Raw genomic sequence first — 288358 nt, 5'->3', positions numbered from 1 at the left:
AACACTGAATACAGTATTCCAGGTAGGATCTCATAACTATCCTAGCTTCAGTTGAAACAGTATTAATAGCAAATTGGCTGCTATCATGTGATAGAAATACCAAGAACCAAACCACTCAACAATCAGAAGTCATTGCCTTTATGGCCTGGCAACAGGGTGTAGAGTAGAGCCAGGACAGGTGGCCTGAATTAGACCAAAGGTTATTCCATATGGTGTGACACTACGCTGAAGGTCATAATGCTGTGGATGCTGCTGCTTTGTCTACCAGTTCATAGACAATTGTATTGTTAGTTGGGCATCAGCAGGTGGTAAGTAAATACATTATAGATAAGTATGGATGTATATTGTTTTCATTAAACTTTTCTGTTTTAGTAAATAGCTTTTATCTCATTCCTAAAGTTCTACTTTTTTTTTTTCCATTCTGTCCCTAATGACGGACACAGCCATTTGCTCACTGAGGAGGTAGTGAGTAAATGGCTGTGTGATGCTGAGCTACTGATTAAACTCCAACAAGAGTGGAGGGGGGAGAATCTCGTCTATGTCCAGCTCATTGTGTTAGATTTACTTTTTTTCTGTATTTCTAGCTGATACAGGTTTGAAAGTAGTATATTATTATTCAGCTATTTTGGGTGATGTAGCTATGCCAGAAGATGTACATATAAGAGGAAGGATAAATTACTGTGGTGTTGTTCTGCAATATTTTTTACAATATCTTGCAAATCTTATAAGCACAGACTAGGAAAACAAATAAACAAACAAACAAATGTTGTAGAGAACAATGGAGAAAGTTTGTTTTGTTTTGTTGGGGTTTTTTTAGCAATCATTTCCCTAACCACTCTTTCTCATCTCAATTATTCTCTTTCAAACAGCCAGTTCCAAGCAGTACTATATAAAGGAAAGATGGAGAACTCTGTCTTGTTCCCATAGCCTTTTATTGAATTTGAATATATTACATGATGAAACAAATCATTTCACCTCTGACAAACATTTGCAGTATCTAAGTGTTCTGCCAGATTTCTACTATGTATGTTCATGATAACTATTTTATTGTAGCCCTTTTATCCTTTTAAGATCTGATTCATGAGATTTGGTATAGAGTTGCTCAGTAGAACTGAATTAATGAGCTAACTTCAGTTAATGCATTTTAAGTATACATAATTAAAGCAGAAACATTAGTTTATTGCCGCTTCATTTCTACACCTTACGCTGATGTTTCCATAAAAGCAGTACACATTTATTATTCAAGTTGATTCAAATTGAAGCTATGCTTATAGTGTTTTTTATAATTATAATGAAAATCAAGATTGAATAGATGGATATTGGCCAGATAAAATAAGATACTCCATTCAGAAATGTATTTTCACTTCCCTCTTTAGATCCTTATCTTTAAAGACAGTAAAATATGTCACTGCCAAGAAAGATTATCACTTAGGTTAAATGAAAATTCTCCTCTTATAAAACTGCTGCAGATATTTTTGGTAGAAATGATACCTTTTAATTTGAAAGATCCTTGTTTTTCCCCCCACCCCCTAATCCCCTCAATCAAAAAAAAAAAAAAAATCGCTTTGAAAAAGAATGTAGCAGAAATGCAGAAATATTTCTAGTACATGTTAAAATATGAATATTGTCACTTCAATGTAAAGAAAATATTAGCCTTTTAAAGGAGTCATATTTCAAGGATCAGGTGGAAAGCACAGAAGTGTTGGATGCACCTCACTGCACTGCTGTTCATCTTCAACACTTTGCACGATGTGAGAATGTTTAATAATTCCAACCCAGCCTACAGATAAGAATCTCTGGTGTCACATCACAACTGACAGTGCTGGTGTGAGATTTGTAGTAAAACAATATTCCAGCTGTAGCTTTCACTTACAGAAATAAAAACATCACAATAGAAAGGAGGTGTGGTGAGGAGAAGATAAACATTGTAGTCTTTTAGCACTATTTATATGAATTACACTGAAGTTACTAAAAAGTGAATATTGAACAAGGAAAAACTGAGCATTAGACTTCATAGCTTGTTTTTTATTTTGCTGCCTCTTTTTAAAAAATCATCCAGTTAATATTTAACTTTGAAACCTCTAGAAACAGATAGAAACAGATCACCAAATATAAATAATGTTTCCTAAATTAAGCATGCAGCAAATATGGGAGATCCTGTTCTCTTCCCATTAATCATTAGGAATTTCACATGGAGGAGAAGTCTCAGGGGAAATTTCTGGCTGGGAAAAAGATCCTCTCAGTTCTAATCAGTCCATCCCATTCTGTAATAGTTTTAGAAATTGTTAGTGACATGAAGTGATGGTAAAAGGGATTTTGTTTGTTGGCATAGAGTTTTCTGTGAGCTCTGAAACAAAATACTTCATAAAGTTCTCAATGCTTCTAGAAAATGATCTGGATTACTGTGAAGACTTTCCTTAAACTTGTGGTTTGCCGAGTAGCAGTGCATAATTTGACTTCAGTGTCATACAGTAATGTTCCTGTAATGTTCCTTATTCTGTTTCATTCTAAAATTGGAAAATTAAGCTTCCCAAGTCTTACAATATTAAATATTTCATGTACTATGTTGTGTATGTCATATATATGATAAAGGATAATAGCTAGCAAAATTTTAAACAATTTAAATTTAATATCTAATTCAAAATTTCTCTAGAAAATTAAAATAGTTAATATGATTTCAAGTAATATATAAACCCAATTGATCAGATTGTGATTTCTCTCACAGGTTAAAAAAAAAAAATCCTTCCCTATTAGCTAATTAAAAGCAAGGAAATATTTAAATAAAGGATCTGGCAACCTGTGTATGTCTTGTAATGTATACATATAGGTGAAACTGAATCACGCTAAAGTAGACTAATATCAGATAGGAAAAACCCTTGCAAATTTCCATTTCCTATGGTTGATTACATTCATCTGCAAGTAACCATTCTCCCTAATTTCTTCCTGTTTTTAGAAAATTCGTTACATCTGTGTGTCAGAGAAAGTAACGTTATAAAGTGTGGTAAATTTTCAAAGTTGTATAAGACAATGGAGAAATATTCCATGCTTCCCATTTGTTGAGATCTAAATAATTTTAGAACTACTTGTTTCTAAAAGACTATCTATGACAGTCTGTGTGCTTCTGTTTCCTTCCCATATTCTCTTTGAAATATTTATTATATAATGCAAATTAGGGAATATTAAAATAGCTAAAAAAAAATCAGATGTGGCATGAGTGTGCCCTTGGATGAGCTCACAATCTGTATTGTTTCTGCATGGCTCTTGGTGATATGACACTGACAAAATTAAAACAGGGAACTTTTGGAGGGCATGGTATATTCCTTACCTATCTTCAGGCATTGATATCACTAGAGTTTTAATTTTACTATTCAAATAATGACTTCAGTACTAACAATATTTTAAGTATTCAATAGAGGCCAAATGTCATAATTAGTATCCTGGAAGATGTTGCTATATTACTTTCAAACTGTACATTCCATCACAAAAGGTAAACCTGATGTAGAGTGTTGCCATAGTCACCAAGAAATATAGGATTGGCATCACACCTCTGTTTACTCCCTAGCTATTGTAACCTAGACTTATGATCTCCAGGCTCAGGATGTGTTAAAACTTGTTCAACCCATCCTCAATATCCTGAGTTTGAATAGATTTTTTAATTATTGCTATAAATCTAGAGTTAGGAAAGACTCTTTTTTTTCTTCTCATGTGAAATCACATGACACATACCATTTATTTTACAAATGAATATCCAGTAGGATGACGATTATTATTATTTTTTGTAAGCATTGCAAGCAACCATAGAATCATAGAATGGTTTGGGTTGGAAGGGACCTTTAATATCATGTAGTTCCAAACGCTCCTCCCCCTCCCCCCCGCTATAGGTGGGGACACCTCACATTAGACCAAGTTGCTCAAAGCCCCAGCCAGCCTTGCCTTGAATGTTTCCAGGGAGGGAGCATCCACAACCTCACTGGGCAACCTGTTCCAGTGCCTCACCACCACCACCCTGATTTCTCCCTGATATCTAGTCTAAATCTACCCTCTTCCATGTAGTGGCATTTGTTCTGTCGCTACATGCCCTTCTAAAAAGTCCATCCCCACCTTTCCTGTAGGCCCTCTTCAGGTACTGGAAGGCCACTTTAAGGTCTCCCTGGAGCATTCTCTCCTTTAGGTTGAGGAGCCCCAGCTCTCTCAGCCTGTCCTTGCAGTGGAGATACTCCTGCCCTTTGGTCATCTTCATAGCACATTTCTGGACCCATTCCAACAGCTTGATGTCCTTTTTGTGTTGGGAGTCCCAGAAGTAGTACTCTAGGTGGGGACTCAAGAGAGCAGAGTACCTCAAGAGAGCAGGTCACCTCCCTTGACCTGCTGGTTACACCTCTCTTGATGCAACCCAGGGATACAGTTGACCTTCTGGGCTGCAGGTGTGCATCACTGACTCATATCGAATCTTTCATCAGGAAACACTCATGACAGTTTTAGGAATCAGTTAAGTTCCTGGTCAACTTCATTTTCCAAAGACCAGTTTCTCTCTACCTTCACTTCTCTTTACTGGCTTCATCTTATAGTTTCTCAGCATAACTGTGATTTCCATCAAATTCTTGAGGCTCAATCCTTGTCTTCCATTCTCATGTTCTTTCAACATTTCAGCTTTCTTACCGTGTACATAACCCTCAGCAAGTATATGAAACTCCCTCTACATTGTTGATACCTGAACAAATCGTGCTGTTCTTCTGTGAAATGTTATATCTAACTTTTATTTATTCCCTCCTATTAGGCATAATTTATCTGCTGAGCAAGCATATTGGAAGATCAAAAAACTGCATATATGCCACTGAGTTTGCTTACTTGGGTGACCTTCCTGACCAATCCCTTGAAATTTGATTTGTAATTCTATTCTTTATAAATATTTTCTGCCTCTGTCGAGGAAGAACTTATGCATTTGAAGAGAAGTTTTGTTGTTTATTTGGCATATGTGGTCAAGCTAGTGTATATTTTTTGAATTTGGTTGCCCCAGTTTCAGTAACTTAGTTCCCTAAACATAGTTATCCATTAGAGAGGATATAGGTAGACTAGAAAGGAGAAAAAAGAAGGAAAAAAAGAAAAAATAGAAGCTACATTGGAAATAGTTGTCTTTATCACTAATTAATAAAATCAATTAGGGAGGAAGTTTGTACCAAGGAAATAAAATATGACATTTTCTAATAATTTTGACTTTTAGGTTAAAAGCTAATTATTGAAGAAGCATTTTATTTGCATTACATTTTCTGTAACTGCAGTCATCCTACAATAATTATCAAAATTATCAGTAAAGGAAATTATAAAAAACAAGTCTTATTTTATTTCCCTGTCTTAGTAGTGACTATTTTTCCATAAAACAGATGCAAAACATCTGTAAAAACCCAATCAAGTCAACACTATTTTGGACTTGGTGGCTAATATTGTTTCCTCAGTCCTATCTAGACCAGTAAAATATAATGAGAAACATACTGTCAAGTCCCTGGTTGATGCCATCTGCACTGTTCAGTTTTTTTTCTGGGTATAACTCTGCTTCATTTTACCATGATGTGGTTATTTTAAAATGCATCAAAAATCTTACCATCTTTTTCCTTCACTAGTGATTCTCTCCTAATTTTTCATATTTCCTTCAATAACTTTGATGGCCCCTCCTATTCTAGTCTTGCTCTTTCAGTATATTTCCCCTATTACTCTGCCCTTGATCAGTAATTTTTCACTCTCTGCACCTCATTCTTTATGTCAGGATCTCACAATCTTAGCTGTTGACTGAACACCTGCCCACATCCAAGACTGTGACCTACCTTCTTGCTCTTTCTCAAATGTGTAGCTTGCACTTTAGATTAGCATGATTAGAACAGATTTTCTGATTTCCATTTTATATATATTCCTGCTTACTCAGTTCTCTATTCACATCCAGGCCACCTCTTGATAAGGGGTTAAGCAGCATCAAGATTTGAATACATTGACTTTATTCATGGCAAATTCTGTTAAAATTAAAAAGAAAAGGAATATTGACTCTCAAATCACAAGTCTTTTGTGATAGCCACAGAAAAATTTCCATTTCACACTGGTTAATTATTGCAAGCTGAGGCTTTAGTCTTTGTAAGCTTAGTTTCCTACTTTGCCCTCCCACCCTCCTGTCTATTTTTCTTTCTAGTGTACCATGTCCTTTTTGATATCTAGGATTTAAACTCCTTAGGTCAGAGATAACTTACTGCTTGGCCATAGAATAACTTACTACAATAGGCACTTAATTTTTGTAAGCAATTCTGAGATGCAACAGAACAAACAATTAAAAAAAATCAAACACTGAAATATGTGATGTAGGTGAACTAAATAGTTTTAGAATGATAGTGACTGTTCTGTGCTGAACTTCAAACCGTTTAAAATTGGCTAAAAAGACAAGTGAAAAATTTCTGTGCAGCAAATCTGAGAGAAAAGGAGAAATACAAATCCTACAGGTATCTTGATTAAGAGTAAACACTATTTTGAAAACATCAACTATGTCCATTGTACTGACCCTCAGCAAAAGGCTACATTCATCTTTCAAGCTCTTGTGACATGCTTTATGCTGACCTCCTACTCAAACCTTTGAAAGATACGTACAAGATGGTAATATATTTTTCTTCTTTTCTTTATGAGAGTGACATTTTATGTTAATTTCATCTGCTCCTTGAGCTTTCAGAGCCAAAACATTCTGTGGGAGGCAGAATGATGTCATTTTAGTCATAGCATAATTTTTCAGCTGCTAGAACAAGACATATTGTGGCATATTCTTTGGTACTTTTTAAAAGTAGTGAAATATAAACTTAAGGTGATATATTTATGCATGAGGGGGTTACACTGCCTTTTCCAGCTCTTAGATCTAAATAGTAGGTTTAAGTGACATCATTCCTCCTCCACCAAGTATTTTTGCTCTGTTACCTAAGGACACAACATAATCTTGACCGAGTGATACTATTTACATTTATTGTAACTACAAGAATGTAAGCTGAAATATGAATTTTGACTCGCATTTGTGTCAGATATTAAATTTAAACATTAATCAGAGGAGATGTTCCATAGGACAAATAGTATGTTTTAAGTGCATAATTTCTTTTTGTTAGCAACTTGAAAATAAAATGTAAGTAGGATGACTAATATCACCTCCACAGCTCCTCCCCACCCCCCCAAGACTAAACAGATTTGAAGTAGTAATCATCACAATGGATAAAATAAACAGAACTACTGCATTGTTATCTCTGTATTGGTGCTAGGATAAGAATAAAACCTGTGTTTCTTTCTAGTCAAGTTTTTGAAGAAAACACAGCTGTTAGACAATAGAGAACATCAATGACACTGTCTCAGTTTCTTCTGTTCCATTTAGTTCAATGTCAGATCTATGTTCCTTGTAATATAGATTGATTTTATAAGCAGTTCCTAGGAAGTAATACTTGAAAATGTTCATACAAAGACATAGTGTGCATTACTGATTTATCCTATTAAACAAAACATTTTTCCAGGTCATTAACAATGATGCATATATTTACAACATGTTTTCCCCCCTCAAAATGTAGCTTCCTTGGGTTAATCCCGAAAATATTCTAAGCTTCAGTAGTGGTAATACAGTAATAAGTCATGATTAAGAAATGCTTTGAAAACTTAATTGTTCTTCCTAACTTACCTAGCTCTACCAATTCTGCTCAGAGTGTTAAGCACTGCTTGCTGCAGGTAAGCCGAGTCATTACATTCACTGAACATCTGAAAACAGACAATTGTACACTAGTGTCACCTAGACAGTAAGATAGGTATGATCATACTAACTGATACAAATGACCATGCTGGTCATTTATCTCTCTCTTCTGTTATTCTTAGACTCCTGCAGTACCAAAGGGAAGGTAGGAATAAGGAGGAAATAAAGAAGAAGAAAAAAATAAAAACTCTTCACAAAGCATATCTCCTTTTCTCACTCAATTCAGTTATTGTTTTTTCTGCTTCAGCTGTAGAGAGCAAGCTTCCATATGGAACTCAATGTTTGTTTCCTAATGCCAAAAGATTCAGTATTGATGGGACAGAGGAATATTTGCTGTGATTTTATTTATGTGGGGAAAAAAAAAAAAAAAAAAAAAAACGCTACCTTCAAATTTAGAGAATACACTCTGAAATCCTGGGAGCATCAGGAGCTTTTGGCAGCATTGGTGTTTCTTCATGCTCAGGGAGTGATAACAGTTGTCTGTTTTTTGATTACTATCAGAAAGCTACTGAGTCAGAAGTTTTTCCCAATAATTTTTTTTTCCTATTCAGTATATCTGCACTACAATTCCTAAATGTGGAAAACAAAAACAAACAAAAATACAACTGAACTATCACCAGAAAAACTAACCCATAAAGATTAGTGAACTTTATGACTGTGAGAGCACAGAATTTCAAGTTGCAGGCAGAGGTAATGCTTTCACAGTTGAGATAACCACCAGAGTTTGACTGAGGCTGAGAAAACCAACAAAGTAATTTGACATGAAAGACATGACAGTAAGTTATGTCAAACAGGTATTCCCTTTATTACAGTGCTGGGTGCATAGGGGATTGCTCCCACCAAACATGCATGCTGAGAGAAGCAGTAACCACATATTCATTACATTCCAAGGACATGGGCGGAAATTCCAAGAAAGAAATAATTAAGATCTCTGGTGATCGTGGAATGCATTCTCGCTGTAAGTTTCCAACCTTTTAAGGGGGGGTAGCCCAAACCAGTTCCCACACATGTTATGTTGAGCTGAGGCATCTGTTTTGCCATCTTGTCTTCAACAACAGGACACTGATTCTACTTTCCCGTCTTCACTTGACAACCATCTCTGTGGCCACCTCTGCATTCTGTTCTTGAGCTTACATTCACACAAGCCTCAGCCCTTCAGTTAATATCTGCTCAAGTTATGCAAAAGGCTGTTTTCACAATATGGAAAAGCTGTTCTCATGATTCAGATTGTATACACTTTTTACTAGTAATACAATTCTAATGCTATACATCTTCTATTTAATGTTTGGATTATTTTAGTCAGTAACAGATTTAAGAAGTGATGACACATGATGCTCCCCTTCTATCTCTTGAGTATAGTCAAGGAGAAAAAATTCATGGGCATCTTTTTCACATGAGTACTTACTACACTTCAGTGAATTTTTTTGAATTGCATTGTTATGCTTTTTCATCTATTTGAACTAATAATAATTCTGAACCAAAATCTTGATTTTTTTTTTTTATTATTTTTTTTTTCAAGTTTGGGTCATTAAAAATGTAAACTGGATCCAAATTGCACTTAATTGTGATTTTGTAAATCCTTCTTAATTGCACATCTTTCAAAAACATGTCGAATGGACAGATACAAAAAATAGCTAATTCCAGTTATCTTACTGTAGCTAGGTAAAATTTCCTGACATCAAATTCTAGATAGTAACATGTTTAAAATTGAAGGGTCACTCAAGCTGAAAAAAAATATACCTAGTTATTGAAAGAGTAGATATTTCATAGCATTCATAATTATTACCTGTGGTTTACATTTTTTCTCTTTAATAAAGTGTCACACAAAGTATATACTAATGGGCAAACTGTACTCACTAACCTTTTAATGCTTTATCCTTTCGTACAAAGACTGAACATTATTAGGTAATGAAAGAGTGTATGAGAAAGTGGTAGATTATTTATGATAGAAACAAAATGAAACTAATGGGATGAGATTTGAAAGCTGTGATGCATGAAAGGTGCTATAGAGGCAGCTTTGGCACCATGACAAATAAAGATAAAGACTCAGTGGGAAGCAACAGTGTGAACATGACTATGAGGAAGAAAGAATAGATTTACTGAATGAATCCTTACCATCTGGTGTTTATTTAATACACAATGAAGGTCAAATGGCTAGTGATCCCTTTTTCTATAGTCCAGTGACCAAAAGATTAGGAAGAATCAATGAATTTATCAATATGTCTGGAAATGTTTCACCATATGATCTGATTGAGTCAATATTATAGGAGAAACGTGTTCATTACTATTTCAGATATGGTTTGGAAGAGGCTCTATGAGTAAAAGTAATTCATTTTTTCACCTCTGTTTCCACAATATTTGCCCATACTGTAGTATAACTGTCATTGTTGACTGTAGTTCTCTTAGCTATGAGATTGAAACAGAATTAGTAAAGCTGGTGAGAAACTTTATTTTAGGTTTCCAAACAAGGAAGATTACAAGAAACTACCAAAAAAACCAGCTGTCAAACCATCAATCCTTACATTAACCTTTAAACAGACAAGATTACAAGCTGTTATTTAAGAATGTGTATGTTATATCCTTCATATATTTTCACCTTGAAAATTTGGAAAGACAACTAAGTAGGTTTTAGCTTGAAAGACTAATTGCTGAAACTCCCAGCTCCTGTTTGTATCTTTGCCATCTATTTATTGAATGACCTTGATTGAAATATGTATTCGTTTTACTTAACTACGTTCAATGTGAGTATAACTCTGTTATGTGATATGGGGAGTCCTCAATTTTTATTATATACTTTGAAGTCCATTAAAACAGACAAAAAAGCCCATATAAATGCTACTTCAGAAGTGGTTCAATTCATTTTTACTCATAATTAAAAAAAAAGAAAGGCTCAAAGAATCTTAGTTTAAATCAGAATATGAATCAAAATTAAAATTAGAAAATACATTTTATTCTGACTTTTCTTCAGTGTGGATTTATTATGTCCAATAACTCAGAGTTACCTGTATACGCAGCCTATTTGCTATTTTACCCTTTGTGTTTCAGAAATGGAATTCACCTCTCATTTGAACCATTGAGTGATAGTAATTTAACTTGAGATATACAGGTAAATTAGAAATAGTAAATGGGTCCTGCGTTTTACCGGTGAAATTCCCACTGATACCAGGTTGCTCTAATTAGATTTCTGTAAATGTCAGAATTAGATTTCTGATGGGCAGCTAGCATGGTAACCTATGAAGTTTTAAGGTAATTACAAGGTTCTTAAGGCATTTCAAAATTCTTAGAATTAAAAATTCAGATTTGAATATGAGTCATTTTCCTGTGAATTTATGAAAAGTTAAATAGAACAAGCCTTAAAGAGCTTAGAAAGGAATTTGGAAAGCAAGCAGAAAAGTCAAATGCCAATGACTATTTATCAAATTCTTTCCTTTCACTCATCTCAGTTATGGCCTAGCCACTCTCAGTGATATCTGAAAAGTTATGGCAATCAGGTGAAGTCCCTGGTGACTGAGAAAAAGTCTATGCTGCACTTTTAAGAATGGAGAAAGTATGACCCAGGAAACTACTGACCTGTCGGTCTCACCTCTGTGCTGAAGATGATATTGGAACAGATCCCTCTAGAATCTATGCTAAAGCACGTGGAAGAGAGAGAGGTGATACAGGAAAACCAACATGACTTCAACAAGGGCAAGTGCTTCCTGACCAACTTAGTGGTGTGTAGTGGTGTTTCTGCATCCATGGACAAGGGAAGGGCCACTGATTTCATTTATCTGGACTTCAGTAAGGCCTTTTATGTAGTCCCCCAAAACATTCTTCTCTCCAAATTGGAAGATATGAATTGGATTAGTGGTCTAATGTTTGGTGGATGAGGAACTGGTTGTGAAATTCTGTGCAGATCACTGTCTCAGTGTCCAAATGGAAATTAGTGATGAGTGGTATCCCTCAGGGGTCAGTACTAGAACCAGTGTTCTTTAACACCTTAATTAACACCATCAAAAGTGGGATTCAGTCCGCATGTTTGTGAATGACACCCAGCTGTGTGGTACAGTTGACATACATAGTTGACATAAAAAATGATCCAAGGAATGGAATGCTTCATATGTGAAGATAGGTAGAGAGAACTGGGGCTGTTCAACATGGAGACCTGAAGGTTCTGAGGAGACCTGATAGCAGCCTTTCTGTATCTAAAGGAAGGCTACAAGAAGGAAGGGGACAAGACTCCTTCACAGGGACTGTTGTGATATGACAAAGGGAAATTGTTTGAAACTAAGAAAAGGGGAGAATTAGATTGGATATTAGAAAAAGGTTTTTTACAATTAGGGCAGCACTGAAACAGGTTGTCCCCATCCTTGTGGACATTCAGGTTCAGATTGGATAGGGGTTTTAAGCAACCTGATCAAGATGTAGATGTCCCTGTTCATTGCAAGGGGATTGGAGTAGATGATCTTTAACTTCCCTTCCAACTCAAATGATTCTATGATTCTGAATGTTCTCTTCCTCCCTACTTGCATTAAATTGAGTTATTTACCCTGACGTGTTTTTGATTATATTGGAAAACCACTGCTATCATTATAGAACAACCTTACAGTCTGGTGTGGACTATTCTGGGATGAGTTTCAGTGATTTAAGCTGTGTGCTCTTCTAGTTTCTGATCTTCAGATGTACTTATTTTTTCTTACCTGAAGCTTTTATTCATTTTGTAGAAAACATTCTCAGTTTGAGTATAATGAGAATGCATCTTGCCTTGAATATTTGAGAGACGGGGCATCCACAAACTCTCTGGGCAGCCTGTTCCAGCACCTCACCACTCTCATAGTAAAGAACTTCCCCCTGATATGCAACCTAAATCTTCCCTCCCTCAACTTAAAACCGTTTTCCCTTGTCCTGCTATTATCTACGCTTTCAAATAATTGCCTCCCCTCCTGTTTATAGGCTCCCTTCAGGTACCGAAAGGATGCAATTAGGTTACCAGAAGCCCAAACAAATTTAATAAATTGTGTTTTGCATATCCTCCATCTATGTTGTAGTTTTGGACATTCAATGACACGCATTGCTATCTCTTCTTTGTTAGTGTGTTGAGGAGGACACAGATAAGGACCTGATTTCACAACGCTCCCACTTCAACTAGCAAAAGAGATCATATTATGAGAAAAGTCTATTAGACATAAGAAAGGATGTATCAGTTTCTGTCTTTTTTCCAAGGGAAAGCTTTCAGAAGTAATGGCAAAAGGCAGATCTCAAAATGTCATATATTCTCAATTATTTTTCAAAGTAAAGATAGGCAAGGATAGTGAATATGTAGGGCAAAATCAGCTCTAAATTCAGAATTTCTTTTACTGTTCATCCGTAGTCCCTCAGTGACTTACAATTTCACATCTGCAGCAGACCTTTGCAGTATTGTACACTAGAAACATATTTTAGCTCAATCAACAAACTCCAGTGTCAGCAGCAGGTGACAGGTTTCTTGTTCTTAAGATTGTCCTAATGACACTTTCTGTTGTTGCTCAGGTTTATGTTTATGCAAGTGCTGTGAACGTGAGGTGTTAATCAGCAACTCTAATTACTAGGGTGGAATGAGCATTCTGGGATTGAGTTCATTTGGTTTTTATAAACAAGATTTACCTAAGGCTTTATTCACACAGAAATGAATTGAAAATGATAGGAAGCTATCCTATTCTCCTTTGAAATCAGCTTTTTATCTATGTGGTCCTTTGCTGACCATTTTAGATTATGAGACTGAACACTGTCCATCAGAAGAAAAAGGGCAAATTGGTAGTCACTGAGCCAGCTTCTTGAAAGGAGTTAACTTCTTATTTTATTTGACTAACATCTCTTATGCCAATACTTCAAGAGCCAAGAAAGATGTGGAATATCTGGCTAGCTAATGATCTAATAGATGTAGCTACTCTTCAATGATGAATAAAGAAAATTGATCATGTAAATCAGTGAACTGATCTTGAGAGACTCCTGTGGATCTGGAGAGTGAATAGGTATGCAGTTTTACAGAAAAAAAAAAAAAAACTCTTTTAGTCTGTGATAGGAAAATTTTATTCTTGTGGTGTGAACCACAGGAAGACAGAACTCAGAAAAGAGCTCAAGTCTCTAGATTACCATTTTGATCATTCCATAGGATATAGAACATGCTATGTTACACTGCTATAATACAACATCACTGGCATGCATTCTTTGAACACTGTCTTCAGACATATGCTATACTTCAGGATATAGCACAAAGAATATTTGGAAATAATCCTTTCCCTTAATGATCTCTTGATCTCATGATCTCTTTCCAAAATTTCACAAAACAGGAATTATGTATTTTTCTAACAAACTAGTGTTGGAAAGAAAGATGATGATCAGGTTAGTTCTTTTCTTTAACTTTATTTGAAGTTATCATAATATATCATTGCTTCCAATATGTAAAATGTTTTTATTACTCAGAGTGAAATGACAGATTATAGAGGTTGAAAGATGGGAAATGAACTTCACATCTGCTTCTCCCCTCTGCTGAATCCTGAGTTTTTCATGCTCCGGTTTGGGCTTATTCAATTCACCAGCCTAGCTGAAAACCAACCCAACAAAGTAAATATAAAATTTTCTGCCAGACTAAGTAAACAATTTTTTCAGTGCAAAATTTTTAAGTGTCACAGTTGATTGGAAAAGCTTATGGGATATTACCAGTGGGCAGCTGAGGGACTTCATCTTTTTGCATCTGGTCATCATCATAGTTTTCATGTTCAAATTTTTGGTAACCATGTCTGTTACCTTAAATCGAGGTAATGACAAGTATTTTTCAGCAGAAAGACTAGCTTCAATGTTTGCTTTTATGTAGATTAAGTAAAATATATTGCAATTGGTAAGAGAGTAGGCCATTCGCTTTTATTTAGGCAACTATCTTTTTTTTTAGGAAAAAGGTGAAATTATTGTAATATTTATTTTATGTTTTAGAGTAAAGCCTTAGAAGAGCTGTTATAGTAAGCAGTTTCATTAAGAGCATATGCTGCAAGTGAGATTGTATATTTGAAAAAGTAAATTTGAAAAAGAAGATACTTAGAACAGAAATTACACTGACAATAAAATGTTATACCTCTGTTCAATAAAATAACCACTGTTAAGATCAGTTTTCTAAGTGTCTAACTGTGTAGCTAGATGACTAGTCAGATGTTGTAAAGTGCAGGGTAGAGGTTATTCTTTTACTAAATTAAATAGCAAGCAGGCAAAGATAATGCATAATTTAAAAATCCTACTAAGCCTAGATTAGTCGAGGATTTTTGAAGTCTGAGTACTCAGCATTTACATAACCATTACAAAACTATTCGCTAACATTTCCCTTTTCCAGAGTCTTGGGTCTCAGTCTGTATGTTAATAAGTTAATGCACATCAGTTGGCATAAGCAAGAATCTGTGCAATCTTAATTCATTACTTTTATTAAAACTAAGGTTCTGGACTGTGATATAAATATTTAGTTCTTAATACACAAGAACATGTGTAGATAAATTCCAGGTTAAATGCTCAACTAGCCTAGGAACTGCGATTCCCAAAACAATTGGACTAATTGTCATTAATCTATTTCTTAAATCTGATACAGTTTCATTCACTTTTTTTCCCCTCTAAATTGAGTATAGGTACTACTGAATACAGCTAACAAAACATCAGTAAAACAATATAAGGAGGACAGTGTATGTATTTTCTGCTTGTAAGAGATCTTCTAGATACCCTAGCAGCTCAAGGAGGGTAAGATATGATAATTGAAAAACAAGGTACTGGGGGAGATGTCTAATTTACTTAAATAATGAAGGCATCTTAATGTTGTTTTTTTAAAAAAAAAAATCAGATATTCCTACTTGTAACTGAGTTGTATGGAAGGGGAAGAAGTATAGGGAAGGGGAAGAAGAGGCGGAGATCAAGAATAAGAGAAAACATTTTTCCATCAGAGGTAATGCTGCTACAGTTACAGGGAAATCTGTATTTTGTCTTGCAAAACTCAAAGAGGATTCAACACAAATTTTCTGGTCAGACAGAGCACACAAGAAAGTTTAAAGTCTACTTTAGGCTAGAGCTCATTGTTCAAAATACATGGAACAGAGGATCATGACCTTTCCTCAGAAAATACAGCATTAAGATTTGCCTAGTGAGAATAATCACCTTCACTTTTACTGCAGGAGTTATACCCTGCAGCTCTTGTCCCTGTGAAAACAACAGCTGTGACGTTTTTTCCTTAATTTAAATGACTGGTTAGCTTTTTCTTCTCAATCTGCAAGACCATATCAAGGAAACTGGTTTCTCTACATGGACTGTCCAGTTTTTCTGGACAATGGAGGAAGCATTGTTAAGCTTGTGCTACTAAAGAAGAATTCTTTTTAAATACAATTCATATTAAGATTTGAATCTCTGAGCTTACTGATACAATATATTAAGCACCACTAAAGAAATGCAAAAGAATTAGTCCCTAAGCTGCAATGGCTGTTTCCCCTTTACCTCTTTGAAAATAGAGTTAAGGAAAGCTACCTTCAGAGCTGTTAGAACAGCTTGGTCCTCAGGACTGTTCCTCAAAAATCTCTTCCTGCAACTCACTGAAAGTTAATAATAATTTTATGGAATATAGTGTCTATATTTTTTCATTCATTTTATTCTATGTTTATACTTATATATAATTTGCTTTCTGTGCAGGATGTTAATGATTTGCTAGAGATGCTCACATGTATCTAAAGGAACATTGCCACATCAAAAATGTTCATCACATAGAGTTAATAGGTCGAACAAATATTTTTGTTGATCTAAGCAGGGCTTGGTTTTCTGTACAGGACTTTTGATGAACTCACTGCATTCTTCTGTGAAAGCATAACATGTAATGTCCCCATGTGATTTAATTTTCATTCATGAAATATTGTTAAATGAAACTTGCAAAATATGCTGGCCTCCATTTCTCCACATATGAAAATGGCATGAAATGAGAAACTTCCTGGGACTCAAGTTCCCCCTTTAACATTGTACTCTTCATTGCAGACAAAACTATGTATATTAATTTTTTGTAGGGTATGCTAAACTTTTTTTCTCTACCTAATAAAAAAAATATTGGCTAAAGACTCCTGCTTTGCTTAATTTCTTTAAAAGCAGAAAATAGGATTGCTAGAAGAAAGAGAAGCTCCTTACTTTGTGAATGGTTTAGTGTCTACAGCATCCTGCACCATAAGTACCAATAGCAGTTGCAGAAGAAATTCTTATAAAGTTGCATTTGCAACTGATGACTGATCCTTGGCTCTGATGTTCTGAATTGGTACAGCAAAGCCCCTAGTGACATTAGTCAACTTTCCTGTTTCTGAATTTATTCTTATATCTGAATATTAATATACTGTATCTTGTTCCAAGGTAATTGAGCTTGGTGATGGAGAGAATATGTCTTCAAAAGAGGAAAGAAAGGACCTTTAGAGAACTAAAAGCAATTGGCAATTTTTTTCAGAATTCTTAGCAAAAACTGTCTAAGCCGAAGCTAAAGCAAAATCCAGACCTTGGACCCTAAGTCTGAGAGGTAAGCAAAATAGCGTAAATTAAATTTGTGCTTCTGAAAATAAAGTCCTTTTGTGTAAAAAAAATTAAATCAAAAAATATATTTTCCCATTAATACTTAGAATGAAAATGAACTACCCTGAAGGATCTCTTCAAGACCTCTATTTACATAAAATATTTGAGCTGTCACTGAAATGTTGTACAGTAGATTTGAAAGTTATCAACAAATTATATAATTAAGTAATGAATTTGTACATTTGCAAACAATGAAATTAATGTGCACCTGATAAAAAATATCAGCATTTTTCATTAACACTCTCAGAACAAAATGTGCTTTTTTTTTAAATTTCTGAGCTGACACAAATGTCTTTAAACAGGGCAATTAGTGGCAAGTGACTACAAGAACCCTGTGTTGAGAAGCTGAGCTTAAGCCTCTTGAAGATTCTCCATGTAAACAAGTCAGACCACATCACTCATTATCCCTCTTTTGTTTACTGGGAGAAAAGTTCAACCTATTTAATGAGAGGATTACCCATACTTCAACTCCATTGAAAAAGATTAATTGATATTTTCCTGTTAGGGGTTTAACCACTTGGTTGTGGCCTCATATCCCCTATTGTTACTGATGCTGTGATCAGCAGAGCAAAGTTGTTTAAAGGTTAGACAAACTTTGCAGCATAAATTACACAAACTAATTTATGTTAAAGTTTGGTGAGCATTTAAGCCTGGAGAGATTCTATTAGTTCCTCAGATGTTTATAAACATAGGTGTTAGAAAATAAAAATGCTTTCCGTAGAAGTATCTGATCTTTATATAGAATTTTATAGCATAATATAGCAGTCGGTTTCAGTGCTACTATATGAAAAAATGCATAACATTCAATGAAGTCAGCACTACTAGTACTATTGACATTTCATTTTAACATGGTTGTTTTCTAATTACATTTGGGGAAGGGAGAGCAGGGCCATGAATCTCTAAATATATTTTTTTCTTCAAAGCTTTACAAATTTTCCAAAAAGTGAGTGTCTTGTGGACATATGGCTGTGTATTTGGATAACACAATTTGCATTTTCAAACTTGCAGTATTTTTAACCACTCATTTGGCTTTTACTTTCAGAAAAGCAGACAGTGCATTCATTTGAAAAGATTTAGTCTCCTGTACTGTTTAAAAAAGACACGACAAGACGGTAAAGTATTTGTATTCATGAATCATTTAACATATATGTTTGTGTTTATGTTTGAAAGTGTAAACTGATAATATGATATAGATTTATTGAGTAAAAAAGGAAGGTTCCTGTAAATATTAGCTAAATTGGTAGATATTAAGAGGAAAGTAACACCATAATACACAGAAGACTTACTTTAACTGTTAGTATTAGAAAAAATAATAATAACTGTAAGCCTAAGTAGAAGTAGCTAGAATGTGACTATGTAGGTTCTGATTCTGCAGTGATTGCTTGCTTGAAATAATACTGTCAGGGATATTATTCTTCAAGAATTTACGTTTCCCATTCTTCTAGTGCATAATAAGTATACAATATTTATTTTATATTCTAAAAAAGATTTTCACTCCTATTCAGAAGTAGAAAAAGTATGATGTCTCCAAAAAAACAGAAGAAAAATATTATCAAAAGCAACACATAAAGGAAAAAATAAAATATTCACGATTCCTAAAATTAAGATAACAGAGTATATTTTAAAACATGTTGAAAGCGAAATGATAATAGAATACTATTAATTTTAGAAATGACTGTAAATTATCTAAAAACAGCAGAGGAACAACAATTTTTTTTTATAATTTTCGTTCCTCTAGACTGTTGACAGTGTTATTATAAACTACAGTTTCAGATCTCACGCTATAGTGTCCAGATGTTTAATGCATAAAATTTAAAAAAAATCAACTAATTATATTTTCAGAAATTGATGTAGACAATTTCAACAACTTCAGAATAATCATCTTTAATGTACAGATTTTAAACACTATATATGCTAAAATATGCAATAGTCTGAAGTTTGTAATATTGTGCATACATTTGGACATATTGCAGACATATTTGGACATATTGTGGACATATTTGGAATATTTCAGTTTTTCTCTTAATTGACATACTATATGGATCTTATATTTTCAAGAAACAGCAATCTGCTTCATTTTGAATTATGTTTTTTAATGTGTGTATCTAATTATTACTTATTTATTAATTTCAGCAGAAGATTAATTAATTAACAGCTGATGCAAAGTATGACAAAAGTAAATACAAGCACTTACATTACTTCTGATATTGAACAAGTACAAATTTTACTGACCCTAATCCTAACAAATGTAGTTAACCTTATTGATTAACTCACGCACACTGAAATAGAGTGAAAAATGTTTTACCACAAGACACTATGGTATGACCACTATGTCAGCTATTTCAGCCTTCAAGACTTAAATGCACAGCCTACATTGAACATATTGATTTTCCTAAACAGTCTTCCTAATAATAAATACTACATTATCATTGCAAGTCTCTGCAGACATGTTAGGTGATCAGAGAATGGAGCTGTAATCAGAGGAAGTTCTGTGAAAGATAATCTTTCTTTATTCTCCTTCTCCGAGACAGAAGGTGGAGAGGAAGCTAGGGATTGCTGTAATTGTTGTACTTGTTCCTATAAAATCTGCTCTTAAATTATGAAATATCTTAAGTCTTTAGATTTTATGCATCCAAAGGCAAAAGTTTTCAGAAATGTATAAATGCAATTAAAATCATTGTTATGCTTATAAAACTACTCTAAGTAGTTACTGTTAAGTTATTGTTAAGACTGTCTAAAGTAAAGCAGAAAAACATTTAGAAAGAGAAAACAGCTTGTATGAACTGGCAGTAGAAGGATTTTCTTTTCAGAATAAATAGAATCAATAAACAGAATTTGGAAAAAAAATCTTGTTTGTTGGAGATCATATTAGAGCTAATATTTTTGTTATCTTGTAACATGATTATTTCAGGTTATACTTATTTATAATAATTGGTAACATTTATATGTGCTATAAAAGAAGATGAAGGCTTGTAGATCGTCACATTTTCAAGACTTAATAATATACTCTTTTCAACTTTTTGAAAATTCCAAAGTATATAATTTTGGTATGAAAAACCAAGACAAAAACAGAAGGATTACAAGACTTTAACAAAACAGAAGACAGATGTCCAGAAATTATCAATTGCTAAAGCACACAGATTGTAATTAAATTTTAATGTGGCTTTTAACTTAAGTAAAGATTTTGCTTATCGAAGGAAAAGAATCCCAGAGAAAATATTGTTATTGATTTCATCATTTTAGATGTAACTGATCCTTTAAGTAATTTTTCTTGGTTTCAGTGTCACTTCTTAAGTGTCTGCATAGACTGAGGAAATCATTAGAGGGCACGTTCATTTAAAATTCTGAGTCTAATGCATAAATTGTTCTCCAGTGCACTCAAAGTCACATCTGTTGAAAACAAAACACAGCATTCAATGTACTAAGTAAAATCAAAACATAACAGTGGAATGCTTCGTGGGATTAAATTAAGCAAATTAAATGGCATGAAAAAGTTTTCAATTGATTTAAAGAACAGTTGTGTGCTTTAAAAAATATATTGATTATCTTTAATGTGTTGAGAAGGAAAGCATAACGTGTATTACAACAACATGGCAGTCTCACATACGGTCAAATGCAGACTTGGCCTCACGCAGCTTTTTAATAGAACTATATCAGGACTGAGATTGCCCATTTCACACAAACAAGATGCAGTGGCTTGTTAGCTTTTTAAACAAATAGAAAGTGAAGTATGATGTTCCTACACTGATAAAAAAGCAGTCCTTATTGTTCTGTCAATAAAATTAATTGCTAAAATTGAGGCGCTATAATAGCTGCTATCATGTTCTGATGTTTCATAAATATTTAACTGTGTAAGACTCTGAGGTCAAAAGGACTAATTTGGTTTAGTTTCCTGAATAGTCATGCAAAATTGACTATTTAGAAAGTGAAGTGAATAATAATGACAGATTTTCATATATACAGTGTTTTTTGATGCATACTCATCATTTCTTATTTACTTAATAGATTTAATTTAGCACTAGATTTTTAGTAAAGAAACATGAACAGTCATATTTGCTGCCTTCAAACTTAACTTCATGCCACATAATACGGAAAGCAGTAGGAAGATAATATTGTCTGTAACATCACATCTAAACATATTCTCCCGTTACTCAGTAAGTTTTATACATAAAGCCAATATGGAGAGATAGGATTAATTCAATCCTTTTCTCAAAAGAATGAATTCATCCATACTGCATAAGAAGTCCTAGACATTAGGGGTGGAGAAGTAAATATTGGTCCAATTATAACCCTATTCCAAAAAACTACTTAATACAAGCCTTTTCTGAGCCTTTCTCCTGGATTCCTCCCATTCATATTTTTTTATTCTAGAATTTTTCCTCTACCTTTGATATAGATCTGTGAAGCTAGAATTGTACAAAAAAATTGTGACCGTGGTGACAATTTTACTGAAAAATCAAATATACTAAGTATACATTGATAAAAGGCACTGAAATTATACTCCCCCTGCCCTCCCCCCAGATACTCCTTTGTTATCATTTTTTGCATTATGTAGTAGATCTCTATCTCTGAAGGCAACTTGTTCCTGCTTATTCCTGCAAAACTGATAACTAATCACAACTATGATTTATAAAATGCACTATGCCCAAAGGCTAAAATAAAAATCAAACAAAAAAAGGAAAAAAAAGTAGTACAAACTAGCTTAGAACAAGAACTTTCCCAATCCAAAGGAAGGACACGTCTCAAAGGGTCAAATCAGAGAATGAGGAAAGTTCAACATTCTTCATTATACAACTCCTCTATGATCCACCATTGTGGCAAACAACCAGTAGCTCTAGATCTCCTTCTTGTGCTATATTTCAGCTTCATGATCTAACAAATACACTTTAATTCTGTGTATGAAAAGAATAACAGAGAAGAGCAATTATTATAGCTATAAAATCCATTTAGATTTTAGGATCTGCAAACCACTGCTTGGCCGGAAAAGTAAATATCAAACAATTTATGGTATTTGGAATAGTGTAATTTATTTTTCCATTACAGAAAAGCATTACAAACTTCAGTTTGTTACACATCTCAATTAATATTATGATTCTAATGATAACCACAGTTATCCAATATCAGCAGCAACTACGCAGCAGTGCATAGTTTTCAGATTCTGTTAATAGTCAAGCTTTGAATTGTAAGAATGGTGAAGCACATGAAAACAAAACAAAATCAACTGACCCTTCAAGATGAGACTTCTGTGATATGTATGATATTTAACCCAAAGCCTCTAGCAGCATTTTCTTTATGTAAATTAAACATCTCTGGATTGACTATAAAACATCATAAACAACTCTTGCATCTCTAGAGCTCCCTCTCCTGTTTATGGTCAGTAGAAAACCTTTGGAATCTGTTAAAGCAACCCAGACACTGGCCTGAAACAGGAGGTCAAGGTGATATAATTTTCATAGATTAATCTTCCAGTAGTGGTTCTACTGCTATTTAATGGCAAAAGGTTCTGTGCTAATATCTACTGTGTAGGAAATCATGAATAGCAAACATTTCATGATGAAACTTCCTTCAGAAATAACTGAGAACGATTCAATTAAACTAGATACATGCAAATGGCCATACTAGAATTGATAGAATGATCTCAGGCAGATACAGCAGCAATTTTCCTCAGTTTTAATTCTTTCTTCAGAATCTGTATCTAGAAATTTTTTACTACTAAACAACTGGTCTAACCTTTGGCATTCTTATTATTGATTAGGCTTTTTAGACCTATTTTCAGTTACTTGACATTTTTCCTTATGTGGCTGCTTTGAATTAAATGTAAGTTTGCCAAACTATTTTAGTATGCATTTTTCATGGTGAATAGCTGTTTCAAACTGAAACATTTCATCTAAAGTAGTTTTAGACATTTCCAAAACCAAGGAGATAAACAGACATCAATTTCTGGCAATTTTAGTTCCTTTACTGAATGCTGTACTAAATGTCATGCCCTGGAATCACATTATATTTACTCCTTCACAAACAGAAAACCCAAGCCACCCCAAGAGGTTTATATTCTAACAATTAAGTCAGTAAGCACAGATAAAGAAACCAATGAAGAAATACCTTTCAACAATGAGACATGACTGTTGTACATCATTATAGGCAGAGGTAACAGAATGCTAGAAGGTAAATTAAATCTAAATTTGCTTCATTTTAATCTGGAAAAAAAATAGTATTACCATTATGTCTTCTATAATAAATAAATAAATAGAAATGTTACTAGAAGACCTTTGAGAAAGGATTTTTTTTCTTTGAAACAGAGATTGAATAGTATGCTCTGAATGGAAAACAGAATACCAGTTAGCACTCCCCTTTGTATACACACAATTTCATCATTCAAAGGACAAGAGAAAGTCTCCATATACTCACCTGCAACGTAGAAATCTAAGGAAATTGACCTGTCCATAGGCTTTTCATTGCCGTGGATGCTGTGTTAGTTTCTCGTTTGAGATTATTTAAGTGAATCTTCTTGCTTTTTATGGACAAATACTTTGTAAAATCTTCAAAATTTGCAGGTCCATCATATACCTTTCTAATATGTATATATTTATTTCCAAAACAACCAACTATCCAGTGTAGGTTCAGCACTATGCATTTCAGTTTTCTGTGGAAATGTGTTTTGCAGTATTTGTGCTCAATTTTGTTCATTGAAGCTGATGTAACTGTGCTTCACACGTAACTGAATTTAATCTCTAAATTGAGACATTTTGGGTTGCATCAGACAAAGCTGTGAAATATCTTGATGCAATATCTATTTTATTTACATTGATGAGAATTTTATTTGTTTTGCAAAGATATATTTAAGAAAGAAAATTATTTTGTCATCTACTCTGTTTATTTCTCTGATAATCCCTCCATTGGGATTGGATCCCATTAGGTTGAGCACATACAAATAAAAGATGCCTTTGAGTCAAAGCACTGATAAAAGTTTGTGTGAACATCAAAACAATGGAAAAAGAAAGGAGAAAAAAAAACCTTTTAACAAATATATAGCTAAGACAAGTGTTCTGAATTCCTCTGTCTACTGCTTTCGATTATGTTAGTCTTGGGTATCCTTTATTTCTTCTGCTGTGGACACATAATATCCTTTCAAAAAATATAAAGTCATATTCAAAAATGTTATTTGCATAAACAGAAATGAAACAATTCACAATCCCACCATTATTCTTGGAGTGTGACCTTTAGAAATTAAGAATTTCTCCCAATTCAAAGTTTTCTATGAATAATCCTGGGAAATATTTTCAAAGTTAATGCTTCAGTTCAGTGACTAACGTACCCTAAATCAACTTAAAATTTGTAAGTTTGTGAAACTATTTACATAAGTAAGAAAAGCATTCCTGCCCAAGAAGAAGATATTTTGCTTCATAGCAGAACTTCCAGTTAAGTCTTATCAGGTTTGTACAAATGATTATAGGAATCTGTAAGTACCTTTAATATTCTTTTTCTTGTTGTCAGTGTAACACAATCCGTGTTCTTTAGAAAGCCCATTAAAATGTGTTGGTATTCACTTCACCTGCTATACTCATTGTAACATGTATTCATATATTTCAAGGGCATAGGCTGCCTCTCATACAACATTGTGAAGAACAGATGTACAAAAGGGGTTGTGATGGATCATCTTAGGCATCATAAAAATAGAAATAGAAGAGTATCTTGGTTTTCAGAACAGCTTGTCTGTAATATTCTATCGGTAATATTTTAGTAGGGCAATAGATGAACATATCAGTTTAGATTAATTTGTATAGTGGCACATTTAAGAGACTGACTTTTTGAAGTTTGTTCCATCTCCACGTGTAATTTTTGGCTCCAGCATAATCTCTGCCGTACTGTCTTCTTGCACATGGTAAACTAGCCATCTGGATAGTGTGTCAGCATTAATGTTTTCACACCCTCAGCTTCCTGTGCTAAATGAAGTCAAATTCTTGAATTATGGCAGCCCACCTGCATATAATTTTTCCATAATCTGTGACTGTAACTTTTCTTCTCAGAAGAGTACAAAAAACATTATTATTTTGAAATCCATGATGTTTCCAAGGTCTAGGAATTAAAGCACTTGATTTTGTTTTGATGGGTTTTTTTGGGGTGGAAGGAGGGGTTGTTTGTTTCTTCTGTCCTCTCTAGAGAGTGGACTGATAAGACTTTGTAGCATAAGGTCAAGAGGAGTCAACATCTCTTGTCAGTCCTTTCAGATCCACTGTTCCCAGTAAAATTTTTAAGTATTCATAAGGCTATTTCAAAAGATCACTTTCACATCTTTGAGACCATGAGTAGTAGTGCAGAATGCTGTCTTGGCTTCTAATTATTTGTAGACATCAGGATGGATTTAGACCTATTTCTGCTTACATTATTTTAAGATGCATATTGCTAGAGAGGAAAGTACATATCACAATGAGATATTTTTCATTTTATAAGTTCAAGAATTTTTCTGTGATCAGTACGTACAGAATAGAATGGAAGCTATTAAGAAAGATAACTCAGCAGAAGACAAACTTTTGATTCTAAACAAATATCCTTGAACCAGGATGTAAATTTAAAAGCTTTTCATGACATAGCAGTGTATCCATAGAAAACTGATGCTTTGGAAAGCTGGCAATAGTGATTCAATTAGCACTGTTATTCAGATTCTCATTTATAAGTTCAATACTTTTTTTTTTAACCCACTAAAGAAGAGAACTCCAAATGCTAATATATAAAGAAATTATAAGAGTATTTACAAAAGTTAACACTCTCTGTAGGCCTGTTTCTTTAGAATCGTCAGGAGGTGACTCACACAAAAGGTAGTTTAGATATCCAACTGTCCCTTTTTTCTGTTAACTATAAAAGAGCTTGGAAGATTCAGCTTTGTGAATATTCTTCCTAATTGTCATCTAAATCATAACCTACTGGAATGTTATATAATAATAATATAATAAGGAAGATGACATCCCAAAAAAGGACATTTTAGTGATTCCATAGTATCTTCCTTCACCAGTGAAAATGATTCCACACTTACTGTTTTCTTCCTATTCACACCTAGAATTAAATGTCTGAAACAAGAAAACAAGCAGCAGGTCGGCAGGGATATGATACTTCCCTCCCTATAAAATTTTGACTTAACCTTAGTATTTGGAACAAGGAACTCCAAAAAGGAAGATTTCAAGCAGAAAGGGGAAAATAATGTGCAGTTTTCCTACATACTAGATCCAAAACAATTAAGGCCGAACTTCACAGATCAAAGCCCTACCACCACAGATCAAGCTTCAGCAAAACAGTCATGTACAAAGTTTAAATTGAGTTTGACTGATGTGCATGTTTCAAAAAAGTAGTAGCAAATACAACCATAATTTGCAGTGTACAAGAATTCTTGTTCTCCATTGCTTAAAATCTTAGCGCTAACACATTTGCTTAAATATGGTTTACCTGCGTGATTTCCTTATATTTTTCACAAGTTAACAGTTAGCCTTAAAAAAATAATGCTGATAGTAGTTATTCAGTTCTAACATACAGTGTTTTCTTTTATTGCTCTCAACTCGCTCTGTTTTTCTTTGACTGTTACTGGTTACCAGTAGTAATAAAAAGAAGAGAACTAGTCTTAGGAAAGGAGTGAAAACAAAGCACAAAGCTGAACCAATATTCATTGGAATCAGTGAATCTTTCCATTGATTCAGATGAGTATGGAATCTGCCCCTTTCCAATTACATCTCAGTGTCAATGCCTTTTATTAGAGACACATGAGGATATTTTATTTCTCAGTTTAATCTGTGGATGAAGGGTAGGTAATATAAATTTGGGGTATTCAGAAATGAAAAAAACATTCTCTTAAATAAGAAAAGCAAGAACATTGTTTTGGTGTGGTGGTTTTTTAGTTGTTTGTCTTGTTGTTTGGTTTTTGTTTTGTTTTTGTGCTTTCATTTTATTTAATTTCAAAAAAAGTAAAATTTTAAAATGTTGCAACAGTTTCCTTAAAGTCCTAAATTCAAGTTTTTTGATTCTTTGCCTCTACCTGAACCAAGCATAAAAAAGTGTATTTTCTGAAATAGTGTAAAAACTCAATTTCATTTTAGTTGGAGGGGTCACATTAAGCTGTCTTCATCAAAGATCTCCTGCAGAGCTAAAAGACAGAGGTTGCTTAGATACTTTAAACTGCCTTCTGAGACTGTTAACTGTATGGGGAGGTAGGATCCTAAATCAGCCACTAAATATAAATGAACTAAACATATATAGGTGGGTGTCACTATTCAGATTCCCTTGCTACAATACAGTGAATTACTCATTCCTGCGACTGGCATCTTTGAACAATGTTTTGAATGTTATTACAAGTGAAAGTCACACCTATAGTGGGATTTACACTGGGATTTAACAGCATGGAAATCACAAGTTATGCATATTCACCAGGAATATGAAAAAAGTCTCATAATCTCATTACCAAAAGTGAACACTGATACAGAAATTGAGTAAATACTAGAAAGAAATCCCTATAAATCTATGTAAAAGATTTGCAGACTTTTTTCACCTTTAGCTTTATCTTAAATTATTTTGTATATGATGCCATAAATTGTTTGATATTAACATATTAAAACTCACAATAGTCAATTTCTATGAACATTTAGAATAACTCCAAAAGCATTTGGACACTAAATTATACATACCCTTATATAAAACTAATAACATGCAATAATAATATATATGTAATTATGAATTTGTTATCTTTTTTCATTAATAGATTAACTTCTCAATAATAGAAAACTAACTGTGGGAAAAGATCGTTAATATGTGATACTGCCGAAGACAAAATTGGAATATAATTAGTGCTATATTTTTCTTTGTTTCAACAGTTTCTTCATCCTTTAGGATTCTTATTCCAATAGCTCTTCAAACTCCTGCCAAATTGTATGATGAAATTAGACCACAAACACATTGTTTGTAAAAACAAGCTCCTGTTAATCCCATGAGAAATAGTACTTTCTTTCTTACAATGTACTGACATTCAAAGAAGAAAATCTTTCCTATACAAGGTAGGCTTTTGTAAAAGCCTATATTCCTCTCTAGCACCCAGAAATTGGTGGCACCTTTCCCCTAAAGCCTAATTAGTGTATTTATCATCAATATGGATATTGATGAAAAGCAGTGAAAAATAGAACATTGTTGCATAAATAAGATAATAGGTTACTTTCCACGGGAATTCACTAACATACCAGAGGAGGAAGACTGAGATTAAATCATTTTTGCCTGTTCTATTGGAACTGGCAAAAACATCTTTTCAGAAAAATACATTATGGAGACTTCCAAGCTACAGGAAGGTAGAACCACAGAGATGATAAACAATCCAGCACCCATAGGAAACAATTTTTTAAATATTTTCCATGTGGGACTAGCAGCAGTGACATCTATAGATAGTCTACCAGATTCAGTATGAGTTTTGAATTAATTTTACATTACAGAATGTCTACCAGTCATGGAGAGGTTGGTCTTGAGACTGACAAAGCAGCCTATGAGTCTTTGAATATTCAAGTGTCTTGGTTTTATGATTTTTGTTTATTTACTTGATTTACTGATTTATTAGCTTCAGTTGCATTTATATTGTAGTATATTTGTGTTATTTTGCATTCTGCTATCATATTCAGTGAATCAGTTTTCCTGCTCATATCATTGCCACTGTTTTATTTTTAGGCCCATCTCCCTGCCTGTTCCCCTTTTTCACTTTTCCCCTTTCCCCAGGGCTTGGTTCCGTGGGTCCCCCAGCCCATTAGTGTTGAAAGCTGGCTGAACCAGCCCATAAACCACTGACATCAGGAAAATGCAAAGGCCACACCTCTTTCATTTCCTTTGATTAATCAAATCTTTAGTCTTGTAGAAATTATGTTTCACAATTTGCATAGTACACTGTGTGTAATTTTTAAAGTAATTTTCCCTGCCACAGTTTATCTTGTCTGGCACTGATCAGTTTCTCTATTCTCCTGTGTAAACAGATAACATTTAAGATACTCTTTTGAAAAGGACTCCTTTGGAGTATGTATAAATTCATTCTTTGTACATAAGTGGGATTCTCAATCTTTTTTTTTTTTTTTTTTTTTTTTTTTTTTTTTTTTTTGATTATTGGAAAAAGCAGCAGAGTTAGAATGCAAATATGATTTAAATCTTTTTAAAAGCTAATGTTTTATATACTGCCAACTGGTAGCACTTCTCAAAATTAGATGCTTGCTGTCGCAAACAAGGTTAAACTGGCAATGAAGTAGGATTTTTTTAGATTCTTAGGGTCTTGTTACATGCGTTTTAGGTCAGATACTGTTTGCTGTGAGAGAACAAGTGGTTTATTGTAGAGTTGTCAATTTAAATTAAATTACAACTTTTGAGAAACTAACTTGCAAACTTAAAGCAGTCATATGATATTATGCATTACATCTTCGGCCCATTAAGGAATACTAAAGTAAGGAAACCAAAGACAGAAAATACTGGTTCAAATTTCAAGCCACAGTAAGTGTGAATATACCCTCAATTTAATAAAATGTATAATGCAACTTCCTGAGGCTTAAGTTTCTTACAATTGCTCTTGGAATGGGCACTTGTTTTCCCATTATTGGCCACTTTAATCTACTTATGCCTTAGTTGTCTCATTTAAGGACCACTTTATAGTATTGAGTGATCAACATTCGAGGTCTATATTCCACTATTGCCTGATGCAAAAACACAACAGTTTACAAATTTCTGAATTTGATCTGAAAGCTGATTTAAAAATCTATGCAGACAATTAAATTTCCTTGAAAATATATACACACAAGTCTTTTATGTGGCTAAAATGAAGTAAATTTAGTTTCAGGAGACAGGAAGAAAGCCAAGACTGAAAAGTAAAGATCCAGAAGCAAATGGTTACTACCAGTGACCAAGTTTGAAACCCATCCCTCCCAAGAGAATATTAGAAGAGGGCAAGGAAGACAGGCTTTGGAAAACTAGAATGTATGTGCTTTTCTTTCCAGCAGACTGCATTAAATATTCAGCAAAAGGCGGGGATCAGTTTACATTACTCTTCTTGTTTCTCCTGTATCGGCTGACAGGTGCTGTAAACATACATAGACAAACATGGGTTCTATTCTTGCACTGCTCCAATAATTGAGGGCAGAAATACCCAAAGCCTCCTGAAGCAACAATATTTTGATGTTTTCAAGCATAATACTTTAAGATCAAGTTTGCATTCACTGATCGAAAAAAAAAAAACTTTTTTTCCTTACTGAATCATACAATATTTAATTCTTAAGGACATAAAGTAGGAGGGTGTTCTGTTGTTAATTTGAAAGCACATTTGTGTAGTTTTATGAAGAACTCCGCATATATACAATTCAGTGACACCCCTTCCCAATATTTAATAACAATTTTTAAAAATATATGAGAATCTTAGATCATCTTCTAGATTTTACAGCTTGAGGAAAAGCACAGACCAGTGTGAAACAGTTGACCTTGGCTAAAAGATGGGAACTAGTATTTAAAACATTCACTCATTCATGTTTAAGAGATGTCATGGTAAATAAATAATGACTGTTTACACTTAGTCCTAAGTGTCTTCTTTTTTCCACACTATAGGCAGCTATTTGGCTGAGATGGTATCATTCACTGACCTAATCACACTGTACCTTTTTTCTCACTGGAATTGCACTTTTGGCTGTCACTTGCTCTTTTGAACAAAAGTTTATGCTATTAAAATATAGTATAATGACATATCTTTAATATTGCTTTTGTTTTAGGTTTTTTTTTGTTTCGTTCTGTTTTTTGTCTTTTGGTTTTTTTTAATAAGATGATATTTAAATCACTAATGATAAGGGCAATCTTCTCTTTGTATCTAGAAAAACATACCATCTGCATTTGGCATCTATTCTGATGTGAACAAAATTTAAGCATAAGGAAGTGCTTAATACTCTCCTTAAGTTAAACTGCAATTCTAAGTATTTTATAATCTTCATAACAGTCAGAGCCAGTAAAATCGACCCTGTATATTTTTATTTCATCTCTGTTGGATCATATGATATTTAATAATTGGTTCTGGCACCTTGTTGAAAATTATTATAACTTTGAGATTCAACAGTTTTATTGAACATATGGGCAGTACAGTCTCAGAATGTATATACGATACAGACTATCAAGAGGACCTTCTGTCATGTTTTGGTGAGCTTTAAAGGGTCAGGTAAATTTTGTTGGGTAGATTTGTGCTGTGTTTCTTCATTCTTTTTTGTTTTGTTTTTGTTTTTGTCTATTTGTTTCCAGTTTATTTTAGTGAGCTACATTTTTTCCTCTGTTAAAAATCTTTCCTATCACTATGTCCACAACTGTATTGACACGTACTATTGTGCTTCTGAACACTACTAAAAAGCAGTAGCTGGAATGGGCAAGAGAGACAATCTTTAGTCCTTGGTGAATCACTTTCCTGTCACATGGCACCATATTGTATCAGTTTTTGTTTCAGTTAACACCATATGAAATTGCTGAAAGTAGAAGACGTCATATCTGTGATAATGAACACACTTAAGATATATTGTTATTGATAGTGTACTTGATGGAATTTTGATAATAACATTTAAATGACCATTTAAGAGACACATATGTTCTGCTACATGTTTATACCTGAAATAACATACCTTTTTGCATCACAGTTTCTTAAAGTAATGCTATTTTAGTGGTGCTCCTACTTCTGCATTCATGTGTAGTCTGTTTTTCATCTATAAAGTCCTTATCATTTGCTGTTTTAAACTATACATGAATAGAAGCAATTGTACCTCCCTTGAATACACAAATGTCCTATAGGTTTCAGTGGGAAATCTGTATATGAAAGAAACAAGATCAAGCCATTATGTAGACTATATGCAAATAGCAGCATAACAAGTTATACTGAAAAATAAATAGAGACGGCTTGCTGCTTTGCGTGCACATGTGCACCTTCAAACAAGAAGCCCACTTTAATAAATCATCAGCTAAAACTGGTTTGTTTCATCCTAATTCTGTTAGAAAGCTCACCACTGCATCACAATGTTTTCTTCTTTATTGCCTTTATTAAGTTATGAAGATTAAGTATTGGGAGCTTAATCAGCTCTTACATATCTTTTTGTGCTTACTTTTACTATGCCAGGTTGTATTTTTATTCATATATTTTTAAAAAATCATTCTCTAAATTAGTTGTTTGAAGATATCGTATACATAGGAAAAGTTAAAAGCATATCATTTTGTTTTTCATAACTTTTCCTTTTTATTGACACATCTTCATTTGACATTCACAGTTAAGGTTGGGAAATATTAGTAAGGACAGACATCTGTGAAAATAAATTAGGTGTATTCTGTCAATGAATTTCAATAGCAGCTTAAAGGCACACATATTTTTGATTTATTGTGCAGGAGTTGTGTAAATACTTAATGTACTGGTGCCCAGAATGTAGCCTCAAACAGTAAAGCTTATTAGAACATGATTTATTTTTTTGATTACATGCTTGGCATAATTTAAACCAGTAGGTGGAGTGCTTGCTAATAATAATTGTATGTGCAGATCTTGTTAGTGTACACTAAGGGCAAGATAGATACTTTTCATATTGCAAACCACTAAAATCATATTTACATTAGGCTTCTTGTATTGGAATAATGAGCTGTGAATAGCATTAAAAACGGTTTAAAGAGTTAAAATATGCATAGACCTGCAGAAATCTTTCAGAAAACAGAAGTAAATAAAAATTGGAAAAGCCAGACATCATTCAGAAGAGGTCCTTTGGAAAAATATTAAGTTGGTAACTAGAAAACTGGCTTTTGTTATTGTTTTAGCTTGTTTTACTTGCTGTTGTCTTATGAAGATACCTTTTCTGGCACATCTAAAATTCCGAAGATAAAATACTTTCTTTTCAATAGTTTCACTACAGTCCAACTATTTACTCACCAAAAGACACAGGACTACTCTTATGAACTAGAAGTAAATTCTATAATGCATGGAAATGAAGATAAGAGGTGTCTAAATACGATGTTATGAACTTAGTTTTGAACATAGTTATGAACATAGTTTTATAAAAGTTCTCATTTTGGATAAACTTCTGGGCACCAGGAATGATTGCCAAGCTCCCCAGAAGCCTGTAATTTGGAGCACTTGTTGAAAATGCCAAATGGCAAACACAACTGAAGTTTCTTTTCTCATAGATGAGTTGCCTAGCCTGCAGGTAAAAGACAGATACATGTTTATTCAGATTTTCTTTTTCCTTTTCAGTTCAACAACTATTATATCTTAATAGAAAAGTTCTAAACAAAATGAAAAGGTACTCCAAAAAACACATATGTAAAGGTACAACATGCCCAAAACATCCCCCCAAAAAGCATTCTATATAATCTGTCAAGTTATTTTAGTCAAACACAGAATTGAACTTGTGTACAACATGAGCAAGTGTTCTAACTAGTTAGACTACACAAATGGAAGTCACCTTGATTTAAAACTTCCAACCATCTTTTAAAGAATACTCTACCCCCCTTTCCTCATTTTCTTGCTAAATGAGAGACTTCTGTATCTAACCAGGAACTTGGGGGGAGGAAGTTACCTGAACGGTAGACCAGTCTAATATTTGTAGTGCCAGAGAAAGGTAGTATTTAAAGTGCACTTCACCTTGTCAGTTGTCCAGTGACTACTTAAGTCATTTTTCTTCTAATCTCCAGAGATACTATGCATCCTATTATTAGATACAGAAATCTAGTAATGTGAAGAATGTAATACTCTTTTGTGAATCTAGGGCCAGATCCAAAATAAGCAAGTTCTTATGTGAAGTTCTTCTCTGTGGAGAATGCCTCATGTTTTTGCCTTCAGAGTTCTTGAGGTGCTTAATCATATCACGCCCAGAGCTCCTTCATATTTTGGTGAATATGGTGTGAGCTTCTGCCAAAATCAAGGGCAGTGCCACAAATCAGATATTTCTTTCCCAGGATTCCTGAAAGTTACACAAGAGCTAATCCACAAATTCTTGCAATATAACCCATCAGTGCAGCTGTTAGTTCCTCTAAAAGACAATTTTAAATGGTCTCATTTTCATATAATTGCCTTTCATATAAAATGCAAGCAATTTATTCCTTCTCTTCCATTACTTGTATTGACTAATCCTGCATTTTCTTATTTCAAGGAGATGACCTGCATGATAACTTGAGTGTAGGAGAGTCACTTCCTGTGCTTTTCACTGAAGTTCTGAGAGGAGAAAACCATAAGAAAACAAGACATCCAGGCAAGCTGTTAGTGTTGACCTAGGAGAAGTAGCTACTCCCTTAATTCACATCCTGTTTATGTATTTCATGTTAAAACTTAACAACTGTAGAAACAGCTTCAGCTTATGTGTGTTCGGATTAATTCTGTGGATTGTTAAATTCTCAGAGGAAAAACATCAACAGAAAATACATTTTTAAAAATAAATAAATATTGTTCAGGTAATTGCAATGTGGTAAAATATCTAAATGCCTTCATGGTTTGCATAGATTATGAGTATTGTTGTGTGTGCAAAAAGAGAACAAAGAAAACATTTCAGTTATTCAGCAAATGTTATGTTACGAGTGAAGAAACTGACTGAGGCTTTCAATATGCCTAGGCAACTTTATTTCAGTTTATATCTGAGAGCTCTGTAATAACAAAACCTGTTAGTCCAAAACTCATTGTTAGTTTTGTGTAGTCAACTTTCCCATAACTTTCAGATATCTTTTGGTGTCTTCATTAAAATAATATAGAGTGAATGTTATTGAATGTTCTAGAGTAAGAAATAAGACTGCGAAGTAGTTTGAAATAATGTTTTCTCCATTGTACCAGATATGCAAAAGGGCTGAGTGTGGAAATTTGTATACCACAAACATACTCTGAGTCCTGCTATTTGCATGAATGTATTTCCACTCCTGTTCCAGTTGAGCCTGTGCTGCTGGTTTTATGGTGCTATTACTTATGTTTTATCATATGCAGAACACAACATTTCCAGTATTTCTTGCTCTTTCTGTCTTAATCTTGGAGAGTAGCTATTTGCTCAAATTATTTACTTTGCAAGACTGCTATCTACCTATGAAAGACACATTAAGACAGTCATTTTCCACAACAATGTGAAGTACAATTACATTATTGAACTTACAGTTCATTATTATTTGATTATATTTTTTCATAATCAAACTTCACATTTTTATATCTATAATTGTCTTTAAACTGTCATATTCTGATTACTATTATATGTAATTTTACTTCTATGCATATACCATTATTTTCTAAGCACGGTACAAATCTATATAGCATTTTATATTTTCCATACTATACATACTTATTTTAACACATTAGCTGTTAAGTTAGGTGAGCAAATAGACTCATATCAAGCTGTAAGCTTTCTAAGGCAATATCTGGTTATAAATCTATTTCTCTTGGATATGACTTCTAATATAAAATTTCAAGAGAGCTTCTTGAAATTTCTACCATGTCCCAATGTTTAGTTTTTAGGTAACTTGCTTTTTAGTTGAGAAAAAAAAATTCTTTCACATTTCCCCTTACATAAGTAATTCAGCTAGGGTCCATTTACTTTTTAAAATTTTCTTAGCTGCTATTTAAGCATTGTGGCATAAGGAACCCATTTGTTAATTTATCTGAAATCTACAGAAAGTGTTATGCAACTCTGAAATAGAACATGGCTGTACCAGATCAATGCAGTTTTGGTATTACTTACCCAGATGTTTCTAAGATGCATTAAATGAAGCAGTATCTTTCTTGGAAGAAGTCTATCTTGCCTTACAGTAATACCCAGACACTGTCATGCAGCTCTGTTACAAAGTGTCCGTAGCAAGTTCATTTAGGCAAGACACATTACTGCAACTCTTCATCCTATCTCCAGCCTGAGAATACCAAGTAGTCACAAAAACTGGGGGCCTACTTACCTACACAACAGTAATTATTACATTTCAGAGGAGATTGTGTCCATCTTTCACGGATGCACATTTGAAAATAAGGCTGGTTCATCTGCAGTCATCACTTATGACTCCCTTACACCTCCCCTCGACTGCATTCAGCTGCATGTTAGATTCCTCCAATGAGTAATGACAATGCGATGATTGTCATAGCACCTGGTTTTCTGGCTTTGGCACAAAGGACTGTGCACTGTAAATAATCTATAAATACTATGTAACATAATAAAATTGAATAAAATTCTGGTTTTTTCCCCATTCTCAAAGTCAAAGTAATAGAGTCATAATTACAGATTCCTCCATGAAAACTTACTGATCTCAAAACTTACCAATGTCATTTTCTAATGAAATGGTAGGCACAGCTTGAGCGATTTAAATCTCACTGAAGCTTTAAACCTAGGATGCTAAATATAATTTTCAGGAAGGCATAAAACTTTTCTTTTTCTGTAGTTTCCAAATCATGACAGTTTCTGGTTTTAGCATGATCCCTTAAAGCCTTACAGATGCGCACCTGAGGAGTCTTTTCTGTTTTTACATGCTCTTCAGTCCTCTACCCATCCCCCCGGTATTTGTCTCTCTTTATTCTGCATGTGTTATTGCTTATGTACACACTTAACATATTTTTATTCCTCTCATTTGAAAAAAAATATTCTGAGTTCACTTGCTTTTTTGTCAGTTGTCATTCATTTTACCTTGTTTTGCTTGCTTCAGTATGTTACTTCCCCTTATATTGTGAACTATGTCATCTGTGCCAATGTACATCCCTTGATAGTGAGTATGCAGTAGACTTTACTGAGAAATAGAAAAGAGAAGTGTTAGCCACTGCTCTCACCAAGATTATATTCTGTCTTAATAGAAGCTGTTGATAGATCCTGCGAGGCTACAACACTTAGGGTGTTGACTTGTAGAATGAAATCCTCTACACACAAGCACAGCAAAATATTTTGGTGAAAAGTAATTATCAGAAATAGTGACACGAGTAAATTAGTTAACTACATTTCAGCAGGAAGCTTGAGTTACCCCTGCCCATTCTTGTTCCAGACCCATCTAAAATCAGCAGTTCAGCTTAATGATGTCACAACATTTGCCAGGCTGTGGGCACTGAAGAGAAGACGTGAAAATACTCCCACTGAATCAGATCCCCTCCTCTCACTGAGCACAGTTAAACAGCCCATCTGTCTCACATTGGAACTGTTATCTTTGAAACATCATTCTATTATTACCACAGTGGTTTTAAAAAAATGTCCTTAATTTTAGACATCTTACAAACAAGTTTTTAAATTCTCTGGATATTGTTAACCCAGATCTCAAACACTGACACCGAACAATGCTAGGAAGATTCTCTCAGTAGGATATGGTTCAAGTACTACATCATCATTCATTTAGCAAAGATAACCTTTTGTGAAATAAAGATATCCTACATTAAAAACATTCACAACAAAGAGTCCAACCCCTCCCTAATCTCTAATATTTTTGAAAGTGTGAATTGAAGAGGACTGAGAGACAGATGGGTCTGGATGATCAAGTTACCTGTTATAGCGGCACATCTGTCAGGGCAGTCAATCACTGTGATGTCTGTGACAGGTCGATGGAGGCTGCGTGTGAAAGGCTAATGCAGAGAGAAGCTGAGGAAGGGCTGCCCTCCTGCTTCTCTCTTGGGTTTGTCTGGTCTGAAAGCTACACTTGAATTTGCTCTGGTTAAAAAATCTGTCTGTAGCACACTGATTCTAGGAAAAAGGCTTCAGTCACAATAAAAATATGCTAGTGCATCAAGCAAGTATTATTGTGATATAGATCCATTCTTGATTTTGTCTGGAGCTTCTTTGTTTCAGAAATCAATCCAAAATGGAAAAAGGATGGATAAATATAAATATATTTTGGCAAAATAATTGCACAACAAAGAAGATGAAATATGAATCACAGGAAAAGAAAGAAAGGTTAAGACCATCACGTAACAAAGCTAAATAAACTGTGGCACTAGAGAAGTTTATTTTTTCTGAATCTATGATTACATTAATTTGCATTAACCATGATGTCTTTCTTCTGTGTTTTCCAGTGTATTTATTTTCAGAACTGCTGCTCTATATGCTAAGGTTAATTGTCCTGCAAAAAGCTTACACTAGGAAATACTGAGTACCAGGAAGGTTTTTCACAGTTTCAAACAACTTCTAGATTTTTGTTACATGTTGCATATGTGTTAAAATGAATATAGCGCTAATTGGATTGCTATTTTACAACACTTGCACCAAAATAAATTTATACTTCTTGAACAACAGAGCTCAGAGTAGTCTGACACTTGATACAAAAACTGTGTAAATATAAGACCACAGAAGGTGATCCAGGATACAGTGAAAAGCCTTACAGGCTCCAAAGGTTTCAACTATTGAAGATAGATTATTTTATCTCATTCAGTGAAGGTCACACAAACTTTTACAGCAAGAAGAAAATGCCAAAAGTTATAATCCAAGGGCACTTTAATAAACATCATATTCATTTTATTTTCAAATATTTTTAAGCTCATCAACCAACAACTTGCTACTTGGAAGGAAAACGTGAATGTCAAAAGTAGCCTCTAGTATTTCCAAGCTACAAATTGATAAGTACCTATGGAATACTAATTAAATATGCTTTTACTTATTATTAGTCTGGCACCTATTTTTTACTAATCTACATCAGACTATTACTATGATAACTATTTTCTCTGGAAATGTAGTTTCTTGGCACAAACACAATTCTATTTTAGAATGTTTAGCTCGAGATCTCTGAAAATAAAATATTATTTTTGAACTCCTGATACTTTCAGCAAATATATTTGGCATTCATTGACATAAAATAGGCAGATCAAACACCATGTTTCACAAAGCACTGGACTTGGTAATTGAAAAAACTGTTTCAATGTCAATCTTATATATTTACATATATAAGGTAAAAGCTTAAGAGGCTCACATAGAATAAAGATATTAAGACTGGGTTTAGGTTTTTGAACTTGGGCAAGGTCAAAGAGAAACTCTTCTGAAGAAAACAGTACTCATGTTTGAGTTCTGTTGGTTTTAAATAATACCAACACTGTATTTTTGCTTATATTTTCTCAACGAGGACATTCCCAATGAATTAAATAGATTCAGAACTACTGCTGTCTGTGAAGATATCCACAAATCTTCTCTTAGGTCTCGGCCTGTGGTTTTATCTCTTTCTAAAAAGGTCATAATATTTCAAGAAAACCATTAGAACAGTAGTTTCAGCTCATTGGAATAAAGATGGATTGGTAAGATGTATCAGAATGGCTTTTATTTTTAAATGGATGTGCTGTCACTGTGATGGCAAGAAAAATGCTTTGTCTCATATAATTTTTTTAATAATAAGGAAAACCATATTTTTTTTATAATGCCTTAAGTAAATGCTAGATTTACTTTTACTGATGGTGACTTTTAAGAATGACTATCATTGGTGGGCTACATTCCTCAATTGCAAGTTAATTGGTAAAATAGTAAAAATAAATATTTATATGCATGCATATGTGCACACAGTTTAGTCATTGTGAAGCCACATAGAAAACCTGATACAGAAATAGCCATCCTGAACAAATTTCTATGGAGAAGAAATTCATCTTTATGTTTCACAATATTTACCAGTAGAATAAATTCCATCAAAGCATGTTCCATTGTCATGTATGCTAGAAGACTCCATCCGTTGTCAGCAGTCATAAAGTTTATATTAAAATTAGATCTTGTCTTTTTCAGTGGGGCATATTTCTGGAACATGATTGCAACAAAAAGTAAAAATTGCCCAATAATAAGAAAATTCATATCCTTTTAGAGATCTAGGCAAAGTCCTAATATAATTCCATTTGTGTTCTAAACCTTCAGAATTAAAACACAGATTAACCTTCGTGAAGTTTCTCAAATGTTGTTTTCCAGCAAGCAACATTAGAGAAAAGAAAAAATTAAGTCTAGATATGCCTAGCAACCTGTTTCTTCCATTACTCATGGCTTTTCACACTATACTGCAAAAATTCTAAACAAATAATAATTACTTATTTAAATTAATAGGAAAATGATTAAATATTTCTGCATGCCTGATTTACTGTCTGCCTTAAATTTAGTGGTTTGTCTCACCAAACACAATGCATTGTTTCAGAGCCAATACAAACGGCATTGCTTTCAATTTAATCACTGTCTTTTTTCCATTAGTACAATAGTTATATGGGAAGAAGTGATCATATTCACTCTGATGTTAAATGTAGACAGCAAAAAGCCCCCACTTGATACTGTGCTGGTATGCTGTAACTGAGCTATTTTTAATATTTCCTTGTAACTGATTTGTAAGTGAATTGTGCTTAGGCAGTGTCAGAACTTTCCTGTCAGCTACTTTAACAGCAAAGAGATAGCTCGATGAATAATTCATTGAAGGCAATTTTCTCCTAGTCACTGAGTCATCAATCATAGTTGCCTAAAGAGCCTTGAATTGGCCAGCAGAGCGCTATTCACAGGTAGTGTGATTTAGGGAATAGGAGCCACATTCATACTGACAGGTCAGGTAGCAATAAGTAAGGAAGGTGCCTCCTTTACAGACTGCTAATGAGTCACCAAACCTGTATACCATTTCCAATTCTCCCCTTTTTGTTTTTTTTTTCCCCCTTTCTTTTTCAAAATATCACTCAGAATTGTAGCCATAGGGTGGTTTTGCCAAACAAAGGTGCAGTTGGATGAAAAACCAGTGTAAATATTTGCACATTTTTTCTGGCAGAAATCCTACTCTGAAAAGAAGCTCTTCAAAAGGGAAAAGTGATTTGATACATGATTGCATGCATTTACCCATGTAATTGAAATAATGAGAGATGATTGCTTTGAGCTAATAGTCATAAGTTACTGGTCTTTTTGTTTAATCCAACCATCAGCTGTCAAGAGCCTCACAGGAGCATGGGGAAGATGCACCAAGGATATCATTTGCATCACCTCAGACTGTAATTTTGTTGTTTTTTTCAGAGCTGATACAAGCGTCAGATTCTATACAAATCTCCCCAGAGCATAAGCGTTCTAGTGTTGTTTTGATAGGAGCAAAGAGAAAAGGAGCACGTATATGCTGCTTCTAGTAGCTTAAATGCTTTCAGGATCACAAATAAAATAAAAGCAGTTTTTGGCAGACTTCTTGCAATTGTTAAAAACTAATTTTGCATCACAGTCAAGGTATGTCTTTGTGCTTGAGAAAATCTCATTTAAGCACAATTTTCAAATATGTATCTTACATCATTGTGCTTATTGTTCCAAATGACAGATACCTTTGTGGTGTATTATACATCACCCATTAATTCCCTAAGCACTACCTATTGTATTAATACCAGCTGTCTATGACTATTCAACCAGCACAAGAAAACAGGCAAAAACAATGGTGCAGTGATGAGTCATAATTTTCATAGTCTTGCTTAATAAGGAGGTGTGAAAAATGTTTTCTAAATATTGTAGCTCTGCTGTTGTCTATATGTGATTATAATGTTTATGCAAGCTACACAAAACAATGTGTACACAATCAACATCTGGATACTGAGATGGCTGTATAGAAAGATTTGAAGATTTATCAAACATTAATTATTATGGATCAGATGCAGATACTCTCGATCAGGTTACACTATTGCCCTATTTCATGATACTGTTTTGCACAACTCACAGTACAACAATCTGATTTCAAAAGTGAACTTTGGAGTATATTTAGCATATTCAAAGAAAATAAATAAGGACTTATATATTTGAATGTTAATACTGTATTACTCATCTTTTTCTGTCCTTTTCATTTGTTACCTGCTACCTATACATTGCTGAAATATTTGGAGGACAGAATGATACCAACAACAGCATCTAGGCTTGATCAAAGCTCAGGCTTAGTGATGATTACTCAATTTCTTCCTCTTCCCATCTGCACCAATGCTGAAGTAGCTAATTTTAATCCCAAAAGGTGTCGATTTGTCATAAATGTTCTGTGCAAACAATTCAATTCTTCATACTGAAAATAATACATTAGCAATTGAAGAAATGCTTAAGAACCAATACTGGAAAAAACCATTCATTGGCACTGTAAATAAGGCATTAAGGAGTTTGCCGTGCTTCAATCTGAGGTCAATGAGTTACTTAACTATAATGCATATTTATGTTTTTGGAACAGACATCTTACTTTAATGTTTTGTTATTTTAAGAGGCTTACATAGCTTCATATATTTGTTGGGTTATTTCTGACACATGGTGCAAAACTTTGGTTTTCTGAGGAGAACAAACTTTCCCTTGATTTCTCTAAAGCTACCATTTTGTCCCTCATCTCTAAAATAGTTTGTTTAAGAAGAAAACATAGGGAAAGAAAACAACAACCTAAACAGCTTTAACTGCATCTTTGAGTTAGTTATTTCTTAAAAAGTAGTTGAAATTGAATGGTCTTTCCTTTTTCTCTAAATATGAATATTTGAGATAGTTTTTGTTCAAGAAAATTACAGAAATAAATAGAAAATTACAAACATAAATTTTATGGATTACTTAGTGCTGGCCGTACTTTCCTCCTCCTGAAAATGATAAGAGATGAAGATCATTAAAGGGATCACTTCTGCTTATAATCACTGAAAGGAACAAAGGGAGAAGCATGAGGAAATAAAATCCAGTTTTGTGTTTCTTTTCCTGTTCTAGAGCTGGTAGTTTTTGTTCTAATTACTGTTAACACTGTAAGACATTCATGAGAACTTAGTTTTCAGCCTAAAAATTCTTGATTTATCTTTTGTATATATAAAAATTCTGCTTTCAGTTATTATCTGTCTTGGTGCAAGAAATGGGAGCCGCATTTTTATCTATTAACTGTTGAAGTGATAAATGTCAATCCTTAGCAGTATCTCCACATTTTGTAATATTCCTCTGAGGGTAACAAGTTGAAAGTCAGTGCTAATATGTTACAGACATTTTTTTGCTGAAAGATGGGATTAGAAAGCAATGTTGAAACTGTCAGTAAGTAAAGCCATAGGACTTATGTTATCTGAAAATATCTTACTGAAATTGAAGGATCCTATTTTTGTGCTAAAGTCTCAGAATGTACTGTAAAAACAGAAGTACAGTCATAACCACAAAAAATCAGGAATAGGCAGTGTAAATGTCTCCTGAACCCAAAGTAAAAATGACAAACATTCACCTAAAGAATTCTAGACTTATCAATTGCACTGTAATTTTCTGCTGTAATAGCTACAGTCAGGTGCATCACATGATAACAGAAGCTTTTTTAATTACATGATTAAGACCATCTGGTAAATAGTGAAACACTGCTTTTGACCAACGAAGAGCAGAAAACTGCTTTCTTGCATCTAACCTTACCTATGCCTCACTATGAAAAAAAATCTTTTGAAAATTAGGGCAAAATTATTTTGCTAAATCCAGGAGGCTGTTGACTTGTTTGATACTCCAGTGTTTTTGCACATAAATATTTCCCAATATCTGATGTACAGCTACAGCATGACACAGTACGCTTCTATGAAGAATCATCTTTCTTTTCAGAAGCACTGAATTTCAGACACTGAATGTGTATGAATCACAATAAATGATGAACTTAGTATAAGCTTCCTCTCTATTGTAGTGAAATGACGAGGTTAAACCTACAGTTCACTATTAATTCAGATATGTGCAAAAATGGGAAAGCATACCCTATCTTGCCATTTTGCCATCCTCCTTCCTCTTACATCATTGTTTTGAGGCTGTTTTTGTTTTTGTGCTTTTTTTTTTCACATTGTATAGTTTTCTGGCAGATCATCTCCCAGTCCAGATTACTATAAATCTTCATAAACAGTTTTCCTGGCACGACAGAAAGAGTGCTATGAGAATAGGTAAATACAATGCGAACAGTAACACTGCCAAAAACCTAAGAGGAATCTGAAGTGGCTAAAAAATACATGGGTGTATGCAGAAAACAATATACAAGGTCATGTTAGCTCTATATTTAAAACAGCTGCAACTGGAAGAGTAATAGTGAAGATAATCTTTAGAGAAGCTAATTTGAATGCACAGAACCTTTTAAGATAAGGAGAAAACTGATTTCTGAAAGTCACAAGTCTAACCACATTCATTACACTTACAGCTTGAATTCACTCAAGAAAATACTGTGATTATTCTGTGAAGCCAAATTCATGTAGATGAGCAAACCTGACTACAACATAAAAATACTGATACTTCAACTTAAGGAACAAGAACATTAATTTGGCTGACTATAATGTCTCAAATTTACTAGAAAATTTTTGTAAACTTGGAGACATCTTTCATATTTTAGTCCTCAGGAAAATAATCTATTTAAACTGGTAACTAGCTGTAACACACACACAAAACAAACAAACAAACAAACAAAAAAAACAAACAGGCTTTTAACATTAAAATATTCCTCGGGATTCCTTAGAAACAATTCACGCTTTCTATATTATACTTGAATCAGTCTTGAGTTGAAGAACAGGTTGTTCTGTTACTGAAATTCAGATTACCTTTTCTTCCATATTTTTACAATATCTGTTATGATATTAAGTGTATCTAAAATTTCAGGCAAGCAGATAAATGTTTCAACATACTGAAATGTATTGTTAATGGAATTTAGTAAGTAGCTATAAATTGTAGAATTCATCAGTAACACCAAAACTATTTGGAAAAATTCTCTTGGAATCTTAGAAGAACTAAGATTTCTATGATAGTCTAACTTGCTGGAGTTACTCACCCCTATTCAAATCAATATTTACTTTAAAGTGTTTTCCTACCATAGAAGGTGGGTTGATAACAAGAATGAAATAAATGCAGATTCACTGCACAACTATCAAGAATGCAGCCTTGCATCACCACCATCTTACTTTTTGAAATATCTGAAATATCTTCACTTGAACTGCTAATGAATAGACAGCATGATGTTGTTGGACAGAATCAACCTCAGAAGAGCAAACAGGTTGAGAGGGAAAATGAGTAGCTTGGAATCAGAACACTGTAACACTGAGTATCACCAGTGATGTAGATGATACCTACTTCTTTCCAAACTTTCTTTTCCAAAATGTTCAATCATTATAAATGGAATCAACTGCACTTGATTTCACGTTACCTCTATGGCAAGCTGAAAAAGTAACAGTAATTTGATAAGTGTAACATATTTATGAGTTCTAGGAATTAAATTCACGTTTTGAGAACTCTCAGATAATGTGTTCTGCAGACATTTACATGATTATGTCAATAAGTAATGATATCACAAGGATTCAAAAACATAATAAGCTAACCTTTGAAACCTAAAGGAGTATTTTCATTAAAAACATGTGATACTGATAGAGATAAATAATAACAAGTAGTTGAAGAAACAGCTATTAAAACAAGCAAAGTGAGCTGTAAATGGTACCTGCAAGGTATCTGAACTCTTTAAAAGTCCTTCAAATCAAGATTAGATCATGACTGTTGTATCAATAAGATAAACAACAATACAGATACAACAGACATCATCCTACCATTTGCAATTTTAAATTTTGATAGCTCTTCCAATACATCTGATTATATTAACAAAGAATCTGATCTATAATTCTCTGTAACTAGACTAGAGAATATTTGTTTTTAAATCATTATGACACTACTCAAACGTATTAACTTAGATGTATAATTTTAAATCTTTTAGTCCATGGGTGCTAATGTATCCCAAGAAACAACCTGAGCATACAGAAATTATTTTGAATTTGATTATGCTGATCATTTTTACTGAAGTTGACTTGAACCACTGCACAAAAACTTAAACCATATATTAAATTCTCACCTTAAATTACTCTTGACTGAAACTAATGAGCTTAAGCTCCTCTGCTTGGACCAATGTCTCTATAGACTTAAAGTAGCCATTGCATAAAATTACTGTGTACAGTATGAAATCATGTGGATATAAAAATCCATAAAAATAACACAATTTTTGACAAACAAACAAAAAGTCTTTGTACGTAGTTACAACCATTTGAAAATACAGTATTGCATTGCTCATCTAACTAGCAAATGCAAACTGCAAGTCTTACTATCTTACTAAAAGTTTGTTTTCTTTCAGGCTAATTCTTTTAGAAGAGTACAAAAGACAATATCCCCAAAAAGTGCAATGATTGCTTTCATGGTGATTGTTTGGTTTAAAGAACAGATGTTTTAAAAGAGAAAAACAATTGTTGTATGAGTCTTCTGCATTGCTTTAGGTTTTAGTGTCTCAATGGATATTCTTATCTCGTTAATAATTGCTGTCTCTCACTTTAAATTTAAAAGCCACAAGTGATAAAATGAATCTTTCAGAGATTGGGTACAATCATAATTTCATCCCCCTCATCTTTCTTTTTTATTATGAGTCATTATTTTTAGTAAAGTACACTGTAAATAAAGAAAATGTGATTTTTTTTTTGTTCTCAGAGGAAGAAGGTTTGTTATTTTTAAATTACAGCAGTGAAGATCAAAATAAAGTGACTGTTCATTGTACTATCCAAATAGCCTATCTTTGTACAAAAAAACCTTTCATTTTCACAACTAAATTGACTAAAAGGCACTGTTACCTAGCAACATTCATTGTGTTTATGACCTTTCATCCAATCTGAGCTCACAGATGTGCTTCTCAAGCTAATAAACATACATCATACTGTCCCCGCCTGCTTTGATGAAATAGGTAAGTTCTTAGAGCAGACTGTGAAATGTTCTTTAAAATAATAATAATAATAATAATAATATAAAACCTATGAAAATGAAGGTACATTTGGAAATTGTCTAAAAGGTCTGAATTATGAACTTGAAATCTCTCTGCAATCATTCTGGTGTCCCTGCTAGTAAACTGAAAATTTGCTCAGCAAGTTGTGGTCTTTCACTCAAATTAGGTGTATGATTGATAAATTTTTTGCTATTGTTACATTAATGGACAATGGACTTATTGATTCTGACTCTTCTAAAACCAAGGTATCTTAGAAAAATTTTCAAGAGAGAGGAGCTGGATTGAAAGCCACTAAGCTAAACTTACTGATAAAACATTGTAATCTTTGTGTTTATAGCGCAATTGCAGAAGTACTATATAAATACTGTTGCCTTCATCTTTTTCAGTTTTAGATACCTTGCACAAATGCTTGTACTAAACTTTAATTATAGTGCAGAAATAACGGTAACGTGATATTTGTTGAACTCCATCTTTATTTTCTTTTCAATTTCATTCACACTTTATCTGTAATTAAATTGAATGCACTTTCTAACATTTTATACTTCATCTGGAAGCTGAAGATAAAATTCAATTTTTCACCTTTTTCACCATTTCTAAGGACTTTGTAGTGATAACTTTTTTTTTTTTTTTTTTTTTTTTTTTAATAAAAATCTTTTACAGAAGCAACTGAACCAGAATATAAAATCTGGCTTGTTCTACTGTAAACAACAGCTGGAGTAAAAGTCTTTCTGTTGCCAAGAAATGATGAACCAGAAATTCATTGATCAGAGGTGATCAGTAAATACAATTTTTGCATGACTTTTTCTGTATAGAGCACTTTAAGAATTCTGTAAGCCAAATTCTGTTTGCAGAGTATATGAAGTCTGTGCAGCTATCTCACATTTCTATAGCTGTATAAAAGCAGAATTTTTGTATTCATCATTAAATCAGCCAAAGTCCAAGCACAGGATGCAGCATATAACAAAGTCCTAACACAACACATATGAGAAAAAAAAATCATTTAGATATTGTTGGTTTTTTTTTTTCCATTAGCATAAACAACTGTTTTTACTAAATTCAGTTCCACAATGATGATACCACTATAGTCAATTTTCATTAAAGAAAATTGTAGATGTAAATCTTCCAGACAACAGCAACAGAAATTTATCGCATTTATCACGTGGAAGAGCTTGCGTCTACCTGTACATTTTTGTAAAACCTAGTTACAGAAATTCAGTTATCAGAAAAATGAGCATTTTGCAAATTATTAATTTCATGTAATTTTGATAATTAAACAATTGTACTTAGCATTACTGTAAATCTGCTATGTTATATACTGAATACAAATTTCAGTGCAAGTTAGTGATTCCCATTTGTAATAAAACGTTAAATGTCCAGGGATCAGTTCCAGGTCTTCTGACCAGTTTAGTACATGCAATTCTAGCAATCTTTTTCCACCATATAGTACTGTCTAGTCATTTTGGATTCCTTGATATTTTGGAAGGTTGTTGATGTGATGTTGAGGTGATATATGATTCTCAACACTGAGTTAAAATCAAATAAATATATATAACAGATATCAGATATTTGTATCTGACATATAATCTTCATTCTATAAAACTTCAATGCAATTTCAGTCACAACCAAGTCAACTCGTTTTCCACTTAGTATCTCTACAGCCTCAAAAGGTGGCTGTAGACTACATTCTTGCACAGATATGTACCCATATTTTTATATTTATACAAATCTTGATATTTATTTTTCTCTTTATTTGTACACTGGGGGTATACACTTGGTCATAGTTGAAACAGTAGAGATCATATTATCTCCATACAATTGACACCCCAAGAATATTTTCATCAAAGCTGCAGATGATGTGTTCCATCATGTTTTCTTCTGTTGCAACCAACAGTCTAAAGCAACCATTGTAATACAGTGATGAAGATGGGAAAAAAAATACTTCCTCACTATATATATTACACTGAGATAATAAATTAAAAATATATATTTGAAGCAACAAAGAAACTGAAAACAAAAACAGAGGTGCTGAATATTGCTGTCATATTCCATAATCTCTTTTGTCCCCTTCATCATATCTAACAAATAAAATTGCCATAAGAAAAATACTTCACTGATAGTTTTCTTCTGTGCCAGAAGTCCATTAAAATAAAAAAGAAACCATAGTAGGAAATATAACATGAATTGTTACCATTACTCATAAGATATCCAATGAAAATGAGAAGTTACCTAATTATGACCTGTGTATTTGTGTAGCCATTACAGAGTTGTTTTTTTTCCATCACAGCAAAGTGTTGTTTTGAACAATTCTAGATCTTCCTCCACAAACTTATCGGTTCACCAGTAATATTTATTTTGCACTTACGTATGTTTTCTAAATAAAATATTTGCACTTGTCCTAAACTAATTACAATTATTTAGTTTAAATTGTTATGTTGATGTTCATTTCAAATTTGTATCTTGACTTCTGACAGGCTTACAGTCTCTTCAATATAATGTTACTTGAGAATTTTCATCCTCTGCATCCCATCATTCAAATCATCCATGAAAATATCACATTGGACTGGACTTTGTATCTATCTATGAGGAAAGCCATCTGATGTGTCTCTTTAGTTTGGAATACAAGATAACACAATATATACAATTTAATTGAAATTGAGATTAATAAATCAGAAAAGATAAGAGAGAGAGTTCCCGGGACCGAGTCAAACCTGAAAAGGTTGGAACAGCTAGGAAAGCACCTCCAGCACCCACTGCCAGACAGCAAGAGAGCGCACCCCCCCCCCCACCCAGAAGGGCCAGATCCCGTGACTTCTGTAATGTACAGGGATAGGTACTTGGAATTGGGGCAGTGACACTTTAATGCCCCGTACACTACATAATGTTTTGATGTGGAATACTGAAACCCAAAAACAAAAAACAAAACAAACAAACAAAAAAAGATAGAACCATGACAAACTACTTGTTTAATCACCTTTTCAAGGTTTCTGTCAAGCCATGATACATTAGCCTCTTAATGGTTGTCATTAGCACATACACAAAACTTCACTTTGTTAAGATTCATCATATATATCCTTATATTCCCTGTTTCAATAAAAGAAATTCCACATGGTTTTGAAAATAGAGGTTCAATAACAAATGAAACTAAGAGTAATATTCTTTTCCTACATAAAAGCTATGTTGAGTTTGCAATTGCTTTTGTGTATGATCACATTTTCAATTAAACTTAATTAAAAAAAATTAAGAAGAAAACTTTTAGGATAAGACTAGTAAGTTTTATCCTTTATTCATAATAGCAAATATTCCATTAGCTTGAGATTGACTCCAGCCATACAAGACTGCTCACTTTCAGAGAAAAATTAACTCGTATTGAAACTATTTAAAATCTTAAATACATCTTTTATTAATGATAATAATATTTTGCATAATATGTCTTGCTATGATGTTAAATTATGTAGCTTTTTATTAACAAATTATCATATCTGAAATGTACAAAACACCACCTACAGTAGGAGTGCAGGAAACACTATATTCAAATATTTTCTTTCTATCTTAATAATACAGCAATAGAGAACAGTAAAAAATTCATGAGAGATGGGGCAAGTTGCACAGCAGTTTCATTCTTTAGCAGTTAAGTACTACTATTTTTGGAAAGACAGAAGGGCAAAATTGTTTGAAAGAAGAAAGCGAATAGATAAGAACAGATGGAAAAGATTTTTTTCTGTTTTTATTAAAAGAAATGAAATCATTAAGAAGTACTTTTAATGAAAGCTGAGTTAAACGTCATCCTAAAAAAATATTATTGATGAATATATAGTGATTTTGTGCCTTTATGTTAAAAATTTAGTTATTGCAAAAGACTAATATGAGATAGTATGAAATAAAAATACTGTCTATTCAATCAATTTCTTTCAGAAGATGGCTTAATCAAGAGATTTATTTAAAAAAAAAAAAGCAACTTACTACGATCTTCAAGTTCAATACCCCTAGAAAATTATTTAAGAACTGATAGTCCATGAATAAGTGAAGAATATTACTGAACAAACATATCAATAGATATATTAATCAATATCAGTAGAGACCCAATTTCAAAGATTTTTCAAGGCTGTAATTCCCTTGCACAGAGAAAGGCAAAATGAATGTTGGAATTTTTTCCTTAGTAAGTAAAAAGTTTGGGTCACATTGAGCCCACTGCTCTGATCACAAACCTCATTTATTCCAGGCAAAGATTACCTCTCCACTAGCAACAGCACAGCCATTCCACAGAATTTCAGAGGTGAACACACAAGCAAGAAAATGAACAAGTTGTTGCAGTTCTAGAATGTGACCAATCCAGTATTTTCACATGATCATAGTGTATTGACTCCTGATGATAAACCACACCTAAGCATCTTGTTGCTGAGCAATCCAAAACAGCTTTCCCAGTCTTCTCTTAGACTTATGGCTTGAAACCACACCTTCTTATGCAAGAGACAGTTCCTCAGTTCTCTTGTCTGTATAGTAAATATTTACTGTAAGATTTACTATAAGATTTACTATAATATAAAAAATTTACTATAAGAGTTCACTTTGGCTACACTTAAATTTTTGGAATGAGACATCATGTCACTCTCCATTCATCTGGAACTTGAATTCACATGAAAAATAAAAAAGAAAGAAAGAAGATACAACCACCCAAAGCTGAGTTAAGATTCATACCCAGACTAAGACATATTTAGCTTTTGAATACTGTAACTATGGTTCACACTTCTGCAGAGGGTGTCAGTAATACATAGCATCAGCAATACATAGAAATTGGGACCATCTACATGACTTGAGCTGATAAAGTGTTGAACATGAAAGGCACTTTTAAAAAACTGCATGTTTTATAACAACACCTAATGCTGATGTATACAAACCTATAGATTTTTAGACAAAAAAAGCATATGTATATTTAGAGACCTACTAAACTTCCCTGGATTTCAAGGAAAAAACATATTTTGCTGTAATAGGATAAGAAATACTTAAAACATTCTAGAACGTAATAGTAACAAAGATTTTTTAACTTGCATAATACCAGCAGATTTTTAAAAATATTTCCATAAACATCAGCATCAGAAGGAGAGATTACACAGAAGAAGAATTGAAATCTGTGTGTATATTTTTTGCCCTAATTTATAGTATTATAATAATCCCAAATAATAGTTAGTCCACTTTTTTTTTGTTTGTTTATTTGTTTTAGGCACTGTAATGTAGCAGAAATGGCAGCTGTTAGTTATGAATCTTCTCAAACACCTGATCCAAAACTAAATTAGTAGAATACTAACCACAGAATCACAGAATCGTAGGGGTTGGAAGGGACCTCCAGAGATCATCGAGTCCAACCCCGCTGCCAAAGCAGGTTCCCTACACCAGGTCGCACAGGTCGGCATCCAGGCAGGTCTTGAACATCTCCAGAGAAGGAGACTCCACCACCTCCCTGGGCAGCCTGTTCCAGTGCTCCGTCACCTCACTGTAAAGAAGCTCTTGCGCACATTTGTGCAGAACTTCCTATGCTGCAGTTTCCGGCCGTTTCCCCTTGTCCTGTCTCCACTCACCACTGAAAAGAGTCCAGCCTCGCCATTCTGCCCCCCACACCTTAGATATTTATAGACCTGGATCAGGTCCCCTCTCAGTCTTCTTTTCTCAAGGCTGAACAGACCCAGATCACTCAGCCTTTCCTCATAGGAGAGATGCTCCAGGCCCTTTACCATCTTCGTGGCCCTCCACTGGACTCTTTCCAAGAGATCCCTGTCATTTTTGTACTGGGGAGCCCAGAACTGGACGCAGTTCTCCAGATGAGGCCTTACCACGGCAGAGTAGAGGGGGAGGATCACCTCCCTCGACCTGCTGGCCATGCTCTTTTTAATGCATCCCAGGATGCTATTGGCCTTTTTGGCCACAAGGGCACACTGCTTGCTCATGGCCAACCTGTCGTCCACCAGGACACCGAGGTCCCTCTCTGCAGAGCTCCTCTCCAGCAAGTCATCCCCCAGCCTGTACCAGTGCATGCAATTATTCCTTCCCAGATGCAAGACTCTATACTTGCTTAAACCTCATCTGGCGTTTTACTGCCCAGCTCTCCAGCCTGTCCAGGTCTCGCTGAATGGCAACACAGCCTTCAGGCGTGTCAGCCAATCCTCCCAACTTCATATCATCAGCAAACTTGCTGAGGGTGGCCACTATCCCCTCATCAAGGTGATGAAGATGTTGAACAAGACCAGACCCAGCACCGACCCCTGAGGAACACCGCTGCTTACAGGTCTCCAATTGGACTCTGCACCGCCAACAATGACCCTCTGCGCTCTGCCAGTCAGCCAGTTTTCAACTCACCTCACTGTCTACTCATCTATCCCACACTTGCTCAGCTTTGTTATAAGGATGTCACGAGGGACAGTATCAAAAGCCTTGCTGAAATCAAGGTAGACTACATCCACTGCTCTCCCCCCATCCACCCAGCCAGAGACAACATCATAGAAGGCTACCAGATTGGTCAAACACGACCTCCACCTGGTGAACCCATGCTGACTACTCCTGATAACCTCCTTTTCTTCCAGTTGTCTGGAGATGACATCCAGCACAAGCTGTTCCATCAATCAAAGTGCAATAACTGCAAATCCACTAGAATTTACATACCTGGAATTAGCTTTTCTTGGATGGAATTCCCAATTTGAGAAATTTTATTTTATCTTCAATAAGCTTTTGAACTTTTCTACAAACTGTTAATCTTATTAAACATCTCTCCTTAATCTTTGATATTTACTTTTTGACAATTCAATTCTTTCAGAAGTTTTTTGCATTATTTTTATTTCATTACTTTTGTCTTCTAGCTTCCTTTTTTTCAGTCATCATACAGCTATAAAGAACTCATTAGAAACAAAAAAGTAACTATTTATCTTTATTTCCATTTTTTTAAAAAGCTTAAGAACTAACATACAGTATGTTAGAACATGAAGTTTTATCTATGAATGTAAACGGTCTAAGAGGTTTAAAGAAAAACAAGACAGCCCATGTTGAAAAATTGCTTGCCATTATAATCTTCACATGAACAATGTCCATTTCTTATAATTCATGGTAATTTGTTGTTAGTATTCTGGATTTAGTTATTTAAATACATAAAATCTACAGCTTAAGTGACACATCAGTAAATGTCTCTCTAAAAAAAAGTCTATGTCTTCCAAGTAGCACATAAATCATGTGATATTGTAGTTTCTATAGTAACAAGTCCTTTTTTTTCTTACTGAACAGCAGAGTAAATTACTGTACAATATATTCAAAACTTATTAGCTGCACTAACATTCTGGTATCTTCCATACAGATCTCCTTTTCAACAGAAAGAGAGAAGACTGCATCAACCAACGTCCAATTTTTGGAATAATCAAGCATTTGAGTCTGCAGTGATAGAAGCTATGACAAATTATGAAGCCCCTCAACTTTCAATTGTAAAGAAGTGCATGTTGCTATCATTAGCCTGTGGCAGGAAGGTTGGAACTTGGTGATCCTTTGGGTTCCTTCCAACCCAAGTGCTTCTATGATTCTATGATAGCAGTACACAGTAATCTGTACCACCACTTACTTAAAGTTTGATGAATAGTTCTAATAACTGTCATAACAGTGCACCGTCCAGTATGTCATGCTGTAGACATGCTCTAAAATGCTGCAGCATCAGGACTTCATTTATAAATATGCAGGAAATGTAAGCTTTAACTTTGAGCACCCTTTTTTTTGTATTCATTTTTCAGGGCCTAAAAATGTACAAATGTCCTCTTGAAAACTTAGTCCTTCACTTTCAAAAACTACAGGACTGCAAATAGCAGCTGTACTTGCTAATTTTGTCTTCTGAAAATAAAGCTGACTAAATACCTCCAAAGTATTATTGAGATTTAGTGATCTTCAAAAGCTTTCTCCTTATATCTTTAATTCAGACACACACATTAATGTAAATGTGTGGTTTAATTCCATGGTGAATTCGGCCTGAAATATAGATTAACAAAATTGGAAACAGCTGTGCAAGAAACTACTTTCCTCTTCCATTTATAGTATTCTATCCCAATATAAACTCCACCATTTTAGTATAAAGTGACAACCCCCCCATCCACTCTCTCTTCTCATCCAGATGTTTATGGATTTTTCAGATAATCTCCAGTAAAATTACCAAAACCAACAAAAAGTCTTAACATGTAAATTCAACATATTGTTTCATGCTCATCATGGCCTTTTCTGCATCAGTGCCAATCCTCATTAGATTTCAGATGTACTTTGGTCGATACTGCTACAGAAAAGAACTCTGACTCATCATCTCATTGTGGGCTGGGTTCTTATTTAATTTTTTTGTCTGATTCATGAGCTGTTTTTTTGAAATTCTAAAAACAGTACATGAATTGCTTGAAAGATGAGAAAATTAATAACAATGATCCAATTTACAGTACACTGAATTGAACTGATTATCATGCAACATACCGATAGGCTTTTTCATAGCAAATAAGTTCTATAGACAGAGGTTTTGTTTCCCTTCATACTGGACATGTCATTATACTGTAAAATAATCATTAAGCTCTTAGGCCAAGATCCAGCAAAGTGCTTAAGCGCTTGATAATTATAAGTTTATGCAAACTGTGCAGGGAAACTACAGAGGAGTCAAGTTATATTCTTTATTATAGCTATAACTTAAACTTTTGAGATACGCATATACTTAAATGCTATAATTTATTTTCTGTACATTTTAAGAGTACTACTTACGTAAATTCATTATGCCTTGGTTTTTAGTAGTCTATTTGCATGTTTATTTTTATGGAAACATTTGTCTATTTTTGGATTGTCTAAAACATCAGTGTTTTCTCCTGACAGGTCAACAGGTATATTCACCTCCAGTTACTCATAACTTTTTCATATGCTTGGTTTATCAGACTTTTGAATTAAATGAAATACTGCATTTCTTTTTCCAATAAACAGGTTACATGAGTCTTTAGTATAAGCTGATCAATCCATTTGCCTACAAAAAAAATAAATAACTGAAGAAAAAAGAAATCTAGTTTGTGAATTTTCATTTTCAGCATAGCCAATGGTAAACATATATATTATTTTTATTCTAATGATTTCTATAAACTAGGATCTTCCCTGAGACATAACCTCTCAGTGCAGTAACTCTGTTTTAGATTATTTAAATGTGTTAATTAAGTGGAATAATTTATTGTAAGCAAAAGGAAGTATTCACTGTAGATAGACAGGCTCTGCAGCACAGTATATTACCATGGCTAGCACAGGCTGTAGGGGAAACGCAAAGTAACTGCTTGAAACAGTGATTGAGCATCTGGTGGAAAGTCAGGGCCCTCCCAAGGGAGCTCAGGTGCATACAATGCATTCAAGTGACTGGAAGGAGTGGAGCCAGGATCCACCCCTTCCCAGACCTCATTTAAGGGTTGACAGGGTTGGTAGTAGAGGTGAGGCTATTTTGTTGGAGTTCTCTGCCTGTGGGAGGTTTTCTAAAGGTAATTAGCTTTTTTTCCTTTGCTTCTGTATTTGAGCTTGTTATCATTTGCTGTAGTCAAAGACTTTGCTACCCTGCTTTTATTGCTGTGCTTTCTGTCGTGTTATAGTTTTACACTGGCTAGGACTTGTAGAGGACCACAGAATCTAGAACTGAAGGTAACTGAAGGGTTTATGACACTAGATTGAAGTTCAAACTGAAAAGCTGGTTAACCATGCTGATAAAGGAGTTTTGTGCAGCAAGTTACTGTTGAATTTCTGAGAACAGAGAGTCCTGAATTGTGGACACTGCTCTCTATCACTTGATCTTATCATATTAATCAGTTATCTCAGCAAAATATTCAGAAAGATGTAATTATACAAAAACTTGATAAATATTATCAATAATAAAAATACTGTTTTAAAAGAGAGCCACCAGGAAAGATCACCAATCTTTTTTCTTTAACCCTTAGGATTTCTTTTAAAGAACGTGATCTTCCTGTTACAGTATCTACTTTTGTACTAGCTAGTGCATTTGATATAGAGCCTGTTCCTGAAGGAGTAAGTTGAGCATTATTGAGGTGCACTTACTAATCAGACTCTCAAGGGAAGATAACAGGGTCACTGAGATATGACACAGGGATGATAGCTTCTGAAGTGTTTATAAGCTCAGGACAGTTATTTCCTTTATTTCCCAGGTATAAATATTTGTGCTTTCTCACCCAGGATACTGAGGTATTTAAACATATGTGCTTAATGAGTTTTCTTCAATGGACTAATTTATCTAATAAACTTGAATGGAGTCTGTCTCTGTTTCCTGACACAGGCTCACAGATAGCAAGTTGAGTTTATTCTGCAGCAGCAGTACATACATTATGATATTCTTATGTGTTATTTAGCTGATGACATGATTCAGAATTTTACTGTATTTCATGTTCATAGGAACTGAACAGCTAAGAAAAAATACCTAACTTGAAAACATGGATTTCACTTATAATTTGAGAAGTGAGATAAAAGATATTAGAGGCTAGCATAAAAACTTAGGAATTTTTGGTTTCAATTATTGCTTTCTACATTGCTTCTGAAGGCTGATATCCTATGACAATGAGTTTTGATAAGTTAGTCTAACTGAGCGTCTATTCTTATGCATTTAACAGAGTGTGTATAACACATACACTGTGTCACAAGGGTGGGTAGTGATAGGACAAGGGGGAGTAGTTTTAAACTGAGACAGGAGGTTTAAGTTAGATATTAGTAGCAATTTTTTTACTCAGAGGATAATGACAGTGGAACAGGTTGCCCAAGGAGGTTATCGATGCCCCATCCCTGTAGGCATTCAAGGCCAGGGTGGATGTGGCTCTGGGCGGCCTGGTCTAGTGTTTGGTTACTCTGTATATAGCAGGAGGGTTGAAACTAGATGATCACTGTGGCCCTTTTCAACCCAGGCCATTCTATGAGTCTATGATATGGTTCCATAAATACTCAGAGATTTAAGAAAGCTCTCATTCCATCTTCACATTATGGGATATCTGTTCTCTACAAGTAAAATCTTTGTTCAATACTGCCAGTCTACTGCTAAGTAATGTGTACAGAAAATCTTTTTCCTTTCTTCCTTAATAACACAAATATTCAGGAAAAAGTATTACTCTCTATTCAGTTCTGTTTAACGGATTTCCTCCCATGGAGCCTAAGCAAATTACTCCAACAGCTTCCGAATTTGTAAATTAATACCTGATCCAATATTTGACAATATCTAATTAGATAAAATCATTAATCACTGCTTAGATATAAATGTATAGTAAGTAGATGTAGATATATATGTAGGCAAGTAAGATGTAACATGTAAAACCTTTACAAGAGCAATAGATATGATAAAGATGAGGTGTGCAATTACACAGTGTTAGAAGACATGAAAAATAAATTTGAAAAGGCCCTTCAGAATTACTTAACACGGAACTTAAAAAAAAAAAAATACTGCACATCATGTGGAATGAAGGCATGCTGAACATGTAATCTCTATTCTCAATGCTGATTCTAAATTTATTACTTCACATTTGTTTCATTACATTTCACAAAGGTAAAGCCAATTGCCTTTTTTTCTACTTGCAATCCCTCCATAAACATGAAATTTTGAGTGTGAATAAGAGGGTGAGAGGATGTTTTTCTTAAATACACTATGAATAAGATTTCTGCTTAACAATTATTCGGTACAGAATTTTATTGCTATTAAATAGTTCATATGGCAAGATCACCTAGAAGACATCAACATAAATAAGGATCCTTTTTCATCATGCACTGTGCAAACTGCAGAAAATGCATGGTCTCATGCACCAAAAAATTAACAATAATTATTCTTGCTATTATCTTGAGCTATCTTGCTCAATTCTGGGGGCTTAATTTGCCTTAGTAAACTTTCTTGCTTTTGTTTGAACAGTGCCATTTCTACAGTCTGCACAGGCTAAGCGCCATAAGGGCTTCTTTTGTGCTCTTTTGTACATGTATTAGTGAATTTGTATTGTATCCCTTCAGCATTCATCGCACTGATGCTATTTGAAAAATGAAACTAAGCATAGAAACAAGCAGTGCTATACTTTATTCAAACTCTTAGAATAATATTAAGTCTGGAAAAACAAATTCATGTCTCTTTCAGGATTCAGAAGTTAGTGCATTCTATTTTTTCCATCATTAAGGTATTTTGAAAGTAGCACAAAAATGCTCCTGGGTTGTGTATAATTCTCAGTACAAATCAACTGTTTTCTGGAAGTGCAGGGGGAAAAAAAAATGAAGTAAGTTTAATTTTATTTTTGTTTGAATGCTCAATTAATTTCATTGAAAGATAAATACACCTAAAACCAAGAAGCAGTAATGTCAACAAAAGAAAAGGCAGACAAAACTGAAGGAATTCAAAAAGACAGAATGTATGCAAATAGTAAAAAGCTTGCAATCTGCTGAAAAAATTCTTAAATTTACCTGTTCCTACCTGTTCCTTTGTAAATACAGTCACCATTATAAACTTAGTTACACCAATTCACTAAATTTAATCCAAAATCTGCAAGTACTTGAGGAGTACTTAGGCATTCACGTAGATTATCCTCAATGTCTCAGTGCATATCAGTCTATTTAGTATACATGATACATGTATACCTTTTCCTTTATATCGCGTATTTTCACACACTTGAAGCACATATGCTTCACAGTGAATGTTCTTCTGCAAGAAGAACAATTTTACTTAAGAACTAAAGCCAACGCAAATAATTTTAGGTAAGATTTTAAAGGCAATTGAGAGAGACTATGTAGGAAAGACTTTTTTCAAAAATACAGATCTATCTTAAAAAATAACACATAATTTAGAGTCTCAGAAATATTTTTCTATTAAGAATTCTTCCATAGCCACACAATTTCTCAATTTTTTTCTTTAATAAAAACTTAAATGATGTCATCAGAATCTGCCATTTTTCAGGACAGAAATTCATTGTTACATACTTTAATTTTCAATATGTGAAAAACTGCATTGTGTAAAGGCAAAGATTAGCAATTTTTGTAGTTCCATCTGATCTTGTATCTGTCAAAATCTAAGTAGGGTTAGGCTGGCTCATAGAATCAGAGAATTACAGAATTGTTTGATTTGGAAGGGACTTTCAAAGGTCGTCTTTAAGGTCCATTCTTCTGCAATGAACAGGGGCACCCATAGCTAAATCAGTTTGCTCAGAGTCTAGCCTGACTTTGAATGTCTTCAGGATGAGGCATCTACCACTTTTATCAGCAATGTGTTTGAGTGTTTACTGCCCTTATCATAAAAACTTTTTCCTTATATTCAATCTAAATCTCCCCTCTCTTATTTTGAACCATTTTCCCTTGTGCTATTACAACAGATCCTGATTGTCTGATCATGTTTTTTTCTAATGGCCATTCAGTGCATAAAGAGGGGGCTATTATCAGGCCACTCTTCTTTTTGATGCAGACTAGGATGTACTCAAATTTTTGGGCAACAGAGGCACATTGCTGGCTCATGTCAATTTTGACATCCACCAATGCTCTCGAGTCTTCTCTAGCAAGGCTGTGCTCAATCCTTTTGTCTTCCAGCTTGTACTGATAGTGGACCTTGCACTTGCATTTGTTGAACCTCATGAAGTTCTCCTCTACCCACTGCTCTATCCTATGTAGGTCTCTCTTGGTGGCATCTGGATTTTCATCCAGACGCTGAGATGTAGATTATTACTCTTTTCAGTATCATCTTGCAACCAGTTTTTCATTCTGTCAAATCTACACCTTTTAAATTTGGAGAGGATATTGTGGGGGACTGTGCCAAAGCCATCTTGAAGTCCAGACAGATGACACCAGTGGCTCTTTCCTGTTCCACAGATGCAGTTGTGCTCTCATAGAAGGCCAGTAAGTTGGTCAGGCAGGACTTGCCTTTGCTGAAGCCTTGTTGGTCATCTTGTATCACATCCCTCACTTCATATGCCTTAGCATAACTTCCAGGCGAATTTGTTCCACGATTTACTCCAGCACAGAGGTGAGTCTTAGGATCGTCGTATGCTTACTGACAAGATAGCTATAGTTGTCCAAAAAGAGGAGTCAGTTTTTCCAGTTGACATTCTATCTTTCACGTTTAATGCCACATGCTATGTTAAATTATTCAGAACAACATAAAAACTGTAGAACATGAAACCGAGTGACACTCGTTGCTTAATTTTATTTACTATTTGTTGATCACAAGAGTGGTTGAGTGGAGTTACTTGTCATCAACAAAGATATCATGATTTGCTGATTGCTTTACAATGAGATATAAAGAAAGTGTAAAAGAAAGAAGTATATGTAACGCTCTAATATGTTGTTTTAATTTAAATTATTTTATTCAAATACAAGAGAAAGTATTTTCCCATCAGTATTTATGTAAGAATCGAGGGGGAAAAAAAGTTACACAAGACCTTCAGAGAAGCATTTATAAGTAGGTGGAGAGCAAACAAATTACTACCTAAGTTAGGTAACATTGAGAAGGTCGTCTCAGAATCATAGTTTGTTACATAGGTACTTATGTTTTATCTTTTTTTTTTCTTTGACCTTTTCTACAGTTTTTATAATTGAAGAAGCATTTTTCATATGGCAAGCATGGTACTTAATAGTACCAATGGGGGTATTTTACATATACTGGGAAAAATAATGATTAGGTTTTTTAATTTTTAGGAAATGCTATATTTAAAGCAAGTGAAAATAATGGATTTGTTAGATTAATTTTCTAGAATACATGCATGAGGATACTGCCTGCTGTATATCTGAACAATAATAGCTGCTATTTGGTGAAATAAAACAATTGCACATAATGATTGTTCCAAAGGTTAAATCATGCTGAAGAGACCAAGAACTTTAAACACTTATAAAATTGCAGATACGCTAGTCTATCAGATCTTCACATTGATAGCTAACAATAGCAAAGCAACTGAATAATCATATTTGTATATGTTTCAACGCTCTTCAGTGTAATGTGCTGGTAAAACATAAAAACTATTTGAATAATTCAGTGCAAGTTTATATATATTGCATTGAATGTGCCTTCTATGACAGTCTGAAGTACTGTTTTCATTAGGTGCAATGCATTTCATTCACATTGTAGGATTTTCTTTGCTTGAAAACTGCAAGGAAAAGATGAAAATTTGTAATGGCAGAAATAATGAGCATTTACTTATGCCACAGGTAAATGACTTATTTTCACTATTTAGAGGTACAGAAAAATTCACAGAACTTTTTAAGTCTTTGAATATAGAAAGAAGAATGAAGTGCTTACTGACTAGAAAGATTAGTCTAGCATGTGATGCCAAATTTATGACAGCAAAGTAGAGGTCTATATTTTAAACTTTCATGCCCATATTCTGTATGGAATGTTTAAAACATATCACTTACCTCAAGTTCTCATAGGCTTTCTCTAGCCAAATAATTTTTTATTTCTGCTAAAATTTCTGAGGCCTTAGCAATGCAAGCATTTACAACTGTTGGATTAAACTGCTTTGAAGTAACAGAAAAAATAATGGAGCAATTTCTTTATTGATTCTGACCATATTCCAGTAACGTAGAAGTTTGGTTTTTGTAAACTTTCAGTCATGTTATGCCTTTACGTTCTGTTTGGTTCTTACTTCAACATGGATTCATGCAGGATTTACTGAACAATTAGGAGGGCATCTCCTTTTATCTCCTTGTCAGTTATCTACTCTTTTCTGACATAAAAATATAGTTTATCTAAGAAAAAACAAGTTTCAAGTAGTTGAATTGTATTCACAGGTTGAATTGTATTATATGTAAGGTAAAAGCTACTTTTTACTGAAACTTTCACATGTATCTTGATTAAAAATAGGTAAAATGTCTTTTTTTACTTATTTTAATCCTGAAAAGGTCTATTTTCATGCAAAAGATGACCTTTTAAAAATACTTGTTTTTTGATAATTCCTTATGATGTTGGGGAATTATGATGGCCCTTACAAAATTCTCTTATTTTCCAGATGGAGTTGTTATTTTAAAATTCTACTTTGTAATAGCTTTGCTTGGAAAAGCACAGACCTCAACAATGGCACTTCATACTCTGAGTATACTCTAGGAGAATTATTTTAGGTCTTTCTTTATATGCTTCTGATGCTAATTACTACTGAACACGAATATCCTCTATATGACAAGAAAATTGTGTACAAAAATTCCCTAAGCTACACTGTCAATTTCATAAAAATATTTTAAATCCAAGTCTGAAGTACTAGAGAAATTTTCTGGAAACACAGAATAAAAGCATTCTTAATTTTTAAAATGACAATTTTTACCTAAACCATGTCACATTTGTGACAAGACACTGAGTGCTCTTCTCATTTTGGCAGCTTGCTACTTAATGAAGCATATAAATATCAATAAAAGGCATATTAAATGAATTTTAGGCAAACTATATCATTATTTTGTTATTTGAACTTTAAAAGAAACAGCATAAATCAAAGATGAAAATGATAGCTAGTTAATTTATGACTTCCCCACTGTACTTCTGAAAATATTTTGTATTGCTTCTCTGCCACAGTATTTACAGTCAAACACATATTAATTTCTCTGCACTGGAAAAAAATATATATTTCCATTTTGACAGTGAATAAACACACAAAGTTTTACAATTTTCCTATTTGTTAAACTATCCTTTTACCTATTTTCAACTGCATGTGTCTAGGGCATCTTCTATAGGTGGGTGCAGAAGCACAGGCAAGAGAATACGTGAGTGATACTTATATCCTTTCACATGAGTTTGCTAGACTAGATGATTGTATCTGTCATTCAAGAACTTCCATCTAGAAGAGGAACAGATTGAATAGTTTGCTTCAGATGTGCTAAAGAACAAAATTACTAGTTACTGTGCTCTGAGATAGGTGGGATGTTATGTCATCTCATTGCTATAATATTTGGAAAATGTGGGTTTTTTTTTTAGACTTTCATGAACAATCCTCAGCACTAGTATTTTGGTGTTTTGTTCTCCCTCAGTGCAATTTAATGCATGCAGGGCTCTTCAGTAAAATAATTTGTAGGTTTTTCAGAACAATAATTAACTGCTTTTAGTAATTCAGGAATGTAAATATCGATGTTACAAATATTCTAAAACTCCCGCTCTAGAACAATCCTTGTAGTTATATCCAAATGGACTAAAAAAAATGTTATGAATACCTTAACTGGAGATGAAGTATAATAAGTAAAACCAGAGTTACTGAAATGTAGCACTTCCAAGACATTTTTACCTTGTTACAAAAAGTCTGGTAGTCAAGCTAGGGAACAGCTATATAAGACACTGAATAATCTAAATAAAGGCATGTAATTCCATTACAGATCAAGTGTTGCAGTAAGAATTTTATGAAAGCTGGATTCAGCAAAACATTATTTGATTCTCTACCTGTGGATCTAATGTTTTATTCTGCTTAGAATATTTATGTATACTATCTAACTCATGGTGTACAGTAAAGGATCAGTTTTAATTTGGCTTGGTGTTACTACAACAGTGGCATGAGAAAGTTATCATTGACTCAGACAGCTGTACGTAGCACCTTGAAGTGGCTTTTTTTACCATTACTGGCATGAATATCATAGCTTAGATACATACATATAAAGCAGTGGGAAATCAGAAATATCCTTTATACATAATACTAGATATTATCATGATATACTCTATACTTAATACACATACCCATATTTCTAAGCAAACTGCTCACTTGAATTTCTCAGTTATTCGAAATGTACATATGTACACTTGTTTTGTTCTAGCACGAAACAGTAAATACACTAATATCCTTGGTGCTCACAACATTTTCCTGAGTAGAAAGTCTTTTTGGGTAGGAAACTCAAGTCTAAAATAATGAGTATGAAGAACACAGTCCTCTGATATTACCCTGCGTTCTCATAAGTTTTGTGTGCATCTGATAGAAATAGTTCTCCAGGAGCAGTTTACTGTCAAGCACACATGGCTGACGCACTGAAAGGAAGTGATGCCTTGGGACCTTGAGAGGCTTGAGAGGTGAGCCAATGAAAGCCTTGTGAAGTTCCACAAGGCCAAGTGCAAGGCGCTGCACTGGGGTTGTGATGAACCCAAACATAGACATAGGCTGGGAAGAGAATGAATTGAGTACAGCCTTGAAGAGAAGGCTTGGAAAAATTCCCTGAAAACAGAAATCTGGATTTCCTTAACATTTAGGTTATGAATTCAGCCTATTTTAAGAAAAAGTATTAACAAACACAGAGCCTAGATTGTGCAAGAAGCAGAAAAAGACTCAATAGCATTGACTGTCAAACCTTCTCTCAAAATCTCATTTTGAGAGGCAGGGGAGATCATAATGCTCTAAAATCTGCTGTTATAAAATGTCAAGAATCTGGAAACTAGCTGGAGCATGTATCTCAAAGTGGGTGGAAAAGATGCCCTGATGCAAGATGAGCAACTGTTACTGCTAGAGCTGTTGTTCTTCGTTAGAGTAAACCAAGTCTTCCTGAGTGGCATGAACTTTTACTGATTCTATACATTTGGAAAATAATGCTCCTGTGCATAAGAAAAAGTATGTTACACTTGACAAAGAGTGTGTGGAGCTGATTTGAACAGAAATTGTATAGAAGTGTAAGCAGTGATAATCTAGATTGATTAGATGGACATGATTTGCATCCACTTACTGGTAAGATAAATAATTTAGCTAAATTAAGATTCTACATGATTTTACTTTAAAAACTAAGCGTTTGGATTGCTATCTCATTAGATAAATTTTCATGTCATGTACAATTCAACAGTAAGATTGGAAGCAGCAATAAGAAGAAAACATTCTAAGGCTCAAATTATCATTGCCTAATATAAAACTTAAGAACACAGACTCACTCTTCCTGCTTGTTAAATGTTCTAATTGTTGTTTACTCATATTACTGCGAAGCTTGCTTGTTTTTATTGATTTTTTTTTGAGAATTGCTTTGCATTTTGTGCCTATTGTGTTTTTTTTTTTGTTGTTGTTGTGCATTTTAATGCAAATGTGTTTCTAAGAAATGATTCTGTATTACCATGGGATTTTATTTAATTACATATTTTTCTTAACAACTTTGCATCTCAAATTTATTCTGCGACCAAACAGACCTCTGTATCGCACTTGGCTAAGTAACAAGATTGTAATTGATGAATGCACTTGAGTGCATCTAAAATAATGTACCAATACAGGTAAGACCTGTTCTGATTTTAGATCGTATAAATTTAAAACATTCACATTAATGTATATAGATACTAAGCATAGCCCATAAATTCAGGAAAGTACCAACAAGTGAGAGAGTAGTATATGGAATCTAACCTTCTGCACAATCTTAAATCCTGCTTCTGGAAGCTACGCAGTGATGACAGAATTTTGCATTCATGCAGAATCCTGTAGATTTTTTTTGTGTTTGGGAAGACCAAAAACTTAGCCTAAACTTCTTTTCACTGCTTAAAATGATACTCAACTCTTCGCTTGTTTTCATCAAGCATCCACTTGGCTTTTAGTAGCAATCTTTATAACATGGATTATTAAAGGTAGAAAAAAAAGAATATTTCTTCACAGAAAAGCAACAAATGATTGCACAAACATTGCTGAATGTATGTGAAGATGCTACACTGAAGATATATGATACATTTCCTAGACCTGTGGAAATAACTCATAGAGGACATACTTAAAGTAATTAGAAATCATTGCTAAATGATAAAAACAGACAAGTGCACATCCATGGCAGACTTCATAAACATATCTACTGAGGTCTTTTTGAAAACAGAAAACATTCTCCTAAATCCACAATCTACTAATCCACAAATAGCCAAAACAATACCTACAGACATCTAAGGATATCTGGACTATTAGCTGTGAGCTTTTTTCCCCAGAAGTAATAGTATTTACCTTGCCATCTCAAGACCTTATGGCAAGAATATTAATGAAGCTGGGGCAATAGTGAATTCTGTCTTGGATAGAGGAAAATGGAACAACAGAATTAGCTCTCAAAAACTTATTATTGCTTGCTTCCTAAATCACAAAGATCTACTTTTTTCTGGTTTTTGCATAGGAAATGTAAATTGCTTTTGACTCTTACTATCTCAGCATATCCCTTGATGTTAAAAGTTACAGAGAAGTTGATAAATGGCTGTAAAGGATGTAATGTACTGTTCCTGCACTTCAAAAAATATTCTGAATTGAGAAACAATTTACTTTATATACTCTATATACTTTATATACACTAAGCAGTATCCTTTCCCAAGTATAATTACGAGAGAGAATTATATTAACAGTTTTGAGGCTCTCTTTCACATTTCCTTAGTTTTTAGAACTTAAATTGATTTTTGAGTTGCTTTCAGAAAAAGTATGTCCTAATGATCAGTTAAGGGAAGCTATTTAAAGAGCAGAACATAATGCTGCTAGAGGTGAAACGGGAACAACTGGATATTTGAACCAAACCAACCATGGGGATGCTGTATCAACCATTTTCAATTTGCTCTGGAAAAACTGAACCAAAAGTTCAGTTAAAATAAAAGAACTATAGTAGTTAATCATTAAGAATTTTAAGTATTCATCATCCTATTTTGTCTCTTACTTTCTTGAAGTTAGTTACTAACTATAAACTTACCTATTGATGAAATGGTTCCTTTAGAATGAGAAAGATGTTCTAGCATAGGCACTAGCTTAATGTTTGTGTACTGTTGTAATAAGTATTTCAAAAAAACAGGCTTCTGTTAGAATCTAAATGGAGTTCATTAACACATTTATTAAAAGCCAATACTGGTTACTTGAATCATCATTAGTAGTAATAAATAAATAAAAGTATTGTGCACAATATCAACTGTGAGTATACTTAGTTAAAATATATCTCACTTTTATCTGCACTTTTAAATATAATAACTCTAGCTCCTATAATCCAATGTTTTGTATTTTTACATTGATATCTTTCTTAAGTTGTGTTCTACAATACTGCATTTTTTGCATTGAATATCCATTATCAACAATTTAAATTATTTCTTTTTATATCATTTCTAGCAGATCTTAGTATTGAATAATTCTGGTTCCAAATTACTTTCGCTTGATTAAATTTTCTCCTGCAGTCTGGCTGTCTCTACCTGATGTGTCTGACTCAGTAGTTGGGAAAGAAGTGTCTTCTATCAATCAATGACGGAAAGTGCTGAATCTGAAGATGCTGACTGAGTGCCATGTAGGGCAGGCAGACTGCGGATAGCAGTCAAGCGAAGTTTTAAAAATAAAAAAATTCTATATGAGTGTTAAATGCCTTTCTAAAAGTTTTTGAAAGATTAACCAGGAAGTAGAGTATATGCTCCTCAAAAGAGCAATAGTATGATTAACTAGAAAATAGAACTTACAAAACAAAATTAAAAATTTCATTACCACTTACTAGGAGCTGAACATTCAATTAAAAAAAAAAAAAAAAAAAAAGAAAAGTTTTGTGCCTTCTCAATATTGTATGACAAATAACATTTGAAGTATTCCACAGTGAACTGAACAGATATTAAGTAAACTATTACAACTATTGTAGTGCTTTTAAAAAGAGATGAGTGTTTATAGAGATGTGCAACTTCAGTAACAATTTTAGAGGTTACAGCCAATTTCCATGGATAAATAGTGCTGTCCAGTGTGATGAGACAGTGCATAGTATCCAACTTCCTTGTCTAGTAATTAGTTTACATGTAGGATATGTGCAGAATGTCCTTTATAGTAAAGCTATTACATGCCTTTACTAGCAGTTTAATTAAATATGTTAAATGCATCCCGTCACAAAATATGAAGCTTTCATTCCATTGAAATCCTGTAATTGTTCTGGATAGGACAGGGAATTTGTATCAGTTCAGTCTCCTTACTTTCCTGGTAAGGAATGAAGTTTTCTCTTAATATGAAAAAGTTATCTATACAAAATAACTGATACTAGGAGTTGCCATTCAGAATATTGATCTTAGTTCTATTTTGTTGTAATATTTCCTTTGAGATCCTTCTTTTCAAGCCATATTTCTACAAATATTAGCTTCTTAATAAAATCTAGGGAGCTCCCTCAGCAGAGAAGGGTTTGGCAAGGCCAAAACTGCACAGGTAGTGCCAACAGAAAAAAAAGCCATGTAGAAGAATAGGAACTGATTTTCTGCAAAGCCAATTGATTTGATAATTGTAGTTCATATTGGCAGACAAATTCAAGATGTCATTTAGCATTGCTTTGTCAAGGTTAATGAATCTGCTTGTCTTTGACTAGTATGAACCTCACTATGGATCACAATTAGCTTCTCACAATGCTCTGTTGTTTGCACTGCACAGAACAATGTACCATTTCATAGATACAAAATCACCTATTTTATGTTTTGCCCTATACAATGGAACTTTCATGTACTCATGACAAATGGGCTGCACTGAGTTTCTAACATGCAAATTCGAAGTTTCTAAACAAAAAATTTATTTAGGCAGTGGAAGGCCCACAGGTCAAAAGTTGATAAAGAGTTGTGATGCAGAGATTTCAGCCAAGGCATTATTTTCCTTGTGTTATTTGTGTTCTGTTTAGGATCGTTGTAGATTTTCATAATGGGACTGTGGAGTTCCAAAGGAATCATTTTGCTCTGCTCATAATCTAATTCCATGATTTTTAATTCTATACTTAAAATCACAATCCATGCTTTCATTTAATTATGTTCCTTCTACAAAGTTTTCTGATGGAGTAATTGCTGTTGAGTAGAAGAATCTGACATTTTCACTTTCTGGGTAATATTCTTTAAAAATATGCACAAAACCAGCTATTTATCTTCCCCATTTTAAAATTAAGAAAATAATAATAAATCTTAAAACCTCAGAATTTTTGCTTGTTTCTAGAAACGATAAATTTTAATATAAAAATCAATATTATGTTCTCATATTAAAAAAATTACTGGAGTATTTTGTTAATAGGCTTACATTTTTGAACAAATACTTAGATGTTCATTAGATTTTTCCTTGTATATTTTATTCCAGTTCTCTACAAAATATATTTCATTCTCACATGTTCACAGGAACCATACATAAAATAATCTCAAGTTGACTGAGGGAATCAAAGAGGTCTTGACCTGGCCTTTGTATTGAAATGTTTCTAGCTTTTATTTTATAATCACAAGAGTCAATGATGATAAAATTAAGATCATGAAGGAACAATTTTGCAAATCAGCTGATTACTTCTAGGTAATACTACTAGTATTCTAAAATCTTCCTCTGTTATGTAAATTCATTATTGCACTCTCTGAAAGATGTTACAGATCTGTAGTACAGATTGCTCAAGAAGGATTATCAGATATGATGAAACCCGGAACCTTATAGTTCACAATTAGAAATATCTTTAATTGTAGTCTTTGTCAAACTTCAGTGTTGATGTATTTCTCCTGATATTAGCTTAGCCACTGAAGGCTTTGGTAATATGTTTCAAACAAAACAAAAATAATTATCCTAAAACACATGCCATAACAAAATGTAGCAATTCATGCTGGCTGCAACTTCTGTCACAAATTACTGTGTTTTACAATTTGATGTAGCAAGTGAACAAATACAATTAAAAATAGAGTAACATGCTTTAAAATGCATTTTATTCATTTGTTTGACAAGTATAATTTTGCTATGATAGTGCTTCATAGCATACATATAAATGTTTAACAGTGCATTCGACAAAAGTAATGTATATTAAGTAATGCAAAATTTCATTAAAATACAATTACAGCATCTTCATCTGAAATTTAGAAATATTTCTGAAGTATAAAAGTATATAGATGAGTAAGCAATGAATTAAGAATTTACCAAAATAATAAGAAATACATATTGCACGTAAAAAAAAAAAAAAAAAAATATATATATATATATATATCAAAACTCGCTTATTTTTCCACCAACCAGTGGGGTAACTTGTTCATTCAATCTTAAGATTAGAATTTGTTCCATATGTTCCCTACATTATTTATAATCTTCTGAACTGAAATGCTGCTAGTAGTTCCTCTCTCCCAGTGTGAAATCATTGCTAAAATGAACACGTTAAGCACAGAAGACAGGCTGAAAAATACCAGTAAATCCTTTGTGGACAGTGAGAGTTTTTTGGGTTTTGGTTTTTTTCTTATCAAACTTTTCGTAATAGTAGAAAGAGAATGGGACTCTGTTAAAGTTTTCTGACTTTTAGCCTTCTCTGAAAATTCATCACTTTCAGTTGGAAAAGGGTGTAAAATAAAGTGGCGGAAAGTAGGCACATATATTGGAGAAAATATTTTCTGTGTTCAAATAGAAATGTTTGGTAGAAAAAATTTTGAAACAGTCTTTAAAAAAATGTCTGCAGTGTATTGTCATTGTTACTCAAACTACAGAACATGGGAGGAACATGCCTAGAATAGAGATAGGGGATTTTAAGATGAGAGGGTAAATGAACGTTTCAAAATGTTAAAGATTAAAACATGAAAAAAAGATAAGCTGTGTCAGTTAATTAAAAAAAAAAAAAAAAAATGTGTTTTGTTTTTAACTCCACTTCCCCAGTAAGCACCAAACTATGGTTTCACATCCCTGAAAAACTCCAAATATAGAAATGTCTGCTGGAGCAATTCAAATGTGTCCAATTAGCATGAGCAGTTTAACTACTTATTGAATTAGACATACCAATTTAAATGCAACAAGGATAAATATAGGACAGAAAATAATTTTCATTTAGACAGTTGTATTAACTGGTAACACAGGTTAGCTTGCATTTATCTTCCAGTATGTTCTTACGGAAAAGTGAGAATTGCAATATACAGATACACAGGCAAGAGTGTGTATTGGTACTCAGAAATAAAAGAAAAGTACAAATTCTGCAGTAAATGTTAAATAATTAATTAACACAATTACCTCTGACTCGAGTATTTTTCAAATTTAAGTAAGAGCTCTTGGGCTCCGGTGCTAAAAGAATGGCCTAGGATTTGCTCAATGCCTACAAACACTGGGCAGTTTATGTTGAACTATAATTTTTTTTGTAATCCAGACCTGAAATTCAGTACAGGTGTTGGTTTAATTCAGAAATTCCTACTTTAATTAAAGCTCTAATATTCCCCCAGAAGGCATTTCTTAGCATGTTGCTTGGATTCATTCATGGAAACACTTAACTATTCTCTTAAGTCCAACTTCATGCCGTCTGAAGATAGCTACTGGGGAAAAAAAAACAGTTATTTACATAAATTTGTTTGGTCACTTTTACGCACAGTTCCATTTTAAACTGTATTGATTTCTACCACCTCTGCTAGGTTTCCTTCTACTAATTCAATTAAGTAAAAGAACAAACAAACAAAAAAAATACACTGACTAGGCTTTCACAAAGGAACAAAATTATTGATCAACATATTTTAATAGTGGTTGTATCCACTGCAGGAAGTAAATGGAAGTTTGAACGTGTACTTTATTCCAGAAGTTACTGTGATAAGGAAAATGACATTATCACATGAGTGGTACAAACTGCTTCTTATCCAGTTCCCATTAATGTCAAAAGCAATGTTGATGTCACTGGCGCAAGGTCAGTGAAGGGAAAAGTCTGGTCCTTCCTGAATCAGCTGAAAACATAATGCAGTCAGAATATTTTATTCCTTTAGTCAACAGTACCTTAAAGAAGGATAACTTTCTTAAAATAGTTCACAACAGTTTAATAGTTTGGCTTTTTTACAATATAGTATCTCCCCTCATGTCACTGTCATTTCTCCTGAGACACGGTAAGCTTAAATAGTGAAGGACTGCAAATATGTGTCACAGTAACCAGACAAGACTTGCAGCTACTCTGTTCTGTACCCTAAAAAAAAGTTATCTAATATGTGTTTTGTTTTTAGGGCAGAAAGAAATGGAGGGGAGAATGTTGTTCCTAAAAGGCATGAGAAATCTCAAGTCAGTGAATAGACCTTGAGCAAAGAGGAGGACCTTGAGCAAAGAGCAGAGAGGATGGAGCATAAAACAGTACTTACATCTTAAAATTCTAGAAGTTAGTAATATACGCTTTCACTATGGCGTATCTAGACTTAAACAAGGGATATGTTACCATTATTCACACTGTACTCTTCCCAACAAATCTACAGCTTATCTAGAAATCACATGCAATTCTAGTTACAGAGAAAGAGCTTCTTAAGGAAATTATGAGAAGCGTAATCTATAAAAATTAACATATTAGTATTTTACCTAAATATTTTTCTCCTTCCTCAGTAATTATGAAAAATTAAAACTTCTTTGAAGAAGAAAAATATCCCGTGGCAGTAGCAGGTGACCTCTGGAGAACCCCATTCCCTTTTTCTCCTTATGATATTAGAATTAGGAGGGAAGATGGACAGGTAGAACAATTGCAAGATTATTTTTAAATAATTGTACCTAATTCTTACTTATTTTTCCAGATTAAAATTAAAAAAAAAGAAAAAAAAAAAACATTATTTATTGTGTTATTTTCTCTTTTAAGAAGATGAAAGACATTTTTAAAAGAGTATTTTGTATTTTCATTTGTAGGGTATGTAAGATGTCAAATAGGCAAGAATGAGAAAAACATGAAAACTAAGGAAGCACATGTGTAGCCCTATGGATCTCAATTTACTCACAGTTTTGTCATCTTCTAGTCTGGTTCATAGTGTCATGGTATTCTTGATGATAGCTCACTTAAGTCCACATTTCTGTGAACATTTCCACTGATAATTACTGGCTCATACAATTTCTTCTGGGAAATGTTTAAATCTTGTTTGGGTTTTTTTGTTTGTTTTTTTTTAGCTTGCTTCTCCTTCAGAGTTTCCACCAAGATTTCTCTATCTTTCTCGAATCTCTATGCATGAATTAATTCATAGAAATATTTGCTCAGGGAAAAAAAAAAGCCTGTTCTAAATAGTGATGCATATTAGTTTCTCTTGCTGCTTAGGTCTAATTAGTAAAGACATTTTGCAAGCACCTGTCACTCTTGTAAAATTTCAGAACTACTTGTAAGAACGATGATATAACATTGCTTTTCTATGAAAAAGTTCTTCCAGGGAGTCAAGCAAATAAGCAGCAAATCAATAAGAACTTGATGTTCAATTGTCTTATGCATTTTAGCTGTTTGGACAAACAGAGAGACATTTCTAGTCATTCAAGGTAAAGTTACATTTTCAAATCCAATCTCTTTTCCAACAGGGAAGAAAATACCCTTGAAGGTGAAGTCTTCAGTAGCAGTAAATTTGACACCATTTTTATATAATTTACTAAGAGGTATCCCAATCAGAGTCCACAGGGAAACCATTTTGTTAATTTATTTTGCAATTCCACTCCTTCCCTCTCACAAGAGGAGGCATGAAGAACCAGTTTATAACTGCATTTTCAATTTGAGTGTTTGAAAGGTTATTCTACTTAAATGCAGTGCATGTGTAAACAGCATGTAAATCCCTCGTGGCTCTCTTCCTAGCTTAGTCCCAGCTGTAGGACAAGAGAAGAGAAAAATAAAAATGCTCATATTTAGCAAGAACTTACCTTTGTTTGTTGAAGAAATTTAATTCAGAAAATAAGGGAATTTTTATTTTGAGTGTAGATTCAGATCTGGAAAACAAAGGCAATTTATCAGTAAATACATAAACAACAGTTGGATGTATTTTCAATGGAAAATATGTGAAATCAAAGTGAGATGACCCAATCCAAGCTTTTCTGCACTGATACAAAGCCAGGATAACACTGACTTTGATCATCTTCTAGACAACTAGTATCACTCAAGATAATAAATATGAAATAAATGCCAGTGGTTAGATATCACAATTTTTATGCAACAATGGCTACCTACCTGGTCAACTTTAAAAAAACAACTAGAGACTTCCAGAATTACTTGCACACCACTCTGCAGCTTCTGAAGAGCCATACCATTTCTCCAAACTCATCCCAATCATTTATACACTGAGGTAATCTTTGAGATGACTGGAGGGACTACATTGGTCTGAGGGAAAAAACATTCCTCAATTTGAAGAAATGTTGAAATTTCATTAGTCTTGTTGTGTGTTCATTTTCTGGGAGAGGAAAAGAGTACAGAGCAGAAAAGAAATGATGTGGCTTCCACCAAATTGTTATTAAATTTCCAACTCAAAGCCATTCTCTTAAAAACCACTGCACCTGATGTATTAGATGATATTTATGTGTATTTGCATCCAGTTAAAGAAACTAAAAGTACATAACTTTATTTTTCCCTAGACTGATGTTCTGAAACGTCCATAAGAGTTTTCTTATTCCTAAGCACAAATGTTACTCTTCAAACCATACTCTGATAACTTTTTTAATGCTAGAAATATCTTATAACATGCAAAATGGGTACAGAAATATGACGGATAAGATTTTTTGCGTTAATAGTCACAGAAGAAACTCCCCTCTGATTAAATTATTGATCTCATGTAAATCTGGGAACCATATATGATGAGTTCTCAAGAAACTTTCTTGCTATTTTCAATGTTCACTACGGAAACATAGTATTATTCTCCAACAGTCTTCTTCCACAAGCTGCTATGGTAACAGAGAATTAACAGATATGAATATACTGTAGTTCCTTTTTTCTTTTTTCTTTTTGTGAAATCTACAGAACTAAGGAATATTTTAAATGAAATTTATACCCTTAGTATTTTCAGTTTGACTCTTAGCTCTATAGACTGTTTGCATAGTACACCATGTGTTTTATTTTTTTTATATGTAAATATATAATACTATATGCAGAAAGCAAGGTCTTGTAAACATGCTTAAACAGAACTATCAGTGTCAAGTAGAATTGTTCTGTAAAATGTTAGCAGCAACTAGAATATTTCCCAGCATTTGATCATTAGTTATGAAGTGTTAACACACTGTTATGTTACACATAATATACAAAGTAGTCAGGCATTGCCTCAGATGTTTAAGAGAAGGGAGAGCCTCTATCAGTCCCATCCATCAAAAGCCAGGGGTAATTGTATGGCTGTTTCACAAGCACATAAGACTGAACACAGTGCAAGATGAAAGAAATGCTTTATGCCTCTTCATTCTTCAACACATTGCTATTCAGTTTATATTCTGCTGGAAGAAGGACTGTTGGGGAAGATGCAGCTTAAGAATAGTTGGCAATAAGAGCTACTTATGAAGCATCACCATCAAGATCCATGTTAGCAAGCCACAAGGCACTTAAGTCGTCAGAGCATTTATAACCTGAACAGACAAGCATTCGGTGGTAAGTGTAGGTCTGCACCTATTAATTTCTCTACATTACTGGCAGCAAAATACAGATCTTTATACAAAGAAATACTTTTCAGGCTCACTTTCTCCAAAGCAGTGTAGCTAGAGAACAACTATAGTTTGCATAACTCAACAACCCTATATACAAAGTGCCTTTGCTTCAGATTTTTGGAGAAGGGATCCTTGCCACCAGTAGCTTGGCAGAGAAGTACATGAAAATTTCTGTGCTAATAAAATCTGCCCAAACATACAGTATCTTCTGAGAAGCAAGGGAATTATAATATTTAGGGAGGTGTTCTAGTAGACACAAACTGTTTTTGGAATAGTAAATCCGTGTGCCAGATGGGGGCCTTACATGACATTCTGTTCTGTGGTGCTGTGGGAGGTAAGTAAGGGACATGGCCTAATTTTTTAACATATTTTTATAAACCTTATTCTACAATACTCTGCATGTACAGAATTGCTGACACAGCCAGACAGAATTATATTTTAAAAGTTTGTATATATATCCTTCTCAATTATATATTTTGTATTAGTTGTCCTTGCAGCCCCAGATAGTGTTTGCTAAGCAAAATTATACAGTGGTATGATGTATAACAGAAAAAAACATCATCCCGCTTTAGAGAATGATCACATTATCAGAATTTATGAGGGCTATTTCTTTTAGGCTAATATGCCTCTCCTACATTTAATATTGAATCACAGAATCACTCAGGTTGGAAGAGACCTTCAAGATCATCGAGTCCAACCATGACTTAATCATACTACCCTAACTCTAGCCACCCTCTGCTAAATCACATCCCTGAGCACCACATCCAAACGTTTTTTAAACACATTCAGGGATGGTGACTCAACCACTTCCCTGGGAAGCCTATTCCAGTGCTTAACAATCCTTTCAGTAAAGTTTTTCCTGATATCCAACTTAAACCTCCCCTGAAGCAACTTGAGGCCATTTCCCCTTGTCCTGCCACCTGTTACCAGTGAGAAGAGACCAACCCTGCTCTTGCTGTAAGCACCTTTCAGGTATTGGATGAGAGCAATAAGGTCTCCCCTCAGCCTCCTCTTCCCCAGACTAAACAGCCCCAGTCCCTTTTTTTCGCTTCTCACAGGGCATATTCTCCAAGCCTTGTTGCCCTTCTTTGGATCTCCTCCAGCACCATTATGTCCTCCTTGAATTAACATGCCCAAAACTGAACACAGTACTCGAGGTGAGGCCTCACCAGTGCCAAGTACAGGAACAGGATTACTTCCCTAGTCCTGCTCACCACACCATTTTTGAGATAAGCCAGGATGCCATAGGCCTTCTTGGCCACCTGGGCACACTGCTGGCTCATATTCAGCTGACTGTTCATCAGTACACCAAGATCCCTTTCCACCAGGCAGCTTTCCAGCCACTCTTCCCCAGGCCTTTAGCGTGGTCTGGGGTCATTGTGACCAAAATGCAGGACCCAACACTTGGCCCTGTTGAAACTCATACAGTTTGTCTTGGTCCATCCATTCAGTCTATCCAGGTCCCTCTGTAGAGCCCTTCTCCCCTCTGGCAGATCAACACTCCCTCCCAATTTGGTGTTGTCTGCAAACTTACTGAGGGTGCACTCAATCCCCTCATCAAGATCATTAATAAAGATGTTGAATAGAAGCAGCCCCAGTACCAAGCCCTGGGGGACAGTGCTTGTTACTGGCAGCCAATTAGATTTAACTCCATTGACCACAACTCTTTGGGACCAGCCATCCAGCCAGTGTTTCACCCAGTGGAGCGTATACCCATCCAAACTGTGGGCAGTCAGCTTCTCCATGAGAATGTTGTGGGGGACAGTGTCAAAGGCCTTACTGAAGTCCAGGTAGACCACGTCAACAGCCTTACCCTCATCCACTAAGCGAGTCACCTTATCATAGAATGAAATCAGGTTTGTCAGACAGGATCTACCATTTCTAAGCCCATGTTGACTGGCCCTGATCTCCTGATTGACCTTTAATTGGTCTATGTTGGTTCCTGAGATTATCCATTCCATAATCTTCCTGTGCACTGAGGAGAGACTGATAGGTCTGCAGCTACCAGAATCATCTTTCCAGCCCTTTTTGAAAGCGAGTGTCACATTTGCCAGTCTACAGTCCGCTGGGACATCCCCAGTTAGCCAGGACTGCTGAAGAATGATGGAGTGCCTCAGCAACGACATCCGCCAACTCCCTCAGCACTAGGGTGCAATCTGTCTGACCCCATGGACTTATGAGCATCCAGCTTTGGGAGCAGGTCCAAAACTATTTCATCATGGATCATGCAGGGCTTATTCTGTTCCCTATCCCTATCTACCAGCACAGGGGGTTATGTTCCCAGGGAGTAGCAAGTCTTACTATTAAGGACTGAGGCAAAGAAAGCAGTGTACCTCAGCCTTATCCTCATCCTTGGTCACTAAGCTGCTCTCAGCATCCAACAAGGGATGGAGATTCTCTCTAGCCCTCCTCTTGCTGTTGCTGTGTTTATAAAAATATTTATTGTTTTCTTTTACCTTAGTGGCTAAGTTCAGTTCTTGCTGGATTTCAGCTTTTCTAATTTTCTCCCTGCACAGCTTCACTACATACCTGTAATCATCATAAGCAGCTTGCCCACTCTTGCAGAGACCATGAACTTTCCTTTTGTTCTTGAGATTCAGCCAAAGGTCTCTGTTCAGCCGGTCCAGCCTCCTTGCCCATGGGCTCATCTTCTGTGACTTGGGGATGGTCAGCTCCTGTACCTTTAGAATAACTTCCTTAAAGTATTCCCAGCCTTCCTGGGCTCCTATGCTCTCCAAAACTACCTTCCAAGGGACTCTCTCAGCCATGGATCTAAAGAGGTTAAAGTCTGCCTTCCAGACGTCCAAGGTGGCAGTTCTGCTGACTCTCCTCTGTGGTTCAACAAGTATTGAGAAATCTAGCATCTCATGATCACTATGCCCCAAGAACCTTTCCAATTTCTCTTGCTGAAATAACCCTCCATACATGGGAATTTATATGCATAGAAGAATGTAGTCATCATATTTTTCCCATTTTTGGAAATATAAATTGCTTTATAACTCTTGTTCTAGTTGTCTTAGTTGTCTTAGCCAGGCATAACTGCTATTCACTTCAGTCTTTTTAAGGATGCAGTAAGCAAGGCTTACTTTCTATAAGACTTGTAATTACAAGGATGAAAAGGGGAGTTCTCTCAGGAGTACAATCCGCATCACTCTAAGTATCACTGAGTGCACTTAAGTGACCACTGGCTTTGAAGCACTTTGTGCTGACTGAAGTATGTAAACAAAGCTGCAAGTATCAGACTGAGACAAAGAACAACAAAATTATGTCAAATAACTTCAGTTATAAAAAAATTGATAGCCTTGTTTCAAGTGTCTTCATTGGAAATTCAATTACACTAAATTTTTTCTTTTGTTTCAGACAGAAAAAAAAAATCAGTGTATAAAAGCAACCAGTGTTTTGTTTAACTTTTAGAATTTGTAAGTAAATTCAGCTATTTAAACCATGTCTCATGTTATGTTGAATTTCCTTTCATAATAAATCCTACCCCACAAGGATATCTATATCCCTGGTACCTGTCCCATAAGGTAGACTATAATAGCCCTCTGTGTTACAAGGAACAGGGACAGAAATAGATACTGTATGACTAAAGGCTGATTGACAGTTCTGTCGCATGGTTGGCTCTTCTTAAATAATACTGAAAAAAAATTCTTCATACCAATACCACTCAAGAGATAGTAAAATAGAGTAAGCAGATGTAACCTTGTAGAAGGAAAAAAAAAATCTGTTTTATTATTACCATAACACACTGAAATACTATTTTTCAAATACATTAGCCAGAGACCAAATTTTTCTGTGTCTAATGAAAAAGGAATTGTTCCTTCTCAATTACCCATTAAAATGCTGCTCCTAAAGAAAAGGAAAAAAAAAAAATCACATGGGAAAGTCTTACTATGTAAATACTTTAAGGAAAATATTTTCATGGCATGCAAGAAAGAAACAAGAGGAAAACAGTGCAGAGACAGTGACTGAAATGTCTGCCAGGTATATATCCAAGACAGCTTAAAAGCTCCTATGAAATGAAACCTAGCTTTTGAAGCTGTCAGAATTTGCCAGCTTGATACATTATTGTACAAGTCTGAAAAATTCCGTCACAGAAGAACTTGTACAAAGAGCAGCTGAGATACTAGGAAAAGCATAGGGCCTCTCTCACAAAATAATGGTTTATAATCACACAGATGATAAAGAAATGTATCATCTGAGTGACTGACAGACACTCATAAGTGCACAGGCAAGACAACTGCAGCCACCACAACAACTGGCTCTCAAGGCTGGCAAAAGACCTATCAACATTTCTGTCAGAAATAAGACCATTTACAAATTGGTACCTCAATTCTCTCTCACCTCTGCCCCATTTGCTTCCCATGTTTCATTGCCTTATGTGAAAGCCCAGGGAATAAGTACTGGGTAGAACCTTCTAGTCCATTAGAGATCTTTAAACAAAGTTTGAAATAAAATCTTCAAAAATAAAATTTTAAAAATCTTGTTATTTTATTGCCTTTATCATCTAAAAGTAACAACATTCAAGAAGATACTTGTACTTAACTTGAACTTAAAGGATCAAGAACATAAAAAAAAAAAAAAGCATGTAGAATAAATTACACGGATGTATTTAAAAACCTGATGAGATCTTTATAAGCAACACTGCAATGCAGTCTTTTGAGATATAGATTGATAGAGCAGAAACCTTCAAGTTCAAATAAAATGAAACAAAATCTGTTCAGAAAAAGAATACAGAAAGTACTGGAGGTAATAATGAGAAGACAACTGAAACACTGATGACAAAAGGCAAGTAAAATTTCCTGGCAATGCACATTTTGTGAGGTTTTCTTCTATTTGCCCCATCACTATTTAACTGAGGATGACAAAAAATTAAATTACATGTGGCAGCTCAGTAATTCCCCATCTCATGGATTACAGCATACTATTTAGTAGAAATGTCATTCAGTTTTTTGCCAGCTTAGGGGGGAATTTAGTCTTATACAAGATTTGGATAACACAAACACAGCCTAATCAATCTTGGAGAGCCTTTCCTACTGCTTGCTAAGAAATCATATACTAGTTTCAAGAGACATCATATATACGTGTCTACTGAACACATGGTTCAAACCCCCTAAGAACTATGCTGAACATTGTTGTTCAAAATTACTGCTCAGCAAACAGCTCCAAACATGAGTTGCAGACTGTTATGCCTCCAAAATGAACTTGCAAAAAAGTGTTCTTCACTGCAGCTAAACTGCTCTGTTTGGCAAGTAGCTAGCACAGCACATGCACAGCAAGCATTAGTGCATCTGAGACACATCTCAGTCTTCCTGTATTTGTATACACGTATTTTAGATAAGTCAGATAAGTCAAACTAGAACCTTTCTCATTCCTCAGTAATTTAGTTTTCTGAAACGTTGTTTCAGCAAATTAAAAAAAAAAAAAAAAAAAAAAAAAGTTACAAAGGAAAATATTTTGTGTTACAATTTACAGAATTGGCTACACAGCTATAAATTTATCTGGCCTCACTTCTCTACTGTTCCAGTGTCTGTACTTCACTTGAAGCTATGGAGAAGAGCTGCTTATTTTGAGCATCTAAGTGCACCATCACTTGACAAAAAGTGTCATTGGAGGAAACATGCACATGGAAAGGGACCAGAGGTGCAGTAGATAGGTGATGAGACTCTGTTAGTTACTAAGTTCCTAAAGCAACCTAAAGATTAAATTTTGAGGAACAGGAGTGGGACAAAGATCAAGCACTTTTACAGAAACATTTTTCTCTTTTAGAAAGGTGGATCAGATCCCAACCAAGTATGCTATGCAGCTGACACAGAGTATTTATAATAAAACATAACAAAGAGAAAAATGCATCCTGTGGCCCAGAAAAAATTTAGCACTTTTATTTTTTTTAAACATTTTCAATTACAAACATAGTGTTGTTGCTTATAGGAGGTGACTGTTCTGGCAGATGTCTGGTCTAAGGTCAGCACAACACCTCCTTCCTCAGTTTCACTTTTCACTCACAATGTGTAACAGAAGATGAGCTAGAGTTAGCATTATAAGAACTTTTGAAAACATGGTATTGGAAAGCTTGAAGAAGTCATTAGCACTGATTCTGAGCCTCTAAAATCTAAGGGCTTTATACATATATATTTGTTTTGATAATGAATGCTTTAATTCTCCTTCTCAAAGCTAAACAAAACCTCAAAACAACATCAACAACAAAAAGCCCAGCACTGATGAGCAATCATGCAATAACGAATTAGCGTGCATACACGAGGGAAAAACAAATGCAGTTGGGAAACAGATTTTGGTGTCAAGTTTCCCCAAGTGTTGTTATAAATATCAGGAAATTAAAAAATGCTCTTAAAATGCATGAACATTATTTAGGTCTTTAATCTGGAAGGGGCATGATTGATTTTGCAGGGTGGAAACTGCCAACTGTACCAGTGCCTGCAGATGGAAGGGGCCGGCACATAGCTGCCAATTTCAGGGAAGATATTCAACTACTCTCTAAAATGGATTGCAAGTCTTCTGCTTGTTCCTTCAGGCTCACACTGCACTAGACAGCTTAAGGAGAGAAAGGAATCTGTCTTTCTAGAAACAGCTGAAACATGACTATTTTAGAATCACCAAAAAATATGGAAAGCTAAACCTCTGAGGGCAATGAGGACACAAACTGAATTGGCAGTGAAAGTAAGATTATTTAATTTTAGCTGTTCACAACCATTTACACGATAGTCAGAGTAAAATTGACTTCTAGGGTCTAAAGCTCACATTTACATCTTTATAATTGAGTCAAAGCTTCAAACAAGGAAGAAACAAAACTACACTGTGAAACACAGTTACTGTTACACTTCAGAAAACAGAAAAAATGATAAGTGTTAGACAAATTTTTCAAATAAGATCAACTTTAGATCCAAACACTGTTAAATCTCAACTTCATATTTCATTTGAAAATTTGATCATCTGATGCTGGATAAAGCATTTTAGATATACAACCTTGAACTAGGCTATCAGAGTTAAACAGTTCCAAAGCACACTCCTAAAGACTCAAAAAAATCCTCCTTCAGCCATTATGCTAGTGTAAATAAAATAAACGTGTATATTTAGGTATTAAATTTTGCTTCTTCTGACCTCTCAGTTAGGTAGAAATATTCACCTCTCCTCACTTCTCTCATATATTTTAAAACAATCCTCAAAGGCAAAAAATAAAAATAAAAAAAAATTAAAATCCAGTATCATGAATCAATCTTTTAAAGCCATTTTCTATAGCTTTCCTCTTTCAAAGAGTATATTTACTTTTTTTTTTTTTTCTACTTTGCTCTGGAAACTGTGCTTACTCCAGCACCTTCTTAGCAGTCTTTCACTCTGGAATTTAGCCCCACTGCAGCAGGTTAGTAATAGACTGTCTCAAATATCTTGTGTTGAAGATAGGTCTGCACTATTCGTTAAAGACGTTTTGCTAACAATGAGAATACTGGAATAGATATAAATTGTCTTCAGGAAAACTGTCTTTAGGTTCATGACACATTAAAAACATTGTTTTCAGTTGTATTTAGTCCTCTTTTTGCTCTTTTTTAATCATTATTTGCAAATTACTTGCACTCACATGTGCTACTACAGAAATGAAATTGCTGGCCAAAATTCATCCCCAGTGTGCAAGACAAAGTAAGAAACAAGATAAGCCCTCTGCTTTCTCTTTTTGAAATATTCTGCTCATTCTACACTGTAGTCTTCTGATATATACTCTAACATCACTTGTTACATATTTCATACTTCAGTGCCATGCTTGATTACATCAATCTATACAAAACAGAAACTGGCAGCCAGTCTCCCAATTTCTGCCAACTGTAAAGGTTAACATGTACGTTGGCATAATGTGGGTGTGTAAATAAGGGAATTTGTGTAGTCCTTTATTTAGCAATGTAAGAAAACATATTTCAGGTCGGAGATGAATAGTTTTCCTTCTTTCCAGGTGTCTATTTTCTATTTTGGAAATTTCAAGGAAGGGATTAAACATGCACAAGCACTACTTAGCAACAAAACACTGGGGAACCATACTGTGTGTACTATAACTTCATTTCATAAGACTATCATCACAAACTGCCAGTATTTCATCACTGCCAAGATGTCTTCAGAGAAAGACAGGAGAAGTCAAGGAAGTGGCTCTCAAGACACCCCCAATAAGCTCTCTGCCATCACTCAAGCCTCCCACAAGGCAAGTTCACCATCCCCAAGAATAATTAATGAATTTACTTCTAGACCAACAACATTTAAGAAAAAACATTTGTCTAATCAAGTCATAAAGTAAGTTTATGTTTTCAATTTTTCACCTTTAGCAGTTTTTACTCTTAAACAAAGATATAAATCAGCAAATGTCTTATATACAAAAGCTGTCTGTCAGTTTGAAACAATGCTACTTGCATTTCTGTATTTGTAGACTAAATTCTTTTCTAATCTGATGCATAGATTAAGTGCATCCGATAGAACTGATACAAATTATTCAGTGGCCTTTAATTCTGGACTCCAAAATATAAGCAATTAATTTGGTATGAATAAGAAGTTATTTACCAGTGAGAATAGAAATGAATAATTGTACCTGTTCTCTCCTGTACAGTCTTGATTCATGCATAATCTGTGATCATGAATATTAAATAAAAAATTCAACCATAAAGGTTCATCATGCTGATAACAGTAACATATTTGCTACATTTCTGTGTATATTTCATTTTCTTCCACTGAAGTACCAGGAAAAAAAAAAAATCGCACATCATGAAATATAGACAGTAGTCAGGAGATAATTACTTTCACGGATTTTCTCAATCTCCAGGAAACTAGATAAGAACATAAGATGACATTATAGTGGGTAGCTCTAGTCCCCTCACCAGCTTCGTTGCACTTCTTGGGACATACTCTAGGGCCTTGATGTCTTTCTTATAGTACGAGGCCCAAAACTCAACACACTACTCAAAATGCAGCCTCTCCAGAGTTAAGGACAGAGGAGTAATCACCTCCCTGCTGCTGCTGGTTACATTTCATACACATTAAAGTCGCTGCAACTAATGACATCTTTTATCCATAATCAGTTTTGTTGAAATACAGCATGTTAGTGCAAGACTGTCACTATGAAAATTCAAAGGCCTGCAGAACCAGAAAATACTAAATTGCAACATCCATTTATAGAGATGTTCTATCTGCATCTGACTACATTTAACTGAATGAAACTTAGCAAAAATGAATATATATGCAAGCTATACAAGTATAACAAGCTATGAAAACATTGACATTTTTTGCCTGCATTGTAGTTGTGATGTATAACATCAGGGTTGAAAATAGAAATACATATAGAGCCCCCCCAAAATATAATCATCTTAAAGTAGATAACCATCTACTGTACATCTCTAACAGAAGGGATACAGGCAGACCCTTGCAATGTGAGATGAAGTCAAGTTTGTCATATTTCCCACTGTTTTCAGAAGAAAAAAAAAAATTTAATTGAAATTATAATATATATATATAAGAAATAATCCAACACTAACGGTCATTCTTCCACTTGAATATGTTGGGTGACTTAGGAATTATTCTCTAAATGATATGGTCAGGTAGAGATTTTGAAACAAAGTAAAATTGGTACTGTTTATATCTGTTGTTGCAAGAGTACGGATCAGTTTTCTTATATTCTGAACTGCAGTGCCAAAGAAAAAATTATTCCCTGGAATAATCGATGAAAATCTATGGTTCAACAGAAAAAAACCTATGATTAGGAAAAGGAAGAAAATGTCTGCAGTGGAATTGGTAGTACAACTTGAGATTGGAAGACACTTGTAAGTCCAGACATCAATATGCTCACATTGGGCCAGAGCAGAAAAATGTTTAGATATTATCTTCAATCTATCTTTTATTCAATATAAAATCTTCAATATCTTATCTGATGATAAAGAAAGCATGAGAAAATGCTACCCGCTGATCAACAATTAATTTTAGTAAATATGCATCTATTTCAGAATGTCAAAGTATGAACATAGTGTAATCATTTTTCTTCTTCAGTGAAGATTAAATTCTTCAGGAGAAATTATGCTCATCTTCACATATATTTCTGTAAAATTAATAATGAAGATCTACATCAGAAATTAAGCCAGAATGTGTGAAATATTCTTAAAAATATGTGAGAATTGTTTAATGTAAAATTTTACTTTCAGTTGTGGATTTAAGCAAATAGGATGAACATTTTTATGCTAGGATAGCCAGTTAACCAAACAGGATTTGTAAAGATCCACTCAGAAGCTGCAAGTACTGCAACTGTATATTTGCACAGTGTATATCAGAGTAGGCCCTAATATCACCTGCAGCCTCTAAACACTACTGTGCTACTGCTCTTAATAGTAATAACAACAACATTCATCTTAGCGGATATAGCAGTTCCTATTTTTACATTCACAGTAAAGCTTTAAAAAATTTCAAGGCACTTTCAGGGGCACTTTTTCTTAAAGATAAAAAACCCCAATTGTTTAACCATAATAACTATTGGGAAAATACATTAGTAATGTACACTTTAAAGCACTTCTGAAAAGCTACACTCATAATACCAGGTAAATGATATATGTTTTAGAAACACTTAGGAATACCTATTCACTTATTAGTTTGGCATGGACTCCAAACAGTATTGGCTAAACAATAGTGCTTCTGTCATGGTTTTGTATACGGTCAATCAAGTAAACAATATGCTTTTTTTTAAAAAAAAAAGCTCACATGTGTTCTTACACAGCAGTTTATTCAGATCCATTATGGACACCCAAGTAAATAAATGTTCTGAAGTCCATAACTATATATTCAGTAAATATAGAGCTGCTAGCTTCTACAGAACAAATAATAAGCATTATAACTACTACAGTCACAAGGGTTTATCCAACAATGTACTTCATCACAAAAAAAGATTTCATAACTTCTTACTGGCATTTCTTCTCCCTCCCCCATAATTTCTTTCTTTTGTTTTTAAAGAAAGGTGTTAAAGGGGAGAATGCTGCCTTTTCAAGAAGCTATTACTTGGTGAGAATACACAAGCATTTTGAGGAATAACAACACAGAAATTTTTTTTTCTTGGGAGCTCCTGTAAAACTGTAGACCTTATTTCAATCTTACTACCAAACTTACTTGGTTATCAGCAGATTAAATGAGCTCTGTACTTTGTAGCCAGTGTTACACTGATGGCATTTTTACTCCACGTATGGAGTTAATATGGAAAGTGCTGAGTCACAGCATGAACCACTGATTGAGTATCTCGAAGAGACCCAGTCAGCATTGGAAGCACAGGTGAAGGCGACTGGAAACCTGAGTCCACCCCTCTTAGATCTCATTTAAGGGTTTGACTGCTACTCCTCCCTTGTGGAGTTTTTCTGTAAGCCTGGATTTTTGGAGACAGGTGAGCATTCTTCTTTTCATAATATCTCATTGCACTGGTCTTGTTGCTATTACAGAGTAATTGTACAGCAAATATTCAGGAAAGATTTTGGAGTTTAGCTTTAAAAATCAAAGGTGAGCCAACTCTTTAATGATCTTAGGTACAGTTTTGCATTCTTTAGTTATCCAAAGAGCTCTATATGTTTTATTCTTTAGAGAGACTTAATACAATCAAGATAAACCAAGTAAGGAAGGCTTTTATCTCCAAGACAAGCCTTCCACTTAGAGTACTAAAACTATGACTCTCTATCCTTAAGGCAGTCTAGGTTTGGAAGAACACAATAATGTTTTAGCCTCTAGGATAATGGCAGGCTCCATAATCCAAGCAGACTGCAAACTTGCGTTAGTCTAGTCTATGTATTTAACATCCTTACAAGTATTGAGGTTAAATTAAAAATAGTCAAGTATATAAGTCTATTCACAGATATTCCTATTAGGGCCTCTGTGGACTTCAGTGTAAAGAAAATTTATTACATTAATAATTTGCTCAGGAACAGTTTGCTCAGTATACTTAAATATTTTCACATGTACAGTTTTGGGGCTTTTTATCCAGTTTTAGTTCTTTAGTCTTCAACAAGAGAGCTAGATGAAGACAAAAGTAATGCACCTGATTTCAGGGCTGTATATTCACCAGTGCGTACAAAAGCTCAAGCTTAAGACTACATTCTAGAAAGATTTCAGAATTAATCTATTGCATTCCAAAAGTTAACTTCAGTGCAGGAAGAAATGAGTAACTGGTGGGAAAAAATATTCTAATAATTAAAAAGACAAACATTTACCTCCTCGATCCTATTTGTTTCACCTGATCCAAATTGCTCAATTTGGTCTCAGTGTCACTCTATTTCTATAGAAATTTGTTGTTCTACTTTTGATTACTATAGTTGTTATCCATACAAAAATAAGATTTTCTAAGTTCTTTTGGATATTCTGAACAGATACTAAAATTCCACCCCCAAATAATAACTACTAAGATTCTTCTTCCAGTGTTTTTTCAGATGTTTAAGACTGCCTCAGGGGTTTAGTAACTATACCAAACAATAAAAGACCGAGATCTACTTGACAAACATGACAGCAAACATTTTCATCCTAGATTTAATGAAATAAGAACGTTAGTATTATTTAGTACAGATTACTGTCAAATCTTCAAATAAAAAAATTAAGCATGAATAGTTAATTTCAGTTATTTCTTCATTAGTAGGTCATAGGCAAAGCATTTAATATTCTTTCAAAATGTTTCTATATACCCTATCGTGGAAGTTTTGCTTATTTCATGATCTTTTTGTCTTTGTGTCTATTTTATTGTCATATGGTTACTTATTGCTGGTTCAATAACAAGGCTTTAATGCTATTGGGAACAGTTAATTTGAAACAATTGATACTCAATATTCATACACATTTGATTAAGTATTTTTACAACCAAGATGATAATTCAATTTTAATTCAAATTTTAACCAAAGTAATATGCAGTGGCTATTGGCTAAACTTTCTTCAATCCAGTGCCTAGGATTTCTTAAATAGCATCTCAGAAGCAAAATAATTGAGGAAAATGACAAGGTGAACATGATATTTTTTTGTGGCATACCCTCTGTTACTGAAGATACCAAAATATTATCAGCAGTAAACTATGCTATTACCACTTAATAGCTGGCTACAAAGCCATGGTAGAGGAAAAAATGCAGAGACCTGAAAGTTCAAAAGATCAACAGATAAGCAGCATGTTACATGATAGTTGAAAGGAGATCCCCTGAGAAATGAATCTTATGCCATAATAAACAAGTAATCCTATGTGATTTGAGACCAACCTTAATATAGGATTAGACTTCAGATACGCTAACTGCAAAATGCTGATAAGCAATAAATAAAAGGTACCATCCTCAGATTATTTGGATTTTGATTTTAGCAATATCTTGTAAGACTCTTCTCCCACAGACCTCCTCCCACTGTAAAGAGGGCAAAATAAACATAATAAGAAGCAATTCCTGATGTGACACAGGTAACTGCTGATTCAGGATATCTATTTTAACTCTCTTAGTTTTCAGTGAACACCCAAAATATATTTATTTTGATTTTTTTTTTTATTAGTGTCCACCAGTTTTGCACAGGTACAATTACAGATATTGTATGCAGGACTCTAATTTTATCTATTAAACCAATCTCTTACAAGGAATTGAATGACAAAAACGATGTCTGAAATTAGGTTTTTCAGATGTCATTCTATTTTTGTGCATTTGGAGTAACAAAATAACCTCAGTTTGATGAGACCCAATTCCTGGCTCTGCACAGGGTCACCCAAAATTCAAACTACTTGTTTAGTATTCCCATCATTTCACTTCCTGCCAAGCATCAAAGCTGTTTTGGTCAGATAGTTAGGTGTTGAAAAACAGGGAGTGATTGCTGGACATGCATCAATTAATTCTCTTTAAAGACATAGTAGCTATGATGCACCTTTGAAAATTCATGGCACATGTGGCTGACCAGAATTTGTGCCATTAATTGAACATATCCAGTGTACACTGGATTCATCATGCACACAAACACATTGTGTGACTTCCTAGAAAAAAAGAAACAGTGCTTTTGAAAGAAAATGATGGTCAGAATATCAATCTAAGAAACTAAGAACATAATTTGTAGTATGACATGTATATACACATGTATACACACAGTATATACATGTAAATAAGGATGAAGAACTAAAACCTAGAAAAGAATATTTAGAAATCAATACCTAAGAATATCAAGCTATTAAAGTTTTGTTTTCACTAATTCAATTCAAGCCAAAACTTCCTACCCACACGGAACAATTTATAAGTAAAATTTCATTCAAAAATTGACTTATTGTGTGCAGTGGTGAAGTTATTTTCCCATTTCAGAGTATAAAGAGACTTTAAGTAATCATTCAAAGAGTGTAAGATGGAATTGTGTGTATATAGATTTCTGTTTGTGCTTCCTTCTGAGCCCTTTCCTCAAATCTCACTGTTATTGTTTCTTTTCTTTCCATTACTCTAATTAACTATATATACAGATACTCTTCCTTTCTCTGCCTTCTCCAAGTGAGGAACTGTTACTAGAAATAAAGCCAAAAAGAAAAAGCTATTAACAGCAATTTGCTTTGTCCTGATTTTGGCCTTTACATAGACTAGTACAACATATGCCTTCAGATAAGAGCAATGCATTTGAGTAGGGTCTTATTGAGAAGTGCATGCTAAAGCACTATCTCTGATATAGCAGCCTTGACACACCTGAGTGCATCACTTGTGCTTTTGTCTTTAAAGAACTAGAGCCTTTCATCTATCAAATTCTTTAAGCCAAGCATGTCAAGACTATAGCAGCAGCGGACTCCAATGGGGCAGGTGCACAAAATGGAAGGCAATTTAATTTAGAAACTACTTGTTGAAAATAAGGAAAATATGTTGAAGATTCATTTGGAAGGGAAGAGCAGGTAAAAGTGGTCCTCACACATGGGAATCTGTTAGATGTGTAAAAGGCAGTTCACAGTGCATTGAATCTCTAATTCATGCAGATAGGCAACAACTAACATTGAGATACACCTGACCTCCTCCTTTTTGTCAGATGTTTCATAGCTAGCTCATAGTCAATCACATAATCAGCAAAAGGGAACAGATATTGTTCACTCACCAACTCCAAATCACAGCTAGGCATCTTAACACAAGCCTAATCTCAAAAGGTACTGGATGGTAAACTGTAGCACCTGGGGCATCGCTACATACTCTCTTATGCCTTCTGTTACAAAGCAGATAACATTAGTATTCCTAGCATTCCACTTCCTGCCAAGCATCAAAGTTGCCGACAGTGGAGTGCGTAAACAACAGCAGCAACAAAAACACAGGAAGATATAGTAATATCATCTGCTAGATACCCAAGACCTACTTTAGAATGTTTTTTCAAAGTAGTTCTGAAATTCTTTGAACTTTTATAAGGCCATATTTTTAATTGATGGAAATATGACTTCAAGAGTGTAATAGCATATAGTATTCCTGGAGTGTTAGCGTTCTGAATCCTTTCACATTCATTGCTGTTACCACTCATTACAAATCTGCCCAAACAACAATTAAAAAAAACTAAAATCTATAGATTTCAGCTACGTTCCCAGATTAGCTGCCCTTTTCTTACCTCTTCTCCAGAACTGTAAATACAGAAGCCTCTTATGTGTAGTGTGAAGATTTGTATCACCTTTCATCCAAGAATTTACACACAGGGAGATGTTTTCTTTATTCTCTTCTTCAAATCAAGTGTCACAATCTTTGAATGAGATAGACTTAAAACAACTGTTAAATCTCCCACAAAGTAGTGCTAGATATAAATATACTTTATTAACAGAAAAACTTTAAACAAAATCATGTTCAATAATTTCCCTTCCTTTACTTCTTCCCTGACAGAAATTACTTCAGAACAAAGAAATGATGTCTAATTTATCCTATCTACAGTGTTGTATTTGTTGAGCATGGGTGAAACTTCAGCTTCTCAAAGGATGAAATCATTCTAATTTCTATGCTGCTTTGTCTAACAGCGCTACATTGACTGTGTACATCTGTGTATAGATATACAAACACATAAACTCCTGCCATTTCTATTAATTCAACATGTAACTACATATATATTGCTGAGACTCAGATTTCATGTTTATAATTTGACAAATTAGTTTAGTGCTGCTGTGCAGATAGAATCAAACTGCCGTGTTTACGTTGTGTTGCTTCTTCTACTATGACTATATAAAAACAGCATTTACTAAAGGAAATGGAAATTCACTTTGGTCATGAACGCTCTGCTCAAGTAAAAGTTCTGGAATTTAAGAAGCACTTAGTTGCTGCATTAGGCCATTTAGGATGTTTCAGCGTCTCAATTGACTGTAATACCAATCTACTCAAGTGCCCTGTTAATGACCTTCCATCTCACAGCAAGCTCAGGAATTCAGTGTTTATACTTTTTTTTTTTTTCTTAAACTATGCCATGAACAGACTGAAGGACAGATCCCTCATTCTCTGTCTACTGTAGAAAAAGGGTGTAAACTGTTATTATATCAAGCAAAAGAAAGTAACCTTGATGCTTCTTAAAGAAAACAACCATTGACAAAAGAAAAAAAAAAAAAAGAAAAAAAAAGGAAACCACTAAAATTACAGTGTTGAACATTCAGAAAAGTAGAATTTTAAGTATTCTCTCAAAACAATAATGTTTTACAGACTAACTTCTGCAGCAGAAGAGCTCCTAGTTGTGTTATGTTTTGTAAATAAATATCTAAGACAACAATATTTAGAGAAAGAAACATCAATTTTCCTAAAATTCTCTGCAGAATTTTAATGTGTAAGTCATGTAATATAAGCTTAGAGAGCTAGATCTTTAGCTGATGCCACTAAGACATTTCACTGCAGTCAAAAATTTGAGTTATTTTCACAGAATACATGATCCAAAATATCTGCCTTGTTAACAAACACAAATATTTAGTCACGTACCCTGCCATGTCTACACTTCATCATTTAGACAGAGATTATGAGAAAATATATTTGAGCTCTGTCACTAGCACTTATCTGAATTATTTATACTTTATTGTTGTAGTCCTGAGTTTAAAAATGGTTTACAGTATTCTGAAAAACGTTAAAACCAAGGTCCATTATTTTACCTTTCTTTAAATTTTGCACACTGTTTCCACCCAGAGGCAACAAGATTCCAAGAGGCTTCACATATAGAAATTTTCTAAATTCTCATGAAAAACATACTTGAAAGAAAAAACTTGAAATATTCTCAAAAGTTTCTGAAAGCTGAACGCTAATTATGAAAAATAAAAAAGAATTTAGCAAGTAATTTCTCCCCCAAATAGAAATTTGAGAATGTAGAATACTGCTAACTTTTAGAATTTGTTTTTGTATATCCAAGAGAGTAATGACCTATTTTGAAAAAATACAGTTTATTTTAGGATGTCAGGATTTAAAACCTGCAGTGGAGTACATGCACAGTAACTGTTCTAGGATAACAGCTGTCACACAATAGTTCACATGTCATTGTTGACAAACTATGTTGCAACATAACAATCAGACATATGCAAGAATAATGATACTGCATCTCCCCTCCTCTCCCAGCATTGCTGGATATGATCTGGAAAGCAGCAAGCTTATACAGCAAAGAGGAGTGGGTCAGAAGGGCAGGACAGGGGTATGTAATTGCCCATTGGCTTGAGAAGCTATTGAGAAACTTCTGCAGAAGACTGTCTTAATTTGTAGGCAAAAAAACTGAGCTGTGATTTGGAAGTTTTAGTGATGTATATGGTGTGGCAAGAATTTCTGACCTGTGGGAAATAGTTACAGGTGCTTTAAGGATATTCATTATGATTTCTTAAAGAACTGTCAATTAACATGAATTACAGGATTGCATGAAGAATGGATTATATCAATATTTCTCGGTGCATCCTACATTCACTCTTCATTTCATCATTCAATTATTGAACTCACTTCACCATGATATTCGTTTATAATACATTATGTGTATTTTTATAAAATTTACAAAATTATCATCCACTGACATGGGAATCTTTACACAGATAAACTCATTACACAAGTAGATTTCTGATCTTTTTCTCCTTGTAGAACATTTAGAGCATAACTAATCTTCAATCCTATTAAAATCATCTAGTAAGCTCATATTTGCTGAACACAGAAAATTGCTAACGCTTGCTGGAAGTGAAGCAATTGGTTGATTGTTTGACTGGATTGACACCTCCATACCAGCTTTTTATGCTCAACTTAAATGACCACTTCAGTGTCAAACAATTTTAGCAGTGCCATTCGAGTGTGAAGGCTGGCACTCCTCACTGTTTTCTGTGTACAAAACAATTAAGTTTACATATATAAGCGCTACTTGAAGTAAATTTGTTCATAAGCAAGAATAATTTCTCCTTCAAACAAGCAAATGAAAATGAAGTTGAGAATGCAAATATGTTAATACTTATTTTGCAGAATTATAGTAGAAAAATTTAATTACAAGTAAACTTCAGCACAATTTTTGCAAGTAATTGACAAGCTGCTGTAGATTCTACGACAAGAGAAAACATTGTAAGAGAGTAGAAGCATTTATAAGTGCTATTGCATGCAAAACATTTATGATGCCTGACATATTATAATCATGTCCTATCTTAGAAAATATACTTGTGTGTAAGTAATATATACAGTGACAGCTAGCTTGCTTAAGTACAAGAAATGCATTAAACACAATAAATTAAAGCTATAATACATAAAGTATCTAACTGAAATAAAATTACCCTACAGGATATTCTTAATTAGCTAAATGTGTTTTTGCAATAATGACACATCAGAATAAAAACAGAACTATGAAAACAGAATTTACATGTGAGCACAATGAGTACAGGGGAATCTGGTTTCTTATATATAATGAAACCAGAAAATAATCCAATTCATTTTTTCCTCCAAAAAACTGCATTTTCTGATAAAAATTAATTTATTAAGATGTTTTTCATGAATTTTTGTGTCAATCAGCCAGCACAGATACTGAAAATTATTTGGTTGCTAGCATCACTTTCCTCCCTAAAGCACCAAAATGCTTTTGAACGTTGTGTTTCTTTTAGATAATTTTTAGAAATTATAGTTTTTAAGAACAATTTCAGGCAAAGTATTCTGATATTGATAGAATAACACGTAAACATTATTTCATTTTGAACTAGAAGTATAGTTTAAATATTCAAGTTGTCAGGCTGAAAAAAAGTATCCACTCACTGACAGATTTGCATTTTAGAGAAGTACAGAAAAATAGCACAATTTTTAGTGTACCACTTACTTATTCAAAAAGAGAACCCAAAGATACTACCCAAGAACTTGTAATTAAACTAATATGAAGCTGAACTTACTGCTTATCTGCCTGTATAGGACACCCCATGCATTAACTGGCTTGACCTAGTACCTACTAAAAATAGTAGCTCAGCTAGACAGATTGTACAAGGAACATTTTCTTTCACTTTAATGCCATATACCACTGTGATTTTGTTGAGATATTGAGCATCAGTTACATTATGAGACTGTTTCTCCGTAGACAGCACTCCAATTGGCTATTTAATATCTTCATCCACAGTAATGACCAGAAAAGGTGTTGAGTAACTTTGATTCACTACTTGGCTGCAGGCACTTAAACTAAGGAAATTAAGGCCTAGATTGAAGAAAAAACAAAAACAACAACAAAAAAAAAAACACAACAACAGACATGGAAAAAGGCTCTTCCCCTGCTGCCATAAATTGTTAAAAAAGAAATTGCTACAGCAGTAATCTAAATTCTATGTCCAGATTTGACATATGCATTCAAAAAGGATACAGCATCATCAGAAATGACAAAAGAACCTCCTCACATTCATATCTCTCCCTCCAAACCTTTCCTCTTCACTTCTGAAGTTCTCTCTTTAAAAGTGGGAAACACACAGTTAAACAGTCCACTCTGCTCAAAGGAGTAAGTCTGAAACACAACAGGCCTCAGGGGACAGACTACCCAAGTTATCAAACCACAGAGGTGTCCTGAATACCTGTCAATCTTTTCTTTGGGAAGTCGTGTAGACAGACATTTGTTGGCCCTGAAATAAGAATCCAAGTCTCTATCACTTTCAAGAGCTACAGCTAGTATCCACTTAAAGGAATTTTATCAGGCATTTTTCACTTCGGAAGTGATATCATTATTGGGCTACCTAGTAAAAGAGAAAGTATCTCTTCCTGTAATAGAATCAAGTCCTTCATTCTGGTTACACTGCAAGTGCAGTGTAACCAACAACAAAACATTCCAGAACTCTTAACAAATAGTCAACTCTTTTCCAAAGAACTTCTTATATTTTTCTGTGTGTGTGAAAGAAAATTCTGATAATATTATCATATATCTATGTATAGATATAGATACAGGTATATTATCTGTATTTTCATATGATCATATAAATATGCTATTATGTAATGTTCTTGAATTTGATTTTTTGAACACTAATTTGGTAAACAGTTATTCACAAAGCTTGAATACAAATTCAAAAAAATCTGTATTTGTTTAACAAATTGTGTTTATTTTTCATCCAATACTATTATTTGCCATATCTTTATGCCTCTCTTTCTTGCTTTCCTCTCCAAAGCAGCCTGTTTTCTAAATTCCAGTGTATGAATTACTTCACCTAGGAATTCCCTAGGTGAGATAATGTATGTAAACACTTTATTACCATGAAAAAAACAATGACACTTTTTCTTCTCTTTTCCTCTTGAGTTGTTTTTTGTTGTTGTTTGAACATACTGAGCTTTACTCATGGGAGCAGTAAAAATGGTGAATCAAAGTTTTTTTTAAAAAAGTGACCAAGCATTGTGTATGCTCAAGAAATGCTAATATATTTGGGTCTGAATGAAAGAAAGTGCTAGCAGTCATCAGATGCAAGTCCTAGGTGCATATTTTAAGTCATTTGATATAGTTTAATTGTTAAATTTTGCTGAAACACAGGCAAGTGCCATGCTTTCCAGCGATTTATTTCAAAGCCTGCACTTGGCAGCAGTTTTGGAAAGACTTAAAAATTCTACATTTTGTGTTTGTGCAGTACTTGTAGTTCTATTGTTAGTTGTACTGCTAAAGATTCTACACAGTTTATGCACGGATAGCTACTCAGCTTACTCTACAGTAAATTATCCAGTGAAGAATCTGCATATTGTAATCTATAACCTTACATGAAATTTTCTGAAATCTTATCCAACACTCAAAGAATCACTCATAAAAGGTTTCATAAGCAATTGGCAAAGGTACCTCTGATGCTCTGATAAAAGAAACTCAATACTATGTTTATTCTGTGTGTTATAGGCATCTGATTCTGTAAGCATTCTTACTATTGCTTGGTCAGGTTGACTGACTGAATATAGGTCCTCTCTGTCCATCAAAGATACAGTTGTTCTATGACAGAAACTTCCAGGGTTATGCAACGGAAGATCAAGAGAGAAAAAAGTCCTCAGGGAAAATGTTATGTTTCTAGAAGCAGAATATGTATCTGAGAAAGACTAGTACATAAGATTGTTAGGAATTTATCTCTGTCTTTGTAAGACCAGGCATGAGCTAGCTGTAACAGTGTGCTTTTCCCAAGTTAAAACAGACTCATGCTGCCTGTAGCATAACACCAAGCAGAAACTCAGTACTACTCATGCCTGACTTGAATCTCTGAAATTCAAAATGCTTAAGACTTTTCTTCATTTATATGCCAAATAACTCAAACATAGATATCTTCACTGAAGAACAGTCTGGAGTCAACTGTGAGTTCAAAAGACGCTCTCAGTTATGGTGCTATATTTCCACAACCACTTCAACATAGGTAAGCCGAATTATAATTTCACCAATAACTCGTATTTGCAAGTTTTGTTACTACTGAAATGCACTGTATCTGGGACTGTGGTCCCTGTGTTTCTTATAACACACATGCACATGTAACACACTTTTAGTCAGTTTTACCAGTCATGCTTCCAGAACTGCTGTTAATTCATAAGTGAGCCATTGCTACCATACAACTCCTAGTAGGTAATTAAGCTGGTCTTATCCATTACAGCAGCTGTCACTAATACTGCATGACCTTCTTCTTCTAGTTTTCAGTCACTTGGGAGAGATTTTCATACCTGAAACTCCACGGTCTGGCTAGAAAGCCATAGGAGCCTCTTTCAGTTGTCAGAGCCTTCCCACAATTTTCAGGGCTTTCATCTTTATCCAGAATTCAGGTACTCCCAGTAATTAGCCAACAGAATGACAGAGTGCAGCCTAACAAAACAGTTAAAATAATTCAAAGACTAACTGACAGACTAGGAGGAAGTCCAGGCACACATTTGCATTGCTTCCCTACCATCATCAAATCCCACAGCCAGCTGGTTAGAAAGCCACCCCAACAAACAAAGGAATGCATTAATCTCCCCCAGACTAGCTGGTGGTAGGATTAGCACTAGAAGAAACACAAAACAAGGCTGAGGAGGAAGGAAGTAGGAGGAACATCTCTTTCAGCAGGGGTTAGCCTTTTGATTTCCTTATCAGCATTGTCACACCACTGTCTAAAGAGTATGCTTCAGGAGCAACTGAGTAGACTTAAGGGCTTTCTGATGCTGAAAGGAACAGTCCCATTCTCCTCTCCCTCACATTCCAGCTCTGGCACATACCTGACCTGTCAGTAAACTAACTCATTAATCCAGCGGAAAGCTATTTGCTTTTTGGATTGGGTTAGTTTGTTAGTGGTTTAATTAACTGAATTAGCCCAAAGAGAGGTCAGAGAAGCACCAGTCAACAAGGGGTAAGCAGGGAAGCACACAGCCAAGAGAAGAGGAGGACATGGAGCTGCACTAGAAGTAGAAAGCATGTGGTTTGACTCAGCTGCCTCATGTATGCAGAGCTCCAGCCTGTGGGCTTACAGCTGATCAGCTCCACCATTCAGAGTTCTGCCATGCCAAGCAGCACACAATCCTGCCTGCCCAGCTCTTCTTTTTGGCACCAACAGTGTCCTGCAGCACAGCTTAGTACCTGCTAATCACATCAGACCCAAATGTATTGTCCAGCAAATTTTAACTGAGAGACGGTTAGTTCAGATTTACCATCTGTCGCCTCAATGTTTTCCCCCCTTCCATTACAAATGTCTTCTGTCTGTAAAGTCAGCCAAATAGCCCAGACATCAAGCTACCTTAATATCTGCTGAAGTGTCTCACTTCAGCTCTATAACCAAATCCTCTGCTTCAGGTCTCACTTCCTGTTGCATCTGGAGGCTCAAAAGGCCCTCCCTATCTGAGGGCAGCAGCCAGACTCTGCTCCTTCCCTCCATGCACCTGTGGAAGCACAGCCTTCCTAAATAGCACTCAGAAATAAGAAAGATGCACTGCTCCAGTTACTGGATGATGTGAGCTTTCCAGATAGAAAACAGTTCAGAAATGAACAGAGCAGGAGAGCAGTATGCCCACAGGTGGTGATGGCCTTTGTCATGTGTGAAAATCTGAGGCAGTTTTCCTCTGCTTCCAAGATAGAATAGAGGTTGTTAAATTTAATGGCTATAATATCTGTTTAAATGTCTACACATATACATATAAGTACCTTTGGGTTTAACATAGTTCTATTCACTATTACATTTTTTTTCGTCAAACAGCATCTTCAAGTTATACTGTTGGGATACAATGCCAGCAAGAGCTGTTTATAAATCTTAGTCTGTTCAGGTTCACTTTTCTGAAGTATTATATCTTTTATTGTCATATGAAATCCCTGCAAGTCCCTTCCTCCAGTATTTATAGAAGAAATACTGCATAGATAATATTATTTCTAGATTACATTTCTGTCCTTCAAACAGCTCAAAATTGTCATTAGAGAACATAAAAGAAGACAGAAAAAAATAATAAATATGTAGGTAAGTAAATGCCAATGCCATTAAAGTTCTTTTCTTAAACATACTTAATATAATGTGCTTAAATGAAAGAAAATTAGTAATGTTAAAAACAGTTTGAAAATTAAAATCTTTTAGTTCTGTAGTAACTGTAGGAATGTATTATGAAGTTAGGCAGCAATCATATGCATAATTAAAGAACTGATTATATGTATATTTATACCATCAATGCATAATCCTCAATTTGTTTAACATAAAACAGAGCATCAAGGAAACGAGAATTTAAATTCCACTTGTTTAATATGGAAGATTAAGTACATTAAAAATTGCTTGTAATTTTGAAGTGTATAACTTGAACAAAATTTCAAGGTGGAAAATATTTGGGAGGAGGTAATGAGTTGGGGGAAAAAGGGAAAATATTAATATTGTGCTTTATGAACAGAAACTTGATTTCTAGTAATTAAGGAGTGGTATGATCTTATTTTAATTACTTTAAAATACGGTAATGACAATTAGATAGACATCTTTTCACTTTAGACAAACATGGTAGATAGAATTTTTTAATTTTCACATACAAATTTTTCTGGGTGCAGCTGCACATGCACATTGTCCCTTACAGCATATATGTCTCTAACAATCATTTCAGAAATGTTTATTTATATTCAGAACACAGGATGTATTCTATGTTTTTTTTATGAGAAATTTGAGGTTTTTGTACTCTATATTCAACACACTGAATACAATTAATTGTGCCTACTTTTCTGGAAGCACTAGAAGATGGTTTAAGTGCCCTCTAATCCCAAACATGGCTGTTTGGGAAAATCCAGGGTACAAATGAGTGCAAACAGACAGGAGCTTCAGCGAGGTGCTGCTGAGAGAAATTTCTGCTTAGACAAATTTCTGTAATTTTAAGAACAGAGAATCTTAGAATCTCTGCTTCCCATAAAGCACTAAATTTAATGAACCAAAATATAGCAACTCCAGAGTTCAAGAATCACTTAGACGGCACTCTCAGAAATATGATTTGGATTTTGGGTAAAGCCAGGAATTGGAATCAATGATTCCTTCCAACTGAGGGTTCTATGATTCTGATTCTTCCTTCAGCCTCATCCTAGAGCTGTGGCAAAGCTTATTCCTTCCCATTTTTCTTCTCACAGAGTGTAGAGCATTCTAATCTATTTTGATAACAGTATTTACGGTGTTTTCTTTTAGTCTCTTTTGAAATGGCATCCAGCTGTCTTGAAGGCAGCCTTTTTTTATTTTTGATTGGCAGCACTCTCAAGACCAAATATTGAGCAGTTCTAAGACAGAATTAAAGAGCTATCATTGTAAATATAATGTTCTGTCTTACAAAGAGTTCTGTGGTTAATTGGATACTGGAAATAGATATTAGCCCAAATTGTCAGTGTTGTATGAACTTGATAGGATGAGGATTCATCTGTCAACAAAATCAAAGGTATTATGGAATTTTTTGCACCTTTAATTCTGTTTTTCAAGTTTTTCAGGCTTACCACTGACCTTAGTAATAGCAACGCTTCTGTGCAGATACTTAGTAAAACACACTGTCTGTTGCTATAATGTTTGTCTGCTCCTGAGTAGGGAGGAAATAATGTTGTATACAGAAAATGTACAGTTGCAGGTGAACTGGAAAACCAATACTAAGTTTCAGAGTTCGTGTCCAAAAAAAACCCAAAAAACAAAAAAAAAACCACAAACCCACAATTATGTTGTGGTACACAAGGGAATAAGATACGATAAATAAGAAATTTTATTTTATGTAGCATGTGTTGTTTCAAAATACTGTAAACGTTTAACATTGTATCATGTTCATTATTATTGTATGAAATATTTTCCTCCTAAAACCTCTTTGCTTAAACAGTTATTCAAACCATTACTATTTGTGCCGCAGGTTCAGAAAGAATACATTTTAAAATATTTGCTAAAACTATTTAAATAATAGAACACTTGTTATTTATTCATGTTCAGGAATTTTGAAGCAGCTAACTGTGTTATTTCTTTGCATTATAGGGAGAGTTGTTTCTATTAATTACTTATTTAGCAATGTATGTTTCTTCTGATTTAAGAGTGTTACTCAAATTAATCCCTCTGGTCATCATTAGAAATGTGAGAGCTTGAAAAATTAAAGCTGTAGTGCAAGTTAGTGTCATTGACAGCTGCAAAAATGGTAAGTCAGTAGTATTAATAGAAGTAATTTTTTTTTTTTTTTTTTGCAAAGTAATGTTATTTTTGTATAAACATATAAGCAATGATAACAAAGCTTGTAAGTAGAAAAAATAGGAATGTCTTATAATCTATTATTTATTCAGTCAATAGGCCATCACAAAAATTGTGTTCATTTTTAAAATATTCAATACCTTAACTACTGAAAATGTAGAAATTGTGAAATCATATTTGATATTTAACATTACATATTAAAAATAGTTTCAAATGAGCTAATGTAGAAATCTTTTATGATATAGTTATTTATTAAATTGTATTATGTAATTGATGTGCTAATTTTCCTCTATATTCCTATATATATATTAGATCACTGTGGCTCAATCCATAAGCCACCTCAAATTTCTAGTAATGGTATGGACAGAGAAGATGTTAAAACTAGCATGCAGACTATATGCTCCAAGAAGTGATATTGCTTGTTAAAGTCCACAGATTCTGCCAACAGCCTGATTCATAGTTCTGCTGGTTTCTTTTGAAGATGGTGCTCAGTACAAACCTTTGTTCCTGATGTTTTCTTTTTGCACTTGCAGTCTGAGAATGTCTAAATATCCACCCATATGTTCTTGTAATTATTTTCACTCAATCCATTTCTCAAATTATTCATCATTCAGCCACCTGCCCTTACAAATCACTTCTAATAGTTAAGCATTGCATTATGTGATCTTGCCTGACACATATACATGGGATTCTAAAATCAGTTTTCACAGAGGGCAACTGGAGAAAACCTCTGAGACAATCTTAGAAACAAAGAACTACATGTCATTGAATGTATTTCTAGTGAAGTAGATTGCTATCAGTTCTGATGAATTTGCAAGAATAAAGACACTGGCCTGTTTAAAGGTCATAGAATTTAAATTACATAGAATTTAAATATTCTGCCTGTCTTTTGCTGGCCCATTGTTTTAGAATGTGTTTATTTTGATGAGAAAATTTGATGAATGAATCTTGCAAATTATCAAGTAATTAAATAATGCATTACAAAATGTCATTAATTTCAGTAACTATTATTTTTATCATGAGTTACACATTTTAGAATATGAATTTTTAGAATAGCTGTTCTTGTGGCTTATGTTTTAAGGAAAGGAAATTTGGGTAACAAGAGACCTCATAGTAACTCTGATCTATTAAGCTTTTCTAAAATTCTTATGTGCCAGTCATGAAGTGTTCAGATTAGCAAAGCATGAATTACACATGCTTTTACAGCAGTTAGTGAGTATGAGTTTGAAGTTTAAAAAAAAAAAAAAAAAAAAAAGTCTTATTTAAAATACCTAAATTAAATACTAAGAAAAAAAGAAAAATGTGTCCTTTTAAATGCTACAATAGATTTCTTAATAATTTGCATGAACTTGTCCTTTATATCATGCTTATTATAGAAATATCACTTTGGAAAGTCTTAGAATTAACACGCGGTTGTTTACTGATGCTAAAGATGTAAAAATTTGATCTTCTCAGATCTTCTCAGATTTTTATTATTTTTAAGTGACAGAATTTTAAAAATAGTTTGGAAGGAACGAAGTGTGTTCAAACTATTGTAAGGTAAAGGAAAAATATTAATTGACATATATTGCAACACTCAATGGAATATAGTGTGAAGAGTTACACTAAGTCTGTGTGAATTTGTTCATCAGTCCTGTCACTTCAGTCTTAAGATGTGTTATCTGGAATGATTTACAGGTACAAGGGACTAAAAAAGAAGATACCGCCATTTCACACCAAGAAATGTTCCAATTATACTCTGTTACCTGTATTAGCAATTTATAATTTCAACTATTTAAATATAGGGCCGAGATTCTGTGTTCTTAATTGATATTGAAATGAATAGGCTTCATGCTTTGCAGTTTTTTAGGATATTAAATGTGATAGCACATTACTATTTAGCAATGTATGTCTGAAGAACATCTGAAGTTGGAAATGCCTGGACTGAACACACATAGTATTTCTACTTATAGTTTCTATAAAACAAAAGAGCGTTTATGGATCTAAATGGTTAAGTACCTCAAAGCTGTTATATACATCAAGCTGGAAGTTAAATGCTGAGAAAATATCTAGGTGAACTGGCATGAAGTATGATTGCCTGAATATTCCACAGTTTGATCTGTGTTATATATTTAGTCCCATACAGTTTCGTGATGTGTAGGTTTCATTCAGTTTCTCCTCTGCTTGCACATGCCATTTAAATTTTATGATGGAAGTCAGTATATTTCATTTGGGGGAATTATAAAGGTATTAAACAAACGTTGTCATTGAAAATATTTATTTCTATTTAAAAAGAGAAAGATGTCAATTCCATGTTTTCTGCACAGATCAGTGCAGGCACCCTGTAATAAATATACCTTTTGAACTACTGAGGCCTGCTGCAAAGAGCCATTGACACTTCCACCAACTTCGCTCATAAGAATCTTGTGTAATCTCACAGGAAACACCTATGCAGGTTTACAGTAATACAGGCAATGTTCTAAGTATCTGTGAAAAATCTTAAAGTACTTGTTCCCTGAACTACACATCACAAAGGCTTGAATTCTTCCTCTTTGTCTGCTGAATGTAGATCATTAATAAATCTGTTTCTGAAACAAATGAATGTGAAATTGATAAAATTAGTGCAACAAATCAAAAATGAAAACCCAAAATCACAGATTTATTATGTATTGCTACTCATTATCTACTCTAAAATAAAAAAAAACACTTAATATACTAATTATTTCCACTGTAAGCAAGCTGTGGCTGATGGCTTAAGAGTATGCAGAAGACAAACATGAGTAGGGAGAGTTTAGCATTATTTAAAAGTTCTTGGATGGTGCAAGCTTTTTTCCTGACTATCAAATATCTTTTCATTGACATGGAATATTTCTCCTAACAGTCTGTACCATGGTTGAGCACAGACAAAATACCACTCAGGGAAGTATATATTCTTCTCAAGCTGGGAAGAATTCTCAAAAGTGCAGTGGAAAGGACAGGCGACTTCATAAAGCTGGAAGCTGTAACTGTTATGTGAACTTTCTTTTGTGATGCGAAGTAACACTCTTCTGAAGACCTGTGTCCTGCTTTTAAAAGATTCCTGTCTTAATTTCAGGTTTGTCTAGGTGTGAATGATTTTTAAATAAAACACTATTCAATTTAAATGATTAATTCCAGATAATTACTAAATTAACCCAAATTTGAGACTTCAGTGTGACTTCATTAGGGACAAAATAGAATAAACAATGTAAAAATTTGCAGATGTTTCTTTAAGACCTGTAGGTGTTCTACACAGCAAAATTAATGAACACTTTGGAGGAATTGTCCAACAGAAACTCTGTGTATCTTGTATTGAAGTACAAACCATATTGTAAGCTTTATGACTGAAGTTATTCTAAACACGTGAAATTTCTTCAGTGGTGAAACTTCATAGATGGCGGCGGGTCATCTAAGACCAGACTTTGAACTCTGGAGATTCTTATGTATATCAATATAATTTCTGTTGAAAGTTTACTAACCTGACTACATTCTTGATAATAATGGGAACATGCACTCTTTGACTGTGATAGGTGGATTTGCATATATACGTATTCTATAAGATAGTCTGTGATTGTAGGCAAAGTTTCACTTCTTAGATAGAATCTTTATAGTAGACTTTTCTTTCTCCTCAAGAAGAGGAGTACACACACACAAAAAAAGCAATGGAATAGGCTTGATAGAACACATGATTTTATACTGAATGTATAAATTCTGCAGGCTCAATTTGAAGGAAACCTCTTGTTTGAGGAAGGGTTCTAGGCCCAGTTGTTGGAAATCACAGCTTTGGGGATCTGTAGGTAAAACTTCAAGCAAAAGGAATTTGGGAACAAAGAATCTGACCAATCTTTTCTGTGTGAGACAATGCTCTCTTGTCTTCGTATTCTGGTCAGATGAATGCAAAACCTTAAGTTTGTAAATTGTCCTGTAATTGCCCTGCAAATTGTCAAAGTCCATTTTAGGCTAGTTGTGGTGTATGATATATTTGCAATTGTTTCATGTCATGCTGTTTCCCAGTCAGTTTTAGAAGTGAGCCAATATGGTGTGCTATCTGAAATGCTATTATAATAATGTGTTATTTACAGTAACCAGAATTGGCACATGCAAGTCTAAATGAGCTGGCTAATAATCTGATTTCTTCAGTGCGCTTTACTGGTTGCTTCTGAGTGCTCAGGACAGTATATAGAAATTGCTAACACAAGGAAATAGAGAGGAAATGAGAGGTCTGTATGTGACTTTATGTAAGCTACCCATGATACTTCTGAAAGTCTATAAACAAAACTCATGGAAGAGGACCTGAAATTGCTAGACGTGTGCTACCTGAAAATGCAGACTAGCCTTCACTGAGATACTCAGCTAAGTAAGCAAAGATGCATGGAGAGTACAGACCCTCTGTACAAGCTCAAATGTAGTTGTTAATTAAGAACTGATCAAGAAAGAATTTGAGAAAATAGAATATACAATCACTGGTCCAGCTATAGCTCCAGAAAAGGCTAACTAATGTTAATTTGTTGAGGTGAGGAATTTTGTATAATTAAGGGTAATAATAAAATCAGAAGTTCCAGGAACACTCATGGGAGCAGAAGTTGCCCTCTAGAATTTTTTTTCAAGTGGGGAGGGTACAAAGCAGCCATCAGTCATGCTAACCACTGGGCAGTAGTATCAGCTGTTGTAGTTGAAAATCAGGTCCAGGTCCAATGGGTCCTTCCTTCTGTTTCCTTTTTTCCCCTTTTGAACTGTATGTCTCTACAAACACTCTTGCTTTGAATGTAGTCAGTACAAATACCATATCCAGTAATAAATAAAGTTTTTGCTGTGTTTAGGTAGAGTAGCAGATGATTTCTTTCTTTGACAAAGAAACTCCATTTATTTTTTTCTGATGCAATCTATGTTCTGGAACATATGTGTTGCTGTTGCAAGCATGACACCATTTTGGTTGTACTTCAGAGGTGTTCACTTTGCCAGCTCTAATGCAGTTTTTAACAGCTTGTCTTTTTGTGACATATTGCAATTATGCCAAACTATGTAATCACTTATTTCACATCAAGGTTTCAAGTTTTTGTATGATATGCATCCTTAAAACTTAAAATTCCACTGCTCTGTAAAGCAATTAACTGTCTACAGGGCTGAATTTCAAGAAAAAAATTATTATGCTTGAAAATAAATGTTACCTCCTTCTCATTGAAGGAGGCAGGAAATTTGCTTCTGACCTTAATCGAGATGGGATTTTGTCTCAGGACAAGATCTTTGTGTAATGAATAATAACGACTAAGAAAAATTGACTGTCTTGCTCATTTTTAATGAGTGCTAAAATATTGTTATACATTTTCTCTGCAGGCTTACATATGCTTTAGTTACTTCCATGTTTTTGGATGTGGCACCATGGCCACATCCTTTTGGTTTATCCCTTTGGTTGGTAAAAGTAGTGTGTGGGATCCATTTATCTGATTTTTGTTTAGTCTGAGAAGCAAAAATTTTTCAAAATGAAAATAAAAAAAGTAAATGCTTTAAACTCCTACTCAAATATATCCACTTATTAAGTCGCTTGCTGAATTTTTCCAGCACTGAAGGCAAATCTCTTGAGATTATCCATGAAACTTCGGTATTAAATAAGTAAATTTTTTACCCCTTACATATGGAGGGAATTTAAAATATGATACGTTTTTTAAAATTAGTGGATTGTATTTCTTGGTAAAATATGTTAATACAAGTAGAATTTGTTAATTACCCATCATTCCTTAGGAATGTAGGTTTTTTTATAAGTAGGAAAGAGGAATGTAAGAGGTACAATAATGTGACCCATGTCACACACATGAGTAGGATAAATAAATTTTATGGTTTCCACAAGTCCATAGTAATGTTTGGAGTTTACTGTATCTTTTCAAACAACAATATGGATCATTTAGAAACAGAAAATGAAGTTGTGACTTTTACTATCAGATTCTAAAAATGTTCATGGCTTCACAAGCCCTTAGTAAATATTTTCTTCAAAATCACTGCCTTAAATTCTGGATGGTTCAAATTCCCAGCTGGACAAAGGAGCCCTAGTCCTCTAGCCTCCTTCAAGACACTGATTCAAAAGGATTACTCATTTAAGGCTTGTAAGTAAGAATTTGTAGGCACATATTCCAGGCTTGCATAGTTTTACTTTTATGAAGTGTTGACTTTATCTGTGTGCACATTATGCCTGCAGTGTCAATACAACACAAATTTAATCTCAAACTATTCTAGTTTGCCATCTAGGAGAAACCACATGACTGTTCCCCCTCATTACTAATCCAGTTTTCCAGTTTAGCACCAGATAAAATGATGTTCTTTTCTGTTGTTATTTGTGTCAGCATACTGTAATTTGGTAAATGCATGTGCTTTCTAACAATTCTCTCAGAATCCTAAACGTAAATTCTCTATTTATTTTCCCTTTTAGAGATACCAGGGACATACATTTGGAGCTTAAACTTTATTTTTGGTTACTTGGTTATTTTCTTCAGTGTCACTAGTGACAATCTAGTCTGTGTTACTGTACTTGTGGTTGTTAAAACATCTCTGTTAGTTTATCCTTGGGGATGTCTTTTTCTTGTCAGCATGGGACCTTTATGCTCTTGCTCAGCTGACTTCATTATCATGTTCATCACAGCTGAAAACACAATAACCTACAATATAGAACCTGTTGTAATGTTCCTTCTTCTATCCTTTGCTCATTTCCAGTTTAGAGATCTATAATAAATACCATGAAAATTGTTTTATCAGTGTCTCTCACATGCTGCTGTTCTATGTTTGGTGCTTTCTTTCTTCCTTGGATTCCTACACCAGCTTCTGTGGCCCAGTCTGGCCTGCATTGTGATAGCAGAACTTTATCTCATTTGCAGGTAGTGTAGAGAACTTAGTTCTCACAAAGTTGACTTTTTAACTGCTCTAAAATTCACATACTGAACTAGATTGCCTTACAGCTTAGTATCCTCATGAGGTTTCCTATTCAAAACTTGAGAATATACGAATAAAACAATCTACTCCCAGCTTACTCTCCCTTATCACAGCTTCACAAGATAGACCAATTCTAGCAGTATTTTTCTGCTCAAAGTAATTATCCTGCTATGGTTCTGATCACACCCAAAACCTTTTAGTTAATCAGTTACCATTCTGATGAGTGGATCTTTCTCACTACACATTTGTAGAAGCAAAATTGAAAGTGATATTAAAAAAGAATTTTGTTCTCAAGGCAGACATGAACTTACCAAAATCAAATAAAACCATGATGTGCCATGGATTGAGTGTCTGTAATGCTACCAAGCTTACAAAAGTTGTGCAAACTAGGCAGTATTAAGAGATAGCAATTGCCTTTGATTTTGAACTGGTCTGTGTGAGTCACACAAGCTCTATTTGGGTGCACAGATGTCTGCAGTCTGAAAGATCCACTAAGGATTTAAGTTTATTAGCATTTAATTAATCTTATGAATGTTACATTTATTAGTATAATGCATTATATAGGTTATACATATTACATATATATATGTGTTAATACTATAGACATTGATAAATTGTACTACAATTTGTACATAATATTATATATAATGATTATACTATATAATATATGTAATTAAATATGTTAACGTATTTACAAGTAGAGGAAAGTAAGGCTCTTCTCCCATCAGTACATTTCTAGGCATCACTTTCTGTTCCCTATAGGAAGTGCTATTCAGAAGTTTCTATCACTCCCAGGCAGTTGGTTCCACTTTTCTCTATCCTTGAAAAACAGAATACACACACACACAAAAAAAAATAAATAAATAAAATAAAAATAAAAAAAAATCAGGCACAGGATTACATGCAATCTGATAGATTTTATCAGGAAAATATAATTAAGAATGGAAGTAATGTGTGGAAGGGAGATACAAGGTTGGTAGGGGAGCAACTTGTTCCAGTATCATAATCCAGTATCATAATTAGGAAACGATTCAGCAAATATTAACTATTTAGTTAATATATTACGTAACTGTGGAAGTCCGTGACCATGAAACTCTTCAGTGAGATGCTGCCTCAGATATATGGAAAAGCAGGAAAATTTTATGTATTGATTTCTTTTACAATGTTAGCAGCTTAATGATATGGAAACTTGGAGAATGTTATCTGGAAATGCTTTAAGTAATATATTCTTCAAGGTTTCTTGTAGTAGTAATATGGAAATATAACAACCTTAAAATCTTATGCTGTCACTACTGTACTATTCAGTAAAACTGAAAACTTTGTGCTCATATCTGTGGTTTGACTCACCTTATGCACAGATAACCATAATGATAACTTAGAGAGGGAATATTCAGACTCATACAGTAGCCTTTATTTTGTCTTCTATGATAGCATTCCAAAGATTAAGATTAAGATTATAGCTACAATCTCACTGAATTTTAGGAGAAATAATTGTATCTAACCAGAAGAAGAAAAAAAATCTGGATGTCATGGTTTTATGTTTTTTGGTTGTCAGTATTCTACATTGTAACATCATGCAGTGCACTGGGAGTTAAAGTGTTAATACTCCAGTTCCGAGTACCTGTCTAGAAGAGAAGAACTACATACCCCAGGGGGATTTGCAGTCAGAGAGTATAACCCCTGGCAAGGTCACCTGATGTGCTCTTCTGTCAGGCTCTCCTCTGCTGCTCAACTGGACTGCACATCTCACCTCAGTGTTATGGTGAGGCCTATACATCTTCCAGATGGGCTGAACCAACCCATAAAATGTTGGCACAGAAGAAATTCAGTTATCAGATAAACAAAAAATATTCATGGTGAAAATTTTTGCTTTTTCATGCTGTCAGGTTCAGCAACTCAGACCTCTAATTTGCAGGAAGTGAAAGGAATGCATTTGATAATTATAGTTTTGAAAACTGTAATTACAATACACAGTCATGCATCCTGAATTCTGTCTTCTAAGAATGATTTTCTTAACTTCCCAGAATATTTATATTCTTTTTTTCCCTCTTAACTGTGTTGAAGACAAGTTTTATCTGCTTGGCAGCCAATCAGTGACAGCTCTATTTGACAACTTTTCTCATTTTGTGGATGATGCTTCCTAATGCAATAGTTATGCTTCTTTACCATTGCATCCCCAGATTACTGTTCTACCTAACAGTTAACAGCTCTCAACACAGGAAGATCCACATGCTCTACTGATACAGCCTGTACAGCTCAGTGCTGAGATGTAGTACATGGGGCTTCTTTCCTTTATTCACTGATAAACCATGTATTGCGTGCATCTAAAGGACATATTTTGGAGAACAGTGAAACACACATATTATAACAGGCTGGAAGGGAAATAACAAGGAGTCAAGCAGTACATGTGCAGGGAAAAAACAGAGACATCATGTTATCAGAAGGAAGGAAGAAAGGAGGGAGGGAAGGAGGGAGTCAAAAGGCCCCTGAAATCATTCTGGCTCTATTTATTTATATTCAACTAAACTAAATAATTATCTCAATATCCATCCCAGATGACCCACCATCTCTGCTTATGACTAAGGCAATAAGAGAGCACAAGCTGCACCTAATTTTAAGTTAAAGAAGCCTCAAGCAGCCCCTGAAATTGTTCTTAGGTACTGAAAGGGATTTAACAGTTCCTGATACATCATACAGTCTACACTGTAGACCACATCACAATACACTATATCAAGACTATTCCACTGATACCTTATTTCAGCCTGAAGGGAACCCCATCTTCTGAAGACAAGGCTTGCGTGTAAATTAATAGAAGGTCAAGAGGCTCATTCGGAGGATACATAAATTATCAGCACCTAACCTCTGTCTTTCTGCTTCTCTGTTTTGCAGAAAGGAGATGACATGAAACATTGACCTATTTTGAGATTGTTTAGACTTAATTCCTTTAGTATGTGCAAAATTAGAAAATTGTTGTTGATGGAAGTATGGCAGATGTGCAAAAGTTATAATTTGAGAAAGTAAGAGAAGCCTGCCAGAGCATCACACCCTTTATAATTTCAATCTATGAATGTACTTGACAATGATTCACTGGGAGAAAAGATTTTTGTTGCCAGGACCATTGCATTTTGAAAATAAAACTTTCTGGGAGTAATGATTAGTTAACACTATCTTACTGGCTCATATCAGTCTCATACAGGTAGCTGTTTAGTCACGGTCCAAAAATGGCAAATGAAAATAATGGACTTATGACTGTGGCAAGCAAGAGTATTCTAAAAAGTATCACTAAGATTGTCTTCTCATTTCAGTTCCTGTTATGATTAAAGCTTACTGTACCTTTTTCAAATCATTTCCGTGGACATTTCAAAACTTGAATGCATAATACATAAAAAAATTTTAGTTTCCAAGGCACAGTTTCTGCATATTGACTGCAGTCACACCTGCTAATGAAAATCACAGAAGGTTTTAATGTATTGCAGCCATAATCTCTGGTGACAAACAGCTCTGAGTTTTCTCTTTAGGGCAGATTCAATATAGATAAATATCTGAACTACTCTTTTTGGTGATTCAGTATCACAACTTGTTACTAAAAACACAAACATTTTTAAAATGTTGCAAAGTGTCCAAGTAGCCCCTGAAAGTGGGAGTCGTAAGAACTTTTCAATTTGGCAATTTTTCGGATTGTTTACCATCAAATTCTCACCACTATGCTGACTGTTTGCCAGCTTCTGATTAATGTTTTTCTCACATTTCTTTCTACAAACTGCTCCTTCACAATAACATAGTATTTTCAGATTAAATGTTAAAGAATTACAAACAGGACTTACAGTAGTAATAATAATAATAATAGTAATAATTCCTATTATAAATAGGTTTTATTAATTTTTAATATATGAAGAGATAGCCATGTCTTCTGAAGGATAGACACTTCCTATGGTGGATTTTTTCTTTTGTGGGTTTATTCTTACCAGAAAAATACAGCTGTATTGTAATCTTGCCAAAATTTCACAGTCAAAAAATCTGACAATAATTCTAATAGGAGATATTTAAATGCTTCAAAAAATAAATATTTTTTAAAAGAAAGAAAGAAAGAAAGAAAGAAAGAAAGAAAGAAAGAAAGAAAGAAAGAAAGAAAGAAAGAAAGAAAGAAAGAAAGAAAGAAAGAAAGAAAGAAAGAAAGAAAGAAGTGAAATGAAATGTTTTAAATATCTTACGCCCAAGAAATAGCTCATTTTCATGTTTTTGTTTCATGCCTTTTACAGGTATCAAATCCAAGAACAGATTAAAACTACATGGTGATTAGTAAACTTTGCAGTTCAACTTTTGAATTTTAACTATGGAGGAATGGGGAAAAAATGTTTCATATTATAAAAAACCATATATTTCAGAAGAAAACATCAGTTCACACACAAGGAATAAAAAAATAAGAAACAAATTTTTAGATAAGCTGTTTTTATGAGCTATTCACCCTACTCTGTGTCCTCCAGTATCACCAACCTAACAGTATTTCTTCAGATGCAGCATGAAATCTGCCACGCAATCCAGTAGAAGTGTTGTTTCAATCCTTCTTAATATAAATTCAGGAAGTATGTAAATATATTTTAAATTTTAATTCTTCAACAGTGTGCATTCATTATCAAATTTTAGCTCAAATCAATTTTTTTGTTACTGAATTTAAAGATATAACAAAATCTCCAGGGTATCTTTCTCACTCCATTTCCAAGCATAGATCCCATTAAAATTAATGGCTGTTTTGTATCTAATGGGAATATATATATTAAGAAAGCAGATGATGTAGAAGCAGAAATCTTAGTGGAAACAATGAACGGTAGAGGTCACAATTACAATAATTGTCGAATGAGAAATTTAACAGGTGTCTAGGAAAGGAATGTTCCTTTCTTTAAATAATAAGGCCACATGTTGACTCTATTCATGTTGAGTAGAACTATTGAAGCTGGTATTCCAGTGATTTCACTGGGAATCAATTTCCAGGCTAAGACTGAGATTCCTTCATGTCTGTATTATTCTCAGCTGTTCAATGAATCTGGGACTCCTCAAGGTTGGAGATCTGTGTATGTATGGGAATGTCCAAGGGCCAAGGTTTAATGAATATGACTTTACATGAAAGATCATTGCAGAATTTGGCCAAAAGTTTTCATCACCAGCACTGATTTTACAGTGCAGAAGACAAGATGATACAGTGACACAAAATACTGATATTATCAGATAACTCAGAAATCGGCTTTAACAATTAGTGGTTCTAAGAAAACAAACTTAATACAAAACAAAATACGTATGGTTGTAAAAATCTCCCAGTTTTTTTTTTTTTCTTAATCTTTGAAGTATAAAAACTTTTTAATTGATTTTTCTTCAAGGTAAAAGATTGATATAGGGGTAGTCGGATAGATTATTGGATGTATGTAAAATGCAATCTAGGCCCTATGTGGCTTAATTAACTTTAAAATGTAAAAGACTGAATAAAAAAGTGTATTCTAAATATTTTCATTTCTTGAAGTTGCAAGAACTTTTCCTGTTTTCAGCCCTACTTTTTAATCCTGAAGGCATTTCTTCAGTGTGTATACATTTATGCTAATCATATACTACAGCCATGGGTTCCTCTATCAATATGAAATGTTTTGTACTTGCTGTTTTTGTGCATCTTGTATTGTTATGTGCAATATACAAAATAATGTGTCTAACTATGCCATTTATGCTTTTGAAAGAAAAAGCAAATTACTTACTGAGGAGAATGGCATTTGCATGCATGTGTGTCAGCTTTCAAGCCATTTCCCTCTACAAAATATTGCTTTCTACACTTAGAAAATGCATCCATCCATCAGTTACAAACCATTTCAAAGCACTTTATGAATCTACAGAGCAAAATGTACTTATCTTACATTGGCAGTGTCCCAGCTGTTACAAAATTGCTATTGTCCTAATACTTACAAGGCAATTTTAGCATCAGTTAATAATTTTACAGGATAGATAACTCCTAAAGCATTATAAAATGACAGACATTAAACAATAGCAACTTAGCATTTTTTGAAACAGTTCATGACAGCTTAAAAACTAAAGTGATTTTAATGTATAGTCTACGCAGTTTTAGTTTCTCATTGACAATTCCTTTAGAAGATAAAAATGTGAAAAATCTTTTTAAATAGTGGGTGAAAGAATAAAACAAATTTACCTTTAAAACATATTCAGTAAAAATCTCAATTAGGAATAATGTCTCAAATCTCCCTGTACAGATAGTAGGTGACAAGAATGAGAATTTATTTAAGCAGAAGAAAAAAATTATGGTATCATTTAATGGTAGGGTACCACAGAATAAAAAAAGAATATCTATTCATTAAATCTAATACAAAAAGAAAAACACACTGAACAGCATTTTATATAAATCAGTATGCATTATTTCTTCTAAAAAAACTATCAATCTTAGTTTAAGAGCCCCAGTTAAAGGCAAATTCTAGTTAAATTGTTACCTTTAAACTTGTTTAAGTAGCCGTTGTGGCCAAATATTCATTTATAGTGAGACATTTATAATTTACTTAATGTACGGTACAATCTGTGATACCAAAAGATTTGATGATGTGTAAATTGTAAAGTGTTCTAAACAAATTAAATTAATTGATATTTTAGTTTTTACTTTAGTACTAACCATAAAGAACCTTTTCAGTGCAACTAATGTATATCACAGTGGCCTTTTTCATTAGTGTACTTATTAAGTTAAACCGATTGTACCACTTGCTGTCATGCAGCACAGGTAATTGACCGCCTCATCAAACCATTGCAAAAAGAATCCCTTAGTGCCTAATTACTACATTCTTCTGTACTATTGAACACATTAAAGCAACATTCATGTATTGTGTTATATACATCATTTCCCAATAGTATTAGAAGGTCCTTGTACTAGAGAAAAGAGTTCTGATTGCAGTACAGCTATTTTCAACATTCGGTCAATTTAACTTTCAAAACGTGTAGTTCCTTGTAAAACACTTTAAGCAGCTAGTTATCCAGAGTGAAAGAATCAATTAATATTGCAATTCTTCTTTACCAAAATATGATGGATATTAGAAGTCTAAGAAGTTTGAGAAGTGAAATATATCACAGATCCTGGGGCCCATCAAAGCAACTGTTTGGAGTGGTAATGCCATCAGAACAGAAAATTCCTGACATGCTCGTTGTTATTTATTCCTATTTGTTTTACCTCATAGAATATTATTTAAAACTTCTTGCATGAAGTAGTCTATTAGGGTAGTGTCTTAAAAGTGATGAGAAAGAGCAGAGTTCAATTACAGATGACATAGCCACATTAGACAAAGTCAAGCTTCCTTGGCTGGCTGAGCTTGATGATGTACTCCCACAAATAGATCTGTATCACCAAATAATTAATTGGACACTGGCAGAATTATTGAATTGTACTGAAGTTTTCTAGAGACAATGCCCGTTCTGAAAACAATCTCCAGAAGAGCTTGTGCCTTTCAGTAAGCAGATTTGTGGAAGAAAATTACATATACCATGCCACCACTTGAATTGCTTATTAGCTCACTACATTAAAATAAGCTTTTACTTTCAAGTGATCAGCTCGTGTCATGAATCCTGGCAAAACAAGATTACACTTCTGGTTAAACCTTATCTTTCTAATTATCAGAGGACAAACACCTGAGTTACTTAAAATAATAATAATTATAATAATAATAGTAGTAGTAGTAGTAGTAGTAGCAGTAATAGTAGTAGTAGTAAACAATCAACTTCAGTATATCACCTCCTTTTTCTACTTCCTGCAGAAATTCCTGAAATCCAGATACTACCTTAAAGTAATATTAAACATCCAGTGGTAACGTTTTTTTTAGATGCTTGTATATACAGGGAGATAACATAATTTTGGAAGAAAATAATGTGCAGAAGCAGCTGTAACAGAAATTTACTTTTATCCAAATTACTATGGACTGTCAGTCTCATCATCCAGATCCCACATCAGTACATAAAAAAAGGGTTCTGGTCTATACTAGAGGAGGAGAAAATTTCTACTGGCTAACCTAAATAAATTCTATTTGTACATAGCAGTAATGATGGCTAAAAGTTACTAATACAATCTTTAAGGAAGAATTACACTTTCTGCCTAACATTTATCTACTAACAGAGATGTACTGATATTTTCAGTTTTCACCTAATCTCGTCATTTCTGGACTCATAAGCAAAGAACAGGGACAACTAGTCAGTACATGTCAATTGTCTTCTGCCACAATCCCTACCTTCAAGTCAACACCCTGCTAACCCCGTCACCCCCTCCCATCTCCCTCTCTTCCTCCCCCACCCTCCCTCACCCTCCATCAAAAAAAAGACAAAAACATCCACAAACCCTTTCTAGATCTCTTTGAGATGATGAGGATGAGGTAAAAAATCCCCTTCTATTCCCTATCACTGCCTCATCTTAATGCCTTGGTGTTGCTTCAGTCTGCACAGTAGGTACTAAGAGTGTTTCAGCCTGATAGTAATGAATCAATTTTGACTGTAAAATTCAAGTTAAAAAATTTCCCAAATTGAATATATTTTGAAAACATGTAAGATGCATTTTTCCCTAGAAAAAAGTACAACTAAGATTTTGGCATTATTTCTTACATTTTTTCTTCCTAATTTCTACTATTCATATAGCAGATTCTACATTAATAATTAGTATCTGACTCATGTCTTCAGGTAACATTCAAGATGTATTACTCACCAGCAGCCTGGCAGCTTCTGCATTTCCATCATGACATATTTACTTTGTCCCGTATAGATGCTATATTGCAACATTTATTCTTGGCAGAAAGTATCAACAGTTAATTGGTCCTTACTTAGTATATCACACAGAAACAGTGACATTTTGAAAAATGTAAAATGTAGGAAAAAGGTGTTGATAAAATATATTCTAGAAATAGCAAACAAAGTCATGCACACTCCAGCTAAACATTCCAGGCTCCTGGAAATAACTGTTTTATAGAAACTGAGCCTTTGTAGAAACTGAGAAATGTATTTTAATATTCTTTCCTAATAAGAAAGAACGAATCCTTGCAAAGTGCAAATAATATATTACATTGCTTCTGACTCATTGACAAGCATTTCAAGGGAAAGAGGAGTTTACATTCTCTCTCCCCTCCAAAAATTAACAACTGTTTAAATGCCAGACATGGCAAGTAGGTAAATGTGAAAAATGGAAATTATAATGATGTGGTTATCGCAGTGGAAATAGAGTAATCTGGGTGAAGCACTACATTCAGCTCAAAATTCTCTGTTTGTATCACAAATGAGAAAAGCAGCTGAAAGTTCTGTGCTAATTCCTTTGATTCTATTGTTACACAGCTTACATAGTGACATGCCCACGTCTTTAACAAATCTTCAAGCAAAAATCTATGTATACACTATGTAAAAGCAGAATTAACACTCCTTAACATATCTCCACATATATACTGAAATACTCGAAATAAATGTATTTTCTACCTTCTAATGTACATTAACTATTTGGATTTTTCTTAATGTTTGATATTTTATGCGTATCTATGTATAAATTTGCATTTGCTCTTAAAACATATTTTTTCATCTGTATATATTCTAACAATTGCTTTGAATAAGACACATGAATTGAGATTCAAAGTAATTAGGATAGGAAAAAATCCAAAATATTTTAACTGAAGATTCAAAATTTTTTACAAACTTAACTTTAATGATTAGAAGTATTATGAGGATGTAATATGTGAAAAACTAGAGCTTCTTCTTGACTGAATTTTTGTCATAAGAGATACTACCTCCTTTACTATAAATAAGAATCTGAATAAAATGTGTGGTTTCTTTGCTTTTTACTAAATTTACTACATTTACTGACAATTCTTCTCAATTTTGTTTAATGTAACATATATTAAATAACTCTTGTAGGAGAGTTGGATTCAAGTAGGTGAACCTTAAACAGCAACTCTATATTAATTCCAGATTTGAAGAGAGTTTGCATATTTGACAGATCTATGATTATCATTGCCAAATATGTCTTGATGTCACTTCTGTAGTTTAAGTTTTGGTCAGCTTTTTCTATCATATTTTTCCAAAGGAAGCTTATTGCAGTCACAGAATGCCATTATTCTAAGGAAGTTTAACAATACGTTAATTTGCTTTATTCTTATTCAACTGTGACACCCTAAATTTGTCTCTTCTGCTTGAAGGCACAGTGGACATTAAACATAGCATTGGTGGTGCATGTTCTGTGTCAGATGGTCAAGAAGAGGCTAATGGCTTGTATTATAGTTAGACAATGCCTGAGAATAGCAAGCCTCTCCACATGTTAGACATTTATCAAAAGCCACCACGGGGGGGGTAAGGAAAAGAAGTTCTGGCAACAAAGAAATAGGACTTCCAAGCCTGACAGAGAGAAACTGGAAACCAGGGACATAATGTCCTTATCATAAGAGATCATCCTCAAAAACAGTGACACAAACCATAGATATGGTTTTCCACAGACAAAGCTAGTTATTCCCACTGTAGGATTGTTTCTCATTCAGTAAACAACAACAAAAAACTTTTTCAAAAGACTTCAAAAATCAGTCTTCCAAAAGCTGTATTAGTTTCTTCACTCATTCACAGAAAGTGCAAAAAGAGATTAAAGTTATGAATATATCTGTATTCCAAAACAAAAGGGTTTTTTTCAAGTGAAAATTTTTGCATTAAATAAACATCTCCTAAAGACAAACATAATCATTCTTGTGAGGAAGAGATTAAGAAGTCTTACCTGGGTTTTATACATCGAAATAAAGACTACAACCTTATCTTGCTTGCCAACAGAATGGAAATACAGATGACTGGCTTAAAAAAGATGGTTTTGACCTTTTTTGGATTTCTCAGTTTTCTGCGTGGCTGTTCTTGAAGATTTTTCAAACTGAGCCATGTGTGAATTCAGCATCTCAAATATTGGAATTTCTAAAAAATTTACACATTCAGTAAACAAAAGTTTTCCTTTCTTTCAATGCACTTTAAGGAAATGGGTTTTTTGTATATATATCGTCACTGAGGAGCAGAATGAACTCCTTTCCAACATTTGCAAGAATGCTCTGATTGCAATATCCCATTCATTATATTCACCTCCTTTAAGAATAATTTTTTTAACATTAACTCATGAAGTTTTGAGGATGTGGTTTTGATCTAGTAATGTGTGCTTGCAGCCCAGAAGGCCAACTGCGTCCTGGGTTATATCACAAGAAGCATGGCCAGCAGGATGAGGGAGGTAATTCTGCCCCTCTACTCTACCCTCGTGAGAGCCCACCTGGAGTACTGCATCCAGTTCTCTAACCCTCAACACAAGAAAGAAATCAGGCTGTTGGAGCAGGTCCAGAGGAGGGCCATGAAGTTGATTGGAGGGCTTGAGAGCCTCACCCAAAAGGGGCAGGCTGAGAGAGCTGGGGCTCTTCAGCACAAAGAAGGAAAGTCTCCAGGAAGACCTTACAGTAGCCTTCCAGTGTCTGAAGGAGGCCTACAGGAGAACTGGTGAGGGACTTTTCATAAGGGTATGTAGTGAAAGGATGAGGGGAAATACGTTTAAACTGGAAGAGTGTGGTCTGGTGGGAGGTGTCCATGTCTATAGCAAGGGGGTTTGGAACTAGATGATTTAAAAGTCCCTTCCAACACAAAACATTCTATGGTTCTATGGTATTCCACAGGTACTCCACATAACATCATAAACAACTCTGTTGCCTAAAGGGAAGAATGATATTTGCTAGCCTCACAGAGGATACCCAAAATGTAGGATACTTAATGCCTTAAATCAGGAACATCTTTGGCACTATATTTCCAAGAATCGTGCTTGTTCACATGTCCAGTTATACTCAGATATTCTTTGAAACCCAAAGCCTTTTTGCTGCCTACTACAAAAGAATCAAAGTGATTTGCCCTAAAAGAATGTATGAGATATTTCTGGTATTTCTCAAGAAAAAGTATGTGTCTGAGTTCTCTCTTTTGGACAAAAGAATTGTTAACAAACCACACAGTGAAGATCTTCTTGATCAGCTCATCCTTGTAAATCAGCAGATTATGACCAGTAAACTGTGTATGGAACTGAATATCAACTTCAGTGCATGGGAATGAATGATGGCAACATTGGAATATCACAAAGTGGGTTCCATGAATGCTCACACAGGAACAGGAAGAACACCATATACAATACACATATGTGTCAGGACTCATTGAATCAATATGAGGCTGAAGGTGACAGTTTTCTAGATTGCAGCATTACCAGTGATGGGACATGGTATCACAAGCTGAAATCAAAATGGCAGTCCATGGGATAGTAATGTACAACTTATGCATCAAATAAAAAATTCAAGATGCAGCCCTTGGTTGGCAAAGTGATGTACATTGTCTTTTGGGATAAGAAAGGTTTGGTCCTTCTGGGTTTCCGGGAACCTAGACAAGCCACCACCTCTGACCACTACATCATGACTCTGATTTAGCTGCAGGCTCGAACTTCCAGAGTCAGGCTAAAGAAGACAATCTTTTTCTTGCAATCAGTAATGCCAGGCCCTATACCAGTTGGCTGATCGTGGAGCACATTGTCAATCTTGGCTGAACTGTTCTACCACTCTTACCATATAGTCCAGATTCGGTGTCTTCTGGTTTCCATCTGGCCAGTGAAAAATGGACAGTGTGATCAACATTTTCATAGCAATCATGATATTGTAGCAGTTGTGTAAGAGTGGATCATCTCCACAGATGCAGATTTTTATGAGCGGGCCACACAGGCTCTCATTCATCACTGGTGAAAATACATAGCTAAGGGTGATGACTATGTTGAAAAATAATGTTTTGTAGCTAAGAATTTGCTCTGTTAAGCAGTATTATTGTATTCTTTGTACCTGCTGTAGTTTCCATGGAAGTATATAGAAGGTATTAATTTTGGAGCGACCTACATAATTTCAGGCCTGTGTTTCATGGTGAATGCCTTTTCCTTGTGAGAAAAAAAAAAAAAAGATTGAACAGAAATGTAAGATGCACATATCATTCACTGGGGCCAACAGAAAGAACTTGGTTTCCTAATAATGCACATCATAAAACACAGAGACTTTTTAAAATGTGTCTTGAAAATGTAGTTTCTCTGTGTTATCTTTGTCTGAAAATAGCCATATTACTTTATAATTTATTTCCATCTTCTTTATTTTTTTTTTTAAATCCAAAATCACAGAGAAAATTTAAAAAAAAAATAAATAAAGGAGGAAAAATATTTGGGCTAGAGCATTTATTTTCTCAGTCCACATAATCTCACCTGCCATGTTGACCAACTCAGATTAACCAAAATCCATTCTTTCTATGGGAAATAGGCTGTACAGAAAGGCACTTGTACTCTCTACAGACACTGTGGAAAACACTGCTGGTCAATACTATGCAATATATAACGGATAATTATGATCTGAGTGTCCAAATTATAATCAGTTTGACAAATGTCCAAAAGCGTCTTTGGTCTATTTTGTATTTTCACTAAGACAAGGCAATCATACAACCAGACAATTCCATCAGGGAAGCTTGTTAGCTGCTTAGTCTGTTAAACCCTGGTTGCCATAGCATCTAAAGTTGAAAAAGCTGCAGATTGGCATGAAAAAGCATGTCGACAATTGCCCTGTCACAGCATGCAAGCCAGGTCTGCTCAAAGGCAGCACACTACAAGTTTTCTTTCCCAGTTTGCACTACCCCATGCTGTTTAATAATATCCATTTACTGGTATTGGGATTGATCTAGTGCAGTGTAAAATCCACATCTACTGAGATTTTGCTTTTCACATGGGGGAGATTCTTTAACAAATAACCACATAACAATTAATTTATAAGGAAAATTGTAGTAGGCAAATCTGATTTAAGAGAGAAACAATCCAAAATTTTGATGATCAGATGTTAGCAAGTCCTAGAAAGTAAAAAAAAAAAAAAAAAAAAAAAAAAAAAAAAAAAAGTTATTGTTGGAAGGATTTCAAATATTTTTGTAGCTGGTACCTACTATCATGAAACACCACAATACACCCCTTTGCATTTGGATTTTGTATTATCAGAAAAATATTAATATTTATGTTGACAATACTATTTAGCTTTGTGCTTTCTACAATTAAATACATTTGACCAACTAAATAGAATTCTATTAATAATTAACATTTGCTCAAATAGGAATCAGTGTAAGTAACTAAATATGCAGCTTTTTTTTTTTTTCAATGTAAACCACTTGTGCAAATGTAATTATAAAAGTTAATACAATTGCTAACGTGAAGGAACTTGCTCCTTAAAAACCACACTTAGGTAATATATTCATATTTATTCCCAAAAAAGGATCATTATGAAATAAAAATGTACATTAATTGTCTTCATCAAAGTGCTGGATTTTAAAAAGAAATGAAAGTGCATAACTAGTGCTTTACACAAGTGTTTCCTATCAAAAGTTTACACTTGGTTTATTCAGTTTCCCTTCCATTATTGCCTTCTAATCTGTTCTGTCACTTCATTTTACTTTTCCTTCAATGCCACAACTGAAGAAAATCTTGAAAACTTCATACCCGGGAGTATAATTAACCTGGCAAACCCAAGAGGATTTTGGCATGGATCTTTTCCCACATATTCTGATAGACGGTATTATTTCATTTTTCAATCTATCAATATTGTGTAGACATGTTTTACTACACCTCTCACAATCATTAAAGGTCTAAATACATAATCTGAGAAAACACAGGTGAAGTTTTGTCTTTTAGCAAAATTAGCAGTCTATTAAACCGCTTCACAAGAAGTAACTCCTTTCACAGGTAATTTTCTAATTTTCTGCATCTTTATGCATCTAATGACAGAATATGTCACTAGGTTAATGTTAAAATGTTAAAAAACATTTTATTTGTAATTTTTACTCTATGTTGCCATGTGAAATGCTGAAGCAAAAATATCTTAAGCTAATAATACTTTTGATATTAAACTTTCTGATATTATTTAAAGTCTATCATATTTGTATTTTCCTTGAATTTTCATCATCCTTGTACTGTTTGAAACTTAACCATAGTCATAAATACACAACGAAGCTATGATTTTCTTGAATTTTTACACAAAGTTCCAAAAACTTTTTTAAATCTATATTTGCGTGTATTTATATATTTTTTGAAAACACTTCTGTGTAAATTTTATTGTGAATTTTTAAGCATCTTAACGGTGTGCTGAATGTGCAACTCCCCAGCTGATCACAGTCTACAAGACATTACCACTCAGAAAAACCAGTCATGGCTTGTTCTTTTTTTTTAGTAATTTGGTTCTATTCAATAATGAACTATGCATTTACGTGCTGCAAATCAAAACAAAACATCTTCATTTCAGGTATAGAACCTCTCATAAAGGTAGCAAATTTTTTAAAGATTGGCTGCGTGCTAAAAATATCAGATAAATAAAGAATTTCATACATACACAAATAAATCAACAACAACATATAGTTTATCACGCAAGTTAACTGGTTGGGATTTCGCTTTCTGTTTTTATTGCGTTACTACTAAGTAAACAGAAATTTCAGGATTATGCCACAAGTATAGAAACCTGGTCATTTTGAATAACTGCATGAAAGAGTGTGCGTGTACATGGAGATGTATTTTACATTAACTTTTTTTAGTAAGGTCCAAGTTTCCTATCATTTTTTTGATATGAGACTATGCGTGTATAATTCTGGATAAATTGAGTGATATGCAATTATGGAAAGTTGGCAGCAGAGTTTTAGTTTTGCTGTGATGGTAGCTCTCCATGTGGACTCTACAAGAAGTGCTAGGAAGGTGGATACAGTTGGTAACTCCCTTACACCTGTGTACTGCAGATTTACACACACATACACAGAAAAAAAAAAAGAAAAAAAACTTTTGTATTTTCTGCCCATACTATTGGAGGAAAGCATCACACTGGCATGTGGCAAGGAATGTGACTGAAGAGCTTCAGGCTGTCAGTAAGGAAAATTGAGGAACAACTCAGCAATGTTTCTTCACCAGAGTGAACATTTTCTGCAGAGAGTCAGGCTGTGAGAGAATGAAAAATAATCTCCTTTGCTGTTTGAATATCCTTTCTGAGGAAGGAATAAGATGGCTCTGTGGGCCATCTTCTCATACAAGTCTTGAAATTCACCAAGATGGGCATATGCTGATTTGCAACAGCTCAAGTCAGAGTTGTGAAGTTCTCTCTGATTGCAATTAATTCTTCCTTGGCATCCCTATTTCTATCAGTAGCGACAAATTGGCACTAACACTGCAAGTTCATTTTACACATTCTATTTTTATGAGGCTGCTGGTCAGTAAACATGCATTGCATAGATTCCCATTGCACTTTGAAGGCACCCAGTGGGTGGTATTGAGGAAACATGTCCTGTCCTTAAATGAAAAGTCTCCACCAGTGTAAAATCTCTGCACTCACTCGGGATCTTTGCCACATCATGGTGATCATCTTTCCCTATTATTACCAAGACTGTTCTCCTCTTTTTATCTACTAAATGAATATGTATTCATTGCTATTAAATATATTCCCCCAAAAAATAAAAAATTTTGAAAGTGCAGATTCTCCAGCTATCTATTTTTGTTCTACATTTTCTCTGTTACTTAAAGTGACTAGTGACAAATCATTATCAATTTCCTAGACAATATACAATTTAGACTAAATATTATCCTTGTTATTGGAATACTCATTCAGAAACATGCTTGTAACTTTTTGTCTTCCAAATAAAGCAAAAGAAAGATTAAAATAGAAATTATCACAGTTAAAATATGCTGACAGAAAAAAGTGTTTTAAAATAGCAGTAAATATAGAGCTTTTACAATAGCTGTGAATGATACTGCAAGTCAAATAGTTCTTTAAAATTACCACTGCAGATTTTCACAAAAAAAAAAATAGATGTTATTCTAAAATCTAAACCTTCTTTATATTTTCTCTGAAGTTCAAATATCAAAATAAAACACAAACATCAGAGCTATTCATATAGAGTGAAAAAAAAAGCATTGCCCTGTAGTAGCTTATATTCTTTTTCTGTTACATTTTGTCTTACTGCAAAATTTTCTTCAACTGGCTGAAAGCACATTAACTGCTAGATAGGCGTCACACTGATGTCTCCATGCTGCAGCTTACAGCCGTGAATTTGCTACGATCTGTTTAATCATCAGTGTATTGATTTTCCTCAGCTTTCCTTCATTTTAGCCCCATAGCAGGCTTCTGTAATTTCCTTTGGACAAAGTGTAACCAAACTGTGCTAAGTGATGTTGATTTGCAGGCAAAAGTAAGGGGGTAAATATAAATTAACAAGCTATAAACATTTTACAAGTGGGGAGTCAATAAAAACAGTGTCTGAGGTTTTTTAAAAAAATGATTTGAAGCAGATTGTTAACAAAGGTGTCCAAAGAAACTGACACGAGTCTGAGAATAATTTTTGCGCTTTGTGATTAAGAATTGATCAGTCTAAAAGCCTCTGATGCAACTGAATCACCCATAAGCTGCTGGCCTGAAAAGGCTCAGCAGGGGCTGGTATTTGTTTGCTCAACTCCCATGATTCCAAGTAGATAATTGGGCTGTGAAGTTCGTGGCAGAATCTGAATTTTCTTTCTTGCTTCCCAGCTGGCTGAGCACTGGTTTATAGACTTCTGTGTACAAATTTAGCCAGCAGCAAACCTCACATCCTTAATGTAAAAGGTGTTTTGTTGTGTTTTCCAGGTGCTGAGTGGAAAGCCTACACTCCAGAAGCTCATTAAAAGGGCCGAGTTACAGTACAGGTTTATTTCTGTCACAGCGTTTCAGAAAACAGTGACAAGGATTAATATGTTTCTTTGGTACTGGAAAAAGCCTGATACGATCCCTTGTGAATTTGATCATCTGTTTCACTGCCTGTAAAGATTCAATCTCCTATTATATCCTGAAGTTACAGCTGTAAGGCAGGCCTGATAAGAATTCAGACAGCACAGTGAGAGCCTTCGCAAAACTAATTGTTTTATTAAGCAGCAGCTTGTTTATTTGCAATTTATTTCATACATCACTCAGAGAACTGATTCTTTTCTAAAAAATAGCGTGTGATAAATATGCTGTACATTATCCGTGACAGGCACTATATTGTATAAATATGTACTAGTAATGGAGTATAAAAATCTCTCAAACTGTTACTTCTACTCTGTTGCTGCTTAAGAATAGCTATTTTTGAACACTTATGGAGTTCCTTCCAAGGCTTTTCATAATTCTGACAGTAAACTCAGATCTACAGATTGTCTAAAAAGTCATCTCCATCTGAAGATAGAGCCTGACGGCATAATTGCATGCTCTGGCCTGAGCTGGGAAAACATCATGATGTGAGTGCTCACAGCCCTGCACAGCCCTGCACAGCCCCTCCTAGCAGGTAACTCTGCTCACAGGCAGCGCTCCCAGCCATGCCCTCTCTTAAAGTGTGGGCTGCAGAGTAAGCACCTGGCACCTACTGACATAGAGAGGTTCACACTCACATCAGAGCCCCCCAGGCACCCCAAGGCAGACCATGTGGGGGTAATGCACCTCTATTGTTATCCCTAGTACCGTTCTGACCAGACCTAGAGACACCAGTAAGAATTACAAGACACTGTTTTAAACTGCAAGCAAGAACAGATGGGCTTCACTGCATATTTATGAACTACCAGTATAATGGGATCATTCCTAGGAGTAGGCGGGAGAAGGCTGAAAGTCCACTTCCATTTCCTTAGGATTGATGTGACGAAAAAATAATTGAAGCTTGATTGGTGTTCAAGCTGAACCTGGGGCTTACTCCTCTACTTGCTCACGTGTATTAAAATACATTTATGTGACTTGTCCCATGGTTTCATGGGAAAACTCACATGAACAAATGTTCAGTCGGTGGTACCAGGGGTGGAGCTTTCGATTTTTCTTTTTGTGATGTGTATGTGTGGTTCTCATACCATGTTTCAATATATCATAATTCAAAGCCCACACCATTGTATAGGGAAGTATTTGAGGGCTGTACTTAATCAAAGAAAGAGACATAAAATATATTCATTTTACTGCATATGTTAGAAATTAGACAATAAAATCACGTTATTCTTAACAGTAGTTCTTATTCCTAACTCCTTAAGTGCCACACCAGCATTTTAACCTGTAACTGATCATGTACAATACATAGCTATACAGAACCTTGTTTGCAGCTGGCAATTTATTGCCCTCCTGCATTACAACAAAGAAACCCAAAATGGTAGCCAAAGAGAAAACTGCCAGTCAAAACACTCTTGCACTCTTATTCACACTGTTGCTTTCTACCTCCACACTCCATTTTTCTCTAACAACAAATTTAACTTATGAATGAGAAAGGTTAAAGAAAAAATATTTAGTTGCCAAAAACATGGCAAAAATATTATAAAAAGATCTGTTACTGTTAAACACTGTATGTCCTTAGAAAAATGCTAGGAACCACAAGAGCTACACTTTTATCTAAGAGGTAGCATATGTGCCATATAATACATATGTTGCAATCACAGCAACTTATTTTGCATGAACAGCAGCAAACTCTGAAAAAAAAAAAAAATTTGTCCAGTGCTCAAATGAAAGCTGTCATCATGCCTTCATTTTAAATATGCATTCAAAGGAAATCGGTTTTGTATACCTTCCCTGACAGATCTTTTTGGACAACAGTACCTGTTAGCATAAAAAGAAAAGAAGCACAATTATATTTTTCTATTATAAGATGTTTTGAACAGTTCCATAATGTCATCATTTTTATGTGGAATGAACTATGCTGAATTAAAATAATTATTCTTGCTCACATGCTCTTATTCCATTCTTCCTACGATCACTGAAAATGAGGTTTCGCATTTGCTTCATAGCAGATACTAAACTGGTATACCCTTTAAATATTTGTTATCTAACCATTAACAATCTGTACAATCTCATCATCCACAGAAAATAAATATGAATGTTTTCTGGAAGATTCTGGAAATAATAGGCTACATAGTTATGAACTGGGTATTAAGTATTCAGTGTTCCCTTTTCGGTATGATTGTAAGCATTGATTAACACAATAATGAATCTATTTTAACCTCATCCTCATAGAATTTGCCCCTGTTCTCACTGGGGCATTATTGTACTGTATTGTATTGTATTGTATTATATTCATGTAACAAAATCAGCATCTCTATCCTAGGCTGCTACACATCTTGGTAACAGACTAAAGCCCCTGTACCATGCCATTTTTCAAAACTAGGGATAGTTTCATACCTGGAGAGCAATAGTTCACAAAGCCACACTTTCTGGGAAGATCATGAAGTCTTGAATCACTATTTTCATACACAACTACATTAAGTAATCTCAGAAACTTGACACGTATAAAAACCAGACAGACTTTTCTCCATATTCCTCCTATTAGAAGGCTGTATTCTAAGCCTTTACGCTGCCAGCAATGATGGCAGATAGCCCAGCTACCAGCCTTTGCAGGTTACATTCTCTTCAGACCTTAGACAAGAATGATTGATATCAGCTTTTTAGAGAGGTCTTCTTCAAATAGCACAGTGACAGTGATCAGAACATTTTAAGATTTCATTTATTAAACAACACACTGATGTGAGTTTGTGTACTATAAAAATGTATACATACAAACGAATCTAGAAAAGACAAACTGCATTTCAAAGCATCAATTCTATGCAACATACAAAATAACTCCAAATTATCCTGCACTACAGGATAAATGTCTTTTGCTAGCTAGATATGTTGGTACAGTTTTACTTATGCCAAAATTCATTCTTATTCTTATCACTTTAAATCCAGTGTTCTAAATCTCCAAAAGACATGGTGGCATTCAGTTCCAAAAAAGGCTGCCCTGAACTCTTGTAGTCTCAAATTAGCAGTGCTTTTAAATCTATCTAGAAGTTCATGAGTACTTTTGATTCAAAAGTTAATTGAACTGCCAAGTAGTCTCATGTAGTTGAAAGCAACAATGAAATCCTCTGCTGACTAGCCTCAGTGATGAAAAACTGACGCTATTCACAGCCATGTTATCATATTTGAAGAAAATGTAAATCAAAACATTTGATTTCTGTAAATTTGTTCCTAGACTGCATTGCTAATCATGCTTTATGGATTTGGAGTCTTTTCTGGCATTGATATGTTGAGTACTTATGTCTTTTCTTCTGAGTTGTTATAGAGTGGATACTCCTGAAGCTTCTGATATGCTGCACAATGTAAATGCTCCTAAGATTCTAGGTTATCTTCTTTTTCTCTTTTACTAGAAAGAACTGGGTAGTCACAGCAAAGCAACAAGAACACCTTTTTCAAAAGGGTACTTTACTGTCCAAACTGGGGGAAAGATAAAGAAGAATTCCAAAGAAGTAAAATCCTCTAGGGATATGGCATGGGTAACCGCAACATAATTTCAAGGAAAGACAAGTAAATGATTCTTCATAAAGGCTTTTCAATCAACAAAACAATAATTATTAAAAATAAAGCAGAAGCACTTTCCCTCTTCAAATAAGAAATTGGCACAACTGTTAAGTGATTTTGCAGTTTAACACACTTCTGACTGATCCCTTATCTTCATGCCATATATTTTTCCTCCCTGACTCTTTGCCAACATTGTTCAGTCCTCACAGAATCTCATCCAGAGGGACACACGAAATGTACATTCAGGCTAGCCATGGGGAAAGTACTTGGTGACACAGAGCCCTGCTTTGTGATCCTTTAAAGCTCTTGGGAATGCAAGTGTTACTTCTGGCAAACAGATGAAGAGTTCTCCACAGACAGGCTACACAGCTGCTCTTTAGCCACATCTTTGTGTGTGAAATACAATCTCCAGATCTTTCATAGAGCCTAGCTGCTGAGTTTACCTATTCAAGCTGGGCAGTGGAGTGAGACTAAGGTTTTATTCAGTGCTTAAATATGAAAATGACTGTAATATGTGTGATGGACAAGGACTTGTAGAACAGCAACTCCAATAGATCTGAGTATTTGCACACATACAGATTCTATTCAAAGCATCTGTAGGCTATAGAATGTTATCAGAAGACTAATATATCCCAATCAGACAGGATTTATTTATAGAGAACGCTCTTTTCGCAGTGTTAGATGCCTCATTAACTTGATTCAGCTTGCACACAGCAAAAAATATTCCCTCCCTCTTCAGATTTTTGATAGGGAATTATAATTTCTTGTTTCATTTGTTAAAATCCTTTTGCTATAAGGACATTTCAGAAATGCTTTATTGCACATGACTTTTTAAAATGCCAGAGTATTCATTTTGACCAAAATGCTTTCCTTTTGCTGATTTCCTCTTAAGAGAAATACCAAGTAGGACTGTCCTATTTCTTCTTTTCATTTGCCTCTTCCAGAAACCATTAATAACCAACATTTGATCCTCCTACAGAAAAGTTCATGGTAGCAAAGTTGAAAGACTGAGTTATACATCATGCTATGACCAGATTATAACTTTGATATATCACTGCTATTGTCACTATAATATTGCAGGAAATTAGACAGTAATAATTTTAAGCACTATCTACATTTAAATGCAAATACATTCTTTGGAGTTTCACAGAATCCAGGGTTTTACAGAACTTGGAGACCTTAAACTCAGCTTTTCAAGTTAGTGTGTGGAAGCATAGAAGTGTTATCAGCAGAAACTGACATCAAGAGAAACAGGCAAAAGAGTATAACTCCATTTTTGTTAGCTTACTGTTTTTCTCTTAGTTTCATAGAGCAGCAGACACCCAAATCTCTTCCTCACTTGTTTTAACTCCACAGTTCACTGTCATTACTGATTACAATTACAGATGGAGCAAATGGAAAACATCCAGAAAAATATATTTTGTGAATATATTGAATTCACTGAAATTGCAGTCATACACTTGCCCAGAAGAGAGTATCCTTAATGACTGAAGCGCAATAGGGATTAGGATCAGTTTGCTTCTGTGGGTTTGTTAATCAAACTCTTCTACCTTAAAATCTCTAAAATCAATGCAGCCTTCTTTTTTAGCATCTCTTACACATATACACACTCAAGAATTACATGCGTTCAAACTATTGGCACTGTAAGTCCAATTCTCTTTTCTTAAACGTTCTATTTTTTCAGTTTCTGAATATAGAGAACTGTCCTTTAGGGAAAGATTTCTTTTTTAACACCATATGGAATATGTGAAAATAATTCTTTCCATCACAGGTATAATTGTTGCAATGCTGCTTAAAGGAAGATCCCATTCTCTAAGTATCTGTGCAAAATAATTTTATTTTAAAAATGCAGTAAAATACTAAGTCACTTTAGTGTCAACTAAACTCATCTAAAGACTTGTTACCCAGATGAAATAGCAAAATCTTGTAATTTGGATGCAAACTATTATGACATTACAGTGGCTTCTTAAAAACAAAAATGAAAATCATGTAAGTTTTGAATCTTTGATTGTAATTTTTTTAAGTAAACTTTATTTTAGAAATAGTAGATCTTGAAAATACGATCTGGATCAATGTAATCCAAAGGAAAAATAAATATCTCTAGCTCTATTCTTCCCTCCCCCTCCCTCTCTCCCTCTCATTGTCTTTCCAGTTCTCTATCTCTAAAAATGTGTCATATTTTTAGGCAATCTCATGATTTCTGCACCCACGACAAGGCTTTTGAACATTTCAAGTATGTGCATAATGTTCTGGAATCCAAAGAACTTTGAAACACGATGAAATTATTACAAAGTAATCAGTTATCGAGTGTGATCTGATCTGTGGTAAACACACCTCTGAGAAGTCCCATAGCTCACGTGATAAGGACAATGAGATATATTGAATTAGAATTACAGCAAGAACATAGGCTCAAACGTTTAAGCCAGAAAAGTTGATGCATTGCCTCCCAATAAACACGTTACTTTTATTGCAAAGTTGTTTCTGCTCAAGCTTTTTAAGATACACAGAGTGGAGAAATTTACATATCCACTGCAAGTAGTATTCAACACCAATTGGATTAAAAAGGAAATTGATCAACATCATTCTTGGTTCCCCATAACCCGGAGATGACAGGGATTTCATAGGCTGTAAATGCCCTAGTCCTACACAAAATGTGTGGACCATAGACCAATCTCTCTCTAAGAAATATGAAAATGTTAAAGATACTTTTTCAGCTACACAGGTGTGTTACATTCTCTGTAAGATTGCATCTCTCATATTTTAGCAATACATCCGTACTGCATTTCTGTTTGTATTTCCTTCTTGGGTGAGTTAATAATAATGATGAGCCTGTGCAACTTTCTCAGTGATGAACAAACCTGCCATTAAAAAGACTGTTTAACCTAAAACATATAACTAGGATAAAAACAGCAGTAGTTCGTGAATGAGCCTGAGTTTCCATGGAGGTACTATAGATCTTGCTTGTGTCTTAATTAGCTTTTCTGGTGTTAAAAGTGCATTCTGGCTAATCTGACAGTCTACTGATGGTTCAGTGTTATAAAATAAGCACGGATTCCTCTTTCTTCCTGTATATATATGCTGAAATGATCTGGATGATAATAAAGCTGGAACCTGCAGTCAGCTGATGTATACACATCATACCACATACAGCACTCATACAAACAAAATTTACTCAAATACAAGGTCTGGGAAAGTGAGACTAATAACAATAGCACTCCTATGTAAGGAAAGAAACTACAAGGCTTTTGATATGTGTATTTGCAACATATACTTTTAAATACTAGCCAACCTCCTCGCAGTCAAGAACTCCAGTTATCCTCAGTTTGTAAACAGTACTTTCCCACTTCTCTCTTGGATTTGATTCACTTCTTTACTGTCATGTCTCAACTTCAGGTTCTGATGCTTGACTGCATCATATGTTGCCAGACTTCCTGATAGTTGTATCAGCAGTTTAGAATGCCCCAGGTCTGGATAAACCCTTCCCTAGTGCTTTCTCTTTGAACAGACTTAGCATTTTTATCAGAAACTGTATGCCCTTGCCTTCTCTGCATAGATGATATACATGTTCTGTATTAAACAACAGTAAGTCAGGCTTAGTTTCTTCCTGCAATAGAACACTACAAAAATAGCCAGAAAATGTTACAAGGTGTTCTCTGTGTAGAAAACTAATGCTGTTGCTGGGGGAACTAGCCTTCATTTATGGTATTGTACTTTTTCTCTGAATACTAATCCAACATCCTTATATGATGTTTTGTTGTCTTCACATTTTCTAGGGATGTTCTCAGTTATCTGTGCTCTTATTGCCAGAACTTCAGGCCTTTGGTTCATATGAAACTATAATCTCTTTTGTTCCAATGTGGATTGCAATTATGGTAACTTTATTTATTTGCAAATACTAGAACAACTAACATGTCAAATAACATCTGATAGGTAACTACCGATGGCCTGCTACCTCTCTTTTAACCATTGCTAAATTCAATGACAAAACTAATCATGTTAACTGGAGTTATTTTGAAAACAGATTCAGATAATACAGACTAAAATTGTGTTCCTTTATTAGATATGGTAGGCTACTGTGAAATTATTCCTCCTGCCTCAAATAAGTGCCAGTAATATTCCAAGAGTTTTGAACAACATGCACCAAAGATATTCAGATGTTCGCGCAACAATGTGGGAGTCCGGATAGATAGACAGATAGACGCACCTCAGAGAAATTTTGTTGATGTGGTGGCATTCATGGACTATAAAAAAGCAACCCCCACACAGACTGAAGTGAGTCAGGCTGATTATAAAATGCATGGGATGCAGCCTTCTACATTTGACTCTAAATTCCCATTCATTCTACTAAAAAAAAAAAAAAATCTTCATTTGCTCAATCTGATTTGAAGATTGCTAAGACCTTCTGTGGTCAGTGTGAGCAATAGCAAAGCATGCTAAAGCCTTTAGAACTTACAGATTATTGACTTAGATTGTAAAAGGTACTTTTGAACTACCAGAGTGGGAATTAATTTAAAAAAAAAAAGACATGAGTTAATGTGTCTAAGCAGCAGTAACAGATTAGAGTGATAGAATGGCTCTATGAGGAAAGATGTAAAGGATTGCTTTCACAGAAAATCTGAAAGGAAGAACATTTTGGGAGCAATGGAATGTGGAAAGGTAAATTGCAGATCAGAGCTGGAGGAAAAATTCATGAAGAAGCTGGGGCTCTCTGGGTCATGAACTGCGTGGAAATATAATCTGATTTGTATGCAAAGATAAGATTCCCTATATGATTTGTCAGGTTGCCATTAGAACTTCTCAGTAGCCATTCTTTATCCTGGGAAAAAATGAATATATTTAAAACAGTACTAAATTCAGACAGAACTGCAAGATTAAATCAGGCTGCACTTCAAGGCATGAAGTTTGAGAGAAAAGTACATCATTCCCTTCAACTCAGACTGCTGAGAAAGTGAAGCAATATCAAAAGCATAATACCAGAATATTTTAGGTACTAGCAAGGCAAAAATTAAATCATCCTCTGCTTACCTCCCGTTTCCAATGTGACTCAATGAATTCTGAGTCAGACCCTTTAGCACTGAAGTCAAGGTGCCACATCCAACTGCACAACTTCCACTGCTCCTCTCTCACAGTCAATCTCACCATCTCACTTATAGTCATTCTCACCTACATGCCAGGACTCTGGTACAGTACGAAAGGCAGTGTAGCATTAAAGGCTGTGCAGTATTAAAGGCAGAAATAATTGAAAAAGCAACTAGAAAAAATGATAAATGCTTTGAGAGATGTACTTCTGTAGTCCTTAGTCAAATCTTATTTCAGATTCTGTTTTGTCTCATTTCCATTTAATTATGATTTGGATTTTATCCCTCTAAATCTGTAATTCATTATTACCACAGCATATCTGGGCTTTTTTGAATGGCACTAATTGGCATTCTTGTTGGCAGTCTCAACAAAGAGGCCAAAGACTGAAAGCACATGGAGAATGAATTGTCATCTTCTTAGAAACAGACCTTAAGCAGAACACAGACATGGTGGAGACACAGCATTTGTGGTCACTGCTCATGCTGAACCTGCTTACTGGAGGCCAGCTAGAGATGCCAGCACCCCATCAGCCCAACTCCTCTTCAAGGTTCCTCACACACAGCTGCCTGCAGGACCAGAGGGTGGATGTACAGCAGACTTCACCCTCAGCTGATGATCTTGCCATCTTTAAAAGTAGAAAAATTCAAATATATAATTAAAATATAAATGTCCAAATACCTGCTATTTTCAGATTCTGATGCAGCATAAATTGAATGTATTCCCATTGATATTGAAATGTAAATGTAAAACATAAATCCAAAAGGTAAAAAAAATGGCCAGCCTCAAAAAAGATAACGTTTTCATCTATGCAGAAGATAATGATACAATATTCAAGTTTTCCACTCTAAAGGTAATATTTTTTGTCTAAGTCAACATACTTTACCATTTTTTAACTTTTCTCATCACATTTTTGACAGCAGGTTTTCCAATTTTGACAGCTTTTAAAAAGTAATTTTAACAGACGAGTGATTTCTCCTCTCAGCAAAGTCAGATTATGTGAAATGTCAATGTAAAAACTATATACTGTGACACATAATCATTTTTCATTGAATTTACTTATTAATTTTACTTGCTATTACTAATAAAATCTAAGTGCTTAGCTAATTGTGTTGCTTATTTAATTTTTAAAAGGAATGTATTTTAAAATTGCATTTTTTTTCTGACTACAAAATTTCACAGAGGCAGCTATAATTTGTCACCCTTCCAATTTAATTGGAATAGAAGAATTACTATCACAATTGATATTCCCAGCTGAGAGGCCAAAGACTGAATCAGCAGGAAGAGGTTAAACCAATCCTTCACCCATAAGGGTGAGCTGCTTTCATTTAAAGGTTGGGACCTATCTGCAGGATTCTACAGATTTTTAGGCATGATGAATGTACTCCACAGAAAGCTGGAGACTCTTGTTACCTGTGCTGTTACCTGGTCACCCTCAGTAAAAGTAAGCTCAGCAAAGAGTAGGAAGAATCAGAAAAGGAATGAACAGCTCAGAGTTTTCACTTCTAAGCCAAGCTCAGTTCAAGAGGTTCATCAATGACTTTGGACCTGCAGCTACCTCAAAAGCACTCCAGTGGTTCTAAATAAAAGTTTTATACTGCTGTTGTTCAGTGAGTTTTATTAATAATTATCTGCATCTGAAATTCAAATTCAAAGGGATTTCTTATTTCTTTTCTGTAAGTCGGAAGGAAGGAAGGAAGGAAGGAAGGAAGGAAGGAAGGAAGGAAGGAAGGAAGGAAGGAAGGAAGGAAGGAAGGAAGGAAGGAAGGAAGGAAGGAAGGAAGGAAGGAAGGAAGGAAGGAAGGAAGGAAAAAAATGATCACTCTCAAGACTGGTACTGTAAGTAGATCCCTTCAAAGGATTTTTGTTGCAAGCCCAAAACCATTCACTGCAGTACACCTGCAACAAAGATTGGAATGCAGCCTCAGCATACATCTTTTCTTGTTCGTCTCACTTGATTTAGGAAAACTTTTTAGCAGCCAAGAGAAAATACTGAGATGACAGAAAATGAAGATTTTCCCTCTTTATTAGTCCTTACACAGACAAATAAGCTTACCAACTGAAGAGAATGTCTGCTAAGAGGAAAAAGTTTCAGAGTCAGCCCTTGTGTTGATTATCAGTTCAGCTTAACTGTCATTACAATCTATTTTGCATTCCATTTTGTTCCACCCCCTTCATATGTCACTGGGCCAAAAGCATGCCTGTGTTTGAAATCGCTAAAAAACTTACCATGATGTAGGCTGCTCCTTCACAGCATTAACGTAAAATGGTTCTAAATCGAGCAATGTTCAATTATCCCTGAGTACAGATGACTTAGTTCTTCGTTAACTTAATTGTTTTCCAGTAAAAGTGAAATGTGCTGTATGCAAATTAAGTAATACCAAGTGTCAGGACTTAAAAGAAATGCTCATTTAGCTTCAGAAAAGGAGTTTTTTGCTGCAAATTATGTTCATTTATTTTATAAGAAATTGTGTTTGTCTTAATTTGCTCCAAACACAATACAGTTGTGAGACACAGTGCCTGCTGGCAAAGCTGGAATTGCTGTCAGCAGGAAATGGCAAACTAATGATAAATGGTGGTAAAATATTTATGTTATAGTTTACTGGGAAAAGGAATGCCATTTTCTATTTCATTCCATCTTGAGACAGTAAACAATAACATAGCTGTTTTCCAAAATAAGAAGATAGGTTTCTAAATGCTGTAGTGTCTTATCTTGTAGCCATCAGCTGGAAAAAAAAAAAAAAAAAAGAAAAAAAAGAAAAAAAAAAACATATAAAAATAGAGCCTTTTATTAGCTCCAGTTTAAGAAATTTTAACTGGGAGTACATAGTGCAGTAATTAGTAGCATCTCACATTCAATGTCATTGGACACTGGTCTGATAGATCAAACACCCTTGTATGTGGCCTACTTACTTCACTGCTCACTCATAATTTTCAATAACAGCGCTGTTCTCATCGGGGAGGGGTGGTCCAGAGCCACTAGAGCACTCTGCAGGATGGTGATGTTCAAGTACAACACTGTGTTTATGTACTCCCCAAAGTGTATCAAAGCTCAGATCCACAGAAATAAAAGAAAAGTCAAACAAAACAAGCATTAGACTGCGTAAAATAAGGTATGGACAAGGCAAACAGGTGAGGCATTGTTTAGGTGGCTAAGGTAGATCAATATCTATGCTTACAAGCCAGGAATTCTGCCTGCTTTCCTCTGGCACTATGCAGATCATCTTACGGGCTGCAGACAGACTGTCGCCTAAACCCAACTGACAGACAACCTATTTCACCCTTGCAAAAAATCATACCCATCTTCATTCTTGTGGTTTATGAGGAAGAAAGAAAAGCCTCTGTGCCCACGTGAAGTCACACTGAGGTGCAGGCATGGAGCAACACTGCAGCTAAGAATTTTTTGTGCATGTATGTTATATGATGAAAGCCACTGAATTTTCTATTTCTTCAATTACCAACAAGTGCATTCATTTTACCTAGGCTGGCTTATTTAAGCACACCGCAGTAGTCTTTCAGAGTTTAAAAAAGATTAATATGGCAAGCTGTTATTGTTCCCTCCTTGTTCTTCATGTCATCTGCTTTATTATCAGAGATGTTTTGTGATTTCTGACAGAGAGACATCAAGATGCTCTGAATGCACTTCCTGACAATAGGGCAAATAAAGGCTCTATCCCTTTCAAAAATATTTTTTAATTTCAAGCAGGTTAAATTAAAGTACAGTGAGTTCAAAGAACCACTTGACTCCTTCACTTGACCACTTGACTTCCTCACTTGAAGATCACCAGCCAGATTACTCAGACCACAGCTAACTAGAAGGAAAAATAGAGTTTTCTAGGAAGTATCTGAACTCCAGCAACAGCACTTCTTATAAGAAAACCTGTCTGAGATAAGCTGCAAATCAAACCAGCTTCAGTTCATGAAAGAGAATTCAGCCACCCTATGTCTTTTACGTCTTAGATACACTGTATTAAGACCTGAGAAAAGGGATGTAAGTCAAGAAAAGAAGGTCTGTTGAGAACTTTAGATAAAACATCATTCTTGCTTTTATTAAACATGTTAATTACATTCTGTTCATTTTTAAATTGAAAATCTCACTCATTCTTCTTTTCCTCATTTCTGAATGTGTTAGCAATGAAAATACAGTCACAACTTCAAAATAATGTATATTCTCCTATTTTAACAAGATAAAATGCTTTAATCTCCAGGGTGTAAAAGGTCACCTTTGTAGGCTGACGCATATCACATCTCTGAGCGATGAGAACAAGTGTGCTTTTCCTCAGTGCAGCCACCTTAGTTACTCTTACACTGCAACCATTTTCCTGCCTTGCCTTCTTTATGGTAGAGAAAATGTAATTTACCTGTCAGATTGAAATGTTTGATATAAATCTTTAGCCTTTCTTTCAAACAAGTATTTCTGAAACATTATATTATAAACAACTGGCATGTCTAATTAAACAACTGGTTTATTTTCAGCAGAACAAGGAGGTATGATTATATTAATTGAATAGTAGGACCTGTGACCAAATTTGAAGAAAACATTTTCAGCTGAATAAGGAGGTATGATTATCTTAATTCAAAGGAAGGCATGTGACTGGAATGGAAACAAAATATTTTTCTCTGTCTTTACAATTATTAAAAAATATTTTCATTGTAAATCCTGAATACATGCAATTTATTAAGTGTGCCTTCTGATCGAAACTCTTGCTTTCAGTGGCTAGCAGGCTAAGAGATTAAAAGTAGTAAAATAAAAGTACTAGAGCAATTAATTTTGATGATGAAGAGTGTTTTAACTAAACTGCATTTTTAACATATTTACCAGTACTTTTGAATTAAAATGCTGTAATTCTTAAAATACATCATTGCAAATTTTTTTCATCTTATTTAGGTTGTTTGAAATAACAAAAAGTAAGACGTACACTATAAATGTTTGTGACAAAAAACAGAATTATCAGTGAAAGAGAAGAAACTTTTACAAGAAACAGACATTGAGTTATAGTCCTAATTACCCATGTTTAGATTTGTTTGTTTAAGTAAACATGTGAAATATTTTTGATCCAGATGTGCCAATTTCCGTGCTGTCATTTACCTTGCAGAGATCACAGAATTTTTGCTTTTATCACATTCCCTCGAGTACTTTCATGTTTTCGTTAAAAAGCAGTAGTTGAAAAAACAGTCAGATGCTAAGCACAAAATCCACAATGCAACAACATGGAAAAAAATGTAACAACTGTTTTGGAAGAAATGTCTTTAAGTCATTTAAGATTTAAATGTTGTTGCATTGTGGATGATTAATGTTTATTAGCTTTAAAGTTACATCATTACATGACTTCAAGTGCTAAATAAAACACTTGCTGATTTATCTGGTGTATAACCAAACAACAAAAATTGACAGACATGGTTTTTACAAATAATTACAGGTAAAGTTTTATTGGTGTTTGGCATAGTTATTCCAGTGCTAGCTAGAACCAACAACAAAGGCTAATACCCCTAGGCAAATTGTGATCATTGAAGAAGTGATTTTTATCTTACTTGGCTTAAAATGAAGATTGTACTAACAAGCATACATCATATTATTGTCTGGGACTAGGGTGATTCTCTTCTTATTAAGAAAGGTTCTTATTTTAGTCCTGATGTAACTAATGAGAATCCTTACGGATTTAAGCTCAGTATGTTATACTACTTCGTTCTACCATTATCTGACAAATCTAATAGTTTGTAGGATGCTCATTAAGAATATTTCCAGGCACAATTATATTGAACATAAGCATTGCTTAAGTAACCTAAAAACATTAATAAATGTAAAAAAAAAAAAAAATTGTGTAACGATGTTTTTTATAGCAGTGTTTCTGCCAAATGTGGATAGAAGACTACTTCCCTCTTATTTGCCTGTACACAAGCAATGGCAAGATTCATCACTCTGCAGAGGATATAAAGAAATCAGAAGTAAGAATTCACATTTTCTTATCTATCTTGTGAAGCCTGTTGAAGAGAAATGAGAGCAGTCTTTATTTTGTGTTGCTCTACAAGGCTGAGCATACTGTCCTCACTAAACAGGTAAATGAAAACAACTATACTGCAGGAAATGAAGGAGAAAACAAGACAGTTCAACTTGTAACTTTCTAATGTTTCTTTGCAGGGTATCTTCATAGTTCTGAAGCCCTTCTATGAAATTGGTAAAATGTTTAGCTGATCCAATCTGCACAATCAAATAATCACTCTTTTCTACCTCTACCAGTATCATCTCAGTACTTTAGTCCTTCCCCCATCTTTGTTTCAGCACTTCCCTCCCTCTTTCTTTATGTATCCTCAGCTGAATTTTGCAGTTGTTCCTCAATCAAGCTCTACCTCTTTCTTCTTTGAGAAAGGAAATAGCTTCTATTAACACCTGCGATTCCCAGGCTATATGTGGTATTGACAAGAAAAGTCAACCACTGGCCTCCTCTGTACTTCTGTTTGAAGTGTGATACTGAAAATCACTGATTGTATGCCAACATGAATTTTCTTCAGTCATTCCTGCAGTTCAGCAAGTTGTGGCTGCTCTTTCTACTATTAAGAAACTGTAGTTTAAACTGTTGTTTGCTACAGATTGTGTCACTGTGTCTTCCTGACAGTCAAAGTCACTAACCCTGAATAGTCCTGGTACTCAACTGAGCTGTACACGCATTCATCTTGGATAACAGTCCATCCTCTGTCCCTAAACTCCACTATCTGGAAAGATAAATCAGAATGACTGATATCAAGAAGATCTTCCAAATGAAAAATTTACTCACAGCAGAGTTTTTTCAAACCTTCAGGACATTAGCAGCAAATCTTGGTCTTTTTTTCTGACTTGCTTTTTCAGTTTGTATCAAAAAAGTTCCAGAGAAGTCGCTATATCTGTTTGTCATATTGTAGTGTCTAAACCATCATCCATGATCCTCGGTAGTATTCTAAGCATCTCATATTTAAAAGAGCAAGAAGCACCTGAGAGGATTATCTCCATCCTGCACTCAATTAATAGCTCCACTCTGCATTCTCTTCCCTCTCTCTCCCTGCAAATCAATACAGTTGCTTAATCCAAGTAGTTCTCTTTCTTTGCTCTTTATTCTCCAAATGTGCTGTTAGAAATATTTTAATATCTCAATTGTCTTTCATTTCATCAATTATAACCCACGTATTCTGGGCTTCTATTTCATACGCTCAAACCCCTTCACATTCGAGCAGTTTAAGCCATCTTTTCCACCATCTGTTGAGAATGTTTCCCTTCTTTGCATTCCTTCACTCTGAATTCCCATATAAAATTAAAGCCACATACCCTCTTTCTTAAGATTTTTCTTAGCGACATCAAACCTGTAACTATAATCTCATGCTATGCCTCTCCCTAGTCACACTTCAGATACTCCATTGTCAGGCATTATTCTTAGTATGTATTTAATCTTGCTTATTTACACAGACTGGGACAATACACCAAAATATGTAGCTTCAAAACTCAAATGTTTAATAAAGACTGAGATGCTGTGATTTCCAAGAAACGTAAAGTACATTTGTTGTAACCTGCACTTTAAACTACAAGAACTTCATTCTGTTAGAATACCTCTAATTTATAATTCATACGCATCACTTCTGAAGATGTGCAGCACACACAAACAAAAAGAATCCATCCCTCAAGGGCTTGTGCTGAGTCATTATGTGTGCGAAGAGCAAGCAAGAAAATAAGCTCATAAAGACAGAATAATTTCTTAGCTCTTTTAAACTCAGGGTGGATATATTCAGATCTACAAACTAACAAAACTTTAGCTTGGATCTTTAACTCAGTTCTCAGCTTTCTGCTTGAGTTCTCATGTTTTATGCTATCCCTTAGAAATCTTGTTTCTGAAAGAACATCTGATCATTCTGAAATTATACAAGTTGAATATAAAGCAAGTTTCTTTATTTTACAATTCTATTCATGTTAGTAGAGCATGTTTATTTTAGTCTTCAATTGCATTGAGTGTAAAATGTCCTCTACTATAAATTTTCTTGTCACAGATCAGTTTTTCCTATTTTCCTCAGACTTCTAGTCCCACAAATGACTTATTTTAGAAAAAAAAGGGATTTACCAGCGGTTTATTACAACTGTGTTCACCATTTCCTGTGTACTATGTTTTCAGCTAAACAAATGTAGTACTATTTGAAGACATTCTGCATTGATTTCTGAAGATAATGTCTGTAACAATTCTGTGGCCACTAAAAAAGCCTACTGGATATATGATTATCTAGTCAATGACAAATGCTGAACTCATCATAAAAGAACAAGAAAAAAAACATATTTCCCCATGTTTTTGAATGGAGTACTAGCCATTAGGTTTGTAGATGTAGATGTAGATGTGGATGTGGATGTTGATGTAGATGTACAAACAACGATAACTGCACTGATAGAGTCTTAAAGGAATTCTGCGCTTCTTAATAATCTTAAAGAACATTTATTGCCAGAAGTGAACATAACTGCAGACAGCATATATCCTGTAGCAGAGACTGCCTATGAAATTCCTCAACTTCCAATTTCCTAAAGAGCCCAATTTTTTCTTAGTGCAATGGAAGACATCTGTCTTCCACATTTCTTGTTAGAGAGCTATTGGCATTACTCAGGACTACTCAAATCATTTGGTCGAAGAATTTCTAGAAAAAAAAATCATGTATGTAGTATGTATTAGTTCAAATTTAAACATGAATATCAGTTTGACTGCATTTGTTACCAGTCAGGTTTTATTTGACTTTTTTTCCTCCTCTAAATATGTCTTTCCATTCAAGCCAAAATTCTTCATGAAAATGTGTCAGTTTTAACGAAGTTTTCAATGGGAATGTTCTAAGCATCCTGGCTTGTCTATTTAGTCATTTCCTAATGAGTGAGTGAAAAACAAAGGAAGGAATAAGAGAAATACGTCCAAAGAAAATCTGTCTTTTTTTGGCCTCAAAACATCTATACGTAATTTTATGACATAAAAAGAATGTTTCAGTTAATTTTATTTTATCTCCAGTGAGGAACAAGAAGATATCTCAAACTATACACATTTTCACAGACTGAGAAGTCACATGCTGCTCTTAGTTTAGTTCTAGGTATGACATTTTATGTGCGCTTGCACACATAAATACAATAAATCTGTAGTAAGGAATTCTTAGGAAAACATTTTTAGCTTGTATTCACTAGTAGTCACAAAAGAAACTTCCATTTGACTATGGTTTCTATATCTACAATTTGTTACATATATTCTGTTGGTTTATATAAATCAACTCTTTAGAGAAAGAAGCAGCTCTTACAAATATCAGCTCTACATACACAAAAGATTCTGAGGTGTATAATCGATTACATTTGAAAGAAAGTGTTAGATATATTGAATATATATATGTATTCAATGTACATATGTATATATGTATATCAGGTATCAGATATCATATTTAAAATATTAAAATCATATTAAAATTAAAATTAAAATATAAAAAAATAGTAAAACATTTTAGCTTTATCTTTACACTGGTTCCTGCAAACACTTTTTATTTAGAGACCAAAAAATTCAATTTTTAATTTGGAGTTCTGAATTTTCTGTTCCTGGATGGGAAGATGGAACACAGAAGATTCATAACTCACTACGTGAAATCCCCTATGGTCTCAGTTAATCATTCAGTAGGTGCAGAGGTGATATCAATTTGCCTTGATCATCCAAACTTCCAAGAAATTCAGCATATCGTGGCTGATCTTTCTGCTTCTAACAACAGCTGTTTTCTGCAAAACTGTGTCCATATTTCTTCACAATTATCGGAAACAAAACATCTAAGGCACATCTCTGCCAAAGTATGTCAAAAGCATTTCCCAGGATTTTAGGATTAACTCAGCTTAGAATTTATAGTAGTGTGTCAAAAAACTAGAATTAATACATCTCGGAGGTTGAAAACAAATGTCACAAGTTTCTTTAGTAATTCTAATATGTTAAATAAAAAACCCATGTAATTCATGGAATACAAAATATTTCCTGTTACAAAAGGAGACAAAAAACTTCTGTGGCACACTATCCAAACATGGGAAAAACAAACTTCAAAACTGATATCTGGCTACTGGTTTTACCTTCAAAATCACAAGCGGTATGTTACAACACTTGAAAATGAATCAATACAGCATCCGGGGTAAAATGACATAATAAATCATCCTGAAAATAGGAGCACAAATACAATCACATAACTTGCATAACTAATAACACATTGCAAATTGTAAATTGCCAAAATTTGTGAATTTTGGAATGATCTGTACACTACAAATTTTTCCCTGAAGCAATTTCTAAATCAATTTCAAGTAGTTGAGAATATTAGTCTGTTTGCACATGAGTTGAGAACAGAAAAGAAATGCAAAATTTAATGCATCACTTATTCTTTCTACTTTAATTGGTTCACTTTAGTTGATAGTACAACAGAGACATTTTCTAATAGCTTTTCATAGTGCAGTGACGTCTGGTATGCATGCAGCAAAGGAAGGAAGGCCATGTCTTTTCTTTTTCCCCCTTTCAATCATGTATATTCTTTGGATTACCCACACTGTTTTCATGATGGTATATGTATCACCTATAAAACATCTGTGAAGCACAATATGTGCTAAATATTAGTCAAGGATCGCTTCCTCTCAAAGTGATTATTGATCCACTACTAAAACAGCTCATAAAAACAACCATTTTGGAAAAGACTTGCATCTTTCTATTCCTACTCTGTTACATACTTTAGTTATATTTAGTCAAAATTTCAATATTGACAAATATTTTTAATTTAATTACAAACAACTATGAAATCTAGGAATAAAACCTTAGTGGCATTTTTTATATTTCTATATGAAGGAAAGATAATGTCCAGAACTGGCTTTTAAAACTATTAATGAGCCCTGGCAATGTGAAAAAGAGATGGATTAGGTAGATGTAATGAGATATGATTAAAGGGTGTAGGCACTGAAGGGTGTTGGAGAAATTCTTTTCAGAGAGTATAATTAGTCTCTGATAAAAGTACTTGGTAGATGAGATTTTTTTTAAGAAGAAAGGTTAAGATAAACACATACCATATGACAAACTTGTTTAATTTCTTTTTTCCTTTGGTTCTTTGCATAATCAATAATCCGCTGAAGTTTTATGCATAAACATTTGTTGAATAGTTGATGAAACTTCACGTGACAATTAAAGGTGTTTTAATTGCAATAAAATAGAAGTCAAAGAAAGTGTTGAAAGGTCCTATTGCATTTCAATTATACTTCTCGCTCTTGATTTATGGAACAGATAACATTTTTCTGAAACTAAACAAACAAATGAACTTTTTATAATGCAAGCTTATTTGAAGTTGCTTATAACTTTCAGAGACTTTTTATTAAATTAGAAGCTGCTTCTTTAATTTAGGCTTTAAAATAAACAGCGGTCTAAAGAAGTCTACCCCAGATACTTTCATGTAAATCCTGGATAGAGAAGCTGGTTTTGTCTATGTGGCCAATACTTTGTACACTGGTAGACTGAAATACGAGGACTTTGGTATTCTACATTTAAGTGTGAACCTTCGGTCTACAACTGAATTCTGAAATATACAAAATGTTATTCCAGTTAGACCACTTGGATGAATGGCTAATGAATGCAGTAGGTACTTAGTGATGCAGGAGAAAGGTTCACCATTAAGGATCTTTCTGAGTGTACTTACAATCATGAATCTTTATAAGGAACTTGTTAGAATCATGAAAACCATGAAATGCTGCCCTCAAGCATATGAAGATTTCTCACAGACAAGCTAGCAAATCATGATCTCCAGTCTCTATTTCCAAGAATAGCAATTATAGATTTCCCTCTTGCTTCCCTCCCCTTATCATATGCTATAATTTCCATGACTGCTTATTGCAACAGAACAACATTCAGGATTTGAAGCATTACAGTAGTGCTCATGTTGTCATGAGGAGAAGGTTTAAAAAAAGCCAACATTGCAAGCTCAGATCTGGCGCACGTCTTCCCAACTATCTCCTCTGATAGCTGATTCGGGCTGCCCCAAACCCGAACCTACCCCAAGCTACTTCTCACAGTAAAGGAATTCATTTAACAGTAGCACTATTGAAATTCAAAATATGAAGCCTGAGATCGGCTTTTGCTTCAAAATTGCATGTTAATTACACTAGATCTATTACAGGTGTTACAAAAGTATAAATGAGTTTTTTCCATCCTCAGAAGTTCTCCAGCTTAAAGATCACATGAGAAGCAGTCTCTTCCGCTGTCTGGGTACAGGAGCATCCAGTTTTATATTACATATTTGTTGTTGAGTACAGCACATGATACTGGTGTCCTTACATGGAAAGGACAGCTGTCCCACTGCTCATGCAAAAATGAAGCAGACTCTAAACCAACAGCTGAGATATTCAAATGTAGTTGTATCCAGTACATAAACCAGTTACATTTAGGTGTCTAATCCATGTAGAGAATATCTGAAATCCCTACAAGGTACTGAATTTAAGTGACTTGTAGAAGCTGTCTCAAATGGCTTTTAAACAAACAAGAAAACAAAAACAATAGGCAAAGAATTCCTGTCCATAAAGAGCCAAAAAACTATCCTCACAAGAGGATTATTTTCTTGAAGCTACATGAAGTGACTAATGGGTGCAACACTTTTGTGCTATCTAGTAATGGATTGGGAAATTTAAATGAAATAGATCAAGTCATTTTGCAGATGACTTGGGTAGTTTGTATAGATCCTACCAGTCCATTACTAAATACATAAGGAAATACATGATTTGTTACTTCTCCAAACATCAAGAAAGCTTTTTATTTGAATTGAAATCAGGGTCCCGCTCTATGTGCTTCAAAGTCGTTCTTAATTAATAGTCCAAAAGCAGATTGAAAAACTTGGTTTCTAGTCAGTAAGGTGTTACTTCTGAAGTGTAATGATAGGACTTTGTAAATCACTTTGACCAACATTTTTCAATACTTTTTCAGCTTCAAATCAGATAATTATAAAATTTGAAATGAGTACCCCAAGATAATGGGCCTATTTTTATGAAGATGTAAATTCTGAGAAAGTACAAATGAAAGATGATGTTAGGCCATCCAGTCTCTATTCACAGAATGACATTATTTTCATTGTCCAATGACACTATTTCCTAGTTTTGGGGCAATTCAATTCAGGCGGAGATGTACAGCAAAAGCCATGACTTCTTCAGGACCTATGTGAAAATAAGGCAACACTATTCTGTTTTGATTATAGGTTCATAAATATATCAGAAAATTCTTAGCCATCATTAATGAACATAGATTCGAATGTTGGAAAATAGAGCCTGCACTCATGACCAGCACTTTTTTTGGTTGTCTCCTGTTTGGGTGCTACAAACTGTGGTCTGTACCATCTTTTGGGTAGGAACTACATAGGCTGGAAATCAGTAGTACTGCCCTGCTCTTTAAAACAGTTCTACCTGCCTTTACTGCTGTTAAGATATCTTTTCTCTTTGTTCTCCTTATTTTTCTTGCTGTGACGATAATGGTTCTGTTGCCTATGCTGATGTTGTTCTTCTGCTTCTTCTTGTGACTTTTCCTAGCTATCCACTTTCTTGCAGTTTCTGCAGTCCTCACACTGATGACGCAGCCTCCAAAGAAGCAAGCCTTGAAGGCACAGTACAAAAATATCGCAAAGGGAAAGAAAGGAGTTTGTTTATAGGTGCTCTACATTTCTCTGGACACGTTTAGGCTAATAGAAATGGTTGCAGTACTTGAATGACAGAATTTACACTACCTGAAATGAAAGGCAATATAGAAGAGATGAGCATCAGGAATGTACTAAAAATTTGACTAAAGAAGAAGATGAATCCTGCCTGGGGAGAAAAATTTGTGAACAAAAATCTGTTAGCCTTAAATGCTTTACGTATTTCTGCAAAGAAGAGATGAAATGATTTAATTTCTTTACACTGGAAGATTGTGACTAGTATTTTCTGCTATAGAATTGCCAGTGTACGTGGTTTAGTGTTCCCTGCAATTGCCGTATAGTGTTACATGCCCCTCTTTCTTTCCTTTTCTAATGTGAACTCAGAACTCTCTCTTTTGGTGAGTTCTCACTTTTTTTCTATTTTCTTTTCTTTTTTTTTTTTTCCCCTCCTTCCCTCTCCCCAAAAGATAAAAAAGGTCTTGTGAGTATCCCTCTCCTTCAGGAAGTCCCTGCAATCTATTGGAGTTTAAGGACACAATGTACTCAGGAAGAAAGTTGTCAGGAATTAGATCAGGCAGTGAAAAACAAAAACAAACAAAACAACAACAAAAAAATGATCTGAGTAACTACAAGACATGTATGCAGTTCTTTTATATCATGGAAATATATATCCATTTCCCACTAGTGGGGAAGGGAATTGAAATAACTATTTGAAAGAATAAGGAAAATTGCTTCTCACCTCCAGCTTAAAACAATAGTGAGATTAGGCACTCATCATTCTGAGCTGAACCTTTAGGAAAATATTTGTCCCCTTTTCACCTCTCAGACTGTCAGAAAATTCTTTGGATGTTCTGTTTCAGAAAACCTCACAAATAATGGATAGATCCTTTCAGAAATTGCCAGTAACACCCCATTCTTCCCAGATTTTCAGAGCTCACAGTAGTGGCTGCACAGATGAAGCCATCACAAGCTAGAGACATCAGCAGCACAGAACACTCTGTTATTTATTTAGACTCTGAAAAAGAGCCTTCTTGCTTATTTTCTTAAAATAATTAAAATGCATCATTTAAGTTTCTATTTGTTCAGGGGAAAAAAAAAAAAGCGTGGGAGCATAAATGTTTTGGCTCTGAGATGACAGTAAATATATCTTCATATCATGTTTTTAATTTACCATCTTAATGCATCCATCCTTCCTAGACCCTTCCCATCCCCCATTAATTCCTGAAATGTTTAAAAGAGCCCTGGAGCCTACAGTCTCTCTCTCCCCTCTTTGCAGCGCAAGATCAAATGTATTACTTTCCCCCTTTGCATGTCTGATGATGGGATAGAAATATTGGTTCGGCCGAGATTTACGGGCTTGCGTCTACAATAACACACCGGGGGCGTGTGCCAGAAGCCCCGCTGCAGGAGCCGCGGGGGCTAAGCTGAGTGCGGCAGCGGCAAACCCTGTGCTGTGCACGGAGCAGCAGCCGCGCTGCACGTCTCCCACGGCCTGGGGTCACCCCACACTAATTCGTACTCCTTTTTCTTTCTTTCCTATTTTTGAATTGTTTTTATGGTTTGGGAGTTTGATTTGTTGGTGGTGGTTTTTTGGGTGGGTTTTTGTTTTGTTTTGGAATTTATTGGTTGGTTTGTTGCTTGGGAAGTGTTTCGTTTGTGTTTGTTTGTTTGTTTGTGGATTTTTTTTTTATTTGGTTTGTTTGGTTTTTGTGGGTTTTTTGTGATTTTTTTTTTTTTTTTAATGATCAATTAGAGTGGACATTATCCCAAATTCCTGCACTGGTAACTACAGTGGGGAAGGAGTTCCTTGGACAAAATCAGAGTAACATACATACACATGGACATATGTATACAAATTTAAATCTTCCTTCCCTTTGAAAGAGCAGAAATGTCCTTGACGCTGAGCAGAAAAGCCAGCTCGATATTAATTTAAGGAGGGTAACTCCAGCACTGCTGGTGATGTTCATTTGCAATTCCGACACACCGGCTATTGTGTGCAGGGAACTAATCCTGCCTCGCCTTGGAAACAGAGCTTCCACTTAGCTCGCTGTACTCTTCAGATTTCCTTTATAAGGGAGCCTTTGTTTTGCTGGGATTTTATGATTAATAATAATATCACAACGAGACCCGAATGCTCCCGACACACTCATGAAGTTTCCCTCCTATCGCTCTCCTCCTGGCCTTTTCTCTGCTGAACTTTTGGTCTCCTGCCCTGCTCCTACCACCCATGTTTCCTTTCTCCTCCCTGTTCTCGGCCATGGGCTCCTGGTGTCGGTCTCCGAGTGCACAGGGAGACTTGATTCAGTCGCAGTCATGTGCTGAAGGGGAGCCGCGTGGCTCCGCTGTCCCCCCCATTTCCCGAAGGGAGCAGCGAGGGCTCCGTGTGCTGAATCCAACGCTCCAAAGCCGTGTTCCCGTGAAAACGACCCTACCCTGCCGTTCCGTCAAGCCAAGGCACGGCAGCATCCCATATTTTCCCCGACAAGGACCCGCAGCCCCGGGCAGTGACAGAGCCCGTTTGGCCTCTAGTTGAGCTGCATTTCAAGCTTTTATTGCCACCGTGGCGATGTAGTGAGCAGGGGAAGGCCGCGGCGTGGAGTACCTAAGCTCGGCAAGGGGAGACGTGATGCGATGCCGGGCCCACTGACCCCGGTGCGGGGTTCCAGCGCCCCGGCGGCGCCTCGGCCTCTGCCCGCGGTCCGGAGCTCCCCGCTCCAGGGGAGGTGAGGGACCCATGTTGCTCTCCAGACACTACCTACTCCTGTCTCTCCTTCCCAGTGCCCACTGCTTTCCCTCCTCCCCCCCCTCCATTTTTCCTTTTGGTTCTAACAAAAAAAAAAAAGAAAAAGAAAAAAAGAAAAAAAGAAAAAAAGGAAAAAAAAAAAAAAAAAAAAAAAGCCCTCGGTGCCAGCGCTCTGTTTTGCCGTCCTCCATCACGGAGCCTGCTCCCGGCCAGGTCCCACTCTGGCTGTCAGGGTTCCCTCTACTCCCACAAATCGCCGATCATAGGCAGAGCATAGTCCAGGCACGGCCCCGGTCCCCGGCCCCATATCTCGGCCATCCCAGTGCTCGGGAAAGCCGCTCGGAGACTCGGGCAACACAGGAACAGAGAAAAAGGGTCGCCTCTTTGGGACCCACTCCTCTGGGTTCCACACTGAGAACCTATCGATTTATGGACACGTTTCTCCAGCCGTGAGAAAAGCCCTGGCCACTTCTCTGCGCGGATTTGTGGCATCAGCCGCCGCCAGCAGTTTCGATGCCAAAGAGCAATTCTGTTGAGATACTTAAGGGCGCCTGGCGGTAGGCGTACGCTATAGGGAATGCCGCACGGCGGTGGAGAGGGGAAGAACCAGGTCCCAAGGGCAGGATTTCAGCGCTCCTGAGAAATTCTCAGTGCATCGCCACATTTTCTTTCTTTCGTTCGTTTTTCTTCAGAAGAAGATAAGGGCATCTGTTTAACTCTTTTATTAGGCGCTGGAAGAGAGGGTGAAGCCTTTTGCTGACGGCTCATGACTCACACAGTCGGTAGCTTTCCGGCTATCGACTGCCGCAGGACGTGCGTGAGGCATTTTACAAACCAGCAACGAGGCCCAAAGCCGTGAGTCACAGTGCTCAGCAAGCACCAGGCTCAGTCCCGCTTGTCTGTGTGTTTGTGCTCCCACTGTCAGAGAGCGGGGCTTTATGTTCCTCATATGTTAGATCTGCAATTTCGTGTGGATTCCGACACTCCCTAACGACCCATTCCACGGAGGTGTCTGAAAGCTCTTCGAATAAGCTCCCATCTCTCCCCGGCTCCAAAGTGACGCACCTACCCACCGTGTAGGGTGCATCACTCGAGACAGATTTACAGTTCAGCCCTCCCGGCAGACAGGAGGAGAGATCTGCGTGGAATATAAATTCAAGAATGTAATTCTTTCTCAAACAAATAATCTGCTCCCTTTCAAATATAATTAATGTTTTGATAGTGCATTTCTTGTGAGAGGAGATACAAAAACAGAGGCAACCTCTTGGATCTCTGTTTGTATATTTGCAACAGGAATTTACAGTACCTATCTTGTGAATGTGACAGATAGAGTGTTTTAAACATCGAGAAGGTTTATTTATTAGCACAACTACAGCAGGAAACTGATAGGTCTTTGCTTTCCCCCGTGCCCATTTTGCGCGTTTTAGTTGCGGAGTAAATGGCACTGCGGTAGGCTGCGGTAGGACGGCACTATTCCTGCCGCGGGACAGGACTGTTTCCCAGCCCTCTGACGAGTCCTGCCCCACGGGCTGGCAGCGCACCTCTCGTCTTTGTCGTCCGTTCCTCTCTCCCCTCCCTACTGCTTCCGCGGCCCTTTTCGTCCGCAGAGCAAGGGGAGACCCTCGTGCCCTAGGAGCAGCGCATCTCCTGCCGACAGTCGGCCCCGTCCGCACCGGCCCGTGCTTCGAGTCATACTGCCCGAATAAAGCCGCGCTGGGAATGCGCAGGACGTCAGATGCGTGTTAAATATTGATATATGACCTCATGGCTCATTAGCTATAGATCCGCTACCCAATCCTGTGACTGAGAGATCTTTTTTTCCCTCTCCTTCTGTCTTTCCTTCTCCCTCTTTTCTTTCTAACATTGCTCTCAGAGGAGTGTAGCAGAGGTGATTTTGCTGTACTTTGGGACACAAAATGAACGGTATTCGTTCCTAATGCCCAACTGCGTTAGTGAACTAAATCAGTTTAATTCTACATTTAAAATCAAAATATTACAAACACTGGAGATTGGCGTGAAATCAAAGCTGCCTGCATAGTCCTATCCTACGGGTCATAAAGGGCTAGATGGCACTTCCACTGTTACCAAAGATAGATTTCCTATCTGTATCACTGGACATTGCATTGGGTCCTGGTTTTGCCTATAGTCCAGGCACTGGTGTGTTTTGGCTTGTCATCTGATGTCACGTTATATTTGAAAATTCGAATATTAGATGGAACCACGTTATGGGGAAATTTTGGAAAAACTTCAAAAAGGTTCAGGTTTTCAGCTGGAGTGGTCTTGCCCCGTTTCACTTAACATGGTATTATCAGAGAACACATCCAAAAATGAGTTTGCCAAAAGAGAAACAAATATGTAGTTGGTTTGAAGGTTTTCAGCAACAATTAATGTAAATAATGCAAGTCACTAAATGACCAACTAATTCCATAGAATTAATCACTTAACTTAAAGGAGTAAGATTTCCAGTTGCAAAATACTGCCAGGCCTTGTCGTTGTTAGGGCACAGATCTGGCACTTCTTCTGAAGGCAAACTCCAGTTTCTCTCTGGAATGTATAGATTCTACATAGGTTAGCACCAGTCAGTATAGCTCCCCACATAGCAGTAAGATAACTTGGAACTGGTGCATATAACGTTGCACTCGTTTTAATTTTCTGGTAGGTGTTCTCTGGATTTACCTGGTCTAGAATGTCCTGACATTCTGGCAGACACCTGGGCATTGTGGCAGATAACTCCGTTCAATACACTGTTAACAGCCTCAGCCACCAAGATCCAATTAATTCGATGTTTGCCTCCAGTGATCTGTGAAAAAACATACGGGCAAGGGAACAAAGAGAGGAAATATTTACCACAGTGATCTGATAATATCTAGGAAAATGTCAAATACCCACATTTAAATTCATTTCTTGAAAATAATACGAAGAGAACAGAAGGAACTTCAGTATCTTTGGGATGTGCAACTGGTCCCTCTTTTTTTTTTTTTTTTTTTTTTTTTTTTTTTTTTTTTTTCCTCCAAAGGCTGACATAAGGGACGGTCGCACTTACGTTCAGAAAATATTGTTATTTTTCTTAATGGGGAAAATTGGACTCCCGCGACTTAGATCTGTGGTATTTAGAAGTGGGATGGAAATTGGACTGACACCACTTTGCACTTTAACAATCGGATTTCGTCAGGGTACAAGTTGTTTGTTTAACCCGACAGCTCCGTGCACCCCGTCGCACGCTTTTACACACTCATTAAAACGATTATTCACGACCTGTCGAGTGTTTTCTCGTTCATTCACAGGAAAGACTTAGTGCTCTGAGATTCGAGCGCGTACGGTCAGCTTTAGCACGGACCAAGGGGAGAGATTACTTATCTCTGCGATCATCTGATGCGAGGCCGCCTTATCTCTGCAGGTTGCAAAGCAGCAGTTGCTGGAGGGGGGAAGGTGGGGAATCAGAAACAACTAAACTTGCCGAAAGTAAGAGGGAGAAGCCAAGGGCTCTCCGCTGAGTGGCACCGCGGGCCGATCCTGTTCTCACTGCCCAACTTGCACTCCGGACGGCTACGGGAGGCGGTCCCCCCCCTGCCGGCTCACACCGCCCGTACCTCCCGCCGGCGGGACGGTCGCGCCAACGCTGCCGAGGCGGAGGAGGGAGAATGGTGAAGAAATGGAGCCCTCCTCAAAACGGTCGCCACAGAAAGTTCCCATCTCGGGGGGAAAGAGCTAAAATATAGGGTAAAATGTAATTCTCCTGCTAACCGGAGTCCGCAGAGACCGGGGTGATTGCTTTTGAACAGATTTGATCACTAAGCAAACTCAAATATCTCCTTCCTTGGAGAGCTCTTTGGAATGCCGAGCCTTTCTTTTTCTTTTTCTTTTTTTAATTTTTTTCTTCCTGATTCCTATACTCAGATCACCTTCAAATTTTAAATTCCATTTCTAAAAAAAGCCCAGGGGCACCACAAACTGAGTGCCTCGTGGTTACAAAGGCAGACCAGGGCCTGGAGCAAGAAGTGTACACTGGTCCCTACTCAGTCTTTACAGATCCAGAAAAACATTTTTTATTTGGAAAATATCTCAACAGAATTCCCCTTTATTTAAATGAACCTACCCGGAATACAACAAGGGATTTCAATCTGAAACGGGTTCCTAATTGTTCTAAAGGCAAGCACGTATAAGTAATTTGTTAAACTTATTGGATTGCAATAATCCACTATCAGGTTAGCTAAGAATGGATCTGTCAACTGTGTTTCCCAGCCTAAGCTCTTTCTTTCAAACCAATCTGGTATAATAATTAGCAGACAAAGAAGTCGAAATATATAAGCAAATAGCTCAAATTCTGCATAAATAAACAGAGTGATCAATTGCGCTGCTCGATTATTGATGAGAAGATCATCGATTTGACTGTTCCAGCCTGCAATCAGAGAGATCTGTATTTAATTATCAGTACTTCTACCTTCACTCGTTTAATAACAAAAATAGAGCTACACAGCCTACCCTTCCGCCTAAATGCAAATGATACTGATGACATAACTGAAGGCAACTTACGCTTCCCAGAAAACAAACAACTTTGCTCACATAGAACAAGCAACAAGCGGGGGAAGCGGCGCTGCCTCCCCAACGAGTGCCAGGGGACGTTTCAGACGCAGATCGGGCAAAGATACCCATGTATATGTGTTCACACACATATGTGTAGCCGTATAGATATACGGGAAGAGATTCATTGATAAACAGCTCTGAGATTTATATTTGCGTAATTCACACTGTTTTCCAACAGATCTCTGCAAGCGAGCACACTCAATTTGCTAACAAAAAACGCACTGGTACTGTTCCTGACCGTCGCGATTTTCTCCTCCACATGTGCAATTTAGACACCCAGAAGGAGATTTATTTATTGCTAGAATGTTTGGAAATCACCACCTAGGAGTGGTGGCGTGATGAAATTTGTGGTTAAGCGATGTGCGTTTAACAGCTGGAATAATGGTCCCTGATTCCTTTCCTTGGGACCTGTGAACAGCCCGATCCCACGGCCCCGTGGGGGCCACACCCGTGCGGGGCTGAGTGCGCTCGGTGTGCGCGGATCACGGAACGGGGGAAAACTGAAACGCTCGTAGAGCAGCACCAGGATTTTTGCTTCAAAAAAAAGCAGTCCGGGAACCGATGAATATTGCCCGTGCTTAAGACTCAGAGGTAACGCAGCCTTTGGGAAAACGCAGTTTATTTTTATTCTAAAAATAAAGTTTTGCTTATTTTTGTGAAAACGCAACTACCTTGTTTTATTCCTCCTTTTTAGACTGTCTGCCACGGTTGCGAAAGAATGCCTCTGTTTTATTCCTAAATAGGCAGACTTCGGGAAGATCTGTTGGCAGCTCTATGTCTGCTCTCGAATGCGCTGAATTTATCAAAGTATCTCATCCTAAATGCTTCCAGCCAGCTCGGTTCTGGGTGGGAGCCGGGCGATGAGGGGCGGAGAGTGGCTGCGAACCCTGAAGAACAGCGCGGGGCGACGGCTTCAACCGGAGGGACCTCGAGACCCGGGGGAGGCCCCGGCGGGGCCCGTCCCGGAGGCTGCTGCTCTTTCCACGTGTCTCCCTGCGAGAGATTCCCTTGCAAAAGCGATTAGGGAGGGTTCTGCATTCTCCTCCGCGGAAATAGACCCCAGAGAACCTGGGCTGCTTCGGCTTTAGGGCAAGGAGTTGAGGGTTGTTAGGCTTTATCTGGTGGGTTTTTTTTTTTGTTTTTTTTTTTGTTTTTTTGGAGGGGGGGTGGGTAGAGGGAGTGGAGGCGGTTGTTTGATTTAGCCCTGGAGCTCGGAATGGAGCGTCTCCACGCAGGCGACTCTCATCCCGGATTGCAGCTCAGGCAGATCCCCGCGGGCGTCTGTATGAGAGCGATGCTCACCCCGGCGCGTGGTGGCAATGGCTGCTCTGAGAGCTACCCTCGCTGAGGCTCTCCCAGATCATAGGCTCGGAAGGCTCCTTACAGACAGTGAGTGCTCTGCCACGGGCGCTCCGTGTCCATTCCCTAGCTGAGAAGAGCAAATCCTCTAGTCCCGAGTGTAATTCGCGAGCCTGGGGCTATGGTGTGCTACATAATGCTGGAGAAGAAGTTGGTGTATTTATTTGATCTATTCATTTATCTATCTATTTATTTATTTATGTTGGAGGATTGTTTTATTTCCTTTGTTTTGGGGTGTTGGGATTTGGGGGCTTGAGTTGATTTAGGGGAGTTTTTTTTCGGTTTCAGATGTTTTATTTTGGCCCAGCGGGTTTCCCCACACTGTTTCTGGATGGAAACATCCTGGATCAGGTCACGGGAAAGGGATTTAACTGCATTTCCCTCCCGCACCATCTCTCCCTGCAGCTCCCAAGACGCATGAGCTAAGGACACTTCCCACCGTTCCTCCTTCCCTAAACGGAAGGAGCCCAACTCCCTCCACAGCCCAACACCGTCCGCACAGCGCTGTTCTCCCTGCGGGCAGCGGGTGCAGAGCAAGGCCCCGTGCACCGCTACGCGGCGGCCCGGCTCCGCGGTTCTCCGGTGGCGACCGTAAGCGGGGCCTGACTCGGCGCTCTCCCGCTATGCAAGAGCGCCCCCAGCCGCGGGCCCGCAGCGCCGCACAGCGCCGCCTCCGGACCTCAGCGCCTGCAGCCGCCCTGGGTCGGCGGCCACGGGGCCCCGCTGTCCCCGCAGCGCGGCGCGGGCAGTGGGATGAAAACGGAGCCCAGCGGGAACTGCAGGGCTGAGTGCACGCCCTGGGCTCTGTGAAGCTGCCGCCTGCGTACGCTAACTGCCCGAGGTTAATCGGGAAAGGAGCAGGGGGAGGTAAAATCCTCCTCTGAGGGGGCCAGGGGATGGACAAAGCTCTGTCGGGCCAACGAAGCAGAGACAAGCGGGGACAGGTGGGGACAAGAGAGGACACGAAGGGCCTCGTCCCCGCGGACACGTTGGTGACTTAAACCCATGAGTCCAACTCCCGCGTCTGTCCCTACATATCGGTCGGCTAGCGAAATACCTTCAGAGCATCAGAGGGAATTCGGGCAGCAGGCAGACAAAGCCGCGACCCCTCGGAGGTTTCCGGGCCCTGCCCCTGTCCCGGGGCTGCCGCGGCGCTCCGAAGGCGAACCTGCGCCAATCGGGAGCGGCTCTGTGCGCGCAGTCCCACGGGGCTCTCCCGGCACTTCTGGCATTCCCGAAACTATTCTCACAACGCCCGAAAGGTGAAGGAAGCCCACCGCTTTTTCTCTAACGATGTGTTCCGATCCCAACCAAGCCATTCCTTCCGGAGCCCGCGCGGTCCGCGTATCGCCCGCCCCTCTCTCCACGCACAGCACGCACCGAGCGCGGCTCGGGCCCGGCACTACTAGCGGAGATCCGCACTCACCGCAGCCGACGGAGCGCCCTTTCCCGCGCCTCCCGCAGCTTCTCCGGCGGCTCCGAGAGCAGACGCAGCCCCGCTCCGGGCGGGTGGCTGTTCCTCTGGCGTCGGTGCGAGCGGAGCAGCGACAAAGCGTTAATAAAGGAACTAAAACCTGGAGAGAGAGTGGGAGAACTGCTAAAGCGGCGAAGAAAGTTCCAACTTACCGATGGGAGCGAGGGGGAGGGGAAACGGGGGGGGGGGGAGGAAACGTTTCGAAGAGAGGCCAAAAAGAAAAGAAAAGAAAAGAGAAGAAAAGAAAAGATAAGAATAGAAAAGAAAAGAAAATCCTGCCGTGTTAGAGGTGCTCGGTAACTCTGCCCGAGGACGAGAACCGGGGACAGCGCCGTTCCGCCACCTCCCGGCTTCCCGAGCCCAGGGGGAAGCGGGGCCACACAGAGCGGTGCGGGGCGGGCGGCGGCGGTGGGGTCCCGGCTGCGGAGCGCTGCGCCGAGGGCAGGTTCTCCGGTGAGGCAGCAGCGTGCAGGAACTCCGCCCTCTGGGCACAGCCGTACAGCCCAGCGAGCAGCCGCAGCCAGCCCCGAACCCGCTGCTGCTGCTCTTCACCTTCACCTCCCGCTCCCCCGCTCCCGCCACGCCTGACCCCGTCACCCAGGCGCTGCGCTGGGCGGGGGGTGGGGGGCGGCACGGGGAAGTGTGGGGCAAAGCCCGCCGAGGGGTGCTGCGGGGTGCGCGGGTGTGCGTGTGCGCATCCCCAGTTGTCTATCGCCCTCCTTGAGTTCTGCACTGTGCAATAGGTACGTGTCTGCACCTTCCTTGGGTTCTGCGCTGTGCTGTTGAGAGCTATGCAGTATGTCCTAAATGGCGGTGCAGAACTCTCAGTGAGCTTTCAGAACGGAAAATATCACCAATAAAAAAATAGAAAATCTTTTTAAAAGAAGTTATCATGTATCAGTGCACTTTTTCAAGCAGAACTCCGGTATGTTCAGGCCAAACGCAACTGGGTTCAGTGGAAGTTTTGCCTGAGTGCTGCTGCAGAGCCCACGTTAAAACGAGCGATGCGGGGGTGTACACCTGAGCCCCAGCTTCTGCCACAAACCCTGAGAAGTATATGAAGCAGTTCTAAAGGGCGCGGTGACGTCCCCTCTACAACTCTTCTTCCTTTTTTTTCCTTTTTTTTTTTTTTTTCCCAAGCTCAGAATTTAAAATATATATATATATATATATATATATATATATATATATATATCACTCCCTCAAACAGTGGTTTTGTGCCACTTAAGGCAGAATATATTATACACATACACTCTTCGATTTCCTGAGAACGCTTTCGTGAGATAACGGATGCTATTTCACTGAAACTTTTTTTTTTTAGTCTGTCAAAAAAATACCCTATTTTGGATTCGAGATATAATTTATTATCTCTCACACGCGTTTGCGAACACAATCTTAAAACCGTAATTGCAGGTTTCTTGATGAGCAGTTTTCTTCCGCTACGGTCTATGCAAGCAAAGTTAATCGCCTCAAACACCATCTCGGGAAACAAAAACAGCTCTAGAGTCCACACAGACCGAATAGCACAAATAGGGAAACGCGGAGAAAAGGTGCTGAGACACTGCAACACTCTGCAAAGCACATCACAAAAATCCTGAGAGCTCTGCCCGAGGGTTTGGCATGTAACGCCTAATGGAAATAAGGATCAGATAACAGAATCATTGCCAGATATGAAATGAAATAAAATAAAATAAAATGAAAAATAAAATAAAATAAAATAAAATAAAATAAAGTAAAATGAAATGAAATAAAATAAAATAAAATAAAGTAAAATAAAATAAGTAAACCTCACATTCTCTACCAAAAGATTCTGCATAAAGAAGAGCCCCAAAGACACTCTTAGCTAACAAAAGAGTTTATATGCCTGGAAACAAGCTAAGGTGAAGGCATATTTTGGGCCTTAGCGGAGCTGCTACATCCCGTGACAGCCTCAGCATTTTTTCCTCCCGCAGTCTCAGCGCTGACCGTGCGTGCACTGAGACGCGCATACCTTGCAGCCCCGGCACCAGCCCTTCTCCCGTACGTGGGAGGGAGGGAGAGGTGCACCTGAAGCTCTCGGGCAGCATTGGGCTGTGCTAAGCCCAGCGCAGAGCGCTCAGAGCCCACAGAGGTGAACTCTGAGGAGCCATCCACTGGAGTCCCCTTCCCGGGAGTTATTATGCATCACGCTTATCTAATTAATGCTATTATCCAGTCCCAAACTGCCATGGCTCTGAGATTGTGCCTTCCTCCAACCACACTCTTCTTGTCTCCTTTTTAGCACACTCTCAGCAGATTTTTTTACACTGCAATCTAAATAATACTTTAAGTATGTGCTATTGAGTTACCTGAGGTATACAACCGATTGGAAGTGGTAAATAATAAATCATTCTCTTTGTCAGCTGCAGCAGATGCCATCCTTTTAATTTGTTTAAGCACAAACGTACAGAGCGGGGTCCTGAGGCTCCAGGAGTTTCAATCACACCTATTTCACTGTATTATTTCTGATGGCCTCGTTGCAAAGCAGGCTCTTTTTTCTGTCTTTCTTTTTTTCTGCCTTTCTTTCTTTCTTTCTTTTTCTTTCCAGTTTTTGCTATCTCTTTTTTTAATGACAATGGAGGGAAGGCCGGGGGGAAGGGCTCTTCCAAGTGGAGGTATCACCTTTTTCTCCCCAAACAAAGCGGCCCTTCTCTCGCGGCGGTGATTAATCTGGAATTGCAGAGGTGAGAGTGGATCAGAGGATACCAGAGTTTTCACCGCAGTCCCCCACACAGCGCGGGGCCGGGCATCCCAGCTCCCAGCAGAGTCCTTCGCTCCTCTCGCTTCCGTGCACATTTGCCTGCATCTGTTTATTCATCACCAATTTTATTCATCTCCTTCCTCCCTTTATTCTTTTAAATATTCTCATTGCGAGAATTCATATTTCCTATTGCTTCTTCATTCACCCTCAGATTTTTTTCCCCTTTTTCTTTCTCATTCCTGCTTCCTTCTGCTCAGCTCTTTCAAGTGCCCGCGTTACCATCTCCGAGCCCCGCATTATTTCCCGGGGCCCATTGTAGCGTCTGCCGCTCAGCGTTACGAGCCCAGAGCTGCCCCAACACCGCAAATGAACAGCTCCGTTCTCCGCTGCGGGAGCCAATTAGCTGCTAAACCTTCTGCACAACTTTTCTAATTATTTTCAACAGTTATGGCTTTCACAGGGCTCCCTAAACTGACCAAGAAAGGATTAAATACTCCTTAAAATCAGTCATCACGTTGCCTCCTAAAATTAATGGATTGGTTTTCTGTACTCGGGTTAGTTTGCTCGGATTTGTGCCAGCACTGTCCTCAGCAGGCATAGTGCAAAAGCAGGCCAGTCCTGAACTTTGTATTTGAACATATCCACACTTCTCCCCCCATCACCACCACCACTCCCCTTCCCCCACCCCCCCCCCCCCCCCCCCCCCTCAATTTCAATCCCTGCCCCAGCACCGCATCCTGCAGGCCCTCATCTGGCTCAGCACAGCCCGCCCGGCCCGGCCCAATGGCTCGCTCCTGCCCGGCCACCGGCGGACGTGGGTCAGGGGCGGAGGAGGTGGCTCGAGCTCCCCATACAATCCTTTGCAAAACAGTTTGCCCAAGGTTAGCAGCATTGAAAGTCTGCAAGTACAGAGCACAGACACTTCCGGAACTGTGGAGCTTTCAGATAAAGATTGCATTTAATACACGTACGCAGCATAGCTTGCCAAATTTGATCAAGTCATTATAGGAAAGCTAATATGTATATGTATATATACACACATTCATAGTTCATATAGCTTCACTTATCATACAGTCGGAATAATGCCTTTTGGATGGATAATTCTTTCAGATCATACCAAAGATTGCAAAAAAAACCCCAAAAAACCAAATAACCAAATAACAAAAAAAAAAAGCAACAACAACAAAAAAAAAAAAAACAAAAAAAAAACCAACCAAACAAAAAACCAACCATGTCCTTAAGAAATAAACCGTGTACCTGTACTTTTTCCTAGCGCATTACATATATATGTATGAATATATATGTACATATCTACATACATTCGCAGTGTTAAGCGCGCTCAGTGTCAGACCGCTCAGCACGACCCCCGCCTTGCACTGCCATGCTCAGGCCCTACACCTCGCGTGGGGCCGTGGGGTATTGCTAAAACCCGCTCCTTTCTGTCCCCAAACATTGTGGTTAAACACGAGGTGATGTGGGGGTTGGAGAAGGAGCTTGTGAAAAATGGAGGGCCGCTGGGCTAGGCAGCGTGCTGACCTCCCTGTAACTTTAAAGCCTCAGGAATTTTAATTTTAGTTAATAAAAGAGACAAAAAAACTATCAAGTATATATGAATTTAGCCTATTTTTTTTTTTATTTCTGTGTGTTCATAGTAAACATTTTTGTAAGTGACAAACACGGGCATATGACCACAGTATCACAATCAAGAAATTTTAAGACAACATTAACAATCACTCAAATTTATGCGGCATTTGCGCAACACAGGTTACATATTTGCAAGGTTTACCTATAAGTACAATAGGTATTAACATTTCACTACATTTAGAAAAAAAAAAAATAAAGGTGACCTGTTAGTGACCACATACATCAAAATATACACAACACAAACTGAAGGCAATCAGTAATTTTGTCCCCTTCGGAATCATTGGAACGGGCAGTGCTGCGAACTGAAACAATGCGGCTGTTTTTAAATTACTCCGTACACTGAGTGCATTTTCTAAAACCCAATCTTTGGTCTAAAAGTAAACAAACAAACAAACAGGAAAATAATAATAATAATAATAATAAAGAATTAAAAAAGAAGAAGAAGAAGAAGAAGAATGAGTAGAAGAAATCCCAAAAAAAAACCAAAGCAAAAAAAAAAATAGTTAGGTAAAGAAAAAGATAAAATTATAAATGGCCAAAACGTAGTTTTTGGGCATCTCTCAGTATGAATCTGCTTAAATACAAATTACACTTTCTTTTTTATAGTTTTCACAAATCTAGTGGCTTTTTTCAAGGTCTGCACCCACCGACATATCCACGATAACTTATAATACTGCAAACATGGAGAATCTGGCGGATTTAGAGATGGACTTTTTGTGTTAGAATAGGAATCGCGAAAGCAGTCACTATTAGATACACATTCTACTAGAAATTTGTCTTCCAAACTCCATAGTCTACAATGTAATCTCCCCACATTGCACCTCGCTGACACTCCTCACCCTGGTGGCATAATAAACAACCCTAGAGACTGAACAAACGTACAGAAAATGGGGGACTTAATAAAAAATACCTGGGCTTTTTTGTTTTTCTTTTTTTTTCCTTTTTTTTTCTTTTTTTCTCTTTTCAATCATCATTTACAACGCGAACGTGTGTAAAATGTTCACTTACAGTCTGATCCCATGGACGTTAATGTATTAAAGGGTTGGAAGAAGACCCCTGATTTTGATGTGTGAAATAATCGGAGAGTCCTCCGGACAGTCCCGTCGTGAAACTCGGCAAAGAGGGTCTTAGAGACTCGCACGGCAGGGTGGAGGGTGCCTGCGGCGATGTGGACGAAGAGGCGGCCCTGGCCGTCATTGAAGTGCTGCTCTGAGAAGTCATTGAGGGGTGAGGGACGTGGGGGAAAAAGTAACTCGTCTGTCCCGCCAGGAGGTTCACGGAGCAGGGGTTTAGGGAGTAGGTGCCGGAGCAGGGGACCGACAAGCCACACGGCACCGAGGCGGCCAGGGCGGCGGCCGTGAGGTGGTGAGTGGCGTAGGGGATCTCCCCGTTGACGAGTCTATCGACGCTCAACCCGTTGGACGTGGAAAAGGAGTGATTGTTCCCCAAGGAGTTCTGAGTCAACACCGAGCTGTAGGGCATGGGGTGGCTGGGGTAGGCGGACGCAGTCCCGTTGTAGCTCAGCGTGCTGCTGGCCCGCGGGTGGTGCAGGGACAGAAAGGGGGACATGGGCCAGTAGAGGGACCCCGCCCGATCCATGAAGGTGAGGCCGGTGGAGGTGAGGCGGGCGCCGCGCTTGAAGGCCAGCTTGGCCCGAGAAGTGGTGGAGCGCCGGCGCAGCTTGCCGGTGGTGCCTCCGATGAAGACGTCGTCGCTGGACGGGTCCAGCATCCAGTAGTTCCCTTTGCCCGGGTCGTCGTAGTGGCGGGGCACCTTAACGAAGCACTTATTGAGAGAGAGGTTGTGGCGGATGGAGTTCTGCCAGCCCTGCTTGTTCTCCCGGTAGTATGGGAAATTCTTCATGATGAACTCGTAGATGCCGTTGAGCGTCAGGCGCTTCTCGGGGCTCTGCCGGATAGCCATCATGATGAGTGCGTTGTAGCTGAACGGTGGCTTTTCATACTTGCCATTCTTCTTCTCTCCCTCCTTGCCTCCCTCCCCGTCCTTGCCCCCATCGGCCGCCCCCTTCTTCTCCTCGGCCGCCTTCTCCTTCTCCTCCAGATCCGCCGCCGCCGAGCCCGCCTCGCCCTTCCCCGCCAGCGCCTCGGCCTTGGCCGCCTCCAGGGCGCCGGCGGCGGGCGGCGGCAGCAGCAACGGCGCCTTCTCCTCGTCCTCGTCTTCGGCCGCAGCAGCGCGCTGGGGCTGTTGCGGCGGCGGCGGGTGGTGGTGGTGGTGGTGGTGGTGGTGGTGCGGATGGTGGCTGTTGTGGTGGCTGTGGCCGCTGTGGTTGTCGCTCTGCACGGCTTCGGGCACCAGGCTGTTGATGCTGAAAGAGGACTTGGGCAGCATTTTCACTTCCTTCCTATCTCCCATGTCCAACATCACACGCTGCGCCGAGGGGGCGGCTGGCGGCGGCCGGGGCCGGGCAGGTGGGGGCCGGGCGGGCGGCGGCACCACCGGCGGCGGCGGCGGCGCGGCGGGAGCGCAGCGTCAGGCGCTGGCACGGCATGTAGCACGGGCGGGGGACGGCGGCAGCGGTCACCGAGCGGAGAGAGCCGGAACGAAGGGGAAAAAAGAGGAGGAAAAAGGAGTAAAAGAGCCCTCTAAAAACCAAACAACAACAACAAAAAAAGCCAACACCGCACGCACACGCATACAAAAAAAAAAAAAAAAAAAAAAAAAAGCTACTTCATGGTGCCGGTTCCCCCGGTAAACCGGTATAGGGGGGAGGACGCGCCGCGGGTCGGAGAGGAGCCGGCTATACGGAGCGCCCCGGCCGCAATTAATTTCAGAGCTGCAGACACGCACCGTGGCTGTAAAAAATTTTTTGGTTTAACCTTTCCCACCGAGCGCCCAATCAGAGGCGGCGGCGTGCCGGAGCGTCCTGCCTCCCGCCTGCCAATGGCTGCGCGCAGCCACGCCCACACCTCTCCGAGACTCCGCCCCCCTCGCCGCCGCGGCTCCCGCCGCGCATGGATACCGATGCGGGGCGCATCACCGGCCGTGCCCCTCCGCGCAACGGCACTAATCTCCCCGTGCCCAACCAACGGCGCTTGGCTCCGGGGTTCTGCTCGGTAACTCCTCCGGTGGAGCAAAGTTGCTCCGTCCCTCCGTGCCACTGGGGCAGGAGGACGGGAGCCGGGGGGGCGCGCAATCCGCGCGGTGCCGGAGCAGAGGTACTACTTGGCGGATCCCGACGGCGCCCGTCGGCAGAGTGTTCCCGGGCCCCGCCGCGCTGTTGTTATTTATTTAACCAACGGGGAGCAACGAAACTCAGCCGGAGGGGTCGGGACGGCGGGGCAGGAGCTGCAGCTAGGGCGGAGGAAGGGCTCGGGCCCGATGTGGCGGCGGCAGCAGCGCCGGGCGGGTAGAGGCCTCTGGCCGAGGCCTGCGGAGCAGCAGCACCGCCGAACGAATTAAGCGCCCCTGTACCACCCGAGTCCCGCGGGCTCCGGCGCAGCGCCCCGCGCAGCGCCTCCGTCTGCCCCGGAGGGACTCAGTGTGGGCCGTGGGAAAGAGAACGGGGGCTCCATTCCGGCGGTGGCGTTGGTTCAGGGGCTCACGGAGCGGGTTCGGTGCTGCTCGACCGCATCACGGCGTTACCGCTGTGAGTACGGGCAGAAATGTGAATCGGCCCCGAAACAAAGCGAGATGAGCCCTGCGGCTTCCTCGCTCTGAAAGGAGAAGGGGAAGTGTGAGTGATAGAGTATTGGTCACGTTTAAAATCAACGCTGTGCAACAAAACGTACAGCCGGTGCCTGTCGCTGCGTTCAACTACCCAAAGTTTATGTTTGTCACGCTGGAGAAATGGTTGAAATGACACCCGCAGCCCTGCCCCAGCGTGTCCCGGGAAACCCAGTGCAGATTCCAGTGCAACCACCACGGCTCTGTGCATTTTCTGTATGCGTTTGTGTGTATGTGCGTGTGTGCGAGAGCGCGGCTGTGAGAAAGAGAGTAAATCCCCACAACAATTGCTGTGGATGGGCAATAAACAATTGCAATTGGGCATGGCACGAACTATGTGCGTTGGATTAACCTCGCTTGACCTCACCACAATTGTATTTATTTATCCAATTCCGTAACAGGTTGCTACTGACCGAAAAGAAGTAGAAGTCAATGGATCAACTGCCTTCGGTTTTTATTTATTTAATTTTTTTTAGAATTGCCGTTGTTAAAAAAGAAAAATCATGACAATTTGTATTTATTTCATTGCACAACACTGAAGCCAATAGATGGGAACTCCTGAGGAAGAGGGCAGTGTGGAGGATGTGACTGAGCTCTGCAGTGCTAGGGGTAAGAGGAAAGGTAAGCTCTATGCATACTGTTATGGTTCTGATGGGCATTAACCAATATATGTCAGTGCGGTACAGCAAGATCCCATCGGGGTGGCTGGGCCCTGTGCGTTTTCCTACTCGGTCTAGCATGTAATGATTCGGTGTAACCGGATTCTTGAGAAAGGACAGGTTACGTAAACATTTACTGCTGTGGAGTAACTATACTATTTGTACTCTGATATGCAGGAAGGAAAGTGTTGATTAACACAGAAGAAAAAAAAAAAAAAAGCGAAATTAGCTGATTGCATGCTCATAAGTGCAAGCTGTCATTGAACTGCTTTTAAAATAGACACAGCTGGGTGTTTGTGTTGAAAAATTTCTTGTGTTTTTGCTAATACTGAAATAAGCATGATTTTGTATACCAAACATTTTCAGATCATTAAAATTTCTAATCTGTGCTGGTTTTAAACACAAAGAAAAGAAACGGATTCATTTCGCAGTAAAATTTGCTGATATTATATTAACTCAATCAGGTCTGTACAAACGGGGTATTGTGCCTTATCAAATCCCTTTGATCCATTTAATACACCAAGTGCCAAACGTGTGTATTGTTTGTTAACATTGAGCGTTTTATTCAAATCCCAGCTCTGCAGCAAACCGGAGGAGCTCTCGTTTAATGTAACACTGACATCGCCTGCTGAAATTTTAATGCTCTGAGGTGTTCCTTAGGTCAAAGCTGAGTCTGCTTAGCTCTGCAGTCAGGGATGAGAATGTAGCAGAGAAAGAAAGAAAACCTTCGTCCTTTTGCATTTCTGAGCAAAGGTCCCATACGGACAGCAATGTGTTTTTACAGCGTTTGGTGATCTGGGCTTAATATTCAGTCATATATCATGGCAGCAGAATAAAGTACTGTGCAGAAATTTAGGATTTAATGATGTATTTTTTTTAGCGCCATGGATATACAGTTCTACCAAAAAAGGTAATGTTGTGTTCAATATGTAGTGCATATTGTTCCAAGTCCGTGAGATTAATTCACTGTTCATAGGACAGAAAAGGATATGTAGGAAAAGCACGTCAATTATTTAATTATTTAATTATTTCTACTGGACTTTCGAATCTGATTTTTCTTTTTCCTTTAAAAAAAAAAAAAAATCTGAAAATTCTCTATGTATAAAAGCGGGACTATTGGCTTTGGACAGACAAAGTTCTGCTCTAACACCAGTTCTTCTGCTAGCTCTGACCTGGCCGCAGCCCCCAGCCACTTCAGCGGTAGCTTTGTGTATGGTGGCCCTGAATAAATGACTGGTTTGACCCTCTCAGCTCCATCTGCACTCGAATTCCTGTGAGAGGGTCCAGAAATTTAGCACTTTCTAGCATGAAAATTTTGGTGGAAAATTTTGGCGAAACAGCTTGAACAGAGAAGGGAATGCACGGCCCCAGCCCTGCAGGGCACCGCCAGTGCGAGGAGAGGCAGCTCTCTGCTCCCCACCCTCAGGGACCCGTGGCACTATGGGGCCGAGAGAGTCCCGCTCCGGGGTGAGGGTGAGGACCCCCGGCTCAAATGCCATCCAAAGGATTGCCGTGCTGTTTGAATACAGATTCTGGATACAATTTTTACTGATAATGTTTCACCGTAGATTCTTCCCTGAGTGTTTTTTAAAAATTAAAGGCCGAAGGAAAAGTGTACCACTGTCAGCTCGATGGATGCAGATATGCTGTGACCCCCACCCCCACTCCCCGCGGCTCCAGCCTCCAGTCCCCCTTCACACGAATACAGCGGCTCTGCACTCCCAGGCTCTTCCAAGGGGTTAAGCTGCTAAAATGTCCTGACAGCTTAAGGAATGAATGAGGGTTTTTTCAGCCATGAAGAGAGAGTATTTAATAACCACGCTTCGATGGCATCATGTGTCCACGAAACGAATCGGGACACCTTAGATTAACAGCCTCTAATATCACGTTGGGTACAGTAAATGCCTGGATGTGCGCATTTATAACTCTATCCCCCGGATTCTAAGCTTGTCTTACTTATTCCAGGTTACCTGGGCAATTAAGGTAAGAGCTGCTCAGCAGACAGCGATATCCCGCTGCTCGGGCAGGGCGAATGGGGTCGGAACGCAGCGCTAACAAAGGCGAGAGGTGGTCATACAGATTGAAGAGGGGTGAATGGGCTGGAGGTGGAGGAATGAATGGAGGCAAAGAGAGAGAGGAAGAAGTATTCAGCGGTCCACCCTTACATCCTCGTTTGTATATTTAAGTTTAGGTGTCTGTCTCTAACCGACTTTCAGTTAATCCCTAACAGCTGGTCGTGGTGCTAACGTTTAGTGATTAGAAGGTACTCTATTTAGCATGCTGTATCCTTCTTGCCTGGGTTTTGGTTACAGGTTATACGATTAGCATTGCGAGAACAGTAGTGAACTAAACTTCCCAGTGAGAGGTCTTCACACCAGGGAAGTGTTACTTTGCGGCAGCAGCCCTGCCTCGTCAGTCATTAGGAAGCTGCAGGTTGTCAGAGCCTTCTCTTGCGCGCACACACGCGCACACACACACGCGCACACACACAAAACCACAGCACTAAAACTAAATTAAGAAGCCGATGATTAAGACAAGCGTCTACGAGGCCTGTCATTTCAGCATCCTTCCATCATAACATTATGGCACCGAGAAATTTGCTTTAAAACCCTGGAAAAAAATGTCTATGGGAGAGCCTTGTATTTGAGATAGCATAAACGTTATCATCGAGTGTAGGCTGGGAACTGCCGCGGATACAAGATGGTATTCCACTGAGGACACGGGTGCTGCAGGGACCTCTGGGCTGTCCGCGCACTCGGGTGAGTATCGCTCCATTCTATTGAAGCAGGTATGCAGGCACTGCGCGAATCGAAGTGGACCGTGTTTGAAATCCGCAGCTCCGTTCCTTGCGGAGACTTCGGGGAACTCCCCCTAAAGATAGATCTATAATGAAAAGTCCCTGCCGGATGACTAATGGTTATTGGCACTCGGTGCCCCTTTAAGGAGAGAGGCACATATTGTGCAGAAGACCTTGCCAGCACCCTTTAAATACAAACATTTTAAGCCCCCCTCCTATGCATCCCCACCCCTGTTGTTTTCGGGCTCGTTGTGTTGTAGCTCCTCTTCTCCCCCCTCTTTTAAGCTCCCTCGTCTTCCCTCCCCCACCCCATTCAGAACTAATTGCTCAGTTGCTGAAATGTTTCAAGAAGAGCTAAATTTCCCCATCCGATGATCTTTTGAGAAGCGGCACTGTACCATAAAGACCAGCCAGCGGGGTACTGCTGGAGGAGAGGTAGTGTTCACACAGTGACGCTCGGCACTCGGTGTAAAGAGTCCCCCTCACGCTGAACTTCAAGAGGTGTCTTGCACGGGCAGGGCTTGGAAAAACGAAGAAATGGGAAGCGATTGCTGTAAGGGACAGAAACCTTCTGTGGTGCCGTAAGCGCCGGGATAGAACGGTGACAGAAGGGGACCTCGGGAGCATCGCAGTGCGCCTTTCCTCCTGCGGCTGAAGCGGGGTGGGAAGGGATGAATTTCTTCGCCTTTGTTACACGAGAAAGGTTTTATTTATTTATTCCTATACCTGTAGAATCCCATCCATGGAAAGCCTATCTGTAGACGTCGAGCTTTCGTTAGAATTTGTCTGTTCTTTTGCCACTGCCAGAATTTTTCAAAACAGAACTTTCTGCCACTCGCTGCCAACCCGAAGGCTCGAAGGTGCTTTTTTGCAAAACCCGAGATGTCTCCCTTCTGTTACACAGCGGTGTGTTTGAGTGTCACCTCAGTCTGTGCAATGCGAATCCTTGCGAAACAAACAAACAAAAGCCATTAAGGGTCAGAATGGAAATTAAAATATCACTGAAGAATTACTCACAGAGCTATGATGATAATAAAATATAGGGGCAGTGGGCCACTTAGAAGTCGTATATGGTTCTCGAGGTTTGAATACATAATTTTATTTTCTTCTGTTTGCTGGTAAAATATTCTTGACCAATGCGGTGCATTTTATTTATTTATTTATTTATTTATTTATTTATTTATTTATTTTCTCGGAGTTATGTGGTTGAATTCAAGAATCGGGAAAAATGAGCAGTGTTTTGATAGACTTGGAGCTGCTCTTTGACTTCCAGAGTATTTTCGTAGTGCCCCTCTAAAGCCCCTTAGCCTCTTATAAATGTGATATCGAGTAAACGATACACGTATCTGGGACTGCAGTTTTTCGGTAAAGGTAAAAAAGATCATTTTCTCCCGCCCTCCCTCTCTTCTCCCCAACCCTGCCCCCCTCCTCCAGCGCAGAATCAGACCCGTCCCTCCCCGGGCATTATTCCTGAGGCGCTCGGAGCAGCCAGCGAGCACATACCCACCCACCCTACCTGGCCTCCCCGCTCCGTGCATCCATCGCAGCCCTCGGCTTAGCGGGATCCGAGCTCGACGCGATGAGCCGCGGGTCCCATTTTTAGGGCCTACAAAAGCACGACGTCCTCCCCTCTCCCCTTCATACCCCTCCTGAATCCCCCGTGTAACCACAGCAAAATGCTGGAGGTAGCACAAAAGCCACACACAACTTCACACTCGCGCAGGCAAGGCGCCTGACGAGCCCCGGAGTAAAACCACTTTTCACTTTCTCCGTGCCCGGGGCTCATGCAGGACAAGGCGGTGCGCGGCGCGGAGTTGTTCGCGGGTGCGGAGCTGCGCTCGGTGCGGGACCCGCAGTCGGAACGGGCGAGGGACGAACGTCGCTGCTCCCGCAGTGCCCCGGTGGCAGGCGACGGCTTTCGCTGTGGGATGTTCTGGGCATTTTATATTGGCAGGGTGGTCTCCATGATATCTTTTTTCTTTCTTTCGTAGAGGGAGGGGAGAGAGATGGTAAGGGGCTTGTTGGATGATTATAACTGCTACCACTCATAAAGAAGTTTCTTGGGGAAGGACTGATAGCGTACCCTTGATAACTGTGGGTGTGTTCATACATTATTTTCATATGATATGTCTTTTAGACAGAGCTTGTTTTCCTCCTCCCTCTCTCCCCAGCCCACCCTCCACCCCCCGCTTTTTTTTTTTTTTTTTTTTTTTTTTTCTGGAGTTTGTTTCGCTTTTAAACCAGCAGCACAAACAAACAAACACACAAAACCGACTGGCAACAAGTTAAATCTCGTCCGCGTCCCTCCCACCGTGAGCGGACCGTGCCTGGCTACAGCCTGGGGTGGTGGTTTTGCCTCAGCGGTAATCTGACCGAGAAGCGGCTGCACATCGATTTCTGAGCGGTGACATTATGGAGAGAAAAAATGTTGAAAGAAGCACTTCTTCCGGGATGCACCATCTCCTTTGTGTGTTTGCTCCTCTCCATCTTTCAGATGGGGCTCCCCATAGGCTTGCACACACACACACACACACACATACACACACACACACGCACACACATACGCACTGAGGCTCTGTTTCCCCAGGGAGTTTCAGAAAACAATGTTTATTAGAAATGATCTATAAACTCCACCTGAACAATGAAATCATGCCGTAGCTTGGAAAACTCCAACAAATAAATATTTTGCCCAAGTGAGAGGATGGCATTGCACTTTATTTGCCAGCTCGTTGCAAAACGTCAGTAACAAAAGTGTAGATAAAAGGCTCATAGCCCTCGTCCACGTTGGACTGGACAGACCATACCCATTTAGGAACAGGCTGGGTTTGTTTTTCCTCCCAAGGCGGCTACAAACTAGTTTTGCAGTTGTATTAAGTACCGAATCTACAAAAAAACATTTTCTCCCTGAGGGTCCTGCTCATTTCTCGCTGAGCTTCAGAAAGAGCCCCTTACGAGAGTCGCCTGCATCCCATGACACATCTTCTCCTTGCCTTCAGTGCAAAGAACTGCAGACAGACCGTGTTTGCCTGTGCTTAGCGTACCTAGCAGATACCTCTTCACGCAACCGCACAATTCGCAAATGATAGTTTAACTTTCTCTGTTGTGGTGGGCACGTGTTTTGTCATCTGAAATTAACTTGTGAAAGCCTTTGTATCATTTTTTGATTTGTGTTTGGCGACAACGCAGATCATATCTTATTGCGTTGATGGTTGGTACAATTGCTAAATTAAAGGCATGTTTTCGGCTTTGAGAAACGGCAACAAAAAAACAGCCCTCTGAGAGCTCATCCTCAACAAAACAACCCAAAGAGCACCGTAATAACACAGCGCAATATTTCCTGCTTGTGCAGCGCCGATGTCATTCGATATCTGTATTGTCTCTGACTAGGGATACTCAAGGAACTCTCAGACTCTTTACCTATGACCATCACCTAAAGAAATATACAAACAGGATATGGATAATCAGTCCAATTGCCTGGAGGAATGCAATTGGAGTCAAATTCATTTTTTATCTGTGTCCTTACCTGTTTTCCCATGTAAACATTAGGAACTGAACTCGTCTTGACGTGCTTTGGTGCCTGAGCCAGATGGAGCGCGACGAACCACTACGATAAAAAGAGCGAACCCCGTCGTGCGCGGTGCGGTGTTGTTCCCTCTGCTGGGGCTTCTCTTCCCCGCGGAGGGCGTCCCGCCGCGCCCAGCGCTGAGCCCCGCGCTTCCCCGGACACCCGGATTTACGTGCAAAGCCTTTAGCGCGTTGGGGCCGAAATTATGATTTTCCACGTTTCCAAAGGGACGGGGCTCTATTTATAAATGTTACAGGAGGTTTCGTTACTTCAGGAACAACAAAACAGGAACAGAGCTGTAATTTTCAGGAAAATAGGATTTCAAAATACAGAAATAAAAAAGTAGAGAAGACGACATATAATTCAATCAAATTACAGACAATTGCTTTAAAATTCAGAATAGTAGCGATCCATTATGTCTCTGTTTTATTAGTGACAAGTACAATTACTCTAAAATAAAGAACACTGGTGAATATATAATTGGCTGTAATCACGTTAGTGTTGGAATAAAAATGACGGGGACATTTAACACTTTGACAACAAAATGCTCAGAAACAACTTATTTATTCAAACAGTTTTTATTTTCGTTCACGTGAGGCAGAAACACGCTTTTGCTTACGATAAATCAATGTAGATTTTTTTTTCCACTTTCAATATACATATAACTAAAGAAAGATTATTAATTATTTTGTTATCTGCGGATTAATGAAGTCTTCCGAGCGCGGCTGCATTGCCGTCGATCGCTCGTACCCAGAGAACGCCATCTACAGGAAAAGGGCTTCAGACTGAGCACAAATTTATACACTATTGGTTAAGAAAAAAAAAATCAGAGTTAATATTCCTCTCTAAATCCGGCTCCGATGTTACCCACCGCACCGATCACAATATTTGCTTTGTAATTGCTTTTCGCGATTCAGTTTGTTACAGTTTGACACAATGTAAGAATCTGTTACGAGGCCTTTTCTTTGAGATGCGGCATTGCAGAAATACACTGAACTCCACGAAGAATCACTTTTTCTCTCCCTAAAGCAGCTCTTTTCTCTCGGGAGTGACATGATCGTCCCAGCGATCAGCCCAGACGCTCTATCCCTTCAAACGAAGTGTGGAAGACGCCTGCAAAGGAAACTCAAAAACAAAATCACTTGATTGAAGTCATTTTGTACAACAATTGCGTCGTAGAATAAGACATGACATTTCTTTATCTTTACTTTCACTTATTTCCCTTTGGATAACGCCTATAAACACCCTAGGCATGCTCTCCTCTACTCGTGTAGAACATCCTTTGCCCCATTGCGTAGTCCCTAAAAGTGCAGCTCAGCTGTGCTGTTCATTTCTGAGCCTTTGACGGAACCTCATCGAAGTAGAAAGATTGGCCCTTAATATTTCGGTCAGATAACTGTAGACCCGTGGAGACAGCATATATCCTCCGTGGCGAGAATCCAGCACCCCAAACAAGCCATAGAAAATAAGAGAAAATAAAGAAAAACGAGGAAACTTTCCAGACTCATCTCTCCGCATTTATTTTCTCTTTTTCTCACGGATTTTTTTCAATTCCGAACGAATATTTCTTCTATTTCTTTATTCCTTTATTTACTCTTTACCTCCCACTAGGAGGTAAAGGTGCCCCTTTGGGTATGTGTCTCTATTCGGAGCCGGATCCCACCTTCTCCCCGCTCCATGCCGTCTCAGCGCCCTGTTGGTGTCGGCCCCGAGCGTCCCCCGCCCGCGGTTCCCGCAGCACTCTGCTTTCTCCCTCCTTAACCCGGGCCACAAATCCGGACGGGCTCAGAGAATTTCAGGTGTGCATTAATCTGTGCAGCGCAGCACCAAAAGCAGCGGTTAGTTACATAATTGCTGAGAAAAACTACCAACGGTGCACCCTCGATGTAACGTGTTAGTTTGAAAACAAAAGCCGGGAAACTTTATTATTGTTATTCATGCTCCTACTGGGATCAGACTCAAGTTTACACCCGAGGTCTCCTTCTATCTTCTCGCTTCGGGGCACTGACAGCGAATGTCCCAAATCGAGAATCTGTGCTACATCCCCACTTTTAAACCTCGCTTAATGCCAGGATAACTCCTTATCTCCCTCCCACCCCCTCGGCTTGCCGCTCCCGCAGAGCAGAGGGGCCCCGCTGTCCCTCCCCTCGGGCCGGGCTCTGCCGTTTCTAGGGTGCCTCGCACCAAACCACAGATGTCAGCCTTCCCCCTACGTGTTCGGGCTGTTAATGCGGGCACTTCACACAACAGAAATGTTCATCTCTGGAGCCTTTCCCAGGGACCAGCCGCGGATTTCGCGCGTCGCCTCCGTCGCGGGCGGTCCTGAAGCCGCCGGCGAGGGAGACGGGGGCTACCTCGCTGCACGGCAGCCACCCTGTCCCGGGATGCCGCCTGTAGCCGGCTGCAGCCCAGCTCCACAAATTCTCGCGGGTGCACGGTACCACATTCCCAGCTCGATACCTCCTTTGATTTTTTCGTCGTAATTAACACCGACCCTTGTCCCACAGTCACCAACCAGGTGGTTGGGCCGGGCAGGGATCTCAGAAAGTCTCATTGTCCCTTGGACCCCCGGGGCTGCTCCTTCGCACCCCGCTGAAGGGGTCCCCGTGTTTCCCTCGGGTTGGGTCGGGCCGGGCCAGAAGAGCAGCCGCCCTCCCGCTGGCGGAAAGGAGAGCGATGCGAACGGCGCCGGCGACATCTAGCGGCCTCTGGCCGGCAGTGCAGCCCGAGCCCGGCAGCCAGGCTCAGGAGTGGGGACGAGGCTCTGCGTGCACCAGGGGCTGTTCCCGTGCCCGAGGGGCTCGCCCTGCTACCTTCTCCTGCCCGCCCGAGGAAAGTTGATGCCGGCGGCCCGGCCTCTTGCATAGGAGCTGCATTGGAGCTGCAGAGAGGGCTTTAAGTGCATGCGCTGAAAGAGGCCTAAGGAAAATAGTGCTCTCTGCTCAGCCTGACCGGCACACTCTCTGCGAGGAACTGTGGATGTTTGCGCCCAGATGAGGCCCGGCCCAGCCCGGCGTCAGGGCACCGCATAGGGCAGGGGCAGCGGGAGAGTCCGACCCGACAATGGGGAGTGCCTCCGCTTTCTGCGGGAGGGGACAGTTCTGAAGAGCTGTAGATTTTTCATAAATGTATTTTAACCCCTCTGTTAAGCAACGAGTTTTTTTTTTTCGCCTCAGACAATGGAGGGGGCCGGTGTTCAAATGGAAGAACTTATTTCTCACACGGCAAAAGCAGGAGAAGCCCGGCCTGTAGGAGTGCCTCCCTGAGCAGAAGAGGGGAGAGGGTGTTGGGGCCTGAAGTTTCGCCCCGTTCATGAGGATGCTGGTTGCGAAGCGATGCACGCCTCTGATCACGGGACACTTGAACCCAACAACAAACGATGGAAACGCGCTGTCTTAGTGCTCTTTAATATCTTTGCTTAACGCTCTTTTATTTCCCCAGAAGATCCTTTCTAGCCCCCGCAGCTGACCACATCATTTGTCCCCTTGCACACACATGTCTTGGAGGCTGCCGACGTGAACCGGGGCCGAACGGCTCCGTCCCGACCGCTCCGCGAAGCGACCGCGGCCCCGACCTTCCCCAGCTCTGTTCGCTGCCCTGTGCGGAGCTCTCAGCAGCGCCACAGTGACAGCAGCTGTTCCTCGAACGGAACACGGCTGACCTGCACTTCTCCACAACGCCGACAGCTCCTCAGTTCTATCTCCGAAGGGAATCTGCAATTACGAGCTCGCCTCGTCCCCTCTCGCTCACATTCTCTTGTTTGAGACATTCGCTGAGGAAGTTTATTTGGATTGCGAGTGAAATCAAACAGGGAGGGGAAGGAATACAAAGCACAAACCAGCACCCCAGCGAAACCCTCCATTTGTTATTGACAATACTAATTGTCATGTTTCACTCCGGCTGTCTGCTGAGCTCGGGGAAATAACTGTGACTGCACTGAAGACAAAGCAGAAGCAGCTGTATTTGAATCTATCAAACCCTATCAAACGTGCTCCTGCTTCACAGCTCTCGGGGCTGTTGTGAGGCGCATGGCCCCAGTGCCGACAAGACCGAGATGTGCGCGGGGACACAGGGACCTTGCTCTGGTCAGGGGAAGCACAGAGATTCCTTTAGCAAAGAAGCCAGGCGCTCCTCCTCCCTCCAGTTCGGAGCTCTACATGCCTGCTGGGCCCGGGTAAGGGCACACCCGACGGCCCCGCTCCGCCCCTGCGGCCCTGCACGGGTTGCTCCGCTTTACACCTCCTGGCGGTGCCTGAAAGCAGCACTTTGGCACACCGCGGTCCGGCGGCTGTGGGGCGCTGCCATCCACGCCTCCGTGGAGCTCCGAGCGTGTCCCGGCCCTCCCCACTTTCCCTTCGCCCCTCCAGCACACGGCCCTTCCTCAGTGCCGCCAGCGGCTTTTGATGTGCGGTGTCCTTCAGGAAATGGAAGCAGGGAAATGAAAAGTAATGTGATCAATTATTATTTTTATAGCGTATTTATGGACGGGTGGAAGTAATAACTGTTATTTGCTTTGTCGAAGCATTTATTCACACTTGGTCTATTTCCTTACAACTGGAGAATCACCGTGGGAAAAATAAGCACAAATAAATTAAAGTAACAAAAATACATTTTTAGCAAAAAAGCTATCCTTCTCCTGCTTAATTTTCCCGGGTGCGTTTCTCCCACCTGACATTAACTCAAGCCAACAAGAGGGCCCAAGCAGGTCGCTCCCAGCCCATCAGATAGGCAAGGAGCAAAACAATCATTTGCCTATCTGGACCTTCATAACATGCTACTTAGTTTTCTGTTTGGGGATAGGGAACAACATTTGGGTAGGAATCCTAGAGGGGCTCTCATAGGCTCTGCCACTGCTCCTGGACCCTTGGCTCCCCTATCTCCCTCCACCCATCTGCAGGATGGCAACTCCTTTCCTTTTTGATGGGGTCAGGGAAGGGCAGAGGAGAGGGGAATTTTAAAAAGTACACTTCTTTTGTGTTTGTCAGGGATTTCAAGCCTGATGCCAAGCACTTGAGCACGGGGCACCCCCACATTGGTGCTGCACAGACTGCTGGGTCCCTGGCTCTGCCCTTCACTTTTCCCAAGCGCATTGAACTGGGTTGGCAGGAGTCTCTCTCAAGAAAGATGGTCCTGTACGGGACAAAGAAGGCAGAGGCTTGTTCTTTAGAGACACTTCTGGGGCTCATTTGGCATGGGATGTAAGGAGAAACTCCAAAAACACTGCTTGGCACTTACATAAAAATCTTCCCATTTGTAAGTCAGCTAATTCTCCTGTTAGCTGCCTGAGATTACAGCCCTATCTTCTAGACAAAGGCAGACAAGTTAAACCTCCATAAAGTTTGTAACGACAAATTACTTCTTTTCTTTCTCTTTTTCTCTCTCTCTTTTTTTTTTTTTTTTTTTTTTTTTCCCTCAAGTGAACTATTTTAGTTGAGGTAGACAGATTACTTTTTATAATAATAAACCATCTGAAAGCTACTGGGAAGTTTCCAACACATAAAAAGTGGCAATCTTGTTTAAACTCTGGGAAATATAATTGTCTGCCCTTCCTGTATGTTTTGCATTTTTGAAGTGTACCATTTGAGGCATAATATACATTTTGAAATCCCATATATGCATCTTTACAATAGTAATGGCTTTCCACAAGCTCTGTGGGAGGTGACATTTCAGCAAGACACTTCCCCTTGACTTTGTTTATTCCAGCAGCTTAAATTCTACCTCTGGTGATAGCTGTTAACTTGGCAATGTGAAAAGTGCTACATGATGTGTACTGTGCTCAGTCAGCTCATCAGAAGCTCACCAATTATGACTGCAGAGCCCATTCTTCCTGCCACAGCATGCCACCCACCATGTGTGCCTGGGACAGTCGATCTTCGCGTGTGCATAAATCTGAAAGCGTGCACACACTTACACAGAGCCCAAACAAAGCAGGCACAATGGGGCTAGTGCTTCCTGGAAGCCCTTTTTGTTTCTTGCACATTTTGTACAGGGACTGTTGTATCACCTCCGGCTCCCTGTCTGCCTTGGAAATGTTGAGAGAGTAGCTTGTGCAGTGTCACTCTGCGCAGAGATCCACTTTGTACATAACAGGTAGTTGGGATGCCTGTTTTTGGGCAGGGAACCACAGTAAAACAGGAGGCTGCTGATTTCAAAATTATCCATTTAACCTGTGGCTCATGTCTGGGAGTAGACTATAGGCTCGTATCATTGAAGTATACCTATGGATTGGGTGCTTCCACATTATGAAAAGAATAACTTTGTTAACTTTTGTAAACCTGCTTCCCCATTATGAAACCTGATCTCTCTTTAATGTCTCTTAACGACATCAGTGAGGCAAGATTTAATTCTAGACAGAATTTGCTATTTGTCAAGCATGGCGTGGTACTTAAGCTTCAAAAATAATGCTACCTTTAAGTATTAATTTTTGTTTGGAATATCCTTCTGAACTTGCAAAATCCAGATTGGGCTTTTTTGTTAAACTGTAATCTGCATTTCTCCAAACACATATTTTTCTTATTTTCAAAGCAACTATTTACAAAGCAATTTAGTGCCAGACTCTGTCACCTTTCACTGTAGTCTCTTTGCATCAGCTAAAATAGAAGTAACTGTTCAAGTAAGCAGAGTAACACTAGTGAAAAAAAACCAGAATAAATAATCAGAGAATCAAGCCCTTTGAATAGCAAATGAGTCCATAAATAGTCCCATTGATTTCAGTAGTATTTCATGGCATAAGTAGCTACATTAATGGAAGCAGCATATAGGACTCTTAGTGCATAGACAGACCCAAAAAAAAAAAAAAAAAAAAAAAAAAAAAGATTTATTTTGAAAAAATTATTTCACAGAACATTATTTAGTTGACATATTGTTTGCTTATTGCATGATTTACTGGAGGCAAAACCATGTGAACTGACTACAGCAAAGGCTCCTGGTAGCTGCTAAGACAATCCAAGGTACCTGGTGACAAGAGCACTGTGACCCTTTTTTAACACACAGAAAAGAAGCAAATTCACTTCAGTGGAATGCTTTCCACTGTGTATTACAAATGCTTCTTTCAGCATGAAGGGAAACATTTTAATTGTCCCGTTTTCAGAGGTGTATGGGCACCAAAGAAAGATGGGGATGTCATGGTGTGGTCTCCTCTGTCTCTGTTGCTCTGGAGGACTTGGAAAAACACTTCAGCTTGTTTTTCCTTGAAATCTACTTTAAAAAAAAACTAAGTAAAGACCAATTATGCTTTCTTAATTATGTTTCTCTTGTGAGTTGGACTTGATGATCCTTATGGGTTCCTTCTAACTTAAGATTCTTTGATTCTATGATTCTTTGAAAAGTATTAAAAAAAAATAAGTAAGTGTTCCCTGAAAAGATTTTGTGGCATCTTTAAACTTGAATATGAGAACTCTGTTGATCCTGAGAGCAGTAAAGCAGCCACCTAACTTTGAGTTTTCTGGAGTGAAGAAGGCTACTGCTGGGATCTAATTGCTTTGCAGTGGACCAAGTCTTGAATACGATTTTGGGTGATTTGATTCCCCTTACAGTACTGGAACAAGGTGAGAAGGAGCAGGAAAAACAGCAGCTGTGGTGATCAAAGGAATATCACAGTGACAGCATTGGCATTGGGTCCCCATGCCATCCTGCTTGGACTGCACTGCTGTTAGCATGACCAGGGGCGCAGGTGGTTTATTTCAAGCATTTAATAGGGAACTCTGCACTTACACAGTACTGAAAACTTTTGTAATTAGCTATTCTGATGAAGTCACATCAGTTCTGTCCTTGCCTTCCTCTCATTGCCTTCCTTTGTACCTCTTCTTACTGTATCACATAGTAACTATAAAAATGCTTCGTACAAAACACAAACTCCCTGTTCTGAGTATTGCTGTACTATCAGCAGGAACAGCATTTCAAATAAGCTGCTGGGCATTTGCCTCTATGAATAGCTGCTTCTTTGCTCATGCTAGATTGTAAAAAGCTCATATGTATCTTTTGAGTGCACATTTTTCATTAAAATCCTCCAGAGCACAAAAGGAGTGGGTCATGAAGGGAGGAAAAAAGAGATCTTTTGCTTTCTTGCAAACAGTTCTCTGCTACATTTCCCGTTATGACCAAGCTATAGCTATTTTCTGTTGTGTGTGGAACATTTGTATTCCTAGGAAGTTTTTAAAGGAGGGACTTTGAATAAAGTCTTACAGCTGTGATTTTTCAGTACTAGCTGAAATAGTCTGCCATTTTTTCTCTTTCCAGGTAACAGTGAAATGACACAAAATGAATAAAATGTCTTTTTTCTAGCAGGTTAGAAGGTGGTTGTGCCCCAGCCCAGTTATGTTGCCCTTACTGTTATCCCATGACTGAGGGGAGAAAGGGCTGCCTGGGCTTCCAGGTCTGAGGGAAGGACATTCTTTTTCCATTCACAGTGTATGTTGAAAGAGCGGATAGAGTAAGATAGCTGTCTTTAGTTGATTTCCCCAACTGTTTGTGTTAGGAATAAGTTCATGCTATTATAGGCTTCTACTGATTTACTGCTGAACTCAAAATAAAGAGAAAAAAGATAGTACCATACCAGTTCCAGGGCCCAGTAGCCCAATATTTGCTCATTACTCAAAAGCCTACCTCTGCAATATCAGTGTAACTTGATCTCACTGCATCAATAACATAGCATCTGGTTTTATGAGCTTGATAGTGGTGGCATGAGAAGGAGTGAAAATTGACAGCAAGTTGACAGAATACTACTGGGACCACTATGGGGTCCATCACACAGTCATCTTATCCTTATGTCACTAAAAAACTAAATTTGGCAGATTATCTGTAACAGGGAAATGATTTAAAGGTAATGTTTTTTACCCATTTGCTGTGAATGAGTTTTTCCTCTTCAGCCATTAGAATTACTCTTATGTATGTGTACAAGGAGATATAAAAGAAGATGAGTGAAAATAAAATCACATGAGTACTGGAAAATATTTGTTTTCTCTGTGTGCATGCCTTGTGCTAAGTGCTATGAGGTGCTGTATCTCCTCAGATGTTATCACACTGACTGCAGTATCAAGTAACTTTGTATCCCCTTCAGACTCCTCTGCAAAATTCTGTACTGTGATGCCTTAGCTGGCTGATTTCAGTCTATACAATCTAAAATGAGAACACATTTTATTTCAGATAGTGAGTTTATTTTATGTTCCTACTGGTATTCGAAACTGATTGTAACAAGGAGTTTGTATTTTGGCTTCTGTTGTCTTAATAGAAATAATAATGCAAACTGTTTAGTGACCAACAGAACTAATGAAATGACCTCTTGAGGATTTATATTTGATCTTATTACAGCCTTTCCTGTGCCACATCGTGGCAAATTCATCAATTTATGCTGAGCTTGAGCTTTATGCCAACTCCATTAGACTTCCTTTCCCAGTCTGCTCAGCTGTCTTACAGTTCTGCAGATATCAGCTAGGCAGAAGACACTGTATATTCTCAGTAGTTCAGAGATACATTTGCTCTGATGTGCCAGAAGAATACTTGCTAAATGGACGTCAAGAAAGAGTTCAATGTTAAAAATGAAAACAACTATTGAGCTATGACTGATGTTCTATTCCAAGTGAGATATCAATCTGAGTCTGTGTTGTCCAACCAGCCACTGTATTTGATGAAAGCTTTGAGTTCTTTTTAAGGTTTTGATCCCCTTCTAATCTTTGGTTGAAATTGACCAACAGTTTTGGAAATTATAATGAGTGAGAAACAGACAGATAAAGAATAAAGCTGAGGGAACTGGGCTTATTCAGCTTGGAGAAGAGAAGGCTCCGGGAGCTTCTGGGTCAGCCTCATTGCAGCCTTTGGGGGACTACTTGGGTGGAGCTGATAAACAAGAGAGCGACTGACTTTTTACACAGTCTGGTAAGTGATAGGACAAGGGGAAATTGCTTTAAACTAAAAGAGGGTAGATTTAAGTTAGGTATTAGGAAGAAATTGTTTACTTAGGGGCTGGTGAGATGCTGGAACAATTTGCCTAGAGAAAGTGTGGATGCCCCATCCCTGGGGGTGTTCAGGGCCAGGTTGGATGGAGCCCTGTAAACTTTATGTACTGGGTTGCAAACCAGCCTATGGCAGGGGATTGGAACTGGATGGTATTTAGAGTCCCTTCCAACCCAAGTCATTCTATGATACTATGAATCAGATAAGGATCAATGCATTATCTATAAGGGCTAATTTTCGAATGTATGTAAATATCCCAAAGAAATCGTCTCGCAGAATAAATTTTATGGAACTCATATTCCTAATTCATATATGTACTTTAAAAATTCAACTAAAAACATTTTTGATAGGACTGGAATGAGAGAAAAACACATCTTTTAAAGGCACGATAACAAAATATGCTAGCTATGAGTCCATCCTGGCTGAGAAAAGAACATTTGAATCATGGCACTGACACTGAAATGCTTTCTTTATTTTAAATTTGTGTCTGGCTCAGAACTTTGCATGCTTGCTGCGTGATTTTGACTATCTGTTAGCGCATTCAAGCTGTATCATAAATAGCAGTATTGAAAACATATGCCACAGGGGAAAGAAATCTGTAATAATACCAGCTGCCATTATATGATAATGAATTTCAGTCACTACTAACCTGGATAAGTGTTTTTCATAGGGAAACAAGTGGCAATTTTACAAAAGAAAATTTTGTACAAAACTTTCAAGATTTTTAAGCCAGATCTAGAAAAAAAATAATATGCTTTGATCAATGGTAAAAATCAACTGGGAATAATTTTGAAGCTGAATACATCTAGTTTGATTAAACAAGCAGTAATAGCAATATGGCAGCAGTTTTCACATATGTAGGTGGATGATCCTTTTAAGGCAGCATTTTTAGGATGCATATTCATAAGAAAAAAATAAAATACAGGCAAATTTAAACTGAATGTTTAAAACACTTCTAATGGCTAGAATATAATGGCCAGGCAGCAATGTCATTTGAAAAACGACAATACAGATTTTATTATCTGTGAAATCCAAGAAAACTCTGGCTGAATTATCAAATATATCTATGAAAGATAAGTACCAAACTAATGTAGCTTTGGAGTGAGATACTTAAGATGATCTTATTAGTAATGCACAGTTTTAATTTTGATGATTCATTGTCTGAATCTCATGATGAGATTAGTTTTCTCTTTCGGAAATAGGTAGCCGATTAACTGTGTCTGTAGGGGCAAATAAGCAGCCAGGTTAGTGTTTGCATTTTATAGCCACTGATGTTTTACTATTAAGACAACAGACTGTATGTTCTTTCAAAATCTCTTTTTAAAGTAGGTTGTATTCTAGCTGGTGACTATTATGTCCTGAAGTGGTGATTATCTCCAAGGGAAATCTGCAAGAGCCCAACTATCTCATGACAAAGTCCATGCACACACCCACACAACTGTATATGTACAGAAATCTCCCTTAATGTAGAATTATAATTAGAGATTGTATTTTGGTATAACTGAAAGTGAATTATTTAGAAGAATGCAATTTCAGTTGCAGGTTATATGAGCAAACACAACAAAAAAAAGCTTCAAGTTTCTAAACATTCAATATATTAAAAAAATCCACACATCTAAGTTTGCTTAATTCAGAGATGTTTGCAGGATACATGAAATGAAAAAAGTATCAGCTCATAATATAAAGAACAAGACTTTAGAATCAGATTTAATTTAGCTCAAAAAGGGTACAAAAGGTGTTTAGTCTTAACTGACTTTTCAAAGTAAAAATGTACTTGTACTGTGAGGGATTTCATTGGAAAACAGACTAAAGCAAACAGGTAAGATACGTATGTAATTTTTGGCCGGAATTATCATAGAATCATAGAATCACATAGAATCACAGAATGGCCTGGTTTGAAAAGGGTGACAATGATCATCTGATTTCAAGCCCCCTGCAATGTGCAGGGTCACCAACCACTAGACCAGGTTGCCTGGAGTTGCATCCAGCCTTGCCCTGAATGCCTCCAGGGATGGGGCATCCACAACCTCCTTGGACAACCTGTTCCAGTGTGTCACCATCCTCTGTGTGAAGAACTTCCTCCTAATATCTAACCTAAATCTCTCCTGTCTCAGTTTAAGACCATTCCCCCTTGTCTTATCACTATCCACCCTCATAAACAGCTGCTTCCCTTCCTGTTTATATGCTCCTGTTTACATGTTCCTGTTTATATGTAGGTACAGTGTCACATAACTAGTTGCACAGAAGGTACTGTCTTCATTAGTGTCCCTTGGATTTCTGTTTCTTTAACAGGGACAAAACTTTCATAAATCATATTTGGAAATGCTCCAAAATTCACAGATAATTTTTGATTGAAATTTGGCCTCTGGCACTTGAAGAAGTAAGCAGAGCTGATAGGTTTTATCAAGCACAGCCTTCTTTCTGTGTTGTACAGGTGACCCTGGTAGGCAAAAACAATCTGCAGCAGGGCTTTTTGGTCTTGAGAGTTGATATATGGAGCAGGTGAAACCTTTTCAGGTGCCCTAGGCTGCTGTATTAAGGTGGTTGGGAGGTATAGGCATAGCCAAGGCTTTCTACATAGTGCCTAGTCCAAGTGGAAAGGCCTTTTTCCTGAGATAAAGCTCAAGCTGATGTCTGACAGATTCATGTCAATCAGTCACAGCACAGATACTATTTTGTTAGCAAGCATAACACAATAATATTCAGCTAACAGATATTTCTTTCAGGAATCAGTTTACTTGGCATCATTTAGAACAGTCCAACACATTGTTAACCTCTTCTAAGACATAGGATTGTATAGTTTTGTTTTGCTGAATTCACCTATGGAAAAACAGAGATTCTTAGGCCTCTGTATGCAATACAGAGAGCTGTTTCTTACTGAATCTTTTTTTTTGTTTTGTTTTGTTTTGCATCACAAATAAGGGTCAATCAACATTTTCAATAAAAAATGAAAGTACCAGTTTTATTAGAATTTCTCTCTAACACTTTTGTGATGGTCCAAGAAAATCTACCTGAGTTAATAGGAGGAATAATTGACCAAAGAATAGCAGTTTCTTTAATCAAGGGAACATGATGATTAAATCAAAAGATTTAGATCTGTGGATATCATCAATGGTCTTTTGTCTATTAATAACAATATGTCTCAATGAATTTTAAAAAGACAGTTACTAGAGGGTAAAATATCTACATCTAGATGGAGAAAGATCAGAACAGCATCATTTGCAATTAAATCCATTAACTGTACTGCGGATAGTTTTTCAAGAGATTTAGATTATGATACGTTACTGAAGCACAGCAATAGTTACAAAGAAATGTTCAAATCTTGCAGTTTCTTAACATTTATGTACACTCTCTTTGGACTCTTTATAATTCTAAATGAGATTCAGACTCTAATATTTTAATTTAATTTAATTAACAAATGACAACAAAAACAGAACAACAAAGTTTTGCTAATGAAAGGCTTGGTTTGCTTTAGAAACATTGACAGAAATATGTCACTTTACTAAAGCTTGAGAGACATCAGAACTTCCTATTCCTGTGCTGTAGCCATAGGGAAAGCGAGCATAGTTCTGCAGTTTTTATGCATAACAAATCTCTTTTGGACAAGAAGACGTGAAAGTTTGTAGGAAACTTATTAATTCAGGAACAGTAGCCAGTGTGTGAAAGCAAGAGGAAGCATACGCTGAGTGTTAGCATGGTCTGCTAGAGAGTAATGCTTTCAGAACTCAAGCTGTATCTTTGCATCAAAAACCATTGCACAATGCAAATATATTTCATATGTATTAGTGCATTAAAAGTTGTAGTAAAGCCCTATTCACACATACAAAGGACATGAGAAAGTATAATCCTTTTTCCTGAGCATGGAGGGAATGCAGATTGCCATTTTCTATGGCAATATTTAGTGGCCTTAACTCTTAAATTCTCCCTTCACTTGTCCTTCTCAGCATTCTTCTGGACAAAATGTCCAACAGTGAGATAAATAGGTTCATGTAATGCTATGTGATGAACTGGCTTGATGGTAGAGCTCAAACAGCTGTAGTAAATGGGACTACATCTATCTCATAGCTGGTCAGTAATGGTGTCCCTCAAGGCCCATTTCTAGGGCCAGTCCAGTTTGACATTTTTATCAATGGCCTGGAAGCAGGACTGGAATGCATCCTCAGTAATTTTCCTAGCGTTGCTAAGCTGGAACTTGCGGCTGACTCCCTGGAGGAATGAGAAACCTTGCAAAAGGAATCTAGGTGGATGGGAATATTGGACAATCATCAGTAGAAATTCATCAAGGATAAATGCCAGGTTCTGTACCTGGGATTGAATAATGCCAGACATAGGTGCAGAATGGGAGACAAACCTTTAGAAAGCAGCTCAGCAGAAAGGGACCTGGGCATACTGATGACAGCAGGCTTAATATGAACCAGCAGCATGCCCTGGTAGCCAAGGGGGAAACCATATTTTGGGTGCATTAAACATAGTATGACCAGCGGGCCTCTACAAGGGTGCTTGGAAGCGTCCAGAGGAGATCAGCAAAGCAGGTAACAGGGTTCAAAGTCTGAAGTATTCAGTTGGACATGATCTTTGTAGGCCTCTTCCAACTGAGCTGTTTTCTATTCTGTTCTATTCTGTCCTGTCCTCTTTTGTAATTGATCTATTGTTGTAACATAAAAAGGTTTTTGTAGGTAGTGGCATCTTACTGTTTTATCTGTTCTGTGTATCAGTCAGCTAAAAATCCTACAAGAAACAGAGATTTTCTAATAAATGGTAGTATCAAAACATATTCACAAGGAGACCTCATGAATGTTACATAAACATCCCAAATCTTACACTTACTTACTGAATACAATCACTAACTTTTTTCTCCCCAGATTGTCTAATTAAAATCAATACTTCGTATTGATTGATTAACTCAGACAACATTTTATCAGTGCTCTGTAGAAAACTAGGTATAAAGCACTTTGATATTCTCTAGGCATAAATCTTAGGTTTAAGAGACAGTACACATCAGCTGGAAATGTGAGAGTGTACTCTTACTTCTACATTGGGAAAATCTGTAGAGACAATATGAATAGCAGGGGGGCAATAATGACCAACAGTGGCCAATTAGCAGCAAACCAACAAACATTTTAGCTGCATGAAAACCAAGACTAAAAAACAAATGAAGTCCAGCTACCATGGCCTGAATGTAGCCACATTCAGCCATAGAAAACCTATGGCTATCTGTGTAATTTATGTAGAATGAGATTGAGCAGGAGAGGTGGAAAGAATGGCTGTCCACACAAGTGCTCAGAGACACTTCTAAGAATATGTTAAACAGTTTAATCTATCATCCACTGCTTTTGAGCTCTTAGTCACAAATAGGCAGAAAGGCAGAGGAGAGGTGAGAAATATTATGGTATAAACAAAGCACAAATAAACATAAAAATAAAGTAGGTATAAAAGATTTAAAACATCTACTGAATTATTTATTTCTAACTGTGAAATCTTTACACTTTCTTTGTTAATTACCTGTCCTTTAAACTCAATTACAGTTTCCAGCTTTTTTGATCTTTTAATATATTTTAGCCCTCAGTAATTCTTGCTCTTCTCTACCAGGATCTGTCATTTTCATTTTTAAGTGCTCACATACTGTTCAACTTTTTTCCTATCCTGAACATTTCTGGTGTATCTATTTCTCTACTTTTTATAGAACCATTTCCTCTAATATCAACAGCTCTTCTGTACATCTTTCTGACTGCATCACATTTGTTGAAATTTCAAGTACATCTTCTAGAAAATACTCATAATTTAAACTTTTTTTTTTTTAATGTGAAGGGATCCTAGCTTATCACAAATTGCCATAAATTCAAAAGTACAATATGCTGTAGACAAGTTGGAAGTATCCAATATGTACTCTTCTTTCATTTTTCCGATCATCTCTATTTAGTTCTGTTAGCACTTTCTCCGAACAGAAAGTAGTCCATTTAGAAATGATTGGATCATCTGTTTTACCTTCAACCAAACCCTTTACCCTCAAGTGACATTCATTCACCCATTGATAGTCCTTTTTTCCCATCCAGATGTCACCAAGAAATAATTTTTCTATTAAGAAAAAGCACAACCAAAACCACCAACAAAATAAGATTAATGGGAAATAAACAATTGTAATGAAATATTTCAGAATGTAATGTTTTCAATTTTCAATAATATCAGAACATAAAAAAAAAGGAAGAGAGGGAAGAACTAAAAAAATTACATACAAGTAAATTACTACAGCCATTTCCATGGGGAAAACGTGCATTCTCAGGTTATAGCTCTACATCAGAGTCTAATATGACCAATAATTTCTACATAGTTACAATTGCAACCAGTCTTCTATTTTGAGGTATATTTTTACTCTTTATTCATTCCAGAGACAATTTTTATTCTTTCATAACAGTAAAGCTAGCCCTCCAGACAGTCTCTCCAGAAGACCCACCTCATCCTAGCTCTTTGGAAGGAAATTTAATGAATCTTTTTTTTTTTTTTTTTTTTTCATTAAAAAAAAGAAGAAGAAAACTTCTTTAAGAATGTCAAATGGGCAATGTGTATAGGTGTTTGGTTTGGGTGCGAATCACCTCTTCAGTCCTTGCCAATGTTACTCTGCGAGGAAACCAACCCCCTATTCAATCCTGTTTTTCTTTTCTGTCTCAGGTCATGGCCTAGTTTATGCTTTCATGGTGTTGTTACTGGTAATATAATATAGTTTAGCATATCAAAATTACATACTTTGTTTTTGGAAAATGCTGAACTTTGTAACACATTGTTATTACAAACAGGACCAAATTTTTGAGCTGTGTTTATCTTTAGAATGGAAGGGTAAGTTCAATCTAGTCAGATGGCTCTGTTTTCTTGTCCTTTCTCCAAGAGAAATAACTTTGTGCATTACACTGTTTTGATTCATAGACAGTAAACACTCATGTAATAAAAACTCAGTGTAAAATAATGCTAGGGAACTGATCTGCAAGAAGATTGATTTGATAGTGATGAACATGGAGTCATTCCTTAGAATAATATTCTTGAGGTAGGTGTTAAAAAAATTCTGTTTCTTGTACACAGTATTATAAAATACCCATTGTCTCAGACAGGGACATTTTCCAGGATTATTCAGTTATCTTTGAGGCATACCAAATATTCTGAGTACATTGAAAATATAAAATCAGTGCAGGAAATGGGTTTTAGGAAGTCAAGAATGAAGACTTCTGTCTTTGACCAGTTAGATTTTTCATACAGTGAATGAGGAGGAAGAGTTGGGCACCTCAACAGAGAGAACCATGATTCATAATATGCAAAATAATTTAAGACCATGGACTCTCCCATGCAGCACTATGTCACAAATGTTGAAAAATGGGAGTAGCAAAAGTTGTGAATATATCCCGCTGTTTATACGGACTTAGGACAAAGTAGAGTATGCTTGTAGATGTAAGTCAGATAGCATATGCACAATGGATTCAATGCATCCTTCATACTAGGTGATCTTTAATGTCAAGCCTAAGACCTTCGATGATTCTGTGACAAGATTATAGATCCACAGTGACTGCAATGCAATCTATCATCAATAAAATGTCCAATTGTCTCTACAAAATGAAAACAAAAATTCATGTTCACATGCTTTTCACAAGAGAAGAGGGAGTTGAGTGCAGGAAATCCTTTAATATACAGGATATCAAACATTTCTAGTGCTGGCTGATAGGTTCTTGGAGACTGGATATTGGATTGCTGTCTTAGGATGATATTTTTTCCAAATTAACAGAACGTTTGCCTTTCTGTGGCTTTACATTACAGAATATACTAATTCACAAATGGATTAGAAGTTAAACCTTTATCTTATGGAACAATTCTAACATAAAACCAATGATTTTGTTTTTGCCAAACAAGGGCTTGTTATTTTATTGTTATGAACAATTTACATTCTTACAATTTACTGAAACAATATATTAGAAAAGTGAAACAGTATAACTGTTTTGTTATAACTTTTGTCCTTGATATTAATAGTTGTCCAGCTTTAAGTCAGTCATGCGCAGAAATCTGATCTATTACACATGAGCCCCCCAAACCAGATGGCATAAAATACTCAGAAGCATCTTAATTTTTGAGTTTTACATAAACTCAAAAATTTTTTTTACAGAGCACTGGTTACATTAGAGCCGAGTGTCAGGATCTGTAGAACTGTATTACAGAGAGATGGAGTAATTCTTTGGAGGCACTGGAATCAGTTTTGAAATTTCTTGTTCACTGTAGATGAAATTGTTAAATTCGTTATACAGGAATGAGTAATTTTTAGATAAGTGTATTAAGTCTCCCAAGTGATTTGCATGTATTATCAAATGAAAAGTCCTCTGAAATATTGAAACTTTAGATGAGAAAAGTGAAATTCTATTAAGAAAGAAAGAACCTTTGCATTTACAGCATATTCAGAGAGCATATCAGAGTAAAAATTTAATGCAATGCAGCAATGCTCATCTTACTTTAAAGGTAATTATATAGAAAAAGGGGCATTTAAAATGTATAAGTAGAGGCTTTTTGCACTCATACAGCATATAATTAACAAAGTTCTTTAAACCTATTCATAAAAGAAAGTAATAAACCACTTGTAAATAATGGCAGTCTCATATTCTTTACAGTTAAATGTCAATAATCTGAATGTCTTTTCTATGCTCAGTTATAAAAGTACATTTTTGACATATTAAGTAGAAACAGGTATTACTAGTGTGACATTTCAATTTTCTAGAGATTTAGACATATTAATATAAAAAGGATACAAAATGAAGAACTGTAGCTGGAGAAAACTGGAATGCTTATAAATTAAATCAATACTCTGCCTGCAGAACATAAAGCGATAGCAGAAAAATGAAGTTGCAGAACATTTCATAGCAAAATTAAAAGGTGTGGGTGTTGAGACCTTAAAATACTAAACTGTAGGTGCAGAACAAGAGAACAAGAGAACTGCAAAGGGAAGTACCAGATCCTGTAGTATCTTATGAATCAATGAACAATGATTTGTTTTGCAGCAATTACTGAATCCTCACAATATTCATCTGAAAAACAAATCTATTTTTCTTCAAAGCTCAGGTGTTACATATTGTTTTAGAAGTGAGCACTTCCCAGAAATGACAAAGGGAAAAATATGGAGAGATTAAAGAAAATATACATTAATAAGCAAAATGTGTATATATCATAAGTGATTTTGGACTTTTTGGTTTGATCTAATGATCTTCTCCCTCAGCTTATTCCTTGAGAGCTTGTACTGCATAGCAGGTTCCTCCTCTGACATATGCTACCTTGAACAGTCAGAGTGCAGGATGCTTCCAACACATTTTTACTTTTGAATTTGCTGTGAGTTTGTGGGTTCCCAGTTCGAGGGTATACAGCTGGCTGTGAGAAGGGAATTACTAGGTGCCAAGTTCTACTATAGCAAAAGAGAGATGGAGTAGGACTGAAGATTACCAACCTGGAATGCGCTCAGGTTAAATTCAATAGGGTTGGATTTTTTTTTCCCTTTGATCTGACTACACATTTTTCAATTGCTGTGTTTAGTCTAAGATTTCTTCAGTGTTTACCACTGACCATCAAAAGACATAGCATTTTGCCATTTTGTAGCAAGAAGTGAGAAAAAACAGCATTTCTGTGAAATTAAGGTTGAGTTTTCATTCCTATTATTCAGAGACTGCATTTGAGAATACACAGTTTATGTAGCACCAAACTGGATTTTCAGATTTGTTAGTTTTTCTGAAAAGAAGCCAAGTATGCAAATTCTCACTAGAACTATTAAAACACTTTAAAACATCTGGTTTTTGTTTTAAATATGTAAGTCTGTTGTCTGCATGAGGAAAATGTTTAATGACAAAAATATACTATCATAGGTATAGTTGTCCAAAGGTCTTTTTTCTTTGTTGGAACCTTCAGAATTTTCTCTTTATCTAGGAGGTACTGTTGTCTGAACAGTCCTCTGTATTCTATTTAGGATACTGTATGTTTCTATATTTATATAGCTTAATCTATTTATCCATCTATATCTATAAAAACAGAGGTAGATTGCTGGGAAATTAATGCTTCCTAGTTATATCCGTGGACAAGACAGCAAATACAAAGAGTAGGATAATACTGTTTGGTAGAGAAAATTCTGAGCTAGAAAACACTCTTTTTCAATACAGTCACCATCACTATCTTTGCATTTTCTCTAGCAATGAACAAGAACCTACATACTTGTAAAAATCTGCATGGCCACTAGAACATGGCTTACCTTTCATGTCACTGTCATGACTACTGAAATGCAATCATCCACTTCCTCACTGTGCTTGCATCTACTGTTTTCTCTTCATTAACATTCACAAACATCAATGGATGTCAATTGGCGCAATTTTTTCCACGTGGAGGAATTCAGTAAGGCACCTTTGCTTCATCTGCACTTCCACATCAGACACCATTTTGTCAGACTGCCCTTCTGTTACCATCTATTGCACAGCAACAAAATATAACAGAATATTCATGAGACGTTTCAACTTCTACTTCTATATCACCAGCATCCACTTCTAACACTATGGACAAAACTAATAAAATAGGAGGCATTACTTTTGGAGCAGAGTTGTACATATGCACACGTATATTTTTCAAAGGTACATTAGAAAGTATTGGCATAGTTATGGATTTTTTTCTCTAATTCATTTTTATTTTAAAATGGAAGAATTCACTATCTGTTCTTGTCTCAGTGTAGCAATCATTTTTGAAAGTCAAGGGACAAATCAACTTTACTACTGCAATTTTTCCAAGAACCGAACCAGATCAGATCAGAAGGGCTCTTCTGGGTACTCTTCTATTGGCTATGAAGGGAGACTAGATTAAGTGAAGATATACTCAAAATGTAGAGCAAGTGGACACTGCGAGATGTCCCAAGATCTTGACCTTTCATGTACTCAGCTTAGTGCCTTGACTGGGTGTCACAATCTTTCCCTCCTGTCTATATATTCACTTGTGCTCTCCACACAAATCCAGGAGCAAGGGGAGGCACCAATGAGCCCCAGAAGGGAGAACTTTCTGCAGTAGAGTGCTGGTTCAACCACATTTCACTGTTTAGACGCAGCCTAAACTCATGTTAGGAACCTCACTTGAAGTCTTAAAATTAAGTGGAATCAATTTAGTCTTCTAACACAGAAATGAAAGTGACATGTGCTGCTAGGCTGGTTTTATTTTGGGGTGTTACACAGTTACTCCTGCCCTGTACACACCTCAAGAGAGTGTTCCATGGGCACAATATCCTCCCTAAAAGGAGAGAAGTAAATTGCCTTTATGCCTGTATGTAGCTCAAGTTCACAACATTACTCCTTCAGATCACTCAAATGTGTCACTGCCTGTGCTGAGAGGGTGGAAAGTGAGCAGTCAGGTGGCAACTGTGGTCTGGCAAGAAATCATTTAAGAAAACATTTAACTAAGGTTTTTGAAACTTAAAATTCCAGATCAATATGGAATCAGCACTAGAAAATTCTTCTCTGTGGCAAAATCTGCTGCTACATCTGAGCCCTTTTTTCATTCATTTCCATTCTGGAATGAAAAAAAACCACACCCTAAAATAAATGAACAAATTCCATTTTGATGCCAAAGTAGAATCATTGCAACGTGGGGAGAATCAGAAAAAAAATTAGTCTGAGAGAATTTAGACTTCTCTAGCACCCAGCTAGATCAGACTTCCTAAATAAAGTTCCCCTGTGTTTGCTGGTGAAACTACACCAGTATACTTCAGTCAGAAGACTGAAGATGTAACTACTACAAGCATACAAAAAAATATTGACTAGTGCATTTTTGATTAGAATCTGAAAATATGTGATAAGGAGTACCTCTGTGATTAATATGTTTCTATTTTTGGGCTTAATGTTTTTATTTTAATCTAAAAATATCAAACATATTTGTAACTGTAATAATTAGTGATCCCATAACAAAAGTGCATTTGTATTTGAAAGACATCCCTACCACTTTCTTACTTAAAACACGATGGCACGATACGGGGTTATTGAACTGGCCACCCAGTGATCATTCCTCTTCTTTCTTCAGTTCCAAATAGTAATTTATTCATGGGTTGGGAATGTTTGTCTGCTTTTTGAACTCAACCTTGACATTGTGAAGTAAGCTGCTATGTTGATATTCATGATTTGGGAATTGAAAGATGTTTGCCTTTTCAATCTCATAAAATTTGAATGTAATATTTTATTAAATGTACTGTAGTTATTCCCTTGTTCGTGCAGTAAGCAAACAGTAAAGAAAAATGACATAAAAAATATTGGGTCCAAAGACTGAAGAAAATATACAGAGGTAAAAAAGGGAAAAAATAGGAAAAAGCCATTTAAATAATGTTTTTTCCACTTTACTTGGATGTAAGACTACTTAAGAAAGTTACTTAACACTTCACTATTGTGCAGCATAACACTATTTCTGTGAAAATCACCATTTCAGTAACTTGTCTCAGCAGAAATCCAATGACCTAAACATCTTCAATTACTCATTTTTACCCCTTTATCACTGTGATGTGCATTTCTTGAACCTTGCTTAAAAGTTCTCCTTTATCCTTGCAGGGCTCTTGGAAGCCCATCAAATCAAGGCTATTTTGAGCTGTGAGTGGGTAGGAGATAGGAAAATGAGGATTAGAGTCTCATGTTTGATGGATTATTGTGATGGTGAGGAAGATCCAGCTAATCACAACATAATCACTGTCCTGAGCAGATTGAAAAGGCAAGTACAGTTTGATCAGTTAAATTGTTAGCAGTAGCAGCATAGAAGTAGCAGCATAGAGAGTTGTTTAAATACAAGGAACAGACACTAGTAGAGATGAAGCATTTACTGTCCCGTGTTTACTGGACAGTAAATGACAAGAGAAGTTGATAGAGCCTACTTACCACTAAGAAAACCAAGCAGTGATTTTTAGTGTGAATAATTTCACAGGGTGAAGGGAAATCTTGGAAAAGAATGGCAGAATCAGCTATTAGAAACTGAAGTCAGACAAATTTGATTCAGAAAGGAGAAGATATATTTAACAGTGAGGATGATTCATGCAAACTGTTGCGGGGAATCGTCTAATTACAAAAGTAATTGCCTCAATGCAAATGTACCTTTAATGGGCTGTGAGGTACAAAGAACAGAAGAAGTGACCTGTTGGTTCTTTTTGACCTTAAACATTATCAATATATTGCAAAATCTAAAAGAAAACTTTGCTGTTCATTTCAAGTTGCTTGTCTGATAGTTCATGGGAGGCTGTTAAAACGAGGAGTAGATTTTTATTCTTGTTACTTCCTAAAATTTTCTAAAAGTAATGAAAATAATTCTGCCTGTAGATCTGATGGTTCATTTCAGTGCACTTGTGCTCTGCTTGGGTCAAAGGAAAAATCCCCATTGCTTGTTGCTGTTTCAGAATCTGTAAATGCAGAAAGACAGCTGCAGTTTTGCTTACTGTTATGTGAAGAGTTAGGGGAAGATACCTATATAAAATACAGTAAAATGATACAGGCCCTGTTTTAATACCAATAGCACTAGTGCTCGCAATTAAACTAGTGGAGCCTATTATGGAAATCAAATTGGAAGTGTCTGATAAGTCATAAGTGCATCTGTGAAACTGAAAATATGCCTCCATAGGAGATATACACGAGTTTTTAGAACTTGTGGATAAGATAGTAATTGCAAAGAGGATACTTGTTTAAAGCTCTAAGATAACAGGCTTATTTTTACAAGACCTGAAATTAAGAACTAACTCTGGTATAAAAGTTCACATCTTAGAAAAGAAGTAGGCAGTGCTTTTGGGGGAAGGGATGCTGTTGTAGAAGCAAGCCAAGAAAGAAGGAAACTGTCTTTCCTTAACAGTTGTAGGCAGAATTTGTATCAGAGCCATGATACTAAGGCTGAATCACTAGAGGATGTGTTTAAAACAGCTTGGTCTATTCAAGTTTTAGAAGAACTGATGAACAGCAGTTTTAGTTGGAAGAGAAAAATGAAGAAAAAAAAAGGGGGAAAGCAGAATTATAATATGGCTAGGGCAAAAAGCCCATATGCTGAGTTTGTGAGTAGCCATTTATGTGATAGCAAAGGTAAGAAGTTCTACCACTTATTTTTTTTTGCCGCACTTTCTTTACATGTGGAAAGAAGGCAGAATGGTATTAAACCGACATCCTGCCCCAACTGCCAGAATGTCTTGTTATGTCTTCAAAGTCTAGATTCACACAGCAGAAGGCTCTGTCTGCTTTAGTCACTTGCTCACTAGTAAGGGATCTCATACAGTCTGTGGGCAACCTGGGCTCAAATCCCTCTTCTGCTGTTGGAAGGCTAGAAAATATAAGTCTTTTTCATTTCATTGGTAAGAAGAAACTCAACTGCCAGACTGCAGAATATTTTGAAACTGAGAAATTCTCAGTCTCTTCTGTTAGTTCTTTTTCATTTCACGTCATACTTAAATGTTCTTTGAGTCAGAGCAGAAATAGCTATCTAGTGCCTAGAACACCTTCTTGAAAGGTGGAGAACCTCAGCTTTTGGTTCTGCTTGACTTAATGATAGATACAAGGAAGATTCTGTGTCAAATTTCTCGCACTCCTCCAAGCAGTAGGCCACTGTGCTGTTCTCACCAAGGCTGTTGCTCAAGGCAGTAAAGTTCCCAAAGAAGGAACATATTTATGGCATACAAGGGTGAAACCACTTCATGAGATTAAAACTACAGCTATGTCAAAGTTTCTTTCTTTTTTTTTTTTTTTCCCCTTATAGGTCACATTTTGGACTTTGGTTTGCAGATATTAGCTGTGGTCCCAGTTTCTTAGCTCCTGTGTGTCTGTCTTATTGTCCATTCTTTCTCTGCCCTAACTCAACTCTTAACAGAATTCTTTTGCAAGTAAATTTCCAGCTTTTTCTGATCCTATGTTGTCCTGTTTTCCTCAGAATGATTGGACTTTGTTTCTGACTGTGATTCTGTTTGCAGTACAAGTCTGCAGGAAATCAGCAGACTCTAAAACTCCCAATACTTTTTTTGATATACAAATCCCCCATGTTGATGCAAAGATCCAGGGGTAATTGATGAGACAATATCTCCAAGTATTGAAGTCTATTTCATATGTTTTTCTTTAAAGTAACTATCAATTCCTAGGATACAAAAATTTTATTACAAAAATTCTGGACAGCCTGTGCCATTCTAATAAAGTATTCCCATTCTATCTTTCTCTTTATGCAGATATCAAATTGCAGATCTTTGTCAGAAATGAGTTATAACAGCAGGGTGCAGAGCAATGATTATTCATGCCAGGACTGCAGTGATAGACATTACTCATAACGACTCAAATTAATCATAAGGCATATGATTGATGATGAGTACATCAAATTATGTGGTGTGGACGAATGAAGATTGTGGATATCGTTAAACATGTCTTTGTTCCAAAATCAGAGGTGATTTTTTTTCAGAGGTGAGAGAGCTCAAATCATCTGGCTATTTTATTTAGTCATTAATATGAATCCACATAGCAAATAAAGGCAATCAAAGGCTCTTCAGTTGCCACTGGCAACTTTAAAATCTGTGAAAGAAGAGGCTATAAACATTCATGCTTCTCCATAGAATATTATAACTGAAACACACCAGGCATGTCAACATAACACTGCATGCTTATGGATACCCGTGCTTAAGGCCCATATGTAGGCCTTAAGGTTTTATAGGGTTATAACATGTGGTATCTCAAGTCAAAGGTAAATTAAAGAGCAAACACACACAACATAACAAAAGAAAACCAATAAAACAAAATTGCATTTAGTGTTATTTTGATTAGGTAAAAGGATATGATCTTTCCTCTTTTGGAGATTTTATTTTCTTAGTTACATTCTGTCAAATGATAATGAAAAGTCAGATGGATGCCTGTTTGTCTGCCCTTACTGGAGCATTATTTGTATGTGTGCCCTCCAAAGATTTTGAATTTATCACAAGATAAAGTATTTTCTCTTAGAACTCTTCCTTTTTATGTCCTCTGCGCACAAGTAGGGTGTGAATGTAATCTTGGCTTTCACCCCTCAACATGGCAACCGGCTGAGCTGAGCTGATGGGGGTGGCAAATAGTCTATATTGAAGAGCATTTACAGGTTACTTTCTTTCTGGAGCAAGTAGGCAGCTGAAACTGAGGAAGGGGTTGGAAGTTTCTGAGTTACAATTTCTTCCCCAAGTTGCTCTGGAGGTGCTGTAACTACTTGCTGTCCCAGACATGGGCAATTGAACATAGGATCAATTTGGCCCTCAATAAAGAAGAAATCAGGAGTCTAAGAAAAATTGTTCCATTTCATGAACCAATTTTCTCATACGAAGACATAGCACATCCACAGAATTTCTGCAAACAGCATAGGAGGCAGATGTATATTATCTGTGATGAGAGGAAATGGCTGAATTGCTTATTGGGAAAAAAATTAGATTCCTTGATGATTCATTATTTCAAAAATTGCCTGTTAAGTTAATAGGCAGTCTTTATTTTTATTATAGTTTATTATTTCTATTACACTAGCACTCAGAGCCTGCTGTCAAAAACTGGGGTCTTGCTGTGCTTGGCTCTATGTACAAATAAAATCCTTTGATGGTCTCTGCCCCAAGAAGCTTACTGATTTAAATGCTGAGAATGAGCATATCTCTTCAAGTCTCTGGGTAGGTATTTTAAAATCTCTTCAGGTGGTGCAAAACAATGAGGAGCTTTCTGCAAACAAACTATTAACATTCTTTCTTTCCTGAAGGATTTTTCTGTAGCAGAGGAAATAGCTTGAAATGGTAGAACCATTCAAAGAAACCCAAATAAAGTTTGTCTTTAGTAAAGAATAGCGTAAGAAAAGGCATGATGAACTCTGATGAAGAAGCCTGGGCAAGTATTAAAAATACTGGCTTGAGGATTTGGTTAGCTCCAAATCTTCATGAGATGCTTAAGTGTATATATTTATTTATATATATATATATAAAATGATCATTTTAGGCTGACAAGAGTCATAAGTCAGTATATACATGCATATGATACTATTTGCGAAACAGTAAGTTACCAAGCAATACAGGTCTTAATACTATTACACTGAAAACTCAACATTAAATGAAGCCATGTAGTACAGGAGTCAGTGGGAAAAAATTGCCAACCATTAGTTCTCAGAAACAAAGAGAATATAAATTCTTAAAAAGCTGGCATTTTAATGGATGCTTAATAATAAGCAAATCATTAGGTACTGTGTCATGATGTCTTTACAGCTTTGCCAGTATTTTTAGTATATCTGTATCTCTGTAACTCCCACCTCCATATCTTGTCCATTATTTTTTCTTACTTAATTTGGCAACTCTAATTGATGATAATTTCACAGTCACTGTATCTTCATAAAGTAATTAATATCACATTCACCTAGAAGAACAAGCTGCCCACTCCTTGTATTTCAATGGAAATTTTCAAAGAGAACATTTTGTGAGCAGTGTGCTCACTACCTATTTAGTGTACTCAGAAATGATCTCGATAGTCTATAAAAATAACAGTGCACCAGTTTCAAAACAGTCTATTGGCAGAAATGGAACCAGTCTCATTTGCTTCAAGCTTTTGACATTGTTTTGTGATATCTGTCTCATTCATATAAATTTGATATTGGGAAAATTGTTTCTCAAAAATGTAGACTTGAAAATCAGAGGCAGAAGTTACTCGGTGCTTTTCCCTGAAATGTGAAAGTGTGAGGTTTTAAAGAAAGAGCCAAGCACTATTCATACATCCAATTTACATTCCTGTGTAGTACACTATAAAAGCTTCTTCTGTGGCATTTCCAAAGTGCAAATAAGAAAATTCCAAAGGCTAGTAGTTAGACTTTTCCAGTCAAATGCATAATGTAATATATTTTTTAATTGGCTTTTCTTACGGAAGTGTAGTTTATTTACAAACTTAACTGCAGTGTCCCAAAAAGTTCAGTGCAATACAGCATAGTGTGTATTAACAATATGTGCAAAGTAATGCAAGAGATTCAACTTTAATGAGGCTGAGATATTTTAAGCATTTCATACCAATATCTGAGTGTCTAAACATCCTCTCCAGAATATTTTTTTATAAACATAGCAATGAAGATGTTCATGAATCTATTAAGAAACTAGAATTAGTTCTGATCCATAGCGTCCCTCTACTATACATTAGCTGCACATTTTATAGATTCATTAAAACTTCAAGATACAGTGAGTGGCCTGATGTCTGAAGGGCAACTATATCATCCCAACATTCCTTTAGAAAATTATTTTCTACGATTTTTTTCCAGTAAGGAGATTCCTCTACTTTGTAGTATTGACTGCCTGTCTATCTGTACTTCTCAATTAATTCTGAAGAATGTCATTGAGTACTCTGAGTCTGGGAAATGGAGTAATCAGGTAATATTCAGAACCACTGGACCATTTAATCTGGTTATGAGTGTTTACCTTGTGATTCTGCAGTAGAGAAAAATAAAAGCAGTGGGAAAGACACACTGAGAACAATTCAAAAATGAGCTCCAAGGAGGTTATCCTCCTGAAGTCTAAGAATGGTATGGAAATTTAGTGGAAAAAAAACATCATCAGAGATATGAGCTCCTAAAATTCTTCTGTAGATTAACCTGAAAGCATGACTGTGAGGAGGTCATTTCAGATCCTAAAAATATCTTGAAATGTGCCAATCCTTTTCATGAAAAATTGTGTGCACATGAATAATACTAGGAACATAGATTGAGAAAAAAACTATTAGGGTTTATAGGCTACAAATTCCCATACCTACAGATATCAGTGATGATTCAGTCTGCCTCTCTCACATACACAATTTACGAGGTTCTATTTTTGTCCGCAGAACTTGATGGTATTCTTATAGGGTAGCTATGATTCAAGAGATTACGCATCTCCCCATCAGCAAGTGAAGACAAAGTGGGTGGGAGACAGGAAGAAAGAGAAGGGGAAGAGACATCATTCATTTCTGAATTAACTGAGTAGCACACAGGGCAAGAGAGAAGCAGGGAAGGAACTGTGTTACTGTGACGTGAGTTCAATCCCAGAAACTTCTGGGACTGCTCCTGGTGTGCTTTATGATGCACTAAGATTTGTCAAATTTAGCAGTATGACCCTACCTTACTCCTATCTAAAAACTTACAAAATCTGTGCCAGGGATATACAGTACCCTAAGTATCCTGGCTGTGGTTTTGGGTTAGCTACATGATCCAAAACCACCAGAAAACTGGGTATTACTAGGAATTACCAGGAATATTGTAGAAAGAAATATTCATAGACTCTGCAGCACCTGTTTTGACCCATACATAACTGGTTCAGGTTGCATCACAATCACTTCTGAGAAACACCTTATAGCCCAGACAATCTGGGTCAAATCTATATAACTAGCAAATCTAAATAGAGTTCATCTTTCCCTGTTTATTGCAAAAAGAGCCTCATAGCTATTTATTTCCATTAAAGCCCTAATGACCGACAAATGTTATGTTTTCTCCAAGACTACGTCTCCCTCCTCAGGAACAGGGCACAGCTGAATACATCTCAGGCTTCTTTTGTTTGGAATCATTTCATGCTTTTCTTCTCTGCTATCTGATATCTTAATGCCTGCAAATATAATTCTATTATGGAAGCATAATTGGTAACATTTTTTTTTTCAAACTGCAAACACATACACACAAGCTCAGCTTCCAGTGGGAAGTAACTTCTGTTCTTTAATAGTATAAGATGTTGACTTCTTTCCTTTATCAGTCCCTACTTTTAGTTGCCACACCTCCATTAATCTCACACTGATGTCATCACTGTGTTTTAGGTTGGCAAAAGATAGTGTCTTATTTCTCATTTATCTCCTTACTTTCTCATTTATCTCCTTACATTTACATGACACTGGTAGTTTCTTTTGGTGAATGTACTTTTAGAATTCTCTTTTTATGACCCCAATATTTTTAAATTTGGGCCTGTGTGTAAAAAATAACATGGACAGGGAAGTTTGATTTGCAGCTATGGGCTATAACTTCACTTGAAACCATTTAATTATTATCCATTTCAATCATATAAGCTGCTCTAAGAGTGCTAATACAGACTTCACTGCTTACTGTTGTGGGTTACTAATTGAAGTTGTTTCAGGAAAGATTAAATAGACACAGCGAATTGGGTTATAGGGAAACTTATTTACTCTCCTCAGAAAACCTCACAGCATGCCTAACACTGATCTCTGTATTAGGTGATTTTCTTGTTACTGAGGTCACTTGACATTTTGTTGGCTTTCTTACCACTTGGACAATTGTTGCATGAGACACCTCCTTTCAACACTGTTTTGTCATTTATAAGCAGTGGCGATCAGAAACAGAAGATGGCTTTGTGAAAAAACTAGTTTTAAAATAATGTAGAAAAAATACACAGATAAGAAGTGTAGTGACAGAGAACTTTTAGTTCAAAATATTTCAGATTTTGTGCATCACAACTTTCTTAATTTTTTATCTTATTTACTCAAAGACACCCCATTTTCATTGCAACTAAAAATGCAAGATACCTAATAAGCTACAGACTTGTGACATAGGTCTTTAGAAGCACAGTTGCATTTTCCACCTGCTTAGTCCTTACCAAGGCTTGGTGGTATATTCAATATTTTCAAACTAACACAATGTCAAACATCTCTTTCAGTAGTTGAATTCTGTGATACCACTATAGCTTTAACTAGACACTTTGGATTTCCTTGCATGCAGTCTATTCCCACTACTAAGCCAGTTATCTCAAAATTCATTTTACTTTGCTATTTAAAAGTGTCAGATAAAATTGAAGGATATTATATTTGCCTTAGAAGAAAACATCTAGCATCCCTTTGAATGATTTATTTGAATGACTAACGTTTAGGCTTTTTTATAACAGATTTGAATGCAAGGGAGCTCAGTGGCTGATCATCTTTTGCACCAAGATACTCTGATGAAATAATTTTGTACTGTCCCACAGTAAAACATCTAGTTCTACTGATGTGTACTATGATATATTCCTTTCCTTCTGCTCTTCTGCCTTCCTGAGCTTAACTTTCCTTTGGATTTCTTAAGCATCTACAGCAAGTCCAACTGCAAATAGATCTTCACCCTCCAAATGACTCAATCCTTCTGTCATACAGATCGCCTATTGGTGTAACATCTGCTATACAGAACAGATATATCCTATACTTAGTAGCTTCAAACTACTCTGACACAGAAACCTCTTCATTTCATCTATAGCAAACTGGAAAGTCAAATTGTGTTTGCAATATGTGAGTAAGAGGCAATTTCAGTATTCTCTGCCTGTTCAGGAATTTCTGATCACCTGGAATGAACTTCAAGTTCTCAAAAGCTTGAGCAAATAAAGCCAAGACTAGTGTTTCATTTAGGACCAGTTGAAGTTAAATATTCTGCTGATAATTTCATGTGTTTGACACTATGAATGCAAGCCATGCAATGCTGATGGAAGAACTTGCACATTCACCGTCTTCATCTTATGTACTGTGATAATAAAATCTGCTTGAAACAAAGCAAAGTACAAGTAAATACCTGATACTCTTTTCACCATCTAGAACAACATACTCTGAACTCTTCAGTCCATGGTCTAGCACTCTCCTTTTTCTCTCAGTCTGGAATAAACACACTGAATCATGGGGAATCCAGGCTTACTGGAATTCTAACTTGGTCTCTTGCCCAACTGAAATCTCATCTGCAGCTCCTCTTGGGTTCTGTCAAATTCAACAGTCAAATAGTATGTGCTTCATTCTTTTCTTCTGTATTTTTTAAAAAGTATTTAATGGTTTTTAAAATATATTTTCCCTTAGCCCTTAGTGTATGCTTCATTCCTTTTTTTCTTAGAGATCATTTCTATTATCATTGCTTTCAACACTGTTTTGTCATTTATAAGCAGTGGCGATCAGAAACAGAAGATGGCTTTGTGAAAAAACTAGTTTTAAAATAATGTAGAAAAAATACACAGATAAGAAGTGTAGTGACAGAGAACTTTTAGTTCAAAATATTTCAGATTTTGTGCATCACAACTTTCTTAATTTTTTATCTTATTTACTCAAAGACATCCCATTTTCATTGCAACTAAAAATGCGAGATACTTAATAAGCTACAGACTTGTGACATAGGTCTTTAGAAGCACAGTTGAATCATAATCTGTTTGTTTAAGTCTGGGAAATATATGCTTTATTTTTGTGCTGACATTTATCATATCCTTAACATTTTTTTATGTGCTGATGTTGTTTACAATTGTACCACTGACGATTTATAGAAGTATTACCGAGGAGAATTCAGTCTCTCTATTTTTATAGTAATTTCTCATCTTTTTGCAGAGTAGAACATAATTTTACTTAATGAAACAGGCAAGAACCTCATTTTCCAGTGTAGCTCCTGTGGTATCAATGAAAGTAGATTATAATTTGATGCCAATGCCAATATGATGCCAAGTCAGGCTCCATGTACAGCAGTAGGCCTACCTACTCTTATTTACACCAGCTGAGAATTTAGTCCAGTATTCAGGGACAAGTAAATGCTAGTTTTGTAACTAGTTTTATTTTCAGGTTGATGTTCAATCTCTTGTAGATTTGCTCAGAGGTTCTTACCTATTTTATCTATCTGCTTTGCTTGCTGTGAGTCTGTTCCTCAAAAAATGTCTAAGGCAGGGCAGCAGCCCACACATAAGCAGAAGCAAGACAGAAGGAGAAAGAATGAAAACAAGGAGTCAGTAGACCAGTGCCAGGTTTCAGCAGCTGAGGATCTGCTCAGAAAAAATTTCAGTGCTTCTTTCAATCTTGCTAATGATTGTGTGTAACTTCAGTCTTTGGTTTGAGTCCTTTGGGAAATACACTAGCAATAAGAATAGAAAAGCAATTTAGGTGGCATCTTTGATCATCATTGCTGTCAATCAAGCTGGGGCTTGGCATTAACATATGCTCTTCTGAGGAAAAACTAATCTATTCCATTTGGTAACATATTAGAATTGTTAGTATTACAAAAATGAGATTGAAAACCCGAACTTTTTCATTGGAAGCCTAGAGAAGAGTGGATAAATCTTTATTTAGTATTCTTTTCTTAGAAAACAGTGATTTGCTGAAACAAGATACTATTCATAGGAAAAGCTTTAAAAAATATACTCTTCATTTTCAGCTTCCAGGAATAAGTCTACTGTTAGTGAAATGCTCTGTATCAATTCTTGTAGATTATGATCTCATTTCCAATTTTAAGAGAGGTTTTATTAATAATGTTAAGATAAATATGGTAAGAAGAGAAAATAAACTGAAATACAAATAAAGCAATTGAATACTGCAGAATTATGCTGAGTTCCCCCCCCCCCCCCGCCTTTTTTTTCATCCTAAGTCAGGCTAATAGTTTTTTTTTATTAAATCTCAACTTTCTTCCAGGATTGAAAGAAATATTTGGTGTCTGGTTCTAAAAAATTTAACTGTAATTTTTAAGGCTGAAAAGTACTATGATATCTATAATGAAATTTCTTAGATTAACTGAGGTTGCAAGCATCAGAATGAAAAATAACTTATTTTACATTTTTTTCATAATTTAATTTTGTAATTCTGACAGTGATCTATCTGCATTAATCTGTATGTGTTCTTAAAAATTTTAATTGATCATATCTGCATAGAAAAATGCTGTGTGTTATGACATAGATGACTCAGATGACCCACATATAATGTGTATTATCTTCACCAGTAAGAAAACTGCAAGAAAACCAGTACTGATTTTAGCTGAGATTGTCATGTAGACATAGCTTCTACAGAAATCTAGGGTCACAAGAAGAAAAAAAAAGAGTATTCATGGCAATCAGTTTCTTTTATTCAGTATGTATTGTGACATAAATGCTTAGTTAGTCTGCAGAATAGGATTTTGTTTTATTTTGTTTTGAATTAAATGTTGTGCAGACTCAATGAAAAAATGGTTTCACTGTTGTGTTCATTAGTTTCAAATTTGGATTAAAGTTATTAAAATAAACTGTATTTCAAGAGTAATATTTCTGAAAAAAAAAGACCCTGAATATCTGCCAGTACGGAATTGGTGAAAATGAAGGAATTCTGTACAGAAAAGGAGACATTTAACATAAAATAAAATGTTAGCATTACTTTGCTTGACTGCAAAATTTAGGTAATTATCAAACAAAAGGCATATAATCATGGAATTATAGAATAGAATCATAAATAGGACTGGGTTGAAAGGGACCTCGAGGATCGTTAAGTTCCATCCTGCCTGCTGCAGGCAGGGTTGCCGACTACTAGGTTAAGTACTAGATCTGTTTGCTCTGTGCCCCATCCAACTTGGCCTCAAACACTTCCAGGGATGGGGCATCTACAACCTCTCTGGGCAATCTATTGCAGCACTTAACCACTCTCTCAGTAAAAACTTCCTCCTGACATCTAATCTAAATTTCCCTTCCTTTATCTTAAAGCTATTACCACTTGTCCTATCATTATCTACCCATGTAAAAAGTTGATTTCCCTCATGCTTATAAACTCCTTTTAAAAACTGGAAGGCCACAATGAGGTCTCCCCAGCAGCCTTCTTTTTTCCAGGCTGAACAGTTCCTTCAGCCTATCTTCATAGTAGGAGGAGCTCCAGTCCTTGGGTCATCTTTGTGAACCACTCTCTAGACCCTCTCCTCCTCATCTTTTCTGTGTTTGGGGCCCCAGACTTGGACAGTAATCCAGCTGGGGTCACACAAGGGCAGAGTAGAGACGGACCACCAGCTCCCTATCCCTCCTGGCCACCCTTCTTCCAATGCAGCTTAGGATACTCTTGGCCTTCTGGGCTGCAAGTACATACTGTGGCTCATGTTAAGCTTTTCATCAAACAGGACCCCTAAGTCATTCTCAGCAGGGCTACTCTCAAGGTGTTCTCCCGTTTTGCATACATATCTGGGATTAGATCAACCCAAGTGCAAAACCTTGCACTTTACCTTCTTGAACCACACTGGGTTCACAAGGGCCCACCTTTTGAATTTATCAAGGTCTCTCTTAATGGCATCCCCTTCTTTTGCTGTAACAATCACACCGCTCAGCTTGGTGTCATCAGCAAACTTGCTGAGACAGCATAAGTGATCCTATCTCTGTAAGTTTTGCTTAATTGCTTAAAACTGGAAAAAAATATTTTTAGTCACAGTCAATAATCGTCACTGCAAGTGCACTGCAATATGCAATCTTGAGAGCAAGATGGTGCATTTCTCTGAAAGGTATAGCTTAGGTAGAGAAAAATGAGAAAAACATACTGCGCTTCACTCTGGAGCAGATCCAATAGGGCAGTCAAAGCAAACTCTTCTAGGTTTAAATTTGGGGAAACTGTGAGTCACACTTTATTCCCCTGAAACGATAATTCTTGTATCTCATAGTTAGACACTCTTGTGTTATATTATTTCCATGGTAGAATAAAACTGAAAGTGTTGCATGACATGCACTAAACAGAATGTGTTAAGATGTCTGTCTTAGTTACCCAGAAAAAAATCTGGAGTAACTCAAGATTTTGGCTCATTGATTTTAGACTTTACACTTAGCAAAATGTAAAGGCAAGTGTAACTGAAGAAGTATCAAAGTCACTTGGAGTTAATCTGTTTTAGGTAAACTGATACAATGTTGTTAAGTCATGTTTATAAAAAAATACAAAAGGCTCAAGTGAATTAATGGAGAGAGCTTAACAACATGATTTTTTAAATTTTTTTATTTTTTATTTTTTTAATAATGAGTCAGAAGAAGAGCTGTCCTTTCTAACTGTTCTGTTGCTTCCAACTGCCTAGCTTAGTGCCTACTGACGTGATGCAGAGATCTGGCAGAGCACAAATATTTTTTAAAGCTTACTCATTAACACTCCGGACCCATCCATCAGCATGATTGACATCAAGAGACAAAGCAATTTTTTTTTTTATAGGACACAACATGTATGGAAGGCTTTCTGTGGGCTAATACAGCACACCTGACAGATGTGTGAGTCATTTGACACAGTGGGTGGTACTCATGCACATTCTATCACCTTGCAGTCTACTCAGTATAGCATTCCTCCTTATTTTCTGAATCCATCTTTCCTCAAAGTAAAGGGTATTTAGGAATAACTGCACATGAATCAATGTAAAATCTTTTATATACTCTGTCTCTGACATGTTACTAATAATGTTGTTCATGAAATTATTTGATATGTTGTTAGGAAAATAATGACTTCCTGAACTGTGCCTAAGAGATATGCATCACATGTTCCATGCCATGCACTTTGTATTGAACCAAATGAATCTGGTAAAGACTAATTGGCACTGGTGACTAATATGAAAGTTCAATAAAGATGAGTTGTCACCTTTTGCTTGTCTGCTCAATGTTGTCTGTAAAAGGTAATAGGCTTCAGTACATTCTGCTGTATGCAAAAGTGAGAGTCACAGTGAATTTTAAAGTAATGTTACCATTATGAGGAAAGAGAAACAATTAAAAGCTCCAAAGAAAACATCCTCTGGTTGAGAAATTGGCCTATGAGAAAGAGACGTTATAATGTGGAAACTTTTAAAAGTTTCAGTTTTCTTTTAAGTGATCTGAAAATTGTTTGCCAAATGTTTCAGAGGTCTCCTCTGCCTATCTATAGAAGCAAGGGTGGCTGTACTCCATGGCTTGCCCTGTGAATTCACACTGCAAGCCAGACTGATCCACATTCATTCGTCATATGTGTCAAGCTCAGCATACCATCTTCCATCATGTGCTTTCTGGATTTCATCCAAGAGCTTGAATCTTATCTTGGATCTTATTTTGATTCAAATAGAATCATAGAATGGTTTGGGTTGTTAGGGACCTCAAAAATCATCTTGTTCCAAACACCTCCCATGGGCAGGGTTGTCAACCATTAAATAAGGCACTAGATCATATTGCCTAGGGCTATATCCAATCTGAGCTCAAATACTTTTAGCGATGGGACACCTACAGCTTCTTTGGGCAGCTTCTTTGAAGATGAAGTCTTCAACCAATTTGCAAAACTAGAAAGTATCTGTGCAGGTGATATAACCCCCAAAGTCCAAGGAAGGTATGGAAATTAGGAATTGATGATATCTCTTGTTCATAGTAATCACAATAAAAAAGCATAAGTAGAATGGCATAAAAATGGTATTTTGTTTAGCAGAGATTCCAAGCAGAGTCAAAAGGGCAAAACAACACTGTAATAGAAACACAAAATTTAAAAAACAGCAGAGAAGATGGCAGACCATATCTATAAATACAATATCTGAAACCTCATTTGCTCTCTTGATTTCCTTTCTCATCCTAAATATCTCCGTAGGTGCAAAATAATCTAGACAAGAATGAGTGGCAACTACATAGATAAGTAATATTTCTGCGCTGTTGAATTTTCAGTTCAATCATCTGTAATGTCTGGTAACTGCAATAACTCTACAGATAAGTTTGAGAAAATAATGGCACATTATTTTCTTAGTTCTTCATCTTGTAGCTGAGAATATTCAACATGATGACAGGATAAGAACAAATGAAACTTAGTCCCCAGGGAGTGTATGGAAACTGCTGAGTCATGACCTGAACAACTGATTGAGCACCTGGAGAAAGGATCCAATCAGCCCTGGAAGCACAGGTGAAGGCAATTCATCTGTGTGATCTTAGACCTCATTTAAGGGCTAACTGCTCCTCTGTAGAGCTTTTTCTTTAAGCCTAGATCTTCAGAGGGGGGTGAGTATTCTGTTTATAGCATCTTCTCATTGCTGCTAGTATAGGGAAAAATCAGTATGCAGTGGTTCCTGCTAGCAACTCTAGAGGAATCAGGCCATACTGATTGTTTCTGGGGGGGTGGGGAAAGCCTTTATACTTTAGTGTCTCTTGCTGGCTGGCATTTCAAAAGTATTAGCACATAGTTCTGTGGTATCTTTTTTCCACTGAAACTCTGGATATTGCTGTTCCCTTCTCAAAAAATATGATTTATTCCATTCAACTTTGCATTCTCATCTGTATTTCCTTCTAGTACAACGCTGCTAATTGAGGGGTGGTGTCCTGTGTACTGAGAAGGACGATGGTAGTGGTGTTAGGAACACAGCGTTTCTTGGCTTCCTTTAAATCACATCCATATCTCTTCAGTCAAAAGTTTGACAAAACTGTGGGATAACCTTTTTTCTTTTTTTTTTTTTTAAAAAAGAGATTGATGTGTAGGAAAGAACAGAGTAAGAGGGATCAGCTGCAAGAGAATTTGATTCAGTTAGAGGTGGAAAAGCTAAGCTTTGGACTTTTAGCAGTGAAATCAGGCCTTTAAAGCCTCATGTTGTTTTTGGCAGACATCCTCCTCCTCCCCATCTTATTTACACTCTCTGTTCACGTTGGCTTCTCTTTGCAGCCTGTTATTTGCAGAGCAGAGCTTTTTTGCACTTCCTTCTGCCAGCCTCCAGCTGATCATGAGCTATAGAACAGTCACCCAGAAACCTGTCACCACTGGAATGGTGCACAGGAACGGGGGATATAAGTTGGATGGCAAACCCTCTGCGACAGGCTGTGGAAGAGGCTGAGTCAGCCTCTTGCTCAAAAGGCCATTACAGCATTCAGTAACTGATCTACTTGCCATGTGTGATTGCACATTGCTGTTAAAAAGGCATATTGGCCCTAATCCTGAAAAGCTTTCAGGCATGTATGCATTCAGTGAGATAAAAGGACTATAGGGAGATGTCTACATTTCCTACAGGGACATAATACTGTTAAAAACAATATATAGGTGCAGTGATCTAGAATTACTTTGTGAGATTAAAGTGTGGGCTAGAACATAAATGTACATACATGTGATCTACTCATATATATATATATATATGTATATAGTACATCTCTGCCTCTGAGTGACATTACCACAGGAACAATAAGGCCTAGAAATAGCATAGTGAAAAATTTAGATTGCTATTTTTGAGTCTTTCATTTGTGATCTGCCAAAGAGTAGATCGCTATATCCTCAAATTTATCTTTGAAAATTATCTACAAATAACTTGTTTGTGAAACTTGTTTGACAGGGTGCCTTGAGTAATCACCTCTCTACAGATTCACTGAGGCTGTGTGATTGTTTGTCTTTAAACTACCAGGATTAGTTCTTTATCTCAGCTTGTAGCAGTTTGTCTTCTCAACTCCAAAAATGGAGAGTTAGCTCAGCACCATTGCTCCTGTGTGAAAGTCTTATAAACTTAAAAATTGTTATTCTGAATTGATCTGAGATATTGACATCAAATTTCATAGAATATCACACAATCCATGCTGCTTAATATGTAGCAAAGTATAAGGACAAAGATCAGGAATTCTAGACTCTTCACAGCCCAATAAATGCGTTAGCTATGCTTGTGCCCCTCTTGCAGTAATTTCTGTCAGCGTGAATCAAGAGTGTCAGTGATAGACTTGCACAACCACAGGATCAAAATTATGTAAATATACATGAATTACATGTTCCTGCCTACTGTATGTGAATGTATATATCTATATACACATACATAGATTTACTGTCAGCCATGCCTTCTAATTTACCAGATTATCAGTTCTTCAACTAATTCAAAACTCAAATACTAATGTTTTCTGGGATCCTCTCTCTGTTTCCTCTCAGTTCAAACCACTTCACTGAAAAAGAGAGAAGTTTCCATGAGTCATTTTTTTTTTTTTTGAGTCTAGTAAGTCTTAGTTGCTGACTGGGACAAAGCAGTGTTTTCTGGAAGAGAGGGGACCAAAGGCTTTTACCTGGTTAATTTTGCTTTGGCAGCAGTTGATACAGTATGTTCATTACAGTCAGCTTTTTCTCCATTGCAAACATGCTATGGAACAGCTGATAGCCTTTGCCTTTCTACTCGAATCTAGTTTGTCTGTCTTGTTAGAAGTTATGTACCTCTTGGCAGAAGGGCTGTGTATGTAAATAATACACTGGGCTCTATGGGTTGTCCTGGCTCAATCACGTCTGTTCTGTTTGCTTGTAAGTGAGTAGCACTCAAAACCAGACTCGGTGGTGGAAACATGAATCTTCTGAGCTCACAAACTACAAAGAAGCCTGAGATGACAAAATTAGCACAGACTGCACCTTGAAGATCATGTGGTGTGTTGAAACACCCTCCAGTCCACATAGAAGGTGACCACTGCCTAATGCTCATGCTGTGATTCTTCTCTTAGCTGCAGGCCCAAATGTCTGCACTGATCTATTATAAAATCATAGTCACAATGGGTTAATTGCTACTTGCATTTAATTCCACTCTTAGCTAATTGGTTTAAGTATTTAAAAAAACAATCTCATCTGTTTTATTTTAGAAATAGACTTTACCATTTGACATTACATTATTTGTAGTTTGAAAGTTAAAATACACATTCCTTGATTTAAAAACCACACGTATATTTTTCATGTTTAGAAATTTCTTCACTGTAGCGAGATCCTTTTTCTCTGACACAGAAAAGATACACAGAAAATTGTCTTTAGGACGATGTTGGTTGCAAACAGGCTGTGTTGTATAAGAATATCTCATCACAAGAGACAAAGGGGACTTTCTGAACATCCCAGACTGTTCTTCCTCTATACGTGTTTTATAGCTCGACATATGTTGGTTTCACACATGTAAGAATAAACAGCTTGCATTTTCTTAAATCAGAACAGCAATATATATTCATAAAACTACAAAGTACCTAAAAATAAATAAGAAAAATTGAATGGGGAAAGGAAAATCAGTGATGGAAAGAAAAAAAATCCCACAAACCTTAGAATCGTGCACATGTATATAAACATATTCTTAGCATTTCAGGTTTCATAAAGAGGTTTTTCAGAACAAGTTAATGAATTGAAAGGCTCTTGGATCACTCAAGTTCAGTCCTCGGACGCATCTCCTCCAGGAGCCGTGCCTCCAGGAGCGGTGGCCCTGCCCTGCTCGGCCCTGCGGAGCTGCCTACGCGCGCGGTGCCACTGCAGTTTGCATTGCGGCCACGAGATGGAGCCACGAGCCCTTGTACCGCGCCGCGCATCTGCTCGGCCCGGGGAGCTCTAGCTGCCCTTCCTACTCCGCGATTCCAAAATTCAGGCGTTGACGGGCAGAAAAAAGACAAAAAATACAGTCGTTGATTGAATGATATTTTGCTACTATGTAGCTCAGGCACTGTGCGGACCATGCCAACAAGTACCCGGAGAGGCGGGAGGCAGCAGGCGCCGGGCTTAACGCGAGGGGTGCGGAGCTGAGCAACGCAGTGCTGCCGTTGGAGGGGCTGGTGCACCTCCACGGAACTGAGAAAGCTTTGCTTCTATCTGTTGGTCCTTACTGGGATAAATGCAAACTTCAAACCGTTCAGTTTCAAAGGTTTCTCTCAATTCAGCCCTGCTCAAATCTGAAGTGGGTGTTTTCGTCAGAGGATGGCTGGCAGGGAGAGTGATGCTCCCAGGCCTGGTGGCTCAGATGGAGCAGCTGGCAGTATGTGGTTGGTTTCTGTGCTGTGCTGTATCACATTCTATAAACTCATGGAAATGAATCCTTGATGATGATGGCTAGGTAATGATCAATACAGGTGAAACTTCGGAGTCCAGTTCCTGACTTAGTGTTCCTGTATCAAGAAAGCTCACTGTCAGGCGTATTTCCTCATCTTGTACCCTCGCACTGATCTCTTGCCTGTATGGTCTGTCTCAGCACACATACAGCTCAGAATATGGGTTGTCTGCATAATAATACATCTGCACTGTATGTGCAAAATGCGTGGCACGCTTACTTGCTTTTAGATCATAAAGCATTCAGTGTTTGTGATAAGTATGTCCAATAGGCAAAACTAGATTAAAATTATTAGTTTTATGTGTTGGGCTTCATAGTGGACTCTAATTACATTCTTCGAACATGAAATTTGAGGAATGTGAATTTAACAAAGGATTTCAGATGGCAGTTTCAGTTTTGTTTTATATGGCCTAGACAGCAAGCTGTCTGAACAAATTCTGGAAACTGGATGAGTGCTTATGTAATGCTTCAGGACCTGGTGTCAGAGATGGAAATATCACTTTGAGTGGTTTATATACTCTGTAGTACCTGGAAGTGGTACTTCTGGAGGATGACTGCTTGAGGATGAATGTTGGCAAAAGTATTGTGAGGACCCCTTCTGTGTTCCCGTTTTTTCTAGAAGTTCTTGGCTTTTTTAGAAGACGCAACTTCTCAAAATGAGCTTAAGGTAATTCTCCATGGAGCTGCTTGGAAGATTAAAGTGATGCCTATTATTATATGAGTGCTTGTACTAGATTAAGGGAAATACGGCCGAGACATTTTGTTCTTTTCTACTTAAGCAGAATGTAAGAACTTTGAGAAATAATGCTTGAAAAAATGCATTTCCCTCCCATTCTCTTTCTCTCAAGGGATCATTCCTTTGGCATACAGCCAATTCATTTCCTTTAGAGCCAAATCATTTATTCTGAATAAACATTTTTGTCCTGTATGTATATGTATACTCCTACATATCCACACATGCAATTTTTATAATCTAGAAAAGAAGCTAAAAGAACTTATGCAGACATCTGAGAGTGGGAGGCATTGATTATTAAATGAAGCAATTGAGTCCAGAGTACAAGTAATTGTGTAGAAACATCCATTTTTATAAGAGTTGGATGACACACTGAGCTTGGCTCATGAAAAACATTCTAAAGTCATTTATTTTCTTTCTTTAAAAGATGAATACTTGTTTCAAAGTTCTGCTGGTAGTAGGAGGCCTGTTCTACCCTGGATCCACCACGATGAGGCGATTGACTGTTGGTTGTTGCTCAGCCAGCAGCAGAATAAAGGAGACTTGGTAGAAGTGGATTTGCTTCAGGGATTTACAGAAGTCTGATTTTTTTTATATGCTTCTTTATGAGTGCATGTACATTATACTATTTGTAAGCAGTGAACAATTTTATAGGGAAGACTTTAATCAGTGATGTTCCACCTCAAGAAAAGGTATTTTTGTTTCATTATTGTAATAATCTTTGTATTTGCTTGAACAAGACTTCAGCTATCCTAAATTCCCAGGAGTCAATCTAGGCCCTATCCTTGTGTATAGGCTCCTGCTCTGGGGGAGGGGGTGGTGGTGGTAGTGGTCTTTCCCTGTTGTTGCTGTAGGGTCAGCCTCAGTCCCCAGTTTCCTTCTTTAAAAATGGCCTTCAAGCTGCCTTCCAACAGCAGGTGAACTCACCCTGCTGGAGCATGCTTGTTGTGTTTGAGCACTGGTACTCTGAATCAAAACTAAGAAAACCTAGGCACCCCCTGGGAAGGCTTAATCTGCAAATAACGTTACTTCAAACCTCAATAGTGAAGATCAAGCCTTTTTTTGTGTGTGTTACAACTTAGAATTTATTTATTTATAATCGTTTTTCTTAGACTTAATATGAAAATCATTGATTTAAAAAAAAAAAAAGGAAAGCCTTCTGTCCTTTTTTTGACTACTAATTTTAAGTAGCACTTCAGTGTCTAACAAGGGGTTTGCTTTATGTTAATTATTTTTTGATGTGAGCATAATCATGTACAAAATTGGCTTTCACGCACAGTCTTCCATGTGAGTTTGTTTCTGAAATCTGAACCTTAGCAGGGAACAAAATAAATCATTAGAATCTTCAGAGTTATTATGATCTGATTGTCATAGAACAAAATATCTTGTCATCTCCTCCTGTGTGGCTCTTCCGTATAAGTGTTGCTTTGCATCATTTATTCTGTTATACTTCATTGATTATGTTGCTTCAAAATTGTTATTTATCCAGCCTCACAGTCATTTGAACAAGAAAAGGTAAATATTATGGGCTAAGATCTATTTTAGATTCTTATAAACAAAGCCCTTAAAGCTGTAATTCTAAACTCAAACATTTGGTTACACTGATGCCCTCTGGAACAAAATAGATCTAGTTTCTGAATCAAGAAAGAGGAATAAAGTTGAATTTTAAAAATGTATCCACCAAAAGCTGCAGTTCTGACTACCCAGATCTGGAGGAAACTTAGTGAACTGAATTTATTCTCTCAATTGTATTAGTTTTGACACATATCCAAAGAGATATTTAGCCAATAGTTGGGGATTATACATGTCTGTCAGCTAAATCAAAGATTCAGAGGCTAAATCTACCATTTGGATGTAGATCCGTCTAGATGCTGATAAACAGTTTTCTTACAAATGCCTTTAAACTGTACATAATTGTTCCTAGTGGTAGCTTTCAGAAAATTATTATTAGAAGTATGGAAGAAATGTTTTATGCAGTGATCTTAAAATTGCATTACAGGGATTTTAAGTAATTTGTGCCAGGAGCATCTCTTTGGAGATTATATAGGAAAAAGACATTTTACAAGAGAAGAAAGTCATGATCTTAAAAAAAAAAAAAAAAAAAAAAAAAAAAAAAAAAAAAAAGTAGACACCCTCATTCTCTTGTAAATTCAATGCAGGTCATAATGCTTAGCTTTACTGCATTGTTATTCTTTGCGTATTTTCTCATTTCAAATCTGTTAAGAGCTGACAAGAGAAGCAAGAACTGTACCTGCGTGTGTTATTTAGATAGTATGCGCACACAAGTGTATATATGCTTGCATGTATGTATGTGTATACATATTTAAGTGGATGCTTTTCAGTTCAGTAATATGAAATACGACAGGAATTGTAAACTTACAGGTAATTTACAGCTATTATAATTCTGGTTAATATATTCTGAAACAATTTTTTTCTGACACAGATGGCAACATCATAACTTCAGATCTCATTTCTAACCATTGCTGGCTGTTCTTGGGTGTGGGAAGAGGTGATAATTAGGCAAAACTAGCTGTTCACAACATCTTCTTGGAGCTTTGTTGTTATTGATGATAAAAATGGCTTTGGAATAAATTGAAGGTTTTCATTGCAAAATGTCTGTTTTTGTCAGGGCATTTTTAAAAGTAATCTGTACACACAATTATATAATTGATATTTTCAGTACTTATATACAAAGGCTACTCCAAAAGTAATGCCTCCTATTTTGGCATCCATTGACATTCATCAGTGCTTGCTGCATGTTTATGGGGACCAAACAGTGGACATGAGTGCAGAGAGGTGGTAGATGGTGTGTTTCAGTAGTGGCAAGAGTAGGTCATTTCTGCTTCTGTGGGGAGTTGACAACTTTAAGCCAAGTAATAAATATTAGGCACATCTTGCTATGAGTGCAAGCAGGTATTTGTCTTTGCAGTATGTATAATTCATTTTGCCCTTTCCAGAAAATGGGAACAAGGCTAGTGAGGGTATTGGAGCAAAAGCTTAATAGAAGGGGCTGAGAAAACTGGGATTGTTTAGTCTGGAGAAGAGAAGATTCAGGGGAGACGTTATTGCCCTCTCCATCTACCTGAAAGGAGGTTATGGTGAGGTGGGGGTTGGCCTCTCCTCCCACATTAGTGATAGAACAAAAAGAGATGACCTCAAGTTGCAACAGATAATGTTCAATTTGGATATTAGGAAAAACATATTCTGGTAGGTGGACAGTTGAACTAGAGGATATTAGAGGTCTTTTCAACCTTTTCAAGATTTTGATTCTGTGATTTCCCATGCTTTCAAAATCAATTTCAGCTAGTAGAACTTTGTTACTTCTGTTTTTTTTTTTTTTTTTTTTTTTTTTTTAATTTGATTTTGAATGGAGTAAGGATCTGTTATGCAAGAGAGGGCACAAACACATTGGGAGACCAAAAAGGATCATAGGTGGAATAAAATAGGATGGTGGATTTATCTTGCCAAATGCTGGAAATGTCAAATATACTGTTGTGAATACTTCTACTTCAGTAGATCCCTCTTGTCCACAGTATTTGCTCTTAATTTCCCAAATCTTATCAGCTCCTCAGTGACTTTGCAGCATCCTTCCCTGTCACTTTGCCTGACAAATTAATTGGTGGCTGTTGGTGTGTGTTTTAAGGTATACCTATCCTCTACATTCTCATTGATCTCATGTTGGAAGGAGAAAGGAGAATAGTTCTGAAAGAATTCGGGTCTGGTAACATCAGGAATATTGGCTAATACTTTTCCAAATGCTTTTGTAGTAGCATGAAAGTGTCCAAAAGATCTTATTTATAGCTAACATAGACAAAAGGATTATTTGAAAATGAAAAGCAACTCCAGCATACTCACAATCAATTCTTGTGTAGATTCAGTAGCCTAAACCTTTGGACATTCAGCTTTGTATTTGACTGTGTCCTTAGCATCTACATTCTGTGTATGTAATCCAGGGTACTTATGACCCTGTTTTTCAAGGTTTTTGAACTCTGTAAAAATATCGAACTTCAAAATGCTTGCTGTTATCAGTATTTTCATAAAGGCTGAAGATTTAAAGGAGTGATTTTCCACACCAGCTAGCAGTTGAAATATTTTATGATGTTTTCCACACAGATTTTTTCCTGTCCCATTTTACATGTGTTTTTCTATTTCAGTTCGCTCAGTGGCCCAATCTTCCTGTTTTTGCTGGCCTCCTCACTCAAGTCTGCCTTGAGTTCTTCCCTCTGGTAAGCTTCTGTGAAATTCCTCTTGTAGCCTGTCACTGCCCTGGCAATGTGATCAGCTGCCATTTGCTCTTGCTGATGTTGCTTCTTTAATTGGTCAAGCATTCTGCATGCTCCCATTAGAGCTGCTGCAGGTTGTTTTTGGTGGGTGCAACGAGTGGGATGAAATCGCTAACATCTCTGGAGGCAAAGACCATTTTATCTGAGCAGCAGCTTCTGTTTCTAAACCCGCAGGATACATATAAGTAGGATTTTTTCATCATGTCAATAGGGTTTTTCCATTCTTAGCCTGTGCAATTCTGATGATTCTTTGTAAGTGTTAGAGCTGATCTGATTCTGCATGCTGATGTATCAACCTCTCAAATTTTCACTAATATGCAACCCACTTTTGCTGGTTCTGTGCTGGATTTGTCAGCTGGTTGGCTTTGATTTAGGCAGCTCAAGTTCTAGGGCATTTTCATGCAAATAGCTTAAAATGCAGCAGGACTCCTTTACAAGCAAGGTACTTTGTTGTGAAGCTCTCTATATCAAAGCAGCTCTTGGGTCTCTCACTGCAGACCTAAAAGAATCTGTAGCACACAAAGGATATTCCTGGGTAGATCTTGGCAATCTGCAAAAAAGAATGATGCAGATGAATTATTCAATGATTAAAAAAAAAAAAAAGTGTTATGACTATGCTGGAGTGATTAGAAATGTTGTGTTCTGAAAGCTAAACTTAGGACTTTTAGGACTGCACACGTTTCTCAGGAATCCAACATTCTCTGATTCTCTGTAGCTTCATCCTGTTATTTATCAGACACACTCATTTGCAATAACACGTAGGCATTCTTCACCTATAATTTGAAAAGGCATCAAAATTTGCTTATGTGGCCAATACTGAGCTGGTAATATTGTGGTCACGTTTTTTCCCCTCCCCAAATTATTATTTGAAGAAGTTAGAACTTAATGTCCAGAATTAGTTTCAAAGAATTTCCCAACAGAAGGAGTTAGAAAAACAAATGCTTTTAAATAGTCAAAATATTTGCTGACATTTCTAAAGTTAGCAAATTGTAATGTTTTTTATTAAATCACTTTTTTTTTGGTGAATTTAGATTAAAAAGATTAAAAGAGAAAATTTAACTAAAATACAGTGATTTCTACCTAGAAAATACTATTTATGTGCATTGGTAATCAGTTCAAGCAAACACTGAAGTTTTTATTGGCATTCTATTCATGGCAGTCAAAATGTTCAAAGAGATTGTCTCTACTATTCATCTGTACAAACATCATTTCACTGCAGTGTTCACAGACTGATATGTCAGCCCTCCTGCTCGTAGCAGACAAGGTTCACTGGCACACATTCGGCATGGCGGTCCTTTTGTGCTCCCTTCTACAGTGGTTGCATAGTAGCGTGAAAATTTTGCTAAAAATATTTCACATAGACAGGATATGGCAGTCAGAGTTATTTGGACAATATGCAGATTGAGCTCTTGGCCTCTTCAGTGAAACTGCTAGCAGAGTGTTAGTTGATGGAGTTTGCTCTGGTGTATTGTGAGAAGTTGATGTGTACTAATGGACAAACGGGACTGTGGCCAAAGTAGAATGCATGGGAGCTGGCAGAAGTCCTTGGTCACTTACCAATATTAAGAAGTTTCAGACTAGTTCTGAGTTCATTACTAACCTCCTTGACCATGTTTCTTGCCTTCTGAAAGTTTCAGACCAAAGAGCTTCTCAGCATAAGAGCAGTGTCTTTTCATTAGATCTGTTTGATTTATTGGCTGCCTTTGGAATCTGCCAAAGCCATGGCCCTGAGCACCTGTCAAGCCTCTTGGGCTTGCTCAGGACCTGAGATGTGAATGTTTGCTTTCCCTAAGCAGTATTGCTCTTAGCAGTCCTCTGACCTTATTTATTTAAGCTTTCTCTGAGTCCTCTCAAAAGTTTCTAGATTTTCAGATGTGGTTAGACTGCAGTATTTCCAGTGAATTGATGGTGATTAACAAAGAATATATGATCTTATCTTTTTCTGCTTTAGACTCTGTTCTTACATACAGAGTATGTATGTACATATGTACATATGTACATACATACATACAAATGCTTGTCCTCTTCATTTCAGCATTTTTCTAAACAGATTTTGTGTTAATTTGCCCTCCCATTTCTCATTGTGACGAACTTTTGAGGAAAACCCCAGTTTTTTTTAATGTATGTGATTAAAATTCTAAGCTGCTTTCCTATCAGCTGTTATCTCTGCAGCAAGGATTAATAAGAAAATAGAAGATATTTGCTACCAACTCAGAATGTCACTCAGGAGAAGGAGTTTTGGACTTGTGATCAGCATCAGACCCCAGCTTCCTGCAAGCGATGTGGGAGCTGCTGCTGCTACACATATTGTGCTGCTGCATGAGTGGGAGGAGATGAAACTTCTGCCATTTCTATGGCATCATTCAGCAAGGTGTAAATGAAGTATGAAATAAAAACTCTCAGCCCACTCAGTGCACAGACAGAAAGAAGACCGTGCTTTATACTTGCTGCTGTAATATTAGCCTTACGTAGTACCAGAATGTTTCCTAAGTTTTAATCCTAAGTCAGAAGAAAAAATGATTTCTTGTAGGTTTCCTCCTTTTTCTCTCTTTCCACCAGTGTGCTACTGCATGTCAAAGCTGGTGATGCTGTGCAGAGCAGGATTGAAGTAAAAAGGCTGACAAGAAGATCCTTTTCTCGAAGAAATTCTAACTGAATCAGTAGGCATATTTTGCAGTGAACTTCAGAGTAAAGTGATAAAAACACCACACACCGAATGCAGCTCCAGATATAAAAACATTTGTTGTCTTCATTTTATTGAGCTCAGCCAGGTGATTTGGAGGGAAAGAGCCATAGGTGGTAATGTATCTGTGCTGTTTAAATTCATTAGCACCAAGGAGTCTGTTTGTGTTGCTAGGTAGCTTATTTGGTACAGTAACAATTTTGGATGGAAATGCTTTTCAGCCCTGGATTTGCCCCTAGGTCTTGCTGTGATAGCTTAACAAATTGCTATCTACAACTTTGTGAGATCCCATTCATTGTTTTTAAGCCATAAACCAGCGTGTGACAGCCTTCTTTTTATTTTGCTGAAAGTGTTGAGCTTCTGAAGCCTCTGAGCTATATTCTATGCTGGTGTAAATGATGTAACTTCACTGATGACAATAAAATGGAGCCAGTTTATGCCAACTGAAACTCTGTCCCTTCAGAAGCAAGTCAGCCCCTAATCTCTGTGCCATTCACACAGAGGCATATATTTCTCTGTGTTTTTTTTAATCCTTGCGTGTCCTTTTGTAGAACTAAGTGATCTGTGCTGCAGACAGTGTTGAGGGAGAGAAAGAAATGAGATGGATGCTGATTTGAAATGCTGGACCCTCCCTTGTTGTGCCAAAAACTTCTGTGTTGCAGTATTGTTATTTCTCTGTGTTCTACTCTTTTCTTTATATTCCCATCTAAGAAAAACATGGGGATAAAGCCAGCAAACACTGGTGTAGTAGTATAGAAGTGTATATACTGCAGTAATGGGACCTGCAGTGTAGGTTGGTAGGTGACATCTCAAAGCCTAATGGTAGTTGGGGGGCATTCAGTACCACCACTATAGGAGAAGCACAAACAGAAACAGCTGCAGGGCAGTGACCGGAACCTGTGTGGTTCCTGGGCTGCTGCACAAAGGAAAGGTCATGTAGGAAGGGACACATGGGGTTGGACTTGTGTGCAGATTGGGGTCCCTGCTGATTACACTGACTACCACAATGGTGTGGACTTATACCAGTGATGAGCTTTCTGCTGGACTGTGCAGGAGCTAAAGAGATGCACTTCACCTTGCACTGCATTCAGAGTGAATCAGCCTATAGATCAGAGATCTTTGGAAAGGCAGGATAAATTCTGGTAGGACAGGTTTATATAAATGCCATTCTGATTAAAAAAGGGAGCATAAAGGTAAGAAATTACGACCTGTTCCATCCTGCAGCGCTTGCTGGTGATAACGTGCCTATAGGGAAGGCTTTGTGATAAGAAATAAAAACAGCAAGATTCAAAGAAAGTGAGACACCTTTGTAATGGCCTGAAGGAAATTGGGTCATTAAAGCAGTCTTCAACTTTTCTTAGGGGCATGGGGAGGACCAGAATAGTGTTCATGCAGTGTTTGTATTAAGTCTTAAGAAGGCCAATCACCCTTCTGGTACACAGAAGTGAATGTCATCCACCTGGAAAAAAGTCTGCAACACAATTGAATGAGCAGAAGATTGGAGGGACATTTGGAAACAGGGCTGCAGAGGTCTTGTGTTGCTTGGTGGAGCTATACATATTCCCTAATGCAATTTATTACTTAATTTGTTGGGCAATTGTTGGAGAGTGAATTTTCTCTATTTCCGTCCTTTGATAAACTCTGAATAGAAGAAAGTTTCCTCATTGTTACAAATTGAGAGGTGGTGAAAATAAGACTTGCATTGCTGCAAATGAAAGTCAGATACAGGATCAGAGTGTTAGGTGGGTTAAAAAAAAAATCTAATTCAGTCTAATCAGAGGCTAGGTGCTACAATAGAAATTGCTTCCTCTAGAGTAAAAATGTCTGTGAAAGCATATTTTAAAGATACCTCACGTGCGATGAATATAGAGCAGGACTTAGATTTGTTCTGTCTGCATCTGTTTGATCACAAAGATAATGCACTGAAATATGCAAGTCCTGGTCAGATGTACCTTTATGAAATAATGCTACATTGCTTTTGTGGGCGAGTTCTAAAACCATATATATTTTGCATAAGAATGAGCCCATGATGATCTTACTCTTTATTTATGGATTCTAATTGCTAACTTAAAAAAGCAAGAGATATATATTCACTATTAATTTATAGCTAACTGTTTTAGTTCAGAACTATCTGTGAAATTATTACATAGAAATTAAATTCTAAGTATACCTTTTAATTACTAGTGAAAAACAGGGTTCTGATTTATTCTAGGGAACAGTGGATAAACAGCAGATATTGGTAGAAACCTTTTAAAACTGAATTTTATAATATTTATTGTTATTTTTACAGTATATAAAAAAATTACATATATTTGTTTTTTGAGGAAATAAAACAGGTGATAGGAACAAAACTGAACACAGAAGATTCTGGATCATTTAAGCAGTGCACTGCCAGGTAGCAAACGCAGCTTAATGTAGAAAAATGTTAAACAATTCATCTGGGAGGAAGGAATCAGTCTGAGGAATATGTACTAAATACGCAGCCATCCAGCATACTGATTAGGAAAGAGATGGTATAGTGATGGAATGAAAACTGAAAACCCAAATTCCAGTGCACTGCATTAAGAATTTTGAACGATATATTAGGAAGAGAAGGCAGCACAGCCATAATTGAGTGTGGATTGAAATTTCTTTTAGAACAGGATTATAGATTTTTTTCATGTTTTTTTTTCCTCAGAAGTGGAAAAATAAGGACGCTCACGGCATTTTTTATTTTGAAACATTCTATTTAACTTTTGTAAGGAGACAACCACTTCTCGAGAGTATGCTCTCTCCTCAGATACTGCTTTGCAAACAAAGAGCAAGCCAGAAATTCTGGGTTGTGCAGATGCATGTCTGCACATAAGATGCAGGTATCGATGGTATCTATGAAACTGCAGTGTGATGCTGAGTGCTGAGTTGCTAACTGCCGCACATCTGAATTAATGACCAGAATGATTTCGGGTTTTCGATTCTTGCAGCCTGCCCTGCAGCTCCTCTGCAGAGAGCAGCGCTGAGCAGAAGGGCGGCTGGGTGGTGGGGCTGTGTGATCTGCTTGCAGGAACCTTGGAGTCAGGAGTTGCTCTTGCATACAGCGTGTTTCCAGACCCAGCTAGTTACTGCTAATGCTGCAGAGAAAAGTGCTGCTGTGTGTGTATAGCCATTCACATGTTATCCCTTGTTCAGATTCTTTTCAAGCCAAATATTTTTTTGTGTGTGTGATTCCACTGTAGCCACCTTTATGTACGAGGCTCTGTATTCTATTTAAATGCTTTTGTGATGTCTCAAGACTCTTTTCTACTGTTCTAGAGAACTGACAGCTAGAAAAGCACAGTGCACAAGGATAGTATATCTGTGTGAGGCTCTGTGAGACTGCAGGGAGGGAGGCAGGTCGTTGCACCCTTCTCAGCTTCTGCCTGGTCTCTGAGAAATGCCAGGAGGCTCACTGCTGTGGGTGACTTCGGTGTTGCTGTGCTCTCTGCCTGACTGGCAAGAAGCCCTGTGTGAAGCTGGTAGGACAGAGTGCGTGCCTGTGTCTGCTGCGGCTGTTCGCAGTGCGGTTTTTGCACTGTCCTCATTTGCATGGGCAATTTAATCTCTGAGGCACAGAGCAGGAATCCTCGCCTTTGTCAGCATTGTGTGAAAGACACTGTGCCCAATTGAAGAGTTAGCTGATCAGTTGCGAGCAAGGATATCTCATGCTGGAGTGTGATGGATGCTATGAGGATTTGTATGCATTACTGCCTGAGGATGGGAACACCACAGCACGGAGTGATCATGCTGCACTGCACAGGGCACCAGCTGCCAAAAGCTCTGCAGTGGGGAGAAATACTGGGGGGATGTGGAAATGTGCAAAGTGTCTGCACTCTGCTGTATGTCAAAGGCTGCCGGTACAGTGCTGCTCCCCAGTGCTTACAGCTGTCTGATACAAGCCCACTGTCCTCCCACTCAGTCACGTTTTGGAGGACTGTATGATGTCCACGCACGTGTCAAAATCTTTACAGCGTTATTCCACTGTCATGTATCCCCAACTTTTAAATAACAGAACTTTGCCACCTACCATCTAATGTACCAAGACACAGCTAGACAAAATAGATGACCAGTCTTGCTTCATTTCCAAATAATTTTTTTTTTTAATGCTAATCTGTGCTTTCAGCGTGCCTATTGAATGAACTGAAGAGAAATATTTTCTTCAAATAAAGCCGCTGCAGAGATCCTCGCTGAAATCCCCTTTGCCTGACTTAAGGTGTAGGCCAGTGACCAGCAGATGGCAATCTGCGCCTGTCACAGAACGCGGAGTTTTAATGCAGGAGCTCTTGTGTACAACTTCCCTAGCTTATTACAGTTTACTTGAAGGGCAAAAAGACCTGGAAATCGTGGGAAGCCTTTGTTAGGCTCAGAATGTCAGAATCTGGAAAAGCACAGCTGAAGTTCTGCTTCATGCAAATCTCTGCTAGCAGGATTTGTGAGAAGCAAGCTAACCTAATGGCATGAATTTGCACTACTCTTTTTCATTTTTAAGCACAGGACAGATAATTACTTCACATCATTGTGATTTTGCTTCTGTGTGCTGATAATTTTTTAATACGGTCTTTAGGAAAAAAGAAAATATCTGTTTTTCCTGCACCCCACGTTTTTCCCCTAGCATTTAAAATGGAATGCAATAATGTGATCTTCAGCTGACTTAAAAAGAAGTCAAGACACAAAAAAAGTATTTTTCCTGCTATAGTGAGAAATCTGCCATGCTAGAGTAATGTGTCCAAGCAACACAGAGAGAGTCTAGTTTAGCATTTGAATTGGAATACAGATGGCATTAAGGCTATTGCCGAGCAATTTTGATACACGTTTTTTTTTTTATTGCCGAAGGGAAGATTAATGCTACTAATTTCAGTTATGTGAAAACTGTGAGCTGATAAAGGACCTGGATGCTTTTTAAAGCAAATATTAATAGCAGAAAGAGGAATATTCCTATGCTGTGGTGGAAATAATTGTGTAAGTAATCTCACATACTGCTTTAAATGAGTTTGCATCATTTTTGTGCAGTATCATACTGCAGGCATTTGATCATCTGTAACTTCATGATGGAATGATGAAAAGGAAGGCTGAATTAATATTCTGGATATGCTGACACTGTTAGCAATATAAGAAGCTTTTGTTGGGAATATAAGATTTTCTGTACTACTGTTAAATGTGATTCTTGCACTGCTGTCCATCTGGTAGCCTCTAATAGTGTATTGCAGTCCTGATGCACTCTGTATGCTGGATGCCAGCTGAGTAGCACAGACATACTTTTATGACTAGCATTCATTAAGGAGAGAAATTAAATGTAAAGTGGTTCAGTGCATTATGCTACAGGATAAAATAATGGGGAAACTACTGTGCTAGCTATGCAAAACCTGAATGTTTGGGAGATAGCCAGTGCTTTCAATGTGGAGCAGCAGACCCGGAGGTTCATGTCAGCATGCAGTTCAAGGTGGCTAAAGTAAGGGGATGTGGCTTAATGTGAGTACTGAGGCCAATACAGGTTCTTGTACTTTGTTTTACCCTGTTGAAATACTGTTTACCTGATGATAAGGATGTGGTATTAACTGTGAAAGATAGCATGGAAAGGTTTTATGGGAAAGCTTGGCTACAGGCACTACAAAATGTATAGCCTATTCCAGAATACAGGTACTCCTTCATTTTACAGTCCACTTTTCTGTATATAAGAAAACAAAAGGGGGAGGAATCCAAGTGGTGCCCATAGCAACAGTATGCTTCTAGTGAATGGTAAGTGATGGAAATACCTTAGCGGAAGAAAACAACACTTATATTTGGTGAGATGAAATGAGACAAGATAAGCATGTCTTGTGGGTAGAAGGGACTGATTTATAAGGAAAAATTAGAAAAACAAAATTTCTATAAATGGTAACTTCTACAAGTGGTAGAATGCACGCAAATGTATTTTGGGACATTGAGGCTCAATTACAAATACAACAGAAATTGCTGGAACTGATTTTCATGACAGAAAGGACTATCTTTTGCAATGGCATTACATAAGGAAAGCTGAGATTAAAATCTCCTTTGCTGCAAAAACGTTTATATTGTAAAACAACTTCCAAAGAAAATAATACACTTTCACTGCTTGAAACAGTTAAAAGTTCATTAAATAATAGAGGGAATGTATAAGCATATTCCATCTCTAGTATGTGTGGTTAAAAGACAAAAACAACAACTGTACAAGAGCTTTATAAAATTTTTTTTTGTTTTTCAGGGTGGGCTGAATGTGTACTTAAAGTACAGTGGCAGAGGGGCAGAGGTGTTTTCAGGGCCTACATTAGAATCCTGTTCAGGTGCCTGCATAGCACCTTAGTTGCACACATTCTTGATGGAAGACAGGGTACATCTTGTGGGTGATGTGGCTAAGTCCCCATATATGGTATACCTATGTTTAATTGCAGTGTTCTCAATCACTCTCTAGAACTTGTACTCCTTTGAAGTCTAAGTTATAGGTAGCACTTCATTGTTTCGGAAATTATACATTATACGTGCTTTTGAAGCATTTGAACTTGTCTTCCAAGATAGTCACTCCCAAGATAGGCTCTTGTTTTTTCATAATCAGTAAGCGAGACTAAATTAATAATTCTCTTTTTCTGCAGTTGGGTGATTTTGCACCATGCTGTGTTCATGAAAATGACTACAATAGGTGCAAAGATTACAAAAAAAAAAAATCTACAAAAGAACAAACAAACAAAAAATCACAAACATTTGTCTTATTTTCTTCTAAAATTGTGAATCTTTTTAAGCTAGTGATTTGTGTACTTTTTTTCACCTCTGTTTAGCAGGGACAGAGAGCTCCAGGGCTCCCATACTGGTCTCAGTGCTGTAAAGTCTCTGGACTTTACAGCTGCAAGGGTTTCCATCAGCTGTCCTTGTTTCCGGATTTTTGAAATAATACCAAAATGAAGCTTCTCTTTTCTGACAAAGAGCTTGGGATGGCACTGCATATCTCTCTGTTACACTAATCACTTTTGGATTTCAACACACAGCGATAAGAATTTGCTCAGCAGGATAAAAGTAGTCCATGGATTGTTTCATTCCATCAGCCCTGTCATGCATGCTGTGACATAAATGTTACCAGAGCACATTTGTGGGGATTTTCTTTGCTAGAACATTTGGTCCAGAACAAAGTACTTCCAACCACATTTTCACTGACATTTGTGGAAGAATTCTCAGTTCCTCATGTTTTGATATAAAAAAACATATTTTATGGGATTTCCATTCAGTTACTGATATTTTGGTGCAGCAAAATAAGCTAAGCTGGTTAGGAGTCATTGTGTTACTGCCAAATTTACTAAAGCTTAAATATACACTGAAAGGAGAATGAAAAGATTTTAATGAAATATATAGAGAGGAAAATAGCTACCATCCAACTTCAGTAGTGTTGGAATAGTGTGCCTGGATTTTAAAATTTATGTGTAGTTGGTGTTTATGCAGGAAGAAGTTATTCTGAATTTCTACTCCCTTGCCCACAGAGACTTATTATAATCAACAGCACTCTCAGAACCAAACACATCATCCTCAAAGAAAAGAGTCATATCTATAGGCTTGCTACCATGCTTTCACCTCTTGTTCTTTCTTTGTTGATCTGCAGGTCAAGTTGCATCAAAAAGTTGCTGGATGTGTATTTTACATGCACAATTTCTTTGTTCTTTTTATTAACAGTAAGCTCAGTTTTGGCCATCTCCATGTCTGTATTTCTTAGAGGACTGCTGTGGGGCCTCCAATGCTAGTCTCTGCCCCATTTTTTTTTTTTTTTTTTTTATCATCCCATGCATGTACTCCTCTGCTCCTAATTCTATGTCTTCAGCCCTAAGGAATTTATTCACGTATCATTGTGTTTTGTATCATTGTGTTTTCTATGCTGCTTTATTATGACAATTTTGTAAAATCTGTGGTGATACCACATGAAGCTAAATAGAAGTATATCAAATTGCCCATAGACACCTCAACAATTAAAGAGATGGCTGTTTCTGCTAAACAAAGTCAAATAAATCTGCAAGCAGGTCAAGGAAGTTGCAGGAAAGCAGAGCAGACTTCACAAACTTCAGTCCTGAGGCTTGGCAAATTCAGTAGATAGCTTATGGCATCCTACTAGCAGTGATAATAGTGCATTACAAAGCTGCATGGCTCTAGGTGGCATTGAGCAGATTCCTTACACTGATATCCCCTAATGTTGGGCTGTAATGTTCTGTGTTAGATTTATTTAAAGCAATTTTCAGACAAAAGAGTACACAGCTGATGACCTGATAGACTCAAAACTTAAAAAATACAGGAAATAAGGTCATGGCAGTATGACAATGACAAAAGATGTCTTCACACAATGCGTTCACACTCCAAAGGAGAACTGGCTGGTGTTTTCCTGTTCACTGGTCAGGAAGAGACCTCCACAGCAGGTGTGTGAGGCAAAATTCATGACCATTCAATCATGGGAAAATACCAAAAAAAGTTGGAATTTTCCAGTTGGGAAAATAAGGATCAGCTGCAATTACCTGTAATTCTGTGTGGTTTAATATTCACATGTATTGTTATGAATAAGATGCTTCCTGTTCTGACCTGGTGGAATTTTGATATTTAATTATGTCCTCAAACTCTATTCCTTATGATCTGCTTACTTGCTGTCAGCTCAGGGTTTGTAGGGAAGGATGATGAGACTGCATGTTACCTTTGCAATGTGGGAAAAGGAAGCTGCAGTGGCAATCAAGAAGGGGACTCACAGCTCTAAAAGCTATGATCTTGTCTGTGCTGGAACAGGGGAACCTTAGTTCTGATGCTTTTTCCCAGCACAACTCTTTATTTTAAACTGATTTTATTCTTTGACCTCTGATTGGTATGCTAAACATTACATTGCTGAAACATGCATTCTGTTTTCCTCTTATTAACACCGTAATACCGTAACATTGTTTTTATCTGTTTTTTCTTATTTCTTTTTTTTTTTTTTTTTTTTTGGCACATCTTCAGTAACAAGCGGTCCACGTTGTCACAAAGGTAAACTGCATTACCTAGAAACTGAGGTTTTCTGTTGGAAGGTGAGAAAGGCCCGATTGGATGGGGCCCTGGGAAGCCTGGTCTAGTGTTAAATGGGGAGGTTGGTGGCCCTGCATGTGGCAGGGAGCTTGGACATTCATGACCCTTGAGGTCCCTTCCAAGGCTGGCCATTCTGTGATTCTGTATAAATGAGCAGTTTTTTAAAGACTGGCATCTCACAGAAGACTGAATTTACAAGATAAAGTATTCTATCTCACTACGCAAAGCTCCTTGTAACCTTAAAGAAGTTCTGTTGTATCACACTGATAAAGAGACAGACTTTTACTAGCAGTCAGGTAAAAGGGAAACATCAAACTAGCTGCCTCCTAGCAGTTTTTCCTACCTGCTGTGGGCAGAGGTACATGAAGAAGTAGAAAATAATTTGAGTACGCCAGTCCGCTCAATACTGGGTATACTGGCTATAGTCCTACTGCATTGCAGGTTGTGCAAAGAGAAGCACATGCAATTTCCTTAGGGTAAAATCCATCAGTTTAATTCTTTTTTTTTTTTTTTTTTTTTTTCCTCAGAGGAAAGGGTAGCAGCAATTGGTAGGAGCAATACAGGAAGCAAACTAAGAAGAAGCTGTAGCATGTAGAGAACAGTTTTTACTAAACATTGATAGGCTTGAAAACAAGCCTTTAAAAAGTGTTTTTATACAGGAGATTATCCTGCTAAAAAGTGTTCATTGGCATTCCTCTGCTTCATATTAAACCAAAGGTAAAATGATGTCCCTTGGACCTCAGACGACAATAAAATGACAAAGGTTTACAACACTTAAAAAAGGACAGGAGAATTTTACATTGCACCAGTATTTTTCAGGATGAAGGAAAATATTAAGATGTAGATTACGTGTGTGTATGTGTGTCTATCTATATATCTCAGCAAACATACTTGTGTTTTTTGGCAATTAAATACTTCTTAAAGAGGATGGGATAAAGCCAGAAAACTTTGCAGCAAGCAGCCCCCAGGGAATTCTTTGTTAAGCAGCTTTTTCTCTTAGGGAATTCCTCCACTGAAGTGCTTTCTTTTCTCAGTGAGTTCCTCTCCGAAGTACTTAGTTTAGTGGGAGGCTTTTATACCTAGCTTCTCAGTTTCTTTTTTATTTTTTTTCTTCTTCTCTTTTATTGTGATGCACCTGGCGCAATAGATAAGCCAGCAGGGAGTGGTGCCTTTGTTGCATATTGCCCTTTGCACTGGTCAGCTCCTTCAATACCCTCAGTATCCTTCAGTCCTTCAGTACCCTCCTCCACCCCCCCTTCGGAAAAAGATTGCTTGTCTCGCTTCTGCTTATCTTTACAATCATAAGCAGAAGTGTTGCAGCACTGTGTCACCCACCACTTGCCCCCCTAGATAATTTGCACTTGCCAATTTTATCACCAAAAAGGCCTCATGAAATGACATTTGAGCCAAGGAAAAAAAGAAAAGGAATTCAGAATATAGTCTTTCACGCTCATTGCAGCCTTCCAGTTCTTGAGGAGAGCTTGTAAACAAGATAGACCAACTTTTTATATGGTCTGACGAACTAAAAGTGGGGAACTTTAAGTTAGATTTTAGGAAGGAATTCTGTACTTAGACAATGTTGAGACAATGGTACAGGTTGCCTAAGGAAGTTGTGAATGCCCCATCCATGGACGTGTTTTAAGACTGAGTTGGATGGGGTCCTAGGAAGCCCAATCTGCTGGTTGGAAACCCACTTCATAGCAGGGGAGCTGGAATTAGATGAACTTATTGGTCCTTTCCAGCTTAAACCACTCGAGATTCTAGGATTCTATGATCTGTTCTTATCTTTGCATTTTGCAGTATTAACTCACATCATACTCTCTAACCTCTTAATGTAACCGTCTTTTGACTTTTTAGTTCTATGTTGGCAAAATTGTGTAATGTAGCTACTTTTAGCTTAAATTAAAGGAGGGAATAGATATGGAAAAGAGTGCAAAAGGTTGCAATTTAAAAGCTTAGAAGTTCAGGCTTAGGATGTTGTTGTAGATATTTGCTTTAATTTAGTAATACCAAAGTTATAAGATTGTTTAAAAACATAAGGATAGTACTGTGAATAAATTATGTCCAAATATTTCTTTTTTGGTACAGAAATCCACCTGAGATCTCAGAACTGATTGAGATTTTTGGAAAATCATGTTAGTCTTTAAAAATTGTATAGATATGACAAGGTACATGTGGCATGAGAAAACTCTGGTGTAAGGGAGAATTGCCTTTTTTTTTTTTCTTAGTTCTTAGGACATATTTGAATTCTATGTTATTGGTAGTGTTGACTTAGAAATATACAAAAATATGTATTACGCTATCTTTTTCCATGAAGAAAGGGGAAGGATGGAGATGAGGAGAGCTGGGGATCACTGAAAACACGCATATCTAGAGTTCTAGTGTTAAGAATATTAAAATAATAAGCCTTTTTGAATTGCCATCTTTGGATAGTGAGATATACAATCTTAAGGCCAAAAGGGTATTATGATTATCTTTTAATCTGACCTTATGAGTGAAACAGATCTTCAAACTTCATCCAATGATTCCTCAGTGCTGTGAATTATTCTTTCCAGCTTTATAAATTAATTTCTTCCCTTCATTCATAAGCCTTGGGAATATTTACAGATTTTGATTTTGCCCTTCCCTGCTTACTGCTTTCTTTGCTTTTCAAAAGTATAAAAAATGAGTTTTCATATCATTTTATTCTCCTGTCTTTATGTTATCCATAAGAGATTTTCACTGGATTCATGAAAGAAATGAGACTGCTTTTTTTTAGTTCAGGAAATATATTTCTTTTCCTCTGTTTAAAATATTAAAATAGATAATGCAGTATAAATGCTCATTTTTATAATCTAAAGCAGTTACAGACAAAGAAAAATTACAGCATTCAAAATGAGTGAAGAGATTATTTGTTTCCTCTGAAGTAATGTGTCAATGATGCAAAATTTTACATAATACTAATTTATTCATATCCAGCAAATCTCAAAGGAGCAATGAAAAGACATGTATAATAATTACATGACCTCCTCTTTGAAAAAAAAAAAAAAAAAAAGAGCAATTATCCAGCAGCAGTAAAGAAAAATGCAGGATTACAGTTTTAATAAGTCTCTGATCTAATCAAGACCTCACAAAAATTTCAGTTTGAATTCAACATGCACAATTGTGTTAGGTATTATTTTCGTTGTGAGTTTTCTTTCCTAACACTTTCCAAATTTATAATAAATATTATTCTGAATTCATATTGCAAACTCTGTAGTTACATGAAACTTAGTTTTCATTATCCTGTATTCTCTACACTCAATTTGTCTTTGAGAGTAGAAGCTCTCTGGGACACAAGACAAGTCTTTATAGCCAAAGATAGGCTATAAAGTGTCTAGTACACTCTGTATATGAATTTAAATGCAATTTCTTGAGATGGGGACGTTATGGTTTGTACAGCTTTTGCCAGATCCTACTCATTTTCAGTGAGTTAAAACAGAGATATGGCTTGCCTAATCTGCTTTGCCTTGCTGCTTTCTGCTGCTGACGGGTTCATATGTTCAAGCAACAGAATCTTTGTATTTTTATGAATTTGAATGATATTTTTCATTTCTATAATATTCATAATAAATTATAATCTAAGTTAGAAATTAGTTATTACAATAAATTATTATACTACTTTATAATTTTCTCTGCAAGAGACTGCAGAAGCATGGCATTTCTGTAAGTAAATGTTTGTTTTTGAGTGCAGACATATGCCCATAGTGTGTCCTTGGAGATAATACTGTGTGACATAGTGAGGAAATGAATAAAATCTGCTGTTTTTTCCCCAAAAGACAAATGCATACATTTATTAAGAAGTAGGCTCAGAAGTTTATATTTTAGTTATCCAGGGAACTGTTGTACTTATTATTTTCTATCTGATGCAAACACAAGGACATTTTGTCAAAAGTGCCACAACAGAAATGATCTGAAATTATCAACTTACCTTGATCCCCTGTTTTGCTCCAATTTATAGGAGGGAGAGGAGGTTCTTTTTAATATATACCCAATGTGAGATTAAGAAACAATGGTTCAAATGTTGGTCCGGCCAGTTTATTACAGATCTTAATCATGGAGATGAGGAAGATGAGGACGGACGCTATAATGAATCAGGGTAATGGGCATGGAAAGGAGGGCGATAGAAAGGATAGGAAAGAAGATAGGAAGAATGGCATTATCCCCCAGTCCCTATAGCAAGCTGGAGTTATTTGGTCACAGGCTAGATCTTCTGCCAGTAAACAGTCCTGAGCACTATCTTCCGAAGGCAAACAGCTATAATTGTCCACACAGTGATGTTGATTGCCACATGAAAACACCCATCACTCATCTCCTAGACAAGTCAGTATGTGTATCACAAGAAATACCTCAGAAGCAAGCTTTGAGCCAAAAAAAAAAAAAAAAAAAAAAAGGATTTATACATCCCCATGTTGGAAAGCTAGATGAAACACAGCTGAAATTAAGGACATGCAACACATTTTGTTGATATGTTTGGTTTGAGTAGCCTCCACATATGTCACAGGCCCATAAAAACAAGATAATCTATCATTACTTTATTCTTATAACTTACCTATTCTTTATACATTTCTTTTCAGCAATACATATTTTATTTCTGTCAGAAGTGTGCTCTTGTACAAACAGTGTACTTAATTTGGTTTTCTTCTTTTTGCCTTCCCACATGCACTTTTTACTGTGCTACCAGAAATTAGTAAAAAGTGGTCTGGAGAAGGAGGCAATAGAACAATCAAGTCTTGTGCAGCAGGTGATTGAACATGCAATGAAAATCTGGAACAGGGCAGAATGAAGGTTGTGGTGTTTGGTTTGTGGTTGTACTCATTTATTTCTGCTCCATTTTGAAAATAAGAAAGCTTGTCCTTGCTGCAGCTAGATATATTAGATGCAATGCAGGATTACATTTCTGTTCTGAAAGATAATGTTGCTGGTGGCCCTGGATGGCATGCCCAAAGTAAGAATACCGTGATGAGATCAGCTAAGGCTGATATGCAGTTGGTGGTTTCCAAACAGTTCAGTGCTGAGGCCTCTGGAGGATTCAGAAGTCTCAGAGTTGTTCTTTGAGGTTCTGATAGCAGACAATGAAACATGAGGTAGAGGAAGGAAAAAAAATGATGCTTTGGATCTGATGGAACGAAGTTGGCTATTCTTTTTCCCAGAAGTGTTCTTTCATTTTCTGGGACATGCAGTGCATTCTGAGGATTGCACTCTGAGAATCATACGGAGTTTAACTTCATAACAGACGCCACTTTGAGCCTACTGCTCATAGTAGGAATATTAGGTAAGCTGGAAGCAGTGTGGGCACTGAAAGTGGAATAGGGCAAAAGAGGGAAATTGAGGATGAAAAAAAATTCAGTGACTTTAACCTGTGGAGATTAGAATGTGTTAAATACTTGAGGATCAGGGGACTAGGGGAAATGGAGAGAAGGGAGTTCATTAACGTCTTGATTGGTTTGCATGTGAAAGGCTGGAAAAGATTTTGTAACTTGTCACCTGTTACTTGCAATATTTGTCATTGCTTGGCAAATTATTTAGAATACTATGAAGTGTTTGCAGTGTTCTCAAATTGCAGTCACAAGCCCTTTTTTAAAATCCTTTTGCAGTCATATGCATTCCTAGTGAAAGTTCATTAGAGCAAAAATACAGTTGTTTGTACCTTTCAGTAAGTGCCATTCAGTAAATGCCTGATAAGCATTTGCTACTTCTTTTGTTCATTTTGTAAAGCTCCTCAAATTTGCTAACTTGACATTTTTGTGCATTCATAAATTGCAATGGGATCTATGCTCATCAGTACATTTCTAAGACATTTGAGTCATATTGTATGCTACTTGTAACTTGCCATGTGCATTTAGTTTTTGTAAGCACAGACAAATTTTTCATCAGTATGTAATAGAGACCTAGTCTTCTGAACAACAACAACAAAAAAAAGCATTTGTAAATTTTACATTTTTGGCTGGCACCCAGGCTAACAGCTTAAAGTAACAAAAAGAGGTTTAATATATTTGAAATTTATATTGTCATAGATACAATTGCATAATTTGCTAGCCGTTTCTGCATAATGATGCTATAATTCTTGTTGTTAAAATCTGCTTCTGAGTTTAGTCATCATTATAACTAAATTCTCCTGCAGACTATAGCAGCAGGAAACACTAGAACAATGTATTAATCACAACAAATTAAATTAGCAAATAGTTTCCAAGATTGTGCGACAGTTGAGATAGAAAAGATACAGCACAGTGAACCACTTTTAGGTTTCTGCTGATCTGAGGTTATTCACTGCTATATTTGAGATTTACTGTCTGAAGGTGCCTGCGAGGAATGCATGGACAGCTAACCCTTTCAGTACTGCTCACTTGTCTTTGAGTTCCCAGATGGGTGGAAGACAAATATCTGGGAATTCAGAATTGGAAAATAGAATTCTGCTTTCTGAAAATTCAAAGTCGTAAAATTGACTATCTTCAGCTTAAGTTAAAGCAAGTACCTACAAACGAGTGTCCTTGTTTCCACTGTGAACCTCCTTCTCATTAAAAGTCATTTATAGCAGAAGTAACAAGAATGACTCTAAGAAATAAGGAGATAACAAAGCTTCTGATTCAGTACAAGAAGAATGCTGCTGTACATTTCTAATATATGTTCTTCAGCAATGGGCAAACAAAAGCCACTAGCAACATTATCCAGAGTGTTTCGTTGGAAAGTTTTATTTCTCTTGGGTAGAATAGGCCACTATAGTAGAATCTCATATTCAGAACGTTTTGCAGAATGTTAAATTCAGAACTTTTCCCAGTTTATTTCAAGCATTATGAGTTAATTATAAAACGTCTATTTGTCTCCTTCCATCTTTCAAATAACTGAAGCTTGACAATAATTGCTTGCTTCCTTCCACTGCTGCTGAGGTATCCCAGTACTGCTTTACTTAAAGGCAGAAAGGTGAATTAGGTTGGTAATTGAATTTGCACCAGAAGTTAAATTCCTTTCACCTGTTTTTGCTTCAGTAGAAAATTATTGTAGAAAATTCTAAGTTTATCTCATGCAGTTCAGGCTGCGTCAGATCCCATAATAAAACAAGTTGTTAAAGAAATTGTACTGGGATGGGTCCACATAGTTTCATGGCTGCTAAGAGCAGGCTTTGCACGATGCCTTAGGCATCTTGGGAATTTAAGAGAAAATGGATGTTGGTCTTCAGCAGGTAAGGCAAAAAGCAGCAGATAAAATGGAGGCTTTGAAAAGCCTACAGGAAAGTTTTTAACTTTCTTCTTACTCTCACTTAGTGATATGAAGTGTGTTGCATACTCTGTGCCAGAGACATCGGTGGCAATAGTTCAACTTTTCTGACACTAAACTAGAGTGATAAAATGCAACGGGCATCATCTAAATTTTTATGTATTTAATAGAAAGTGGTAGAGGTACGAATATCAAGAGAAAATGATTTATTTACCATATAAACTGGGTGTAAGCTTAATATTAACTGCATTTCTTCTTTTAAATCTTATATGAACATGTACTCCCTGATCTTTGGCATGATTTCAGCAGGAAAAATAAAAAAATTTATATTGGAAACTGCTTTATACAAATAGTTCATATCAGTTTATTAGTTCCTTGTTCAGAATGTTGCTTTTGTGAAAGGGTATAATTTCTTTGTGCAACTTGTAACAAAATGTATCACAACTTGTCATAGTTGCCTTACTTTATATGTATAAATGCATGGAATTTCAGTGCTGAGGTTTAAATCAACCAAAATTACAACATAGGAGGAAAGGTCTTGGACTATAGGATTGTAAACCTTGCACTGGGATGGAAAACCATTGGACTGTGAAGAAGTAAAAGACGCATTTGCAGCCACCTGGAGCCAACTTACTCAGCTGGACTACTTTCTGGGGACTCTTGAGCTAATAGGGCAGCTGGCCATGATTCCTTTCCTTTATGCAGACATCAGTTTAGTTCTGTTTTTCATTAAAGAATTATAACTCTGGAGTGTTGATCTTTAAATTAGGTAGTGTAATGGATGAACTCAGCTGAAGTAGTAGATGAAACTCTAGGTGGCCAAACGAGTATGTACTATAGATTATTTTTCTGACAACTTAGGGGAAGCAACTTCTGGAGATCTACAGGAAATGAACTTATTTAAACCCTACCAAATACGCCTCAAATTTAGAAGACTGAAGTATTCTGATTACCAAAACCTTCTGAGGAAACATAATGATTTTGGCAAAAACAAAACAAAAAAACCCCGCAAAACAAAGATTCTCAAGTCTATGAAAAAGAGGAAATGTGGCCCATCAACCTCACATTTTTTTTCTTCTTAAACCCAGATATTTCTGTTTAAATTAGAAGTAAAAAATTACCTGGAATTCTGCTTCAGATCTGTATTCAGCATTTGGGAGAGTACTCACAATTTATCTACTGCACCATAAAGCCCATCCCTGATAATATCCTTGATGAGTTTGTTCTTGGTCTTGCCTGAAATATTTTCCAGACAGTTTGATTTCCAAGTTGGGCTGGGAGGCCCTTGAGAATTTTGTGCCAAGTGTAATTCAAGTGGCACTGAGGAATGGAGAAGATTCACACTTGAATGTGTGTTTAAGGTCAGAATATTGTAGACCTTTGAGTATTATTTGAGTTTATATGTATAAATGTTTGGTAGTTCAGATTTGAAAGTAAAATTGGACCTCAGCTATATAAGAAAGATCTGATCTTGTTAATAATTAAGTCATTTTCTAATACTGATTTTTAATCAGGAGAGAATTTTTTAAGCTAGGGGTATGTGTGGTTTTTGTGTATAGATTGTGATGTGCTTCAAAGATAAAAATGTATTTGATTAGAGAACTTTGTAATTGAGAAACTGATTGAAAATGACACTTTAAAATAGGACTGTAGGATCTTCTTATTGATATTTCCACTAAGACACATCTGCCTTAGTGAGATATCTGACTCCCTGATATTATCAAGATATATGGCTTGATGTGTTGCTTAGCAGAAAAGCCAACATTCTGGAAAAGATCTTCATGAAATGGTTGCAGAGTGAGCAATCTTGTACATCTTGTCTCTTTCCGGATGTAAATAGATTTCAAGCTTTCTCCTTTGAACTTTGAAATCTACTACTCATAGTCCTTTCCATGAAAGCGTTGTAGCTGGCATAAAGAGCCATATTGTTTCATAATTGCTATTTTCCTTAATTGCGTAACATTATAGTTACATATCTACTCTATGCACAGTTAGGTAGGATTTTTCTAGTTGTGTTAATATATATTATTTCATTTATTGTTTCAACAAGAGAAATTGACTCTGTCACTGAAAAGCCTAGGAAATTATTTGGGCAAGACTCCAGAATTTTGGATTAAAGGAATGAGCTCTCTAAAATATAGGGTAATTTATGCCAGATGTAATCTTTTACATGAAGCTTTCCTAATATAATAAATAGAGAAATGTTTAGTTTTCAGAGTTGAATAGAATTTGAATAGCAGACACCCAGCCTTGAGAAAATGAGGACGCTCTTGAACAAATACAGAATTTTGTTGCTGAAGTCTTAAGTGCCCTGAGATTTTAAGTGCCTCCAGAGTAAAAAGCAATATTTTTTTAGGTCCTCAGTTCTTTATCTGTGTGCGTAAAATGACAGGTTGGTATAACACACAAATTCTTCTGTGCATTTAATTCTACCTGTACTCCAAAGTAATAATTGACCATATGAGCCATCCTGGTGAATCAGACTTATGCTCTTAATAAACTTGAGATAGGAACCTGATAAAACCCACAGATTTGAGTTTCCACAGACTTTTCATCCTATTCTCAGAAGGTACTTTAAAAATATCTGGGAAGAAGCATGGAATTAACAAATTACTGCTCTAATATTAAGTCATCCCCAATTATTACATAGTACAACAACAAAATGCAGCTCTCTTTCTCCAAGTATTCCTAGAAAAATATCTATTTTCACTGGAGACCTCAATAATTACCTTCCAAATTACTCTTCATACTCTCCACAATATTTAGTAAGATAATCTTATATATCCTTTTTATCAAACCATGTTTCTCTGCATACTATATACTTCTATGATTTTAGAAAAATTAGAATACATAATTTCTCAGTGACTATAACAAAACTAATGGAAACTTAGGTCTCTTAGAATATTCTAAATATATACTTGTACTGCTACTGCAAAATATATAAGTATCTCTTTTTATTTAAGTAAACCATAATTACAAAGTATACTGGATATGAACAGATGCGCACCGTATTTGGAATAAGCTATGCAAATATTTCAAAGCACAGTCACCGTAAGTTGAGTTTGGCAGAGCAGAACAGACGTGTCCACCTGTTAAGAGACTAAGCAGTCATCACTGGGGATGCAAAATGAGGTTGAAGTCCATAATGGGAGCTCTTTAGGAATGCATCCAGATTAGCAGGAGGTAGCAGAGATTCTGATTGCTGTATTATTCCACTTCTCCCCAAAGTGATCAAAGAGTTGAATTAGGCAAACAGAATGGTACACCCAGGACTACTGAAGGGGGATGAATGTCCTAAACTATGCAAAAACTGAAAAACAGGGAAATTTCTGCACGATAATGATGACAGAGAGAGAGGGAGAGCAAAAGGTTCCACAAAGACTGCAGAATACAGTGGACTTCAGCAGTCTTTATTCTGTTTAAAGCTGGCATCCTGAAAAGCAAGACAAATCATTGATTCAACTACCATAGCACCTTTAAGTAACTGATTAATTTCTCATCCGGACATTTCAGTAAGTTGTGACAATAATTATTCAAAAGCATTCCCAATGTAGAGCATTAATTTTAATGTGAATTTTGTTCAGCCTTAATTGGAAATTACTTCTGCTTCCATGTATTTCTTAATAAAGAACAGACATGTAGCATGGAAGAGATAAAGATCAAAACTAGCTTTTAAGCAGTGTAAAATGAAAAGACAATGGGACAGATATTGTGCTGGCTTTGTATTTTCTTGAGAAAAGAATGACTTCAAATTTTTTTTGATAACAAGAAAAAATCTCACTGATAGACTTTCTTACCACTTTTGTTTGCCAAATCACATCTCCTGAGTTTACTGACATCTTCATAGCGTTAGTAGTGTCCTTACCATAGACCAGTGTATCTGTGAAAGAATAATTTTTGACATTTTTATATTACGTTTAAATTTTTATATCAATGATTTAAATGTTTATATCAATTTTATAACAAATTCTGCATGAACTCTATATAGTGTATGAGATGTAAAACTAAAGAGGCACGACTTGATCTTAAATGCTGGTTTTGTGTTATAAATATAACTTCAGTGAAAAGTCCAATTCTGATTTTTCTAAGTAGAAAAGAAAAATTATTTAGATGCCTGTGAGGAATAATTTGCATACCAGTGCATTATTTTTAATTCAATTGTTGGAAAATGGAAATCCATTATTTACATACTTATTAAAATTCATATTGTGCTGTTCATGTTCTAAAGTCCAAATGGACACGCATGAGATTGGAATGGTTACAGGTTTGAAGCAAATTAATTTCATACGTAATAACAGTCAAACAGAGTTAATCATGAATCACCAAACTCTTGAAGTCCTCACACTTTAGTCAGTGTTTATAGACATTTATAAATCATGAGGAAAATACTTCAAAATACTGTGTGATTATGGGTATGCATATATTTATCATAGACTTGTGGCAGAGTTGGCACTGAAGGATGTGGAATACAAATAATTTTCTGGATTGCCAGAGCTACAGATAGTGTATCATTCTGATCTAGCGTATTTTTTTCTTTGGATTTAAAGAGACTAGGAAGAGGTCAAACCAAAATGTGGAGATATGCAAAGAAAAAGGAAGGAGGTAGATGGGAGAAATTTTCCAAGATATTTCTTTAACTGAACTGTCTGTGTGTGTGTGAGCAACCAGCCATTATCCTCTCTCATGCTACTAATTTATATAAATCTTTTCACATATAATACTTTGGCCAGGTTTCAATAAATTATTTAGCATAAGCTTATACGTTTCTACTTCTCTTTTAGTAGATGGTGAATAATGTCAGATTGGAAGCCAGGATTTAAATTTGACAATTCTATGATCAGTTGGTATCATTTGACTTAAGCTGTCTTTTACTTTCTAGTTCATGCAGAATTGCCTCAGTTTTCCAGAAATTTTGCAGTATATTTTAGTCAGGGAAAAGTTTGATAGTTCTTGCACTGCAGTTGTTGATTTCAATTTTTTCATGCAACAAGCACTTTTTAGCATAGTTTATAGTATACTCAGATGAATTATGTACATTCTCTGGAGGATATGCACATAACAGCAATTATCAGCCCAATTTTCAGAACACTGTCATAATCAAGAGCTATCTGGTAAAGAAAAATTGCTTTTAATCTCAATGTTTTACATATTTATTCCACTAATCAAGAGAGTTTTTAAGGAAACTGTACTAAAAAAGACATATGTAAGTCTTTATACTCTAAGAAATAATCAGTTTTCTTGGGAAGATGAAGTCAGGCAGCATGCAATTACTATTGAAAGTACATTTCCCAAGTTTTGTTAACAGTTTGTACTTAGATTTACTAAGAATCTTTTCATACTAATCAGAATCCAAACCCAAGTACCAGAATAAAAATTAATGGTGTAAATCAGTAATTTTTATTTTCAGAGCATTGCATAAATAAGTGGATAATATAGAGAGCTAGTAAAGGTTTTTAGCTATGGTCATTTCAATCAGAATAATTGAAAGGCTTTTGAGTCAGAACAACAAACACACTGCAATAGTGCGGCCCCAAAATGATGCCTTTCTGCTGTTAACAAGTGGGTAAACAAGCTGTTTTTAGTCATGTTTGTCTACTGTCAGAATGAATAAAGCTGTGGTTGTAAACACAGGTGAAAGACGGATGGGTTTAAATGATACTTTCGTTCCTGCTGAGCCACTACCAACACCTGCAGTTAAAATAATTATTTCAAATGTTTTTCTTTTTAAAAGAAGGAGTAGTTCGCAGTAGACCTGTCTTGTTATGGTAAATTAACATCTGCAGTTAATGTGATTCCCCTTGGTTGTAAACATCCTGAATTAAAGCTTGTTATCTCCTTTAGAAGGTATATTTTATGATTTTGCCTGTTTTGAAGACAGGTAATTAAACATTTCACTAAAGTACAGGTTAGATGCCTATGATCTTATTTTAGCCACCACAGAAATTATGGAATGTTTTTACAGCAAATATTGTGAGTATTTAATTAAAAACTTGCCCTGAAGTAAAGCAACGTAACAGGTGAGGATAGTGAAAAATGATTTAAAGATTGTGAGATTGAAAAGAAGACAAGAAGTGAGTAGTAGCTGTAGATATCATGTTTGTTTGTTTGTTTTTTTAAGAAAATCTTAAGTTAATCTTTAAAAAATACCATGAACACATTACATTCTAGGGGAAATAGGAAAAAAAAGAGAAATAGCTGTGGACTAAATAGGTCAGCTTTGGGCCTTATTTTGACCTAGTTTGTACTATAGCTAATGGAGCCACTTTTGGTTTATATGATCATCAAAAGGGCAAAGAAAAACTAATTGATTCTAAATGTAAATTAAAAAAGTGTAGGAGAATTGTTTTTAGAATGTTATAGATTCTAGATGTTTATATATGTTCTGTCTTTGACCATTCACAGTAACTGGACGGGATAGGTCTTCTGTCTAAAAATCAGGAAGCTCTTTACTGCATGGGTTGTGGAGTACTGATATAGGCTGCCCAGAAAGGAAGTGGAGTCTCATCCTTCAAGATCTCCAAAAGCTGCCTGGACATGGGCCCGTTCCTGCTTTGGGTGTCCTTGCTTAGGCAAGGGTTGCACCACTTGGGCTCAGAGATTCCAGCCAACTTCAACCTCTCTGTGATTCTGTTATCAGAACTGGTTAAGCTCTCAGTTCAGTGGTGTTTTCCCATTCTCAATAAGAATTGAGAATGAGATCTCAGTATAAGATCTGAAACTCTGAAGCTAGAGTGATTTACATCAGTGGAAGGAACTGTTCTATATTTTAAATTGTCTCCTAGGTTTCATGACTTTTTTTGTAGAATTCATGAACAAAGCTTTCAGAACTTCTGTTTGCTTAAGACCATGTTCTACTATGTCCTGCTACTCATTCTTGTTCCCATACTATGGTATTTCGTTTCTTTGCGACTGCATACGTATTTAGCAGTCAGGGCATGAACAAAAGAACCAGTCTGTTGTAAAATACAACAAACACATGTGGGTAAGAATATCTTAAAAGGCTCTTTTTCTGAAGCATTGTATCATGCAGTTATGACTTTAGTACCTGTTTATCTTTCCTGAAACATTCAAATCCACAAAAAATATTTTATAAAATCTTACCAAGTCTGTGAACATTCTCACATTTAGACTTCTGTATTTATGTTCTGAGGATGGCTGAGTCAAGTGCAATGTGAAAATTGAAGATGTGTAAAAAATTGAACATTCAGGGTCTATTGATCTAGCACAGATAGATATTTCCCTCTAGTGGAATTAAAGCTTCTCTGTTTTGGAAGAAATAAGACGTGAGAGAATTGTTGGAGACAGATTAATATCCATATGTTTTTCTCTTCTACAAACTTGATTTAGAAAACGTCACCAGCAAAGCATAGACAATATTATAAGAAATGAAATGAAGAAGCACGTTTGTAACCATTGCTGTTTTCTTTCTTATTTTTTTCTGTTTTTAAATGACAGAGATGTTTCTGGTAATAGGGGGAATTTGGAATCAGTATACAGGCAAGTTTCTTTTTCAAGCATGGAGGACATCTCTTATTTCTCCAGCATTAGCCATCTCTGAAGGACAGATTTTCCTGACCACTGCATTTAGCTGCCATCCTCCCGTATTTAATCCTATTTCTTATTCTTTTGTTCATTCAACTAGATTATTCAAGCTTGTCTTACCTTTGCAGAAGTTTTTCAGTTTTCTTTAGAATCAGGGTAGCATTGTATATTTGCTCCCAGAAATTGATTGTTAGTGATACCACGCACATCCCTTCCTCAGAGATTGAGGGCAACACCCCTATTATAAACCAACGACTGTTGGTTGGCTTTCATCACTTGTTACTGGGTCTCCCACACCATGCTGTGAATACAGCATTGTCAAGTCCTGAGGCAGATACATGTTTTTCATGCTTAATTTTGCTCTCTCCCTTTTTTCCTCTCCTAGTGAATTCTAAGTTGTGATTCTTTGAATAAGAGGTGCTGCAGAGTTGCCATTGCAGGAAAGCCTTTTAGTGTCAGCTATAGGAAAGGTCAATATTTTCTCATAAAGGAAAATGCACAGAAATTATAATAATTAGGTAGATTGTATTTCATGGGTAAAGGAAAGCAGTTCTTAAACCATAGCTCTAATTTAAATGCTGAGGTTGGCTTTTTTTTTTCCCCCTCATCTCATTTAAAAAGTGTCTGGAGAGTAGTGGAGGAGGTTTTTAAAAGAAAGTACTTAAAAGTTCAAGTCATTAGGATTTACATCCCTTCTACTCTGGTAAAGCATTTATTTTTGATTTTAAGTAGTGTTTCAACCAATTGTCAGTCTGATAATGTATTGAGTTTTGGAGGACTTCTGTGAAGCTTTATATCAAAGGGGATAGACATTTAATACTTTATTCAGCTTGTGTAATAAAACTGCTCTCTTTAGCTCAGCACAGCTGAATATAGTAGGTTAGAACTGGGACCCAGATAGGATGAGAAAGAAGCCAAGTGAAACACCTCTGTAGATGTGTGTGCCTTGCTTAACTGAAATATTTACAGGTGATGTAGTTTTGTTTTATTTGAATTTCAATTTATTTGTTATTTTCCAGAAATCCCAGTTGAAGAAATTCAGATATTGATTGTTTCCAGGACAGCTAAGAATTCTGGTAATATTGAGTGTTTTGAGAGTGTTACCAATATTTCTTAGGTATACTACATTTTTAAAATCAGAGTTATCAAGGAAGTGATCACTGTGGAAGATTTATCTTGAATTTTTTGTTCTGCAATAAAACAGTGACATTTGTTTAGTATCAAGTACAAGTTTTCTTGTTCCATGAATGCTATAAAATATTTAATAAAGCCTTGGCAAACAGGAAGAAACTTGTGATTAGGCATAATCCAGCTGTATCTTAATCCCCAACAGATTCAACTTTTATAGCATCGTTTTAATTATATATTATTAGCAGCTTCAGAACTGTTTAATTAGAATGCAGGCATGATCCTTAGGCCAAAAAAGGATTTTGATCACATCAGTGATGTTTATTTTCTACTGGTTTTTAATAAACATCCTTAAATCTTGGCTTTGAATAGACCGTTAGAGTGTTGTTACATTAAGTATAACTTAAGTATGGCTTATAATATGTATATTAATATGTATGCTATGTATCTTTTATGAAGAATAGCTCCATGGAATCTTTTTCCTTTGGAGAGACCTTTGTTATGATTGTCTATGTGCACATATACAATGGTATGTACATGTCTTCTGACTGAGAGCAATTGAATCAGAGGTCACTTTTTACAGTCTTTCATTTTAATGAAAATGTAAACATTATTTATTTGTGTATAATTCTCAGTATATTTTTTAAAAAATGTGATTCAAGATAGGAATTCTTTGTGATAAGATTTTGCTGATGCCTTACAACCAGATGACGCTGCTGAATGTGCCCAGACTATTTCATCAAAGCAATGGTGGTCGTGTATTATTCTGTCATTGATTATTAAAAGTACACTAAATTGTTCCACTTGTTATTCTGACTTTAAAGAGATGGGAAAAGTTCCTGTCCTGACTAACCCCAATTCATTCTTTACTTGGCACTGTATTAAAAAGGTTGCAGCTGAGTCTTTTTGTGCTGTCAGGAAATCAATTATCCTGTCATGGTTTCATACCTTATCTACATAGGTATGTCATCCTGGCTGATAGCCCCAGCCTCCTCTACTAGCTTTATTACAGATCTTTTATAGACCTATACTAATTCCATCATTTGCCCTCAGTTAACAGGCGGCATGCAGAGATATTTGTTAAAAAGCTCAATATGGTGATGCATGGTTGCCATACTGAAAGTAGCACATGCCTGAAACTTACTGATCTGCAGTCTTTTGGCTCATCCTGCGTGGTCTCATGTAAACTCTGTAGATGTCAAGAACAGCCTGTAGGAAAAGTTTTGTGCCCTGTTTTGTAATGCTTTTTTTTTTCTTTCTGGTTGCAAATATTGAAGTAAAGATAGGAAACACTATGAATTTTAATTTCCTTCTGGTTCTAGTTCTCTTCTGCTCAGACATATGGGGGAGGTTATTGAATTTCTGATTCTGCAAGTTTATCTTGTCATCACTTGAAAATGTTGTTAGTAATGGAAAAGCCCTGTTAGTTGTAGGACATACTGCCCAGATACCTAAGCAAGATGAATTTCTTTCATGCACATTACAAATATTCTTACTAGTTTAATTAACAAATATTTAAAGCAGTGCTATTCTGTTAGTTTCCAGGAGATAGTGTTCCATAGCAGGGCATTTGCAGAACCTTTTTTTTTTTTTTTTTTTGTTTGTTTTTCAGGATTATTCTGTGGAGTTCTTCCATAGAGTATTGCATCTGCACTAGAATCCAGAGTTCAGTCCTTCTAAAATTAAGCTGGAAGTTCAAATCCTTGATCTCTTCATGAACTGGATAATACACAGATTCCCTAGTGAAGCACAGATAGTTAAACCTGTCTTCTACTTTCTATACAAGAAGAAAGGTCATGTCTTAAGTTCATTTTTTTTTCCAAGTACTTAATTTGTTACAAACTGTATTGCTGGTAATTCTTTTCCTACCTTTCTTTACTCTGCCTGATTTTCAGCTAAATCTCAACCTATTCACCATTTCCAAGGAACATATGTAGCTATTCAAGCATTAATAAACAAAAACCAACCAAACAAACAAAAAAACACCCAAAAAACCCAAAACAAAAACCAACCAAACAAAAAAAGCCTACAGAAGATGCTTTCTCTAGAGTTTTAAATCATCTTTTCCAATCAGGCAGAACCATATCTATTCATAACTAATAGTAATTTTATGATAGTTAGTTTCACTAACTTCTGAGGCAGTGTAACTAAAATAATTTTCCTTTTTTTTTTCTTTTCTAGCCATCTCAGGTTTCATAATTTCAATATCTTAGATAGCAGTCTACTGACACATCAGTCAGTTGAACAATAGCAATTAGCAACCAGCCTTCACTTGTAGGTTAGGGATGGTAATCCAGAGCTTTGGAAAAACACAACTGAAGTTTGTTGAAAGTAATACAAATCTAGAAACTAAAAAAACCCACATTTTTTGGGGGGGATAATAAAAAAGATTAAGAATCGTTATCTAACATTTACAATGCACCATATAAAGCAAAGTTGGCTGGACATGAAGTTACAGACCAGTGAAAAAAGAGCAAGGTCTAAAATGCTCTAAAAACCTTGGAATTGCTCATGTCTCTGTCATAAAGATCAAACTTCAGTTGTAGATCCTACGGCTCTGCCACTTTTCCAAATCTTTGATGTGATCTGTTGATCTTGAGAGGAGCAGTGAAAAAGGTGAGAATAATGTGCACTGAAAAAAGGTAATAGTAGGAGACTTTACTGGCTAAATACTTTTAGTTGTAGTACTGTTAATCACATTGTTATGTGTTTAGACTATCACTAACTCTGTAATTGTATTAATAGTAGTTGTTATCTTTTGCATTTTGGTTATATTTTTGATTTTTTAAATTAATAATTTAAGTTCTTCATTTGACATTTACATTGTGCTCTACTTTTTCTGCATAACAAGATATCTAGTTTAACAAAAGTCATAAGACAGCTGGATTCTTTAGGTACTGGATTAGAGAAATGCAAAATGTTAATACCAAGCACTTTAGCCATAGGCTGTGTGTAGACCCACCATAACAGATTATTTTATCCTTTTGCTGAGATATGATGACTTTGTATCAGCATCACCATGTATAATGTTTCTCTCTGTCTAGTTCTCCTAAACATGTACTTACAAACTTCATTTCCAAATTTAACCAGTGTTAGTGCATGTTTTAATAGGTGTATTTAAATTCTTAGTTAGTAGTGGTGTGAGCAAATATAGAAAAATCTAGAAGTCTTTTAAACTGACTTTTCTGTAGTTTTCTTTATTATCCTGCTAACTTTCACGAATGATAACTGATTATCTCTTTCTATTAAAAGCAATCAATCTTTTATTTACAATCCTGCCACTTCCAAAAAGCAATTAATAAAGCTTAGATTAAACCTGTATAAGCCAATCCTAAGGTCACTAGCATGGTTAACTGAACTGTAAAAAGACATCTGTCTTTCTGCGTGTATCTGAGCAAATATTTGCACAAACATAAAATAGTGAGGTTATCAAGCTGTCAAGGTCTTAAATTTGTTACTTTTATTAACTTGAAGGGGGGAAAGTTGTTGTTTATGATACTACAAGATGTGGCATCCCCATGTTTCATGACTGTTTCAGAGTTTTATAAAAGAAGCCCTTTGCATTCTTGGAATGCTGAACACCTGCTTTTTGTATTTAAATTTGTGGCCTGCTGTTTCAATGCCATATGAAATGTGTGATGGTCAGAATCAACACATATCCACACAAATTCAGAAATTTTTAAGCAGTAGAGATAACCAGAATGCTTTATTTGACAGAAACAATTTTTTATCTTAAGTAGTATAACCCAGAGAATTTACTCAGGTCCTCCTTTACTAAACTTTGGTGGAATAATTAATTTGTATAAAATTATGCAAGCAATCCATATAGGTAGTGGAAGAGTATCTAGGAAAACAAAAATATATTTTTAAATGATTTTAATAAATGAAAGAGCACAGTTATTTAAATTGTCATTATTAGAAAATGCTGAACAGAAATAAAGAAAAAATTTGAAAAATAGCTAAGTAAGTTTTTTAAAGAATACATTTTTTAAAGGATATTTAAGAAAAACTGTTGTTTTCAGTGTCTGAAGTGGAAAACCTACCGTTCTTTGTTATGTTAATGGTGATTGACATTCACATTTATCAGTGAAATAGAAAGGCTCACTTCTAAGTTGAATTTATATGGTCTGATCTTTCTGACATGAGATGTTTGTGTTTCTACTTTTTTTCTTCTTTAATAAAGCTTAGATTAAACCTGTATAGATTATATATATATAAACCTGTAGACTCTTAAGCATCTATGTAATAGGAGAACCAGCTGTTTTTTACAGCAGAGTTTTCTCTCAGGCTCTTCAGAACTCTCCCCAGCTTTTCAATGTTTTAAAATCATAACAGGCAGGAATGGATATGAGGTTCCAGTATCTATCTTACCTGCTCCATACATGGAAGTAAAGTCATATTTGTTTCTCTACTACCTAGTTTATTGTTTATTTACCTGTGGCTTCTGTTAACCCCTTGGTTGTTTATAACATCACAAGATGTCCAATTATTCACCACCAACTCCAAATTTTGGAATAGTTTTACCAGGTTGCAGTCCCTCTGTTCTGTTCTGCCTGTGTGAGTACAACTTCTGTTTTTTGTAGGGAGATTTTTTGACCTTGACATGATCTTTAGTGTGTGATTGTGTCTACCAAGTACCTGAAGAATTTTCTATTTCAGTTTTCAGTTTTTATATGCAGTTCATTTATGAAGTAATATTTTTTGACATCTTAAATTAATATCTTCCTGCAGGATTATATCAGCATTAGGATAATGCAGTTAGGAAGTATCAAGCAAAATAAATGTCTTTTATGACGTTGACTTGTTCATTTATTTATAGGGTTTGGTGGCCTAGTTTTGGACTTCAGCATATGATAAAAATTTGTTTTACTGTGCGTCTTAGTGGAGTAGAACTTTTTTTTTTTTAGTTCATATTTTAGAGTAAAATATTTTCACTTTCTTTCTGTGGTCCAATCTTCCAGAAACATGCAGGTAGGCTGAATTTTTGCACATCGTGAGTAGTTCCCTTAATATGCTTGCATTGTGCTGACTTTACATGGTGGCAGTTTTGGCTAAATAAGTGTATGCTTAGAGACAGAATTTACTTTAAAATTTCAATGTCTTCATTTTGTTTACTTTTTTTTCTGCTGAAGGTGGGTTTATAAAAATAATGTGATACTTCATGCACCTAAGAGACTTTAATTTTACTTTTCTTCTTGTGCAGGTGATTTTGCAAGAAATGACACAGGCTCTCCTCCCTTCTCTCGTCCTGACTGAACATTTTGCCTCTGCATTAGTGTAAGGCCTTCAGTTTTCGGACACTCTCTCTCATTTTATTTGATCTATTAGCTCTAATTCTAATCATATTGTATTATAGTGTGTTATCTTGCATTCCGGTATGTTATTTAGTAAATTAGTTTGTTTCTCCTCAGATTATTGCTGCTGTTTTGTTTTGGGGCTGATCTCTCTACCCTTTTTCCTTTATCCCTTCACTCCAATTTATAGGAGGGAGATGAGGTTCTTTTAATATCTGTATACCCGGCGTGAGATTAAGAAACAATAGTTCAAATGTTGGTCCAATCAGTTTATTATAAATCCTAATTAGGGAGATGGAGAGGGAAAGGAGGGTGATAGAAGAGATAGGAAAAAAGCAAGAATAGTGTAAAGCGGGGATAGTCACCACCAGGATCCAGCAGTGCTCCCATTGCATGCTGTTTTGAAGGTCCGAGGCAAAAGCAGCAGGGGGGGAGAGCAGCAACAGCATGGCTGGCCTTGGGCAGCAAGCAGGTAGCAGGAAGAAGTAGCAGAGCCAATTCAGGATGAAGCAGCAGGACTCAGGTAGCAGGCCCAGGAGAGTCTGTCAGCATGCAGGAATTCTGTAGTGAGCAATCTGATGATACACACCTTTGTTCTTTTTCAGCATCGTGGTAGAGTGCAGAGCAAGTCCAGGAGAGAGAGAAGCGGGTCATGAGGCTTCTCATGTCAGAAACCTCTTCTTCTTCATGAGGAATCTGTTGCCAGAAAACCTAAACCTCATGATTGTAGGTCCCCATTATATCCTTCTTCTTTTTCTGTCTACGTGACATCCTTGGGTGTTTGAGCAAGAGTCATGTGAGACTCCCTGAGATGGCCATCTTCCTTGAGATAAGTCCACATAAAAGACCTCTTCACAGCCATTAATCTGCAGTTTATCTCATGCCCCTGGTCTTGTCTATCTGTCTCCCTTAGACAAAGGATTTCTCAACCCTTGCCCAAGACTTGTTTGGACTTGTTCATCTGTGTCCCCAGCAAGCTATGAGACAATGATGTAAAAGAATAATCTCTAACACCACCCTGTGACTTAGAGGTTGCTTTAAAATGGAACACAGATGATCCATGATGGTGAGAAAAAGATAGCAAGCATAAAGGTGAAGGAGGAAAGGGGGCAAGGAATCAAATGCTTCACACAATCATTAGAAAATATTTTTCAGGCTAGGCCCTGATGTGCTTGACTTCCCCATCAGTAGAGGAGGTTACAAAGTACATAGATGATACTATGCACTGTATAAAACATGGAACCATACAAGAAACAAACATAAGAGTTGCAACAGTATACAATATCAACTTGCCACAGACACCACTCCTTGACTCTTCAGGAGTGGTGACACAAATATTACGTAATGAATAAAAGGTAGAAAGTGAAAAGAGACAACCATATATTTGACAATTACCATATATTTAACCAGTTGTTAAATTGTCACGGAATTGGGACAATTATGTAGGTATCTTTATACGTCAGCCATAAAAGTGATAGACTAGATGGTGCTATCTTCAATCAGTGGGAGCAACTATATTTTGGGGAGTTAATGGAAGACTCAGGAGAGGGGAGGGGAGAAGCAAGGTCTGGGCAGAGCTTTGCCCTCTTATTCAATAATTGCTTTGCTACTAAGATGTAGCCTGGCTTTTCCCATCTCACAGACCTTAGATCCCTGTCTGCTTGGGCTCAGGCTGACTTGCTTAAAATCCATCCTGTCTCAGATTGTGACCCATACTGTGTCTCCACTTTTACGAAGTTGGAATTGGTAGAGATGATGTGACAAGGTAACCAATGCATTGTCATCTTACTGTGAATTCACAGTGAAGGTCACACCTCTACAGTCTTCTCTGTAATATAGCTGATGTCAACACTTCTTCTCACCACTGGTTTAGCTCATTTAAAACTGCAGTGTCTGGCCTCCCTGAGGAATTGAGGCAAGGCAGCTAATGCATGTATTATAGTATAATCTCACTTTTTTGACAGCAGAGAGAAAGCTTGGAAAGTATATATTTAAGAGTCTGGAAGACACTTGAACTTCTTTCTGGGAGTTCTAACTAAAGTAGAGGATCATTCATTTTGTTAAGAATTCAACAGTAAAGGCTGCCAGGAACTTACTTTTCATCTAGTGGGCAAAGTCTGTCTAGCAAAAGTTGGTAGTGAATGTGTCCCTGTAATTGCAAACTACACTTACCGTTTCTGTTACTTTTTTTTCTTTCAGGCAAGAATCATGACACTCAATTCAGAGTGCCATTAATGTATAAAGAGAAATGTAAGAAGATATTGGTTGGCTTTGAATGGGGTGTAAAATGCATCAGTATTTCTCTTCAAATTTGCTCCTGTACAAAATGCTTTTCAGCATTTAAATAATTTTGTAAGTTATATGACTTAATACTATATTTTATGTTTTTACTTTTTATTATACTTAAAATGCTTGCAAAGACAAAAGCAAAGAACCATAACTTGTTAGGGCCACAAACATATAGATGATTGTTCTGTTGTTAGATAAGTGGCATAATATGATGTCTTAAAGATAGAAATATAGGTTCCTATTGCTTATGCCAAGTTGAGGCCATACAAATTCTTGGGATTAGCATTCAAATACACAGTCTGGCAGAATTAACCCGAGTTTATGAGGAGTGGTTTATTACAAGTGATGCACTTTTCCCTCTTCCACATACCACAGCTATGTTCTGTGAGAGTGGATGCCTTATTTTACAGGATAACTCCAGACTGTGAAATTTTACTTTCCTGAACAAACAGTAATTGTTGAGAAAATGGTTCTCGCTAATTTTGACTTTGTAATAATTTTCAAGTACTTTTTTCAGCATAAATGATCCAGATAGTTTTATTTCAATTAACTTTAATGGGAGGTGAGATTTGGCAGATTGCAGCAAGTTTTAATGTTTAAATATTTGCTTAAAATGCATGGTAGTTGTTCATGTCTGTGTTGATCTGGCAATACATCCTAAGAATGTTCCTCTCATTTTTTCACTATGTAATGTGAAACAAAATTCCTGCATAATTTTAAAAATGACATAGCTGTATTTCTCTGCTAGTGATGCATCTATCTTTTCTCCAAAATGGCTACCCACTCTTATGAGTACTTGAAAATATTTTTGGTTTAAGGTTATTATTCAGTATTTCTAGGTCATACTTTCCTATAATGAAAAGGGAGCGGAGGATATCTTGAGGCTGTTTCCAGAAAAAATTGCTTTCAAACAGTATCTACCAAATGTTGAACATGTGTTCTAAATGTAATTAGTAAGAAGGAGAGTAGAAGGAAAGTGACATTTTTCTTTGAGTGTGAATTACTTATAGACATTCTGTTTTGGAATCCCAGTGTCCTGTGATCTTTCTTTCTTTCTTTTTCTTTTTTTTCATTACCTTACAGCTATTCATTAGCTTATGTGCCAATATTTGTTACAATTTAGTCTGTGGGACAGTGGTTTGTTAATATTTTAGCAACAACACAGCAATGTAATTATCTGTAAATCTTTTAGCATGTATTTCATTCTTGTGGAAGCTATCCAATCAGTCAAAGAAAAAAGCCTAAGCATTTCATATCAAACTTTGAGCCTTCTGCAATACACTCTTTTTTATCTCAACTTTCTTGATTTATTAGGTATATTCTTTGAAAAATATTTGGAACATTGTTGGGGTTACCAATGAATGACTCCTTAGAAATTTGTGAAGTTCACCTGCATACAATATGAGTGTGGTGGACCTTGTTAAAATTTTCTTCCTATATTCATAAAGAACATATGCAACTATTAATTAAAAGTATAAGGCTATTAATTTTGCAGGTCATATCTTCTGATCAACCAAACATTCAGAAATTTATTTTCATTTATTTCTTTAATTTCTCGTTCTTCATGCTTCACTGTGAGACTTTCTTGAAATTAGAATGAGAAAAATAATTAAAGGATATTTCACCGAATGAAATTCCAAATTGGGAAGGGTTTAGTTCAGCTGAAGTTGACTTCCATGGATTTCGAAAGAGCTGGATCAGGTGCTGAACATTACTGCTAGTTTATTCACACATTTGTTATACTCGTGATCTGATTGTGGCTTGCTGAGATTCTAAACTATTCTACCTAAAAATAATTGAGTGTATGTGAGTAATCCCAAGGAACATAAAAACATTTTTTCTCTTTAGGAAGATTGCTATATATGTAGTTCTTCCTAGGACAAAGGTTAGGATATAACCCTATGAATGGAGGCATTGTCATCTTATACACAAAGAGTCTGGCGTTATCTCTGTAATATCTGTATGTATAATTCACAAGTTTGATTCATATTTGACACATCTAACATATTTGATATGAGACGTTTATGGCAAAAATGTGGAACTTTCTTCACAGCTTTTTGAATGAGACTGCAGATTTCTTTTTGACCTGTGTAATAATGTGTCTTTACTGGAATATGTGTGTGTACAGGACTATTTATGCATAATCTCTCTTCACACTGCGTCCTCAAAAGTCTACCTGTGGTTTTGAAGTCAGAATGAAAGATGAGTAATAGGCTCTGCAGTCCTCATAGTGAAAATCTATCCCTGTGCAAGCGACTATAACAAGGTCAGTCATTACCTAGAGATGACATAAACCATGAAAATGTATGCTTAGAAGGCATATACTTGACACAGTGTCTTTTCTACCCTTGTCTGGGGATAAATGTCTAAAGAGATATCTGCATGTTTACACATCCGAGTTCCACTCACATTGAGATGGGAACAATAAACATGAAAATATTTGTCTGCAATCTGCATTTTGTATTTGCCGTCTGTCAAAAGTGTAAAGTCATTTTTTTTGAATACACAAAAATGTACTCAGAATCAAGCTTTCTTGTTAGTGATATGTGAACACTATTACTAATTATTTAAGGAGTTTGATCTGATTTTCTGATTTGTTATTGTTGTAATGGGGAAAAGTGCTTTCAGCAATCAAATGAGAGATATATTGAACTGCCTTAAATGTAATAAACATGAAAATATTTATCTGAGTGATTGGAAGATAGAGGGCAAAATCTTGCAATGGAGTCTCAACCATCTGATTGTGAAGAATGATATCCTAGAAAGCTGAAGGAAAAATAACAGTAAGGATTCAGAGGGAGATGAATGCAGTCCTGCGAACATCGCTAGAGACTAGTTGCCATAGTTTTTGGGCAGGGTATTTTTTGGATGTTCGAATAATAATATAGGAAATATTTTTTCCAGTGAATCATCATATACACTGTTAAGAAACATGCATTATTCAGTCCGCTTCTTAAAAGTTCATTTAATACTGTTTATGTACGTTAATCTATATTTTTCTTTTTCTCCATTAAGATAACTTCTACTGTAAAGAAGAATTCACTCAGATATGTTTTATTATATCATTAATATACATTCCTAATAACCACATGGAAGATTAGTATGGGGTAGTTAATGTGCTGTAAATTCACACCTGAACTTAAATTATACTAATTGGGCTGAGAAAAAGGCGAGTAACTACATATGTTTGTTTCATATAAGTTTAAAATTTAAACTATGGATAATTTTCTTGTTACTGTGCTCAAGATAGCTTTTCTGCTGTAAACATAGGCTTAATTTAGCAGTCAAGTGGGTTATGATTGTAAACAAAAGGTGACTGTCAAAGTAAATAGACTTCTATGGATTTTTTAAAAGATTATTTTACTTTAGCAACTCATAGTATATATTAGCAACTCATAGTATATACTAGCAGGTAGTCTACAATAAAAAAATAATTTGTTGCTAAAGTATATAGCTTATAAAAATATGCATTTTGAGCTAGTGTTTTATGGATATATAACTTGTCGTGTTGTGAATGCAGACTTAATGAGGAACATAGATTGTTACTATTTTTAAAAATATAATTCGGGCAATATCTTCTCTTGTTTATTATGATATATACAGATCTGAGGATTTGAGATTAGAAGACATGTTTTCCTCCTCTGGATATACCAACAAGTGCAGAGTCCTGTTAATTGATATGCTCCCAATAGTCTATTCTAATTGACATCTTGAACATTTTTTAATTTCATCGTTTTTGGCCATATTGCTGAGGGCTGATAACTGATATAAAACCGTTTTCATAGTTTAACTGGAATAACTGCTCTCTACCCTGGAGTACATTCTGAAAGGAAGAAAGTCTTACAAACTGTGAAATTTTGAAGCTCTGCTACTGTCATTACAGAGTACAGAATGAATTACAGGTGAGGTAATGTCACTTACAGGTGTTTCTGCAATTGTGGTGTTATTTTAAAATACATCTCCAAAGAAAAGCAATTTCCACTAATCCACTCCAAAAGCTGCAGTAATAATGAAGCCTGATTTCTCTTAATGAAAGTCTTTAACTCTCATTCATTGTTAAATTTTGACTTCTCACAGTGGAAATAGGAACACCCTAGAATAACATGTCTACTTTTGTTTTATATGGTCATAGATAAATAATGCTGCAGAATGAAATCAAGCTACATAATTATAAAAAAAAAAAAAAGTAAAAAAAAAAAAAAAGTGAAAAAAGAAAAGTCAGGTGATATATATCCACCTGATTCCAAGTAGTGAACATTGCCTTGATGTTGCACGCACATTCCAGATACGCTTTATTCTAGTAACTGTATTATTCAGTGTATTTTGGACTGGAATAGTTCTAGCATGAGTGTGAAATCATCTCTTTAAATCTATTTAAAAGCCACAGGCAGACTTCTGTGAGGATTCAGCAGAGCTTCTTGTAGAAAAAATGCATAGAAACCATACGACCCTTGGACATTACATTTGTTTCATACATATCTGTTCACATCTTGTCTGTGTGCCCTACCTAAGTCAGAGCCCACTGAAGCCAAAATTGCCATGGACATTAACAGAAGTAGGATAACTTTTAAACTGAAAAGTTTATATTTCATACATTAAAAAAAAAAGTCCTTCAACAATCATGAAAGTGAGTTTCAATTGGAAAAATAAACTAGGGGAATGTGTCTTTGAAAATCCCATTCTGAGCAACCAGTAAATGAAAAAAGATTTAAAAAACGTTTACTGGCAATAAAAAATATATTGTCAATACCTAAATAGCAATAGTAATGGGAATATATGTGTAACATGCAGCTGATGAGAATTAGGTATGTCTATGCAGCGAAAAGATATAGACTTTTCCAGTCTATATTTACTTCAGTAAAGTTAGAGAGTAAATATCTGAATATTTTAAAGAATGGTATAAAGTTTAAAAATAAAAGAATCCCAATAAAATCACTGAAAAGAAAAGAAGACTTCATAGAAGCAAAATCTAGTGGCAAAGTGGTATAATAGAGTTGTCAGTCAATGTAAACAATCTTACTAAGTAACAGTGAACATTCCTAGTAATAAGTACACACAGAAAATAGAGTAAGTGATCTATGTGTCTGTATCAGATCTCTTTTAGGAATGAAACAAAAAATTACACAGCAATGAAAAAAACGGAATGTAAGAAAGCAGGCTAAGAACAGTAGAACAATCAGAATAAGCAAAAAAAATTAGTTTCAAGGCAAAGTAATAATAAAACTTGTATAAATAAATGGAAAGATCAAGAAAGAAAATATTGTATGGCACAGTAAAGACTACTGTATGCAGGTCTTTTCCTTTGCAAAAGAAAAAATACTGTGATGTATTTTAAGATAGTACGTTTGAAGGGTGTACTAATTTTAATTGAAAAAGAGTAGGTTACATGAAATGTAGGTAAGTAAAATGAAGGTGAAAGGTAAGGTGAAACCTTCTTCTCATCACTGATTTGTAGAGGTCTACCTTCTGTCTGAACTAATTCTGGATCTGCAAATTCCATATGGATTATATAACTGATGATATCTAAGAATAAGTCAAATAATATAAAACTTGTTTTTAAGGATGGGTAACTGTAGGATTGGAAGAACAATTTTCTTGTAATCTAGATCTCTTGGTCTTCCATGAAGGCCAATTATTAGTTTATAAGACACTAGCTAGCTTATCATGTCAGTGATGGGAATTTTCATCCTAAGTGAGCTGACCACAAGTGGGGAAAATAAACAAATAATAGAACTTGGTCTTTTCATATGTGATGCTATGTCATATGACAGTAAACATTACTTAGTAGATAAGTTTTCAAAAAAATTCTGTTAATATTTTCTGAATATATTTAGAATAAAATATAGAGAACAAAATGAAGTAATGTCTATTTGATGTGATAAAAGTAGGAATGAAATTGTAAAATCTTTGTTTGAAAAAGGAGACAGAAAAAAAGAATAATGTATTTTTCTTAGAAGGAAAAATGTCATTTACAGTTTGATGCTTTTAAACTGTGAACAGATTTTGTCTTGTATCTCACATTTTAGGTTTAACAATATTCCATTTGCTTGTAAACTAATGCTTTGAGTTATCTCAGGTATTCAAACACATGACAGAATTCATTTCTGATCTTTGAACTCCATCTGTCTGACCAGTCCTTTATGTTTGCAGTAGTCCATTTTATGAATAATAATCTATCTTCCTTTTTAAATATGCTGCTTAGAACAATTTGTGCATCTATAGTTGTCTCATTTGACTACTATAGTGTGATAGAAAGTTGTCTGCTAATATCATTTAAATATGCAGAAAACATGTTCAATTTGTGTAATCAGTCTACAATCCAGAAGAATAACTGTACTAAATTAAAAGGAACAGTTGTTATTATCACTATTACTGTCACTATTGCTACATATTATATACTATAAAATATTAAAAAATGGTCACCATAATCTTTAATTTGGTTTGAACATCATTGCTAATTTCCCCAAAGTAATGATATTCAGTTTTAGGTCTACAATCAGGAAACGCTTATCTATTTAGCAAAGCATTTCTTGAGGAACGAACCAGCAATTAAATTCTACTGTATGTACTATATTTTACTATGTAGGTATAAAATTTACTTTATATACTCACCCATTATTCTCTGAATGTATGAACTTGGCTAAATATTTAAGGTATTTCAAATGCTGGATCTAGATAAATGTTCTTATACCCTTGTATTAAAACTAGTCTATTACTGATTATCAAATAAGAAAAGAATGACTGCCTTCCTCAGCTCCTATGTAGTTGTATAGCCAGCAGTCGTCACATCCTTTTCTACGTAAGAAACAGTACTATTTGTTCTTTTTCCCCACTGTCATAATGCTATTCCTTATTCTTCATTTGCTTCCCCCTAGCATTTTTTTTCTTGTTTTAAAGAGCCAATTGAAAAGGATCTCACTTGTATTCAGTGGTTTGTAATTGACACCTGAATTATGGTATTATTTTTATATTTTCCTTCACAATTTCCTTATAATACTCTTATAATACTCTTTTATCTTATTATTTATTTTTTTCTATAGCACATAGTAACTCTTCCAGGGAAACAGTTTCTCTTCTTGTCCATTTCCTCTCATGATACTTGCTTTGTAACATCATACTGATATGATACAGAGATCATTTGATAGCTATCGTTTATTAAAGACAATAACTATGTCTACAAACTAGACTAAACCTCTAAATAGGGCCACTTGATCTTGGTTTCAGCTTACGAAATGAAGATCAAAGTACTATTAGCCCAAATAATGGAGAGTTTCTTTATGGTCAGTGAAGAGTGAAGTAAACCTAGATAAAGAAGGAAGGTAAGATTCCCTTGCATGCTCTTCAAAATTACATTTGATTGTATAATTAAGTTCTTATACCATACAGTAGTCTAATGTAAATGTATGTATAGTAATACAGCTGTTACTGTATCTGTTCCCTAAATACAGAACAAAGAAGTATATGCTTCCAAATATACTTTGGAATGTGATGACTTTAGTATTTCTACATGTATGTGGTCCAGAGAAAAAAAAATCTAATCAATTATAGTCATAAACTGGTACCTCAGATGAAAAGAAATGTTGTTAAAAAATATCTATCTGGAGCATAGCTTCTTATGCACCTGTACTACCTCACAGTATAGTTACAGGTTGAACACTCAGATCTATTGCAGTAATGCAATAAACTATGCTTTTTCCTCTTCACTGCAGCTATACGTAGATCATGTGACCAAATTTCAGAAAGAGGTCAAACTTATAGTAAGTTCACTCTCAATCCCTTACAGATACTTAATTGATTGTTTTGCCTGTTCTTCATACTAATTCTGATACACTGATAACTTTTTGTCTGTGACTGATAAAGAGTTACAAAATATTTGTTTAGTGAGATAATTTCAGGTTTGATCATGTAAAAATCATAAAGGAAAATGTCAGCTCAAACCTTTGTTTGTGCCTTAGTCACTGATATGGTATCTAAATGCACAACGCCCCTTTTAATTATTTCATCCAGTTTCAGTTGACTTTTACTTTACTTGATGTCAATATGTGTGCACAAATGTTTTTCCCACTCTATTACTTTATTTTTTTTTATTCTTATTTGCTAAATGTTCCGCATGTATGTTCTTATCTTGTCTCACGTTACACCATGTGGGAGTTCATACCTGTATTATTATTCTGTGGTAAAAAATTGATTTTTAGAGGAAATCTATTAAACAGAATTTTTTAGTGACAACAAAAAGTAATTGAATGTGGAATTTTATTATCCTCTTTTCTACTGTAATGCTTTAGAGTAAACTGGAGTATTTACTTACATATTCTTCTGGTGTATAATCAAAGAAAATCATTATAAACCGCTAAGATAGAATTTGGATGCAAATAGTATATATTTAAATAGTAGAGATAAAGACTTCTCAGGTTTGATCATGTAAAAATCATAAAGGAAAAAACACAGTAACCAAGAACTATTTAAGAAATTCTTTTAGGCCATTTAACCGACAAGCAGATGAAGTCTTTCAGTGATTACAGTGAAGACTACTAAGTCTGTCAAATCAAGAGTCCAGAAGAGCCATTTTACCTGTACACTTACTGTATCAAATTTTGAATATATATATATACAGAATAGAAAGCTTAAGGTAGCTCAGCCTCTGTGAGAATCGTTTTTCTATTTATTACAAGTGGTCTTTTAAGTTGATTGAACCTCAAAGGAAGAGTAGAGATTTTAATGGTAATTTCTTTCTAGTTGTTATCAAAGCTACTGTAATACAGTTTGCCCACACAGTTCAGAGACTGAAAAAATGTGAGGTAGATTATATTGAGTATACAGAGAACTTAATGAAATACGATGTTAAACTTCAGCTGTTCTTCTGTTTTGTATTTTTATTTTGTATATTTCCCTCTTTTTTTCTTTTTTTCTTTTTAAACTCAGCATATTAAGTTCTCAGTGGGTCACCCTGTCAGCCTCACTTCTGTAGCCTGGATTTAGTTGAATCAATCCTAATTGAAATTCTGCACAGGTCTGATGTTCTGTGGGGATTGCAGATGAATGACAGTGCAGTGGCATGAAAGATAAATATGCTGGCAAATGAGATCCAGGCTCTCCACAGAGGATGGAATAAATTACTTTAGCAATACGGTGGAGGTAATATGCTGGACAAAAAAGTGAAATTGAAGCTAGATTTGTTAAAGAAAAAAAACCAACACAGTTAAGATTTATTTAAAATACAGATTGCAGTATGTACTGCGTTTAGACCATTTCTTCATTTCTTTTGTATTGTGAATAACAATCACTGCATACACTTTAATTTCATTTATGCAGATGGTTGCTTGCACAATTTGAATTCATGTAGCATTCAGAGTTAACTCAAGGCCCAATTGTAATTCTGGTATAGCATATTGATTAGTATTTGATAAATATATAAATTGCACACTAAGTTTAAGGTAGTTCATGCAAAATGTATTTAAACGACCTTGGACAATTGACATGAATAGCTCTGAGGCGCTATTGCCTGAATGATATACATTTTTTGAGTCCAGAGATTTAAGAATTTTCATGACTGAATAAGCAAATAATCTGAAAAGAGCAAACATTAAATTTCATAGAAATTAAGGTAAATTAGGTGATCTGATAGTGCTTTCTTCAATTTTCTTGCCAGTACAGTACCATTTCTCTCAGACTGTTTGTCTGTTACATCTTTCAGCCTAATTGCTAAGCTTCTTAACCAGACAGGATTTCAGGATTTCTAATACAAAAATGTATTAGAATCTAGTGGATAAGAAAGTATTTTCTAGTAGCATTCTCTTAGGTCAGCTGTGATATCTTCTGGAAATTATCCATTACTTTCTTCTGTGCTACAATATGTAGTTACTGTATTTTACATCTTGTACGGAAAAATTGCTTAGCAAAATTACATGAATTTCTTTCTTTTCATTTCCTCAGAGTAGTCAGTTTTTTCAATTGCCTATCAATAGCAATTATATTTTCTTAGGTTATTTTGCGCATTTTAGTGATGTGTCATGGTACTCCAGCTTGGAGTAGTAGTCCAGGCTGTATTAAACCCTACCTTCCATAAAGTCTGACATCCATAGTCAGTTTTCACTGTTTGTTTCTGATCCGGTGTTTTATTCTGTAGCTGAATTTGTTTTCTCTGATCACACTTTAAAAGTCCATATAACACTAGTGCTTTCTTCCCAATTGTTTTTAATCCTTATTTTCTTGGAATGCACTAGCTCATGCTTCTCAGGCATCAGTCTTACCTAATTTTCAGGCCATGTTATAAAAAAGATATTTAGAGATAATTTGGAATAAATCTAAGTGGGCATTACTTATTGAAATCACTGGAGGTTTTTTGCTAATAATGTTAGTACATTTTTCTTAGTAAGTAGAAGAATGGTGTCTTGGATGGAACTGAAAATGGTAACTGTGACTTGAGCAAAGATGTCCTTGTGGGGAAAATAAAATATGCCTGATGGCTGGCTAGTGAATACATGCCATCTTGTATTCTCTGAAACTGACTAGCTGTAAATAAGTGGTGGTCATTATTTAGGGTTGTCTGGCAACAAGAACTCTATGAGGAGAAAGGACTTTAGACTTCAATTTAGTCTTTAATTCTGTCTTTGCCTAAATCATGTATACTAGCTGGTACTAATTATCCTGTTTAGGAAGATCTGAGCTAGTCTTGGGGTTTTAGTTCTTGTTTAATATCATTCAATTTCTGCTGCTTCATTATTGTGATAATGGTTGAAACTATCAACGCAACCTGTCTGTGGGATAAACGTCTAACAATGTTTCTACTCTAATTTGCAGTCACAGTTTCTACATAAGTATTAATGATTTTTTTGCTTGATTATTTTTTAAATGTATTGCTTTCTGAGATCAAGACAAGCTTTGTGTTTCCAATAATGGACAACTAGCTTCTAAATTGCTAGAGAGCAAGATGTATGCTTCCACAGATCTTAACCTGACAGAGGACTGGGTTTGGTTGGATATCTGAAATACAGTGTATTAGTGCTCTTAGCATAAAGTTGCTCTGGTCTCTGATTTGACTTGCAATGTTATTCTTCAAAAAGGGGTTTGCATATTAAAGTTTCTACTGCTGTTAAACTAAAAGCAATTACCATGCAAAAAAAAACCCCAAACCCAAACAAACAAAAAAACCCAAACAAAAAAACCCAACTAATATCCTATATAGCAGCTTTACTTAAAATATTCCAGTGAAAATATTTCAGTGTATGTATTTGTTTTGCTTATTAGTAAGTTATGTTCAAATTTTAAAGAATCATCCAACCAAAAAGGATTTGAGTTCTAAAATTATATCTAAGATAATTTTAAAAACTCACTAATGCATAGTGTGAATATTAAACTAAAGCAGAGAAACAGAGGACACAACAAATATTCATTGGGATACTTCATAGACTAACCTTAGTAAGTAATTTAAGAGTACAAGTAAATAATTAACTTTTGCCATTTCAACAATTACTGTACATTTATATATTTAGTATATATTTATTTCAACAGATACTGTATAATTCATATATAGCAGGAGCCATATGCTTGTACACACATTCTAGAGTTTTTTTTCCAGGAGGTAAAGAAGAGCAAAAACAGTAAAAAGATGTATACTCCACACACGTATGTTAGCATACCAGCAGACTAAATAATTCTATATTTGTTCCACAAATAACTTCCTGAAAATAGGAAAACAGATGCTGCTTCAACTTAACTTGGAAGTGGTGCTATGAGAGCCACAAATTTTGAAGGATTTTTCAACTTACTATTGGTTCAAATGAAGTCAGCAATGTAAGATCTTCTGTATTTTTGTTCAGGAAATGTCTGCAATTACAATAGTAATCTGCTATTTCAGAAAATAGTAATCTGTAAAATAGCAGAAACAAAAGGTCAATCTCAAGAATGAATATAGGTTGGGCAGAGAATGACTTGAGAGCAGCTCTGAGGAGAAGAATTTCAGGCTGTCAGTAGATGAAAGACTCAGCATGAGCCAACAGTATGTGCCTGCAGTCCAGAAGGTCAACTGTATGCTGGGTTGCATCATGAGAAGCACGACCAACAGGTTGAGGGAGGTGATTCTGCTCCTCTGCTCTGCTCTCATGAGACCCTACCTGCAGTACTGCATCCAGTTCTGGGGCTCCCAACACAAGAAAGACACGGAGTTGGAGTTGGTCCAGAGAAGGGCCACGAGGATGATCAAAAGACTGGAGCACCTCTTCTATGAGAATAGGCTGAGAGAGCTGGGGCTTTTCAGCCTGGAGAAGAGAAGGCTCTGGGGAGACGTTATTGCAGCCTTCCAGTACCTGAAGAGGGCATACAGGAAAACTGGGGATGGACTTTTTAGAAGGACATGTAGTGATAGAACAAGGGGAAATGGTTTTAAACAGGGAGAGGGTAGGTTTAGACTAGATATTAGAAAGAAATTCTTTACTGTGAGGACAGTAAGACACTGGAATGGGTCACCCAGAGAGGTTGTGAATTCCACTCTCTCTCTGTAAGCATGCAAGGACAGGCTGGGTGGAGCTTTGAGCAACCTGATCTAGAGGGGTGTCCCTGCCTATAGCTGGAGGGTTGGAACTAGATGATCTTAAAGATCCCTTCCAATCTAAACCATTCTATGATTCTATGAAAAGCTGTTATTTTAACAGAGATCTCTTCAGAGTCTGAAAATGCCATAAATGAGCTACAGATTGAAAAATTCAACTTAACATCTACATTAACAGACAGGTTAATGGTATGACGTGTAACCATACACAATACATACTGTTTTTAGGAGTATTTTACATGAAAAAGAGAGTGTAAATATCACATAGTATACTTAGGCATGTCTTCACCAAAAAACTGCTCGTTGCATATATTAATGATCTTGTGTAAAGGTCTATTAGTTGAATGCTACAGTTTGAAAATATATTTGGGAACAAGTCTGAATGGCTCATGATATCAAAGAGACACTGCCAGAATTTGTAATGTCCTGAAGAGGAGCTATTAACTTTTACTGAGAAATAAGCTGGCCAAATAAGCTTTCCCTATTCTAGCTTTTGTGCCATGTGGCAATGATGTGACCAACCTGTGAGCAGGCAGCATGCCATCTCAACAGATGGGCATGAATACAAGTAGCTGGGGATATTGTTATTCTGTGTCTAGCAGATGTACGCGCCTATTAAGACTGTTGCTCCCAGCTGTGAGAGTCAAAGCAGTAGTTTGCCTTGACCCTCTTTTTTAGAGTTGGGAATATCTGGCACCACTAACCCAGTTCTGAACTTGATTGACATGGAGTACCATGAAATCCTGGAAGGGGAAGGCAGGGAGTTTGAGGTAGTTTCCTGTACTGCTACAATTTTAGTACTTTTTTTACGTACATTATGTTAGCAATACCAGACACAGAAGCAATAGAGCATGGAGCATGCCCTCTATGGCTAAATCTTTCTAATATGCAGGCTGTACCCACAAAACTATGAATGGTAGACATCATTTACAAAATAATATTTGCCTGCCATATGAGAATTAATTACTGTCATTACTTTAATGATCAAAGTGCACAGAGGACAACAGAAGCAGGACTTACCACTGTATAAGTAACTGAACATTTGAATGCCACTGCTAATCATATTCTTTTAGCTAGAGTAATATTCTAGTAGAAATACTAGCAATTTTTTTTCAGAATCATTTTTTCTTATCCATAGGTCAGTATACAAATTAGTGTCTTTCAGACAGTAGCTTTTTGGGTACAGCTAAATTTTAGATTTCTAGAAAACCAGAAAGTTAAGAAACACCAATTCATATTGTTTTAGATGCCCATATTCTCAAGATCACAGACATTTGTAGAACTTATTTTTTAAAAATATGTTAGTGCTTTTAGTTGGGAAGTTACTTTGAAACAACATGGTGAGTGGTGGGATGAAATGAGACATTATCTAAATTGTTGCGCTCTGCACAAATCTCTCAATCTTTAGTAAGCCTGCAGGAACAGTATTTTAGGAAGCAGAACAAAAAATGAAAATGTATTGCCAGTAAGATGTATCCTATAGTGTTGCCAGAGTATGTAATGTGTTGTCACCCTAAATTCAGATTGGTGGAAAAAAGGGAAATATTTCAGTCATTTCCAAATAGCTCTTCTAGAAAAAAAGCAGTCTACAGAAATTTTGCTTCTAGAGTTTGAGGCAATATTTGATGCACTGTTTGTAATAATTAGTTTGTATAATAAACAGTTTAGAAATCAAATCTGTTACCTACAGTTCTATGCTATGTATTTATTTGCAAACAGACAAACAGTAATATACCACTTTTGGGGAAAAATTAGTTAATAAGGCATTCCCGAAATGTATTTTCCTAAACTTTTATATTACAATGGAATATTGGTCTAGGTATGCTTTATAGCCATATGGCTACAGAGTGATTAAAACTCCAAAATAGGGTATTTGTTTCATAGGCTTACATAAAACAAGACCTCTTATCCATGCAATTTGACTTCAGTCCACTAGAACAATTTTGTTCGTTACATACTGAAGTTTATGCATCTAAACAAATGAACCATTTTTAAGTTATAGACCAGTTTAGTATGCTAAAAGCTCCTTGATTATGTCCCTTACTTGATGAAGGGAAGGGACGTCCTACTTTTCATTTGGCCTAAGAGGTGTATGTGGTCACAATAAATGGTGAAAATATCCACATGAATGTGTGTGCAGTGATATTTGTCTTTTAGTTGAAGCAGTGAAGCATGGAAAGATGTGACAGAACGAAATTAAAGCACAGGAAAAATGGATGAAATTGCTTTCCTCTGCCTTTGCTTTTATGTCTTTCTGTAGTAGGTCACTACTGGAAATAAGAACTCGGGTGTTAGTTCTCACTCTGAAATTTCTGTGAAATATGAGGACTAGTTACTAGCCCCTGTGAGAAGGAGGTATATTGTGGCAACAATGTGGTTATGAATGAAGATGAGAAGTATATTTGAAATATACTATGTTTAAGAAGACTAGAAAAAGCTGGAGTGCTCAAAATTTCATTTTATTTTTCTAGCTGCCAGATAACTGAATTGATGAAATTTACTCCCTTTATTATTATTTTTTTTTCCTGATTGGTATGTTGACCATTATTACTAAAATGATACTGCTATTAAAGGTATTAAATTATAGTAAACGGGGGCAAGCACCAGTAATACTCTTCCACTTGGTGCAAGCATCATTTTCATGATTTGTTCATGCCTCTTTGATCAAAATAATGAATGGTATGAAAGGCCTGTATATGTATAACTAAGGAGTGGGTATGTGAATGAAGACTGCTTTTACCTATATTTCAGCATAGTGTAAACTCAAACATGTCTGGAAGTATACTATAGGAAAGGAAAGAAATGGGTACCTTATGGCTATAGCTTTCATTTCTATAGAGAAGCTGTAATATTCACATGTTGTATGTGTATTATAAACCTTTCAAGAAAAAAGAGAAAAGAATTGTCTCGTTGTTGCTGTAGCAGAATGTTCCTGTCTGTGGCTTTGGTCATGCAAATTCTTGTATAATCTCTAGTAGCTTTTTCTTTCCCTTTGCACTCTAGCACAAATATGAACAAACATTATCTGTTAGCACACATTAAATAAAGTGTCTGACATTCTCAGCAAGAAGCATCAAAGTTGTTGTGAATTTCTTCCTTATTCTTATAGATATGCACACACAAAAAACCAATATGGACAAATGAAAGAGGATTAAGGAAATTAATGCAAGTAAAAAAAGATAAGTTGAGGAGATATGCCTATATGTATGAACTGGTGTAGGTTCATTAAATTAAATAAAGTTACATTGATTGGCCTGTTCTGAATATCTGAGCAAAGATTTCAACTAATTCTCACTACTGCAGGAACATTTTCCTTTCCTTTACTTGTTTTGACTTAATACTCACCTTTTACCTTGATTTATTATGCACAACAGAAAGATTCAAAATTGCTTAAATATGCTTGAGAGAATTAAAAAAATCATAAGTTATTTGTTACTGACTCAATATCATTTTTGGCACTGAGGTGTTTAGTGTTCCCAGACAAATATGCAAGATTGTACCATCTATTCTTGAGCTTCACAAGCATCCTAAGGCTGTCAGTCATGGTGAAGCCTGGAAATGAATAGCAGTTTTTCTGCTGGGCAAATATTTTAAATTTTATGTATATTATATTGCTGGATGATGCTAACAGTAATAAATGTTATAATCCCATATATATTATAAGACTTTTATATAATTTACAACTTTATTTTTTATGATTTCAAGTCTCCTTTGCATTTCTTTAAGACAGCAGATAATCCTTATGTCCTGTCTATATTTAAAAGATTACAGAATTAAAAGCATGGTCATGATAAACCTTGCAACTCAGAAGCATGTGTACTTCTAGAGGAACAAGTGAAGAATGACTGGATATAATAATATTCCCTTTTCAGGAGAAGGAAGGAACAAAAATCCTGGGCAAGCAAAATTGTAGAGCTCATCTACAGGAAATATTTGGGTTTTTTTTGCATACCAAATACACTAGCCTAATCCAGACTTAAGCATGCTATTTAAAATAGTATGGAATAAAGACCTCTGAAAGCACTATCCACAGGGACTATTCTGTTTTGCTTAGTTACTACTTGCTACATTGTGTTAGATCCCAAGGTGAAAGTGTTGCCCTTCAAATGTTTTTAAATAGCACTAGTGATAACACTGTATAGCATAAATTAATATAATTCAAAAATGTCTCCTTTAATTGGTAGCAAGGTTTAAACCAAGGTTCTGAGAGGCTTCTCAGGTACATCCCTCTTATATGAGGGTGATACTGTTCTGTAATTCCTGCAAAGGAACAGGTCTGGAGCATGACTATTGGTTTACTTCTATGACATTGACTTTTTCAGTTCATACTTGGAGAAACCTAACAGGGATGTCTTACAGATCAGAGAGAAGTGACTTCTGCTGAGAAAAAATGAGTGCTGCATAATGGATGAAGACAAGTTAATTGAGCCTGTTGTCTGTGTTGCTTGTCTGTCTTTAGATTGCCCTGCTCCATGACTAGACCACATCCCAAAGAACATAAGATATATCTTGCTTAATCAGTGTAGGTCAGTTCCTCAAACCTAGCTGTGCCCGCTGGATGCTGATGAAAAGATTATGTGGCCAAGGTTGGAGATATAGGATGCAAAATAGATGGTAATTAGACTAGATTAGATAGTTCAGATTTTTGCAGCCCGTGGCTGGGCTTAAGTTTGCTTTGTCTTTATTGTCCTCTTAATTTTCTAGTACACTGCACAGATATGTTAATTTAGTGCTCACACTGAATGTGAGGTCATAGTGTCTCACTTTTTTCTGTAGTTGATTGCTTATCACCTTCTCAGACTGCCATTCTATTTGCCATGTGTGTTTGATGATTGGTCCTCAGTAAATCCCTCTGCAAGAATACTGATCGTGTTTTCTTTTTTTCTCTTAACAGCTGCTCAGTAATTTCACATGACATAATGTAAATGTATTCATGAAGTAAAGTGAGTCTCTCTCAGCACGTGTTGATTGTGCTCATAGAGGTGTTTGCCAGTCTGTTGAACACATTCTGCAGTTACTTTTTTTTTTTTTAACAGACAGATTGAAAACAGAAGACAATAAAAAGAAAGACTTGAAGCATTTTGTCTGTTTCTGAATCTTTATCTCCTACACACAATAAACATGTTCATTCCAACGGACAATGTGCAGCTAAATCCCTTGTGCTATTTGAAAATTTCAAGAGATAATTTTGTAAAACATCATTTATGTTCTGGCCTGGTACACTGCTCCTCCCTGGCTGTTATCTTCAGAAAGCAGTTGGTAAAATACTGAAATAAATTACAGATGCAGATCTCAGATTTAAAGAAGTGTTGCTTTTTTTTCATAAAATATTCTGTAAAAGTCTTTGAGCTCTTATGTGAGAAAACAAAAGTGATGATTTAGAGCTTTAAAGGATAGTTTATTTTTATGACTTATAAAATCACAAGTGTGAGAGAATGCCAAATGAACCATTTGGCTTGAAGTTCTAAAAAAATGGAAACACAAGATGACAATAATCAGGCAAATATCATTGCATCAATGAAGGTTCCATCAACAGCTTGGTTTAAGAGTTGAAATAGTCATATTGTAGGTCTGCAAACATTCAAAATCAGCAGGAATTAACAATTTCTATTACAGAAACCATATATTCTTTCTCTAAACCTTTGTTTCATGGAGGCTATGCCTGTGTGGTAATATTGTGCACTGAATGAAACGGATACAAGATTTGGACTAGAGAGACAGAATATGCAATAGTTTGTGGCTAGCATAATAGTATAGAATTAACATACCCATTTTGGAGGAAGGATACTTCTGTTTTCGTTCACTTAAATATCTTTTATCACTGGAGCATATCTGATGTTGCAATCCTGAGGAGTTTGTCTTGAATCTTCTGGAAGAAAGGGATACCATTCAGAGGGACCTGAGAGGTGGGCCCAGATGAACCTAATGAGGTTCAACATAGCAAAGTGCAGGGTTTTGCACTTGGGCTGGAGGAATCCCAGGCATTTATACAGACTGGAAGGAGCAGTCCTTGAGAGTAGCCCCACAGAGAAGGAACTGGGGGTCCTGATGGATGAAAAATTAAACATGAGCTAACTCTTGCAGTTCAGAAAGCAAATGGTATCCAGAGCTCCATCAGGAGAGGGGTGGACAGTAGGGACAGGGAGGTGATTGTCCCTCTCTACTCTGCTCTTGCGAGGACCCATCTGGAGTACTGCACTCAAATTTTTGAGTTGAATATCTGATTGCAATTCTAGACATTCAATTTGAAAATTCACAGGTAATGTATGTAAAAATGGAGTTGCAAACATTCAGAAAGAAAAGCTGATTTTTTCAAAAATCTCAAAACCTACCCTCAAGTTCCTTTATTAAAATGGAAAGCATGGCCGCATATTTTTGCTCTTCTCAGAACTGTGTTTAGCCAATGCATCAAGATACATTTGCCATAGCTGGGGCATGCCATAATTGAAGTTTCATTTCAATTAAAATACTGTTGTGGTTTTAAACATAGCACAGATAAGTTGTTTTTTACCTTGAAGATGCAGGTTTAACTCATTTAAATGAGTGGTTAAATCCACCAGAAGCGCAAATCTGAGCCACTTTTAATTTTCATGTTCTGGCACAAGTTTTTGTTTTGTTTCCATAAAGGAATTGACTTCATTTCAAAATTCATGAATTACTTTTATCATTTTACCCTGACTTAGCCACCTTCCTTTGGAAAAAGACATTCCTGGTCTTACTGCTGGTGGCAGAGGGTGAAGACTCAAATATCATGCCAGAGGAGGAATTCTTCCTACCTCAGAAAAATTAATTGAATATGAAACTATCAGATATTCTTTTAAGAAAGCATTCTTCTCTGAATTTCCTTAGAGATGCAAGTACAATTCTGGGAAAATACATCTGAAATTTTCTGTGACATTGTTCATGGAATATAAATATTTAATCTAATTTAATCTAAAACCAAAATTTTGTGAAAAACTTTTTAGGAAAAAATTTTTCCTAGTATTCTAGGAATTCCACTTCCTACTGTCAGTTATAATGATTTTTCATTTTCAATCTGCAAAATCAACAGAATAAAAATGCTACAAATTTATTTTGGGCAGTGTTGGTGTTAGAACAAAAAAAATAATTTTTATAGTAAAGATAATTTGAAACAAACTCTGCATTTTATGGATGAAATGGAAAGCTGTATGTCTGGATATTCTTTCTCCCTCGTATGTATATATATCTTAAATTTTTAAATTAAAATCTATATAGGATCCTTTTTAGTCACTCACATGAATTATATCTCCTGCATTTCTCTTTTATGCTACAGTATACACCAAATACATTCTTGGGCATTTATTTTTCATATATTCTTAGTATATTTTTATTTAGTTGATATGATGTGATTGTAGCATTCTCTTCTCTGCTACAGTATACACCAAATACATTCTTGGGCATTTATTTTTCATATATTCTTAGTATATTTTTATTTAGTTGATATGGTGTGATTGTAGTATTCTCTTCTCTGCTAAAATGCTAAAATTAGTGTTTGAAAATAACGTCATGATTCATGTTACCAAGGTTTACTTCAGAGATCATGCAGCAGCTTTCCAGAGGAAATAATTTTTAAATGAAATAGAGAACTAGTGTCCAAGTCACTTTTATTTTAAATAATGTCAGTGATATTCACTAAATTCACATTCACACTATTTAAAATGTTATCTATTTAATTAACAATAGCTGATTTCCATGTTCCCAGGCTTGTTTATACATTTCACAATAAAAATAATAAAAAAAAAGTTCAATAAAGTATTGAACTAATTGTAAGGGGAGGAAAGAAATCCATATCTGTACAGCTCTTTTGAACTCTTTAAGCGCAATCATGCCTGTTCATCCTGGCTCAGTGAATCTCTGATCTCTGCAGACTGAAAAATATTAAATAGCTTCAACAGAAAAGACAAAGACTCTTAGTTTTACCCAAACTAAAGTTCCATGATAGTTGTGGTATTCTTATGTCAGATATGAATATACATATTTCCAATAACAATGTGAGAAAAGGAGATATTTCTTTCACTGGAAAGAGAAAGAAGTGAGGTCCCTTGTGTTCAGGTAAAAACTACCAGATAACAAAGTGCCGTGTATAGGTTTCACCCTCTTGTGACCTGCGAGATGAAAGTTAACTCTTTCTTTTTCTACATATAGGAGAAATTATAAATATTCAGAATGCATTGCTAGAGAGACAGTGCTTCCAAAATGAGACAGTATCCAATTCCTTCTTAGAGGTGTTCTTGTCTTCTTCAGCAGTTTCAGTTACTCCTTCTTATCCTCAGTCATATTATGGTCTCAGTCATATATTTCAGTCAGGTCTCATGATTAAAATATCTGCTTGATACTTAGCACTGCTACACTTTTCAGGTGCCCAAATCAGAAACTGTAGTATCTAGAGCATTTATGAATTTGAATTCAGCCAGAATTCTAAGTCCTATGTGACTGAATTTAGGGTCTGAAAGCTTACCTAAGCCCCTGGTTTCTTGTCTATTTTCAATTTTTGAAGACAGGTGCGTTTAACATCGCATTTGAAATACTGCCAGTTCTACAACAAATAAAACAATATTTCCTCAATCTTGTATAATAATTAATAGTGCAATTACTATTATTTATGTATAAATAACAGGCAGACCTTAGACCTGCTTTATGAACATTTATGCAGCACTCTGTTGGCAAGTTTCTTTTTTTGTTGTGTTTCAATTTTTTTTCCATAAAAATGAAATAATTTCATTTTAATTAATACACTGACAAGAGAAAAAATGTCAGTCATTACATTGCACTTAACGAACAGCATTATAAAGCATAAACAAAACGTATACTAAAAGATAGTTTAAATCATATTTTAATTTCTCCGTGTCTTTTTTATCCCCCTAAAATTTGAAACCATTCTCAAATTATATGTTGTTACATCCCTCTCTTGGTGATATATGCTTTTTTAATTTTGTTTTTTATTTTCTTTTGGTCTTCAGATTCTTCCATCGACTGACTTTTACCTGATAGATGTGAACGCAGAAAATTAGAAGTAAGGAAGGGTTGAAAAAGTTTGATTTATAGCTGCAATCAATTAACCAGTTGCTAGGGAACCATCAGCTATCCAATCAAAAATAGCAATCAGCCAACTGGAATCAGCAGGATAAAAAAAAAAACGAAAAATCATTGTGCTTTCCCCCACTTGTTTTTTTTTTTTTTTTTTCTTGTTTGTTTGTTTGTTTAAATTCACAAAGCAGGACAGAAGGGAAGTTTGATACCAAGGGGTTTTGTTTTTAATTTAGGAACTTAAGGGATGGCCTGGCAGCAGGAGTTTGAGTTTATATTTGGTTATCTTTGTATTTATTGGTGGTAATGAAAGTGAAGAGTAGTAACTCAGCACGTGGTAGTAGTAAAGAAGACTTAATTTGAATGGACCAGGCAAGCCTAATGTTGTCTGAACTGGCTGTGATTTGAAAGCTCTAGTCTTTTTGTGTAATAGTTAATTAAAGCTTAATGAACTTCCATGTGTGGATAATAATTGGCAGGGATAAGTGATAACGCCAGGTGATACACATGAAAGCAGAAGATTTCATTTCATTCTCTTAGAGCTTGTTCAGGTATGCTAAGGGCTGCAGAAAGAATTCACCATCTGAAGTTCAAATGTGATTTTTGGTGCTGGTCAAGCACCTGTTTCAGGTTGTGTTGTACTTGTTTCCTCTGTTAGCAAAAGGCTTGCTTTAAAATGTCTTTTCTAGCTTTTTGTAGTTGAAGTTTTAAAAGAAATGTTAGAATAGGAAAGCAGAATCTGTATGTTGATAGATTTGCATTGTTATTCTTTAAGTATTTTATTTTTTGTAATTTTGATAATTATAGTTTTCAATTTGAAAGGCTAAAACAAAGGACTCTCTTTTTAAAAGGACACCAATTACAAACAAACAAAAATAACCCAATAACAGAATCCACAAATCTTGCATTTATTGACAGTGATCTAAAGCAAAAATAGTTTAGTTTTTCTGAACAGTAGTCTTGTGTATCTTTTATATGCTCAGGATAAAAATCAAGGGTAATGTTTGGAATTTCCCTCTTCTAAATATTGTCTTAATTCTATTGTCTTGATTTTTGTTTTTATATTTAGGTATGTGGATACATTAGAGGAGTGTGAAAGAGAAGGAGGCTTGTTTTTCATCCCTCACCTATCCAGCCAGCTGTGATATCTTCCGTATCAGCAGTACTATTGCTAAGAAGCCCAGGTACTTACACTGTTTTTCTGGAATATTAATAATTAATTCACATTTGTATATTAGCCTGATTAAAATGAAAATTTATCCTTCTTCTTTAATCTGCCCTGTGAGACCACAGCTGGAGTACTTTGTGTAGTTCTGAGCTCCTCATTTCAAGAAAAACAGCAAACTGGAGAGAGTCTGACAGAGGGCCACAAAGATAATTAGAGGCCTGGAGCTTCTCCCTTACAAGGAGAGGCTGGGAGACCTGGGACTATTCAGTTTAGAGAAGAAAAGGCTAAGAGGAGATCTTATCAATTCTTATGAATGTCTAATGGCTGGGAGTCAAGTAGAGGGGGTCAGGCTCCTTTCAAGGATAGAACAGAGGATAACGAATATGCAAGTTCTGTATGAACATCAGGAAAAACTTTTGAGGGTGGCAGAGCACTGGAGCAGAATGTATAGAGAAGTTGTGGAATCTGTTATCTGGAGATATTCAAAACCTACCTGCATGCTTTCCTGTGTAACCTACTTCAGCAGAGGAGTTGAACTAGATGGTCTCTAGAAATCCATTCCAACTTCTATGGTTTTGTGAATAGAGGCTCAAAGGTGCAGCAGCATAACATGGCTTTGCTGTTGGCATTAAAAAAAGAAAAGAGAAGTGCCTTGAAATTGCAATCTTGAATCTCTTTATTTGTTGAAGCGGTTGTAAATGTCTGTTCACTGCAGACAGGCATGAGACAGAACAGAGTGCAGGACTGTTTGGTTGCCCACTCCTAGTATGTCACTGTGTATGGATTCAGTATCATGAAGCACCAAAGTAAGAAGAGAAGAACTCGGTCATTATACCAGTACAGTCTGGACACTGAATTTCTAAACAGCAACTGCATTTCTGAGAGTCTTTTTAAATTATTATAATAACCTAAGGCTTTGGATTTAAAACATTCATCCATTTATACTCTAGGCAAACTGTCTATTTTGTCTCTGCCTCAAGCCACCTTTTGGTCTGGATTCCACCTGGTATGAGGTGCAGAGATTTGGGTACTCCTAAGGATGTAAAAATAGGAGAATAAAGGTTTAAATGGGAAGCTAATTTCTGTACATATTGGGGATTCAAGCAGTTTCAATACTGTAAACTTAAAATAGCTACTCATGTCTGCAGAATGGATACACTTCTGAAGTTTGAGAGCTGAATATTAAATGACTGTGGTAATGTTCAGATTTATTAAGTCAATGATTATATCTGCTGTAGCTTCACTCTTGAAGTCTCTATGCAATTTTTAAGTTTTTCTACTTAATATGAGTATAGAACTCTTTTGTGGTGTTGATAAAGAAAAGAGTGTGAAATTTCAAAGTGTATGGAAAAATAACATTGCACTTGATGTACTCAATAGAGGCTGGTCAGTCTTACATGGATCCCTGAGGAGGTGTTGGAGCAGATAATTCTGGCAGATATTTCCAAACGTGAAGAATGAGGACGTAATTGGGTATGCTTATTGTAGATTTAGAAAGGACGAATCAGGCTTGGCCAATCTAATAACCTCCTACAATGCAGTCACTATTTTGAAGGAACAGTGGATAATGTATGCCTTCAGCAAGGCTTTCAACAGTCTTCCATAACACCTTCATTAAAAAAATGATGAGATACGAGTTAGAAAAATAGGCAATGAGGTGAGTTATAACTGGCTGAACTGCAGAGATGTATGCGTTGAGAACAGTGGTATAATCCAGCCGCTGGTCACCAGTAGTTTATCTTGGGAATTAATGCTTGGGCAAAAACTATTTTGTTAATGATGATACAGAGTACATTCATCAAATTTTCAGATGATATAAAACCAAGTAGAGTGGTTGTTTCACCAGACAGTGGTGTTACGCTGCAGATGAACTTTGACAGGCTTGAGAAATGAATGAGGGGGAACATCATGAAGTTCACCAAAGCAGAGGCGCACAAAGTCCCATACTTGGGATGGAATGTACCCATGCAGCTGTATAGGCTTGAGGCTGACAGTCTGGAAAGTAACTTTGAAGAAGAGGACCTGGGTGGTGTCATGGTCATCCTCTTAGATGACAAGTTAACTGTGAGGCAGCCAAAGAATGTCAACAGCATCTTGAGCTGCAGTAGGAAGACCATCACCAGTATCTTAAGGGTGATACTTTTTTTGCCCCCACAAGGGGCTGGAGAGATTGTGTATCTAGTTTTGTATACAGAAACATGAGAGACATTAACATTCTCAAGCAAGTTCAATGAAGGCCAGTGAGGAATGGCTTGGAGCATGTGTTAGAGAAGCTGAGAGAGCAGACTGTGTATGAACTGGAGAGGGTGCCTTGAGGATCTTGTCAGTATTTGTAAATTTCTAAAGGGAGGGAGTAAAGAAGATAGACCCAGACTTTCCTCAGTGGTTGTTGAGGAATGAAGCAAGAAGAAGTGGGTGGAGACTGAAATATAGAAAATTGCTTAAATATAAGCAACAGCTTTGTAACTTTCAGTTAAGACTCAAATAGCTTGATGAGAGGTGATGGAGTCCCTATGTGTGGAGGTAGTCTAAATCTGACGGCATAGTCATGAGCGCTTTGCTTAGATGATCTCCAGAGGTCCCTTCCTGCTTCAATGTGGAAATAATTTTACATGTTTTACTTAATCATCTGAAGAATCAGTAGGGAACGTGCAGGTTTTTTTTTTTTTTTTTTCCATAGAACTATAGAATAGTTTGGGTTGGAAGGGACCTTTCATCTAGTTCCAAACCCCCTGCTTATAGGCAGAGACTCCTCCATCTAGACCAGGTTCCTCAAAGCCTAGTCCACCCTGGCCTTGAACGCCTCCAGGGAGGGAGCATCTGCAACCTCACTGCAACTTGTTCCAGTGTCCTACCACCCATGCAGTAAATAATTTCTTTCCTAATATCTAGTCTAACTCTTCCAGTTTAAAGCCATTTCCCTTCATTCTTATAAAAAAAAAAGTACAAAGGTGTTTTTTTTCTTTGTTTTGTAGATTGACGCTAAAGAGACTGAAGTTTTACTTTAAAACTTAGCCGATCTGAATGATTTCTGACTTGATAGGTAGCAATTAGTGCCACGAGGTATTGTGAGAAACTTGGTTTATGCATCTGTTAAGCCTTTTCTTCCTTCACTGTGATGGTTAAGATGGAGAATATTTTCTGAATTGAAGATAGAAGGCAAATACATTCCAGATGTGCAAATAGCTGCAAGCATACATGGACTTCAGTGCTATAAGAAAATAATTTATGTAGCACAGAAACTAATGTTGATGTTGAGGGAGAGGTTGGTGGAATTATCTGCAATGATACTTATATAATTGTTTTCTTTTATCCTTTTCTCTAAAATTATTTTACCAGGATAACATGCCTAAAAGTAGATCCACATGAAGTTTTATTTCAGTGACAAGTAGAGAGGTTATTTTTCAGTGAGAGTTGCAACAACTAGCACAGTGAACTGGGTAAGTCAAGGGTGCTCAGGAAACGAGTGTGTTCTAGTATCCTTAGCAAGGGTAAAACTTTAACATCTCCCTTAGGTACAACAAAATATGTAGCAAATATCATTAAAAAAAAAAAATTGAAAATATGAGACTGAACTTTGACAGCCATGGGGGTTTCACTGTATCTGAATACAAATGCTGAATCACCTATGTAGGCAGCCCAAAATCACTGATTTGGAAACTTAGGTAACATGATAACAAGTAATTATCAACCTTCTTCTGTATTCAGTGTAATACAGAATGCATTTATTAACTTATGCCTTTACAGTGAGAGAATAATTGACACTTTCAGCTGTATCAGCATACTCTCGATTGCAGGATGAAAATGTTGGAAGTATTAGTAAATGACTGTAAAGTACTAATGAAAAATAATTTTTAACTTTTGATTTCTTTTGATATTCTAAAAAAAAAATCTAGGGTTCTCACAAAGGAAGTTAAATATGTTTTTGAATTTGATTTTTAAAAGGAATGTAGAAAGACTAATCACCAAACATGTACTGTTTTCAGAATAAACAATAATGCCATCCTTTTGTAGATCTGAATACTTTCCTTCCTCATTGCAGTAATGCTAAGTTTCATGGGCAAGAGGTAGCACATACTGTTTCTAATCTTGAGCAATGTGTGTTAAATGACCGGCAAGTAGGTTCACACTGTTTGGCCAGCCAGCTGATGCTAAACTGTGATGTAATATCAAAGAGTTCTGTCTGATTTTTTTCTTTGTACAAGCATTAATTTGATCTCTCTTTTGCTATTCATAGAATTTTCATTAAAAACAATAACACTTGTGGAAACAAACTCTGTCTTTGAATAGGTTGAGATGAGATAAAAAATTGATGAGGATTAAAAGATTTGAGGTGAAGATGGAAAGACAGGAACTATGATCTCAAATGCCTTCTTTTGGAAACCAGAGGAAAAAAGTAAGCATTTTCTGACAATTGTTTTCTTTGTAGTGATGAATAGTAAGTCAGATGATACTGTTGCCATTTTTACTGGTGGTGAGTTGTTTACTGTTCAAAAACTATGGTAGAGCCCCATAGATATTAAATCATGGGTTCTCTAAAAGAATGTGGCACACTCACAATAATTATTAACAGCTGCAAATATAGTTCTGGGTGAAACAGAAAATGATTGATAACATTCTTGGCCCCTTAAAAGTGTGTACTATAAATGAACACTAAAGGCTCTAGTTCTTAAAATGGGCTGATGCCTAAATTCTTTGGAGGTTTTGGTATTTCAGGTATTTACTGGATTACTGTTTAAATATGTCGGCTGACTTATAAAATAGTAGAGAAAATCTCAGCATACAAAACGTCAGAATGCAGTCACCTAGAGGCAGTGAACAAGAAAGCGCCAGTTAAACTGGAGGCTTTATCTGCTAGTACCTGTCAACTGAAGAAATAAACAATTTGAAAAAAATGTGAGGAAAACCAAGCAAAGAACGTAGTTGTGCTTTTTCTTTTCTCCTGTGATGAAAATGTGTTGCTGAACTGATGTGATAACCATAAATCGACAAAGAATTCATTATTAGAAATAAGTGACAAGAAATTAAAAGATGATAGTGTTCATTTTGTGTTATAACAGTGCCTGGAGGTTCTGCCAGATATCAGAATTTTATTGGTCTTTAATTATTTCTGCAGTGTCAGATATAATGAGCCTGTGGTCTTTGAGAAGTCCATGTGGCCTACAGGAACCACAAATTAAAAAAAAAAAAAAAGGCTATATTTTTTTGGTCATGTAACAACAACAGTAAAACTGATAAGTGCCATGCTTCTAATTCTTAAATGAATACTGAGATAATAAATAGCTGAGGTAGACAACTCAGTGGTGCCACCAGTAGTAATTATAAACTGGGAAGTTTTAATGCAATGTGATGTTTTTATTGTAATGCAGTTATTCTTCTCAAGTGCTATTCAAACATTGCTTCACAATTCTCTGCCCTGGCTATGATCACTCTTTGTAGTCTGAAGAATTGCTGAGAGCTCACTCTTCATCTGAACTTCATTGCTCCTGTTCTCTAAATAAACAAATAAATATAAAAGTATGTTTAGTAGTGGTTCCCAAAGTTCTTTTTGATCACACTTCTGTGGGAAGACACCTGTGCTTTAATAGTTCTTCACTTTTGAAATGTGTTGATTTGCCTAAGAACAGATTGCAGAATTTAGACTTCTCTGTGTTAAATGTAGGTAAACAAATGAGCGGTTAATCAGTTCAGTTTCTTAAAGTTTGGCAAGTTTGTAAGAATTTTTATAGTACGTTCAATAGATTAGATAAGCATTAAACAGATCTGAAATCAAAGAGCAGATAGTACTAATTTTTTTTTTTTGAACAGTCTAGCAGTGACTAATTTCTACTGTGAAAACTACAATAAGGAAGAACTGGGGATATTTTACTGTGACTACTAAATTTTTTTAAATATAGAAAAAAAAATACTAAATGTTAGAGTCATAATATTATCCCATGCTTCTTAGTCCATCTGTATGTATGGTAATACATGAAGAATGAGATGTGAAGGTATGAAGGATTCTGTATTTTTTTAATAATTTCCTGAAAAAATAACAAAAATGTGTCATAGGGTATTTGGGTACATATGAATGTTAACTTGAGAAATTGCATCATAATTATGTTGCCCCAACATTTCTAAGCAGTTCACTGTGTTGGTCTAATCTGTATTTAAGACTATCACCTTAGAGTACATCAGTATAAGTTCATGTGCATCCCAAAGGAAAAATATGGTTGTATGTTTTCCGCTTGTTAGGAGAAGTGTCACATTTGACTAACTTTGCCACAGCTGATTAGTATCTTTACCTTTCACATTGTCTAGGCTGCTGCTTGGTGTTACTTTTGTTGCTGAGTGCACTAAATAAGATTGACCCCTTCAGATTTGGTACTCCTTCACAAGAGGACAAAGCTACTGATTAAATTGCATGCACATGTTAATATCTTCCATTCACCTCATCCTTGTTTTGGGAAGACTATAGCACTACCTGTTCCTTTAAAGAAAAAGAATGAGAGCTGTCAAGCTTGATTATTAGATGAAAATTTGCTTATATCAATGAATAAGCTTTAGAAAATGCTTTTTTTTTGAATATGAATTGCTCTTTTAAGCAGTTGAGATGCATCAGTATTAGCAGGTATTGCAGCATGAATTACTCAACTTTGATATTTGATAAATTTATCATCATATACAAAATAAATAAAATTTTAGTTATATTTCAGCGCTGCAGTAATGATTGGAGCTTCCATTTCCACTCTGAAATGACAGCAAAGATGGTTATTTTTTTCTGAATGTACATTCATGCTGTTATGTTTCTGTTAGTAATAGGTTGAATGTTATTCTAGCATACTTTAGAAAACTGCAGTCCCTCTTTTCCTGGTAGGCACTAACCTCTTATATGTAGTATATTCTATGTTTAAAAGGAAAGCTTTCCTATGATGGTAAAAAGAAGACCAGCTTTAACCAGGCTTGTTAAGTAGAGGACTATTTGTAAACTGAACACAAACAAAACCAAAGAATGAGCTGGAATTGAGTTTTCCTGTTACATGGAATATAACCTGGCTAGGGTAGCTGAATTTTAAAAACCTTTAGGACAAGTCTACCATGATAATTTGTCTGTTATTAATTTCCCTGTGAGTGTAATTATAAAGGGTGCTGTGCTATGCATGTTGCTGCAATACACCAGTGCTTCTCAGTTTCTTGAATAAAAACAAGTGAAGTATAATGTTTGATCTTTGTACTTATCAATGTGCTACTGAAGGCATATCATTTTCTTGTATCTTTTGGGCCATTTTCTTGCAGATAAGTGCTTGAGAATATGTTAGCTCTGGTGGAATTAGAAATTCTCATAATAGACCTTAGAATAAGCCATAATAGATGGCTTATTCTAAAGCACTGATCATTTATTTCCAAGGCTGCTGTTTTAGATTAGGAATGAAGAGAGAAGAGGAGGAATAAAAGTAATTAAATCATGACTGGAGGCATTTAAGAAGTGCTGGAGAAAGGCAGTCATCTCTATAACCAGCCTGTCAAAAAGAAGGAATGCAGATTCAAGTCTGGGGAATAAGTAATATTAATGAAAATGACAAAATTTTACCTTGTATCAATCCAGATTAAAGGGTGTCTGGAACATGTGCTTGATATTTACATTCAGTTGCTTACTTTAATATTTTAAGATAGCAAACAGTGACCAGTGAAATTCATTCTTGGGATTATGATAGAGAAGTAGTTCTCATTATAATTTAGGAACATTTAAATTCATAAAGCACAATAAAATGTGCATGACTGAGATCTTTTAAAATAAACTTCATATGCAGGCCTAAGAAAAACTGTGATTAGACCATCACTAATGAATCCATTGTAGTTAATTTTGTGTTAAAGAGAAATACAACACAAACTGCCCATGTAATTTAATATGTATGTGATTTGAAGTTCTGAGACAGTTAAGTTCAAAAAGTTTTGCCACTGGGTGCATGTGGCTTGTATAAAATGTATTTCAGGCCATGGGGGTGTACACTGAGAATGTGTATTATTAAGAACAATTAATAAGAACAGGTGTGTCACTCCTCTTTAAATAAGTGACTGTTCACTTGCAGTCTATCACAGCTGTAGTAGCTGTCCACTGAAGAGGTACATGATGCAGACTTGTTGCTTTCTAAATACTGATCCCAGTCTTATTCCCTGAAATGTACTGTTATGTGATAGCCTGAGTAGAAATTTCTAAATGTTGACGTGCTTTCTGAGTAGCCAAATCTTGGTGTAGCTCCAAGCATGAAGTATTTACTGGAGCTGATTTACTGAAAAGTCCAATTCTTGAGAGAAAGCAAACCTCTAGAGTGGAATGCAGTGGATAATCTGTTGCATAATCTGTTCCACATTCCCTAAGCAACAGGACCTGCAGTCTTAACTGTTGGCAGTCACCAGGAGAGTCTGGTATGCTGATTTTAAGAAAAAAACAACATAGAGTATGGCATAGGGTAGAGGTTCCATGGTCAAAACCTGTGACCATCCTACTGAAGAAGTACTTACTGTTCTATTGGAACTGATAAGCTGTCTTGTTTTTTTTGCCCCAAGATAGTATTTTTCCACTGTTGTATAAAAAAAACAAAAAACAAAAAACAAAAAACCAAACCCAAACAAAAACAAACAAAAAAACCACCATATTTTTGAGTAAACTTTGCAATGCAAAGGTATATTTAACTAGAGTCACTCAAGCTCCTCCTGAAAGTAAGAAAATAGTATGAAAATGGCTTACGAGAGATAGGTTGGGCTGCAGACAAAAGTCAAGTAGGGGAGATATATCATCACAGACAAGTGAATTTGCCACTGACTTTCAGGATGCATCAATGGGCTGAGCCTTTCTTCCTGCCACCCATAGGGTTATTTTTGAAGTAAGACTTACATGCTTGATTGCACCAAATCCTTCCCCAGGAAACTTAGGAATCTATAGGGTTATTCCATGATTTAATGTGATTGTAGTCAGACATTAATATTAATCTTACCTGTTTTGCAGACAATCTCACCTGCAATCCAAAGGAATCTCTAATACTTTTTTTTTAATTCACTAGTCTAGCCATGAGAATTTTATTTGAGTGAGACCAAATTTCTTAAGGGTGGCCGAGAGAGCTCATTTGATTTGAGTAGATGAATTGGGCATGAGTTGTGTTATGTGTGAATCTGTAATAGTGATATTTCATATATTGAAGGTGACTAGATTTATGGAACTGAATGGGGCATCACTCAGAACCTGAGTTCAGCCACTCCCCCATCCTGAGGATATCTGAGGACAAGCTGGACTGCAAGGGAGCTTATCTTTTGCCAAACTTTTCGGCCCATTTCATGCAACTCAGGGTTACTGCTGAAATGTTGTGGAGGAAGGGATTATTTTGGGTAGCTCACACCTCTATTGTGAAAATCTTTCACAAGTGTGAACAGAAATAGATAAAGCTTAAAGCATCTCTGACACTGCAGCTGACTACTGACTGAGAAGGTAAGATCACCTTTTTTTGTTTTTTAATGAGACTGGAAG

General features: G+C 36.5%; 1 protein-coding gene and 3 long non-coding RNA genes across 6 annotated transcripts; 2 read left to right on the top strand and 2 right to left on the bottom strand.

Annotated features, from left to right (window-relative positions):
- Window positions 1–163313: 163313 nt before the first annotated feature.
- On the bottom strand, window positions 163314–166156 carry FOXG1 (forkhead box G1). The gene has a single exon (XM_052693960.1). It carries the CDS (start codon window positions 166141–166143, stop codon window positions 164788–164790), a length of 1356 nt encoding a protein of 451 aa, XP_052549920.1. The 5' UTR covers window positions 166144–166156; the 3' UTR covers window positions 163314–164787.
- Window positions 166157–166774: 618 nt separating this feature from the next.
- LOC128086557 (uncharacterized) lies at window positions 166775–257418 on the top strand. Of its 3 annotated transcripts, none has more exons than XR_008209416.1 (6): window positions 166775–166937; window positions 167922–170863; window positions 220751–220822; window positions 253714–253787; window positions 254410–254530; window positions 256004–257418. It is a non-coding gene; the product is annotated as an uncharacterized LOC128086557 (long non-coding RNA). The 3 variants fall into 3 exon arrangements; XR_008209415.1 differs by lacking the exon at window positions 166775–166937 and adding an exon at window positions 254718–254870 and having other exon boundaries at window positions 166959–170863; XR_008209414.1 differs by lacking the exon at window positions 166775–166937 and having other exon boundaries at window positions 166959–170863.
- On the bottom strand, window positions 173046–176532 carry LOC128086558 (uncharacterized). The gene is made up of 2 exons (XR_008209417.1): window positions 176130–176532; window positions 173046–175579 (listed from the first exon to the last, which is right to left on the bottom strand). It is a non-coding gene; the product is annotated as an uncharacterized LOC128086558 (long non-coding RNA).
- Window positions 257419–257982: 564 nt separating the features above from the next.
- LOC128086608 (uncharacterized) lies at window positions 257983–283391 on the top strand. The gene is made up of 3 exons (XR_008209434.1): window positions 257983–258359; window positions 259879–263412; window positions 283147–283391. It is a non-coding gene; the product is annotated as an uncharacterized LOC128086608 (long non-coding RNA).
- The last annotated feature ends 4967 nt before the right edge of the window (window positions 283392–288358 follow it).

Source organism: Tympanuchus pallidicinctus, unplaced genomic scaffold (assembly GCF_026119805.1).
Source record: "Tympanuchus pallidicinctus isolate F22 unplaced genomic scaffold, pur_lepc_1.0 scaffold3, whole genome shotgun sequence".
Taxonomy (NCBI): Eukaryota; Metazoa; Chordata; class Aves; order Galliformes; family Phasianidae; genus Tympanuchus; species Tympanuchus pallidicinctus.
Note: the sequence above shows the minus strand (reverse complement) of the source record. Positions and strands in the feature narration are given on the sequence as shown.

What these genes read in the sequence shown, in the direction of transcription:
- FOXG1 (XM_052693960.1), bottom strand. Translation starts at nt 166,143, where the DNA reads ATGTTGGACATGGGAGATAGGAAGGAAGTGAAAATGCTGCCCAAGTCC.